The sequence below is a fragment of the Macaca fascicularis genome, chromosome 1, assembly GCF_037993035.2.
Source record: "Macaca fascicularis isolate 582-1 chromosome 1, T2T-MFA8v1.1".
In the NCBI taxonomy this organism is placed as follows: Eukaryota; Metazoa; Chordata; class Mammalia; order Primates; family Cercopithecidae; genus Macaca; species Macaca fascicularis.
Window position 1 is genome coordinate 12,500,479 of NC_088375.1, and position 272,158 is coordinate 12,772,636.

At 42.7% G+C, this 272,158-nt stretch overlaps 3 protein-coding genes, 1 long non-coding RNA gene and 1 pseudogene across 20 annotated transcripts; 2 read left to right on the top strand and 3 right to left on the bottom strand.

The window, feature by feature from the left end:
* The first annotated feature begins 38,823 nt into the window (after positions 1-38,823).
* Positions 38,824-94,818, top strand: HEATR1 (HEAT repeat containing 1). 2 transcript variants are annotated; one of them, XM_005539715.5, is made up of 45 exons: positions 38,824-38,918; positions 39,216-39,389; positions 39,961-40,177; positions 43,300-43,441; positions 44,919-45,020; positions 45,959-46,099; positions 46,885-47,096; positions 47,257-47,390; positions 48,807-48,909; positions 50,289-50,399; positions 50,813-50,930; positions 51,978-52,085; positions 54,900-54,995; positions 55,444-55,532; positions 56,461-56,672; positions 56,974-57,095; positions 57,691-57,882; positions 59,729-59,912; positions 60,057-60,193; positions 61,223-61,415; positions 68,665-68,834; positions 69,214-69,372; positions 70,684-70,926; positions 71,259-71,390; positions 73,448-73,551; positions 73,722-73,865; positions 74,572-74,690; positions 74,786-74,907; positions 76,729-76,857; positions 78,931-79,161; positions 79,755-79,881; positions 81,119-81,279; positions 84,269-84,315; positions 85,675-85,798; positions 86,377-86,517; positions 86,962-87,254; positions 88,137-88,287; positions 89,214-89,375; positions 89,542-89,676; positions 89,830-89,934; positions 90,021-90,189; positions 90,730-90,884; positions 91,758-91,916; positions 93,384-93,492; positions 94,501-94,818. In XM_005539715.5, exons 2-45 carry the CDS (start codon positions 39,248-39,250, stop codon positions 94,587-94,589), a joined length of 6,435 nt encoding a protein of 2,144 aa, XP_005539772.3. In that variant the 5' UTR covers positions 38,824-38,918; positions 39,216-39,247; the 3' UTR covers positions 94,590-94,818. The 2 variants fall into 2 exon arrangements, with proteins under 2 accessions (XP_005539772.3, XP_073895034.1); XM_074038933.1 differs by lacking the exons at positions 84,269-84,315; positions 85,675-85,798; positions 86,377-86,517; ... (8 more) ...; positions 93,384-93,492; positions 94,501-94,818 and adding an exon at positions 82,185-82,265.
* Positions 94,819-96,215: 1,397 nt separating this feature from the next.
* LGALS8 (galectin 8) lies at positions 96,216-118,262 on the bottom strand. Of its 8 annotated transcripts, none has more exons than XM_074039126.1 (11): positions 118,189-118,262; positions 116,164-116,307; positions 108,184-108,272; positions 106,666-106,876; positions 105,141-105,260; positions 103,818-103,871; positions 102,744-102,770; positions 102,494-102,616; positions 101,892-101,980; positions 100,608-100,673; positions 96,216-97,489 (listed from the first exon to the last, which is right to left on the bottom strand). In XM_074039126.1, the coding sequence occupies exons 2-11, from the start codon at positions 116,206-116,208 to the stop codon at positions 97,486-97,488; spliced, it is 828 nt and encodes a 275-aa protein (XP_073895227.1). In that variant the 5' UTR covers positions 116,209-116,307; positions 118,189-118,262; the 3' UTR covers positions 96,216-97,485. The 8 variants fall into 8 exon arrangements, with proteins under 8 accessions (XP_073895227.1, XP_005539767.3, XP_073895237.1 ...); XM_005539710.5 differs by having other exon boundaries at positions 100,608-100,773; XM_074039136.1 differs by lacking the exon at positions 116,164-116,307 and having other exon boundaries at positions 100,608-100,773.
* A 4,343-nt stretch (positions 118,263-122,605) lies between these two features.
* On the top strand, positions 122,606-159,478 carry LOC135970619 (uncharacterized). The gene is made up of 4 exons (XR_010586401.2): positions 122,606-122,738; positions 152,706-152,805; positions 158,303-158,383; positions 158,746-159,478. It is a non-coding gene; the product is annotated as an uncharacterized lncRNA (long non-coding RNA).
* Positions 143,719-243,587, bottom strand: EDARADD (EDAR associated via death domain). Of its 9 annotated transcripts, none has more exons than XR_010586376.2 (7): positions 243,425-243,587; positions 228,910-228,968; positions 223,427-223,466; positions 209,912-209,970; positions 171,634-171,679; positions 157,011-157,443; positions 143,719-144,016 (listed from the first exon to the last, which is right to left on the bottom strand). XR_010586376.2 is itself a non-coding variant. In XM_074039487.1 (6 exons), exons 1-6 carry the CDS (start codon positions 243,483-243,485, stop codon positions 143,976-143,978), a joined length of 306 nt encoding a protein of 101 aa, XP_073895588.1. In that variant the 5' UTR covers positions 243,486-243,587; the 3' UTR covers positions 143,849-143,975. The 9 variants fall into 9 exon arrangements, 7 of the variants coding, with proteins under 7 accessions (XP_073895588.1, XP_073895538.1, XP_015301679.1 ...); XR_012434637.1 differs by lacking the exon at positions 243,425-243,587 and adding an exon at positions 242,298-242,493; XM_074039487.1 differs by lacking the exon at positions 157,011-157,443 and having other exon boundaries at positions 143,849-144,016.
* On the bottom strand, positions 155,240-156,368 carry LOC123573019 (alpha-enolase pseudogene; annotated as a pseudogene).
* Positions 243,588-272,158: the final 28,571 nt, after the last annotated feature.

Consider the following 272,158-nt stretch of genomic DNA (forward strand, 5'->3'; position numbering starts at 1 on the left):
GCGCCACCACACCCAGCTAATTTTATTTTATTTTATTTTTTGTGCAGACGGAGTCTCACTATGTTGCCCAAGCTGGTCTTGAGATCCTGGGCTCAAGAAATCCTCCTGCCTTAGCCTCCCAAAGTGCTGGGATTACAGGCATGAGCCACCACACCCAGCCCTTGTACACATTTTGGTTTCAAAGGTCAAAGGGTCTTTTCAGTCGTGGCGCAAACAAGTGACATCTGTGCTTTCCCACTTTTGCAAGAAGAAGGCCTCCCTCCCAAGCTGATAACTTGAAAGCAGGGGATTCTGCGGAAGGACGTGTCTCCTTCCGTCTTCAGCCTTCGTTGCCGTACTTCATTGCCGCACTTCATTGCCGTACTTCATTGCCGTACTTCATTGCCGCACTTCATTGCCGTACTTCATTGCCGCACTTCATTGCCGTTTGTCTGTGCAGCCATCCCTGCTCTTCAGGGATTTGATTTCATTTGATTTTGAGACAAAGTCTTGCTCTGTCGCCTAGGCTGAAGTGCAACGACACAATCTAGGCTTACTGCAACCTCCACCTTCCAGATTCGAGCAATTCTCCTACCTCAGCCTCCCAAACTGCTGGGATTACAGGCGCCTACCACCACACCCGGCTAATTTTTTGTGTTTTGAGGAGAGATGAGGTTTTGCCATGTTGGCCAGGCTGGTCTCAAACTCCTGAACTCAGGTGATCCAGCCGCCTTGGCCTCCCAAACTGCTGCAATTACAGGCATGACCTACCATGGCCAACCTCTTCAGGGATTGTAGAAGACATGGTTGATGACATTCAAATTCCCACTCTAAATCTCCCGCAGCTCCGAGGATCAAACTTAAGACTCTCTGTCAACTGTTGTCAACATTTAATTATACTCACCTCATCCTCATTAGACTCTTCTGTCTCTTTAGCTACCCCCTGATAGCTGTGAGAAAGTTCACAGGGCAACATCAGGGAGGGTAGCCGAAGACTTCCAACATCTCCTCTGTGTGATCTTCCCCAAGTGCTCCCTTTTGGAAATGTCAGGAGCACTGCGGGCAAATTGCAGAAAAAGCTGGAGGGGCCTCCGTCGGCATCCCAGCTCTGTGCCAGCGATTCTCTGATGAGACATCGGAATTTGGAGGTGGGATACAGAATCACTTGGGGAGTTTTTTTGAATTCCACATGCTGGTTCCTTCCCCAAACTCCCTGGAGACAGATCTCTCCTCACCCCCACCCTGGTTGAAAATCACTGATCTCGATGATTAGGAAACAGCTTTATTAAATTTAAATTTAGCGTGTGAGGTTGTGGATAACCCTATCTCTGTTTCTGAGAAACAACTGTTTACTATTCTAACACTACAGAAACCTGGCAACTGACTCACGGAGGACTAGCAAATGCCAGCTTATGTGCAGCTGCTCTGCAAGGGACCCCGGTCCTAAGCACTCCTACCCGTCAGCCCGGTGTCTATGTTAGAAGGGGTACAAGACCTAGAACTTTTGCAGAACCACAAAAGGCAGTCAGGACCTATTTTTAATGATCCTGAGGATTATATAGAAAGGAAATTCCATCAAGTCCATGTAGCTCTTAAAAAGCATTTTGTTCCACTCTTTTCTTCCCCTGCCCTTCCTGTTCTATTTCTGTATTTCCCTCTTTATGTTTATGGGTCCGGAACTGAATAGCAATGAAATAAAGATGATTGTCCTAAAGTGATGTTCCCGGGTAGAAAAATGGGTTCCTAAAATCCCCATTTCCACCATTGGGATGGCAATCTGGATAAAATTGCAGGGGGATTTGCAGGATCACTGAAGCTCTTGATATTCAGAGTGGGGATTTTTATTCTATTTTCACTCACTCTCGGGAAAATGTGATGTGCGTTATAGTGACATGGGTATTATGGCCAAATTTGTCAGTGAACTCAGAGCCTTGTTCACATCTTCTGTGTGAAACATTTACTGCAGGCAAAGCCCTCTGCTTGGATCCTCCTATTCTAAGCCACACACACAGCACGTGATGCTTGCTTTTGGAGTGGGGTCACTGGACAGTAGGGGCAAAGCAGTAACGGTATCTCTACAAGTGACATTATAGACATGCCATGCCGCGTGATCCCCACGGCTAAAATGAGACTCCCGGAGCTAGAGGGAATGGAAAGTGATGACGTGAGACGCCTGAACGATATTGTAACCTCAGATGATGTTGGTGGCCAGTACTATATAAGCTAAATGAACTGGGGCTAAGTGCTTGTGACGACATCACGGGCAGAGAATGTTATGAAGTCGTATGTCATTCTTGGCCTGAAGTGTCCCATCTAATGAGCCTATTTGTCATGGAAAAAATAAAATTAAGTGTGTAGACGTCTTCAATATTTGATGTTGGAAATGTGCTCTGGAAGAGAATACAGTTTATGTATTTAAAGGATGAATACGTTTTAGCAAAACTTGTCCAACCCCATTACCTCTGCGTGCATATTGAACATTTGTGACCCCAGCGGACCAGACATCAGCCAACATCCATTTAATACTTACCATGATCAAGGCACTGAGCTACAACCAGACAGATAAATAAAGATAAAACCAACATTGAAACTGCCCTAAAATAATTATACACTAGTAGGCAAGGACATATATGTGATGAGTCATTTTATGTATACACATATAAATATATGTTTATACACCTGCCTGTCTCAGAGTAGCTGCCATGGTTCCATTCATTATGTAGGTGATGCATAGATGAACAAGCTACATACGTGTGAGCAGGGCTATTTTTATGGAGGTTGTACAGGAATACCCTTCTAGAACATTTTTACCCCAGAATTCTGAAAGCCGGGGCAGGATTCCAGAACTTTCTTTTTCTTTTTTCTTTTCTTCCTTTTTTTTTTTTTCTTGCTTACTTTTTAATTTTTACTTATTTATTTATTGAGAGAGAGTTTCACTCTTATCACCCAGGCTGGAGAGCAGTGGCGTGATCTTGACTCATTACAACCTCCACCTCCTGGGTTCAAGCTATTCTCTGGCCTCTGCCTCCCAAGTAGCTGAGATTACAGGCATGCACCACCATGCCCAGCTAATTTTGTAGTTTTAGTAGAGACAGGGTTTCACCATGTTGGCCAGGCTGGTCTTGAACTCCTGACCTCAGATGATCTGCCCGCCTCGGCTTCCCAAATCTAGCCTGGGTGACAGAGCAAGACTCCGTCCAAAAAAACAAAACTGTTGCTTTAGAGTCAGGGTTTTACTCTGTCACCAGGCTGGACTGTGGTGGTGTGATCACAGCTCACTGTAGCCTTGAACTCCTAGGCTCAAGTGATCCTCCCACCTCAGCCTCTGGAGCAGCTGGGACATCAGGCACATGCCACCACACCCTGCTAACGTTTTTATTTTGATTTTTTTGTAGAGAAAGGGTCTCACTATGTTGCCCAGGCTGGTCGCAAACTCCTGGCTTCAAGTGATCCTACTGCCTTGGCCTCCCAAAGCAGTGGAATTACAGGGATGAGCCACTGTGCCTAGCCTCAAAAAGTAATAAACTCTATTTTCAAGCTTATCTTATAGCTGCTTATATAATTGAATGAATGATATTTTTATCAGATGCTTTTTTAAAGTCAGTACACAATTCCATCTATTTCACAGTAAATGCTACAGAAATAGCAGCTGAAGAGCAGGAAGCTGTGGCTTACTGTTCAGTGACTTGTGATTGTAATTAAATGATTAGTGTTCCACTCCATTCCTTCCAACTTGTCTTCAGTCTGGGGAGGCAGGGAGGACAAACACAAAATCCATTGAGTCATTGAGGAGTTTACTTTGCCATTGACCCTGGCAATCGATTGTCAGGGAGACGTGTGGATTGTGACGAGAACATGACTAAGGACAAGCTTCCTCCAAGGTAGTGCTCTTACGTTTTCATTCAATGAAAAACTATTGGTGTTGTATAACCCAATGAATCATTTGTATATTTTGAATCTTTAAAAATATATACAAGTGCTATTTTGCTTGAAGTGCTGTTTATTTATAAGGTTTTGACCATTAACCTGACTCAATTAAAAATTTAATTAATCAATTAATTTTATTTATTTATTTATTTATTTATTTATTTATTTATTTATTTTGAGTCCGAGTCTCGCTCTGTCGCCCAGGCTGGAGTGCAGTGGCCGGATCTCAGCTCACTGCAAGCTCCGCCTCCCGGGTTCACGCCATTCTCCTGCCTCAGCCTCCCGAGTAGCTGGGACTACAGGTGCCCGCCACCTTGCCCGGCTAGTTTTTTTGTATTTTTTAGTAGAGACGGGGTTTCACCGTGTTAGCCAGGATGGTCTCGATCTCCTGACCTCGTGATCCGCCCGTCTCGGCCTCCCAAAGTGCTGGGATTACAGGCTTGAGCCACCGCGCCCGGCCATTTATTTATTTATTTATTTATTTATTTATTTTTGAAACGGAGTCTCGCTCTTGTCAGCTAGGCTGGAGTTCAGTGGTGTGATCTCAGCTCACTGCAACCTCCACCTCCCAGGTTCAAGCGATTCTCCTGTCTCAGCCTCCCAAGCAGCTGGGACTACAGGCACCCATCACCATGCCCGGCTAATTTTTGTATTTTCAATAGAGACGGGATTTCATCATGTTGGTCTGTCTGGTCTCGAATTCCTGACCTCAGGTGACCCACCCGCCTTGGCCTCCTAAACTACTGGAATTACAAGCGTGAGACACCACGCCCTGACAGAAATTGAATTTAAACAGTTGCTTCTAATAATGATGGAATGAAGCTTTGGTGAAGAAGGCAAATGTGCCATTCAAAACCTTTGTGGTTTGTGCTGTTTTAGAAAAGCCATGCATAGAAGTAGAACTTTTCTAGAAGTTCAGCAAAAGGCATAAAGACAAATTTGAAATATTTTCTCAAAGATTCTTGATTTAAAAAAAAATTTTTTTTAAAGGCTAGGCACTGTGGTTCACACCTCTAGTCCCAGCACTCTGGGAGGCCGAGGCGGGCAGATTGCTTGAGCTCAGGAGTTCGTGGCCAGCCTGGGCAACGTGGCAAAACCCTGTCTCTACTAAAAATACAAAAAATTAGCTGGGTATGGCGGTGTGTGCCTGTAGTCCCAAGTACTTGGGTGGCTGAAATGGGAGGATCATATGAGCCTAGAAAGCAGAGGTTGCAGTGAGCTGAGATCATGCCACTGCACTCCAGCCTGGGCGACAGGGTGAGACCCCATCTCAAAGAAAAAAAAAAAACTTAAAAAGGCAAGATTACCAGAAAATGACTAGCTTGCTTTTCTCCAGTTGACACTCTCTTGGCCTTGCCTTGTGGTAGCTATTCTTTCCACCAAAGGCCAATAGCACTCCTGTGGGGTTCTTCGGCACTTGGCACCAAGCCCAGGGAGTCACCTAGGTAGATAGAACAATACTATCTGCCAGGCCACCTGCCTTGCTGTGTGCCACGCCTCCATGGGCGAGAAGGTTTCTATCACGTACTGATTGCAGTATGTTTATTTATGCTGTGCACTTACCTTGTCCGCAGCCAGTGATTCCAGGGATTCCCTTTGCCTCACACTATAACACTGGAGGTGTGCACACACACGCGCACACACACACACACACACACACACGGGTGCGCATGCATGTTTTCCCTCTCCCTCCCCTGTTCCTTGGCTGTTGCAGAAGCATCACTGCATGATACCATGTCCGAGTCTAGCCGGGGCTGTCTACCACATTACCACCCCCACCACCCCTCCCAGTTCTAGTATCAGTATCTGACGGAAATAGGACCTTCAGTGGAAGAAGGGAGGAGAAAGAGACTAAGACAGAGAGAGCAACTAAGAGAGAGAGAGAGACTCTCCATCTCCTCCTCCTCATTCCATCCCCACTGCTCCTCTCACCCCAACTCTAGTCCATAGTGTTGAGTACGGAGGAAAGAAAAGGATGGAAAGACACTCGTCTTGGTCTCTGCCACTGCATCTCCCTCCAGTTCCTACCACCTCACTCCCCCAACATGTCCGTGGTGAGGAGAGTAGGAGGGAGATGGGAAAATGATTGATCTGAAGAGAGTGAAGCCCAGAGCTGCCCTCACTGCTCCCAACCTTCTGAGCTACATGAAGGGGTCAACATACTCTTCGCCCTGCCCCATCGGTTCCCATACCCTCTCCACTCCAACAGCTCCTCCCCTAATCCTTTCCTCTTTAGGATCCCCAGTCCTTGCTTCCCACCTCTTCCAGCCTCCAAGGCTCAATAACCTCTGCCTCTGGCTATAGGATCCTTACTGGTGGTATAGACCTGGGAAGTTTGTAATCTTGGTTGTAGGACCGCAGCTATGGAGACATAGGTCTTCCACATCCAGAGTTGGGACTCTGTCACAGTGGGTTTTGCTCCCATTTCCACAATAGCTATTGAATAAAGTGCAAATTTCATGATGATACATAGGCTCGTTACAACCCGGCCCCGTTCTTCCCACCAGCCACATCTCCTGCTCTCCCTCCTTCTTGCGCCCTCCCTGCATCCAAGCTACGACACCATTTATATTTTTGTTCATGCTAGTTCTGTTATTTTTCAACTTTTTAACTGTGATAAAATACACATAACATAAAAGTTACCATCGTAACCTTTCTTTTTTTTTTTTTTTGAGACGGAGTCTCACTCTGTTGCCCAGGCTGGAACCTCCACCTCCTAGGTTCAAGTAATTCTCTTGCCTCAGCCTCCCGAGTAGCTGGGACTACAGGCATGTGCTACCACGCCCAGCTAATTTTTGTATTTTCAGTAGAGACGGGGTTTTGTGATGTTGGCCAGGCTGGTCTCGAACTCCTGACCTCTGGTGATCCACCCACCTTGACCTCCCAAAGTGCTGAGATTACAGGCATGAGCCACGGCATGTGGCCTGCAAATACTACACCACTTGTATAAAGGACTGGAGCATCTGTGGATTTCAGTATCCATGTGGGTCTTGGAGCCATTTCTCTGCAGATACCTAGGGACGATTGTGCCATATTTTATCCATCCATTCACCTGTCAGTGGGTACTTAGGTTTCTTCCACCATGCTATTTCTTTTGTGTGGAATGCTTGCCCTTCACCTCCTTACCCATTTGCTAGCAACTCATTCTTCAAGGAGCAGCTAAAATGTCCTTTGTGGCTCTCCAGGATCTGCTTCTCCTTCTCCCTCCAGGTAGAATTTACTGCACCCAAGCCCACGTTTCCATACTTCTCATGTACACTCCTATTAGTACATTTATCACACAGTAGGAAATTTTTTGTTTATGTCCTTCCCTCCTCTATGCACAATATACATCCACAGGGAGTTATTGGAAAGTCAAAGGATATGTCTGCTCCATTTTTAATTCCTAGTGAACTAGTGTTTGGTAAAATAAGTGTTTGATGAATAGAGGTAAGTATATAACATCGTTTATCAGTTCCACAATGTAGACATGTTGTAGATTATTCATTAAATTAAAAAAAAGTATACCCACCATGTGCTGGGAACTATTCTAGATACCACAGATACAGCCGTAAGAGTGACAGATAAGGTACTCACAGTCATGGACAGTGCATGGTGGGGGATGGGCAAACAAGCAAGCAAACAAATAAATGAATAAGATTATTTCAGGGAGTCTTAAATTATGTTATCGAAGTACTACAGGGCGATGTGATAGAGTGTTTAGGTGGCATACTTCCCATTGACTGGTGACAGAAGGCCATTCCAAGGAAATATTAGTAGCATTTACTCTGAGACTAGATAATCAGAAGGAGCCAGTGAATATCTGGGAGGCACCATATTCTAGAAGGGGAACAGCTATTGCACAGCCCAAGGTATGAACAAGATTGTCATGTTTGAGAAACAGAAGAGTCAATGTTACTGGACAAAAGTAAGAAAGGGAATGTTATGGAGTGAATTTTATCCAACTGTTGGATAAAATTCATATGTTGAAGCCTTACCCTCCAATTCGATGGTATTTAGAGATGGGAGTTTTGGCAGGGAGGTGCTTAGGCTTAGATGAAGTCATGGGGTAGGGCTCTTATTTTTTTGTTTGTTTGTTTTTTGAGACAGAGTCTCGCTCTGTTGCCCAGGCTGGAGTGCAGATCTTGGCTCACTGCAACCTCCGCCTTCCCGGTTCAAGTGATTCTTCTGCCTCAACCTCCCAAGTAGCTGGGACTACAGGCATGCACCACCATACCCGGCTAATTTTTCTATTTTTAGTAGAGACAGGGTGTCACCATGTTGGCCAGGCTTGTCTTGAACTCCTGACCTTGTGATCCCCCCGCCTCGGCCTCCCAAAATGCTGAGATTACAGGCGTGAGCCACCATGCCCAGCCTGAGGGTGGGGGCTCTCATGATGCAATTAGTGCCCTTATAAGAAAAGATGTCAGGGCTGGGCATGGTGGCTCACACTTGTAATCCCAGCACTTTGGGAGGCCAAAGTGAGCAGATCACCTGAGGCCAGGAGTTCAAGACCAGCCTGGCCAACATTGGGAAACCCTGTCTCTACTAATACAGAAATTAGCCAGATATGGTGGTGGGCACCTGTAATCCCAGCTACTTGGGAGGCTGAGGCAGGAGAATAGCTTGAACCCAGGAGGCAGAGGTTACAGTGCGCTGAGATTGCACCACTGCACTCCAGCCTGGGCGATGGAGTGAGACTCCGTCTCAAAAAAAAAGAAACAAAGAAAAAGAAAGGACATCAGGGAGCTGTCAGCAGGAAGAAACCAAACATTGCTGGAAACTTAATATTGGACTTTCCAGCCTCCAGAACTGTGAGAAAGTAAAATTCTGTTGCTTATGATGTTTTGTTATGAAATCCCAAGCTGATGCAGGGAACACCAGATGAGGTAAACACAGCAGGCAGGAGAGCAGATCTTTTAGGATTGTGAATTGTAATGTGGAACATGAAAACTTCATCATCTTCTGTGTGCTGGCTAGTGTCAGTTATCCCTTGCTGTATAAAAATCACCCCCAAAATTGGTGACTTGAAACAACTGTCCCCATTTATTTGCTCATGATTTTGCAGTTGCTCAGGACTTGGTGGGGATACCCTGACTCTGCTTCTTGCGGTGTTGGCTGAGGTCATACTTGCATCTACATTCAGCTAGCAGCTTCATTGGGGCTGGAACAACAAAGACAGCTTCCCTAACATACCCGGCACCTCAGCCAAGGTGGCTGTGATGGCTGGAGGCTCGCTAGGCCTTTCACTTCTGTGTGGTTTCTCGTGATTTCGTAGTCTATCCTGAACTCCTTTTTCACGGCAACTGGAATGCAAAAAGTTGAAAACAGAAGCCACAATGCCTGGGGATAGAAGTCCTAGAATGTCCCTTCTACTACACCTATTACTCACTATCGGTCAAAATAAACTCCTCTCCCAATACTCCTCAAAGACTCATCCAATTATGGCGCCTGAGTTGAAGTCCAGTTTCTTGTGATCTGCATCAGGTCCAAAGGTAGAAAAGTCTCCTCAGAGATGAGTCCTCTGGCTCTGGATACCTGCGAATTACTTTAGTATCTACCTCTCCTCCACCCAACATCTAAGGGTGAGACAGGGGTAGCTGCTATCTCTGGTCCATAGCAGTGACTGATTCATAGCAGTTAGGAAATCAACAAAACATGTATCGTGAGTTCCCTTGACTCGAGTCAGGAGCAGGAACGCACAGAAAGCTCCTCGCTTAGGGTCCTCGTTTACAGGTTACTGCTCTCTGGCGTTGGTTTCCTGATCCAGTATTCTCCATTGCTCTTGGTTCCACCATCTGAGCTCCTGAATCTGCCTTGTGTTGTCTGCCCCTTTCCATAGTGATTGAGCAATGCTTGCACCTGGTTCTGCTTTCGACCAAAGGGAGCGGGAGTCCCGAAGTCTCTCTGCATTTTGAACTCTTTCTGCTTCCCTTGAGTCCAACTTGGTACAACTCCTTTAAAGTCTTTTATCAAATTCCAATCCATTTCCTTAAACAAAAGGCACATTCACAATTATCTTCAAGGTAAGCTCTTTTTCACTTAGGGCTACAAGTCAGGGTGCTGTGGAACAATGTTCCTAAGGTTCTCAGAAACATAAGAGAAAGGATCTGTGAAGTCCTTTACATTTTTATGTGACTTTGACAAAGGGCCTTATAGGGACATTTTGTTTTAATCTTGCCCCAAGGCTCTGTTATACTAGTCACATCCTGGATTTGATCTTTTCCCCGAGAGTATTTCTTACTTCAAGAATTTTTTTTCAGGGCCCGGTGCGGTGGCTCAAGCCTGTAATCCCAGCACTTTGGGAGGTCGAGGCGGGCGGATCACATGAGGTCAGGAGTTCGAGACCAGCCTGGCCAATATGGCGAAACCCCGTATCTACTAAAAATACAAACATTAGCAGGGCCTGGTGGCAAGTGCCTGTAATCCCAGCTACTCGGGAGGCTGAGGCACAAAAATCGCTTGAACCCGGGAGGTGGAGGTTTTAGTGAGCCGAAATCACGCCACTGCACTCCAGCTTGGATGTCAGAGCAAGACTCTGTCTCAAAAAAAAAAAAAAAAAAAAAAAACAAAAAAAAAACCTTTTTCCAGCTGAAGATGCTGAGAATGAGAAAGTGGTTTTACTTTCCAAACCAACAAATCCTGGGTTGGAAATACATCCTCTGATGTTTGCTTGAAAATTGCACAGTTCTTTCATTAGCTCATCTCTCTCTTCCCTTACCTTATCACAGGCAGTGAGTTAAGATAAGTGAATCGGCACTTTTCATAATTTGCTGGAAAATCTCCTTGGCAAACCCCACAAGTTTAACTTAGCATATTGACTTAGTGCCACCTATAGCACTTATGGCCCTTCCTCCAGCTTCCCATGGAGTTTCTTCATTGTTCTTCCAGCCTCCACTTCTGTATTCCTATCACTCCTCTGGCCTCCAATTCCCTGATCCTACAGCCAATGACACACATATTAGGTTTTTGTTATATAACAGCACCCAACTTTAGGGTACCCATTTTGGTACCAGCTACCTTTTTTTTCTTTCTTTCTTTTAAGAGATAGCATCTCGCTCTATCACCCAGGCTGGAGTGCAGAGGCATGATCATAGCTCACTGCAACCTCAAACTCCTGGGCTCAAGTGATCCTCCCGCCACAGTCTCCCAAGTACAGGTGTGCACCACCAGGCCAAGCTAACTTATTTTTTATTTTTATTTTTTATTATACTTTAAGTTCAAGGGTATATGTGCACAATGTGCAGGTTTGTTACATATGTGTACTTGTGCCATGTTGGTGTGCTGCACCCATCAACTCGTCAGCACCCACCAACTTGTCATTTACATCAGGTATAACGCCCAATGCCATCCCTCCCCCTTCCCCCCACCCCATAATAGGCCCCGGCATGTGATGTTCCCCTTCCCGAGTCCAAGTGATCTCATTGTTCAATTCCCACCTATGAGTGAGAACATGCGGTGTTTGGTTTTCTGTTCTTGTGATAGTTTGCTAAGAATGATGGTTTCCATCTGCATCCATGTCCCTACAAAGGACAGAAACTCATCCTTTTTTATGGCTGCATAGTATTCCATGGTGTATATGTACCACATTTTCTTAATCCAGTCTGTCACTGATGGACATTTGGGTTGATTCCAAGTCTTTGCTATTGTGAATAGTGCCGCAATGAACATACGTGTGCATGTGTCTTTATAGCAGCATGATTTATAATCCTTTGGGTATATACCCAGTAATGGGATGGCTGGGTCTTATGGTATTTCTAGTTCTAGATCCTTGAGGAATTGCCATACTGTTTTCCACAATGGTTGAACTAGTTTACAATCCCACCAACAGTGTAAAAGTGTTCCTATTTCTCCACATCCTCTCCAGCACCTGTTGTTTCCTGACTTTTTAATGATCGCCATTCTAACTGGTGTGAGATGGTATCTCATTGTGGTTTTGATTTGCATTTCTCTGATGGCCAGTGATGACGAGCATTTTTTCATGTGTCTATTGGCTGCATGCATGTCTTCTTTTGAGAAATGTCTGTTCATATCCTTTGCCCACTTTTTGATAGGGTTGTTTGTTTTTTTTTCTTGTAAATTTGAGTTCTTTGTAGGTTCTGGATATTAGCCCTTTGTCAGATGAGTAGATTGCAAAAATTTTCTCCCATTCTGTAGGCTGCCTGTTCACTCTGATGGTAGTTTCTTTTGCTGTGCAGAAGCTCTTTAGTTTAATTAGATCCCATTTGTCAATTTTGGCTTTTGTTACCATTGCTTTTGGTGTTTAAGACATGAAGTCCTGCCCATGCCTGTGTCCTGAATGGTATTACCTAGGTTTTCTTCTAGGGTTTTTATGGTATTAGGTCTAACATTTAAGTCTCTAATCCATCTTTAATTAATTTTCATATAAGGAGTAAAGAAAGGATCCAGTTTCAGTTTTCTACTTATGGCTAGCCAATTTTCCCAGCACCATTTATTAAATAGGGAATCCTTTCCCCATTTCTTGTTCTCTCAGGTTTGTCAAAGATCAGATGGCTGTAGATGTGTGGTATTATTTCTGAGGGCTCTGTTCTGTTCCATTGGTCTATATCTCTGTTTTAGTACCAGTACCATGCTGTTTTGGTTACTGTAGCCTTGTAGTATAGTTTGAAGTCAGGTAGCGTGATGCCTCCAGCTTTGTTCTTTTGATTTAGGATTGTCTTGGCAATGCGGGCTCTCTTTTGGTTCCATAAGAACTTTAAAGTAGTTTTTTCCAATTCTGTGAAGAAAGTCATTGGTAGCTTGATGGGGATGGCATTGAATCTGTAAATTACCTTGGGCAGTATGGCCATTTTCACGATATTGATCCTTCCTATCCATGAGCATGGTATGTTCTTCCATTTGTTTGTGTCCTCTTTTATTTCACTGAGCAGTGGTTTGTAGTTCTCCTTGAAGAGGTCCTTTACATCCCTTGTAAGTTGGATTCCTAGGTATTTTATTCTCTTTGAAGCAATTGTGAATAGAAGTTCATTCATGGTTTGGCTCTCTGTTTGTCTGTTACTGGTGTATAAGAATGCTTGTGACTTTGCTGAAGTTGCTTATCAGCTTAAGGAGATTTTGGGCTGAGATGATGAGGTTTTCTAAATATACAGTCATGTCATCTGCAAACAGGGACAATTTGACTTCTTCTTTTCCTAACTGAATACTCTTTATTTCTTTCTCTTGCCTGATTGCCCTAGCCGCTAATTTACTTATTGTTGTTCCCCAGTCTGATCTTGAACTCCTGGGCTCAAGTGATTCTTCCTGCCTCAGTCTCCCAAAGCAGGTATCAGTTATCTATTGATGCATAACAAACCAATCCAGAACTTTAAACAAAAATCGCGTATTATTTCTCACAGTTCTGTGGGATTGTGGGTAACTCTTCTGCTCTACAAGTTGTTGGCCAAGGCTCACCCTTGTGGCTGAATTCAGCAGGTACCTGGGCTTTTCTGGAAGGAAGGTCTCTCTCATACATCTGGGGCCTTGGTTCAATCTTCAGCAGGGACGCCTTGGTTCTCCTCCGCATGGCCTCTCTCTCCATGTGGTATTACATCCTCCATGTCCTCTCCACGTGGCCTCTCTTTCCAGCAGAATAGCCTGGACTTCCTTACAGTATGGCCACCAGGTTCCGAGGAAGCAAAGCAAAAACTGCCAGGTATAGGTAGCATCATTGCTGTTTTGACTCTATTGTTCAAAGCACCATCCAGGGCCAACATTGATACAAGGAGAAGAAAACTAGACTCCATCTCCTGGAATATGCACGGATGGGAGAAATTGTCGGCAGTCATATTTGTGGGACAAACTACTCCGTTGGGTCCAGCCCACTCTCCGCATCTCTTCTCGCGTGATGCAGATTTTTGAGCATTTCTACAGAATTTTGAGCATTTCTAGCCCAGGACTCAGGAACTCACTTGAGTGCCTTTTAATATGTGTCCAGCTCTGACTTTGACCCCTGGTTCACATTAGTGGGTTTCTACATTGTTCCTAAGACCCAAAGCTTGAACTCTATACTGCAGCTGCAGTAACTAAATCTCCTTCTTGCACCTGCTGAGGTAAAATGACTATTCTTATTAATAGCAAATATTTGTTAAACTTGTTCTCTGTACCAAGCAAACCTGGAGAGTTTCATATTATCTTCATTTTGCAAATGAGAAAACTGAGATCCAGAGAGGTTGGTTAGGTGGCTCATGGTAGTAAGTGGCAGACTGAGTCTGATCAGCTCAGATGGTCTGGGCTAAAACTTGTCTGTGTAACTCCCAAACTCTTCCTGGGCTATGGTACTGCCTAACTCTTGTCAGCCTCCCTTACCTGAAGTAGCTTCTAACTCCTGACCCCTGCTTGGATTTTGGGTCGTGCTACATGCCAAGATGCTTCCTACTGCTGATTCCATGACTTCCTTCCTTTTTAAAAAAATTAAATGCATATTCTACTATAGTACACCATACACACAGAAAAGTATAGTTTATAGCCTGATGGTTTTCACAAAATGAACATACCTGTGTATTTACTGCCCAAGTCAAGAAACAGAACATTACCATGACCCCAGAAACCCTCATGCCTCCTCCCAGTAACTACCTATCTCTGCTGCACAAATTATTTCCTTTGTTATAGATTAATTCTTACTGGGTTTGAACTTTATATAGATAGAATCGTGCTATTTGTATTCCTTTACTTGACGTCTATTGCTTGATATTAGGCTTGTAAGAGTCCGTCACATTGCTGCGCATTGCAATGGTTTGTTCGTTCTCATTGCGGAATAATATTCCACTGTATGACAGTTTCACGATGTATATGTTTATTCTTCTGTTGATAAACATCTGCATCGGAAGCAGATTATGCTGTTACAAAATATGCTGCTATGAACATCCTTGAACATGCCTTTTGGTGTTCGTACGCACCCATTTCTGTTCATTATAGTACACTTGAGAGTTTCAGTAATGATAAAACAATAATTTTACAAAATATTTGTACCAATTTGTACTTCCACCAGCAGTATACAAAATTTCAATTGTTCCACATCTTTACCAACATTTGGTATTGCCTCTCTTTTTAATATTAGACATTCTGGTGGGTGTGTAGTGAAATCTCACTGTGGCTTCATTTGACTGGTTACACATGTGGAGGACATACTTCTGTGTTTATTAGACACATTCAGATATTGTCTCTTTAAAAGTGCTTGTTCAAGTCTTTTGTTAGTTTTTTCCTATTAAATGTCTATTTTTTCTTTTTGATTTGAAGCAGTTCCTTAAATATTCTGCATAAGAGTCATTCGTCAGATATATATGAATTACAAATATTTTCTCTGTTTTGCAACTTACTATTGCACTATCTTAATGATGTTTTTGGTAAACAGCCTATCACTACTCCTAGATTGCCAGTTGCTAGACTCTGCTTCCCAGCAGGGTCACCCCATTTCCTCTGGGCCCTCTCTAATGCTGACTGCTGCCTGTAATCTTGCCTTCAGGACAATGTCCCCTGCTGGCTGCACTGAACGCCCTCAGAATCCAGTGCACCTGCTCCTGTCCTTCCAGGGCCAGTCCTGTCCTAGTGGGCAGATCTGGTTCCAGGTTCTGGCACCTTCCAGTCTTCTCAGGCTTCCCTGCAGTTAACTAGCTGTGCCCAACCGTGTTCTGAAAATAAGTTCAGGATGTGCAAAAAATTGACTTATAAGTGAACTTTTGGAACCCATGACTTTGTACACCAGGGGAGTCCTATATATTCTATTTCTTTCTGCCTTAGTCACCTAGGATCAAGTACCTCCTGTAGCCAAAGGGAACTGGGACATTAAAACCATGATTGTGAATCACCAAGACACCCCTGCAAATTAGTACTAGCCCATCAATCCACGGAAGAAAATATACCATGGGAAAATGAAATCCTTATGCCAAATCAAGACATTGAGAAATTCAGCAAATAATTATTGAGTGCCTGATATGTGTCAGTAACTGTTCTAAATATTGCAGAAGTAACAAAAAGGAAAAAAACCAGACACCAATCTATGCACACATGGCACTCATATTTTAGATGGAGAAACAGACAGTAAACAAGCTAAATAAATAACACAGTTAGCATGTTAGGTAATGAGTGCTAAGGGAAGGGATATAGGAGTGTCAGGATGGTGGTAATGGGTTGTTAGTAGTTTTAGAGGGACTTCCAGGTAAGAGTTCACCAAAAAGGTGATATTTGAGCAAAGACTTGAAAAAAGGAGATAACTATTACGTTATCTCGGGGAAGAGCATCAAAGGCAGAAAGAACAGTGAATTCAAAGGCCCTGAGGTGAAAACATGTCTAGTGTTCAGAAAAACAGCAAGCAGGAGCAGGCACTGTGGCTCATGCCTGTAATCCCAGAACTTTGAGAGGCCGAGGCAGGTGGATCACTTGAGGTCAGGAGTTTGAGACCAGCCTGGCCAACATGGTGAAACCCCGTCTCTACTAAAAATATGAAAAAAATTTGCTGGGTAAGGTGGCACACACCTGTAGTCTCAGCTACTCAGGTGGCTGAGGTATGAGAATCACTTGAATAATCTGGGAGGCAGAGGTTGCAGTGAACCGAGACTGTGCTACTGCACTCTAGCCTAGGCAACAGAGTGAGACTCCATCTCCAGAAAAAAAAAAGGAAAGAAAGAAAGAAAAAGAAAATCAGCAAGCATCCAGAGATGTAGATGGAGTTATAGTTATAGCTGTTGTAAGAAGAGCAGAGAACAATAGGGAAAGAGGTCAAAGAAGTATAAAAGAGGTAAGGTCTTGTAGGTCATTAACCTTCAATACAATGCAGAGAACATACTTACATGTTTATTACACACATTCAGATATTGTCTTTTTAAAAGTGCTTGTTCAAGTCTTTTGCCCATTTTTTTCTAATGAATGTCTATCTTTTCTTTTTGATTTGAAGCAGTTCCTTATATACTCTGCATATCAGTCATTTGTCAGATATATATGTCAACTGTACTAATTTGAGATAGTGGTACTTAGAGGCCAAATTGCCGTATGTGTAGAAAAAGATGACTGTCATTTGAGTTGTTAAGAATAACATGGTACAATATCAAAACATCAAGCTGTATATCTCAAATATGTATGATTTTCATACGTGAATTGTATCTCAATAAAGCTGTTAGAAAAATAAAATTACCATTAAGTTAAAAACAAACAAACAAACAGAAAAAAACAACCACAGTTGGACAGTTGGGGCAAGGGTCATATTACTAGGGCCAGAGATTTGGCCAATGAAGCAGGAACATGGAGATCCTAGGTCCATAAGGGAAACAAGATTCAAGGAAAGGCCAGGACATGAGAGGCATTGAACAAACTCCAGTCCTAGAGGTTTAGCAGAGACTAGTTGGCTTCTTGGAGTGAATTGATAAATGAGAAAAAAAGCTGAGATCACATTAAAAGATCTTTACTGGTGCAAGGGTCACCTCTCACTGCTCTTTGCCTGCTTTGGGTCATTCTTTAGTACTTTAAGTTTTTTATATTTTGTGAAGATTTTATAATTTTAATCTGCAAGACAGTAAGTTTGATCAAATTATTACACCATTACTAAAAGTGAGGCTTCTTTGACTATTATTTTTAGAGTTAGGGCTCACTCACTCACCCAGGCTGGAGTGCAGTAGTGTGATTATAGCTCATTGCAGCCTCGAACTCTTGGGCTTCAGGGATCCTCCTGCCTTAGCCTCCTGAGTAGCTAGAACCACAGGCATGCTCCACCATGTCTGGCTAATTTTTAAAAATTTTTGCAGAGACTGCATCTTTCTATGTTGTCCACGCTGGTCTTGAACTCCTGGCCTCTAGTGATCCTTGCCCCTCAGCCCCCAAGTAGCTGATTACAGGCATGAGCCTAGCTCACTTTTACTATTTTTTAAAATTCAAGATGTTGTATATCTTTTTCAGCTACTCTATCCTGCTTGATAAATGTTCTGTTAGTTTTGACTTATATCCTTCTTTTTGGCTGGCTCCCTGAAGGCTCTGGTCTTGTATTGAATTACCCAAGTTGGTAGTACTTTTCATGTAATGAAAGCGAAAGCTGTCTCTACTCCTATGGTTGGCAGTGTAGAAGCAGGCAAGTTAACAACTCCAGTAAGAATCATGGACAAAGTCTTTCTGTTCTGTTTCTTCTTACTTTCCTTGTCACAGGATCAGTAAACACTCAAGGCATTGTTAAGCTGTATATTAGTTTTCTTTTGCTATGTAACAATATTATCACAAACTTGCGGGCTTGAAACAACAAAAACTTACTATTTCACAGTTTCTGAGGTTCAGGATTCCAGTCACAACTAGACTGAGTCCTCTGTTTTAGGGCCTCACAAAATTGTGATGAAGATGTCATCTGGGCTGCAGGCTCTTCCGAGACTCGACTGGGGAAGGATCTGCTTCCAAGCTCATGTGGTTGTTAGCAGCATTTGTTTCTTTGTGGACTGTTGGACTAAAGGCCTCTGTTTCTTGCTGGGTATTAGCTGAAGGAGTTCCTTAATTCCTTGCCATATTAATCTTTTCAAGAATCATTTGTTTTCTCAAAGCCAGCAAAGTAGAGTCTCCTGGAAAGATTGAAGTTACAATCATATGTAATGTAATCATGTACATGTGATCACACATATTCTGTCACCCTGGCTGTATTCTGTGGATTAGAATCAAGTCACAGGTCCCACCTACACTCAAGGGAAGGGATTAAATCCAGGAGGCAGGGATTATGGAGGTCATTTTTAGAATCAATCTGCCACAGTCTGCCCTCTGATTCTCAGTGATTCATGCCTCTCTCACATGAAAATATATTCACCCCTCTTACGGTTCCTAAGAGTCTCATCCCATTGCAATGTGTGCTTGAATTCAGAATTTCATAATCTAAATAAGATCCAGGCACAGGTGAGGCTCTTTGGGTCTAGTTCCTCTCCATCTGTGAGTCTATACAACTAGAGGTTGGGGGAAAAAGAAATCAAGATCCACAAAAGCATGCCAGTTCATAAATACAGAATTAGCTAAATTTATTATCAAGCAAAAACACATGCACCCACAAAAAACATCTGAAATGCACTCATGCAAGCAGTCATGAGTGGCCATAAATTTCTAGTGAATTTTCAGCTCTACTTATCTAGAATTAAAGCTACCATTGTTATACCTCATCTCTACTTTTGTAAATACTCATCAGTTATTCAACAAGCATCAGTAGTTACATGAAGCTTACTCTAATGTCCTATTTTCTTTTTTGGAGACAGAGTCTCACTCTGTCATGCAGGCTGGAGTGCACTGGCATGATCATGGCTCATTGCAGCCTCAGCCTCCGGGGTTCAAGCAATCCTCCCACCTCAGCCTCTCTAGTAGCTGGGACTACAGACACACATCACCAAACCCAGATAATTTTTGTTTTTTAGTTTTTATTTTGGTAGAGATGGGGTTTTGCTGTGTTGCCCAAGCTAGTCTCAACTCCTGGGCTCAAGCAATCTGCCCACCTCAGCCTCTCAAAGTGCTGGGATTACAGGCATGAGTCACCATGCCTGGCCTGATGTCCTGTTTTCATAATTCTCTATCAGTACTGCTTAGGGTTATCTTGAGCACTGTGTCTACTTGATAGTACATATGGTTAGTCATATCCATCAACATTCCTCAGAAGATTAGATTAAGTTCAGTTTCCTGTGAGAGGCAAGTTATCTGGTCCCCACTCCCCACACCCAACATAGAATGGTGGTGTAGATCTATTATAACAACTATAAACATTTCCATTCAAAAACAGCAAAAATAGAAGATATAAATAAGTGACTTGTCCATAGAAATTCTGAAATTCAATCAAGCAAATATTGGGAGTTTCCTTTTTAGATTTCAAGACTTAAGAATAATTCTTTGTAGCACTTGGCTCCACCCTTCAAATTATTGGTTCTGCCCTCTGAGTCATCCTTTTTTCATGAAAGGTAGCATATGTTTGCAACTGAAGAGTTTTATTGCTCTGCTTCCTGCCAGTAGGATTTGGAGGGACTGATGTCCTCCTCTCATTTTGTACCTTTTGTCCCTTCAAAGCTGGCAGTGTCTAGCTGAAATACTCTTTTCTCAAATACTTAGTGGGTTTCCTGTGAATTTTCCTGGTTTTCACTCTATCAGGCAAAGGTCACATCCACAGACCTTGTTGAGACCTCAACCTTAGGTCCCTGATGAGAAGGCTGAAGGACAACACTCTTAAGCTGCCTAGAGGCTCTCAGTTTTGATGGAAAGTTTCTGTGAGGCACATGCTTAATCTCTCGAAAGTCCTTTGTATGACTGAATGCTTCTCTGATCCTCTGATCTTTCTGAGGTCTTAACAAAAGATGATACATTAACATCCTCAGCTTTATCTTCATACCTTACAGTCCTAACTATCCTCAGAAGCCATTTATTTATCTTAACATCTTTGCCATCTGGAAATACTGAGAGTCTCCAAAATCATGAAGTCCTGGTTCCATTTTGCTTAATCATTCTTCCCTCAGTTTGTCTCTCTCCTCTCACATTTTGCTATAAGCAGCAAGAATAAGCCAGGAGACACCTTCAACATTGTGCTTGAAAATGTCATCAGCTAAATAACCAAGTTCATCACTTGAAAGCTCTGCTTTTCACATAATTACTGGCAAAAATTTTCTGCCACTTTGTAACATACATCTCCCCTTCCTCCAGTTTCTAATATTATACTTATCACCTCTTTACTTCCCTTTGAGCCCTTACTAGCAGCATCCTGTGTGTCTAGATTTCTACTTACAAGGCAGACTTTCCTTAGCGCTCTCCTCAAAATACTTCCGGCCTCCATTCACCGCTTGTTTGCAAAGCAAACAAGTGCAAGCATCAGTTTCCATTGTTAGTTTTTTGTTGTGGAAGCACCCCACTTCTGGTACTGAAATCTGTTCTAGTTGTCCACTGCTGTGTAACAATATTACCATAAGTTTCATGGCTTAACACAACACGTATTTATTGTTTAACAGTTTCTGTTGGTCAGGAATCCAGGCATGGCTTAGCTGGGTCGTCAGCTTCAGGGTCTCATAAAGCTGCAGTACGCATCAGCTAGAACTACAGGTTCAACTGAGAAAGGATCTGCTTCCAAGCTCTTGTGGTTGTTAGCAGCATTCAGTTCTTTGCGGGCTATTGGACTGAGGGTCACAGTATCTTGCTAGCTGGAGGCTGAAGAATGCTTCCAAACAGTAGCTTGTTTTCTTGAAGCCAGCAAGGGAGAAAGATTCTGTGCAAGATGAACATTAAATGCTTATGTAATAGAATCCCATATATATAATCCCATACATCCTGTCACCTTTGCCATAATCTATTGGTTAGAAGCAAGTCACAGGTCCCACATACACTCAAGAGGAGGGGACTTGATCAAGGCATGGAAATCAGCACAGAGGTTATGGGGTCCACCTTACAGTCCATCTGTCACAGTTTCTTCTTAGCATCTTGAGGTCAGGGAAATCAGACCCACTCATGCATTCAAAGTCAACTTACATAGGAGGATACATAAATTTTAGCAATGCACGTTCCACCCTGGTTCCTCTGCCTTATGGTCTCAAAAAAGATTACTATGATGTTATTGGCCTCCAAGCTCCTCCTTGGCACACAGAGACAACCAAAACTTACAGAGAGCAAAGGCTTTACCTGTGGCTGCCTAGAGCAGGTGAAGCACAGAAAATGAAGTTAAAAATGAGTCTTACTTGGATGCCACAATCCCACAATCCTTGTGTGTGTGCATGTGTGTGTGTGTGTGTGTATGTATGTGTATTTGGTCATTTTCCACAGCCTAAATGTTTGGAAATAAACATATTTGATAAATTATGATACCCATAAATTATAGTACCAATTTGGTAGATATTCACAGAAATTTTAGCATGAAAAAATGTTCCTGGGACAAAAAAAGCAGTTTACAAAATAGTAGATATTTCAAATATCATTCCTTTTAAATATATGCATATATAATGCTAAAAATATTTAAAATGGTTATTTCTAGGTGATAAAGATAATGGAAGATTTTATATTTCCTTCTTTAACTTAGCGTTATCAAAAAATATAATGAAATGTATCATTTTAGTATCAAAAAAACAAGTTTTTGCTTATTTTTATTTTATAGTGGGAGCTATCTGAGATTGCAGACTATGTTATTTATCTTTGTGTTTCTAGCCCCTAGCATAACTCCTCTGGACATATTAAGCTCTTAATACATGTTTTTGAGCAAACACATACATTTCAGAAGTTTTAAAACTAATATAGATATTCTCTGGGAATATGCAGATGATACTACTTCATTTGCATTGTTATAAACAGCAACAAAAAAATCTCCCAAACCTAGCCTCTACTTCTTTGAAGAGATCAACTCTACTCCCCTACCCTCATACTGCAGTTAACTATTATACCACAAGGGACCAGGAGGTAAGGATGACCAATGGTAGAGTTGTTGGTTAAGTATGGTGAAATTCACAGGTAATTTAATATTTCTTTTTTTTAGTCTATAGTTTCAACTGTCTTTCCCAATATAGTTTTTGAAATGGGTACTAGTAAGGATGAAAACTAATGGAGTTATCATCACACTTCTTGCTTTATTCCACTACTATAGGAGTTGGTAATGAGCATTTAATTCATTTTGAGTTTTATAGCTTGGAGGAGGAGGAAAAATAAGGGGCCAATTAAGTGACCCTTGTAGTACCGGGGATTTACTATATGTAAATCTTTGCTGCTTTTTACTTGACCCAAAATAAATTGTTACTCACCACAGGTGAGTGAGTAAGAGATTTTTTCCCAAGAATACTAAGCAGGAATATGTCATGGTATGTTTATGTTATTATTTCAGCATTGCACCTTAATGCTTACATTATTTTTAAGGATAATGAGGGCAAGTATAATTGGAATTTTCTTTTACAGAGGTGAATATTGAAGCACAGAAAGAGGCTAAAGAAATTTTACAAGATGATTTGGAAAGTCAGTGACCCGTCAAATAATATGTATCAATGTTTCTGATTGATCTCCCTCTGTAAATTTAGCCAAGACTCTTCTACTGCCTACTCCTCAGTTTCTTGATCCCTAAGAAAATAAAATTACAAATAACGAAATTAGAGCATTGTGGGCTTTTCTTTTTTCTATAATTCTAATTTTTTTTTTTTTTTGGAGACAGGGTCTCACTCTGTTGCCCAGGCTGGAGCGCAGTGGCACAGTTACAGCTCACTGCAGCCTCGACCTCCTAGGCTCAAGTGATTCTCCCATGTCAGCCTCTTGAGTAGATGGGACACAGGTGTCTGCCCCCACACCCAGTGAATTTTGTTATTTTTTATAGAAACAGGGTTTTGCCATGTTGTCCAGGCTGGTCTCGAACTCGTGGGCTCAAGCAATCCACCCGCTTCAGCCTCCCAAAGTGCTGGGATTACAGGCATGAACCACTGTGCCTGGACCTGTTTCTTTACTTCCTGCAGGTTTTTTAACTCATGTGATTCTAATATTTTATGACGATTAGATCGGTATCCCTTTTTTAACCTACTAGTTGCACAAGAAATGTGTCAAGACCCAAGACAGTGCTTTCAATTACAGAATCTTCTGGCCTCAGCTGAGTAACAAAGCTCTCCACCAAGGTCATGACGCCAGAATGACTTCACTGGTATATGTCAGCTTGTTCAGTTTCCCCTGTAATTGTGGCCTCAGTCTCAGTCTCTCAGATGCCACACTTTCCTGCATTTACCTTGCTGAAAAATGGAAAGGCTGACGTGCTGAAAATTGTGCCAAGCCCTGGCTGAAAGTTAGGGGTGAGTAGAGGCCGTCCAGCTATGCTGTTCCTTTCCTGCGCCCAGAGGAGTGTTTTAACTTCCCTTTTATTTGATAACACACGTCCCTTTCTCCACTTTCGACCAAGTCCTCTCTTGGAAGTCACCCTGGCTTGGTACATTCCATATCTGAAATCTGAGCTCCCTCCAAGCAAATCAGTAGTCAGTCCCTGCACCTCCTTCCTCTCTCCACTTGCCCTCGGTCTCCTTCATTTCGCTCCTGGTTACTGCAGTCCAGTTTTTCTCTTACAAAGTCAAACTTCAGCTCCCTTCTCCACCAGCAACTGTATACACAAATCAAGATGAGGTTGTTCCATTCTCTTTTAGGAGTATCTATAGCTGACTGTCATTCCCAGAAAAACACCTTTGGGAAGTATTATTTTAGATTATATTAGTTTGTACACCATCTTTTAACATTCTTTTTTCTGATTTCAAAAGTAAACATTTTTTTACAACGTTTGAGAAAACAGGGAAGTAGAGAGAAGAAAATAGAAACCAGTCTCCTCACCCAGAGTTCTCATTAATATCCACATCTATTTCTTTCAAGACCTTAATCTATGATGTATGATTATATAAAAATATATATACGTTTGCTGAAGAAGCATAATTTTGGATACACATTTTTCTGTGTCTCTCTTTATTTAGCATGGTGTTGTGACATATCCCCACATAATTAAATAGTCTTTTAAACACATTATTTTTTAAGGCTGCCTTTGAATAGCTTTCAGATGTTTCCCCTCATTTATTAATTGGGAAAAAATAAGCCCCGTAATTATGGTCATTCCTAAGATTTGAAAAATCTAACTCTACGCTTGATTTTGGGATCCGCAAAATTAAACTTAAAAAACAAACATATGGGAAAAGCTAATATTGCTGTAGATTTTAAGGTAAACCAAAAGTTCATATATTTAATTTAATTTAATGGAGAGCAGTGGTGCTATCCATCATGAATACCAAAATGCAGCTAAAAATAACGACTGTAGTTGAGTAAGCCTGCAGAAGATAGTCTAAGAACAGATGAGGAAACATGATAGCAAATTCCTCTGTAGTTTGCAAATAGACATCCGTGCTCTGTTGGGAAAGTCTGGGTCTTCTGTTCAGCTAGAGAAAAATATCCAATGTGTGATTTCTTTCTTTTTTCTTTTGTTTTTGTTTTTGAGATGGAGCCTTGCTCTGTCTCCCAGGCTGGAGTGCAATGATCTCGGCTCACTTGAAACCTCCACCTCCTGGGTTCAAATGATTCTCCTGCCTCAGCCTCCTGAGTAGCTGGGATTACAGGTGCCTGCCACCACACCTGGCTAAGTTTTGTATTTTTTAGTAGAGACAGGGTTTGGCCACGTTGGCCAGGCTGGTCTTGAACTCCTGACCTCAAGTGATTTGCCCGCCTCGGCCTCCCAAAGTGCCAGGGTCACAGGTATGAGCCACCACGCCCAGCCTCAGCCTGTGATTTTAATCCTGTGTTTGTGGGTTAATGGTTAGGGAAGTGGTCAGAATTGGTCATTCTAGTAACCACAAGTGAATATTTCTTTGGGAATAATCAAAGAATATAGAGGAAAAATCGAAAGAGGAATACACTGTTGGTTTAGAGGTTCAGAAATTCATTTGTCTTGATAAAAGCAGTAAATTATCTATTTTATTTACTTTATTAAGAAATACAAAATCTGGCTAGATCGACAGAAAGCCAGAGGTTCAGGTAAAGGTCTCTTCAGATCTTGGTTTGGTACAAAAAAAACTAGACCGGGATTCGAAACCTGGGGGCTAGTCCAATCTTTGTCACTAACCATCTGAGTGATTTGAACAAGTTATTTCATGGTCTCTAAGGATGTTTTCACTTCAAAATGCTGCAGAACTGTGGAAAACATAATTGCTTTACCTAAAGACATAAATGTCTGGTGTCACAGTGGACTCTTCCGGGCCCTTCCTGATCCGTCTGTGAAGCTACAATGCCCAGACCAGAGAGTTTCTACTGACAGTTCTAGAGGAGGCAGGGTAGAAGGCATCCAGGTAGAAGGGACGTAGACAGAGCCACCTGTCAATCTTATCTGAAGTGAAGGAAGACAAATGTTGCTATCTTCAGCAAGTTTAGCTAAAAGAGAGAAAACACACACACAAAACCCAAAGTCTAAAAATATTTAATTCTTTAACACTGTTTATTATAAAGCAAGGACAGAAGCTTAGTATTTCATCTAAAAAGTTCTGGCTTTGCAAAATCCAGCATTTGGCAGGGACTCAATAAGGAATGATAATAATTGTGCTGATGAAACCATCTCAGCTAATGTCTTCTTTCTGTCTACATTTTGGACATGTAGATATTGCACTAATGCTAATCTAATTTTCAGTTAGCCCTAAGGGGGAAAAAAAAGATTATGACAGAGCAATGGAAAATCTACCAGGGGAAAGTTAGTTTGATTGATGTGCCCTTCTGGCTTGAGCACGCAATTCTCCCATTTAGTGTTACAGTGTCTTTTGAGTGGCAGTTTGGCTTAGATTTAAGGACTAGTGAGCTACCCCTAAGCTCTGCAAAGGCTTTCTTAGTTACTATTAGTTTTTGTGCAATGCCTTCCTTTCTGATAGCTCTTTTTATTTCATAAAATTCTTGTGCAGTTTAAAAACCCTTAACACTTTTAATTTCAATCAATTATACTATAAAATGGAATAAATCATTTTAAAATGATATCTGTAGGGAAACTTACTAAAATGTTAACATAACACCAGTACTGAACTATTGCAATCACCACGTTATCGGTCTGTCTGTCATCAGCCTTCACCGCTCCAATGTAACCTCCACTCCTTGGCCAGAATCAACCACCTGCAATTTAGAATGTCTTCCATTTCTGACCTCCATCTCTTGCTCCAACTGATTCCTTGGTTTTTCCTTCTAGCACACCCCATGGACTAGTGCAATCAGTCTGGTAGTTCCTCGAATGCTCTGCTTCATGTTTCTGTGCCTTTTACATGCCAACCCACTGCCCAGAATGATTTGTCCCCTGGAGTATCATCCCCTGGCTTGTTTCTAGTCAACCTTTCAAGATGCAGTTCAAATGTCATCTTCCCTGGAAAGATGAACTCCCCAGGGAAGATTGACCCCTCCATGCCCTCGATCTCTATAACCCTGATGGTTGGCCTGGTTTATCTGACCTGCTTCCTTTCTGTACCAGACTCTCCTAAGACTTCTTTCTGGCTAACCACGGGCCCTTTATGTTGGCCATCTTTCTATCATTTATCAAAGTGCCAGACGTATTGTAGAGGTGTAGTTAAGGTTCATTGAATTGACTTGCCTTGAATGACATAGTGATGAATCTGAAATTACTTGAAGACTCATTTCATTGGTGATCTTGGCACAAATTACTACAAAGTACTGTTTTGTCCAATAAGCTACACTTACAAATTATGCAAACTACTAACAAATCATGTCTCTGGGAAAAATGTCAATGGGCACAGTGATCCCAAACTCCTTATTATTGGAAGAACGAGGCATGAGCGGTATCTTACCGTTATTTTTATAGTCTTCTTTGATATGCTGCTTGTACAATAACCATGGTTCCCTAAAGATTCTGAGACCTTTTGAAACATTTGAGAACACATTCAATGGAAACAGAAAACTAATGATATGTGTGAAGTGTGATAGGACTCACTTTGCTAGTACTCATCAAAGGAGTTTCTTAAAGGTATACTATCATCCTTCCAACCTTCAAAATGTTCAAATAATTTTGACCTGTCCAATGTTGGAGTTTCTGGATGGGATATATCCCCCCATTTAACTTTCTGAGAGTACAAAATAATAATGGCGTTAGATATAAATACATTACCCTCTAACAAAGACCTTAAATTCTTTAAAGTTTGAGATTCACTTGTAACTCAAAATTTTTACATGTACAAGGACTTTTACAGACAGGTCCTTTGAGATACATAATAAAAAACTTCCAGATGTCTTTATAAGTATATTTAAAGGAGTAAATTCATTCCATTATGCCTTCTGTTACAGAAACCTGACTCTTAGAACTGAATGTCTTCTTCAAAGTAAGCTCTTTGATCTCAGTCTAAAAAAAGTCTTTAAAATAGCATAACCCAAAATGTGCATTGGTATTTAAATAATTGTTAATATATAGTCTCTAACAAGTTATTTATGTGGAGTCATTTATGGGAAAAAAATTTAAACTATATATATCAAGGCTTAAATATTAGAGGCTGATTTAAAAGGGAAAATGACATCGTGTAAAAAATCATTAGCACCAATAGATACATTAGAAAAAGAATCCTTGATTATTTTTGTTTAAAACTGTCAAACTATTGTTTTTGTAAGTTTATGTTTAAATATATATACTTACAGTAATTGTATTTATACTTAGCTGCATATAACCATATATTTTTAAAATTCACCATCCCATACAGTCTGTTTATGGCTATGGAATGCTGGATTGTTGAAGACTTCCAGAAATGAGGCCAGGCACGGTGGCTCACGCCTGTAATCCCAGCGCTTTGGGAGGCTGAGGCAGGTGGATCACTTGAGGTCAGGAGGTCGAGCCCAGCCTGGCCAACATGACGAAACGCTGTCTCTACTAAAAATACAAAAATTAGCTGGATGTGGTGGAGGGCACTTGTAATACCAGCTACTTGGGAGGCTGAGGCAAGGAGAATTGCTTGAACCCAGGAGACAGAGGTTGCAGTGAGCCTAGATTGTGCCACTGCACTGTAGCCTGGGTGACAGAGTGAGACTCTGTCTCAGAAAAAAAATAAAAATTTCCAGAAATGGAATCAGTACATTAATGGGTATGAACATACGTTGAGTTCCTGATGCATAGTTCCAAATTGCTTCTGAAAGGGTGATACCACTTTATACTATCATTGGTAATGCATGAAAATATGAATTAAAATATGTCTTTTCCAGGAATATATATTACATTAAATAATATTACTAAATCTTAAATTATCATTATGAAATAATAAATAACATTATTTTATAAAATTATTGCTTTAAAAATGTTCTAATTTCTTTGGTATAAAGTGCATTATTCTAATCTACAAATTATTCTTTACATTATTCTTTCTAATGGAGTTGAACATCCTGTAAATTTAATAGTTAGATCTGTTGTGTATGAATCTTTTGGTTATTGTTTCGGCAGTTTTTTAAAATCTTAGTGTTTTTCTAATTATTATTATGGGATATGTATTCTATACACAGAAATATGCATATGTAATATAATCCTTTTATCTTCTACATTTATTGTTTTCTACTCTATTGCTTGTCTCTTCAATTTGTTTGTTTATGCATTATTTTAAAAAGTAGAACATACTTGAATTTTTAGTGTATATGTAGTTACATCTGCTGATCTTTTCCTCAATACTTTTTTTTCTGAAACTTCTAGGAAGTCGTCTCTCATAGTCTCCTTAAAATTGATAAATATGCAATTCTATTATTTCTTCTTTTTCTACTATTTAAGTTTTTATGTAACTTCTTTAGCATTTTGAGTATAATGAGCTTTGAGGTAGTTTTTTTTCCTGTTTCTTGTGTGGGTGTTTACTGAGTTTCTTGGATATATGAATTGGTCATTTTTTTTCAAGTCTGGAAAATGGCCAATCATTTTCTCCTTAAATTATGTTTTGTCCTCCCACCTTCTTTGGGCACTCCAATTACACATAGATTAGTCCATTGAAGTTGTCCCATAATTTATTGTTGCTTAGTTTATTTCAAAAAAATTCTCTTTTCTCTGTGTGTTTGTATGTTTCATTTTGGATAGTTTCTATTGCTATGCTTTCAACTTCACTAATATTTTCCTCTGTAATATCTACTTTGCCATTCTTCTCAACCAGTGTATTTTTCATCTCATAGATTATAGTTTTCTTCTATAGTAGTTCAATGTAGGTCTTTAAAAAAAATCTTCCATGTCTCTATTTAACTTTCTGAACATATGGAATATGGTTATACTAATTGTTTATTGTCTTTGTTGGCTAATTCTAACACCTGTGTCAGTTCTGGGTTAGTTTCAATGGGTGTTTCTCCTCATCATGGTAGTATTTTCTTAGGTTTGTGCATGCTTTCTAATTTTTTATTGGATCCCAGACGCTGTGGAATTTACCTTGTTGGGTGTTGGATATTTCTGTATATCCTATAGATATTCTTGATCATTGTTCTGGAATGTGGCTAGGTCTCTTGGAAATGGTTATATCTTTCGGGTCTTTCTTTTGAGATATGTTAGGTGGGCCCAGAGCAGTGCTCAGTCTAGGGCCAATTATTCCTCACTTGTGAGGCCAGACCCTTCAGTATACTTCGCACAACACTGTGAATCATAAGATTTTCAATCTGGTAGGAACAGGCTCCATTTCCAGCTCTGTGAATGTAGTTATTGCTTCCTCTAATCCTTCCAGATGGTTCTTTCCTCAGCTTTTGGTAGTGTTCCCACAAGGAAGACCTGACTACTACTCGGCTGAATATTCTTCAGCTCAGAGGGTTTACTGTGCTCTGCCTGGGTTTCCTCCTTGGGCTGTCTGGAAACTCTCCCAAGGCAGTAAACTGGGGCACTCCTAGGCTCACCTCATTTATTTCATATCTCTCTGGGCTCACTAGTAACTTTGTTACCTGATGATAGAGTCTTAAAAACTGTTGTTTCATATATTGCATCCATTTTTTGGTTACTTTCAGTGGGAGAATAAATATGGTCTCTGTTATTCCATCCTGTTCAAAACCATAATTTATTTCGGTACTCTGGATTCCGTTCTTGTGTATAGATTGAGATGGATATCTATTGTTGTATTTTTATTCCACCAAAATTACTTAACCCAACATTAATTAGTCAACATTTTCTTTCCTGATGGTTTTTTGTTTTGTATTTATTTATTTTTGAGACGGAGTCTTACTCTGTCACCCAGGCTGGACTGCAGTAACACCATCTCAGCTCATTACAACCTCCACCTACCAGGTTCAAGCAATTCTCCGGCCTCAGCCTCCCCAGTAGCTGGAATTGCAGGTGCTGGTCACCATAACCGGCTAATTTTTGTATTTTTAGTAAAGACACGGTTTCTCCATGTTGGCCAGGCTGGTCTCGAACTCCTGACCTCAGGTGATCTACCCACCTTGGCCTCCCAAAGTGTTGGGGTTACAGGCGTGAGTCACTGCACCTGGCCCTAATGGTTTTTTAATACTTCCTTTGTGCTATATTAAATACTCACATATATTGGAGTCCATTTCTGGATTAGCTGTTTGGTCCTTGGGATCTATTTGTCAGTTTTTACCATGGAACTATACTCTTTTACCTTCAACTGCTTTGCCACATATTTTTAATATCTGAGAATGCTAGTATACCCTATTATATTCTTCCATTAAATGTTTCTCTGAGAATTTTTTAAAGGTATTCTAGTATACTTATCCTTTTATATATACTTTGGAATCATTTTGTCAAATTTAAAAAACCATTCTGGGATTTTTCTTGAGACTGAATTAAATATGTAAATTAATTTGGGGTTGGCAAATAAGCATTTTACATGTTAGTTTTCCTATCCAGGAACATAACATAACAATCAATCTAATATAACAATCCATCTTCTCCACTCACTCAAAAATCTTTTGTTTTAATTTTCCGTAAGGTTTCAAAGTTGTATTCATGAAGATCTTCTCATAAGTTTAATTTACTCTCAGGTACTCTGTGTGTGCGTGTTGCTATTAGAAATTGGCTCTTTTTCTGGTCAGCTTATTTTCCTACAGTTGTAGATAAATGTTGGCAGCACATGTATATATGTATCTGTGTGTGTATACTTGCGCTGCCTAGTTTCCTATATTCCATACTAGTTCCAGCTGCTTATAGAACGGAATCCTTGGCTTTTCTAGGTATATAATCATGTAACTAGGAAATACTGATATTTTTGTCTCTTTCTTCCAATAACCCACATAAAACTAGACTGGCTTACTGGGTCTCAAAACCAGCCACAGCATAGAATTTCACTATAAAAAATACTAGTGACCAGGCGCGGTGGCTCACACCTGTAATCCTAGCACTTTGGGGGGCCGAGGCGGGCAGATCACTTGAGGTCAGGAGTTTGAGACCAGCCTGGCCAGCATGGTGAAACCCCGTCTTCACTAAAAATACAAAAATTAGTCTGGCAAGGTGGTGGACGCCTGTAATCCCAGCTTCTTGGGAGACTGAGGCAGGAGAATCTCTTGAACACAGGAGGCGGAGGTTACAGTGAGCCGAGATCATGCCACTGCACTCCAGCCTGGGGGACAAGAGTGAAACTCCATCTCAAAAAAAAAAAAGAAAAGAAGAAAGAAGTACTAGTCACTCTCAAATAGAACTAAAAATAAATTGAAATTTTCACATAAGTTTTTAAAGAATACCTAAGGAAGAATCCAAACATAAAACAAAAATCTCTTTTTCTCTCTATTTCCTATCAATCTAGTATGTAATATTATTTCACACAGGGAGCTGCCCTTCTCTCCAACTTCCTCCCAAAACTCTTTCTGTCCCAAATTTCCCTTCAAAACCATCTCACATAGAACCAAGTCCTTCTGTCCCTTACCTCCCCCCAAAAAAATGTCCTGGATAATTCTTTGCAACCATATTTATATGATAAATATACTGACTTCACCTGCTGGCTTTCCCAGTTCTCTACTTCACCATTGCCCTAATTAATAAGAAGTGTCCCCAGTGGCAGATAGTCAATAGAAGCTAACTTAGAATGTGGTGAGGATGAGAGAAGAAAGGGATTCAGGCCACCCACATCTAAATGTAATGTATTTATTAAACAATGACTTTGAGTGATTCTCATTAGCCAAGAATATCTATTGTTAAGTCATGTAGTTCTCTAAACAACCTTTGAAGGCATTATTTTTATGGCATTTTTGTGACACATGGAAGCTTTCCTGAACCAATTTTTATATAACTGTATATAATTTTCCATTTTAAAAAATGTGAAAATTGATACTTCCATAAGGCAACTGGGGATAACCCTGGATGCCCTCTGGGGTCAGGAAAATGCTTTGGTGCCACCTGCCGGTTTCCAAAGATGTTTCAGGAACTTGCTCCTGTTGACTTCCAAATCTTTTTTTTTTTTTTTTTTTTTTTTTTTCAACTCCTAGCTCCCTCCCAGCACATTTCAAAATAACCAGAAAAAATAATTATAACTTTTTTGGTAGCAAGAGCACAAGTGGTCAAGCTTATAAAAATGCAAATAAATGTGATTAGGATGCAATATAAAGAAACACATACTTCTCAATCATTTAGTCAAATTTTGTTTAGCACTTGCCAAAACGTAGATTTAATATGCTGACTTTACATTGCTAATTACATACATCCGATTTGTTTTCTCGTTATTTTTCTTTCTTTTTTTATTTTTACTTTTTGAGACTCCCTCTGTTGCCCAGGCTAGAGTTCAGTGGCGCGAGCTCAGCTCACTTCAACCTCCGCCTCCCAGGCTCAATTGATCCTCCCATTTTCAGCCTCCCAGGTAGGTGCGTGTTACCATACCCGGCTAATTTCTGTGCTCTTTGTAGAGGTGGAGCTTCCCCATGTTGCTCAGACTGGTCTTGAATTCCTGGGCTGAAGCGATCTGCCAGCCTTGGCCTCTCAACGTGCTGGGTTTACAAGCGTGAGCCACTGAGCCCAGCAACAGATATATTTTCACATGGCTGGTATCCCATCAGTTGTGATATATGATGTAAATACTCCACTAATAATAAAACTTTGAAGTTTCTGAAACTTTTACTTTTATTATAGTTAGAATAATTCTAAGTTATTCCTATAATAATGCTGCACTTATTCACTTGCATTCTGATACACATTTCTCGAACAGGAAGGAGATACAGATACAGCTTATGCACTTTACATTCACACACTCAGTCAGTCAATAAATATGTATTGTTAACCACGTCCCAGGTACTTCACTTGGTAGTTAGGATTTAGTAGTAAACGTGAGAAAGTCTTCAACATCATTCTTAGATAAAGGTAGGATCCTGATCTCTGCATATCACAAATCATACAAAATAAATTAGCTTAAAAATGTGGGAACCTGCCTTTCAAAACCTGCCATTTAGCACTACTGTGGCATAACCTATAAACCTAAACGTAGACCCTCATGATTTATGCATTTAAGCTTGTGGGAAATAGGGCTCTTGTCCCATGTTCTGAAACTAAAAGACAGCCCTGTCTGAATACCCTGAATATCCGTGGATTGTACTGTTTCCGGACGCTGCTTAAGAGCATAGGGAGAATTTGGTTTTTGTTTGTTTGTTTTTTGTTTCGTTTTATTTTTGAGACGGAGTTTCACTCTTGTCGCCCAGGCTGGAGTGCAAATGGCACAATCTTGGCTCACGGCAACCTCCACCTCCTGGTTCAAGAGATTCTCCTGCCTCAGCCTCCCTAGTAGCTAGGATTACAGGCATGTGCCACCACTCCTGGCCATTTTTTTTTTTTTTTAGGAGAGACGGGATTAGTATTATTAGTAGAGACAGGGTTTCACCATGTTGGCCAGGCTGGTCTCAAACTCCTGACCTCAGGTGATCTGCCCACCTCAGCCTCCAAAGTGCTAGGATTACAGGCATGAGCCACCGCACCTGGCCAGGACCCGACCAGGATGATGAATACAGAAATGCTTAGGTAAGAGAAAAGTTAATTTGTCACACTCTTCCTTTCAAACTACATGAACATATTTTTGCATTATAAAGTATTCTATCTAAGTAGTTTCAAAAATGTAATTTCTTATTTCCTTCCCCGCCACCCCCTCCCCCACTGCCAATTTATGGTTCTGGATATACTCAGGAATTAGTGTAGAATGCTCAACAATCAGATATGGTTGCTGAGGAACATCTAACAATATTAAACAATTCACATACTCTGAAATTTGAAAAGAGGTAGATACAGACATAACATGAATGAAGGGTGATACCAGTTCTTTACACTGGCAACTAGGTGGACATTGAATGATATGCTTGTGAGTAATTTACTTTTATGAAAACTTTCATTAAGTAATATTTACCAAAAAACAAATAAAACTTTAGATTTATTTAAATGATTTTACTTAAAATTTTGTCACTAATTAAACTCTGTCTCTACTAAAAATACAAAAATTAGCGGTGTGGTGGCGGGCACCTGTAATCCCAGCTACTCGGGAGATTGAGACAGAAAATTGCTTGAACCAGTGAGGCGGAGGTTGTAGTGAGCTGAGATCGTGCCATTGCACTCCAGCCTGGGCGACAGAGCAAGACTGTCTGAAAAGAAAAAAAGGCTGGGTGCGGTGGCTCACACCTGTAATCCCAACACTTCAGGAGACTGAGGCAGGTGGATCACAATGTCAGGATATCAAGACCATCCTGGCCAAAATGGTGAAACCCTGTCTCTACTCAAAATATAAAAATTAGCTGGGCATGGCGGTGCGCACCTGTAGTCCCAGGTACTCGGGAGGTTGAGGCAGGAGAACTGCTTGAACCTGGGAGGCAGAGATTGTAGTGAGCTGAGATCGCGCCACTACACTCCAGCCTGGGTGACAGAGTGAGAATCTGTCTCAATAAATAAATAAATAAATATGTTGTCACTGATTATATTTTACATCTTACAAGAAAGGTGCAAAAGATTTAATGTATTGCTTTTTAATTTAATTTATATTTTTATTAAAACATTCAAACTTTCTACATTTTGAATATAATTAAATTTTGCTTTTAATCCTTTTTGATCATTATTTCTGATAGAACACAATTACATAAAAATCTTGATTAAACAGCATACACAGTAATTTTGCTGAAATGAAGGCAAATTTTCATGGGCTAAATATATAGGAAATCTATTAACTATAGAAGCCTTTATTACTCATCCAAAACCATCAGCCAATCAATAGGACACCTGGACAGGTATGATAATAAGTCAATGCAATCAGATTTTGCTGATTTTCAGCTATATAAAAACATTTTTATTTTGCCATTATAAATGTTTACCGCCAATATTGAGAGTTATAGCATATCCTAGTTAATAATGTGTTAAGTTGATTCCTAACTTTTAAATATTTATACCTACAGCAGTGAGTCCATCTGTACTCTTTCTCAGGCTCCCTAAATCTTAGGGATGGGCTTCCTGCCACCCTGCTGAAGCCAGTATTATAGTGAGGGAATACAAGAAATAAACTGGTAACCAAACAGACAAATCAGGTCATTTCAAGTAGGGATAATGGCTATGAAGAAAATACCAGCTCGGTATATCTGATGGACAGAAAGGATCCCTTGTGATTGGAGTGGAGTAAATGCCAAGATCAATCCTACCTGGGATGACCTCAATTTTTTCAAGACTTCTCATTCAGGTATCAGTTTAAATTCAAGTTTCAGCTTAAATTTAGGTCTCAGTTTAAAGGTCGCTAACAACTCAAACTAATGACACCTTCTAGTCACTCCTATTATACGGCTTTGTATTATTGTCATCAAGCATTTATCACATTTCCTGGTTGTTTCCGGTTTATCTGTTTGTGTATTGCCTCTCTGCTGGAATGCAAGTTACACAAGTGCCAAGACCTCAGTCTTTTTTTTTTTTTCTTTTTTTTTTTTTTGAGACTGAGTCTCACTCTGTCCCCCAGGCTGGAATGCAGTGGCGTGATCTCGGCTCACTGCAAGCTCCGCCTCACGGGTTCACGCCATTCTCCTGCCTCAGCCTCCCGAGTAGCTGGGACTACAGGCCCGGCAACCATACCCGGCTAATTTTTTGTTGTTTCTAGTAGAGACGGGGTTTCACCGAAAGACCTCAGTCTCTTATTCACCCCTATACCCTCAGCCTGTCGTAAGTACACATGGAATGAATCAAGGTATCTCTACTCTGGATTAAAAGGGGTGGTAGGGTAGGAGAGGGAGAATATCCTTTTAAAAAACTCATTCAAATCGTTCTTACAAATTTGCTTTTTTTAAGGTAGAGTCCGTGCCATGAACAGTGATTGAAATGAGCAATAGAATTGACCACTCTACTGTGAGAACTCCGCCGCCAGTCAGAACAAAAGAATGTATGGTTCAAGTGTCTCTGAAAACAATGCTTTTCCTTCTATCAAGAAATACATGTCAATCATGGCTAAAATTATGGATTTAATAATTGTAAATAGCAAAAGCCATGAAAAGGATTATTGGGTAGGAGAATTGCAGAGCTACCTATGATCTATAACTGGTATTTTAAATTCAAAAACAAGAGAAATTAAGTTTGTTCTCGTCCTCAATTGAATAATCTGTGAGACAGGCACATAATTAGAAAGTTCGAGGATGTAATAATCAGAACAAATCCAAATAATTCTCTTAAAATGGAAAAAAAAATATAATTCAAGATTATTACATTTTTTAAAACCAAAGCTTTTTTAAAAAAATTACATTTATGAACATCTAACTTGTTTTCCTTTTTACTTTCCAAAGTAAAATTTGGCATGGCACTATATGCCATCACACCTGACATAGAAAGGACTGAGTCAACTCTTTGTAGCACTTTTTAAAGTTTCACTTTGATAAAGCTTTTAAAAAATATATAGGGTATTTTTTAAGCAAGAAAAGCAAATTATCTTATCGATAAAACAGACCTGGTGTTCATTTCTTATAAAGTACCAAAAGCTGATTGCTTCTGTAAAGGTAAAATTCTTGTGACACGTTAGAAAGAAAAAAAAAATTCCTTTGAGAGATCTGTTTGTAAGAATGAAATAGGTACTACCAGAATTTTCATGTTGTTCTCTGTAAGGCACTTAACACCACATGGAAAGAAGATTATTAACGATCAGTAGAAATACTAATTACTGAAGAAAATATTTAGTTGTTTTAAATGCTTTTAAAGCAAACCAACAACAAAAGACTGTAAATGGAAGAGAATCTGCATGAAGTATAGAAAACCAGGGCCTCCAGATTTGTAGCTGTGTTTCTGACATTCTCCAGGGAAGACAGTTACAGAAAGGCTTGACCTCCTGGCCCCGGAGAGCTCTTCAGAGAAGTTAACGCTTCCAGAAAAGATAGAGCATCCGATCTCACTCCGTCTGGAAGACGTCAGTTCATCCTAGTTCTAGCGCGTAGCACAGTGTTTTGGAAACAGATTAGGTATATTCACACATAAGGATACTGTCTCTTCCGCAACACTAATTTGTCGTAACGCCAAGAAGACCAGTGGTTGCAGGAATCTTCGCAAACAGTCAAGAGACAACTTTTAGAGGCGATGAAAACTTTGTGATTTTGACTGGCGAGGTACATTATACCAATACATGCATTTGCTAAAAGTCATCAAACTCTTCCACTGAAGTGGGTACAACTATTGTTTGTAAATTGTACCTCAACCGGATTCGACTTATTGATTTATTGATTTATTTATTGAGACAGTCTCGCTCTGTGGAGTGCAGTGGTGTAATCTTGGCTCACTGCAACCTCCGACTCCCGGGTTCCAGCGATTCTTCCGCCTCAGCCTTCCTAATAGCTGGGATTACAGGCGCCCGCCACCACGTCCGGCTAATTCTTTTATTTTTAGTAGAGACGGGATTTCTCTATTTTGGCCAGGCTGGTCTCGAACTCCTGACCTCAGGTGATCAGCCCGCCTCAGCTTCCCAAAGTGCTGGGATTACAGGCGTGAGCCACCGCGTCCGGCTAGGATTCGTTTTGAAAGAAAAAAATATATGCGACGTACCCCTCGGGAATGGAAACAAAGAGGAGTAACAAGATCTGCCCCAAGCTCTGGGGCGGTGGAGCCCAGCATTCATAGATCGGTTTGCACTAGCAGCAGAAGCTCATCTCACGACAAACTCGGCCTCTTCCCACTTCGTAGAGTAAGGAACAAGCTCAGAGAGATGAAATAATTTAGTGGCGTTCACCCGGTCGACAGGCGCCAGCGCCAGGATTTGAACCCAAACCACGTGACTTCACAACCCGTGGCTTTCAGCACTACGCGGTGCCGCTGGCATCTAGTAAAGGCTAGATCACTATATACTGAATGAATGATTCCCGCTACGGATCCTTAAAGCCCACAGAAGGCCCATCCAGAGACCGAAAGCTTCAGACATGAGCCGCAGCGCAGACGGATAGACTGGTGCTACGCGGGCGACGCTCAGACTTGAGCCTGAGTCCGGCAGGCTGAGAGGCGGACTGAGGGGCGGGGTGAGGGGCGGGCTGAGGGGGCGGGCTTTCGTCTCGGGAGGCGGAGCTGTCTCGTCGCATTCCCGGCAAGCTTGAACCTCTTCACTTGCCGTAGTGCGGGCAGCCGGAAGCTGCTCTACAGCGTGTTTTAGGTTTCCGGGTGAGGGTAGGGTTCCTTGGTACCATGTGGGAGCTGCTGTGAAGAGTTGTCGCATTCCAAGATATACCCAAATTCCCAGTTTCGGGTAAGGAGGAGCACAGAGCCGCTTGATGTGGCTGCGGATGGGGGCGGCATACTGAGGGAGGGTAAGAGTTTTCCGGATATCTGCGGAATCAGGTTTGAAGGAAAACCTTGGCGCGGTCGCCGGTACTGTAATTAGTTGTTAGCGCTGTTGCCATCGTCTTTGCCTCTCCGGGGTCCACAAATCTCAGGACAGCCGTGTTGTGTGTCCATGACGGCTCTGAGCGCAGAGGAAAATTGTTTGTTTATGAGGCGCCTTATAGTTTCGTAGAAACTTCTCAAAGTAGTTATGTTTTTTTAGCCTGTGTCATTAAAACTCCGCTGGCGTGAAAGATGACGTCCTTAGCCCAGCAGCTCCAGCGACTCGCCCTCCCTCAAAGTGATGCCAGCCTCTTGTCTAGAGATGAAGTTGCCTCTTTGTTGTTTGACCCTAAGGAAGCGGCCACCATCGACAGAGACACCGCCTTTGCCATAGGTGAGCCATCTTTTAACTTCGAAAAGCTCTTTGAAGCGTTTTCTGGATGTTACTTTTTTGTTTGTTTTCTCTTTTGCCTTGTCCTCTTCCTTAGCAGTTTCTAACATGTTGACGTATATTTTAAAGGAAAGAGAACATAAGAGCCAGGTGCTTGGTTCTTGAAATGTTTATGAGTAGTGGTGTCTGGATTTCACAGATGAAACGAGGTTAAGAGAGGTTAACTAATATGTCAGAAAGAAGAACAGCTAAAAGGGGATGGAGGCAGTGACTGAGAGGAGAAGTCCTCTCAGGGACTGGCCTAGTTATTGTAGGGGATAGCCAAAAAAAAAAAAAAAAAACAAAAAACAAAAAGGCAATGTTCCCTGCCACGAAGTGCTTTCTGTTCTAGTAGATGAGATGGGATTTACTCTATATGTTGAAAACTAGAAATCAGTGTTTGGGACTGTATTATAAATTATATGTACTTAAAGAATTCAGAGACTTCTTAGGGGTAAGTAAAGCTGTAAAAGAGGGGTGGGATGAGTTTGCTTGTAAAGAATTGTTAAATAAACTGGCTGTTTTTGAAATTTAGGATGCACTGGCCTGGAAGAGTTGCTTGGAATTGATCCTTCCTTTGAGCAGTTTGAAGCACCGTTGTTCAGTCAGCTAGCAAAAACCTTGGAGCGAAGTGTTCAGACCAAAGCAGTAAACAAACAGCTGGATGAAAACATTTCATTATTCCTTATTCACTTGTCGCCTTACTTCCTGCTTAAGCCGGCACAGAAGTGTCTGGAGTGGTTGATTCACAGGTAGCTAATAGAATTACAGAAATAACTGTGGGCTAATCACTTTGGTCTTTTAAAAAATTAAGTAGTTGAGAACACTTATCAAGTGAAAGCTGAAAAATTAGGTGTATTAAGAGATTGATACAGTGTCCGTCGTGTGAGATAAACATGCTCTTCTGCCTTTAAATTCTTTTTTGTTGATAGTGAAAAGTAGAACTACTGATGATTTTGAGTAAATGGTCTAACCTCATTAGTTCTTTTTTTTTTTTCAGATAGAGTCTTGCTCTGTCACTCAGGCTGGCATACGATAGTGAAATCTTGGCTCACTGAAACCTCTGCCTCCTGGGTTCAAGCAGTTCTCCCACTTCAGCCTCCCAAGTAGCTGGGATTACAGGCACCTGCCATAATGCCGGGCTGTTTTGTGTTTTTGTAGAGATGGGGTTTCACCATGTTAGCCAGGCTGGTCTTGAACCCCTGACCTCAGGTGATCAACCAGCTTCAGCCTCCCAAAGTACTGGGATTACAGGCTTGAACCACCTCGCCCAGCCTAACCTCATTATTTCTAAGGAGCCCATGTCAGTTTGCCATTACAGCTTGTTCCTGTACACTTGGGGCAATGAGTATTAAGCTTCTTTCTTGGCAAAATAACAAAATGGTTGGGGAAGCAGGCAGTGTTATCCTCTGAAATACCATTACTTGAGAAAAACAGTGGTAGCTAATGTGTTTTGAGCATGTATACACCAGGCCTTGCTAAGCACTTTACCTGCATTATCTCATTTAATTTTCACAGCATTCCTCTGGTGAGATTACTTGTATTAACCTTGTTTTACAGTTGAGAAAACTGAGGCTTAGAGGGGTTAAGTTCCTTGAGTCACACAGCTAGTAAGTGGCAGAGCTAGGATACAACTGAAGTTTATTTCCAAGGTCTGATCTTTTATCTGCTTTGGGAATTGTCTCAATAAGTTTCCTAGGTTTATGTTCTCGCATATTGGTATCACATCACAGCATACACATTTTTGTTTTGTTTATTCTCCCATTATATATGTCTTTTTTTTTTTTTTTTTTTTAGAGATAGTCTCGCACTGTCGCCCCAGCTGTAGTGCATTAGTACGATCTCAGCTCACTGCAACCTCCGCCTCCCAGGTTCAAGCAATTCTCCTGCCTCAGCCTCCCAAGCAGCTGGGATTACAGGCGCCCACCACCAAGCCCAGCTAATTTTTTGTATTTTTTGTCGTAAAGGCGAGGTCTCCCCGTGTTGGCCAGGCGGGTCTCAAACTCCTGACCTCATGATCCACCCACCTCAGCCTCCCAAAGTGCTGGTGTGAGCCTCTGCAGCCCCTGCACACGACTGTCTTTTTCATTTTTATTTTTTTTGAGTGTCGGGATTTCACGCTGTCACCCAGGCTGGAGTGCAGTGGTGTGATCATGGCCCACTTGACCTCCAGGGCTCAGATGATCCTCAGATCTCAGCCACCCAAGTAGCTGGGATTGCAGACATGCACCACCATGCCCAGCTAGTTTTTTCGTTTTTTCGTTTTTTGTAGAGATAGTATCTCACTTTGTTGCCTGGGCTGGTCTGGAACTCCTGGCCTCCAGCGATCCTCCTGCCTCGTCGGCCTCCCAAAGTGCTGAGGTTACAGGCATGAGCCACCACACCCAGTCCACCTTACATATTTTAAAAGTAGATTTCTATTCCATTAATTGGAGACATGGCCTGGCCAGCATGGTAAAACCCATCTCTATGAAAAAGACAAAAATGAGCTAGGTGCAATGGTGAGCACTTGGAATTCCAGCTACTTGGGTGGCTGAGGCAGGAGAATTAACTTGAATTCAGGAGACGGATTTTGCAGTGAGCTGAGATTGCGCCACTGCACTCCAGCCTGGGTAACAGAGGGAGACTCTGTATCAAAAAAAAACACAAAAAATGGAGACATGGGGATAAACTAATTTTTTTTCAAGAAGCAAGTGAGTCATCAAGAAAACATAATTTTATCTTGGGTCTTCTGATTGTCAGAACATTAGGGCAGTCAGACAAAAAAGAATATTTAAAAATCTGTAATATTTCCATCCGTTTTCTAGCACTTAATTTTACCCCCAAATAGATCATTAATGTAAGAAATACTTATACTTTCTGCATTTGATTTTTCATTTTATTTCTTCAGATAACTTATTTATTTATTCAGCAAATACTAAGTTCAGAACACAGGTAAGTACATTGCTCTTGATTACTGTTTTGAAATAAATGCCGTAATAAAGGATTAAGCACAGTTTTTGGATGTAGTTCTGCCTGGAATAGTTGAAGAAAGCTTCATGGTAAAGGTAATGGCTTGGATAGCGCTAAAATTGTATGTCAAACTAATAGGCTGGGTTCAGTGGCTCACGCCTGTATTCCCAGCACTTTGGGAGGCTGAGATGGGTGGATTGCCTGAGCTCAAGAGTTGGAGACCAGCCTGGGCAACATGGTGAAACCCCATCTCTACTAAAGTAAAAAAAAAAAAATTAGCTGGGCGTGGTGGTGTACGCTTGTAGTCCCAGCTACTTGGGAGGCTGAGGCAGGAGAATCACTTGAACTTGGGAGGTGGAGGTTGCAGTGAGCTGGGATTGTCGCGCTGCACTCTAGCCTGGGCAACAGCAAGACTGCCTCTCGAAAAAAAAAAAAATGGTTGAGAGACTAGTCTGGGCAACATAGGGAGACTTGGTCTCTATATGGCAATGAAAAATTAGCCAGCTGCGATGGTGCTCACCTGTGGTCCGAGCTCCTCAGGAGACCTAGGTGGGAGGATCACTTGAATCTGGGAGGTCAAGGCTGCAGTGAGCCATGATCGTGCTCCAGCCTGGGTGGCAGAGCAAGACTCTATTTCAAAAAAATAAATGAAAATTTTAAAGCTGAGAGAAAATGGGATGTAGATTTTGATGTTGAATATTCAAAGATATTGCATAGGATTGGCTGGACCATGTTGAGGGATATGCGAATGCACAATTGAGGACTTTTTAAATGCTCTGTGTCTTGCTTATGATTGTGTGATTTTCACTGCTACTCATTCTAGGTTGTTTTAGCTCATTAATATACAGTTTGAGCATGTGAGGAAATAGGTGCTTATTATTAAGTTTTGTATCCAGTTGGACTGTTTGCTTTTTTTCCCCAGGTTCCATATACATCTCTATAATCAAGATAGCCTCATTGCTTGTGTTCTGCCATACCATGAGACAAGAATATTTGTGCGAGTCATACAGCTTCTAAAAATTAATAATTCAAAGCACAAATGGTTCTGGTTGTTGCCAGTTAAGGTACGATTGCTGAATGACACGTCTGTAATCATTACAAATCTTGATTAAGGGATTTAATTAGGAAAAAATAAGTCAGTGCTCCTGGGGATAGTCCAGATAATTACCTCCATCATTTTTATTTCCTAACTTCCAATTGAAACTATTATTAATGTTCATAATATTTAGCTTTTATTTAGTATCTGACGTCAGGCTAGGCAATGTACATTATATTATCTTGGATTATCACAAAACTTTATTTTTACAGATGAGGACAGGCTGCTTGCCAGAGTTCACATAACTAAAAAGTGGCAGAGTTGAGATTTGAACCCCAGTCTGATTCCAGAGCCTGTGCCTTTCTGTTGTACCATGCTGTTTGGCATTTTAAATTTTGGAACTGAGAACTTAAAAGTTGAAGACGAACAAAGGCAGAAAATACTTACAAAAATGAAAAGGATAAAGATAACTTCAGGGGCTTCAATAATTTATTAAAGTTGTAAGGAAGATGCTAGTAATTAATTTACAGATGAATAAAAGGATGCTTGTGTAACAGGAAGGGTCTGGGTAAGAAAAGACAGCATGATACTGTAGGCAAACCAACTGACTAACCGTTAGCACTTTGCAGCATATGGGAGGAAAGTAGACGTATGTTGTTAGCAGGAACTTTACTGCATATTGAGCATGGTGATCCAGGGTAGGAGAGGAGGCACATTGGGATGAGAGTAAGCTAACAGATCATGGGGCTGTGCACATTTGGCTGATGATGGTAGTGGGGTCAGTTTTCAGAATTAGTAAAACAGGAGGAATGAGGACTCTTTAATTAGAAGGATAATTTAAGAATCTGAATGTAAAGCACTTTAAAGAACGTTGGAGAAGGCCAGCCTTTGATAAAGCTCTTAAACTGCTTTTCACAACATTCACTCTGCCCATAGCATCAAAATTATTCTTCCTCTGATCTACCCTTGGACCTTGCTGCTCCCTAGGCATTCTTATTCCAGGTATCCAAACTCCACTCACCTACTAAAGTTCACTTAAAATTCTCCTTTCACTTAATATTTATTGAGCATCTATTACATACCATGTACAATGCTAGATGGTGGGAATAGTGGTATAAGTTGTCCATGTTCCTCGTCTATTTCTGTTCTTAGCATTATTGTAAAGCAATGACAGAAGCATATCATATTGGCTCAGAAACCATATCGAACCAGTAAAATTACTGAGAATCTAGAGCATCCAGATTATGATAAATACCTTTCAAAATGTGACATATGATAAGCAAACATTTTTCACTAAATACCTCTGCCCTCTTTGCTGACCTTCTCTTTTGAATTTCTAAGTTTACATGATTTTCTGTGTTAATTTCATCACCAACACCAGTTATAAGGAGCGATTATATTTTTAATTTATGAATTGGAGCAGTGTGAAGACATTACTACGGTACTTTTAAATAAGGATCAGTTGATGAATGTCGCTAAGAGTTTGTTCTTTCTGTCAATAACAGCAATCTGGAGTGCCCTTAGCTAAAGGAACTTTGATTACCCACTGCTACAAAGATCTTGGATTCATGGATTTCATTTGTAGTTTGGTGACAAAATCTGTGAAGGTGAGCGATCTTGTTTCATGAGTATATAATTTTATGAAAAGATTGCCTGCTTTGAATGAAGAAAACATACTAAAGCATACCCTAATAACAGTAGTACTTTGGATAAATTTATTTTGTTAAATGGTCTGGTGTTTTGAAGCAGGAGTAGTTTGAAAGTCCGTGGTGTTTCTTTTGTTTTTTTTTTTTTGTTTTTTTTTTTTTAAAGAATCAATCTTTTTATCACCAAAGGTGTTTTTCTACAAAAATAAATGCCTATTCCTTGCCAGATTCTAGTTACAGTGACTATTCGAAGAGGCTTCTAGAAATGTCAGGAATATTCAACCTGGGAAAGCTGTTTAAAAAATTACAAGGCCAGGCACGGTGGCTCACGCCTGTAATCCCAGCACTTTGGGAGGCCGAGGCAGGCAGATCCCTTGACGTCAGGAGTTTGAGACCAGCCTGGCCAACCAACATGGTGAAACACCGTCTCTACTAAAAATACAAAAATAAACTGAGCATGGTGGCACATGCCTGTAATCCCGGCTATTCAGGAGGCTGAGGCAGGAGAATTGCTTGAACCTGGGAGGTGGAGGTTGCAGTGAGCCAAGATTGTGCCACTGTACTGCAATCTGGGTGACAGGGCGAGACTCCTTCTCAAACAAAAATTTAAAAAATTAAAATGTTAGGAATATCATTAGGCAGTTAATTCTTGTCACATTGTGTAGTGTATTTATTCATTGTTGCATATGGTAGTTCAGGAGAACTGTAAATATTTATTTGGCCTTTCACTTTTGTTTTGTTTTTTTTTTTGGAGACATGGTCTTGCTCTGTCGCCCAGGCTAGAGTACAGTGGTGCCATCATAGTTCACTGAAGTCTCAGCCTCGAACTCCTGGCCTCAAGCAATCCTTCTTCCTCCCTTTCACTGTTAAATGTGTTTTGTTTGTGTTCCTTATTTCAGGTTTTTGCTGAGTCCCCGGGCAGCTCAGCTCAGTTGAGGGTGCTCTTGGCTTTCTATGCTTCTACCATAGTGTCGGCGCTGGTAGCTGCAGAGGATGTATCAGACAATATCATCGCCAAACTATTTCCCTATATCCAAAAGGTTGGCACTGCTGATGTGTTAAGTAGATTATTTTGTACTTAAAGGAATTTTCTTGCTTTCGAAAGTTTTTTTAGATTTAAGTGTTTTTAAATGGACAGTTTATTTCAGATGGTTGATGAGATTTAGCCTTTAGGTTGAAAATATGACACTTTTTTATTGGAAACTCACCAGACTGGGACCTTAATCAGGACTCTTAAGAATAAACATTGGCTGTCTGGCCCTGACGCTATCTCCTAGATTGATTTCCATAGCAGTCTTTGTACCTCACTGGAAGAAGGATGGAGCAGACAGTCTCTTCGGGGCGTAAGCAGCCTCTCAGCATTCTTTGTGCACTGGCTCCTGCCTCTCAGCGTTTCTCCTTCCCAAATGCCTTGTTGCCTGCTGCCTTCCCAGGTGCCCCATGGAGGTACTGCTTTCACTTCCCACAGTGTCCCAACTTGTTATCTTTCATCAGACTTGTCTCTTCCATTAGTGATCTGATTGAGGTCTCCCTCCCATAAGTAGGATTTTATGTATAAAAGAAGAGCTTACTGGCTCCTGTTAGGACATGCGGTAGATGTTTGAGTTGGGAAATTTTCTGAGATCCTTTTTCTCGTCCAACAGACTTATCTCTGTATCCACTTTGAAAAAGGGGTCAGCTCCTTTATTGTTTACGTCTGAAGAGTGATTGCTTATGCATTAGGTTGTATTAATCTCTATGACGTTTCTAATTTGTCAGATTAACATTTAAAGTAGCAGAAAATAATATGGTTTATCATTTTTCCTTATATTTAAAAAATATTTAGGGATTGAAATCATCTTTACCAGATTACAGAGCTGCAACATACATGATAATATGTCAAATTTCTGTGAAAGTGACCATGGAAGATACCTTTGTGAATTCATTGGCATCACAGATCATCAAAACATTGACCAAGATTCCCTCTTTGATCAAGGATGGATTAAGTTGCTTGATAGTGCTCCTGCAAAGACAGCAGCCAGAGAGCCTTGGGAAAAAGTACGTACCATTGAATTGAGAAATGGTGCTAGTCAGAGGTGAATAAAATTATTTTGAATAATTTTTTTTCTAAGATAAGTGATTATGTATATTTGTTTATATTGTCACTTACTGTCTAACTTATAAAGTCAAAAGGATATGTACTTTTGCTTCTTCAAAGGCCATTCCCTCACTTATGTAGTGTTCCCGATCTTATTACAATACTTCATGGGATTTCTGAAACTTATGATGTCAGTCCTCTTCTGCGTTACATGCTTCCCCATCTGGTTGTCTCCATCATTCATCATGTTACAGGTATGTGGTTTTATATTTTTTGTCCAGAGATTTTCTTAGATTTCATCTTAAAATAGTAACTATATCCTGGTTAACGGCTTTAAAATATTTAAAATTTCTGTTTTCCAGTTGTTCTTGTGTAACTTATCTATTTCTTAAGTGAGAAACATTTGGGGTGGGGAGCAGGTTGGTTGAAGAGAGATCCTTGTTAAATGAGTAATTTCTTAGAATCCAATTTTCTTTTTTTAGATCTGTGTTCTTAAACACTTAAATAGTCTCTTCATGAAAAAGACTAGAATAATTTTAAAATTCATTACTGAGTAAACCTTTGCCCTCTCATTTAGGTATTTAATGAACTTTAGTGATTCATTTACAGTGAATATCTCATCCAGTTGCCAAAAAAGTCTTTTCCCTACAGTAATTAAAAATATAAGACCAAGAAAATTTTTATACATAAAAATCCAAATTATGAAACAAAGCAAAAAATAATAATTAGAGGGCCAGGTGGCTCAAACCTATAATCCTAGCACTTTGAGAAACTGAGACGGGCAGATCATGGCAAAACCCTGTCTCTACAAAAATGTACAAAAATTAGCCGGGCATGGTGACATGCAGCTGTGGTCCCAGCTGCTCGGGAGACTGAGGTGGGAGATCACCTGAGCCCAGGGAGTTCGAGGCTACAGGGAGCTGTGTTTGCGCCACTGCAGTTCAGCCTGGGCGACAGAGCGAGACTCTGTCTCAAAAATAATAGTAATTATAATTAGAAATTGATTGTTTGCGTTACGTCTTTTAATAAATACGAAAAGACTAGGAAGAAACACTAGGTTCTGTTGCTACTTGGAGAATCCTAAGAAAGACTTCTCTAAACTTATGTTAGTCTACTGGAAAATGAGATTTTCATAACCAATCTTGGTTTAAACATGCATTTTAGAAAAGTGACTAGCCAAATGAAAATGTATTCTTCCTATTCTGAAGGTAATGAGTAATGTCCCATTCTTTGAAAGCAAGGGCTAAGATCAGATTCATACATTTATTATAAATCTGAAATAGATGACAACTCTTGGTTCAGTAAGGGGGTAGGTACTGAGATGAAAGTCTAGCGTGTTTTCAGAGATAGTTGTTTGGAACATCACAACTAATTTGTAATGTTACCTGGGGAAAGATTAATTTTGGACTTTTGTTTTATTATTGTTATAAGCGTGATAGTACTTGTTAAAAATAGAGAATTTCAGATAAAGGAAAAATGAAGGTGATCTATACAAAAAAGCTTTGAAAAATGACTAAATAAGTAGAATGCAGTTCTGGAAATAGATAAAAAAGCTGGATATCAGTGTGTGTGTTTTATTCTGAGAAAGTTTTTCTGCTATAAGTGAATTTAATAATGTTAGCTTGCAAAGTAAATTTTTCCCAACACAATTTTAATTTCTACATATTAAGGAGAAGAAACTGAAGGAATGGATGGTCAAATCTACAAGAGACACTTAGAAGCTATACTTACAAAAATATCACTGAAGAACAACTTAGACCATTTGTTGGCTAGGTAAGCTATTATTTTTGACATGCTTTTGATTTACATTTTTGTGACTCAGTATTATTTTCCAGATTGGTTAGAAATTTCCCAGTATTCCTTTTTAATGTATATCTTGTTTTGTCTGTATCATTTCGTTAACTATAAGTACTTAATCCAGTAACTGGCAGCATTAAAAGCAAAAGTAATTTTTCTTGCATACCTTTAGTGCTTATAGATGAAAATGGAAAGTTAGTGGTTAAGCTAAATTTGGGTAATAACTAAACGCAGTTTTTGGCCATTTGAAGTTTTCTATTAGTAAATGGACCGTAATATCTGAAATAACACATCACAATTGAAACGCCGTAAATGTCATTTAGAAACAATATTGAAGGTAGGCATAGAGTAAGGATTATTTCATTGCGCTAAAGATAATTCAGTCTTTTTTTTTTTTCTTAATGGGCAACTTGATACAGTGAAAAGATGTAGGCGTTGCAGTCAGACATAGGTGTGATTCTGCCCTTACCACTTCCAGGACTATAGTAAGTTTTGGAGGTGAGACTGGATGTGGCTTTGCCATTTTGTAGCATCAAGAGGGTACCTGTGTGTTGGTGTGCATCGTTCATGCCCCTTTGCTCAGAGGGTTGGTTTGTGAATTAAAGGAGAGTATACACATGTAGTAATGTTGAGAACATAGGCTCTAGAATCAGACTGGGGCTTAAAATGTGAAACTGCACTCTGTGGCACAGAAGAGCTCACTGAGTGTTGCCTTTTGTTGGTGTTCTCGTGAGCAAATTGGAAGACTTATACCCTGGTTTCTTTTCCTTTTTTTTTTTTTCTTTTGAGATGGAGTTTTGCTCTTATTGCCCAGGCTGGAGTGCAGTGGTGCCATCTCAGCTCACTGCAACCTCTGCCTCCCAGGTTCAAGCGATTTGCCTGCCTCAGCCTCACTAGTAGCTGGGATTACAGGCATGTGCCACCACACCTGGCTAATTTTGTGTTTTTAGTAGAGACGAGATTTCTCCTTATTGGTCAGGCTGATCTCAAACTCCTGACCTCAGGTGATCCACCTGCCTTGGCCTCCCAAAGTACTGGGATTACAGGCGTGAGCCACCACAATTTCAAATAGCAATATAGTCTTGCTGTGTTGTCCAGACAGGTCTCGAACTCCTGACCTTAAGCAGTCCTCCTGCCCTGGCCTCTGAAAGTGCGGAGATTGTAATGCCAGTGGTGTGAACCACTACACCAGACCCCTAGTTTCTTTATCTGTAAAATAAGTATTAAATTATACCTTGTATAAGTATAACAATTAGAGATAATATTTCTAAAGCACTTAGAATATAGTAGGTACTCAATAAATAGTAACTCTTATGTATGCTGACATTTCTGTGTGTGTGTGTTTTTTTTCACAGCCTTCTATTTGAAGAGTATATTTCATATAGTTCACAGGAAGAAATGGATTCTAATAAAGTGTCTTTGCTTAATGAACAATTTCTTCCACTCATTAGGCTTTTAGAAAGCAAGTAAGTCATGCGTGTATGTTTATGCTCTTCTAAAGTACTTCCTGTTCTATAAAGATATGATTCACAAGTCACATCTTAATATACTGAATTGTACAGAGATTGTCCTTTTTTAAATTTTTTCTTCAAGAAGGGTCGAGTATCGGAATTAAAACTATTTGAAATATAAGAGGAAATAGTGACTGTGTGGGGGCTATGGAGAGTATAATTTTTTATAGAGAGACTGTTTTGTTATTGGAGTAGTTATAGTAACAAATTTGACCAATATCATTTGGTTTTACATACAGCATTTGTTAAAATTCAAGTCGTAGTCTCAGTAATTTTTAAAATTTTATGTCTTTCCATTATATGTGTATGGTGTATGAGATTAATAAATTTATTAAGAGTAATGAATTCACTCTTTAATTGCTTCCCAGATACCCCAGAACGTTAGATGTTGTATTAGAGGAGCACTTAAAGGAAATTGCAGATCTGAAGAAACAAGAGCTTTTTCATCGGTTTGTTTCTCTTTCAACAAGTGGAGGAAAGTATCAGGTATGTTGTTCTCCAAGGGAATTACGACAATTTGGGGTATATTTGTATGGTTATGTGAAGAGATCCAGAAGGAAACTTGCCAGTTTTTTCCATGGTGTGGAAAATTTTACAGAGATGACCTTATATAGTTTGCCTGGTTGCCTGAAGTATGGCTCTGAGGCAGGAATAGAATAATTGGAGAAAGGTACAATAATTTGTACATAACCATGAACGTGATACTTATTTCAGGAAAAGTATTGTTGGAGAATTTTGTACGGGATATTCATTAAGAATCATCAGAGGACGGCCTCGTAGGTTTCTGGCGTCCTCTGTCTTTCAGCTAGGTCTATGCGTTCCAGTGTACCAGCCACAAATGGCTATTTATAGTATTGATTAGCAAGGGGGAGATGGGTTCTATTTCATGATCACATTAAAACTTGAGAAATTTTCTGGTGATTCAAGCCTAAAGCGTTATACTAGAAGTTAGACATTTAAGCAGAAGTTCTTTAATTAGCCTTAAAAACATAATTATGAAGAGAAATATGATTGTTTTAGTATTTCTCTTCCATAATTAGACTTTCATCTTTGATGGTGTTGCATTTCCGAATCAGGTTGATGGGTAGACTTCCTTTTTTGTCTAATTGCATAGGTGAACTAAGGTGTCACTAATTTGAGTGTCACTATTTGTTATAGCATGTAGATGAATTGCATTCTGTTTTCTGGGAGGTGCTGAAACAGTGATTTATCTTAGGTACTCTTTACTTTGGAATCAGATATGCATACAAAATACAAAATTACTTTGTAGAATTACTTCACCAAATTAAACCTACACAGACACAAGTATACGTGAAATCATACCACTAACAATACAAATTTTTTTCATCTGTTGCAACTCATATAATAATGTTCTAGAAACAAAGATTTTGCGTTTTTTTTTTGTTTTCTGTAGTTAGATGGTTGTTATTGAAAACGTTGGACAGTTTGGGGTGATTTTCTTTGGGTTTTATTCTTGATCGTAGACTGTTCAGATTAAGTGAAATAATTTGATAATTACGTTGAACCCTGTAGTTTTTAGCAGATTCTGATACTTCTTTGATGCTCAGCCTGAATCATCCACTTGCTCCTGTGAGACTTCTGGCCATTAATCATTTGAAAAAGATCATGAAAACATCAAAGGTTTGTTTCAGATTGCTTTTGTGTATGACTTTTTTTTTTTTTTCTTAATGATGAGCAGTGTAATTCTGAATAAGAAATTGGAGTTACTACCTAGAATTGATAGTGGATAATTGTACAGATGAGCTGAATAAACCTCATGAGAGTACTTACTTCAGACTAATATTTAGGACTGTGTGTGCCAATAGTCCCCATTTTGACAATAACCTAATAACTGCTTTTATGTTTCCACATTGACGGTTATTTGTTTATCTTTAGTGTTTTTCAAACTAGAGTTTGTAGATTAATTCACATAGGTTCATTAACTATCTGAGAATTTTTTTAGTTTTGAAATTTGATTTTGGGCTGGTCACAGCAGCTCATGCCTATAATCCCAACACTCTGTGAGAAGGATCACTTGAGCCCAAACGTTTGAGACCAACCTGGGCAACAAAGGGATACCCCCTTCTCTATAGGAAAATAAAAAAAATAAAAAATTAGCCAAGTTTGGTGGCACACGCTTGTGGTCGCAGCTACTTGAGAGGCTGAGGTAGGAGGATCTCTTGGGCGTGAGGTTGAGGCTGCAGTAAGCCACGATCATGCCACTGCTCTTCACCCTGGGTGACAGGGCAAGACCCTGTTTAAAGAAAAGCCAAGAAATTTGATTTTGATAGTCTTAATTTTAGATGAAGGCATATTTTGGGACATTTGGATGATAACTTTTGAACACTGTTCCGTGATTTGGGTACCTGCAGTTTCATTTGTCTTTAAAATGTAAGTGGCTTCAAATATGTATTGAGGCTGACTTTATTTGTAAATAATTTGGTCTAATTTGCATTTATACCAAAAGGCATTGGTATGAAGACTTGATAGTAATACAAATAGAATAGTAGTTTCCAAACTTTAGTCATTCAAGCAGTCCTTTTACAATTTTTGCTAAATTATAAATTGCCACTGATAGTAGTATTGTTTTCTCAAAATTTTTCATTTCAGATGGACTCATTATTTTTTTACATAGCCTTCAGATTGTGGGTGTGAGGTGCTAATTGTATATACATTTTACTACAGTTACTGTAATTAAAATAGGAATGCTCCATCTGTGTCATGTCTAAAATTATGCACCATGATTTGCATATTTGAGAAATTTCTGGAATAGAGTAAAGTGGTAACAGAGTTTAGTTTCCATGTAGCACATGGCAGTGTAAACATGCCGAACTCTCAAACTTGTGTCACAGCAATTATAGCCAGGTTCGTATTACAAGTAAAATCCTATGATCAGTAAAATTTAATTTCAGCTAATTACAATTAATCACACTAAATTCATCTTCATTTGAATTGTATTGGTTTTATAGAGTTTTTAGTATTTCCCTTGTAGATTAAAAAAAAATTTTTGTTTTGTGTTACCTGTATTTTAAGAAGTTATACTTAAAGTTGATATGTAAACAATAAACAATTTAAACAACATTTAGATCTTTGAGAAAGTTTCTTTAAAAGTGGCTGATGTAATATTCAGGTTTAAGAAACGTTGCTTTATTTGATCTGGCATGAATTCTGCTTTTATAAACTGCCAATAGGTTTATTTTGTTGATGTGTTAAATAATTTCATTGAATAATAGTCTTTGTTGTGATAGGAGGATTTTAGTGATAAGAAATTCTTCTGGAATAAAGGGGGAGTCCTGGAATCTTCTGTTTCTGCAGTTGTTCTCATCCTTCCTTCTTTTACTCTTACTGCCTTTCTCTCCCGTTCTCTGGATTTGGTTAGCTGCATACATTCAGTTTACAGGCTTGAGTATTGTAATTGCAGTTGATGTCTTCCTTTGCATACCATGTTTCATTTTCTTTTCTCCATCCATGACAGGACATAGGTTTTATTCTAAACTCCAGGTTCAGATATATGGCTGCTTATTAGCTCTTGAGGATTTTTTTTTTAAGTGATGGGGTCTTGCTATGTTATCGAGGCTGGCCTCAAACTCCTGGGTTTAAGCAGTCCTCCCACCTCAGCCTCCAGAGTAGCTGGGATTATAGACATGCACCACTGTGCCTGAATAACTTAATCTTTGTGAATTCTATGAATTTTCATTTTTCTCCCAACAGAGTGACCTATGTTTTTTATATTATTTAGTTGCCTGCCACATACTGATAGGGATATATTCAGGTTGGTTAGCAGGCTTATTTTTTTTCTCTGTGAATGAATAGACATTGTTTTCTTTTATTCATTATGTTTGAAAAATGATCTCTATTTTTGGCAGACTGGCCTTGTAGTACATGTCCTTATCCTTGTAAAAATTTAGATAATACTAGCTAACTTCTAACAGTACTTATGTGTAAAGCACTCTGCTACAGACTGACATGTATTTTTTAATCTTCTAACAACCCTTGGAGGTAGGTATTATTATTAAGAAACCTGTTTAAAGGTGGGATTAGTGAGATCCAGAAAGGTTAAGTGACTTGACTAAGTCACACAGCTAGTAAGTGGTAGAGCTCGGATTTAAATTAGACATTCTTATTCTTTAGTCTATACCCTGTCAATATCTGGGCTCTCACTTTAATAAGATGAACTCCTTAATTACAAAAACTATATTTGGAGTATATCATATTTACTATATTTACTGTATTTTCACCGAAAACTTGAAAAAAAATTATACCAAACAATTATTAATCTCGAAAGGCCCTTAGCGATTACCTAGTTCTAGTGTGTTTCAGTCCTCATCCAGAGCAGAGCCTGTGTTAGACTGTTATTCTGGAGTGTTTTTCACAAAACCATACTTCCTTTCTAGTGCAAAGCCTTAAGAGATTTTTAGCAACAGCTAAATTAATTTTTTTTCTTTTATTGCTCAGGAGGGTGTTGATGAGTCTTTCATAAAAGAAGCTGTTTTAGCCCGATTAGATGATGATAATATAGATGTTGTTTTGTCGGCTGTAAGTGCTTTTGAGGTGAGTGAATTTGTCATTTGTTGAGATAAACAATTTTGTAAATTTTCTTGCCCTTCTCACGTGATTCTCTGCTGGAGACTAGAGTATTTTTGGAAATTATTTTTCCATGGGAAATTTGTTCTCTGGAGAGCACCGACTTAAGTCTGGTTAGGAGAAACTCATAGGAATTCACAATGTAATATATTAAATATATATGGAAGTTGTTCAAACAGGAAATGTTTTGTGAATTTTTATATTGCTTTTAACATATTTTTATCAATAGCAAATACCTTGGGACCATTGTCTTACGAATGCCACTTTTGAGAAATACGTCTTAAAACTTTTAAGTTGTACTAGGATTCCTGGGAGAAATTCCTTATAATTCATTCTTTTTAAAATTTGCATTTAAAAAACACCATGTATGTTTGAAGCAAGTACAAATCTACTGATGGATATTTTTTCCCTTTAGATTTTCAAAGAACATTTCACTGCAGAAGTGACGATTTCAAATCTTCTGAATCTCTTTCAAAGAGCGGAACTTTCAAAGAATAGAGAATGGTATGTATTCATTTCTCCTCATACTATTTTGAATTGATTAAGTTCTTATATCAGATTCTTTCTATTTCTTCTTTTTTTTTTTTTAAGGCTTTGATTACATGACCCCTTTATTGTGGTAGTAGAACAGATCTTAATGTAATACTTTTTTTCATTATACAGTTAATTAATTTGTGTTTGTGTGTGTTCATTATACTATTCTCTGTGTTTGGAATTTCTCTTAAAAAAATGCAAAAGGAAATACATAATGGATGATACTGAATTCTGGGAAGTAAGATGGGAAGGACTTTCTAATTTTCTACTTTATAATTAAAAACATACCAATGTATTAAACAAATTAAAAAATAAGTTCAGAGACACATGATACCATCTGTGGTAAGTTTTTAATGAGCTCTGTTTATTTCATTTTTGGCACCAAAGCTTTTTGCAAGAAAAAGTAAGTAAGCTCCATAGAGGATGACAGTGTGTCTTACGTGTTTTTGTGTCTATCATATGGGTAGATATCTATCATGTAGGATGTGCTTGGTTCATTTTCTTTGAATGCCTGAGTGAATCTGATTTCCAGTAGAGTTGAGACATCTGGTGTGATATGTCTTATGTTATAGTTAACCTCTAGTGATTTCTCTAAGAAAAATTATTATTTTTTTTAAGATTAGACAGGATGAACAGATTAAAAGTATTGTTGGCCAGGCACAGTGGCTCATGCCTATAATCCCCGTGCTTGTACAAGAAATAAATAAATAAAAATATTGTCACAGATAACTCTATTATTGACATGGATTTTAAGTGGTGTCTTAGTGTGTCTGAATAATAGTTTTGGTCAGGAGACCAGGATATTGTCAGTTTAGCTGGAGTAATGTAATGATGAATTTTTGCCCAGTTGAAGCCTTCCAATGTGTCTTTCAACCAAATGTGCTTGCATGTCTTTTAGGTACAAGGTACTTAAGATAGCAGCTGACATATTAATTAAAGAAGAGATACTAAGTGAAAATGATCGGTTGTCAAATCAGGTGGTTGTATGTTTGCTGCCATTTATGGTTATCAATAATGATGACATGGAATCTGCTGAGATGAAAATTGCTATATATTTATCAAAATCAGGAATCTGCTCTCTGCACCCTCTATTAAGAGGCTGGGAAGAAGGTAAAAAATTTAGTTATTTTTTAGAAAAAGTAAACAAATAGTACAAAAGAAAACAAAGAAAATTTAAAATTTATTGTTTGTCATGTTATATGCCAGTAAGGTCTTTTAAAAGTTTTGCCAAGATAAAAAGTATACAGTGAGAAGGAAGCCAATTCATAGATAGACAAATTCAGAATTGGATATAAGGAAAAATAAAAAGCAAGCCTTACATAAAAAATAGTAAACTGTTTGCCTGAATTCTTCATATGATTCTTTGATGTTGGTGACATAAAAGCTCTCTGCATTCAATTTTACTTTACAGCTCTTGAAAATGTGATTAAAAGCACAAAGCCAGGAAAACTAACTGGCGTAGCAAATCAGAAGATGATTGAGTTGTTAGCTGATAATATAAATTTAGGAGATCCTTCTTTAATGTTAAAGATGGTAAGTATGCCGTGAAAGTCCAACCCCTGGATTTCTTTCTCATACTCTTATTAAATTCGCAGCTTTTGCTTTACTAGATTTTTCTTCAAAAAAAATTTTTTTTTCATTCTTGAGTACTTGGTTTTACTTTAAACATTACAGTGTTGTTTAATAAATTCTGTGCAATGTTTGAAATCTTTAACATTTTATATATTTGTTCAATGTGGATCCATATCACACCCATAAGAATATATCCTTTTGACCATCATTTTCTCTCATTCCCTTTTAAAATATTAGTGTTTTTGTTGTTGTTAAAATAGCAAAATATAATCCCAAAGAGGAGAGAATTATCTTTGCCTTAGTAAATAAACCTTTGTAAAGGTATTAGATGTGTGATTTAAATACATTAACCAGTTGGCAAGTGCAATTATGTTCATTACAATTTCTGACATTATTCTTGTAATTACTTAGAAATCAGTGCTTAGTACTTTATAAAGGCTTTCTATTTGTCATCTCACTTTAAATGTAAAACACAATACCTAGATAGACCTGAGTTGGAAAAATTGTTTTATGAAAGTCAGGAGCAACTAGTGATAGAGTGTGTTTATTTTTCAAGGTGGAGGATTTAATAAGCCTGGGTGAGGAGGAGTCCGTTAACCAGAAGCAGAAAGTAACGTTTCACGTGGTCATGTCTGTGCTCGTCTCTTGTTGTTCATCTTTAAAAGAAACCCACTTTCCATTTGCGATAAGAGTCTTCAGTTTGTTGCAGAAAAAAATAAAGAAGCTTGAAAGTGTCATTACTGCAGTGGTAAGGAAAGCAGAATCTCCAAAAAGTGGAATGTTGAGTAAAGCAACAGCCTGGCCCATTAGTCACAGCCAAACTGGAAATCAGAGGCGAGATGTTGAGTTTGTGGATACTGGCTGGATGAAATGTGAAGCAGTCTTGGGTAGAAGTGATAGTCAACTAGGCACTCCCTTGCTTTTGCAGAAAGTTTAGTTGAATTATAAAATTTCAGGGTTGCAATATTTTGTATCTGATGCCTGACTCTCCTCTCTTTTATTGTCTTTATTGGATAATTACCCAAGCTACACCTAACTACCTCTAGTGATGAAGAAATTCACTTGGTGTGTTAGTGCTTGAACAAAATACTATTTCATTCCATTGTTTACTAAAAATAGATCTTTTAGGCTTTAAACAATTTTAATATTACATAGATGTGTATCTGTCCAGCCTACTACTGTCTTTGATAGTATTACTGAGGGACATGTTTCAGCTGTTTATATTTTTACTTCATGACACATTTTGAGGTAGCAAGACTGTTTTTTTTTTTAAATATCTGCTATATGTAAGTATTTTGTTTTTATTTGTCCTCCAAATTTTAGAGGGCTTCTCATTATAGGATTTACTAAATGAATTATATCTTTTTCACATTTACATATACCCCCAGGATTTTATAAGTTCTGATCATGGCCATTGTTAGCTAAAATTTGTAAACTTTAAAAAGAGTAAAATCTTCATATTTTGAAAAATAGCCCAGATAGTCCGTTCTTAACTTCTAATTTCTTGGTGTCTTTTGTGAAGTGTGATGACCTGAACTGTACTGGTTCTCAGTGGTAAAAGTATGGACAAATTGATTGTTTTATTATACATGTGTAGATAACAGGTTATTTTATATTGCTTTAGTTTTAATACCCTTTCTCGATGTCATGAGCATATTTTTGCCTGTAGCAGCACATTGAGTTAATCAAATCCCTCACTGGAGATGTTGCATTGTAAATCTGGCTTTGGATTATTTTCCTGCTAAGTTATTACTCTGCTCTGGTTGTACAGAGTCACATTTGTCATTTTCTTACACCTGTTCTTCTGCATTCTTTCGGCATTTACAGTATAATTTCTGAACACCTGACATTTTGCTACTTGTTTAAAATTATCTGCAGGTTTGGAAATTTTACTGTGTTTACCTTATTCAGATGAGTGGTAAAACAGTGAAATGAAAGAAGTCCCTTTAACTATGTCTTGGCAATCCAACTCTTTATCTTCCTGTTTTTAAATAGGCCTATTTTGGCCAGGCACGGTAGCTCACGCCTGTAATCCCAGCACTTTGGGACACTGAGGCGGGTGGATCACTTGAGGACAGGAGTTCGAGACCAACCTGGCCAACATGGTGAAACCTCATCTCTACTAAAGATACAAAAATTAGCCAGGCATGATAGCGGATGCCTGTAATCCTACCTACTCGGGAGGCTGAAGCAGGAGAATCGCTTGAACCTGGGAAGCGGAGGTTGCAGTGAGCTGAGATTGTGCCACTGCACTCTAGCCTGGGCAACAAACAGAGCCAGACCCCGTCTCAAAAAAAAAAAAAAAAGAAATATGCCTATTTATTCCTACCCTTTATTGGATAAACAGTTTATATGAGTAAAGTTTGTTTAATGTTTTAAGGTAAGACATAGATAAAATTTAACTTAACTTTGTCTTTCCTTGTGAATGGTGATAGTTAGACCTCTTTAAAAATCTGATGAAAGCAGGTCTATTAATCCTTTCCCCACCAAAATACACACATAAACAAAACTTTTGCATATTTTGCAGAGGAATTCATTAACCCATGTTCAGAACCCTTAGTTTGTACTAGTTTTTGTTTCCTTTAACATTTCAGGAAATCCCCTCAGAATGGCACATTGAACTGATGTTAGACAGAGGGATACCAGCGGAGCTGTGGGCACATTATGTAGAAGAGCTCAACAGCACTCAGAGGATGGCCGTGGAGGACTCGGTTTTTCTTGTATTTTCCCTGAAAAATTTTATTTATGCACTGAAAGCACCTAAATCTTTTCCTAAAGGTAAGATACAAGCTGTGAATCTTTTAAATGTGATACTCTGCAAAACTGAATGATTGACTCCACAGTGACTGCTTGTCTTGAATAAAAAGCTGCCGGCATGTTCATGCAGGGCTGTGCATCGTTTCTCTTTCCATGTCCATGTAGGTGACATATGGTGGAATCCTGAACAAATGAAAGAAGACAGCAGGGACTATCTGCACTTGCTCATTGGGCTCTTTGAGATGATGCTCAATGGTGCCGATGCTGTTCATTTCAGAGTTCTGATGAAACTTTTCATAAAGGTACAAGGCTCATCCTTTTCGGGCGTACTCTACCCTTAAAGAAGATATGGCTGGCTGAGTGCAGTGGCTCATTCCTGTAATCCCAGCACTTTGGGAGGCCGAGGCGAATGGATCACTTGAGGTCAGGAGTTCGAGACTAGCCTGGCCAACATGATGAAACCCCATTTCTACTAAAAATACAAAAATTAGCTGGGCGTGGTGGCGGGGTCTATAATCCCAGCTACTTGGAAGGCAGAAGCAGGAGAATTCGCTTGAACCCGGGGAGGCAGAGCTTGCAGTGAACCGAGATCACACCACCGCACTCTAGCCTGGGCGACAGAGTGAGACTCTGTCTCAAAAAAAGAAATATTGTGGGTTATTTTGGTTATGTCAGTTTATAATGTAAATGAAAGTAGACTTCTAAACAGTGAAGAGTATATAATAGTAAGCACAGGCCCTGTGAAAGAGTACGATCACGATACTAATCGGTAGGTTGAATAGAAACTAACATTTCTACACTCCTACTAGTATGTTAAGCCCATTACTATATTTAAAAATAACAACAGCCCAGTCTTTTTGATTGGTTAATACCATTTAGAAATGTGAATACTGATGTTCGAGAGGTTATTTAGCAGATGTGAAGTTACTCAGGAAATTTCATCCCCAGCACCAGTGACCTCCATGTTGCCAGGCCCAGTGGTCAGTTCCTGTTCTTGCCTGACTTGTTCTCTGTACAGCATTTGACATTGAGTTGGCATTGCTAACCACATTGTTGAAGCATTTTCTTAATTAGGCATCCCAGATACTGCTCTTGTCTTGGTTCTCAGTGTTTTCAAGTGCAAAGTTATAGTGAAGCTTCTGAATATCACTCTTCATTGACATCTTCCCAGTTCATTAAAACATAGAGTATAGAATAATTTGAAATGATTAGACAAAGCAAAACATTGCCTTAAATTATTTGTTTCTTTATAATTGTACACTAGTGAAAGAGGATTTGGAACCAACTTATTTGAGTAAGAATTAAAAGTTTGCTCTTTTTTTTGTGATTAGGTACATCTAGAAGATGTTTTTCAGTTATTCAAGTTCTCTTCTGTTTTATGGACCTATGGTTCTAGCCTTTCAAATCCACTTAACTGCAATGTGAAAACAGTGCTGCAGACTCAAGCTCTTTATGTGGGCTCTGCAGTGCTCTCTTCTCAGAAGACACAGTGTAAACACCAACTGGCATCCATATCTTCTCCAGGTATTAAAAGTAGCATTGTTACGTTTTGTCATGACCAACTGTTCATGCTTGCTTTATATGGTTTATGTAGTTTGGAAAATTATAACTTAAAAAATAGCAGAGAGTGGGCCTAGTGGCTCATGTCTGTAATCCCAGCACTTTGGGAGGCCGAGGCAGGTGGATCATGAGATCAGGAGATCGAGACCATCCTGGCCAACATGGTGAAGCCCTGTCTGTACTAAAAATACAAAAATTAGCTGGACATGGTGGCACATGCCCGTAATCCCATACTCGGGAGGCTGAGGCAGGAGAATTGCTTGAACCAGGGAATTGGAGGTTGCAGTGAGCTGAGATCATGCCACTGCACTCCAGCTTGGCGACAGAGCGAGATTCCATCTCGAAAAAAAAAAAATCTATAAAGCCCAGGCAAGGTGGCTCACGCCTATAGTCTCAGCACTTTGGGAGGCTAAGGCAGGAGGATCACTTGAGGCCAGGAGTTCAAGACCAGCTTGGACAACATGATGAGATCCTGCCTCTACAAAAAATACAAAAATTAGGTGGGCGTGATGGTGCGCGCCTGTAGTCCCAGCTACTCAGGTGCCTGAGGTAGGAGGATAGCTTGTGCCTGGGAGGTCAAGGCTGCAGTGAGCTGTGATTGCACCACCATACTCCAAACTAAGCAACAGTGCGAGACCCTATCTCAAAAAAACAACAAAAAAAATTGTACATCTATACATATTTCTGGTTACTTCTAAGTGTTGCTTTTAAGTTATTAGTGTCACTTGCAAAATCTCACCAAACAGAAAAGTTTAACAATAGAAATGGCAGGTGATTATATGAGTTCTTAATAATCAGCTATTCATTTTCTGAGCTGTAGCAGCAGTAGGGTTAGATATGGAAGTCAGATCATCATAATACAATTTAATAATGAACTAATAAAAACAAAACCCTCCTGCATTTATCTCTTATCAGGCAAAAATCATATTCAGGTTCGGCATTCTCTAATGAAATATCTATCTGAAAGTTAAGTTTTTTTATAACGTGGAATTGCAGATTTTGCAAAAGATGCAGAATTTCATGAAACAATGACTGCGGTATTGAAAAGTGGGTTGACTCAGAGCTATTGGCATGAGGGGATGTGGCAAAATTAGATCAAAGAAGAATGGTTGAAGATGAAAAAGTTGATTAGAATAATGACATGATTGATGCTTCAAACTGGAATGTTATTAATATCAGAGGCATAAGAGTGGCCCTGAGGAAATTTGAAGATGTCCTTGGTTGTTTTTTTTTTTTAATTCCAAAATTACTCTTTGTAAATGTTCTGTGAAAGCAAGGTAGATGATCGTATACTTTTCCCTGAACAATTTCTCAGTGTTTATTTTTTATTAGTTCTTTGAAAGAGCACATAACTACATTTATAACCAAATTTTGTTGCATCTAAAGTAATGTAGATATGTAATTTCAAGTTTTATTTCTAAAATAAAATTCCATAAAAGTAATTTTTTTATTGACTTACAAAATTTCGATCTTTATTTTAGGTGAGTTTACTGTTAAGGTTTTTCTAGTTATATTTGGATAAGAACAACTCCCTATACATTTTTTAACTTTAATTTTTCAATTAATATGTTAGGGACATCTTTCCATATTAATAAATGGAAAAATTTATCTTTTTATAACTGCCTGCAGAGTATTCCATTGTACGGAGATAGCAATTTATTCAAATAGTTATTTTCTCCTAAACTTGTGGGTTTTCAAAAAGGTATATATATTTTATTTAGAGATAACTATTTCAGTTTTCCAATTCGGTATTAAATGTTTACTGTCCTTTGACAGTGGCCTCTGAGTAATATATGTCATTTTGACTATAAGTAGCAAGATGGAAGAACTTCACTTTTCCACTGGTATTGCTGCTAGACAGGCTGCCTGCCTCCCACTGCTGCCCTGTCATCCGTCTCCTCCTGCCTGCCTGACGTACTTTGCATTTATGCTGTGTACACCGGTTGCAGTACTCCTGAACACAGGAGAGATGCACCTCGTTCTACTTGGAAGTTCAAAGACCAGACACTCGAGTCGCCTCAAGTGGAAGGCCGCTTATTGCGCATGCCCTGCGGGCTCTCCACTTTAGGGCTGCAGTGAGCTTCTAGCCCCACCTTATCTGTGAAGAGTCTAGGAATTATTGGTTGGCATCTGTTTTAATATATTTACAAAAATGTAGTGTTCATAAGTAAAACATGATATCATGTAATATAACATTAATGATACATAAATGTGTTTATATTACTAAATTTTTGTGTTCAGAAGTAAAAGGCAATACAATGTTATATGATATTATAATCATACAACATGACATAGTAATATAACACAATATTATGAGTTTTTGTCAGTAGCTTGGTAATCTAACCACCATTTATTATTTTCTATGCAGGTATGTATTATAAAAAGTCTTGCACATAGCAAGTCTTTGTTAAATGAATAAATACAATCTATTCTTTTTTTTTTTTTTTTTTTTTAAAGAGACATAGTCTCACTTTGTTACCTAGGCTGGTAGTGCAGTGTCGTGATCTTGGCTCACTGCAACCTCCCCCTCCCAGGTTCAAGCAATTCTCTTGCCCCATCCTCCCGAGTATCTGGGATTACAGGCACGCACCACCACACCCGGCTAATTTTTATATTTTTAGTAGAGACGGGGTTTCACCATGGTGGCCAGGCTTGTCTTGAACTCCTGACCTCAGGTGATCCACCCGCCTTGGCCTCCCAAAGTTCTGGAATGACAGGCATGAGCCACTGCGCCCAGCCAATACAAATCTATTCCTCCTGTCATTTGTGAGATTGTTGCAGTAAACTGAGGAACAGAGAGACAGATATGGGAGAATAGGAAGAATTTATTTTAGGATACGCACCAGCTTAGCGGATTCATATCCAAAAAGCTGAGCCTCGAACAAAGACGGAGTGGGGCCTTTTATAAGCAGGCTTACAAAAGCAAAACAAAGGCCGTTAATCATACAGTGCATAACTTGGGGCCTTGCATACCTTGTGGCCTTGTAGCTGCAGCGAAAGAAAAACAAGAACTGGCTAAACACAGACATTTGTAAAACAGTCATGCTTCAGAGGCCAGGGAAAGGAGTAACAGTAAAGGAATTTGTCTTTCTCTCTTTTTTTTTTTTTTCCTTCGACCTTGCTCTAGGGGGGTGCGGGGGGTGTCTGGAGCCCATTCCTTTGGCCTTGGCTTTTCAGACACCGTTGTCTTATAGCTGTCCTTGAAGTGAGCTGCTAAGCAGAAGAAAACTTGTTTCTTTTATTTTTAACCCTTGCCTATCCTGTTACTTTTGTTGGAGTGAATGAATGCATATTTATTTTTAAATCTCTGCCTCAAGATGGGGGCTGCCTTTCATTTATTTTTTATGTCAAATCAATGTATTAAATCTATTTTTATGTTTAAAAGCAAACTCAGGTATTTTTTATTTTTACATAAAAACATGCTAGTGTAGATCTAGATAAAAGTAGTTGAAAGAATGAAATCACATAGACTTTTAAATGAAAGAACAAAAATTCTATAAGCTGATCATTTAAGTAAGTGGCTATAATTTTTGTTGGGTTCTAGTATCTTACTTGAACATGATAACTTTGGTAGTTGGTACTTTGAATTTGTCCTTGAATTTGGATATTGTAGAAGCTGTCCTTCACTCTTCAGGGAATATTACCAAATAGATATTTTGGCCCAAGCCTGCCCCTTGTGTGAATTAAATGTTCCAGCTATTTGTCCTTGACTTTGTTTTGTAAATTAACCATGTGAAAACCAGAAAGGATTTCCAGCTTTCATAGATGATACAGGTTGAGTGTCTCTTATCCAACGTGCTTGGGACCAAAAGTGTTTGGGACTTCAGATTTTTTCAGATTTTAGAATATTTGCATCTACATAATATAATATTTTGGCATTGGGACCCGGGTCTGACCACAATACATTTATGTTTTATATACACCTTTTGCACATAGCCTGAAGGTAATTTTATACAATTTTTTTTTTTTTTTTTTTTTTTTTTTTTGAGACGGAGTCTCGCTCTGTCGCCCAGGCTGGAGTGCAGTGGCGCGATCTCGGCTCACTGCAAGCTCCGCCTCCCGGGTTCACGCCATTCTCCTGCCTCAGCCTCCCGAGTAGCTGGGACTACAGGCGCCCACAACCGCGCCCGGCTAATTTTTTGTATTTTTTAGTAGAGACGGGGTTTCACCGTGGTCTCGATCTCCTGACCTTGTGATCCGCCCGCCTCGGCCTCCCAAAGTGCTTTTTTTATTTTAGGAGACAGCGTCACACTTTGTTGCCCAGGGTGTAGTGCAGTGGTGCAATCTCAGCTCATTGCAACCTCTCCCCACCCCCTCCACCCAGGCCCAAGCGGTCCTCCTACCTTAGCCTCGCAAGTACACGTGCCACCATGCCCAGCTAAGTTTTTATATTTTTGGTAGAGACAGGGTTTCGCTATATTGCCTAGGCTGAGCTCCTGAGCTCAAGTGATCCACCTGCCGTGGCCTCCCAGGTGCTGGGATTATAGGTGTGAGGCACCATACCCAGCCCTGTTTCAGTTTTTAATTGCAGCCTTGAACTCCTCGGCTCAAGTCATCCTCCCATCTCAGCCTCCCTCATAGCTAGGACTATAGGCCTGCGCCACCATGCCTTACTAATTTTCTTGTTAAATTTTTTGTGGAGACGGAGTCTTGGTGATGTTGCCCAGACTAGTCTTGAACTCCTGGCCTCAAGTGATCCTCCTGCCTCAGCCTCCCAAAGTGCTGGGATTATAGGCATGAGCCTCTGCCCATCCTGTTTTATACAATATTTTAAATTTGTGCTTGAAACAAAGTTTGGGTACATTGACCCATTTTACTATCCTTTGTGGGCATGCTTGTGTGGAAGAATTTCAGTTTTGTGAAAAAGATACATTGCAGCTGCAGGGGGCTGGCTCTGTCTTTTCTTCAGTGGGGACGCTGAATAAACAGTTGTATGCCTGCATTTTCACTGCAGCCCGTCACGAGATCAGGTGTGGAATTTTCATATTGTCGTATGTCATATTGGTGCTCTGAAAATTTGAGATTTTGGATTTCTGGATCAACATTGCTCCGCCTATATGGACTTCTTAGGCAGGTTTGAAAGCTTGTCAAGCTTTATCTTAGTATTTCAGAAATGGAAAGTATAATTGATAATTTCTAGCAAAATATAAATGACTGTAGTTTGCTGCAGTGGATATGAAATAAAGCTTAAATAACTAATTACTGTAAAAGGAACTTAGGTACCTCTTTGTTCCAAAGACATCTTTTTAAAAACCCTAGCGCAGTTGGTCTCACAGATGCATTCTTACCAGATCTTTGAAGCAGATTTTTTCAATGTTGTTGAACTGGGCAGGGCATAGAGAAGGGAGGCTTCCAGATTCTTCGTTTAAAACTAGCATAACATTGAAAATTCAGAAAGCCTACAGACAAAAGACTATATAGGCCATGTTGCTTTGAATAATGTTATGTAAAAATCCTAAATAAAATATTTGCAAATAGGCTTTAGCAGCATATTTATAAAAATCATTTACATAGTTAGAGTTCATGCCCAGAACATAAAATTGGTTCAGTAAAAGGAACTATGTTAATATATAATTGACTATGTCAGTGAAGGACAAAACCCATAAAATGTCCAAATATTTGAAAAGGCATTAGCCAAAAATAGTAATTATTCCTAATTGACAGCAAAATAGGAGTAACATGATCAAAAAATTCCTCAAATTAAAAGTTAGCATTTTCACTTCATAATTGGGAAAACAAAGGCATTCTTGTTAAAATCATCACTCTCATTGAACGTGATTCTAGAAGTACTAGCTGGCAGAAATAGACAAGTTTCAAATACTTATGGAATGTATGAATATAATAAAGCCGAATGTGGATTGTTAAATGGGACATCTGACTATCCATTTGGAAACATTAGAAAGTTTGACTGCAACCTCATTCCTTAGATAAAAATTTCATGTGAACTAAAGATTTAATATAAACTTAGTTCTGGCATTCGACGAAAGCATGAGGTACATATGATCTCTCTCTCTAAATATAGAGATAGATACTTTCTAAATTCACACAGAGTGGGGAGGGCCTTTTTAAGCAACAGAAAAAAGTAGAAGAAAAATTTGACTCTAACATTTCTCTATCAAAAAGTAAAATCAAAACACAGCAGTCTGGGGCCAAGTGTTTGCAGAGAACAATGCACAGGTGGGTGATTTTCTGTGCACGCTTGTACAAGGCTGTATGCACAGGGGTGTTTGTGGCAGCATTGTTTTGATGACAGAAGAATAGAAACAACTTAAACTTTACCAGTAAGGTACGGTTTTTAAAATATGGAAAATACATTGGAGTATACTTTACAATTAAAAAGAATGATTTGGCCGGGCATGGTGACTCACGCCTATAATCCCATCACTTTGGGAAGCCGAGGTGGGTGGATCACCTGAGGTTGGGAGTTCTAGACCAGCCTGACCAACATGGAGAAACCTCATCTCTACCAAAAATACAAAATTAGCTGGATGTGGTGGCGCATACCTGTAGTCCCAGCTACTCAGGAGGCTGAGGCAGGAGAATCGCTTGAACCTGGAGGCAGAGCTTTCATTATGTTCTCAAAGAAGCTTGTGTTACAAGCTCCAGCCTGGGCAACAAGAGCAAAACTCCCATCTCAAAAAAAAAAAAAAAAAAAAGAATGATTGAATTTGGATATGTGTGTACTTATGGAAAACAGTCCCAAGAGTTGAGATGTGTCTGTTATCCCAGCACTTTGGGAGGCCGAGGTGGGTGGATCACTTGAGGTCAGCAGTTGGAGACCAGCCTGGCCAACATGGTGAAACCCAGTCTCTGCTAACAATACCAAAATTAGCCGGGCGTGTGGCGTGCACCTGTAATCCCAGCTGCTCGAGAGGCTGAGGCAGGAGAATTGCTTGAACCCAGGAGGCGGAGGTTGCAGTGAGCCGAGATTGCACCATTGTACAACGTCCAGCTCAGATATGAGAGTAGTTGGTGTAGAACAGGGTTTATAGTTTGCTCTTATTTGTGTATTTTCAAAAGAATGCACCTGGTAACATGCCTAACCTTTCTCTGGAATATTAAATATTCAAACAGTGAACAGTCTTCGGAGACGGGGTTTGAATTCGAAGGGATTCTTTTTATCTTTTTATCAAGTACCTTTGGTACTATGTAAATTTTGTACTGTTTCAATTTTTAAAATTGTTTCTTAAATTTTTTTCCCCTTTGGTTTTAGTGGTGACATCTTTACTCGTTAACCTGGGAAGCTCCATAAAAGAAGTTCGTAGGGCTGCCATTCAGTGTCTCCAGGCCCTCAGTGGAGTGGCGTCCCCCTTTCATCTGATAATAGATCATTTGATTCCTAAAGCAGAGGAGATCACTTCAGATGCTGCCTATGTTATTCAGGTAAGCTCGTTAGCAAAGAAGATTGAGTGTGTTCATGCCTGTGTGTACTCATGAGCAATTTTCTCTATTCTCGACATTTCACTGTGTAGGGGTTTTGATGGACTAAGTCACTGAATTTAGGAACTGATAGGTCATTGTCTGTACATCTGTCTCCCCCTACTTTTTAAAAGATAGCAATGTCATATTTCAGTTTTGCTCTTTTCATCGGATAAAGGACTAGGGTATAGCTTTTCATAGTAAGCCAACTCTGTGTTTTTAATAACCTTTCTTATTAAGGTTTTAAGGAGAAATGGAAAAGTAAGAATCTTCCAAAATTAATATATTTAGCCTTTGTAGTTTCTTAACCCTTTTTTATCCAATTTCCTTTTTGGTATCTTAGGATTTGGCTACTTTATTTGAAGAACTACAGAGAGAAAAGAAACTGAAGTCTCATCAGAAGTTGTCTGAAACTTTGAAAAACTTACTTAGTTGTGTATATAGTTGCCCATCTTATATAGCAAAAGATTTGATGAAAGTACTTCAGGGAGTCCACGGTGAGGTATGTGCCGTTTAAGTGGATCGTGCATTCCTGTGATGTTACTAAAGAATAGCTGTAACTGCTTGTGGGTGAGAAAGTCCATTGTAAGAGTTGCATGTGTGCGCTCAGAAGAGATAAATGTAATATTAATTTGAGAGGGAGATGAGTTGAGGTAGAGAAGAAAAGATACAAGATACAAAAACAAGTACTGGTGAGTTTCTTTTAATTTTAAAATTAAATGTGTTGTCCCTATCTAATCATTGAGTTTATTTGAAATGAACTTCACAGTCTTGTGTCTCCTGGGGCTGCACTGCTAAAAGAAGCTGTTGGTTTATCTCTGTTTTTCAAGTGAAAATTCTATACAAAGGAATCTATTTGGACACGAGTCTGTGAAAATTCCAAAATCATTTGCTTGTTTGTTATATATAATTAGAGCTTTCATTATGTTCTCAAAGAAGCTTGTGTTACAAAAGAAAGCAGTTGTGAAACACTCGTTGATGTGATGGCATGTGCTAACCAACAAAAAAAAGATTCTGTCATCCCAGTGTTCCAGAAACGCCTGTGTGCTTCAGTCCTGGACTGACTGTGGGCTTAGAGAACTCAAATGAGTCAAATGGATTGAAGACCATTTGATTACATTTTTTTGGTAGGAACAAACAGGTTGCATTCAGCCCCTAGTTGTCCCTGGTATAGTTTAAATTAGGAATTGACAAATTTCTTGTGTAAAGGACCAGATAGGAAATATTTTATGCTTTCGGGGCCACACAGTCTCTGTTGCAGCTACTCATCTCTGCAGTTGTATCAGGAAAGCAGCCACAGACAGGGTGTAAACAAATGAGTATGGCTATGTTTCAATAAATAAAATTTACAAAAACAGGTGGTCTGTTGAATTGACCTGCAAGCCATAATTTGCTGGCCCCTAGTTTAGCAGTTAAAGATTCACATACATAATTTGAAGTAATATTAATTATACCAAGTTGGAAGCATTGAAGGCTACATACAGTGTTTTAGGGGATGTTAAACTTTATTTTTATTCTCTAAAGTTTTAGTTTGTGTTTTCTTTTCTCAAGTCTTGAGGGATGCTCACAGATTATCTTTCTGCTCATCTCTGAAGGGTTTAGAACTTTTGAGCATTACACATGAACTATCAGAAAGGACCTGAGTGCCTCAGTGTGAGTTAATAGCTGTCCCCATGTCTAAGAAGTTGTCATCATTGGGTTTTTTCCTCCAGGCTAAACTCCCATCTTCTGACAGGCTTTGAGTGTCTCTGTAGGGTGAGCAAAAATGTATCAGTATACATAACTATTTACTTACAAGTCTTTCGATCTTTAGATGGTGCTTTCTCAGCTATTGCCTATGGCTGAACAACTGCTAGAAAAGATCCAGAAGGAGCCCACAGCTGTGCTGAGAGATGAGGCCATTGTTTTGCATCTTGCTCTGGGAAAGTATAATGAATTTTCAGCTTCCCTTTTAAATAAGGATCCAAAGAGTCTAGATATATTTATAAAAGCTGTGCACGCAACAAAGGAACTTTACGCAGGAATGCCAACCATTCAGATCACAGCCCTTGAAAAGGTCAGTGATTTCTTTCAGAAACGAAGGCATAGCATGTTCAAGCATTTAAAGGTAGAAGGCAACAGGAACAGCGTTAAAAAAAAACAAAAAAGCTTTAATTTATTTGGAGAAGATAGTTACAGGTGGACTAGGCATGTTTTAAAGGAATATGATGTATTTGACCCATTTTTGAAAACTGAATGTTGTACATGGGTCATTAAAACGAATTGCATTTTAACCGACACAATTAAATGGGAAACAATTTTATATTTTGAGAGAGGTTGATATAAAAATTATTTCTGGAGTTTAAACTTGTTCACTGAACTCAGTTGCCTTTTTTCTACCCCCTCTAGATTACAAAACCATTTTTTGCAGCCATATCAGATGAAAAAGTTCAGCAGAAGCTTTTAAGAATGCTGTTTGATTTATTGGTGAACTGTAAAAACTCACATTGTGCTCAGACTGTCAGCAGTGTTTTTAAAGGGGTAAGCTGCAAACTTCCTGTAATTTTTTTATTAATGTTTAGTGTCTTCTGAAGGACACCATGTTTAAGAGTCCTGCATTTTATAGTGCTTGTAAGAGGTCAGATGTTACCATTAACAAAAATCATGGAAAAGTGAGTCATAGAGAGGCATAAAATAAAAATTTTAAACCTTTACCATTATTTTGTTTTATGAAATATTTGTTGATAATTTTAACCAGATAGGGTGTGTAGGAATGTGTGTGTGTGATCTTACTCATGTTACATGGAATCCACCTACTCCTTTATACCAGGAATAGGAATGAGTGAGTGGCTCAGTATTGAACGGGGTGACATTATTCTACTTAATTGTTTTAGTTTGAATGTTATGTTTTAATTTAACTCTACTTAATTTAGTTGTTTAATGACTTGTAATGGAATTGAAATTCTGCTTGTTGGTTTTATATGTATATTGAAACCTAGCTATTATCAGAATAGCCACCTGGTTATTCTGTTTTTTGAATATAGGATAATATAAAATTCTAGTATCTAGATTCAGCAGTTCTCAGAATTTTAACATATTTACTTAATCTTTTTTCCTTCTTTTTCTTTGCTGAAGTATTTTAAAGAAAATCTCAAAATGTCATGCGCTTTCATCCCTCTGTGCTTCAGTGTGCATCTTTTGAAAAGTGGATACGACTACAATGGCATTAGAATTTAAAAAAATTAATAATTCCTTGATATTATCTAATACCTAGTTCATAATCATATTTCCATGGTTATCTCAAAAGTGTTTTTTATAGTTGTTCTCTTAATCAGAATCCAAAGATTTAGTCGTGATGTTAGAACCTTATAAAAGGAGATATCTGGATCCCACCCCATATCTAAAGAATCTCTGGGGCTATGAATCTGTTTTTGTGCGTGTGTGTATATGTCTTATTCCTGCCCAGCTGATTAGAATATACATATCTAATCCGGCACTTGGAAACCATTGGTATGGATGATTCTATGTTGCGTTACTAGTTTTCCACTCTAAGGGATGAACGTGAAATTGAGTGACTCTGGACTGGAGAAGTGATACCATATCATAATCACGACAAGTGCAGGGCTGTAATTTGAGACTCCCAAGACAAATTATATAGAAAGCAAGTGCATGGTAGTAGGAGAGCTTAGTTAAAATGAAAATCTGAAGATGAATTTATGTTGGCTATTGCTTTAGGTTTATACCCTTCCCTACTTTGCTTTCTTCTCATTCTGGTTTTTCAAGAGGTCTGTAACAAGGTAGTAGCCTCCAGTGCTGGGTGGGTGCAGATGTATGTCCAGTAAGTCATTCTTCTCTCTTAATTGAATAAATCCTTCCTAGGGGTTAATGTCTGATTTTAGTCTTAATATTTTTAAGGAAATGTTGGAAAAATTGGAATCACAAAAAAACACATTTTTAGGAGGCTTCAAATATAGTACTAATTAAGTGCTAATTGAATTGAGCTAAGATCTAGTCCAAATGAGAACATCTTAAAGAATTTAAAGGATTATTAGAAGGAAAGTGTTAGCCCAAATTCCTCCCTCTTCTATTTGACAGTGGGCTAGGGAGCATATGAGATACTTGCTAGACATGTCATATCAGCCAGAAATAAGATTGGCCTTAAATGTCAGGCCAGTTGTACTTTGACTACAAAAATTATTTTGGTTACCAGAATACACTCGATTATATGAAACACTCTCATGGTCTGTGACAATAAATATACACCGTATGCTAAATTAAGTATATACTGGTGAGAGTATAGGTATGCAAGGTACACTAAGTGAAGCATACCAAGGTACAGAGCAATGTGTATAGTATGTTTCTATTTATGTTTTTTAATAGAATCTTTATTTAGCCATTGGTATACGGAAAGTTTTTAAAAGGATGCTTAAGAAATTGTCAGTGATGTTTGCCTTTGGTGATTGGGCTAGGGTATGGAGTGGCATAAAGACATAAAAATGGACGTAAATGCTTTCATTGTATGTCTTAATCTAACATATATTGCTCTAATTTTATCCCAATGGATTATATCATCAACTGTTCTTCCTTCAATATTTCAGATTTCCGTTAATGCTGAACAAGTCAGAATAGAACTGGAGCCACCAGATAAAGCTAAACCCTTGGGCACAGTTCAGCAAAAAAGAAGGCAAAAAATGCAGCAGAAGTAAGAGCTACAAATGCATTGAGCACTTGCTGTTGTTCCCCTGACTCGGAATGTTATGAAATCTTGGAACTTTTTGATACCCATCAATTTGCTATAATAAAGCACAATGGTTTTTACTTAGCACATGATAGGGTTTGCTTTTCCAACTTTTTGTCTTCTCCATTTTCCAGAAAATCACAAGATCTAGAATCTGTCCAGGAAGTTGGAGGTTCCTACTGGCAAAGAGTAACTCTCATCCTGGAATTACTGCAGCACAAAAAGAAGCTCAAAAGTCCTCAGATATTGGTGCCAACTCTTTTTAACTTGCTATCAAGGTAGTGACACTTGGCTTTGATCTGTGAGAGAACAGGACTCTGATTCTTGCCCATCTTATCTAACATTCTCTTTTCAACATACTCTTCTCTTGTTTAGATAGTCTGTAAAATAAAGCAAGTACTATAGGTGAAATTAAAAGATTGGTTTTAGGTATCCATTGCCAGTACCCCAAACTGACCTTAGTGTCCTGTGTCACGTAGTAAAAGACCACTCACTTTACAGCCTACTTCCCTCTGAACTTTTCAGTAACATGCCTGGGGCATCATTACTTGTATTTCAAGATATAATGTTGAATTTATATAGATACATATGTGTGTGTATATATAGTATTTGCTATCTATATTTTCATATATAGATGTATATATTTTATATATATAGATTTGTGTGTGTGTGTGTGTAAATTGAGTATGAATTGTAGAGTGTGCTTTCATGTGAAAGGCAAAGTAATTCTGAAGGTTGTCCTGTAAGATTCCAAATAGGTTAATAGAAAGTGCAATAGAGAGGAAGTGGAATTTGACATAGCACCTGTCTATATGAGAGAAAATTAGAGTTAGAAATCTTATATCTTATTTCTAGACTTCATGTTTAATGGTAGTATTTTAGTTATTCCTTATTGAATATGAGTTCTGGACAACGGTCATTAATGCAGCCATGAATTGTACAACTTTTACATTTCCCATCATTTCTCTTTTGGGTGTCCTGAAGGTGTTTAGAGCCCTTGCCACAAGAGCAGGGAAATATGGAATACACCAAACAGTTAATTCTTAGTTGTCTGCTCAACATCTGCCAGAAACTCTCTCCGGATGGTGGCAAAATACCCAAAGGTAGGTACTTTTTGGAAGGAAAGGTTAGAAAAATTACCTGCTTTGAGTGTGAGTGCACCTGCCACTTAGGGTTTTTGTCTTTCTCACCACTGTAGATGTTTTAGATGAGGAGAAGTTCAATGTGGAGTTGATAGTTCAGTGCGTCCGCCTTTCGGAGATGCCGCAGACCCATCACCACGCCCTTTTACTTTTGGGCACTGTGGCTGGAATATTTCCGGTAAGTGTTAATCATACAAGGTTTTAGCAGATATTTCAAGATTTTTCTTCCACAGAAATGCACTGGCACCTATTGATTTTAAATTTAATCAGGTAGGCTTTGGAATCTTCCAGCACCCGTGAGAGTCAGCCCTGCCTCTTCATAGCTGGGACTGTCTGAGCCAGTTGATCTTGCTAAGCTTTGGTTTCCCTTTTTATCAAGTGGGAATAATAACCTTCTTCACTGGATTGTTGGGGGAATTCAGTTGGATAATTTATGGTTAGTACTTAGCACAATACCTGGCACACTATCTATCTAATAAAACAGCGGGCATTAGTGTTATTTGGTAAAAGTTAATATCTCATTTATCCTCAAGTAATCCTCAAAATAACCTTTAACCAGTGACTTAAGAAAATTAATTTGATCACACACTATGTGATTTAAAGAAATCATGTCCCTTTTATGAAAAACATCATTTAAACATTTGTAAAGAGATTGAAACTATTTTCATATTGCAGATTTAGGTCAGAGGTTTTTAACCTGGGGTTCTCTGTGAGCTTTAGGGGATCTTAATGTACTGAAATCATATGCAAGGTTTTATGTCTATGGGGTTTTTTTTTTTTCTTGTAAGACAGTCTGTGCTCTCAAAGGGGTTGATAATCCAAAAATAGGTAAGAATCATTAATATTTTTTGTTTTTGTTGAAATATTATTCAGATGCCATAAAATTCACCCATTTAATAAGTATACAGTTTAGTCTATTCACAAAGTTTGTGTAATCACCACCACGATCTACTTTAAGAGCATTTTCATCACCCCAGAAAAGAAACTCTACACCCATTAACAGTCACTCTTCCTCCCCCTCCTCTCTGCCACCACCACCACCACCCTGCTCCTGGCCACTAGTAATTCATTTTCCGTCTCTGTTGATGCCTATGCTGGATGTGTCATATAAATTGAGCCATGCAGTATGTGGCCCTCTGTGTCTGGTTTCTTTTGCTTAGCATAACGTTTTTGAGGTTCATTCATGTTGAAGCTTGAATCCGTATTCCTTTTATGACTGAATAATATTGTTGTATGTGTATGCCACATTTTGTTTATCTCTTCATCGGTTGATGGACATTTGGGTTGTTTCTACTTTGGGGCTATTATAAATTATGTTGCTATGAATATTCTAGACCAGGTTTTGTGTGGACACGTTTTCATATCTCCTGGGTATATTTACCTAGGAGTGGAATTATTGGGTCAAACGGAATTTTATGTTTAACTTTTGAGTAACTTGCGAGACTATTTTCCATAGTGGCCACACCATTTTGCTTACAGCCTGTAAAGATCCCAATTTCTTCACATCCTTGCCAGTACTTGCTATTGTCTTTTTTATCACCATTCTAGTGGGTGTGAAGTAGTATTTGTGCTTACATTCTTTTCGTATGAATTTTTTCTTTGGAGAAATGTCTTTTCAAATCCTTTGCCTGTTTTTTAATCAGGTTATTTCTCTTTTTATTGGTGAGTTGTAATGAATCATCGAAATGGAAAATGTTAGCCTGAGCAGGAATATCACTTGTGGCCAGGAGTTCAAGACCAGCCTGGGTAACATAGCAAGACCCCATCCTTATAAAAAGGAAAAAGAAAAAAAATTAGCTGGGCATGGTATTGTGCACCTGTAGTCCTAGCCACTCAGGAGGCTGAGGTGGAAGGATTGCTTGAGCTCAGGAGTCCAAGGTTACAGTGAACTATGATCACACAACTGCACCCCAGCCTGAATGACAGAGCGAGACCCTGTCTCTTAAAAAAAAAAAAATTAGTAGAAATAGAAAATGTTGATAGTTATGTTTTCTTTCAGGATAAAGTTCTACACAATATCATGTCTATTTTTACATTTATGGGAGCCAATGTCATGCGCCTGGATGATACTTACAGTTTTCAGGTTATTAACAAGACGGTGAAAATGGTTATTCCTGCACTTATTCAGGTAAGCTCTCTTTTTACCATCCTGGGGTTTCTTTTTTTAATTTAAGAATTTTGCATATAAATGACATTAAAAGCCTGGGGTTTTTTTTTTTATATCCTCAACAATTGTATAAAAGCCTTTCTGAAATGCTCAGATACATTGCCCTTAAGTTTTAGAATGCTGAAGCTAAGAAGCAGTCTGGGCAATGTCTTTCCCAATAATCCAAACATGTTATAGCTGGTTCTGCTGTGCTCTGTGTGTGTGTACCTGTAAGTGTCTTAACATCATTTGGATGGGGTAAATTTACATCCACCATCTATTTCAGGACACTGCATCAGTTTGATAGTACCTTCTTACATGTTGATGAGGATAGGAACTTTTAGAGCTGCAGTGACAAATTTGTTAATATGCAGTTTAGCAGATGTTTGCCAAGCATTAACTCAGAGAGAGAGGTGAGATGTTCTCTCTCCCAGTAAGGAATGAACAATTCAAAAGTTAAAAGTAGCCTCAAGAATAAAAGAGCTTGGTCATCTGCTTGAGTTTTCTATGTACCCTCACTTGTTAATTAATGTCTTTTCTCATGCTATTGACCATCCCAGGGATCACCATATTCAGCACCTTCTTTTAACCTTAGTATTAGATTGGTGTTCTCAGTGTCCACCAAGTTGGCAAATATAGGATATATACCTAAAAAGAAAAATAATAATATGCATTCATATGGTCAGTGCCAGTCAAGTAAATGCTAAAGAGTTCAGAATAGGAGATAGTCCATATGGGACAGGATGACCAGAAGGTTCTGTAAGAAAATTTGAACCGGTGTGAAAGAAGATAGGATTTGTTCAGTGATGGCAGAGCCAATAGTATGAGAAAAGGCGTGATCTAGGAATGTTCACAGCGTGTTTGAAGAATGTAATGGTGATAGATGGATGGAGAGCAGAGAGTTGAGGCAGGTAGACGCTGGTTTAGTCATTCATTCAAGTGTTTTCTGTCATTTATTCAACAACTGTATTTTGATCGCCAGTACCTGGAATAAAATGGTTCAAACTTTATTCCGAAAGCAGCAAGAAGTTGTTGGCCTTTCCTGTGCTCTGCTTATCTTCATTCTTCTTGAGGCACAACCCAAATCCTGCGTGATTTGTGCAGCGTTCCCAGGCAGCCTAAGTGGACTCGCTATCAGTGTCACGTATTTGCCATCTGCCGTTACTGCCTCCTGTTATCTTTTCACATATGTATTCTGTGTCTTTTGTTTGTTTTTTTGAGACTGAGTTTTGCTCTTGTTTCCCAGGCTAGAGTGCAATGGCATGATCTCGGGTCACTGCAACCTCCACTTCCTGGTTTCAAGTGATTCTCCTGCCTCAGCCTCCCGAGTAGCTGGGACTACAGGCAGGAACCACCACACCCAGCAATTTTGTATTTTTAGTAGAGATGGGGTTCACCATGTTGGCCTGGCTGGTCTTGAACTCCTGGCCTTAGATGATCTGCCCACCTTGGCCTCCCAAAGTGTTGGGATTATAGGCGTGAGCCACTGCGCTCGGCCATGTATCCTGTTTCATACAGAAAATAAACCTCCTTTGGGGCAGGGCTCATATCATACACTTTGTATTCCCCTCAGGGCTAAATAGCACCTGGGACATGACAGTTACTTACTGAATATTTATTGTTAGGGCTTTGATTATTAAAACTCTTATGGCTGACTGAGTGTGGTGACATGCCCCTGTAACACCAGCACGTTGGGGGCTGAGGTGGGATGATTTGAGGCCAGGAGTTTGAGACCAGCCTGGTCAACATAGCAAAAGCCCGTCTCTACAAAATTTTTTAAAAAGTGGTGGGGGGGGTTCTGGGATGTCCCAGCTTCTTGGGAGGCTGGGGTAGGAGGATCGCTTTGAGCTTAGGAAATCCAGGCTACGCTGAGATATGGTCACGCCACTGCACTTCAGCTTGGGCCACGGAGAAAGACCCTGTCTCTAAAAAAATAAATAAAATTCTTCTGGTAACTTCTTGGGGCCCATCTAAAAACCTTATCTTGTCCACCTAAAGCTTGTTTTGTGGAAGATTACTTGCACCTACTTACTGTCTCTGCTTGCTGTTTTGCAGTCTGACAGTGGAGATTCTATAGAAGTTTCAAGAAACGTTGAAGAGATCGTGGTAAAAATCATTAGTGTATTTGTGGATGCACTGCCACACGTCCCGGAGCACAGGCGCCTGCCCATCCTTGTTCAGCTTGTTGATACGCTGGGTGCAGAGAAATTCCTCTGGGTTCTCCTCATCTTGCTTTTTGAACAGTATGTCACAAAAACAGTGCTGGCGGCTGCCTATGGAGAAAAGGTCAGAACCTAGAGTGGGAAGATAAGGAAAATGGTGATTTACACAGATTTTATGTTATTGTCCAGTTTAAACATGGGGCTGGTGATGCCTAATGTGTGTTATTTGGAACCTTTTTGCTCAGAACCTTTTTCAAAAAGGTTTTTGGCATTTAAAAAAATTTCATTCAGAGCCCGTAGCACTCTGAATATCCTCAGTTGCAGCAAAACATCTGAGGGTGAATTAACTTTTCTGAGAAACAGATCTGGTGCCATGCAGGTGGTTCTGTTTTGAGCCCAGGAGAGTATGGCTGATGAGTAATGAAACAGCATCTCTTCAAAGTGGTTTTGAAGGCAGTTTGTGGGGAAATGGAGCCTCCGTGTCCCTGAAGTTAGTAAGACACAAACACGGGTGATTGTTTGGAAAAGCCCTGTTTGGATAAGCCAAGGACCATTTTTAAATGACTTCTTAGACATGGGATCTGGGAGTAGATCTCGACCTACTGTAAATAAAGTAGTATACTCTTTTCTGCTAGAAATCCTAACGCACATTATCCTGAAATTATGCCTTCACAATTCCTAAGTACAGATTTATGACTTTTTTCTCTTTCTACACAGGATGCTATTTTAGAAGCAGACACTGAATTTTGGTTTTCAGTCTGTTGTGAGTTTAGTGTCCAGCATCAGATACAAAGCTTGATGAATATCCTCCAGTACTTACTAAAGCTGCCAGAGGAAAAAGAAGGTAAGCGTAGATCGGGTGTCACTTACCGTTCAATCTGAAAGCTAAGGAGAAACAGAAGAGAATGTAGGTTATCCTTAGTACATCTTCAGAAGGATTTTTAAAGTAAGTTAATCATTTTAATTTGATTGTGTACTTTCTTGAATCCTTATGGAAAATAGTCGGAATTCCATTTGCCATTCCTCACACATTGTCTTTTATACCTCTGTGCCCTGTGCTTACATCTTGGCTGTGGAATGTTGCTGGTATCCAGGATGAGTTAGGTTCGAATGACAGTAAATGATCAGGACCTCGTTAGCTGTCTCTCAGCTTCTCATTAAAATATCTGAAGACATGTACATGAAAAGAAAAAAAGTAGGTACCACAGGAGTGGCAGCAAAATATTAAAATTGTACCATACAGCAGAGCCTTGAAGAAAATCCCACTAACCGCAGCACCACTGAGGCTGGCTTGGGAAAGGGTTAATGAAGCCAGGTGTGATGGTATCAGCCTGTGGTCCCAGCTACCCAGGAGAGTGAGACAGGAGGATTACTTTAGCCCGGTTCAAGACCAGCCTTAGCAACATAGTAAGACCCCATCTCTAAAAATATTTTTTTCGTTAAGAAAGGGTTGACATGTTGAAAGTTCTTAGTTTTCTACTCTTCGAAGCAGAACAACAAGGCACGTTAGAAAGAAGATACTCTAAGAGCTCCGCGGAGACTGTTTTCTGCATGGCCAGCCATTGGCCCTGTCATCCCTGTTTGGCCGGGCAGTGACTTGTCCTATCCTGCAGTCAGCTCAGGTTTGGCAGGGACAGACACGGGAGGTCCCTGGAGAGTATGTGGTGATGTGGGTAAGGAAATGTCTTAGCAGTAAGTCATTCTGTAGGATAGTGGTTTTTAACACTGCACTGCCAACCCCATTTACATTAGATACATTTAATAAAGAAATCTACATCTGCAGTTGGAAGTTCAAGGCTCCTTCTGTGATATGGTCTTCTTCCATTTGATTGTCCACTTTCCCTGTTTTGTTTTTTGTCTTAAACACTCACTTCTCAGGGCCATTGGGTACTTTCTTGGCAAATACACTCATGTTTTTCACTAATTTAGAAGAGGAGAAACTGGATGTAATAGATGAATAAATTTCTCTGTGAAAATGTTATCCCATTAACCATCCTTTACTTGAAACGTCATATCTATTAATTCTGTATGAAGGATTTGGGTGAAAGTGAGTTGGGTCACTTGTTTTGTTGCTGTTTCAGAAACCATTTCCAAAGCAGTGTCTAATAAGAGTGAATCACAAGAAGAAATGCTACAGATTTTTAATGTAGAGACTCACACTAGCAAGCAACTGCGGCATTTTAAATTTTTGTCAGTGTCCTTCATGTCTCAGCTCCTGTCTTCCAATAATTTTCTGAAAAAGGTAATATGTTCTTTAAATGTGTTTATAAAAAGGTAATTCTGCTGTTTCCAAGGGAACTGTGTTTTCAGTTAGTAGAAGTAGCTTGGTAAATGGCTTATGAAAATGTGAGGCATGCCTTTAAAGATAATAGAAAAAAAAGTACATTTCACTCTGAAAAACTGTTCGTCACGATCTACTGAGATTGAACATAATGTAAACTCTATGTTCAGTGGTTTCATTCTTAAGTGTTGTGTACCCACCAGAAGTATATGAACATGTACACCAAAAAAACTACAAGAATGTTTATAATATTCATAACATTCTTCGTGGTAGCACAAAGTTGGTAACAACTCAAATGTCTACCAGCAGAGTAGATAAATTGCCTGTGTTTTATTTTATTTTGTGAGACAGGTCTCACTCTGTGTCCCAGGCTGAAGTGCGGCAGACTCATCGTGGCTCACTGCAACCTGGAACTCCTGGGCTCAAGCAATCCTTTTGCCTCAGCCTCCCAAGTAGCTGGGACTATAGGCGTGTGCCACCTACGTCTGGCTAATTTTAAAACTTTTTTTTATAGAGATGAGTTCTCGCTATATTGTCCAGGCTGATGTCAAATTCCTGGCCTCAAGCGATCCTCCTACCTCAGACTCCCATAGTGCTAGGATTACAGGCATGAGCCACCATGCCGAGCCTTTCTTTACCATGCCCAGCCTTTCTTTACCTGGATATAGTGAGTTCTGCATGTATGATTTGTGTACATCTCTGTGTATTAAACTTGTTTAAACAATGAGAGAAAAGGGAGGAAAGAAAGGAATATCATGACCAGGAATATAAAAATGGTTTGACATTAGAGTACTGTAAAGTACATTAAGTCCTATAATGCATTAACAGATGAAGAAGGGAAAACATGATCATTTTACATTTTACAGTGAAATAATTCAGCAGATTCAATACTCATTCACAACTTAAGAAAATCCTCTCGGCGGTGCAGGATAGATGGGAATTACTCTGGCCTAATAAAGGTGACAATCTGAAGCTTGTGGTTTATATCATACCTAATGATGAAATATTAATGGTGTGCCTGCTGCAGTCAGGGACAAGAATGCCCTCTGTCATTGTTTCTATTCAGAAAAGAAATGAAGTGTAAGCAACAGGAAAGAAGAGAATCAGCAATTAGAACTAATAATGAGTTCAGTAAGCTAGCTTGAGAGAGATCAGTGTAGACACTATCTAGAGATAAGTGTAGGTCGTGATCTGTATCAAGTAAGCTGGCTGAACTAATTAGTCTCGCACACCGTTACTAATATTATTCCTCAAATTAGAAAACAGAGTAGATAAAAAAGATTTCCTGTATAATAAAAACAAACTTAAAAAAAACATAAGCTTATAAGGTACCAAGAACAAGCCTGACAAAAATATGTGCACAAATATTATGGAGGAATGTCCAAGATATGAAGGGACACAGAAGAAAACTTGGAGGAAATGGAGAGACACTGTTTACGCATAAGAAGCCTCGCTATTTAAAGATGGCAGATCTGCCCAGATTAGTCTAGAAACTTAATGTGCTTTTTCAATTATATCATTTTAAGAAATTACATTGATACATTGATACCAAACTGTAAGGGGCCAAGGACAGGGGTATGGTGCAGGAGTACCATCTGATACCATACCATACATCTGATACCATACTATACCATCTGATACCATACCATACATCTGATGATGGACCAGTACGACTGAACAGTAGGCCCAGAAACACATGCAGGCGTAGGTAAGAAGTGCAGTAGGTGGTTTTACAAAGCAGTTGGGGGAGAGAATGGTTCAAGTGCTGGCCCTGGCATGATTTGTTTTCCATTTGGGGAAAAGTCTGATGTCACACCTTATAGAAAAGACAACTTTAGTCAGAGTAAAACTTCATTGTGAAAAACAACAGTTCAAATGTTTAGAAGAAAATCAAGGAGAACATGATCGTGACTGGAGGATAGAAAAGAATTTCTTTAAAATTTTGATTCACTAGAAGGCCACAGCCTAAGAGAAGATTATTGCTCTGCATAAATAAAAAAACATCAGTTTCCGTTAGAACAACTGGCAAAGAAGATGAATTCACTGAAGAGGGATCACAAATGGCCAATTAATGTACAATGTCATTTAGCCTCTCCAGTAAGCAGGAAATGTGAATAAATGTGATACCCATCAAATTGGCAAAACTGTTGAAGTTGTTAATCCCAGGGAGTGGGCAGGTAGTGGCAGACAGCGTGATTGTTCCAACCACTTTGGAAAGCAGTTGGCAGGATCCCATGAGGTTGAAAGTTCTGGAAATTCCTATGATCTGGTCATTCCCTTCCTTAGGCATATATGTTGTAAAAACTTGCCTAGATGCTCAAAGGGACATAAAAATGTTCTTCTCTAGCATTGCTAATAAAAGGGGAAAAAAATGGACATAAACTGAACATCTGGCAACAGAGGCAAATGGATAGATAAGTTGTATTTATAGAGGAATATCATATGCAGTTAAAATGAATGAACTAGAACATAAGTCACCATGCATAGATCTCAAAAATATGTTTCCAGAAAAACATGTTGTTCCATGATATGTACTGTTTGAAACATTTGGTAGCAGATTTGGGATGATGGTTGTGTTTGTGGGACTTGGGTAATGGGAGAATAGGACCAAGGAGCAGTACTTGGGGGATTCCAGCTGAAATCTGTAATGTTTAACTTCTCAAACAATGATATGTGTGCTCACCAGATCAGCATGTCATAGAATTCAGTAGCGGTAATTCAGTGTTGATTGCTGTATTTTTCTGAACCATTGTAGTACTAGAATGTAATTAAATTAAGATAAATAGAGTTACTACAGTATAATGAGGATGATATGAACCTGATTAAATTGTAATGTCAGAAAAAGTTGCTATGGAAAGTTTGAGTGAATGGTCCAAGTTTCATTGAACTGACTTGAAATGACTTTTATTATCAACTTTTATATTCTAATGACATCTTCTTTAAAAATTAGGTAGTTGAGAGTGGTGGTCCTGAGATTTTAAAAGGCCTTGAAGAGAGGTATGTTTACTTTTCTTTTTTTACTTTTTATTTGGGAATGACTTCAAACTTATAGAAAACCTGGAAAAATAGTACAGAAAAGTCATATACTCTTTACAACCAGGTTCACTTTTGCCACATTTACCTTAACGTTCTCGCTACGTAGGGTTTTTTTCTCTGAGCCATGTGAAAGTAAGTCATATATATTATGTCTCTAAGAATAAGAGATGTTCTTATAAAACCACAGTACATTGATCAAATTCAGAAAATTTAACATTGGTCCAATCCAGTGATGTAATCTACAGTTCCTATTCCAGTCTCCCAAGTTATCCCAGCACTGTCCTTTACACCGCATGTGTTTCTGCTTCACAATCCATGTCAAGTTTCGGTATCGTATTGAGTTGCCATATCTGTTTAGTGTCTTTTCATCTGGCCCTGATTTCTGTGGGCTCATGAATTCTTTATTCCATGGATTATAATCCATATGTTGCCATTATATATTTGGGTGCAGGAATTTTCCTTTCACTCTCATGTCCTCGGAGGGGGTGCCTCCTGGCCTTGCTGTGTACCTCCTTTTCAGATGCAGGGCGTTCCCAGGGCCACTGTCCTGCCCTGTCCGCTGGAAAGTGCCTGCCCTGTAGCCAGGATTGTGAGCTGATGAGCTCCAGTCCTGTGGGCCGACTTTTAGCGCTATGTGTAGGACTTTCGTTTTTGGAGCTGATTTGTCTGAGCCCCCTTCTCCCCTCCTCTGCTGTGCTATGTCAACTTCTGTCTCCACTCTTCCTTCTAGCTCCCACCTCAGGCTGGCAGCAGTGGGGGGATCTCCAGTGGTAGTTGTGTTGGAATTTGATGTGTGCTTTTCTAATTACAGGTTATTTGAAGTTTATAGTCTTTTTTTTTTTTTTTTTTTTTTTGGTCTCCTAATGTGAAAGAAGTGGGTTATATGTTCATTTGTATTAATATTTCTCTTTATACAAATGGTGTGTGCGTGTGTGTGCATGTGTGTGTGTGCACACACCTGCCATTAACCTAGGACCATAATTCCCTGAACACCCCACTTGGACAGCACAGTGAGACCCACTGAGCATGAGCTAGATATGAGTGAGTTCCTTAAATGCATTCAGCATCTGTTGTTTATTCCTCACCTCACAGTCTGAGCGAGGACGATGCTTCTGCGCGGAAGTGCCTAGTTACTTCTTGATGATCTCTGTCTATGGCAGTAATCCCTCATTTCCTTTCTGTCCGAGTAGTTTTTGAAATAATTTAGTACAGAATTATTTAATTGGTCTTTCTACTTGAAACATTTAGCATGAGATAGACATGAGCGAGTTCTCTGAGTGCCTTCAGCTGCTGTTTGCTGAGCGAGGCTGCGTGTTTCAGGTTGCTGGAGACCGTTCTCGGCTATATCAATGCTGTTGCACAGTCCATGGAAAGGAACGCAGACAAACTCACTGTGAAGTTCTGGCGTGCGCTCCTTAGTAAAGCTTACGACCTGTTGGACAAGGTAGGTTTTCATTTCTCCCTGGAATTAATTGTTTCGTTGCTGTTTTTTATATTACTGTGAAATCATTTAAAGGTTTTAAGAAAAAACTTAGCAATTCCTTTTATGAATACAATGAAGCTCAGATTTTTCTTAGAAAATAATCTCGTGATGACTAGAAATAAATTTGTCTGGAAAAAATTGTTTCCCTACCAGTTATGAGAATATGTACCTCATATATTTTAAAAATTAAGTCATGTAATATATAATGTTCTACTTTATTCAAGTAGAATACAATAAAAATATGAAGTATGTTACATGCATATCACTGGCCTTGAAATTAGGATTGCTAATTCAAATCTAGCTAAATGGTTTAGCTTCATGCCTTTGACACTTCCTCCTGACATCAAGCTTTTGTTTTGTTTGATAATGTGTGGTTAGTAATGCCTACCTGAAAGGTTATTTTAAGAATTAAATAAGAAAATGTGTGTGAAAGTGCCTGGTGCCTGGAGGTGTGCAATGGACAGCAGTCTGTCTTAACTGAAGTTGATCTTTTTTTAATTTTTTTTTCTTATCATGTTAAATATAAAACTTCTCTTCAGGTCAATGCCTTGCTGCCCACAGAGACATTCATTCCTGTGATCAGAGGGCTGGTGGGCAATCGCCTGCCATCTGTTCGGCGGAAAGCGCTGGACCTTTTGAATAACAAGCTACAGCAGAATATATCCTGGAAGAAGACAATAGTGAGTGAAGACCCAGGACACACCCATTTACTTTGCTTTATCAAGGAGCTGCATTTAACTCCCTTCAGTTTCTCTAGTGGTACAATTTCAAATTGAAGTATATTATTATCTGAATATAATACCATGACATGTTTTAAAATGTGATGTTAATTCTAATGGGAATACATGTGTGTTGTAAGAGCTCTTAGAATGAAATTTCAGCCTATTGGAATTCTTACTACACAGCTTTGTGGCTTTAGCCTTAGCATAATTCTAAGTCCCTTTTACTCCAAATTGTATGCGTGAAAAACTGGTTAGAACATGCATTTTGCTTACCATGACTGTGTGACTCAGGACCCCCGAGTCTGATTTCCATTTGGACAGTCTCAAGCTGTGACAATGGGAAAAATGGACAAACATTTTTTGCAGCTTTAATGATTTGGGGATTCTGGCTGTCCCCTTCAGGTTACCCGTTTCCTAAAACTGGTTCCAGACCTTTTGGCCATTGTGCAGCGTAAGAAAAAGGAAGGGGAAGAAGAACAAGCAATCAACAGACAGACAGCATTGTATACCTTAAAGCTTTTATGCAAGAATTTTGGTGCAGAAAATCCAGATCCTTTTGTCCCAGTGCTGAGCACTGCTGTGAAACTGATTGCTCCAGAGAGAAAGGAGGAGAAGAATGTCTTGGGAAGCGCGCTGCTGTGTGTAGCAGAGGTGACCTCCACCCTGCAGGCGCTGGCCGTCCCCCAGCTTCCCAGGTATGCGGCCGGAGACTTAAACAGGAGCTGTTACCGCCTGGCACACATTGAAAAATAACACCTTGGTGACTTTTTTCTTTTTCCTCTGAGTAGACGTTGCATAAAATTGGATTTGTTAAAGAATTGATCTTGCAGGGTGTGGTGGCTCAAGGCTGTGATCCCAGCACTTTGGGAGGCCAAGGCAGGGAGATCGTTTGAGCCCAGGAGTGTGATGCTATAGTAAGCTATGACTGCACCACTGCACTGTAGCCTGGGCAACAGAGTGAGACCCTGTCTCTTAAAAAAACAATAAAAATAATCTTCAAACGGAAAGACAGCCTTCCCATTTATCTTCAGATGCACTGCTTTGTGATGTTAATCGTCCCCCATTCTTCCTTCCTTTTGTCTAGCATAGTCAAAAAGCAGTGGGTGAAGGTTCTCGGCAGAGGGGCCCACCCAGTTAGGCAAGGCCAAAGCTGCGTTCTGTTGCCAAATGTGGAAGTTAGAAGCTCCTGGCTGTGGTAGTTCCTTACTGTACACAGCCAGTATGTTCCTTAACCTGTTAGAGCGTTACTGTCTATGAAACAGAGACAGTATCTGCCTCATAGGATTTCTGTAGGGCAGTGCTTGCAAGGAGTTTTGCATAGTGCCTGAAACATAGTAAGTGTTCAGTTAATGAAAGCCATTGTTAATTTTTAAATTACGGTTGTGTCCGTACTGTTGGCACTGGGAGATCTCTTGTGCTTAGCCACATAAAATGTGTAGACAACGCTTTTTAGGCTGTGAGGTAGAGAGAGATATGAGGGAACAGGCAGTTTGTTGTTTTTTTCCTAATGCCTCTGCTGCATTCCCTAGCCTCCGTTTCTGCTTTCAGTTCCTCTAAAGCTCTTACTCCATTTCTAGCCTGATGCCATCGTTGCTGACAACAATGAAGAACACCAGCGAGCTGGTCTCCAGCGAGGTCTACCTGCTCAGTGCCTTGGCCGCCCTGCAGAAGGTTGTGGAGACTCTCCCGCACTTCATCAGCCCCTACCTGGAAGGCATTCTCTCCCAGGTGAGCCACGATGACCGCGACACGCTACACGGGGTGGCTGGGGCAAGTAAAAGATCACAGATTTCGTGATTGTTTTTTCTTTAAGGGTTAGTTTCTGTTTGACAGAAAGGAGTCTTATTTCTAAAGAGATGTGCTTGCTTTTATTAAATGTGGATTTTTTTCTCTTCCATCCTCCTTGCCGCTTAATCTTGAAATTGATATGGGGGTCACTTTTTAGTGAGGCGCTTCTCTTCTTTAATTGTGCGGAACGTATTCTGGTTTTTTTTCTCTTCTGTGAGATATTTGGAGTTGGGCTTATAGAGCCGCCTTTTATTACTTGTGGAAATTTGTGGGCCCTGTTTCTACTGTGAGAGGTTTAATCCGAAGGCATCTTGCAAAGCAGAATTTTTGTATTGCAGGTCAGCAGTTTCCTGTCAGCACGCTAGGGGCCAGTGGTATTTCTGATTGAAAATGCTCAAGAATGTTGAGCCCTGGCTGTTCCATTGTGTTGATCGTTTGCCATTTACAAGGTTAGGAGCCTTCATTACCACGGGCAAATGATTAAACCGGTTCACATACACCACAGCCAGGGCTTACAAGTAACCTTCTCAGCCTGTGCTCTGAGGAGCTTTCTTGGTTTTTTAGCAACTTGACTCTTGCCATGGTCTCTTGCATTCCTGTCCTCTAAGAAAATCATCTGTCTGGGTGCTCTGCGTGCGTCTGCCTCTACCACTGGCCTTTGTCCCTGATCGCAAGCTGGGCAAGAGGTGTCTGCCCAGTTTTATCCACTGACGTTTAGGGCTGGCTTTAAAAGGAACACTGAGTGTAGTTAAAAGGTGCTAAGCATTTTCCAAACACTAGTGCGTCATCATGAAGCCTTTCTCTAAGTGTATGTTTGTCAGCGAGGATCTGCAATGGCCCTGATCACTTTTTTTATATTCCTGTAGGTGATTCACTTGGAGAAAATCACTAGTGAAGTGGGTTCTGCCTCCTCACAGGCTAATATCCGTCTCACATCTCTGAAAAAGACACTGGCTACCACACTCACACCCCGAGTCCTGTTGCCCGCCATCAGAAAAACTTACAAGCAGATTGAGAAGAACTGGAAGGTTAGATCATATTGGGTATTAAGACTTTGGAGAAGGGAGAGGTGGTACTGAAATGTGTAAACTTTGACTTAAAGAAGAATATGTTTATTTAATTTTGAAAAATGCACATTGCTGAACTCTAGGAATCATTTGAAAATGGCACATCTCTTTACTGTGTTATTGGTAGAATCATATGGGTCCGTTTATGAGCATCTTGCAAGAGCATATTGGGGTGATGAAGAAGGAAGAGGTCACCTCCCATCAGTCTCAGCTAACCGCCTTTTTCCTGGAGGCCCTGGACTTCCGAGCCCAGCACTCTGAGGTAAGCTCAGGTTCACTCCTCCAAATCCTAAAGTTGTTACCCACCTGTTGAAGAGTCCAAGGACAATCTGTCTAGCTGTGTAACAGTGGTACTTGCCAACATAATTTACAGTTAGATATCAGCACTCTAATAAATGGGCTCTTCTGTTTTCAGAACGATCTGGAGGAAGTTGGAAGAACAGAAAATTGTATCATTGACTGTCTAGTAGCCATGGTTGTCAAGCTTTCCGAGGTCACATTCCGACCCCTGTTCTTCAAGGTGATGCCTTCTTCCTCTTCCACCCTTTTGTGCTCAGATTTAAGTGACAAGATGTTGAAGAAACTAATACTATCTTATCCTTTTAGCTGTTTGATTGGGCTAAAACAGAAGATGCCCCAAAGGACAGGTTGTTGACATTTTACAACTTGGCAGATTGCATTGCTGAAAAGCTGAAAGGGCTTTTTACGCTGTTTGCCGGCCACTTAGTGAAGCCTTTTGCTGACACCTTGAACCAGGTGAACATCTCCAAAACAGGTGGGTAGTTGCTTCAGTTCAGTTGTCGCTCTGTGTGCCTTATACAAGGTACCAGTAAGACACAACCTAGTGCTTGGAGACAAGATTTTAAAAGTTCTTAAGTTCTAAGCTGAGGAGGGTGAATTTTTTACTTCATTGTTGTCAGACAGTGAAGTGTTGTTTTAGCATGATGAACAAATGTTATATGTCAGCTCACTTGAGAGAAAGGATAAAGTAAATGGCCATCGCTGTCAGTTACTGGAAGTAACTTTAAAACATAAAAATTAAGATTCGTTTATTCTCTGATGCTAATAAATGACCCACTTGACAGCTGAGGGAATTTAACTTGCCAAACCGAGTATTAGCATCTTAACTCTAAAAGAAGAAATCATTCTTTGAGAGACCATCCTTTTTGTGTTCTACCTTCATCCTGATTATGATTTCTAGATCATTTTAGACTCTTCTGATTATGGTTACTTTAATAGTGATTTCAGTGTAAACATTGGAGGTTAAATGGTTAAGTTCAGTGTTTTTTCATTTTTACTCTTCCCACATCTACAGATGAAGCATTTTTTGACTCTGAAAATGACCCTGAAAAGTGCTGCTTGCTGTTGCAGTTTATTTTGAACTGTTTATACAAAATCTTCCTTTTTGATACCCAGCATTTTATAAGTAAAGAGAGAGCAGAAGCCTTGATGATGCCTCTGGTGGATCAGGTAACCGAACAGAACCATCTTTCGTTACTGAGGAAGCCATCGCTGTTTGAGCTTGGAGGTTTTAGATCTGCTCGAATGACAGCTTGTTAGGCTTTTTCCTTTGTAAGGTTGTTTTTTTTTTTTGGTCTTATTAAATGAAATTTTTTATTTGAAAATTGTTTTTTCAAAGATATAACTTCATTGTGGAATTTGAGTTTTTTGTTTTGTTGTTTTGTTTTTTTGAGACAGGACAGGGTATTGCTCTGTCACCCAGACTGGAGTGCAGTATGCAATCTCAGCTCACTGCACCTCCACCTCCCGGGTTCAAGCAGTTCTTGTGCTTCAGCCTCCTGAATGGCTGAGATTACAGGCGCCTGCCTCCATACCTGGCTAATTTTTGTATTTTTAGTAGGGATGGGGTTTTGCCGTGTTGGCCAGGCTGGTCTCGAACTCCTGACCTCAAGTGATCTGCCCACCTTGGCCTCCCAGAGTGCTGGGATTACAGGCGTGAACCACCGTGCCTGGCCCTGAGTTGTTTTTTGGGTTTTTTGTTTGTTTAACTGCTCAAAAGAAAGACATGATACAAGGTGTCATGGTTAATGTATTCATTTGTTTTAACTGGGCCTCATTGAGAACGCGTCAGAGCATGGCTGCCCTCTGGAGGAAAGAGCTCCTCCAGGGTGTTCTGCTGGAGAGAAAGGGGCGACGGTAAAGGGCATAAAACTCCATTTGAGTTCCAGAAGGCAATACATTTGCCCTAGATGGTATTAGAATAGTGCCTGGTTTTTGAACCTGCTCTATCATGAAAGATAGTAAAATATGTGTATGTTGGGTATTTTTTCAAACAGAAGAAAGAAATGAGACCTGTTGTTCAAAGTCTTTGTGTCTTCATAGCTGGAAAACAGGCTTGGGGGAGAAGAGAAATTCCAGGAACGGGTGACAAAGCAGCTGATACCGTGCATCGCGCAGTTTTCGGTGGCCATGGCGGATGACTCTCTTTGGAAACCACTGAACTACCAGATTCTGCTAAAGACCAGAGATGCCTCGCCTAAGGTTAGGAACTGGGTGACAAGTACTGACACTGCATCTTTTCACCGTATGGCCTAAACAGCCTGCAGGTAGTCACAGATGCAGGCCCCTGGTAAACCGGCAGGGAAGAACATTGCTATTTGTCGTCCAGTACTAGAGGTCCGGTCTTTTGTATTAGGCAGAAATTTGTGCCTAAGAAAATTTTGGTTTTTACTTACAGGCTATTTGTAAAGAATAGCAATGCCCTTATCCCCACCCCAATGGTGCATTGGGCAGAAGTACTAAAATACTTTCTAAATACTTTTAAATAACAAAGACTTGAAGTAATTCCTTGTTTTTTAAGTGCCATTGAAATGTCATTGTGCTCCAGAGAGAGATGCATTGAATTTGTCCACAGAATAGTCTTTTGAGTTAGCGCAATACCTTCTGTTGTTTATAGATACTAAGTTTATGATCTTGTTGAGTAAGTGGTGGCAGTGGAAATAAAACATGGGTGGGTAGGTTGAGTGTAAGTCAAAATTCCACACCCAAGTGTCACAAATTTCAAACTTTTCGCAATAAGTCGCCATTTCTCAAACTAATGACTGTATTAGAACCTTACTGGATATAACAGCCCAAAGCCGAATTTTATTAAGATTTATTAGTTCAAATTCTTTATTAGGATATGCTAACAATGAGACTGTTTTCATGAACCCCCACATTTTAAACCATAGGTTTTTATACAAGTAGCAGTGTCAAATTTATTGTAATATTTTACTTTGATTGCACAAATCAAGGAAATCCTGATTGAATCTAGGTAGTTACAACTGGTTTTTTAATAATTCACTTTGTACTATCCAGATATTCTTTAAAATATCCAAAATTAGATGACCAGTAGGGCTTTTGTTTCAAAAGCTAACAATACCCAACTACTGCTTGCTTTCCTTATCATAGACAAGGCATGTGAGGAACACCCATTTTTAAAGCCCCAAAACTAGGGTATCGTGACACAGAATGTTTTTTATTCAGTGCTGAGATGGGCACTTTCCCCAAGCGAGTGTCCTGGCCCCTCATACAACTATGGTGGTGACCACAGTCAGGGGCTATGGGTGGGGAGACCCACCAGAGGCAGCTAGAGGCACTGTATTGGCAGCCTGGTGGGCTGGCGAGCTCCAGTGAAATAAAATTTGCAACAGACTTGAGTTTGCATGAGGCATTTTATTTTATTGGTTTTTTTTTTTTCAAAGGAAGAGATTATAAAAAGACATTTCACATTAAAGATTTGCAGTCGTGGGACACGGTTTGGAAAACACTGATTTATAAGGTTATGCATATTACAAATAGCTCCCAAATGGTTAAACTGGTATTCTAAGATGAAAGCTGAATGAGGTGAATAAATGCATGTGAACTAATGTTTAGTTTAGAAAGTTAGAGCTTGTCTCAAGTCAGTACAGCTCTTAAGATAATACAGTAACACTACCTTTTATTTCTTTGCTCTTTTATCCCTTTCAGGTTCGATTTGCTGCTTTGATTACTGTGTTAGCACTGGCTGAAAAACTAAAGGAGAATTATATTGTCTTGCTACCAGAATCCATTCCTTTCTTAGCAGAGTTGATGGAAGGTAATTCCCAAACTATTCCCAACTATTAAACAATTAAGGAATAATTCAGTAAAATTCTGTGAAAATGTGCCCAATGATAATGCAGATTTGGATATAACATGACTAGCAGTTGATCCAGTCCTCATACAGGCGGCTCCAGTCTCAAATACAGGCAGGCTCGAGCTCCTGTTTTGAGTTGGGTGGAGGGAGCGAGTTGTGAAGTGACCACCTCGTGATCATTTGAGAGTTCGTTTACAGTGTGATCTTCACTGTCTTTACTTTTGTGGTGTTTTTTGATCATACAAGCAGATTACAGTAGTGTTTTTAATTAACCTCATACATTTATATGATTGAAGTTTTGGTCCCCAGATGGGAGGTTGTTTAATGGAAAGGCCTAGTGGCATTAAGGATGCAGTAGGATGTCCACTTTTAGTAGCAAGCGACTTTCCTTCACTACTCCATGTTAGGTGCTTTACATGGATTATTTCACTTAAAAATCACGTTTTATCTCTGTTTTACAAAGGAAGATACTAGAGGCTCAAATGGTTTCAATTATTTGACAAAGATCACAAGCTCGTGAGTGTGACATGGGGAGCTATGACAGTTCTAGAACATAGCCTTAGGCCCAGGAAATACCAGTAAATGTTATTAAGGGAGGGGTGGTGGAACAAGTAGATCAGTACTGAACTGATTCACTGCTTATCTAAGCTAAAAAAGTACATTCTCCTTTGTTTCTTAGCTCCTGGAGGGGGGAAGTGTGAGCTACTAAAGGGGTGGCATCCCTAGGAAGTTTGAGTTTTTGGGGTTCTTATTCAGCTTCCAGGGCAAGCCTGTGGGCAGGGAATGAAGGCAGAAGGAGCAGTGTGGAGGGAGGGGGTCCGTGGTGCCCCCTGCTTTGTTAATGTGCTTCATTTCACTCTTGATTGAACGATTGCCAGAGAATGCAAGACATTAAGATTCAACTAATGAGAACTGAGGCAGGCGGACGGACTCAGATTTTAATTTTGATGTTTTTTTTTTTTTTTTTAGATGAATGTGAAGAAGTAGAACATCAGTGCCAAAAGACTATTCAGCAACTGGAAACTGTCCTGGGAGAGCCGCTCCAGAGCTATTTCTAAGACTTTCTGTGGTGTTTCATACTCTACTCAGAGTTCTGATTTTTCGTATTTTTATTTTTGGGTGTTGGGTGCCATGTTACTTTTGGTGCCTTAATACACCTACGTGGTACTTAACAGATGTTTTATCACTTTACAGAATTCTCACCTGGTTTATGCTACCACATAAGCCTCTCCTGCCTACTGTATAGAGCTGCAGAAAGAGTAAATGACATGGAATTTTTATACAGACTGATGTGTGTGTTTAAACATTTATTCTCTTCCTGATTGATGGTGGTAATATCAGACCTGTTTACTTTTAGCACCCAAAGCAGACGCCTCATTTGTACTGTAAGCCTTGACTCTTGTGTGCAGCAGTGTCTTATATACACGGTATCTGTGTTGCAGATTTCACTCCAAGTTGCTCTCTACTTCAAGAAAATGAAGTTATTTAGCAATCAGCAGAAATACTTTTGACCATAAAGCCTACTTTTCATTTTGGGTAGGCGAACTTCAGCCTTCATTTCTTGTGCCTATAAAGAGAAGTGGTTCTGGAATGCTTTTTTTTTTTTAACCCAGAAGTGTGACTGTCACCTTTATCCTTTATTCTTCTGGGAAACAGGGGAGATGGAGGCAATAATACGCTGCTTCTAAAGCATCTCACACCTGGCTGCTCACACAGAGGGCCCAGAAACACTGGGTGGCACGAGGAAGCTCCTCCCGGATTAAGAATGAACCCAATTCCATCGGTGGTTAACTAAGAATTACTTGTATAAGACAGTAAGTATCAGTAGATTTTTTTCAGTGCTTTCAAGTGCCCTAATCTCTAGTACTGGGTCATGGTGAAGTTGGAAAGTGAGGGCTCAAATGAAATTAAATCTGCCCCCTTTTTAAAGGCATCAAGAACAATCCCATAGAATGTTCGCATTGAGTTTAAAAGCCTTTGAAACTAATATAGAAGTTTAATGCAGAAATGTGGCAAGCAAAAGGTCAACTTGCAGTTTAGAGACAGAGCTTGCTTGTATAGAATTGCATATTTCTAAGAAATGTCTCAATAAAATTCATTAATAAATACTAATAGCTTTTTAAATTTTTTACTCCATATAAAATGAAAATGAACTTAAGACTTATAAGGAATGATTTGAGTGGGCTATTTTTTTCCCAAATGCCTCACAGTCTCCAAAGCTCAGTTAAGCACCTTGATGGTCTTTAAGAAGAAAAATAACTGGAGGATTCTGGAGTCTTCTTGCCTTCTACAGCTTTCCCTGTGGCACCCCCCACCCCCAACCAGTGTCTTTGAGCTTGGTGAGACTCTGCATAAATTAACATGAAAAGCTGAAAAAGAATTAAGGGCTAGCAATTTCTACACTGAGTACTTTTTAAAAGATAAGATTGACAATGGCATTCTTTTCAATATATGGATAGAAATAATATCTAACTGAAATCTGTTCTGAAAATATTCCTAAATCCTGGCAGAGTTCTGCCCCAGTTTAATGTGATAAAATGATCCTCACTGAGCGAGCTTTTTTCCCTCCCGACTCCCAAACCTTTGAAATTTCCTGAAACAAGATCTGACCTGTAAAGATCCCATATACATGGAACTTCTGCCAACTCCCCTCAAATAATAGAAAAATTACAGAAATGCAACAATTTAACTTGCTGATACAGGTTTGATTTTAATCACTTAAAGCAGAAGAGTGCTTTGATCTCAGTTGCTAATGATGATGGACTAATCTTAAGAACAGAGGCCTTGAGTGGTGATTTGCATGGGAACAAAACAGATGTTTGCATTACCTCTGCCTGCTTGGTGGGTCTCTTAGTTGGTGTACACTTTCTGATACTGCCTGCCTTATGACTCCCTGAAGTCTAATCCTGACCTTACTTTGTTGCCCATAAATACCTTTCAAATTGAATGCATCTTGCCTCTTCCTTAAGCTTTCTGTAGGAGTCTGTGTAGACTCGGATTCGCCCTAAGTTCAAATACACAGAAATCAGCTGTCTTGGGCTTGGCATCAGGTTAATTTCAGCACCATTTCCTTGTTCTGCTTTGGTTTTTTTGCCTTAATTTCTGTGCTGTGCTCAGATGTCGTGCTAATTATTTGGTAAAGCTTGCAGCTAATAGAGCCACATGTTTATTGTGATAAAGAAAATGATGTAAGTCAACATCAGTCCTCCCAGTGATGGGATATGATAGCGCACTGGTTATGAGCGTGATCACCGGGGAAGGAGGTGTGTCTTCGATAAATTAGTGTCTTCGGGTGATTTAATGGCTGCATAACTAATCCCAGAGGACCCCTTAGAGTTGATGTAATACCTGTAGAAAAAGCAGTGCACAGCGATAGAGCACAGAAGAGTCGAAGCTCAAGAGAACAGGGAACATACTGGTCTGTTTGACCACTAAGTGTATATGCCAGCTCCTTGCACAGTTTTGCCAAAAAAAAAAAAAATCTGTGCTCAATACATGTTAGCTACTGTATTCTAGTAGGTACTCCATAAATACTTGTTGAATGGGATTCTTGAAGAGTCAGCCAAAGTAGGAGAGACGGCAGAGTGGCTTTAACTGGTTGTAAGTGTTGCTGCCCCCAGTTTCCCCATTCAGTGCTAGACACTGCCATACTTCATGGCAAGGACTGAGAACACCCAGCAGGACCGAAGGGCACACAAGCTCATTTTAACAATATAAACAATAGAATGACAGTGAGATGCGATTTGGCAAGGCCAGTATCATAGAAGCCATTCTGTATTTCGGTTTTTGTAGCAGCTGTGCAGGTAGGCTACCAGCTCCTTACTTCCACTAAGTGGATGTCTCCATTAATTTCCAGCGTGTCAATACTGCTGAGCTCTTTAAATCTGTGTTTGTACTCCAGGCTGTGTACGCCATTTACTGCAACCTTGAATTCTCTAACATCACAATAAATTATCATCTGAAAGGAAAGGAAACATGCCATTAGTGGTTCCCCTTAGTTTAAAATTTTGTGTGTGTTACACACTAACAGGGTGTCAGAATAAACCATTTGATTTCTTTATACGTAGAAAAGTCCTAGCCTGCTGCTGCTGACTTCCTTCTGTGACTTCCAAGACCCTAATCTAACGAAAGTGTCCCTGGTGGTGGCACTGTCTGCCTCATCCCACCCAGGGAAGTGACCTGGATGTGTCTGGAGCCTCACACCATCCCCAGGGCCTGCGGCCTTCCTTTTCTCAACAGCCCCTCTCCCTCGGCCGCATCCTGCCCCTTGCTCCTGGAAAGCTGGAGTGCTGCCCCTCCTCACTGATGCTGGGGACTCTCCTAAAGCAGGAAAACTCCTAATGTGGTCGCTCTAGTTCACTGAGATGCTGTTTCCAGCTAGTAGCCTGGAACCAAGGGACTTGGATCCTGTCGTTTCTGCCTCAAACGCTAGGATCGTGAACAAGCCAGACAATTAATACGAAATTTCAGCAGCTTAAGGCACTTGCTAGGGTTTTTACAGCTGCTTGGTGATCCTGATTCCATAAGCTCAGCACATCTTAGCCTCAGTGTGTTTGTCCAAAGCCATCAAAGCTGGGTATCCCATGAGTGCGAAGTGCTGTGCATTCCGGTAGATTCATTCAGATTCATCAGCAGTGTCTGCCCTTCACAGTCATCTGTGCCCAAAACTCAAACAATGAAAAACCAAAAAAACAACCAGCCTTTTACATCACCTTTACACCTCAACTTTACACTGCTGGCGCTACGCTGCTAGTGCCAGGCTGGGTTTCCACGCACACTGAGAAGGCCTCTGGGAGGCCCTGCACTGAGCTCTCCCTGTGCTCCTGGCCCCCCATGAAGGCTTCAGAAGAAGGAGGGGCAGCTCAGCCTTGCTGCCAACCCGGCCCCACCCCCAGAGGCCAGAATGAAGCACAAAACCTGAATCTGCAAAGCGGCAAGTTGAGGGTTTTCGTTCTTTTGACAGGAGCCGTGGAAAGGGCTGCCAAGGAAAATCAGGAGGGAGGAAGTTTCAGCTCAAGTCCTGCACTCTGATAACAGAGCTGGCCAATGAAGCTTCTGTGGCTACAGAGGATTGGGGAAATAGATGTAACCTGAGATTCTGTCCCCACAAGAATGGTGGAAATCCCAGTTCCAACCAGGTAGAAGGGACCCTGGATATATTTAACAAAATCTCAAGAAAACACAAAACACACAGCCTCATGCTATCGCTCAGAAGGAAAACCAAGTTGGCAGCAGAGGGAGTCAATTAGTCACCTGTACTGTATCAGAGCAAGTACAAAGCCAGTGAATTACAAGCAAGTGGCAAAGAAATGACATGCCTCTGGGTGAGCAGACTACTGCAAATGAAAAGAAGGCACATCCTTTGCAAGACCCCCAGCCTAGAAGAAGACAGAACAACAGAATCCCTCACAACCATCTGCTGCTGCCGAACAGCTGGGAGGAACATGGATTCCATCCAGAGGAAGAGCCCACAGATGAAATTACAATACTGAATGAGATTGTTTTTAAAACACTGTAGATACAACTAAAGTGTGTTTGAAACAGCAAGAAGATTTAAAATGACAGTGATGGTATAATGAAAAGACCTGAGATAATCTCAGTGCAAGCATAGCTAAAAGGCAAGAGATGGAAGCCCCTGGAAAGGACCGATCAGTACAGAAAATCGTCAACAGTGATCAACATGAGGATAATTACTGTTCCTGAATTAGAAAATTAAATGGAAAAGATGATTGTTCAAAAGCATACAACATCCATCTATTCATTCCTTCAGCCAGCCATGCTTTTCACTGTCTCTGCAAAAAAAATGGCCTGGAACATGGTTCATCTAATCCTAATGGCGCGATTTCAATCACGAAGTTGGAGATAGTTTCATCTTAGTATCTTTCAGCATTACTTGAATGTATCATTATTGTCCTTTTTTATATTAATATAGTAAATCCAAACTTGGGGCCGAGATAGGTCCAAAACAAGTTACATCATTGGTTTCCTGTCACCCACCACAAGGCTCAACTTCCTTCTAGAGCGCTCACCTCTGTTTCCCTCCAGCGAACCCCACGTCACCCTTTACGCCTTGACTCTTGCCAAGCCAGCAACCCTGTGCTGCCCTTCCCACTCTAAGGACTTGTTCAGATCAAGCCCTACATCTAGAAAAGCCAACCTTCAGCCTTCCACATCCTTCCCAGCTTTCTGAATTCCAAACCAATATCCACAATTTCCAGGGAACCCTCCATGATTAGCCCACATCTGTCTACGCTCCACATACCAGGGCGCTGCATTAGACTGGAACTTAGGAATAAATAACGCATGTCACATTGCTATCTATTCCGCCTGATACTCATGCTTTTAGTAACGGGTTTTGATGAGTCCTCAAGAACCCACATGGTCCAGAGGATGTGGCAGTTTAAAATGCTGTGGAATTATAACCTAAACCAATGACCCTAAGTGACTGTGTGAGGCAGTGGCACCTGAGCTGGTGAGTGAGGCTGGCCAACCACCCGGCATCCGCATCGCAAGGAGACGATTCTCTGCTCAGCATCCCAAAAACATATTTTGGGAAAGGTATGTGTTACAATAGTCACCTATTTGGGGACTCGGGACTACATGCCTTTTAGCTCCAAGGGACTGATGTATTTTTCCTTGAATACATACAAACAAGACTAACTCCTTAGGAGAAAGGACTGCCACCTGAAACCATCTACCCTGATGGGAGGTGATGGCCAGTGCAAGCAAGCAGTTTTAGGGTCTCCACGTCCTCATGTCCGCTTCTGCAATTAAATGTGTGACTCCAGTCCTGAGACAAGCTTCCTGGTTACATTCCTATCAATATGGGGCTACACAGGAATTTTAATATGATGACAAATGTCAATTCCAGTGCACATAATTTGACACTCTACTGGCTTTGCTATTTATACTGATTGCCCACATTATAAAATGGGGCAAATTACAATCTCCAAGTAAACAAAAAACATACACGACCTCCACATACTGAGTTAGGACTTGATTTAAATGGACCACTTATCCCACTCCTGCTCCCAGGATGCTTGGTGCTGTCCCATTTTCAAAAACTGTAACCTCACCTCAAAGTACATCCCAGGACTAAATGGGAAAGAGGTAATATTTCTCTCTTCTTCTCCCCAGGACTCCTGAAGAAAAGAATTTCTTATAAATGCTTTAATATTCAGGCGTGGGTTCAAGTGTAGAGCGATATCCTTTGATTTTCCTGCTAGTAGGTCAACATTAAAGCTTTTGAGAAAGGAAAAAAAAAAAACAAAACAACAAACCTTAATTAACCAAGTAGGACAGAGTAGTGGCAGTTTCAGCAATGTTAATGGCCAGGCTTGAACTATGACCCTAACTCTGTGAAACGTGTCCACATGGACATGGGAATGCAGATGAAGTTGAAATTTTAAACTCAGTATTCCACTAATTTGTTAGTTGTAAAATAAAAAAAAAATTTAAAACCCTTTAAAATGAGCGTTGAGGTTGAGATGTGGCTGGACAGAAATTGAAGGTTTAACGCCAGTTAAACTAAATGACTACTTCAGGCCACAGGAGCCTGGGATCCTCTCAAGCAGGTATTCTCTTTTCATCATGTACCCGTGTTCCTTCCTTCCTTGAAAGTATGCCACTTTCTAGGAAATAGCTCTAATTTCAAGCTTTCAGAAGGCTGGACATCTCTGGAAAAAGTTGTTAAAGCAGAAATTTTCTAAATCACATGACAATAGGGGCCCTAAAAAATGTTGCCTGGGCCGGACGCGGTGGCTCACACCTGTAATCCCAGCACTTTGGGAGGCCAAAGTGGGCGGATCACTTGAGGTCAGGCGTTCGAGATCAGCCTGGCCAACATGGTGAAACCCTGTCTCTACTAAAAATACAAAAATTCAAAAACTAGCTGGGCGTGGTGGTGCGCCTGTAATCCCAGGTACTCCAGAGGCTGAGGTAGGAGAATCGCTTGAACACCCAGGGGGCGGAGGTTGTGGTGTGCTGGGATTGCGACACTGCACTCCAGTCTGGATGACACAGTGAGGCTCGATCTCAAAAAAAAAAAAAAAAGAAAAAACAATGTTGCCTGATCTTACGGGGCTGCCCTGGAGTTCTCCAAGGCAAGGGTAGGCCTCGTGGACAAAAATGCTACTCTCTCGTCTGGCCAGAAAAAGGTGACGTCAGAACACTGGGCTTTAGTCTTGGCTCTGCCGCCAACTAGCTGTTAGCAATCTAACCTCCTCCTGCTTGAATCATCTCACCTTGGAAATGAAGATTCTGACACTAGCCCTAATTCTAGCTCATAAGACCGCTCACGGGTGGAAGGCGTAACAGGCACGGAGGTATCTGCACTGTGACTGCTACCCAAGGATACTGACCTTTTGGCATTTGTATTCACTTCTCCTTTAACGACGACAGTTCGTCCAGGGCCCATGGGGGTGTTCAACCTTGCAGCAAATGGCAGGCTCTGAAAAGAAGCCACAGTTAGGACAAAGAGGTCTGCAGAAAGTGATCTCCAGGGAAAACTCGTGTCCAAAGAACACTAAATGTTTCAGAGCCATGACCCTGTAAATCCCAGGAGGGGAGACAGTCTGCCTTGGTCCCAGCTGGGTCCCCTGCAGCAGCACTGTCCCCGGCTCGAGGCACGCACTCACTGATTTATTTTAGACGATGAAATGAGTGACAGGGTGGGACCCGATGCCCTCTGTATGAGTGAAACACCCCAGGAAGGCCCCTGTGCCTGGGGTCTGAGGCAGCACTGTGTTCTGCTTGCAGGGGAAGCAGCCAAGCTGGGAGGCGCTGAGGAAATACACAGGAATGGCTCAGAGGCAGGCCTGGTTGACGCTCGAATCTGTCCAGGGACAGCACACAAATGCAGTGGGGGCTGCTTTGGGCTTCTACTGTGGATACAGGTTACTTGTAACAGCTCATTACAACTTAATTTTTATATAGAGTTAAGAAAATTGGGGGCTCTTCAAACCTTTGACACATAGTTCATAGGTGGTATTTTGGTGCAAGTCAAACTGTGATTGACAGTCGAATCTTTGCTCTTGGTGTAGACAGTTCTGGGTACGATTTTAGAAATGTCTCCTCTATTACTAGGCTGTAGGGAAACAGTTCTACAGTAAGGAATGGAATGAATGAAGCTGCCCTCCAAGGTTTAAACTGTTCATTTTCTATGCAATTTTATAAAATATTCCACATGAAATAACCCAGGCAAAAATACTCACAAGCTGGGGCGTGCCAGACTTTGGAACCTATTGGAAAAGAAACAAAACACACGAACGTGAGAAGGGGAAGAATTATAGTTTATAATATGAAGCCTTGGTTGTGCTGAGCTGAGCCTGGCTGGAGCCGGGGACGTTCCTGCTCCACTCTGGTGTGACCTCCAGGCAGCTGGTGCTTTATGATGGGATGGGATGGTGTGAAGGGCTACACAGGTTGAGAAGACAGTCTGATATCCCTGTTCATTGAGTCCTTTATCCTCCACCATAAATTAATAATTTTTCATAGAACTATATGAAATTTTTTTTAAGAGATAGGGTCTTATTCTGTCACCCACACTGGGGTGCAGTGGCTCAATCATGGCTCACTGCAGCCTCAACCTCCTGGGCTCAAGTCATCCTCCTACCTCAGCCTCCCAAAGCTGGGATCACTGCCATGCGCCACCATGCCCGGATAATTTAATTTTTTGTAGAGATGGGGTTCTCCCTATGTGGCCCAGGCTGATCTCAAACTCCTAGGCTCAAGCAATCCTCCACCTCAGCCTCCCAAAGTGCTGGGATTACAGGCCTGAGCCACCACATTTACCCAGGACTACATGAACTTCAAACGTGTCTTAGTTGTCCTTTCCAAGGTGCCCCCAGAATGCTGAGATTCTATTCTGTCTGTGAGTTGTGAACGTGCCAGTCAGTAAGACCTCACTTTCTCCATCAATAACGGCGTGTTTTTACATTGCAGTTATTCTCCCAGGGGTTGAAGATGCACGTGGAAGTTCATTTGCCAGTGCACTGGCTGATGTTCAATATTCAGAAATACCCCAGAACAGTACTATTCAGCAGTTAAGAGTGAGAGAGTTCTTTTTACATAAGAACAGTGAGTAGCAGTTACATAAACTGACTGGTGAAGCGTCAGCAAAAACTTATTGAGTGCCTGGCACCACAAGTATGGATCTCAATTTTCAAATGATTACTTGCGTTCTAAAAGCGTAATTTTCAAAAACCCAGCCTTCTTGCCACTTCATTTATATGAGAGCTAAAACAACATTTTTGAACCAGTGGCTCATTAAAAGATTTAGTATTTACCTTTTCTCTACTTATCTCTGTCAGTTCCAGACCAGATGCTTGGGTCTGTAAATCCTGAGAAAATAAAGATTAATTTGTAACATCCAGTAGAAAATATTTTCTATATATAATCTGTTTGACATATCAAAAAATTATAAATGGTACTAAAAATATGCTTGAAAACTATGATCCAAAAATACACTTAACACTGGGGTCCTTTCCGGCCCCCATCAGATTGGCAAACATTACACAGAATAAGAGGTAATGTCAACAAGAAGGTGGGAAGATGGCGGCTGAGAATGCAAATTGTTTTTATCCTCGTGAAGAAGGGTGAGTTAGTATCTATCAAAATGTTCAATGCAAATACAGTCACGTGTTGCTTAACCAAGGGGGTACATTCTTTTTTTTTTTTTTTTTAGACAGAGTCTGTCGCCCAGGCTGGAGTACAGTGGCACGATCTTGGCTCACTGCAAGCTCCGCCTCCTGGGCTCACGCCATTCTCCTGCCTCAGCCTCCCGAGTAGCTGGGACTACAGGCACCCGCCACCACGCCCGGCTAAATTTTTGTATTTTTCGTAGAGACGGGGTTTCACCATGTTAGCCAGGATGGTCTCGATCTCCTGACCTCGTGATCCGCCCTCCTTGGCCTCCCAAAGTGCTGGGATTACAGTTGTGAGCCACTGTGCCTGGCCGAAGGGGGTACGTTCTGAGAAATGTGTCCTTAGGTGATTTTTGTCATCGTGCGAACATCACAGAATATTACTTAACAACCTTAGGTGGTACTGCCTACTACACACCTAGGCTGTAGGGTGTGGCCTGTTGCTCCTGGACAGTGAATCTGTACAGCATGCACTGTACTGAATTCTGTAGGCAACCAGAGCGGGATAGTAAGTATTTGTGCATATAAACTTATCTAAACATAGAAAAGGTACAGTAAAAATACAGTATGACAAGCTTATGGGACCACTGTTGTATGTGCAGTTCATCATTGAACTGTCCTTATGCAACACATGACTGTGCTCTTTGACTCAGACACTCCCAGTCTAGGAAACTCTCTTATGGAAATAGTCCATTTTACACCCATGCAAAGGCAATAGCCACTACCCAGCTAAAAACAATGTGTGTTTTGCTAAAACCACACGAGATTTGAGATCCTACAGACAATGAAGCGCTGGCTGATAAAAACCCTTCTGCTAGTGTGAATAGTTCACTTCCAAAAAATTAATACTGCAATCAGGGAGAGCCGTCCTTTTTATGTCAATAGAAGTGTTATTTGAAGACTTTTTCTACCATCTTATCAAAAACCATCCTCATAAAAGACCCCAAGCTGTGGCAGGTCACTCACCGAGCTGAATCTAAAACCAATGGAGTGAATATTCACTTTGCCATAAATGCCCAGAGTGTCTATTTTCTCTGTGCCGATCCTGTGGCCATAGAGCAGAGTATGTTTTCCATTTACAGCCACCTAGGAAGATACAGAAGACAACCCCCCCCAAAAAAAGAAGTTAATAAATTAACTTCTTATCCAAATGTTTCCTTGCATCCAATTTTATACCCTTTCCCACAGGTCTCCACACACATCTGACCACATTGTAACCAAAAGCACCCAAAACACTAGCAGTGCTTCCGAACTTCGAGTTCCTGATCTGATTAAGCACCAGGAACTGTCTCTCCCCAGACAAACACGCAGTCACAAATCCAGGTGCGTGTGCCTCTGTGAGCCTCTGCACACATGTGAGACATCTGGGTTCGAAGGTCTCCTGGAAGCCCAGGCACAGGTGCCCTGGAGGTCGTGCACCCAGGTTAAAGATCAAAATCTGTTGACTTTGCTAAATAAAACTAATATGGACAAGTTACTCAACATATTTTTAAGATTCGGTTTTCATATTCTGAAGTAGGAACAATCTCTACCTCAACAGACTACAGTAGCAAGATGGCGAGAAAGTAGCTTCCGCAGGTCCTCAGCACTCTACGTTGCTCCTCCTCCCTCCCTCTCAAATGCCAGGTACCAGGTTAGGTTATAGGCAGAAAACGCAAGCAGCATACAATACAGTCTCTGACTCAAGGAGCTTCAAATCCCATTGTGGGGGCAAAATAAACACATCAAGCCAAAGCACAACTGTTAAAAAATGGTTAAAAAGAATGATACAGACACGGCTGGAAAGGCCAGAGAAGGGAGAGGTGAATGGAGTTTGGGAGATTCAGAAAGATTTTTGGGCGGGAGCGGTATCCTAAAGATCAGAAAGGATCTGTGCCAAAGACATGTGGGTCTGTTCTCACATTGGTACAAACCTCTACTCTGGGAAAGCTCCACAGGCCGGAGTGCCAGCCGGTGTAAGAGCCTCTAGGACCAAATTCAACCGTACACATACGCGCTAGGTATAAGACACTCCATGAAGCCAGAGATGGAAGTGACATCAAGGATTTCTAGGATCTCTGGATCTAAACTCTCGATCCTACAGAACTATCTTGTGGCAAGACTTGAATTTATAAAACCCTTCTGATTTCTATGCTAGGATTGCCCTTGTTAGCTCTTCGGATGGTGGCGGTTATATTATAACTTACCCTCCCATCATTAACATAATACTGTGTAAATTCAGAACTCAGCCCTGCTAGGAGAAACAGGATCTAATAAAAAGATCTGGTCACAATGGACCATATTTCTGCACGGCAACAACTGGCTGGAGAGTAGTGGTGCCACACCTCACATTTAGGTGCCTTCCTGGTCCTTTTATGGAGAAAAACTACAAAGCCAAACAAACCATGTCTCAGGTGTAGGAAATATAAGGCCGGGCTCACAAACGTGAAAAGCGCCCCTGTGCAGTCCCGCTCGCTCATGAGGACTCAACCTGGTCCTCTCCAAAACCTACCTGGAATTTGTCCTTCAGCACCATAATCACGATCTCAAAAGACTTCTCTCTTTTGAAAGGCGTGTCATAGGTGATCTCTTCCCGTCCCCATTTTTCTTTTATCAAAGTATTGCAAACAATGCAGCCGGCCCTTTTGAAACGAGGATTGAAATGAAAGGCCACGTCGGCGCGAGGTTTCACGCTGCTGCCATACTGCAGATCCACCTGGAATCTATGAGGGAAGACACAGGGGCCCCAAGAGTGCTCAGAAAGGAAAGCTCCCGCGAACGGCCCAGCAGGCACTACACTCCAGGCCCAGTGACCGGACTGACGGATCCCTCCTCGTTCATTCACTATGAGGCCGAAAGAGCTGGCTGCCTAATCTTCTTCTCTGTCTTCCTCAGTAACACAGCCCCCGAGTTTGAAATGGGTCTGAATCTGCCCAGAATAAAAACCTACCTTTCCCAGCCCTCCTTGCAGCTAGGCCTGCCTGTGCAGCTAAAGCTCTGCTGATAAGATGGAAGTGAAGGGCTCAGGGAAGACTACTGGAAACTGCCTTCAAAGTCAGCAAGCACTTGCCTTTTGTTCATCTCTGCTTCCCCGCAAACACCATGTGCACCCCTCCAGCTACCCAAAGCACAGAGGTGAGGGCTGGAAATCTAGCTGCCAAGGATAACGGGAAAAGGGACCTCACCTCACCCTCAAGATAGCAGAGTGGTGAGCTGGAAGGAGTCTCCTTCTCTAACGACTTGAAGGAGTTGACTGAAAGGCCTGGGCTGTCTCCTTGAGACTTAATTTTCACATCTCACTTAAACCACTGCTCTTCAGGTGTTAGGTACACAGAGCCAAGCCCAACACTAACGATACCACAGCTTGCATCCAAAGCAAGTATTCAGTAAAAACATCTGAACTGGATCTTCTGTGATGCTGTGGGAATGTCAGACTACAACTAGACTATCCCTGTCATCTGACCACAATTCCTTTCTTTAATGACATACCTAATTCTTTTTTTCTTTTTCTTTTTTTTTTTTGTCACCCAGTCTGGAGTGCAGTGGCTTGATCACAGCTCACTGCAACCTCAAACTCCTGGGATCAAGTGATCCTCCTACCTCAGCCCCCTGAGTAGCTGGAACTACAGGCGCACACCACTATGCCCAGTTAATTTTTTTTTTAAATTTTTTTTTTTAACAGATGGGAGGGTCTCACTATGTTGCCCAGGCTGGTCTCAAACTCCTGGCCTCTAACAGTCCTCCCGCCTTGGCCTCCCAAAGTGCTGGAAAAGCATGTGTAAGTCACCACATCCAGCTGATAGTTCTAATTTTTTATACTGAAATCAGACTTACAGCAATGAAATAAATCCCAATAACCTTTATTTAGTCATTCATTCCACGCTCCTCAGCACCTTGGCCAGGGATGCTGACGAAAGCAAATTAGGCCTCAAAGTATCAAATGGTCTCTCCCACATTACTCTTTGTTATCGTTCCACAATCACAAAAACACAGCTTATTCATGCTCCTTCCTTCAGCACAATGATTTTACCTGTCTGCATCACTAGGAACATGCCCACGGATTACAATCAAAGTTCCAGGATCCAACTGATCAGGAATGGTGCCAACATACGGGATTACCTAAGAAAAAAAAATTTAACAAATGTACATTTACATAAACAACATTACTTTCTAAGCAATTACAATCCAAACTCATTATTGATAGAGAAAAACTACGTTTTTTAAGGCTGCACATAAATCTGCTCAGAATCCAGCATTTTCCAAGTCATCTTTCCTATTCAAACAGCTATAAAAAGGAACCGCATGGCCAGGATATTTGCAATAGCTGCAAACCACTATGTCTCTTTGGAAAGAGACACAAGATATGAAATATTATTCACAGTAGTTTGTATCTGGCTGAGAGTTTGTGAAGCAAAACTTCTGCTTAATATGATAATTATAATAGAAAAAAAAAAAAAACAGTTGTTGCAATGCCATGTCTACTCATTCCTTTTCCCACTGTTCCACTGCTGATCCCAACAGAAAGTTCAAGGCCACACTAGGCCCAAAAGCCAATGCTGATGGAGACGATGACAAGCACTCACTGCCTCTGAAGGAAGCTCCAAGTTAAGCCACACCCCCACACCTGGGATTCCAGGGCCTGCTCTTCTCCGCTGGACTCCCAGACTGCAACCCAGACTGCACTGTGAGAAACCAGAGAACTGCATGATCATGAGGATGAGTGGGTGCCTATGGGTCTTCAAGACACAGCATCCACCTACCTTGCACCAGTCCAGTCTGCAGGCGTGGGCTCTTACAGTTGGCCCCACCCAGTATTCAGGTCTCAACCTGCACCGTCACTGCCCAGAACCCAGCCCTTTTCTTCTGGGACCTGCCACACTACCAGATCTTGTCATTCCCCTTCCCCAGAGATGACCACAATGTCCTCCCAGTCCACTGGCTGGGGACCTGTGCTGTGTGGCTGCCTCTCCTGCATCACAGCCATCTGCCTCCATCTGGAGCATCTGACCAGGATGCGCAGCCCACACACCGTTACGCCTCACACCAAGCTCACCCAAATTATGATGTGCACGGTAAAACCTACCCAAGGTACTTCTGATTGTCAAGAAATAAGAAATAAAATAAGATGGGCCACAGAAAAGTGATTATCAATTGGTAACTCCTAAACCGAAATCGACTTCAGGCACAGCCTCCTCTGTGGAGCCCTCTTCAAGCTCCCTCGGTGACTGAGGCAGCCCCTCTCAGAGGCTTCGTGAGAGCGCTTTGGATTCTGTTTGTTTGCGTGTCGGTTTGCCTAGACTGTGGGCTGCAGGGGACAGGACTGGCTCATCACCTTTACCTCCCCAGGAGAGAGGTCCAGAGACGATCGGTAATTGCATAGTGAATGAACGAACTCTCACCTGTCTGAAAAGTGGGCTCTGGCAGGCCTCATACCTATAGAGGAGAGGCAACAAAGCAGCTGCTGAACTGCAAGCTGAGCCCACAAGCTCCCTGTTGCCTTAGGCAATAAGATGGGAAATTATGGAAGCCAGTTATCTATTTGCTGTCATAGCAATTGCTAGGAGTAGGGTGGAAGGCCCATGACATCAGAGAACAAAAAATACAACAGAGAGTGTACACTGGGGCTACAGCTGCACATCAGGGTAGCTGATTTTGTGTGTAGAGAATGGGGAAGGACCTACATCCCTACCTTGATCTTTTGGGTCACAGCTGGTTCCAAAAATATATAGCAGCATGTTTCATAGTGTTAATCTCTTAATAAAACGAGAGGTTTTTATAACTTCAAATTTCATGTTAAAATTATATTTATGCGAAATATGTAATAACACAAATTTTAGTAATTAAGTGAGAAAGTAATCTATAAAGGCATATATAGTATGATTTCAACTAAATAAATACGAGCATTAAAAAGAAAACCTTGCTAATTAATCACATCGTATCCTGTATCAAAATACCCCATATACCCCATAAATAGATATACCTACTACATACTCAAAAAAATTCAAAATTAAAAAAAGAAAAACACTAAAGAAGTCAGCCAAAAATGATAACAATAGTTTTCATGGGGGAGCATGGGATTTTAATTTTTTTCTTTATATACTTTCTTACTTTGCAGATGTCTATAATAAGCATCGATATTTTTACTTTTTTTTTTTTTTTTTTTTTGAGACGGAGTCTAGCTCTGTCGCCCAGGCTGGAGTGCAGTGGCCGGATCTCAGCTCACTGCAAGCTCTGCCTCCCAGGTTCATGCCATTCTCCTGCCTCAGCCTCCCAAGTAGCTGGGACTACAGGCGCCCGCCACCTCGCCCGGCTAGTTTTTTGTATTTTTTAGTAGAGACAGGGTTTCACCGTGTTAGCCAGGATGGTCTCGATCTCCTGACCTCGTGATCCACCCGTCTCGGCCTCCCAAAGTGCTAGGATTACAGGCTTGAGCCACCGCGCCCGGCAAGCATCGACATTTTTATAACCACAAAAATATTTTTAATTATATGTTTAATTTTAGAGCTGGAAAGAGCTTTTTGAGACAAAACAATCTATTCCCATCACTTGTTTTTTTTTTTTTTTAAGACAGAGTCTTAAAAAAAAAAAACCCCAGGCTAGAGTGCAGTGGCATGATCTCAGCTCACTGCAACCTCCACCTCCCGGGTTCAAGCCATTCTCCTGCCTCAGCCTTCCAAGTAGCTGGGATGCCCAGCTAATTTTTTGTAGTTTTAGTAGAGACGGGGTTTTGCCATGTTGCTGGGCTGGTCTCGAACTCCTGGGCTCAAAGTGATTCTCCCAAAGTGCTGGGGTTGCTTTGGGAGGTAATGAGCTTCTGGATGCAAGGCTCTCTATTAGGCAGACTGCAGCTAGAAAGAAGCGTAAGAGTCAGACACCCAGGAAACATAATTAGAGCGAAAATGTGATACTCTGTTTGGCTGCTGAAAATTGGTATCCCCTTCCATATCTGGAAAATCCCCTACCTTATGAACATAAGACCTCATCTAGACTGCAACAAGGTAAGAGCAGGGGACAAAACTGCAAATTAGAATTTCCAGCTCAGATTTTAAGTAAGAACCAGTGACAAGAAGCAGCCACAATGATGCAGTATTCACTCTGGCAAGGGGGCAGCAGCTGTATTTGGGGTTGGAGAAAGTTACATCCAGGGTCAGAGGCAGCTATATCCAGGGTCAGAGGGAGCTACATCCGGGGTCAGAGGCAGCTACATCCAGGGTCAGAGGGGGCTACATCCGGGGTCAGAGGGGGCTACATCTGGGGCCAGAGGGAGCTACATCCAGGGTCAGAGGGGGCTACATCTGGGGCCAGAGACAGCAGTGGCATTGGTAAAGTAGCAGAGACACAGTACTATCTGTGTCCAGTGGTGACAACAGACGCCTCTTCATGGGAACGGTCCTATAGCATGCTTGTATATCTGTGGCTACCTATTCTCCCAGCCGCACTATCATTTAGCAAATTCCTTTTCTGCTTAAAGAGTTGGCTTCTGTTGCTTGTAACTACAAACTCTGACCAATTCAACATCTTTAAAAAAAAAATGGGGTCCAGGCATGGTGGCTCACACCTGTAATCCCAGCATTTTGGGAGGTGGCGGATCACTTGAGGTTGGGAGTTGAAGACCAGCCTGACCAACATGGAGAAACCCCGTCTCTACTAAAAATACAAAATTAGCTGGGCGTGGTGGCCCATGACTGTAATCCCAGCTACTCAGGAGACTGAGGCAGGAGAATCACTTGAACGCGGGAGGCAGAGGCTGCAGTGAACTGAGATCAGGCCATTGCACTCCAACCTGGGCAACAAGAGCAAAACTCTGCCTCAAAAAAAAAAAAAGAGGGGGTTTAGAGTAACAACCAATTCTGTTTCATTTCTAAATAATTTCTTAACCAGCTAGCATTTAATCATACCTTAAGAACTCTATAAACAACAAGAAAAATAAAATATATAGGTAGATAATGAACTGCCAAACAAGGAATTTCACTGACAGCATTCCTGGTATGAAGTAAAGATACTGCCTTCCAAATTCTTCATTCAAATTCAATAGAAAGAAAAGGAAGCAGCCAGGCACGGAAGCTCACGCCTCTAATCCTAGCACTTTGGGAGGCCAAGGCGGGCGGACTGCCTGAGCTCAGGAGTTCGAGACCAGCCTGGGCAACATGGTGAAACCCTGTCTCTACTAAAACACAAAATAACAATTAGCTGGGCGTGGCGGTGTGCACCTGTAGTCCCAGTTACTCGGGAGGCTGAGGCAGGAGAATTGCTAGAACCCAAGAGGCGGAGGTGGCAGTGAGATGAGATCGCACCACTGCACTCCAGCCTGGGCAACAGAGCAAGCCTCCGTCTCTTAAAAAAATAAATAAAGAAAAGAAAAGGGAAAAAAAAAAAAAAAAAAAAAACAGAAAAGGAAGCCTGCCTGCTTGCCTTCCTTCCTTCCGCCCACCCTCCCTCCCTCCCTCCTTCCTTCCCTCCCCTCCTCCTCCTCTTTCTTTCTTTCCTTTCTTTCTTTTCTCTCTCTCTCTTCTCTCTCTCTTTCTTTCTGATGAAGTATCGCTCTGTTGCCTAGGCTGCAGTGCACTTGTATAATCTCAGCTCACTGCAACCTCCACCTCCCAAGTTCAAGCAATTCTCCTGCCTCAACCTCCCATGTAGCTGGGATTACAGGCCCCCGCCACCATGCCTGGCTAATTTTTGTATTTTTAGTAGAGACAGGGTTTCACTATGTTAGGCTGGTCTCGACTGCTGACCTCAAGTGATCCTCCCGCCTCGGCTTCCCAAAGTGCTGGGATTACAGGCGTGAGTCACCGAGCCCGGCCTCTGAGTTTTTATTTTTATTTTTGAGCTTGGTTCTTGCTCTGTCACCCAGACTGGAGCACAGAGTCCACACTCACTACTCACTGCAGCCTCAACCTCCTGGGCTCAAGCAATCCTCCCACCTCAGCCTTCCTCGTAGGACTACAGATGTGCACCACAATGCCCAGCTAATTTTTGTATTTTTATAGAGAGACAAGGTCTCACTATGTTGCTCAAACTGGTCTTGAACTCCTGGGCTCAAGTGATCCACTAGCCTTGGCCTCCCACAGTACTGGAATTACAGGCGTGAGCCTCTGGACCCAGCCTTAGAGCCTGACTAAGTCTTGGAATTCTATCAGTTGAACTAGTCAAAGAAATATACTAAATAGGGAAAAAAATACATAGGCCAGTCACAATATTTACTTCATCTTTTCCAAGAAAACTTAAGGTGGACAGTTGGTCTAACACCAATGTGGACCAAAATATTAGAAATAGGCCAGGCATGGCGGCTCATGCCTGTAATACCAACACTTTGGGAGGCCAAGGCAGGAAGAGTGCTTGACCAGACTGAGAAACATGGCAAAACTCTGTCTCTACCGAAAAAAAATACAAAAATTAGCCAGGCATGGTGGTGCATGCCTGTAGTCCCAGCTATTTGTGAGGCTGAGCCCAGGAGGTGGAGGTTGCAGTGGGGTAAGATTGCACCACTCCACTCCAGCCTGGGTGACAGAGCGAGCCTCTGTCTTAAAAAAAAAAAAAAAAAAAAAAAAAATTGGAAAGATTAATGAAATAAAAATTAAAAAGTGGTGATGTGTTTATAATGCCTAATAAAGAATACTGACACTCAATAAATATTTACTCATTAAACCTATCAGTAACAAAATAACCATGATTCAAGAAAACAGGTTTTGTGTGTATGTGTGTGTTTTGTTTGTTTGTTTGTTTGGAGATAGAGTCTCACTCTGTCACCCAGGCTGGAGTGCAGTGGCACCATCTTGGCTCACTGCAACCTCCGCCTCCGCCTCCCAGATTCTCCTGCCTCAGCCTCCCGAGTAGCTGGGACTACAGGAGGCCACCACCACGCCTCGCTAATTTTTTATTTTTTAGTAGAAATACAAAAAATAATTTTGTATTTATTTTCACCATTTTGGCCAGGCTGATCTTGAACTCCTGACCTCATGATCCACCTGCCTCAGCCTCCCAAAGTGTTGGGATTACAGGTGTGAGCCACCGCGCCTGGCTGAAAACAGTTTTCCTAAGTCTAGCTTATAAAATATACTAATTGATTAAATAACTAAGTTGGCCAGGCACGGTGCCTCACGCCTGTAATCCCAGCACTTTTGGAGGCCAAGATGGGCAGATCACCTGAGGTCAGAAGTTTGAGACCAGCCTGGCCAACATGGTGAAACCTTGTATCTACTAAAAACACAAAAATTATCTGGGCATGGTAGCCGGTGCCTGTAGTCCCGGCTACTCAGGAGGCTCAGGCACTAGAATTGCTTGAACCCAGGAAGCAGAAATTGCAGTGAACCGAGATTCCGTCATTTCACTCCAGCCTGGGCAAACAGAGGGAAACTACGTCTCAAAAAAAAATCCTTTTAAATTAATTGAATAAATAAAATTATTTACAGCCTTTTTTTGTGGAACATTGAAAGGGCAACTAGCTACAAATGAAAGAAATTCAGTGCAATACGGGCCCTTAATACTATAAATATTTTACAGTAGTGAAATTTAAAGACAGAGCAAAATGTTTTTGCCATTCAGTTCAGTCTTTCTACCTCTAACCTTTCCTACTCTTTTGTGAGAACTGATTAAAAAATAGAGAAACTTAAAAAGAAAGAAAAAAAAGCTATTTGCCAAAAATATCTCCCTTGGAAACGCATTATCCTCAGAACAGCATCCAGACCATGCCACAGGAGCCAAGGCATTTTCTGCCCTGGAGCAGAACTTGACTTCTCCAGATCCCCTTCCTCAGGAAATGAAGTCTACTTATTTTTGTTCCACCTCAATAGTTGAGAATACTGACCGCAGAAACTACAGGAATCATCAGTATGAGAGAATCAAGATATGCAGGTATTGTGTCTATGAAAGTATCTTCTTTTCTGTGTGAAGGGCAGAATTGAACAGTGTAATAACCTTCATCCATTCTCCCAGCTTGAGCCAAAATGAAACTTCAGATACCCCCGGCAGGCAGCCTAGTTTGTTGTTGTTTTTTAAAGATCTTTGCAGGAAATCAGTTTACAACCTTGAGATGTTTTTCACTCTAACATGCACAAAGTCATCTTAAATGTCTCACTAGCTTCCATTTCAGGAAGTCATCTTTTTAAAACTTACTGCCACTGTACGGCTATTTCTCCTAAAACTGACTTTGCTTGATACAGCAGTGATACCTCATTCTTACACAATGACATTAAAACTTAGGGAAAAAGGAATTACAGCTATAAAGTAAATGACAAAAACTTGAACCCACACACACTAACAAAACTGGTTTAGGGCCTTATTTCAAGGATTCTCGCCCTTCCTTTTGCCCAAGAATCTTCTAGGGGGTTTACTAAAAAAGTGGCTGTCCTTTCCCAGACCTCAATTCAGGATTCAGCTTCAAATAAGTGGAAACTAGACATTCCTAAAGATTCTCACCACCACATAAAACTAAAACAAGCTCTTTACTGCTTAGGATTACAGGGCAATTTCCAGCAATTACAGTCATTCAGGGGTTCTAGGACCAGCCTGAACTGCACGAGACCCTTTACTACTTCTCACTCTCCGTCTCCCCACTGGCTTTTGACATTTTCCCTGCTCAAGTGCCAAGCAGTATTTGAAAGGCTGAGGGAAAGATCGAGACACTAACTTCTCATGGACAGCTCTAATTAAAAAAGAAAATGAAAAACTTGTAGAGTAAGAAATCCATTTGCCTTTAAAAACTAAAATTTATGATTAGCTGAGCCTCCTCCCATTACCAAAAGTTGGCATTCCCTCCACTCTACCCAGACGTTCCCTGTTTATAACACTGTTTCATCACGTCATATTGCCATCGTGACTTCTTCCTCCACTAGAGGACGACAGCTGTTTTGTAGTCAGCGCCCACCACCATCCCTATTACATAGTAGGTGCTTTAAATATGTTCGCTGGCTTTTATTTTTGCCCTGTCTCCCAATGGATAATTAATATTGTATTGGATCTGCTCTCAATCCTGGCATAGGTAAAACGTTATTTTCTAGAACTCAGTTACCGGGTTATAGATGATATTCTGTAGGTTGTTTAATGACAACATCATCCTTTTCCAGCTTCTTGTTGGAGTCTCTTCTGTGTATGACCTGAGATTTTAGGCCAGTTTCATTTAAAGGTTACCTGGATTGAAACTGAGGCACTGGCCCTGTGTAAAGTAAAAACAGAGGAAAAGAAAAGTAAGCATGCAGCATTTTTCTTCATATCCTATTTTAAAATTTAAATTATACATTATGTTACTGATATTTACCAAATAATAGAATGTTATTACAATCAAAGATCTGCCTCCCATTCTTACCAGTGTGCTCATATACTAAACAATTTTGGATTGTGAGTGTAGGAAATACTGACTTAGAAAATACATCAGTAGAAAATTTCTAACATGGAATTTATTATTAAAAATACTAAAATAGGCCAGGCATGGTGGCTCACGCCTGTAATCCCAGCACTTTGGGAGGCCAAGGCGGGTGGATCACCTGAGGTCAGGAGTTCGAGACCAGCCTGAACAATATGGTGAAATCCCATCTCTACTAAAAATACAAAAATTAGCCAGATGTGGTGGCATGCACCTGCAGTCCCAGCTACTCAGGAGGCTGAGACAGGAGAATTGCTTAAACCTGGGAGGTGGAGGTTGAAGTGAGTCAAGATCGTGCCACTGCACTCCAGCCTGGGCAACAGAACGAGGCTCCATCTCAAAAAAACAAACTAATTAATTAATGGCCATTACTAATCAAACAGTCCTGTACAATTATCAGAGGTATTCATTTCACTTTTCATTTCCATAAAAGGACAATAATTACAGTATTCACATCATTGGTTTGTTCTGAGGATTGAGTTAATAAAATAGTGAAAGAGTAAGTGCTATGTTAGCTATTATTATTGTGAATAAAAAGAATTGCTCTTCTTCCTCCAATTTAAACAAATCAAGGTGTGGAAATCCAATAATTTTAATACTATTAAGATACAATTTTCTCTGCTGCTTTAAAAAAAAAAAATCACAGGGCAGGGGAGTGTTGGAAAGCATTAGCCACATTTTTTAAGATAAAAGCACCCATGGACACTACATTTAATAACTCTAGGAAAAACTCGATGACTTTAAGCAGAACTAAAGGGGAAACGAAACTAGAGCTTCCTGTATTTTACTTCCAGCAATTGTCATTATACCGCACACCAACAATACACACCGATCAAATCTATTACTTTTTCTTTATTAAGAAAAAAACTGTACCCCTCTTGGTTTACCACCTAAATATAACCCCAGTCTATGTCATTAACTTAATTCGTTAGTCAAAACCTCAAAACTCTGGCTCCGTGACTCAATACAGGAAGCAAGAACAAGAGCAAAAAGAATGGATGCCGAGTTGCCATACACATGTGTGATAACCAGCGAGTGACCCAATTTAAATCATCGGCTTGCATTAAATCACGCAACCCCTGAAGTATCCCCAGGGACAGGTCCCGCCAGCATGACCACTTCGTATGCATCACAAGAAGCCATCACTTAAGTTTCACGTACGGTCAAAGGAAGTCACATGACTTGCCCTTTGTAATGTTTAATACTGCAGTCAAATGACTCGGCATCCTAAAGCGCGTGTTAGAGGCAGGGAAAGCAATGTCACTACAAATTCCGGGACGGAAGCTTCCCCAGATTCCTCCACTTGAAGGTGGCTCTAGGCCTCAGGTTAGGAGGGAACAGGGTAGAAAGCAGCACAGGTGCGGTGGATTTGCAGCGAGGAGACACCCCAGGACAAACAGCCTGACTCCAGCCAGGGATGTACAAGAAAGGCCGCGACTCCTGATAACCCCTTACGCCCCGGAGCAGCCTCGCCTGCAGAGGCAGCGTCCCCGCCACCCAGCCCCGGCTCTGCCGCGGTGAGGACCTGCGGGTTGGGGTGGAATGGACACTGTCCCACCCATCAAATTGTGATTTAGGAGCCGTGACATCCGAATGCCATCCTCCACTGGCGAGGCCCTCAGAGCAGCCACCCCCCTAGCGACTGTCCCAGTGGCCGGGGGTCGCGCTACTCACCCAAGGACTGGTGTTTCAGGCGCTCCACGGAGCAAGTTGTCCGTCAGCCGCTAGGTGCCGTCCGGTTCCCGGCTGGGGCGTCCGTGGGCGGCTACGGGAAGCGACAGGAGTCAGTCCTCCTTCACTTCCTGGCTCTCCCGCTGTGGTCTCCCCACCCTACCCGCGCCGCCCCGTCTGTGTATGGAGCGTCCCTGGCGGCTCTGCTGGATTTTGGACAGGGACCCGCCACTGATCGCCACCCAGCTCGGCCTCCTGCACAGCCTCTGGGGCCTTGGACCGCGACTGGCTTGCTGTGGGAGAGCACAGAAGATAAGGACAAAGAATGTGTCCTGGGTGGATCTGGCTGCCTTTGCCCCGAAGGCGGAGTGGGTGGAAGGTGGTAGGAAAATGGGAAGGAAAGAAGAGAAAGGCTTTCTCTTCCGCAGCAAGTGGGCCGACGTCCACTTGGCTGTTCCAGGCCTCCAGGTCTAGGAGGGCGCTCAGGGCTGGGACTTTCCGGGACCCGGGGTGATCACCGCACAGGCCCCGCCTGCCTGGACCCAGCGCTGGCCTTCCCGGGGCGCCCAGGTCCACGGGGTCAATGCCAGGGTTTTCTCAGCTTCCTCGTCTGCCTCGGAACGGAGTCCAGACAGTGCCAGAAGAGACCTGAAGGCACTGCTTTTTGAAGGTGCACACCTCTGGATGTAGGCGAAACTGGGGGAAGGGTTCAGTACCTTGGACTGTGCCCAGCTCAAAGCGCCCCATCCGTTAGCGATAACATGGACTCGTAGCCACTCCGCGTCACTCGCTAGTTACCCTGCGCGTGGGTGTTTTCTCCAAATTGGACACTTAGGGAACAGTTTAAGCAGTATGGAGCACAATTCTGTGCGTATTAGATGCTCCGTAAATACCCAACTTCTCAGGGCTCTACACTGATAGTTTGACCTATTGGCTGTAAACACACCAGCCAGAAATATAAATAAAGTTTGAAACAAAGTCATGTCAGCCACTTGGAATGGCTTGCTGCTTATTGTTTGTTTTGTGTTAGGGACCTCAAAGTTCTCATCTTCTCTACTTAACTTTTATCCACATTTGTTTGGAAAGATATATTTTAGTGTCACCAACATGGGCTTTCTCCTCCTTGGCTTTTGTTTTCATTATTTTTTATTTTAATCGAGGAATTCATTACAAGTCCCATAACTGGGAACTCATGTTCTGATTCACTGTTGCTTTTCTCTCCTCCTTACCCATTTTCCAAGTTAGATACACTTCTCAAGATCCAATTTGAATAAGTGAATTTACCCTTGACATACACTGCCTTGGATTTATAGTTATCTTCTGGTGTGTGTCGTGTGTTTTATCTGTCCAACTCGACTGTAGTTTGAGAATGAACTTGTCTTATACATTCCCCAGTGCATAGTGTAATGCTTTGCATAAAATAGATATCAATGTTAGGTTGAAGTGTTAGATTATTGATAAAGTCAGGAGCAACTGAATATCTTCACAATTCTGCCTGAGTCTCCCCCGCCCCCACCCCCTTTGAGACAGGGTTTCTCTCAAGTGATCCTCCCACCTCAGCCTCAGGAGTAGCTGGGACTACAGACACACACCACTATGCCCAGCTAATTTAAAAAATTTTTTTTTGTAGAGACGGGGTCCACTATGTTGCCCAGGCTGGTCACAAACTCCTGGGCTCACAGTATCTTCCTGCCTTGGCCTCCCACAATGCTGAAATTACAGACGTGAGTCACCAAGCTGGGCCCTGAGTCTACCTAGTACTTCTCCTTTACAAAGCTAAAATAAGTTGAAATAAGTACACATAAATGCTGTGTTTCTTTCGTAAGTCATATTTAGGCACAAATGGGGCTGAGTAAAAGGGCCAGAGAGTGAACAAAGAAAATCTGGATTAAAATGTTCATAAATCCTAAGAACTTATTCCTAGAAATATCTCCCTCATTTGGCACTGTTGTTCAACTAGCCCAGTGTGTAATTTTAAATAAGCAAATATTCACTGAATGCCTATCATGGCCAGGCACAGCAGTAAAGAATACTAGCATGCAAAGGACCTCATGGGCCCTTCTAGATAGAGTCCCACATCTCTTACATTATTACTGCAGTACCCAAATTGGTCTCCCTATTTTCGCCCTTGCCCCTCTGCAATTCAGTCTCAACACAGCAGCCAGAGAAATCATGATAAAACGTAATTCAGATCATGTTAATCCCTTACTAAAAACTACTTTTTTTTGGTTTTTTTTTTTGACAGTCTCACTCTGTCGCCCAGGTTGGAGTGGAGTGCAGTGTTGCGGTCTCAGCTCGCTGCAGCCTCCGCCTCCCACGTTCAAGTGATTCATGTGCCTTAGCCTCCTGAGTAGCTGGGACTACAGGTGTGCACCACCATGCCCAGCTAAGTTTTGTATTTTTAGTAGGGATGAGGTTTCACTATGTTGCCCAGGTTCGTCTCGAACTCCTGACCTCAAGTGATCTGCCTGCCTCGGCCTCCTGTAACCTGGGATTGCAGGTATGAGCCACCACTTCCGGCCAATGGTCTACTAATTTTTGCTCATTCTTTGAGTAAAGATCCAGTTATTACAGGAACACTTCATGATCTGCCCCAATCCTCACACACTGTGACTTTATCTCCAAATATTTGCCTTCTCGCTTTTTCTGCAGCAGACACACCTACTTTGCTATTCTCCTAGCAGGCCTGTCACACTCCCATCCTAAAATCTTTACTCAATATTTCCTTTTCCCTTTTCAAGTCTACTCAGGTGTCAATTTTCAGTGGGGCCCTTCCTGACCACCAATATTTAAAATTGCAAACACTGTCCCAAAACACACTCATACACACTCCCTATCAACTCTTCCTTGCTCTATTTCTGGCTAACATTTGTCATGCTAATATACTATATAAGGTACCTTTTTATTTTATGTTACTTCGCCCATCATAAGACTATAAACTCCATGAGGGCAGGGCATTTTGATTGTTCTTGTTTCAAGGAAGCTTACACTCTAGTTGAGGACACATATAGTGATGTGTTTTAGAGAAGATTAAATTGGGAGCACCTGAGTGGCAACCTTAGTTGGGTGACAAGGAAATTTTCTCAGAGGAGGCAAAGTTTAAGCAGCTGGTGAGTGAAAGAAAGGAAACAGCCATATGAAGATGGTGCGCAAGAGCATTCCCGCCTTAGTGACCAGCTACTGCAAAGTCCCTGAGGGTCTTGAGAATGCATTAAATGTGTTCAGGAAACAAAGGCCACCAACCAGCATGGCTGAAGCAGGAGGGGAGAATGATAGGATGTCATGGGATTGGATGGCGCCACCTACGAGAGTAGAGGGAGAAAATCACCTAAGACAGCCGTGGGGAGATAAGACAATGTCAATAAATGAGACTGAGAAGAAACAACCAGGGGAATTTGCTGAAAGTGGTGTCACAGACGCCAAAGAAAGAGGAACAGCCTATTGTGCCAAGTGTGCTGAGAGGCCAAGAAAGACGGAAGTGAGCAATGGGCTTAGGAACGTGAAGTTATGGCTGACGGTGACTCTGAAATGGGTTGAGAAATGGGAGGTGAAGAACTGGTGGAAACCGTGACTATAAAGATTTTGAAAATGTTTGCTGTGAAGAGGAACGGAGAAGCAGCATTATAGCTGAGGAAGCAGTGGAGCAAAGGGGAGACGGTTTTCTCATGTTGTTTTTGTTTTGAAAAAGAAGATACTACACTGGCAACTTTTAGACTTTTTTTTCAGGTGACCTGCCATAAGAATGACATTTCCATTGAGACTTACTACATACATACTTAAAATTATGAAAACAAAACTTTTGGCCTGGCTCACTCCTGTAATCCCAGCACTTTGGGAGGCCGAGGCAGGTGGATCACTTGAGGTCAGGAGTTTGAGACCAGCCTGGCCAACATGGCGAAACCCTGTATCTACTAAAAATACAAAAATTAGCTGGGCCTTGTGGCGCATGCCTGTAATTTCAGCTACTCGGGAGGCTGAGGCATGAGAATCGCTTGAACTCTGGAGGCGGAGGTTGCAGTGAGCTGAGATTGCACCACTGGCACTCCAGCCTGGGCAAGAGAGTGAAACTGTGTCTTGAAAAAAAAAAAAAAAAAAAAATTCGTACAAAACAATACTCCTGTTATGTGTAAAGCAATCTACTTTTTTCATTTTAAAAAAATGCTACTTATAGCCCACTAAACTGTTTGCAAGCCCCACTAACGGGCTGTGACCTGAAGTTTGGAGAACACTGGGTGCTATGTTGGTGTTAGCTCATACTGGTTGGTGACAGCCAATTTTGCACATAACTTCCATGTTGATACCTTGAAGTTATCCAGGGCAACTGCTATAACTTAGGACCTTTTTCCCCTAAAGAACAAGATCTTAAACATTTACCAGCACGCTACTGACTTTGCTCATGTGAATGATCTGTGGAGAGGAGAAACTGATCATGCAGGAGAGGGGATGGTGTTCCCAATAAAACTTGTGAAAACCAGCTTCAGAACAACAGAGTAGATGTTGCAAATTATTTGCCACAACTGCCTGGGAGTTATACAATAAAAGGATCACTTCAGGTAGGATCAATTTCTTTTTCATCTATATTGTCCTCTTTCCTTACCCAAGAAGCCACATTTATATGGTATAATATAGCCATACATTTAGAAATAGTCTTTTTTTTTTTGAGACATAGTCTCACTCTATCACCTAGGCTGGAGTGTTGTAGTACAATAGTGGCTCACTGCAGCCGTGACCTCCTGGGCTCAAGTGATCCTCCCACCTCAGCCTCCCAAGTAGCTGGGACTACAAGTGCATACCACCATGCCTGACTAATTATTATTATTATTTTCGGTAGTGATGGGGTCCCACTATGTTGCCCAGGCTGGTCTTGAACTCCTGGGCTCAAGCAATCCTCCTGCCTCAGCCTCCTAAAGTGCTAGGATTACAGGCATGAGCCACCATACCCAGGCAAAATTGAGTCTTATAAGCAAAATGTTAAATTATATCTATTTATATATAGCCCACATTTTTAAAAAAACTAGTAAAAAAAAAATCATGATTTTAGACATGAATTGTAAGCTCTTGCTACTTAGCAGGGTTAACTGATTAAACAGAAATAGATGCCGTATTCTATCCATGTGAACCATATTGTTTCAAGCTAAGGAATACTCTGGCAGTGATTTTGCTTATTATTTTGTTGCTGTGTTATTTTTGTTAACATAATTTTAAAATTTTTGGACCCCCCTCCAACTATCCATTAAATAGCGCTGCTAGTGCTTGGAAAATATGCCCCAACTCAATAATTTTGGAATACAAGCTAGATATGATAAAACCGTATCCAGAACTTTAAAGAACTGCCTTGGTAAGCTGTGAATTTAGAAACCAGAACTCTTGTCACAGAACCTGTGACAATCATGATAAAAAAAATTGAAAGCAAAAATTTGCCACAATGGATTATACATTTGTGAGCCCTGAGAACACATACCCTGCTATTCTTATGAGAAAATTAATCAAAATATGTAAGTTTTAAATTATGCAACATCTTCAGGAATGCATTCTTTACAAAACCACAACACTCATTTCCTTATACATACATCTGCTTCCCCAGGAAATGTCATGGATAGTGTCATCTACCTCTTCTGATTATCTTCCCCAATCTAAAGGCATTAATTTCTCCTTTGAATCCTCTTGCATTGACCTAATCTCCCCCACACCCCAATACTAGCCCCATCCATGAGCACCAAACTTTTTTTTCACCCTCCAGACCCCCTATGATCAGATTCACCAGGCTTACCTCTGAAGTTCTACAGGATCATGTCCCAAATCCAGTCTTTTCAGGTGGGAGAAACAAGCTTCTAGAACTATGGTTTTGTCATAAAATAAAAGAATCTTAGTGATGAGAGGGATCTTAGAAGGAGTATACATTAATTCATCTCGATAGCTCAAAGGATGAGATAGCCTGTTTTGTGAAATACATTTTTTGAATGACTTACAGACTATGACACTAGTACTAAAAAACGCTGAATTATTTGATATGAGGAAAATGTATCTGAAATTATGTAAAATGTAAAGGCAAAATGATACTAAAAATGTATAAATAGTATATATGGGCCGGGCGTGGTGGCTCACGCCTGTAATCCCAGCACTTTGGGAGGCTGAGGCAGATGGATCACGAGGTCAGGAGTTCGAGACCAGCCTGGCCAACATAGTGAAACCCTTTTTCTACTAAAAATACAAAAATTAGCCAGGAGTGGTGGCAGGCTCCTGTAGTCCCAGCTACTCTGGAGGCTGAGACAGGAGAATCGCTTGAAACTGGGAGGCAGAGCTTGCAGTGAGCCGAGATTATGGCACTGCACTCCAGCCTAGGTTACAGAGCAAGACTCCGTTCAAAAAAAAAAAAAAAAGGTTTAAAAAGTAAATGTGTATATGCTGTATACATCCAGTGACAGTCAGACAGTAATTACATATACATACTTAGCCAAGTGCAAAAGAATGATGTTTAACGTAGTGTTCATTGTTATCTTTTCTTTTGCAAAATTACTGAGATTCATTAAAAGGCTTCCCTCAGCAAGCCAGGTTCAATGTTTAACCAACCCTTCTTGCGCATAACTAATCTCTTCCAGCTTGTGTTTACACAGTTCATTATAAAGCAACAAGTGAAACCTCAGGAATTTCTACGGCAGGTTAGAGCAAGAAAAAAATTGAGGTGATTTTTTTAAATTAAAAAAACAAAAAACTATCGAATCCAACCAAGTACTTTTCCAAAAATATTTTATCTGGGGGTATTTTAAAACACACACAAGGGGACCTCCTCTTTCGGCCTTGGAGCCCCTCCCTCTGTCTCTGTACTGGGGAGCTTCTTCCTTCAGCCTTCTCTTTCCTTTCTTGCCTATCAAACTCTCTGCTCCTTAAAACCAAAACCAGAAACAAACAAATACACAAAAGTAGAGAGATGGTGTGATGAATACCTGTGCTTTCATCGCCCAGCTCCAGCAATTATCAGCGTGGCCAATCTTGTTTCATCTACACCTCACCCACTTCCTCCCCACCACTGGTTCATTTTGAAGCAAATCTCAGACTTCATTTCATCTGTGAAAGCTTCAAAACTAACTGTTAGATTTAAAGGCTTAATAAGATCCAGCTGGGTTTAATTTTTGGCCAGAAGCCTTTACAGGTGATATGTAGTTCCAACTGTAACTCATCAGGAGACAGAAAATAACTGGTTGTTTTTCTTTTTAGGACAGCAAAACCAGTCAGTGGTTTCAGATGTTGTTAGCCTCATCCATCTATTACGAAGTTCCCATTAGTTTTTGATCAGATGATTTTAGCATCTAGCTATTGATGGTCATTGCCTAGATCCATTATTTCATTAGGAATTGAAAATGGTGATATTTTAATTCTATCATTTCTTCTGCACTTATTAGTAAGAATTCTTTTTCTCTTTCTTTCTCTTTTTCTTTTTTCTTTTTTCTTTCTTTCTTTCCTTCCTTTCTTCCTTTCTTTCCTTTCCCTCCCTCCCTCTCTCCCTCCCTCCCGCCTTCCCTCCCTCCCTTCCTTCCTTCCTTCCCTTTTCTTTTGACAGGGTCTCACTCTGTCACCCAGGCTGGAGTACAGTGCTGCGATCTTGGCTCACTGCAACCTCTGCCTCCCAGGCTCAAGCGATCCTCCCACCTCAGCCTCCCGAGTAGCTGGGACTACAGGTGCATGCCACCATGCCCGGCTAATTTTTGTATTTTTGTTAGAGATGGGGTTTTGCCATGTTGCCCACGCTGGTCCTGAACTTCATAACTCAAGCCACCTGTCTTCCTCAGCCTCCCAGAGTGCTGGGATTACAGGCCTGAGCCACTGTACCTGACCTAAGAATTATTTTATTAGGAAATAGTGCTTGATAAATAATGCTTCTTTTCATGTATTTGCCACAGTGTATCTTTAGATAGATTCCTAGAAGCTGCATTTTTTGTGTCAAAGGTTAAATGCCATGTAATTTTGCTAGATATAAGTCCAAGCACTTGTTGAGAATTCATTTAAATTCTGTTTCTGCTCTACGATAGGCGAAGGTCCAGGCTGTTCTGATGGGAAAGTGGTATTGGGTGTGAGGCCCAAGAGGCTGTAGTGGGAAACCTCTCACCTGAAATGACAGGAGAATCCAATTAAGGGAGTGTGCGGGACCAGGAGCCACTTGAAAAGCCAAAGGCCAGGAGCCAGGAAGGAAATCTACGGAATTTCAAGTAGGGCCAAGAGCAGATACGGAAGCTTCCATCCAGGAACATAAATGTGGGAAAAATGAATGCAAAAACAGGCTTGAACAAATTGGGGAAGGTCCAAGGTCATTACCCCAAATAGCAGCTGCTCTTTTACATTATTTTTCCTGGCTGGCTGGAGCATAAGACAAAGGCCCAGGGCCGTGGCACATGTTTCGATTACACTGAGGGCAGCTAACTGAAGGAGGATGTGGTAGCTGAAACCCAGTCTGTACTTTAGCCACACTCGTCCAGTCCTGCACTGCCCCTCCATCCCCAAAACGATAGGGGTGAAGGGACAAAGGCCACCTTTTTCTAATTTGCACAAAGACGCGTTTGGCCTAACAAAATGGACAAGAATTATCCCAAATCTCCTTCCTCTTTTGCAGTTATATTCATATTTTTCTCTATAATTTAGCTATACCATGGCACTTTGAAACTCGATCTGTAGTACGAAGGTGAGGCTAAATGGTATGGCCCTTTGCATTTTGATCCATAAGCAAACAGTTCTTGTTTATTTTAGAAAAATGGTTTCCAAGTCAGAATGTAATTGCCAACTGCTGGAACCTTAGGGTTATATGAGGTGAGGCATGTTGATACTTTCGTTTATTTGGAGATGGGGGAAGGAGGAAAAACAGCAAACCATGCAGTACCTGTTGATGTTTAAGACAGGGAACTGAAGCCTGGCTCTGCCATACATACTTCAAACATTTCTGCTCACATAACCACTAATCAAATTTTGAAAAACTATATAACTTTTCACACTTTTTACAAGGATGTTTAGGTTTGATTAGTTGAAAATGATATACATTCTAGAATCTTGTAAATATGACATTTTAAATAAAAATTGTTACACCACTCTTTTAAATGTAGTAAATGGGGCTGGATGCAGCGGCTCACATCTGTAATCCCAGCACTGTGGGAGGCTGAGGCAGGAACACTGCTTGAGGCCAGGAGTTTGAAACCAGCCTGGACAACATAGTGAGATCCCATCTCTACAGAACATTTTTAAATTAATGTATTAAATGAAATATTAGCACTAAAGTGATTTGATATTCACCATCATCCAATGGGGGGGAAAAAAAACTTTGCCAAGCTTTTCTTTAAAAGGAAACCCCAAGGACAACCAGCAAAAGGGTTTTACATCCTCATTTTATGTTGCTCCTTTCTCTCTTGAAAATGTATTTCCATCCCATTTCCCCCAAAGAATTTTATCTAGTATAATATATTTTTAGTGCTTAAAAGCCTTTCATTGATCATTCTTATGTCTCTGCAACAAAAATATTAATATAAATTAATATTTCTGTGGTCTTCAATTCCTGTGGTCTTAAGGCTCTAAATATTCAAAGATTCCTTCAATTTAGTTAGTTTTACAAGTCTTTTTAATGTTACCATGATCCATACACAACCCAAATAAATAAATTTTATCATTTTGTAAATCATTGTTAAACAAAATTTTATTGGAAATTATCATTTTAATGAGAGAGGGTGTTTCAGAGCCTTCGTTAAAGCAGGCTCTGCAGGCATCAGCTTGAGTTTCCTTTACTTGGGAAGATGGGTTTTTTATATGCCTCAAGGCACTGCATAATATTAAAATAAAGGATGGGCCGGATGCCGTGGCTCACACCTGTAATCTCAGCAATTTGGGAAGCCGAGGTGGAAAATTGCTTAAGCCCAGGAGTTCGAGACCAGCCTGGGCAATATAGTGAGACCACCATCTCTACAAAAAATAAAATAACTCACTGGGTGTGGTGACGCGCTCCTGTAGTCCCAGCCGTTCAGGAAGCTGAGGTGAAAGAATCACTTGAGCCAGGAGGCTGCAGTGAGCTGTCATCAGCCACTGAACTTCCGCCTGGGCGACAGAGTGAGACGCTGTCTCAAAATATACATATATATTTCTCTTGTTAATCTGTATATTATATATATGCACACACATGCACACATATATATACACACATATCTTATGTCACATCATATATATGTTTGCATATATAGACACACACATACATATATATGATGTATATATGTACACACACGTGTATAAATATGCATATACACACATACACATACATGCACACATGTATATATACATATGTATACATATCATATACGTATATATATCATATATGCATACATATATAACATGTGTGTATATACACACATATATGATGTGTGTGTATATATAGGATATGTATATATAGAATATATAGGGGATATATATAGGATATATATGGGGATTTTATATATATATATATATGATGGGTGAAAGGTTTTGGTAAAGTGGGAGAGGGGCAATTATGAAATGAGAAATAGAAAAAGAGCCAGCTTAATGCCTTAATTGCAGGGACTTTCTATCTCAGACCAATGTTCAGAAAAGAGTACAAATGGAGGTTGATGGTCCCCACCTGAAGGCCCCAGAGCAGGGTCCTCACCTACCCCCAGGGTTGTGCATACCCCAATTGGAAGACCGCCAGCCCATGTAGTATTAGGTTAGATCCTTTCTCTAGAAATGGAGAGTAATAAAACCCACCTTGCAGAGTTGTGAGGACTAAACAAGAGAATCCCTGTCCACTGCCTTCTTGTATTATGCTGTGTAAACACAGGGTAAATGGACATCACTGTCTGAGTCGGGCATTCATTGTTATTGCTGTTCTGATTGGTGGTAAACATGTCATGAATAATTAAGATAAGGGATGAAGAATATTTGCAAGTTCTCAGTGTACCTTTATCCTAACAGTGGAGTTGGAATTGTCCGTTTTCTTGTCTGTCTCTATTCCTGGACTTGTTGGCTCCTTGAGTTGGGAGTGTCAGAGTTGTCATTGTAGTCTGAGAAGTTAACAGAGGGCCTGACCACGGGAAGTGCTCAGTAAATGTTTGTTGACTGAATTAATGTGATTTCTCCTATTAGTCTCCATTTAACATTAAAACGAGAAACAGTGGTCATCTAAAAGAGGCAGAAGCCACTAGGCCAAACCTATCCCTCCAGAAAAATGTTCCCCTTTTGATTGATCCGGTTCTTTTCAGAGACCCATACGAAGAGAAAGAAGCGATTCTTGCCACTTATTTCTCTTTGTCAAAGGAAAATGGGTTTCATAATTGTTTTTGTTTGCACTGCTGCCAACACGGGCCATTGCAAAGCTCAGGTTGAGTGTTTACACAGATGGAAGGTATACTTTAGCCTTGGGAGCACTATAAAGACATGTTATTGTCTTGATAAAAAGAAAGACAGGGCCGGGCGCTGTGGCTCATGCCTGTAATCCCAGCACTTTGGGAGGTCTAGGTGGGCGGATCATGAGGTCAAGAGATCAAGACCATCCTGGCCAACATGGTGAAACCCCGTCTCTACTAAAAATACAAAAATTAGCTGGGCATGGTAGCATAAGCCTGTTGTCTCAGCTACTCGGGAGGCTGAGGCAGGAGAATTGCTTGGGAGGCAGAGGTTGCAGTGAGCCAAGATCGCGCCACTGCACTCCAGCCTGGCGATAGAGCAAGACTCCATCCAAAAAAAAAAAAAAAGAAGAAGGAAGGAAGGAAGGAAGGAAGGAAGGAAAGAAGGAAAGAAGGGAGGGAGAGAGGGAGGGAGACAGAAAAGAAAGAAAAGAAAAAAGAAGAGAAAAAAAAAAGAAAAGAAAGGCTGGGCATGGTGGCTTATACCTGTAGTCCCAGATACTCAGAAGGCTGAGGCAGGAGGATTACTTGAGCTGGGGAAGTAGAGGTTGCCGTGAACTATGATGATGTCACTGCACTTCAGCCAGGACGACAGAGCAAGACCCTATCTCAAAAAAAAAAAAAAAAAGAGAAAGAAAGAAAATTAGCAAGCAAAGGAAGAATTCTTTTTTAAAAGTTTGAGAGTTAATACTCTAATGCATAACTATGCTTATCTTAAATTTAGTTAGTCAAATTTTACTGAATCGAAACTGAAGCTGTTATATTTCTGCATCTGTAAAATCCGGCTCCTAAAGAACTCCAGATTTCCTTCCAGTTCTAAAATTAAGTTTATGCATCAATTTACATTTATGCATAGCACATGCAAGCCATAGTGGCCAGTTTTTACTAGATTGCCAGATTTTCTTTATTTCTTTTTATTTTTGAGATGAAGTTAAAAAAAAAAAAGCGAGAAAGAGAGATGAAGTCTTGCTCTGTCACCCAGGCTGGAGTGCAGTGGCTCAATCTCGGCTCACTGCAACTTCTATCTCCCAGATTCAAGCAATTCTCCTGCCTCAGCCTCCCAAGTGGCTGGGTTTACAGATACCCACCACCACGCCCAGCTAATTTTTGTATTTTTAGTTGAGATGGGGTTTCACCACATGGATCAGGCTGGTCTCAAATTCCTGACCTCAAATGATCTGTCTGCCTCAGCCTTCCAAAGTGCTGGGATTATAGGCATAAGCCACTATGCCCGGCCAATTGCCAGATTTTCACCAGCTCTTTTTTTTTTAAATACAAATATTGTTTTCTCAATGACGTAGCTAATGGTGGCACATAAAAAGGCAGAAAAATATTTTCAGTTGATTGAAATGTTTACTTCATCACAAATTTTTCTTACATTCAGCCTAATTTTTTTAGGTCATTATTTTCCTGTGGGTGCCTAATTTTTTCCTAGTTACAAGTAAAAATCTATACAAGAGAAAAAGTTTCACTTTAGCCTCCATTTCACTGGAGCTTTAACCAATTTGACGAATCTTGAAGAACAGATGCGTGATAGTGAAAGGCTGATAGGACGTTGTCTTCTGAGTTTAGCAAGTGCTTCCTGGTAGCAGAGATGAACTTTTAAATCTGCATGATTAAGCAAGAAATCATCTTGGTTTGACAGCCACAAACACTCAGGAGCCCTGTGCCCCACATGTGATGGAGTGCCACATGCGATGGGGCACAAGATTTTAATCTACGGAACAAATTCATCAGATACCATTAATATATGGTCAGGCGCAGTGGCTCACGCCTGTAATCCCAGCACTTTGGGAGGCCAAAGCAAGCGGATCACTTGAGGTCAGGAGTTCAAGACCATCCTGGCCAACATGGTGAAACCCCATCTCTACAAAAAAAAAAAAAAAAGAAAAAAAAATTAGCAGGTATGGTGGCATGCACTGACAGTCCCAGCTACTCAGGAGGCTGAGGCAGAAAAATCCTTGAACCCAGGAGGTGGAAGTTGCTGTGAGCTGAGATAGTGCCATTGCACTCCAGCCTGGGTGACAGAGCAAGACTCCACCTCAAAAGAAAAAAAAGATTAATATATAGTCATGGGAAGATGTTGATGGGAGATCAGTCTGTGATTTAGCTGTTGGAAAAAGTTTTGTGGGACTCTTGAGGGTGCTTTTAGGAAAATGAGTCATGGAAAAAACTGCCCCCGTTAGCACAGAGGCTTGGCATTGGAGACCACCATCTCTCTTGCCTCCTATTCTTCTGTATCCATCACTGAATGTTCAGCCAACGCTTATTAACATGCCCATTCTGTAGACACTGGGGACACGGGTGTACTAAGGGATCTAACCGCCACTCAGAATCAGAAACATTTAAGTTGGGAATATTGTCGAAACTCTGCCTGCCATGGATTTAGACCAAAGAGCTGCCCCTCCTGTGGAGATTCCCAACTACACAAAGGACCTTCAGGGAGAACAGGCTGAAGGAGTAAAGGACGTGCCATCCCCAAATATGCCAGGTGGGGGATATTGGTTATTTTGAGTTGAAAACACTGAAGAAATTGTAGTTTCAGAAAGGGCAGGCTGACCTGTCTCTTCCTGAGTGCAGTGAGTGATAAAGGTTGCTCTGGGAGGCATGCCCTCTCCACACCAGAGCGAGAAGATACTCCTTATCGTAGAGGCTACACTGGACCAGGGTAAACATGTTTAACGAACTAGCCCTTATCTTTCACCTGCTTTACACACCATCCCTCATATATGTCCTAGTGATTCTCCTAGAAAATTTACTGCCCAGCTAGATTTTCTTTGTGCTATCATTTCTTCTCCAATGTATTGCTCTTTTTCTAAAAAAGTATAAAAACACCTTGCTTTGGCCACCTCTTCAGACTTTGCTCTTGTGCAGGTTCCCATGTACATATAAAAACAATAAAATCTGTATGCTTTTCTCTTATTAATCTGCCGGTTCCATTTGATTTCTAGATCCAGCTGAAGAACCCCCTAAGGGGTGATCTCCCGCTCTGCTACAAGGCTCTGGCCATAGATGATCAGGAAGCTGGGCTGTTTCTGGGAACAGAACCATCGGCTTGTGTAGGATCTGGAGTGAGGTTCTAAGCCCCTATTTGACTTTTCAGCACTTCAGGTGGTTACTGTATTGGTTTAACCCTAGCAGTGATCAGGCGATTCTTGAGATCATGTATACGAAAGAGTAACACCTCCCGGGTTCAAGCAATTCTCCTGCCTCAGCCTTCCAAGTAGCTGGGATTACAGGTGCATACCACATGCCCAGTTAATTTTTGTATTTTTAGTAGAGACGGGGTTTCACCATGTTGGGCAGGATGGTCTCGATCTCTTGACCTCATGATCCGCCCGCCTCGGCCTCCCAAAGTGCTGGGATTACAGGCGTGAGCCACGGCGCCTGGCCTGCTCCTGCCTTTAATTGAGCAAGGGGAGTTGTGGCCTCTCTGCTCATTAATGTACTGCTTGCTTAGGCAATTTGGTCAGGAACCACCAATGCAAAGACATTTAATTGCGATTGTACCCTTATTTATTTATGTATTTATTTTTTGAGACAGGGTCTCACTCTGTCATCCAGGCTGGAGTGCATCGATCATGTCTCACTGCAGCCTCAACCTCCTGGGCTCAGTCGATCCTTCCACCTCAGCCTCCACCCAGCCTCAGCTGGGAACACAAGCATGCACCAACCTGCCCAGCTAACGATTCTTATTTTTTGTAGAGATGGGGCCTCCCTATGTTACCCATGCTGGTCTCAAACTCCTGGGCTCAAGCGATCCCCTGCCTCGGCTTCCCAAAGTGCTGGGATCACAGGAACGAGCCGCCACATCAGGCGTTGCAGTTTCACCTTTAATTCAATTCCTGTTCTGCCAATGAAACCTGAGCAAGCCTTTAGACATTTCTAACATTGGATAAATTACTTGTTTCATTCAACTACAAAATCCAAGGGCTGCTTTCCATTCCAATGGAGTTTTTGTAGTTATTTGCTGTTTTTAATAAAACCATTTTTACTATACATTTTCAATACAAAGCCAACGTGTATTTTCACTATAGAAACAATGTAGAAACAAAAGAAACACTATTGAGTATCAATAGTCCCTCTCATCCAGGGCAACCACAAAGAATGAACATCTTTATATGTCATTAAAAATATTGTACTTTTGACTGGGCGCGGGGGCTCATGCCTGTAATCCCAACACTTTGGGAGGCCAAGGCAGGCGGATCACAAAGTCAGGAGTTCGAGGCCAGCCTGGCCAACATGATGAAACCCTGTCTCTACTAAAAATACAAAAATCAGCCAGGCGTGGTGGTGGGCGCCTGTAGTCCCAGCTACTCGGAAGGCTGAGGCAGGAGAATTGCTTGAACCCGGGAGGCGGAGGTTGCAGTGAGCTGAGATTACGCCACAGCTCTCCAGCAAGACAGGGTTGACAGAGCAAGACTCTGTCTCAGAAAAAAAAAATCTGTATATATTAAAAATATTGTACTTTTTCTGTAACATTATTTTTTTTCTGTTTTTGTTTTGTTTTGTTTTTCTTTGAGACAGGGTCTTGCTCTGTCGCCCAGGCTGGAGTGCAGTGGTGCGATCTCGGTTCACTGCAGCCTTGACCTCCTGGGCTCAAGCCTCCCAAAGCACTGGGCTTATAGGCATGAGCCACCACACTCGACCTGCAACATCATTTTTAACGTGTAAAATTCTGTGAATGAATCCAACTTGGGCAAATTTTTTTTCTTTTCTTTTTTTTAATCAAGGAAGTGGAGACAAAATGGGCAGCGTCTTTTAAAAAATCATCATCTTTTCTAGTAACCTAGGTCTTACAAATATTTACTCTGAACTTTTAAATTCTGGTAATGTAGGAATAGAGCCTGGTTTTGGAAAAATCACGTAATCATGGCGGTATTTCAGGTTCCCTCAAAGCATGTCCAAATGCCTTCCACAAAAGTACCACGTACACCTTTAGTTGGTGAAGCTGTGGGTGAAAGATATGTGGCTTGTTCCTTAAAATTTATGTGTTTCAGCAGCTTATTTGTAACTACATCAATAAGGTAGCTTATATAATTATTTATTTTATTTTATTTTTTTGAGATTGCGAGATGGAGTTTTGTTCTTGTCGCCCAGGCTGGAGTACAGTGGCGCTATCTCGGCTCATTGCAACCTCCACCTCCTGGGTTCAAGCGATTCTCCTGCCTCAGCCTCCCAAGTACCTGGGATTACAGGAATGCGCCACCACGCCCAGCTAATTTTTTGCATTTTTAGTAGAGACGGAGGTTCACCATGTTGGCAAGGCTGTTCTCGAACCCCTGACCTCAGGTAATTCACCCACCTCAGCCTCCCAAAGTGTGGAGATTACAGGCGTGTGCCACCGCGCCCAGCCTATATCATTGTTTCAAATAAACAACTGTTTTCCTGTAATCCCAGCACTTTGGGAGGCTGAGGCCGGTGGATTACCTGAGGTCAGGAGTTCCAGACCAGCCTGACCAACATGGAGAAACCCGGCAACAAAAGCAAAACTCTGTCTCAAAACAACAGCAGCAAAAAAACAAAAAACAAAAAACAACAACCAACCAACAAACAAAAACTGTTTTCTTGAAAACAATTGTATGAAATCAAATAGCTGTTTAGGAACTTTTAGTATTTCAGACCATGGAACGAAAATGTCAGACCACGACCATGGGCAGTTCTAGCGTCCCTGTCATTCCAAGTGTGTTCTTCCTACGCACTCCTGTTGTGCTTGGCATTTTGCGGTGCTCTCTCTAGGCTTTTGCTAAGTGCTATGGGAGTATAGGGCCTGGGACAGAGATGAGCCCTTGGGGAGCTGGCCCAGGCCTCCCAGGGGAGGGGGAAACCCCAATCAAAACGTAACATTCCTGTGACCCGGAGATTCTGCCATAAAGCAATCTCAAGTGACCTCCGGAAAGAGGAGGTGGGTGCACGGAAGGATGTGAGCTGGGGAAGCAGCCTGCCTTCTCCGTGGGAAGCCAGCATTCACTGCTCAGCAGTTTTTCTTCCCCAAAGCTCCAAAGGCTGAGCTTGTTTGTTTGCTTTTCTCAATCTGCCGCCTACGTTGCACCCACAATCCTCTGTGGAATGCAGTCGGTCCAGGGCTCCCTCCTGCTTTCTGCCCATCCCACCACTCCACAAGCATACAGATTCTCGTCTTTTTATTGCTTCCTCCTTCCCTCCCTCTCTCCCTCCTTCATTCCCTCCCTCTGTCCCCCTTCTTTCTTCCTCCCTTTCCTCCCCTCCCACCTTCCTTCCTTCCTGTTTTCTTTCTTTTTCTCTTTCTTGCTTTCTTTCTCTCTTCTTTCCTTCCTTCCTTTCTTTTTCTCTTTCTTGCTTTCTTTCTCTCTTCTTTCCTTCCTTCCTTTCTTTTTTTCTTTCTTTCTTCTTTCCTTCTTTTTCTTTGTTTCTTTCTCTCTTTTCTTTCTTTTTTCTTCCATTTTACTCAACTCACTCTAGGGAAACAGACAGGAAAACTAACAAGCAGAGGTGAAATTATAAACATTCCAGAAGTCTTATAATGTCCTCGTGACTGTCATTTCCAAACGTGTGGTCTTTACACACATTTACCAGACTCCCAGGTTGGAATCCTGGTTTCACCACCTGCTAGTAACAGGGCCTTAGGCAAGCAACTTACTCTTTCTGTGCCTCAGTTTCCCCACCTGTAAATTGGGGATAAGGAGGGTACTTACCTCATAAAGCAATGAGGTTTAAATGAGTTAACATATGGAACATATGTAAAAACATGTAGTAACTCCCATGGGAGAACATTAACTATTATTGCTTTTAAAATTCTGGCAATCCCATGGCCTTTTGGGTTTGACTTTTACTCCTGAGGAACCGAGTGGAACAATAGATAGGAATTACTGAAGTGCCATATTACTTGGATCTCAGAGATACCCAGAATATCTTCCATAGTAACAGAAAGTCAAGGTAGGTTACTCTTTTTTTTAAGTTTTAAGACAGCGTCTCGCTCTGTCACCCAGGCTGGAGTGTAGGGGCATGGTCAGAGCTCACTGTAGCCTCAACCTCCCAGGCTCAAGTGATTCTCCCACATCAGCCACCCACCCAAGTAGGTGGGACTACAGGCCCATGCCCCATGCCTAGCTAATTTTTAATTTTTTGTAGAGACAGGATCTTACTATAATGGAGGAGACTACCCCTCATATCATCTTATGCCCAATTTCTGCCTCCAAAGAAAGAAGAAGTAAAAACTAAAAGGCAGAAATGAAATCCGCAGGCAGACAGCCCAGTGCCACACCCTGGGCCTGGTAGTTAAAATACCTGACCTAATTGCTTCTGTTATCTATAGATTACAGACATTGTATAGGAATGCACTGTGAAAATCCCTATCTTGTTTTGTTCCGATTTAATTACTGGTGCATGCAGCCCCGGGTCACGTACCCCCTGCTTGCTCCATCAATCACAGGAATTGCTCACTCGGGGAGCTGGGCTCTTGAGACAGGAGTCTTGCAATGCCCCCGGCTGAATAAACCCCTTCCTTCTTTAACTCGGTGTCTGAGGGGTTTTGTCTGCTGCTCGTCCTGCTACAGCTGTATTGCCCAGGCTGGTCGTGAACTCCTGAATTCAAAGACCTTACTGACTCAGCCTCCCAAAGTGCTGGGATTACAGGCGTGTGCCATGACGCCGCTCCTCATTTTCGCTGTATTTTATCTAGGTCTTTCGTGGTAAAATTTGATACCGTAAGAGAAAACCACCCATAGGGGTGGCAGGCAGTGGAAACATAGTTTTTGACTCAAATCATACAACATAGGTAATTGCTATCCCAACCAATTACGGGGATTTAGGAGGGACGTTTAAGCTAGCTCTAGAAATGGACACTAGATTGCTCAAGTAAAAGGAGTCTTACATTTTAAAGACTCATGGCACTTAACCTCTCTAGATGTTTTGCAAAAGTATTTCTTCATCTCTGTGCCAATTGTTCTATTTTGTTATATGGAGAATAAAAAAATACAACTTCACATCAGTAGGTCTCTGAATTAATCTTTTTTTTTTTTTTTTTTTTTTGAGACAGAGTCTTGCCCTGTCACCTAGGCTGGAGTGCAATGGCACAATCTCAGCTCACTGCAACTTCCACCTCCTGGGTTCAAGCGATTCTCCTGCCTCAGCCTCCTGAGTAGCTGGGATTACAGGTGTCTGCCACCATGCCCGGCTAATTTTTGTATTTTTAATAGAGACGGGGTTTCACCATGTTGGCCAGGCTGGTCTTGAACTCTTGACCTCAGGTGATCCACCCGCCTCGGCCTCCCAAAGTGTCGGGATTACAGGCATGAGCCACTGCACCCGGCCAAATTACTTTGATTAAAAGAAAAACATTAGACAAATTAAATGAACAGAGTTGAATTGAGCAAGGAGTGATCCATGAATCGGGCAGCCCCTGAAACAGAATAAGTTCACAGTGGCTCCAGCACAGCCACGTGGAGGAAGATTTATGGACAAAAAAGGGAAAGTGATGGACAGAAAATGGAAGCGAGGCACAGAAATGGCTGGATTGGTTAGAGCTCAGCACTTGCCTTGTGTTAGCCTGGTTTGAACAGTTGGCTGCCTTTGATTGACCAAAGCTCAGTGACTGGCCCAAGAGTAGGTTATAGTCTGTTTACACATCCAGTCAGGTTACAGTTCACTATGTACAGGGAAACCTTTAACCTGAATTTAAAATATGTAAGGGGGCAACTTTAGGCTAAACTTAATTTGACAGTTTATTTATTTATTTGAGATGGAGTCTCGCTCTGTCTTCCAGGCTGGAGTGCAGTGGCGCAATCTCGGCTCACTGCAACTTCTGCCTCTTGGGTTCAAGAAATCCTCCTGCCTCAGCCTCCTGAGTAGCTGGGATTACAGGCACGCCACCACGCCCAGCTAATTTTCATCTTTTCAGTAGAGACGGGATTTCAGCATATTGGTCAGGCTGGTCTCGAACTCCTGACCTTAGGTGATCCACCCACCTCGGCTTCCCAAAGTGCTGGGATTATGGGCGTGAGCCACTGCGCCCAGCCATAGCAGTTTATTATGTAACAATTTATCGGTAGTGCTGTCTCAAAAACATTATGGACATACAGCTACGTAGAGCTACTACTCAGGTCTTGACTTAAACAGAGCTAAGAATATTCTTGCCTTCATTCAACCTTATTAAGTCCTTTTTTCCCTTAAATTTTATTTCTTTTCTTCTTCTTCTTCTTCTTTTTCTCTCTCTTTTTTTTTTTTTAATAAACAGGGTTTTGCTCTGTTGCTCAGGCTGGGGTCCTGGGTTTAAGTGATCCTCTTGCCTCAGCCTCTCGAGTAGATGGGACTACAGTTGCATGCTTAGCTTATATTTTTATTTTTGGTAGAGATGGGATCTCACTTTGTTGCTCAGGCTGGTCTCAAACTCCTGGCCTCAAGTGATCCTCCTGCCTCAGCCTTGGCTTCCCAGAGTGCTGAGATTATAGGCATGAACCACAGGGCCTGGCGGTAAACTCCTTTTTTCTGGCGAAAGTATCTTCATTGTAGATACTTGGAGGTATAACTTTGAATATTCCCTTGGTAATTCTCTGACCTAAAGCCCTCATAATTTTATTTTATTTTATTATTTATTTATCTTTTTTTTTTTTCTTTTGAGATGGAGTCTTGCCCTGTGACCCACGCTGGAGTGTAATGGCACTGATCTCGGCTCACTGCAACCTCCGCCTCCTGGGTTCAGATGATTCTCCTGCCTCAGTCTCCTGAGTAGCTGGGATTACAGGCACCCACCACCATGCCCAGCTAATTTTTGTATTTTTAGTAGAGACGGGGTTTCGTCATGTTGGGCAGGATGGTCTCGATCTTCTGATCTTGTGATCTACCCGCCTTGGCCTCCCAAAGTGCTGGGATTACAGGCATGAGCCACCGCGCCTGGCCTATCTATTTTTTGAAGATAGAGTCTTGCTCTGTCACCCAGGCTAGAGTGCAATGGCACGATCTCCACTCACTGCAACCTCCGCCTCCTGGGTTCAGGTGATTCTCTTGCCTCAGCCTCCCGAGTAGCTGGGATTACAGGTGTGAACCATCATGCCCAGCTAATTTTTGTATTTTTTAGTAGAGTCAGGGTTTCGCCTTGTTGGCCAGGCTGGTCTCAAACTCCTGGCCTCAAGTAATCCACCTGCCTTGGCCTCCCAGAGTGCTGGGATTACGAGCGTGAGCCACTGCACCAGACCAGGCCTTCGTAATTTTATAAAATGTATTCTATAGGGTTGACATTTCATAAAAGTATTCTGGATTCAGTGCAACTGTTGACAACCATTTATTATTTATTTATTTATTTATTTATTTATTTATTTATTGAGACGGAGTCTCGCTATGTCGCCCCAGCTGGAGTGCAGTGGTGTGATCTCAGCTCACTGCAAACTCCACCTCTTGGGTTCAAGCAATTCTCCCGTCTCAGCCTCCCTAGTAGCTGGGATTATAGGCACCTGCCATCATGCCCGGCTACTTTTTGTATTTTTTAGAGACAGGGTTTCACCATATTGACCAGGTTGTTCTTGAATTCCTGACCTCAGGTGATCTGCCCGCCTCAGCCTCCCAAAGTGCTGGGATTACAGGTGTGAGCTGCCATGCTCGACCTGACAAGTATCTTTGAACAACCTCTTTGTTGGCCGTGATAGGGAAACCTGGCCAAGTGTGCTTGATATGGCACTTAGTGGGAACCATGGGCCTGAGAGGGCAGGCAGTGCTGGCGTGGGCTGCCCTGGACAGGAGGCCATGCTGTTCTCCCAAGCGGACTCTGGGCACGCTGGACAGAGGACTGGACCGCGTGGGACTAGTTCCTAGGGGCCTGAGGGCGTGGTGCTCCCTCTCTGACATTGATTGTTGAACAAGTGAAGCTTTTGGAAACTTTCCAGTGAATCTGTCCACCTTCAAAATCTTTCTGATATGTAAGGGTTAACTTGGAGCCAAACGTCATCTCCACAAGTTACCTTGCTTGTTAAGAGCTCAGCTGTCTTTGCCAAGAACAGGAAAAACAATGTCCGTTATGAATTTTCCTGTTGTGTGGTGTGTAAAAAAGGACTTTCTGTTTTCATGAAAGAAAGTACAAATAGATCCATCAAGGACCTGAACAGAGTTTTGCTTCTAGCTACTGAGAGCTTGTTTGACTTGGACTGAATTTTTCAACTGTGTTTAAATTGAATTTTAAATGGAGTTGTAAACTCGTAATTAGGCTACAGTGACAATGAGGATCATCACTGTGGCTTGAGTAAAGCCATGATGTATATTTTCAGGACAAATGTATACGGTACCTCTGGAAAGACTAAAAATAAGTCTCCTTCATAGTTATTTCATTTGACAGGGGGTGAGCAAGTTGAAGAGTCAAGGAAGCTTTTAAAATTTGGATTTAGGTTTGTTTTTTGTTTTTTTTCGGGGTTGGGGGGAGGGGACAGGGTCTTGCTCTGTCAACCAGGCTGGAGGACAGTGACACAATCATGTTTCACGCAGCCTCTAACACCTGAGTTCAAGGGATCCTCCCACTTCAGCCATCCAAGTAGCAGGGAATGCAGGTATATGCCACCATGCCTGGGCAATTTTAAAATTTTTTTGTAGAGCTAAGGTCTCGCTATGTTGCCCAGGCTGATCTTGAACTCCTGGGCTCAAGTGACTATCCTACCTCAACCTCCCAAAGTGCTGAGATTGCAGGCGTGAGCCATCATGTCCCCACTGAGTCTGTTTTACTTACAGCTTAAAAAAAAAAAATTCTCATTTTCTGACCTTAAGTGGATACCTTAACTGGAAATGATTTTTTAAAAATTATCGGCCAGACGTGGTGGCTCATGCCTATAATCCCAGCACTTTGGGAGGCCGAGGCGGGCAGATCACATGAGATCAGGAGATAGAGACCATCCTGGCTAATACGGTGAAACCCCATGTCTACTAAAAATACAAAAAATTAGCCGGGCATGGTGGCGGGCTCCTGTAATCCCAGCTACTCGGGAGGCTGAAGCAGGAGAATTGCTTGAACCCGGGAAGCAGAGCTTGCAGTGAGCCAAGATCATGCCACTGCACTCCAGCCTGGGCGACAGATAAGACTCCATCTCAAAAATAAATAAATAAATAAATAAATAAATAAAGGCCAAAAAGGAGACAAGAAGAAGTCGAATGAGGTGACTGACACCTGTAATCCCAGCACTTTGGGAGGCTGAGGTGGGTGGATCACTTGAGGCCAGGAGCTCGAGACCAACCTGGACAACATAGCAAGACCCTGTCCTACAAAATCTACAAATAGTAGCTAGGCATGGTGGTATACGCCTGTAGTCCCAGCTACTCAAAAGGCCGAGGTGGGAGGATCTCTTGAACCTAACAGGTCAAGGTTGCAGTGAGCTATGATCACACCACTGCACTCCAGCCTGGGTGACAGAGAGACCAGAAAAAAGGGAGACAAGAAGAGAAAAACAGAGAAGTAGGGAAAATCCATGAGGGATTGTGGTCTCAGGAGCCAAGGGAGAGATGAGATTTGTTTTGTTTTATTTTTTTGAGGCGGGATCTCACTGTGTTGCCTGGGCTGGAGTGCAGTGGCATGATCATGGCTCACTGCAGCCTCGACCTCTCAGGTTCAAGAGATCCTCCCACCTCAGCCTCCAGAGTAGCTGGGACTACAGGTGTGTCACCACACCCAGTTTTTTTTTTTATTTTTTAATTTTTTGTAAAGATGGGGTCTCCCTATTTTGCCCAGGCTACTCTTGACCTCCTGGGCTCAAGCAATCCCCTTGCCAAAACCGAGCCCAGCCTGTTTTGCTTTGTTTTTTAAGAGACAGAGTCTCCCTATGTTGCCCAAGCTGGAGAGAAGTGGCATTTATTCACAGGCACGATCAAGGCTCACTACAGCTGGAACGCAAGTGATTCTCCCACCTCAGCCACCTAAGTAGCTGGGACTATAGGTGCACACTGCCATCCTGTGGGATGACCATTAATGTTAAATGAAGCAGAAAGAGGCCAGGCACGGTGGCTAACACCTGTAATCCCAGCACTTTGGGTGGATCACTTGAAGCCAGGAGTTCGAGACCAGCCTGGCCAACACAGCGAAACCGCGTTTCTACTGAAAATACAAAAATTAGCTGGGCGTGGTGGTGCACACCTGTAGTCCCAGCTACTCGGGAGGCTGAGGCAGGAGAATCACTTGAATCTGGGAGGTGGAAGTTGCAGTGAGCCAAGATCGCATCACCACACTCCAGCCTGAGCAACAGAGTAAGGCCCTGTCTCAAAAAAAAAAAAAAAAAGCTGAAAGAAAATTTTCTCTGGCTCCTCACTTCCAGATACAGACACAGGTCCCCCAGCACCCTTTGAGTCCCCTCCCACCAGAAGTGGCTTCCCAAGAGTCCTGGGGACCATTGCTGCAGTTTCTCTCCCATGGATACTCAGGCTTTCTTGGGGATAGGCATTTCTCCCAGAGCACGGCAGAGCCTCTTCCGGCCACACGGCTGTGACTTCCTGACTCAGCCATTCGTGGTCCTTCTCTGTGGGTGGCCACCTGAGCAGTCAGGGTGCCAGAGCTTCACAGTGATTTGTGACAGAGTAGGGGAGCGTGGGTCCCTCCTCTTTGAGCCACAGTTTGTCAGTGATGTGCTATTTGTTGCAAGGACCTCAAGGTTTGGGGCATCCACAGGGGAAGATTCAAGAAACATCCACGACGCTGTGCTGAAAATCTCTGCTTCTTTCCAATGAGTCTGTCTTGGTTCCTGAAGAGTTACCTCTGCCTGGCTCCTTTGCTCAGAGTGTGCTGTCTCCTGGGAGGCCCCTGCAAATATGACTTTTGTGGGAAGAACTTCCCATGGGCTGGGCATGTCCGGTTCCACCCAGCGGTAGCCCCGGCTTGAGTTCAGTCTCAGCAGCGCCTCAGCTCCATGTGACCATTCTTTGTCACACTATTTGGTGTTATTTTGTGACCAGTGGATGCTGGAGGTCCTGCAGGGATTAAGCTAAGCTTCTACATACAGATTCAAGCTGGTATGGGCAGGCTGCAGCCACGGGAATTAGAAGGTAATTCACCAGCTCTGCTAGTCCCTTTCGCTTGAGGCAGACGGCAGCAGGTCACAGACTCCAATGGGAAACAGAGTTTGAGAAGAAAGAACAGACACTTACTGTTTTTTTTTTTTTTTTTTTGATGGAGTCTCACTCTGTCGCCCAGGCTAGAATGCAGTGGCGAGATTCTCACTCTGTCGCCCAGGCTAGAATGCAGTGGCGAGATCTTGGCTCACTGCAGCCTCCACCTCCTCGGTTCAAGTGATTCTCCTGCCTCAGCCTCCTGAGCAGCTGGGATTACAGGCGCACGTCACAATGCTTGGGTAATTTTTGTATTTTTAGTGGAGATGGGGTTTTGCCATTTTGGCCAGGCTGGTCTCGAACTCCTGACCTCAGGTGATCCACCCACCTTGGCCTCCATGCTGGGATTACAGGCGTGAGTCACCGTGCCCAGCCGCAGATAGCTCTTTCAAAAACCTTGGCTGTGAAGGAAAGGAGAAAGATGATAAGTTGCTGCAGACAGCTATAAAATTTAGGAATTTGGGGCCCTTTTTTTAAAAAAATGGGAGAAATCTGAATGGAAGGCAACTCATTATAATTTAAATTTTGTCTTCAATTCACACCCCCTTCTGTCTATGGGATCTGGTTGGTTCTCTTTTGTTGTTATGCATGGAGTCCACACAAAACATATGACGATTTTCTAAAACATGTACAAATCCAACAGCTACAGCCCCAGTCACTTCAGCCTCTGCAGTTTGTCCATCCCGGGAGTGGGAGGGGCCTCGAGGCAGCAGGTGGAGGAGCGCAGAGGCGGGGTGGGTGGAGGGTGGGATTTGCAGCAGGGCCCAGCTCCGCAGATGCTCTGAGAGGAGCAGGATCTTCAGCTCCTGGTCAAGCCGCGAAGAGAGCAGAGGAAAGCAGAGCTCTAGAGGGCTTTGGGTTATTTTAGCTGTAACTAACAGAATGGAATTGCCAGTTGCCTAGCTGGGCTCACAAGAGCACAGTCCTCACTGGTTACAATACCTGCTTCTTCCTCAGCTCCCCGGGTCCCTCTTTCTTCCCATCCCCTACTAGCCAGACTCTTGTTCCTAAGCTCAGAGTTCCTATTTCCTTCTTTCCTTCCTTCCTGTTTCTAAGCTCAGAGCTGCTATTTCCTTCCTCCCTCCCTCCCTCCCTACTTTCCTTCCTTCCTTCCTTCCTTCCTTCCTTCCTTCCTTCCTTCCTTCCTTCCTTCCTTCCTTCCTTCTTTCCTTGTTTGAGACAGGGTCTTGCTCTGTCACCCAGGCTGGAGTACAGTAGTGTGATTATAGTTTACTGCAGGCTTGAACTCCTGGGCTCAAGCGATCCTCCAGCCTCAGCCTCCCGAGTAGCTGGGACTAGAGGTATGTGCCACTGTGCCCGGCTAATTTTTAAAAATAGAGACGGGGTTTCGTTATCCTGCCAAGGTTTGAGAGCTGCTGTTTCTATTATACCTTCCTTTCCATTGTGGGGGAAGCTTTGTCTTTTTTTTAAGCCTTTTTTCCCCAATTAGGTTATAATTCATGTAACATGCAATTCACTATTTTAACCATTTTCAGTTGTACAATCCAGTGGCTTTTAGTTCATTCACAATGTTGTGCAACCAGCACCAGTATCAAATTCCACAACATGTTTTGTTTTGACCTCTTTAGCCCAGAAGATGGATGGAAGGGGGTGGACCTCATCAAAAGAAACCAAGGCTGCCAGGGTGCCAGAGGAATCCATGGTTTCCTTTGCTAAACAGATCCCCTCATTTTGCATTTTCCATTGATAATGTGTTTTCCTCCTTGAGGGCCATAAAATGGTAAAGAAAGGTTTTGCTTTGAGAGGCTTTCCACTTATCTATTCGTTCATCCCATTTCATTCATTCAGCATCGTTAGCCTCTCTTCTAGGCCAGGTACTCAGTGCTGATGATCCAGAGGCGAAGGAGAACACAGGGTCCCTGTCCTCTGGGGTTTGCAGCCTTGCAGGGATGACAAGTAGGAATCAAACAACTACCATTGTGGCAAGAGCTGTGGGAGTGGGTCATAGGGAGATAACTGCAGCAGAGGATTGGGTGCAATTTCCCGGAGAAAGTGGTATTGAGTGTGGGAGGATTAGCCAGGGAAGGACGGTGTGAGACATGAGTGTGGCTGGGGCGGGAGAAGGATGCGTGGGTGTACACAAGGGCAGAGGGGATGGCACATGGTGACACCTGGAGCAGGAAAAAAAATGGCCATGGGGACTTGGAATTCCAGGGTGACTAAAGCCTCAGGAGCTGCAGGAGAGTAGAGCAAGATGACACAAGGTATTGGGGCAGGAGGCAAGTCACGCAGGGCCTTGCAGGCCGTGTCGATGATCTGGGGCTTTGTCTTCAAGACAGGAATCTGACCAGGCGCAGTGGCTCATACCTGTAATCCCAGCACTTCGGGAGGCCGAGGTGGGTGGATCACCCGAGGTCAGGAGTTCAAGACCAGCCTGGCCAACATGGTGAAACCCCGTCTCTACGAAAATACAAAATAGCTGGGCATGGTGGCACATGCCTGTAATCCTAGCTACTCGGGAGGCTGAGGCAGGAGAATCACTTGAACCTGGGAGGTGGAGGTTGCGGTGAGCCAAAATTTCGCCCCTGTACTCCAGCCTGGGCCACAGAGCGAGACTGCATCTCAAAAAAAAAAAAAAGGAATTTGTCAAAAGAGATTCAGGCTGAAGACGAAAGGATTCACCAGCTCTACAGACAACAGCCGGGAGGTCATTATTGGGTGAGGAAGGGTAGCTGTTTGGGTTTGGGTTAGGATGGTGGCTGTGAGGTGGGAGAGGATGGAAGGATTTAAGAGATATTTGGGATGTAGAATAGACAGGGAAGGAGAGGGAGGTCTAAGGATGACTTGAACAACTAGGTGGATGGTAAGATGGGAACTCTGGTGAGAAACAAGTTTGGAAGGAAAGATCATGGGTTCAGCTTAGAGCAGGTTGAGTCTGGGGTGCCTGAGAGGCTCCATGTGGAGACATCAAGTCCATAGCTAGGAATGTCTGGTCACTCAGAGGACAAGCATGGGTCAGAGATGTAAAATGAGGAGAGGTGAAAAGTAATGGTGAAACCACCTTTCACTTACACATATCACAACATCTGAAACACTTTATTGGATTTTTCTTTTTTTTTTTTTTTTTTTTGAGACAAGGTCTTTCTTGCTCTCTTCCCTAGGCTGGAGTGCAATGGCGTGATCATGGTTCACTGCAGTCTTCACCTCCTGGGCTCAAGCGATCCTCCTACTTCAGCCTCCTGAATAGCTGGTACCACAGGCGCACCCTACCACGCCAGGCTAATTTTTTTTCTTTTTTTTCTTTTCTTTTTTTTTTTTTTTTTTGTAGAGAAGGGTCTCCATAGATTGCCCAGGTTGGCCTTTATCTCCTGAGCTCAATAGATCCTCCTGCCTTGGCCTCCCAAAGTGCTGAGATTAGGGTGTGAGTCACTGTGCCCAGCCTTGGATTGTCAATGGCCTGTCTTTTCTCCTAGTTCAGTGATTCTCAACTTTGTTCCACCCATTTCTGGACCACGTGTGCACTGCTCTCTCCGGTAGCTTCCCTCATTGTCTGCAGTGATTCTCCCTCGTCCACAGGCTCCTTGAGGATAGAAATGTGTTGCTTATCTTTGCATCCCCAGCATCCAGGGCCCATTTTAGATAGCCAGTAGGTGCTCAGATGGCTGATAATCATGTGTGCCGAGAGTACACATGAATCAACGATTGTGTTGCAATCTGCATAAAATAATTCCTCAGAGACAGTGATTGACATAATCTTTAATTTTGTAGCACCCATTATTAGAGTTTAAAATAATCTTTACTTATTTAGAAGCAAAACATACAACCATACAGATGATAACATGAAGGCAGCTTAAAAAGTACAGCACAAAGATGTATAAACAGTGTCACAAAGATTTAGGAGCTCAAGAGCATCACCTTCGCGGCTAAGGAACATCCTCCATGAAGCTTCGAGGACCTGCCTTGGGAAGATGCAGGGGTCACTGGGCTGTTACACCAAATAGAAGAGCATGGCTCAGTTCAGGATGTCCGAGGAAGCTACCCTCTTGTACATTTGCAAAAGTGCTGATAAGCTCAATTGTTTAATTTCAAGTGGCACTGTGCATTGCTTTGGTCTCTTCAGCGGTGGAGCTGATTTCTAGGAGGCATCCCCAGCTAAACACGGCCACTAGACCCATGACTCGCAGCCCCTGCAGCCACAGGAAGAAAGGGAACAGGCTCTCCCTCACCTTGATTCTTCTGGTCTAGGTGGTGAGCACCCTGAGGGGCGGTATCCACCAGCCCAGGGGTGTCAGCAGGCCCAGTGCATGGCCCAGCATCTCAGCCACGATCCTCTGTAAACACAGGGGAAGGAAGCAAGACTTGCCCTCATCCATTTACAACCGAGTACACAGGGTTCAGAAGGTGGAGATCAGAGAAGACATGGGGGTGAACGTTGCTACTGCCTTGGGCTCACGTAGATAAGCTGTGTTTCAAAGAGTAGAAAATGGTTTTAGCAATAGTAGGACCAAAGTGTCATTAATGATGAAAGACAAGGCTCATGCCTATAATCCCAGCATTTTGGAAGGCCGAGATGGGTGGATCACCCGAAGTTGGGAGTTCAAGACCAACCTGGCCAACATGGTGAAACCCGTCTCTACTAAAAATTAGCCAAGGGTGGTGGCAAACACCTGTAATCCCAGCTACTCTGGAGGCTGATGCATGAGAATCGCTTGAACCTGACAGGCGGAGGTTGCAGTGAGCTGAGATTTTGATACTTCACTCCAACCTGGGTGACAGAGCGAGACTCTGTCTCAAAAAAAAAAAAAAAAAAGAAAAAGAAACACAAGCCAACAACTGCCTCGGCATGGTCAGGAAAAAGGAAGCCCGTGGCGGGGAGAGGAAGGCCGTCAGCATATGGAGGAAATCTGATTTGAGAAATGAGTGAATGGCTCGAAAACAAGTGACACGAAACAATGACATGGACCCAGAGGAGAGGAAAATTATAAAACAAGGAGGGCAGAAGTGGAAGAGATGTGATAAGAAGGATAGTCTCCTCAAAACTAGGTAAAACATTAATTCATCTAAAAGAGAAAGGAAGGGGGAAGAAAATCTCCTAGACCTTACTTATTAATATTGTACTTAAAAGAACATATTTTTGCATTGCATATTATAGAGGAAGGGACAAGGATAGTGCTCTGGGTCAATATTTGCTGTAACTATGAACTTTGTCCTCTAACATTACAGCTACCTTTGGTCACAACCGCTTCCTCGGATGCTAAATTGAAAGGGAAAGAGACCAAAAGTCCACAAAGGGCTAAGCCTAAATCTACAGGAAGAAGGCATCCTGCTGAGTGGTAAAAATAATTCCCAGAGTACGGAACTGTTATTGGAGTTGGCTGGTCACACACTGGATCCGAATGACAGGGTGAAGTAGTGATGGACACATCCAGGGGACAGGGACCCTCATCTCAATTATGCCAGCCTCATTCTGCTTGTATGTGCTCATTGGTAAAACAGCCTAACTCTTCCTATCTTCTAGTGGGGCTACTTGCAAGGCTTTTAGCATACAACCAAGAGTTAATTTATTTTTATTTTTATTTATTTTTGAGATGGAGTTTCGCTCTGTAGCCCAGGCTGGAGTGCAGTGGTGCGATTTTGGCTCACTGCAACCTCTGCCTCCTGGATCCTGGTTCAAGTAATTCTCCTGCCTCAGCCTCCCGACTAGCTGGAATTACAGGAATGCACCACCATGCCCAGCTAATTTTTGTATTTTCAGTAGAGCCGGGGTTTCACCATGTTGGCCAGGCTGGTCTCGAACTCCTGACCTCGCGATCTGCCCGCCTTGCCTTCCAGAGTGCTGGGATTACAGGCGAGCCACCACACCCGGCCAAAAATTAATATTAATAAAAGGCTGGTTGGTCCTAGGCTGGTTTTAGGACGTCAGCCCAGTCAGAAAGGATGTGTATAGATGCTATACTCCAGCAGGGGGCAGTACCACATAAAAATTACTATTAAGGAAAATCTAGGGCGCAGCATCTTTTGTCTGCTACCTCATATTTTCTATGTTGTTGAGTAATTATTATTTAGTGCCGTAAAAATAGGTGACTTGTTCATACAGTTGATCTTCTGAGTACTGGTGGGAAATCCCAGCACCACTTAAGCCCTAACAATGTAAACCTTTGCCATTTGAAAAGTCACGTGTCTTCTTTGAGTCTCCCTCCTGTGTGAGCCCTCCTGTGTGTGGATGCGTGGGTGAGTGCGGCCTTCCTTTCTCTGCTATTGCAACCAAGGAAATGCATACTACATAGAACCTCATCAACTACCATTACAGATCAAAGTTTTGTTTAAGAGAATATACCCCAGATTTTTCTCTTTTTAAAATAGAGACAGAATTATCACGTGTTGCCCAGGCTGGTCTCGAACTTCTGACCTCAAGTGACCCTCCCACCCTCAGTCTCCCAAAGTGCTGGGATTACAGGCATGAGACATAACACCCAGCCCTGTAATTTAGCAAAAGATATTTCATTCTAGGCTGGGAATGGTGGCTCCAGCCTGTAATTCCAGCACTTGGGAGGCTGACGTGGGAGGATTACTTGAGGCTAGGAGTTTGAGATCAGCTTGGACAGCACAGCTAAACTCCATCTCTACTTAAAAAAAAAAAAAAAAAGAAAGAAAAAATTAGCTAGGCGTGCTTGTATAGGACTGCAGTTTCCATTATTTAGGAGGGTGAGGTAGGAGGGCGAGGCAGGAGGATTCCTTGAGCCCAGGAGGTTGAAGCTGCAGTGAGCTATAATTTCGCCACTGCACTCCAGCCTGGGCAACAGAGCAAGACCGTGTCTCCAAAAAATAATTAAAAAAAATAAACAGATTTCTAATAGCAAAAGGACCTCATCATCAGCAGTTAAGTTTACAATATGCCCAATTTAACATGGATCCCTACGGACAGAAGTAAAAGTATTAATAAACTTGAATTTTAACAATTATTTGATCAATTAGTTATAATGTCCTTTCCACTCTCTCCTTTGTAAAATATCATCATGCTTACGCTATGACAGTACTTATTTGCTATAAATTAACTTTAAATAAAATGATTTTTGCGTTGTTATGCAACTGATTGATACTTGTATTTCAGCTGGGAATTACTGTTTGATATTTTTGTATGCAACATTGATATAAATCATACTACATTTAGTCAAAGTCTGGACTCCGAAGGAACTTTAAAAATCTTTTGATAAAATTTCTCTGTTAATGGCATGCTCCTACTCATCAAAAATTTTCATAAACTCCGGTCATTACAGATGACAACATGTGCAAGAAACAGTACAGTCAAATTATAACAGCAAATTTACATCAACTCTTTTTTTTGAGATGGAGTTCTGCTCTGTCTCGCCCAGTGGCAGATCTCACCCAGAGTGCAGTGCGCGATCTCGGCTCATTGCTGTCTCCCGGATTCAAGTGATTCTCCTGTCTCAGCCTTCCCAGGAGCTGGGACTATAGGTGCACACCACCATACCCAGCTAATTTTGTATTTTTAGTAGTAAAGATGGGGTTTCACTATGTTGGCCAGGCTTGTCTTGAACTCCTGACCTCAGGTGATCCATCCGCCTTGGCCTCCCAAAGTGCTGGGATCACAGGCGTAAGCCACTGCCCCCAGCCAACTCGCCTTTTACAAAAAAAAAGAAAAGAAAAGAAAAGAAAGAAAATTCCTCCACCTTGGAACTTCCCCATGCAATTTTAATAGGAATTAAAACAGAACTATAAGGGTGTTCAAAGCTTTCCTAGCCATGCTAGCAACGAGATGATGATAAACCCAGTGTTAGACATGACTAGCAATCGGGACTCTGGAAATAATGATACCAAATGAGACAAGTGGGAGGTACCCTGTGATCCTATGTTTTTCTTGTTTTTCCTGTTATTCCTGAATTTAATGATAAAGGCACACACTCAACTCTGCCTGTATCTTATCTGCCTGAACCCTGCAAATCAGCAAATGTCATCTTGCTTGACATTTTTGATCCGTCTCAAGGAAGGAAAGTTCCACTGACACTTGTGAACAATAGCTGTGTTTCAGATAAGATGGTACGTTCAGTTTACAGTCGGTTTTGAGACTGCACTTTTGTGGTTGGAATTTTGGAAACATGCCCCCTAGAAGCTGTGCTCACTAAATTTTCCAAATTTTAAATTTAGAATTTAAGATCATTTTACAATTTTTATTTATGCTTGCTGCTGTGGCCCTTCGGAGGGAGTTAGAAGCCCACTTCTTGGGCTGCTGTCCCAGGCCACCGAGAGTGGCCCTGTGGCTTTCAGTAGAGCAGGGCTTCCTCTGAGCGGAGGACTTGAGTGAAGACTAGGACAGGATGGGGGCGGGAAGGAGGGCGGGCAGGGGGTGGGGGCGGGTGCTATTTCTGTTTTTGTCTTTTGAGACGGAGTCTCACTCTGTCGCACAGGCTGTAGTGCAGTGGCACAATCTCAGCTCACTGCAACCTCCGCCTCCCCGGTTCAAGCAGTTGCCTGTCTCAGCCTTCCAAGTAACTGGGATTACAGGCACCTGCTATCATGCCTGGCTAATTTTTGTATTTTTAGTAGAGACGGGGTCTCACTGTCTTGGCCAGGCTGGTCTTGAACTCCTGACCTCGTGATCCACCTGCCTCGGCCTCCCAAAGTGCTGAAATTACAGGCATGAGCCACCGTGCCCAGCCGCAGGTGCTATTTCAATGCCCTTCTTCCCCAGGCTGCCCTTTCTTCTTGCCAGGCCTCTGCCCCTTTGTCAGTCTGAGGTGGAGGAGTCTCTTGAAATGAGATAAAGCTTCCCATCCCCCTCCACCAGGATGAAGGCTTTGGAGGGGGGTGCAGGTCCCACCTGTTCTTCCATCTTTTCTGTCTCTGTTTGTGGGGGGTGGAGGCCCAGAGGTGGGAGGAGGAAAGAACAGGTGAGGAGAGGTATAGAAAGGGGTTTTCCTCTCACCCTCCTCCCCCTTCCCTCTCCCACTGCCTGTATGGTGGCCACAGACTGTGCAGGCTGGTGTTAGGCTCAGGTGACAAGTGGGCCTGGGTGGAGATGGGGGAAGGAAGGAGCTTTCTGGAGGCACTTGGCCAGGCAGTCGTGCGCAAGAAGATTGTCACCCTGAGATCCATTCTTTGCATCCCCAGGCGGTGGCAGGACAGAAGTGGTGCAGCGCATCAGACTGCTGGGGTCTGCTACCACCAACACTAAACAACCACAGCCTTTCAAATCCCACTTCTCTAACAGGTAAAAAAGGAATGTCCTCTTCCATTTCCCCGCAGTAAACTCTGGGCTAATAAATGAGAATGTGTCACACGTAGTTTAATGAGAATGTGATACATCAAATCCAATTCGTAGATGGCGAGAACTCCTAACGGCTTCTGTACAGTGCCCGGAACCTGGCTGACAAAAATGTTTAATAATTGCCTCACTGGACACCAATTTGCCAAAGAATCTATTTTTTAAAATCTCAACATTTTATTACTGGCTGTTAATTTCAATATATCTGGTGATAAATCTGACATTTATCTCATAAATCTGACAAGAGAAGATGAGCTGGGTGAGATGAGCACTAAATCAGAAGTGATAAGTATGTCTCTATAATAGATTTTGCTGGTGTAGAGTTTACAATTGATGGTGAGGCTGACTTCATGTGCTAGCAACCTAATGAAAACCACTGTAATTGTCAGTGGAAAAAAACATGGTGGTTTAGAAAATAACTTTCTTTTGAGTTAATCCTAATCTTTCGGTTGTACTGAATCAGTGTTATTCATCATTTTTGCTTATTTTAATCAGGGACTTACACAGAATCCTTCCAAATTGAACTAAGTGTCTCAATTTTCTAAGCCCATAACCAAAACCAAATAGCACTTTCATGGAATTGTCAAAGCAAGGCTTTGCCTTTTATCTTTTCTCCCCCAAATTACCTAGAAAATCTGATCTTTCCAATAACAAATTTGAACCAAATGTTTCATTTGTTTAAAATCCTTTAAAGTTTGGATTTGAAGGAATCCCGTCCCTCCCAGCGTCCACATGAAGACTCCCTCTTCTTGGCTAAACCGCTGTGTAGTGTGATGAGGTACTGTTTTAAGCTGGGCTAGTAGAAGCTGGAAGTGGTTACATTTCACCAATAGGTTACTGGATTTTCATTTATTTCTTAACTGAGCTTTATTTTAGGGGTGAAGCACTCAGCCTTACACAAAGAATGAAAAAGTAAATATTACATTAAATTATTATTATTATTACAATTTTTTTTTTTTTTTTGAGATGCAGTCTCGCTCTGTTGCCTAGGCTGGAGTGCAGTGGCATGATCTCGGCTCACTGCAACCTCTGCCTCCTGGGTTCAAGCAATTCTAGTGCCTCAATTTCCCAAGGAGCTGGGATTACAGGCGCCTGCCACGACGCCTGGCTGATTTTTGTATTTTTGGTAGAGACGGGGTTTTGCCATGTTGGCCAGGCTGGTCTCAAACTCCTGACCTCAAGTGATCCACCCACCTCCGCCTCTGAAAGTGCTGGGATTACAGGCATGAGCACCCACGCCCAGCCTAACTATCACATTACATTTTTTAAAGTCCCGGGTAACCAAAGGGGATTTGGAGTCCTCTTTTTTTTTTTTTTTTTTTTTTTTTTGAGACAGAGTCTCACACTGTTGCCCAGGCTGGAGTGCAGTGGTGCGATCTCTGCTCACTGCAAGCTCCGCCTCCTGGTTTCAAGCCTCAGCCTCCCAAGTAGCTGGGACTATAGGCGCATGCCATGACGCCCGGCTAATTTTTTGTATTTTCAGTAGAGATGGGGTTTCACCATGTTAGCCAGGATGGTCTCGATCTCCTGACCTCATGATCCACCCGCCTCGGCCTCCCAAAGTGCTGGGATTACAGGTGTGATGGAGTACTCTCTTTTTTAAAGTCCTGAGTAACCAAAGGGGATTTGGAGTACTCTCTTTGTCAAACACTATTCCCATGGCCTTGATTACCTCGCTGCTTCCTGACTGTTTTCCCAATAACCATCAGTTTCTGCAGGTCTTTAAAAAATATTTGAGCAAATGACATTACTGATAGTCCACATATTGTAAACATATTTGCATAAAAAAGATGGGGCAGGTGTTCTCAAGAGTAACAGCATCCTGTTAATTCACCAAAGTACTTTATAACAAAAAAAGTAATAAACCAACAAGACAGGGTCACTTCTCATTGCTGTTGTTTTTTTTTTTTTTTCTTTTTTCTCATGAGTCACTGAGGCTTTTTACTTTGAGCACAAAATCACTGGGGATCTTGCCTGTGGCCACCCTGGAGATGACACCGGAGGGTCACGTGGCTCCAGACACTTGGTGGAAAGTGAGGCGAGAAAAACAATGATTTGGGCCAATTACATGACCGCAAAGTTAGAGTTGCCAACAGGGCTCCAGGGAGCTTGGCTTCTGTAGAAGTTCTTTTTTTTTTTTTTTTGAGATGGAGTCTCGCTCTGTCACCAGACTGGAGTGCAGTGGCATGATCTCGGCTCACTGCAACCTGCTTCTGTAGAAGTTCTAAAGAAGCGGTGCAAACTCCACGGCGGTGGGCGAGGGGAGCTCACTAGCAGCGGCCCCTACAAACGTTGGTCAGGGGCCTTCGGCTGCCCGAGCTGACACGAGGGGAGGGTCTAATTAGCCACCAGGTGACTGAAGGGCTTGCCTGCCCACAGCTTAGTTGGCCGGGGGGTTTCTGAAGTTCCTGCCAGCAAACTTAGCCTTGCTGCCAAGCTCCTCTTCAGTTCTGAGGAGCTGGTTGTACTTGGCCAAGCGCTCAGATCAGCAAGGGGCACCAGTCTTGAGCTGCCAGGGCACAGCCCCACCACCAGGTCAGCAATGAAAGTATTTTCAGTCTCCCCAGAACGATGAGACACCATGACACCCCAACCACTGGCCTGGGCCAGCTTGCACGCCCGGAGGGACTCAGTCATGGAGCAAATCTGGTTCACTTTGAGCAGGAGGCAGCTGCACGCCTTCTCACTCACCGCCTCGGCCGTCCTCTTTGGGCTGGTCACTGTGAGACCATCCCTCACTACCTGGATTCCTGCACTGGCCGTGAACTTCTGCCAAGCTCCCCAGTCATCCTGGTCAAAGGGATCTTTGACAGACACCACTGGGTAGTTTTTGATGCAGGACTTGGACCGATCAGCCAGATGGTTAGGTGAGAGGTACCTTATAGGGTCATCGGGAGACCTGAATTCCAGGTCATACTTCCCAGACCTGAAGAAGTCGGAGGCCGCTGTGTCCATGCCGATGATCACCTTATCAGTGTAGCCAGCCTTCCCAATCGCAGCTTCAGCAGCTCCAGGCCTTCTTTATTCTCCAGGATGTTGGCAGCAAATGCGCCTCGATCCCCCATGCTGGTGGCATCTTTCCCTTATTTCTCCTTGATGACATTCTTCAGGTTGTGGTAAACCTCTGCTCCACTGGGCATGGCTTCCTGAAGTTTGCCACACCGACTGGGAGGACCATGAACTCCTGCATGGCCAGCTTGTTGCCAGCATGAGAAATGCCATTGATGACACTGAACACCAGGACTGGCAAGACGACTTTGGGGTTGCCAGGCAAGTCGGCAATGTGGTGGTACAGGGGAACCCCCTTCACAACAGCGCCAGCTTTGCAGGCGGCGAGGGAAACCCCAGAATAGCGTTCCCACAAATTGAGATTTATTTTCTGTTCCATCCATCTCGATCATCAGTTGGTCAATCTTCTCTTGTTCTGTGACGTTCAGTTTTTTTCTAACCAGGGCAGGTGCAATAGTTTTATTGATGTACGCAACAGCCTTTGAGACACCCTTCCCCATACGGTGAGTCTTATTATTGTCCTGGAGTTCTAGGACCGCACAGATACCAGTTGAAGCACCACTGGGCACAGCAGCTCTGAAGAGACTTTTTGAGGTCAAGAGATCAACCTCAATAGTGGGATTCCCACAAGAGTCAAAGATCTCCCTGGCATGGATCTTGAGAATAGATGTGGTGAATTTCTAGCCACTGGGTCTCGTCGCCTAGGAGAGACGTGGAGGGTGCTGCAGACACTGAGGTGAGCGCTCCTCATTGCTGTTTGCTTTGAAACCGTGGGAATGGCACTGATCAGGAAGAGATGTTACATATAGTGCTGTGGGTATGTCTGGGCCTATCAGCAGTCTCAGGACCTATTTAAATCTTTAGCCGTATTTCAGGGAGAGGATAATTTTATTTTCATCATGGCATGAATCCATTCCGACTGCAGGACTTTGGCCCTTAGCAGATACTAGAAAATATGCTTTCCTAATTCCAGATTTGAATATTAAATTAAAACAGATGTGCAAAACTAAACAAACAGAGATCCACCACCGAAACAAGCTACCCCTCCACAAAACTACCAGCTTTGGGGAAAACCAGTGTCCACCGTTCCACGTCCTTATACTAAATTCCTACAAAAGAACAGATTCACATTCCTTCTTCACCTGTGGTTGTGTCAACGTCCGGGGAGGCCAATGAAGGAAGAAGAAGAGCTCTAGAAGTGCCTGGAGGGGTCTCCACGCTCCCGCTTGGGCCACTCCTCGTCCACCCACCTGCGCAGAACCTTCTCCACGTCGGCCCTGTGGTAGAGCCTGCAGAGCTCCATCAGCTGGCCCACCGTCCTCTGACTGTTCCGCAGCAGGAACTCCAAGGTGGGGCTCTGTGGCCTCTGCTCCAGGAAGCACAATTCATCATAGGACATCCCCCATTTGCTTGCAAAATTCCTCCAGTTTTTCACCGTTGGGTGACACGGATCCAGCTTTATCCTGATTACATCTAGTAAGTCCTGATCATTGAGCAAGTCACTGATGGTGGGGGCCCGGAGCAAGCAGGAGGAACAAGTACAATTTTCTTTGCAGGAGTTGTCCTTGCTGATCTCTGCAGGGAGAAACAATTTAGTCCACAGGTCAACAAGAGGCCTAACATATGCATTCATTTCTTACATCCTTTATGTTCCTGCTGAATTGTCAAAAGCATCATATGGAAGACTATTTCAGAATTCTCATTTCTTTTTTTTTTTTTGAGATGGAGTCTCGCTCTGTTGCCCAGGCTGGAGTGTAGTGGCGTGATCTCAGCTCACTGCAAGCTCCGCCTCCCGGGTTCATGCCATTCTCCTGCCTCAGCCTCCTGAGTAGCTGGGACTACAGGCGCTGCCACCGCGCTTGGCTAATTTTTTGTATTTTTAGTAGAGACGGGGTTTCACCGTGTTAGCCAGGATAGTCTTGATCTCCTGACTTCGTGATCTGCCTGCCTCGGCCTCCCAAAGTGCTGGGATTACAGGTGTGAGCCGCTGTGCCTGGCCTAAGAATGCTCATTTCTAATAATGTGTTACTCTTTTTTTCTTTTCTTTTCTTTTCTTTTTTTTTTCTTGATACAGGGTGTCACCCTGTTGCTCAGGCTGCAGTGCAGTGGCATGATCTTGGCTCACTGCAACCTCCACCTTCCAGGCTCAGGTGATCCTCCCACCTCAGCCTCCCGAGCACCTGGGACTATAGGCACGTACCACCAAACCTGGCTATTTTTTTGGTAGAGATGGGGTTTCACCATGTTTCCCAGGCTGATCTTGAACTCCTAGGCTCAAGTGATCTGCCCAGCTTGACCTCCCAAAGTGCTGGGATTACAGGCATGAGCCACTGCACTTGGCTGTGTTATTCTTCATAGCCAAAGGTGGGTTGCTTTGCTGGAAGGAGTAGGAATTTTTAAAGCCTTTCTTTCCAAGACTGTCTATGTCTTACAGTGTGCATCTGTGACACTGCTGGCCAGAACAAGGGCTCCAGCAAACAGAACGCTCCCTGAGGCACAAAGGTCTGCAGTGCCCGTGAGTAACCAGCCCACACCTGCATGCAGTGCCCGTGAGTAACCAGCCCACACCTGCATGCAGTGCCCGTGAGTAACCAGCCCACACCTGCATGCACCTCAGCCCTTGCCCCTTCCAAGTGACCAGTCAGCCCTGACAGTTTAACACCAAACACACCATGTCAGCGTGTACAAAACTGCACACTTCTTTGAAAGGTCTTTTTTAAAAAAAAAAAAAAAAAATGCAGACATGAAAACTGGAATATCCACTCCATATGCATATTTGAAAACAAGCGATAGTTGATAGTGCCAGAAATCTTACTTTTTAAATTTACGGCCCCCTTATCAGCCCTCTGCCTTTACCTGTGCTTTCTTCACCCATAGGCTCCCTTTGAAGTGGCGCCAACACCCTGGGGTGTGTGCAGTGGGAGGGAAAGAGGCGGAAAACCCAGCAGGAGGCTTTTCAGCTGAGCTTCAGCATGAAGAGCATGCGCCCACACCAGAGGAAGAGCCGCCTTCCTACTGAATCTTAAAGACTCAACTGTAGCCTCATTTGACGAGCAGGAGGCATGTTAGTAGGAGGACAAAGTTTGTAGGTGAGAGGTGTGGACAAGTCATTTGTAATAAAGTATTAAGTGGTGTCTAAACAACATGGCAAATTAAGCAGCTTAAATTCTACAACAACACTGAGTCTCACGAGCCCTCTGAATTCAGATTTTAATAGCCAAAGGCCACTTTGCTTGGAAAGGCCACTGGCTTGGAAAATTCTGGGGAAGGTTATAATAGCCTTTACTATATATATGACGTTGAGTCATGGCCTTCCTAGTTTGGGAAGGTAAAGAATTTGGACAGAGGGAGTAACTCTGGTGATCATAAGGGAGCAAACCAGCAATCTTGAGGCCAGTGGAAATTCAAAGGCAGTAAAACAAGAGCCATGAAAATATGCTCATACTCTTTGACCTATTAATGTAACTCCTGGGAATCCATCCTAAGGAGATAATCCAAAATACACATTTACATAAACATTGTTATCACGGTGTTATTTACATTATTGAGTTTCAAAAACAACCAAAATGTCTAAAGTTAGGGGACTTGTGAAATAAATGATTGTACTACTTGATGGAATATTATTTAAGTAACTATGAAGACAATATGGCAACCTAGAAAATGTTTGTGATGTTATGGGAAAAATGCAAGATAGAAAAAAATGTATGAATTCTACGATTAGAACTACATGAAAATCAATGAGTGGATAAAGAAAATGTGATATATATATATGATATATGTGATAAATGTGATATATATATCACATTTTCTTTATCCACTCATTGATTTTATATATATATGATGAAATACTATTTATCCATAAAAAGGAATTAATTAATGGCATTTGCAGTAACCTGGATGGAATTCGAGACTATTATTCTTTTTTTTTTGAGATGGAGTCTCGCTCTGTCGCCCAGGCTGGAGTGCAGTGGTGCGAACTCGGCTCACTGCAAGCTCCGCCTCCCGGGTTCACGCCATTCTCCTGCCTCAGCCTTCCGAGTAGCTGGGACTACAGGCGCCCGCCATCACGCCTGGCTAATTTTTTGTATTTTTAGTAGAGACAGGGTTTCACCGTGTTAGCCAGGATGGTCTTGTTCTCCCAACCTTGTGATCTGCCCACCTCAGACTCCCAAAGTGCTGGGATTACAGGCGTGAGCCACCGTGCCCAGTAAGACTATTGTTCTAAGTGAAGTAACTCAGGAATGGAAAACCAAACATCGTATGTTCTCACTCATAAGTGGAAGTTAAGCTATGAGGATGCAAAGGCATAAGAATGATACAATAGACTTTGGGGACTCAGGGGGAAAAGGTGGGAAGGGGGTGAAGGATAAAATATACAAATCGGGTGCAGTGTATACTGCTCGGGTTATGGGTGCACCAAAATCTCATAAATCACCACTAAAGAACTTACTCATGTAACCAAATACCACCTATTCCTCAATAAACTATGGAAATTAAAAAATAAAAAGTAAAAAGCACCCTGGGAAAAAAAAATTTCTCCCTGGCCAGTCACAGTGGCTCACACCTGTAATCCCAGCAATTTGGAAGGCTGAGGCAGGAGGATCACTTGAGCCCAATAGTTCGAAATCAGCCAGTGCAACATAGTGGAACCCTGTCTCAAAAAAAAAACCTAAAAATTAGCCGGGTGTGCTGGCACATGCCTGTGGTCTCAGCTTCATGGGAGGCTGAGGTGAGCGGATTGCTTGAGCTTAGGAGGTTGGGGCGGCAGTGAGCCGTGACTGCGCCGCTGCCATCCAACCTGGGCAACAAAGTGAGACCCTGTCTCAAAAAAACCAAAAATTCTCTCTGTGCACCTTTTAAGAATACCTGAACTTCCCTATGTACACTTAAGCTTCGCTGGGGTGCTTAGACTTTCTTTTCTGTATCTGTCCAGTTACCAAGTCCCAGCCTTCCACTCCATGCTCCCCATGCTCTCTTCCTGTTTTATTTTCCATGACTGCCTCAATATAACTTGTGCTGAACCAAACTGGACTACTCAATTCCCTGCATTTTCTTTTTTAAAGTTTAATTTAATTAAAAAAAAAAAAACTGGCTGGGTACAGTGGCTTCTGCCCACAGTTCCAGTGCTTTGGGAAACTGAGGCAGGAAGATTGCTTAAGGCCAGAAGTTCAAGATGAGCCTGGGCAACACAGCAAGACCTCCATCTCCACAAAAAAAATTTAAAAATTGGCTGAGTGTGATGGTGTGCACCTGCAGTCCCAGCTGCTTGGGAGGCTGAGGCAGGAGGATTGCTTGAACCCAGAGTTCCAAGTTATAATGAACTATGACTGTGCCATTGCATTCCAGCCTGGGTAACAGAGTGGGATTGTCTCAAAAAACAAAACAAAATCCCTAATCTAATCTCAGTGTAGAAAATTTGGAATATATACACACACACACACACACACGTGTGTATATATATACACACACACATATAATACACATATAATATGTATATATGTATATAATATATAATACACACATATAATACATATATACACATATAGAATACGTATATGTACACACATACATAATACATATATATACACATATATACACGTATATATTATATATATATGAATTTTGGATAAACTATTAACGGTTAGGGTTTTCCCCAATTCTCCTGACTGAGTGAAGATGTGATGCATACCTTTCACATAAATTTTGGCCGCATCTTTAATCATCTCACCACTAACAGGATAATTAAGTCAAAAGAATGAGCCTTCTAAGGCTACTGGTGCATGTGCCCCAAATTGCTCTCCAGAAAGAAAGGCTGTACCAGTTTACAGTATGAATTTTTTTCTTTTCTTTCTTTTTTTTCTTTTTTTGAGACAGTCTCGTCCTGTCATCCAGGCTGGAGTGCAGTGGCACAATCTCAGCTCACAGCAACCTCTGCCTCTTGAGTTCAAGCAATTCTCCTGCCTCAGCCTCCTGAGTAGTTGGGATTTCAGGCACCCGCCATCACACTCGTCTAATTTCTATATTTTTAGTAGAGGTGGAGTTTCACCATGTTGGCCAGGCTGGTCTCAAACTCCTGACCTCAGGTGATCTCCCCTCTTGGCCTCCCAGTGTGCCGAGATTACAGGTGTGAACCACCACGCCCAGTCATTTCCCCTTTGTCAGCGCCAAGTATTCGTTTTAAAAATCTCTTTTTAAAGGTTCTTAAAAAGTGGTAGGTTAAAAAATCAGGCCGTATCTTTTTCTATCTCCATGCCGTTTTCAGTGTTTCCTTCATGATCAGAATGCCTTCCCTCTCCTTCTCACCGAACTTCCTCTATGGCACTTCCCTTCCTCTAATGGACTCTACCCATCCTAGAAAACCCACTCGGATTCCCCCTTTCCATGAAGTCTTCCCGGCCGCTGTCTGGAATTCCACCTCACTTGGAACCCCCACATCATTTTGTTTGCATCTCCTGACCCCGCCTTGTAGTGAGAAATACTGTACGGTTTTCTTATTTCCATGCAACACCTTAAAATCCTGAGAACAGACAGGCATCTCCGCTCCTGCCTCAGCCTCCCGAGTAGCTGGGACTACAGGCGCCCGCCACCAGGCCCGGGTAATTTTTTATATTTTTAGTAGAGACGGAGTTTCACTGTGTTAGCCAGGATGGTCTCGATCTCCTGACCTCATTATCCGCTCACTGTGGCCTCCCAAAGTACTGGGATTACAGGCGTGAGCCACTGTGCCTGGCTATAATACAGTTCTTATAATGACAAATAATTCATTTATATCCCTGTAAATCATGTATTATAAATACAATCACAAGCATGGAGAAAAGTTTGGAAGGATCTATAACAAAAATGTTAACAATGGTTAATTCTGGGTGATGAGAACACAGGTGACTAATTTTTTTTTTTGCTTATGGATATTTTCCAATTTTCTATAATTATTGTGTTTATTTGAATACTATATGCATTTTTGAGACAGGGTCTTGCTCTGTGGCCCAGGTTGGAGTGCAGTGCTGCAACCATGGCTCACTGTAGCCTCCACCTCATGGGCTCAAGCAATCCTCCTGCCTCAGCCTCCCGAGTAGTTGGCATGCACCACCATACCCAACTAATTTTTTGATTTTTTAAAACTTTCTGTAGGCTGGGCGATATGGCTCATGCTTGTAATCCCAGTACTTTAGGAGGCCGAGGGGGGCAGATCACCTGAGGTTGGGAGTTCGAGACCAGTCTGACCAACATGGAGAAACCCCATCTCTACTAAAAATACAAAAATTAACTGGGCATAGTGGCACATGCCTGTTATCCCAACTACTTGGGAGGCTGAGGCAGGAGAATTGCTTAAACCTGGGAGGCAGAGGTTGCAGTGAGTTGAGACCATGCCACTGCACTCCAGCCTGGGCAACATGAGCGAAACTCCATCTCAAAAAAAAAAAAAATTGTTGTAGGGACAGGGGTCTCACAATGCTCCCCAGGCTGGTCTTGAACTCCTGGGCTGAAGCAATCCACCTCCCTCAGCCTCCCAAAGTGCTGGGATTACAGGTGTGAGCCACTGTGCCTGGCCTAAAATAGACATTTTTTAATGTCATAAAAAAATAAGGATTTAAACTGCTAGGTCCAGAATTATATGTAATGGTGTCTCAAGTTCCCTTTCTTGTCTTGTCTTTGTAAGAGTTAGTGTTGGCAATGTTACCGTCAAGAAGGAAAAAACATCAGAAAGTTTCTGTCAGGCTCCTTTATTTATTTATTTGTTTATTTATTTATTTATTTATTTTTGAGACAGTGTCGCTGTTGTCAGCTCGGGCTGGAGTGCAATGGCACGATCTCAGCTCACTGCAACTTCTGCCTCCCAGGTTCCAACCATTCTCCTGCCTCAGCCTCCCGCGTTGCTGAGATTACAGGCACCAGCCACCATGCCCGGCTAATTTTTGTATTTTTTTAGTAGAGACTAAAGGGTTTTAGGGTTTTAAAACTTTTAGGGTTTCACCACGTTGGCCAGGCTGATCTTGAACTCTTTACCTCAGGTGATCTACCCGCCTCGGCCTCCCAAAATGCTGGGATTACAGGCATGGGCCACCACGCCTGGTCTAGAAAGTTCCTTTAAACTGAGTGTATGAAAAGCTCTTATTTCTTTGAACAATCATATCGACCATTATCAGTTTATTTTAAAAAATGATATGCCAAAAGATCTACTAAAGTTTTTGTTTGTGTGTGTTTTCTTTCTTTTTTTTGAGATGGAGTCTTGCCCTTGTTGCCCAAGCTGGAGTGCAATGGTGCCATCTCGGCTCACTGCAACCTCCACCTCCTGGGTTCAAGCGATTCTCCCACCTCAGCATTCCGACCTAGCTGAAATTACAGGCGCCTGCCACTACTCCCAGCTAATTTTTTTTGGATTTGTAGTAGAGACGGGGTTTCACCATGTTGGCCAGGCTGATCTCAAACTCCTGACCTCATGATCTGCCTGCCTCAGCCTCCCAAAGCGCTGAGATTACCAGCATGAGCCACCGCGCTCGCCCTGTGTGTGTTTTCAATAACACAAGTGACAAACCATTTCCTTAATTGGAATCTACATGGACTGCTAATATAAATGAATCTATAGCTGCCTTTTAGAATTACAAACTCTAATTAGCTCTCTGGAGGACTGAACACAGAGCAAACAAGGTTTTTTCCTATCAAATACATTTTGTTCTGCTATACTTTAAATTACTATCATATATATTATACATGAAAGGTTAAACTGGGTAATGCCTTAGAGAGGGGAGAGAAAGACTTCGGACCAAATAAATCCTTATCAGAAATGGAGAAAAACGAGATTATTTATTTTATTTTATTTTTGAGACGGAGTCTCGCTCTTATCGCCCAGGCTGGAGTGCAATGGGGCGATCTTGGCTCACTGCAAGCTCTGACTCCCAGGTTCAAGCGATTCTCCTGCCTCACCCTCCCGAGTAGCTGGGATGACAGGCGCCTGCTACCACGCCCGTCTAATTTTTGTATTTTTAATAGAGACAGGGTTTCACCATGTTGGCCAGGCTGGTCTCAAATGCCCAACCTCAAGTGATCCACCTGCCTTGGCCTCCCGAAGTGCTGGGATTACAGGTGTGAGCCATCGCACCCAGTCAAAAAATGAGATTATTATTTGATGCTTCTCAAATAACAAGCCCAGGGTTGCTATACAGTGGAAATTCAAAAATTATCTGCTAAATGAACAAATGAATGAGAACTGTGTATTGTCCCTGGGGGACAAAGTAGATTTGTTATTGTCGCTTAATGAATCTTAATACCTAAAGAGGGAACTTCTACTAAAGGAGAAAGAATGTAGCTGATATCTGCTAGCAGTAAATAGATACTGATGGAAAATACTGCAGAATTGGCCTTAAAATACAAAAGATGGATTAATTCTAGGTTTGAGGAGAAGAGAGGGTTGTTGAAAAATTAATTATACATAAAAATTCACTTAGATTCGCTAATAATTGGGATCCCCATTTGCCATGTTTTGACTCTTGACCTGTATATTTTCCACTGGTGCAAAGCAAGAATGAAGCCACGTCAAGTCATTTATGTTGACTTCCTGTTTTAAAGGCCAAAGCCCCGAAGGTCTACTCTTGGTCAGTTTAGTTTGAGCAGTGGCTCAAACGAAGAAAACATTTGTCAGGTGAAGAACGGCCAGGTTCCTTGTCATCAGAGTAACTGTCATGATGAAGTGACAATTAACACAGTAATTATCACTATCAAAATTCTTGTGCCTAACGTATGGTAGCCCTGCCCTGAGTCCTTGACAAGCATAATCCCAAATCATCCTGATTCTGGGTCTTTTGGGATGGTGCTCTTCAAATCCCAATGCTCCAACTTCCTCAGGGCTTGATGTCTCAGGGCATTGAACCTCTAGGAATGTCAGACTCCTCATCTCCTCATCTATAAAATGGAGATGGCAGTATTGCCTGTATCTCTTGGACTAAATGAGATGAGGGACAAGATGCCATTTTTGCCAAGTCTTATGCCAATGTTCTTTAAAGATGTTCGGTTTTGATTAGTCAGGTGTGGTGGTGCACGCCTATAGTCCCAGCTACTCAGGAGGCTGAAGGGGAAGCTTGCTTAGCCCAGGAGATTGAAGCTGCAGTGAGCCATGATCGTGCTACTGCACTCCAAGATATTAGGTTTTAGATTTATTTATTTATTTAGAGACAGAGTCTCACTCTGTCACCCAGGCTGGAGTACAGTGGCACAATCATGGCTCACTGCAGCCTCCACCTCCCGGGTTCAGCCTCCTGAGTAGCTGGGACCACAGGTGCACAACACCAGGCCCAGCTAATTTTCTTATATTTTTGGTAGAAACAGGGGTCTCACTATGTTGCCCAGGCTGGTCTTGAACTCCTGGACTCAAGCAATCCACCCACCTCAGCTTCCCAAATTGTTGGGATTACAGGTGTGAGCCACCACATCCGGCTAGTTTTATTTTTTGAAGGAGGCAGGGGAAGAAAGAGGCCCCAGGCCATCTCTCAGCGCACCTCCTCTGCTGCTCCTCACTGCCCACACCCATCCTAGAACACTGAGCTCAGTCCAGCCTCAGGGCGTTTGCCCCAGCAACTTCCTGTCCCTGGCATCCTCCTGTCTTAGATCTCCACGGGCCGGGTCCTTTGCATTGTTCAGGTCTCACTGCCCCTTCCGAGCTAAATGGCACCCTCCCCCTACCAGGCTTAATCCCATTAACCTGGCTTATCTTCCTCAAGGCACCTACCACCATATAAAATGACTTACTGATTCTGTGTTGATTGTCTGTCTCTCCCAACTAGAATATAAGCTCTAAGAGGAAAAGGTCTTTGGATGTCTGGTGTCACTGCTGCACACCAGGCACACAGCAGGTGCCCAATAAATATCTGATGAATACATCAAATGAATGAGGAGTGTGACAGTTCAAGAAAAAAATCAAATGAGAAATTAGGCTTCTTAGCAGCCCAAGAAGAGTTCTCTATCTAGAAGTTTTCAAACCAGCTGACGCAAGCGTTTTTGGTGTTAACCAGGCAGCTGCAAGACTGCTATGGAGAGGACACTGTGTACCATGGAGATTAACGGCATGAGCTTTGGAGGCAGCTAACCCCGCGCAGATGCGGAACTTGGACAGGTTACTGAGCTTGCTAAGCCCCCGTCTCACTCTCCGAACAGGGATAATGACACCTCTCTCACACGGTGGTTGTGAGGATTAGATGAGGTAATCCTTTAAAACCCCCATCCTAGCACACGGTAAGAAGCATGCAACAATGAATAGCATAGCTGTGGGGAAGCATTAATAACCAACAGCCTTTTTCAGGATAATCGCTTGAGCCCAGGAGGTGGAGGCTGCAGTGAGCTGAGATCGCGCCACTGCACTCCAGCCTGGGCGACAGAGCAAGAACCCGTCTCAAACAAAACAAAACAAAACAAAACAAAAAACCAAACCAACAGTCTTTTAAAAAGCAGTGGTTCCCAACCTTGGTCATAGGATGGACCCCCCCAACCCCCCACCCTACCAATCCCCCAGGGAAATTTACAAAACCCTGATGTGTGGTCCCACCCTCGGAGATCCTGATTAATTAGTCTGGGATGCAGGGAGGACACGGGAATTTTTTAAAGCTCCCTTGGGACTTCTAATGTGCAGCTAGGACTGAAAACCTCCACCGGCCTTGAAGACATCTCCAGATTAAGTACTTAGTCAGAAGCGCCTGCCAAAATTAGGTTTTGGAATTACACCCACCTCTCTTTGTGAGACGCCATGTCTGTTGATGATTAAGAGTTCTCGGATACGCAGTGCTTCTCCACACTCACAACCTGATAAGTGGTTTTCCATGGGACATTTCTCCCCCCACCCTCCGCCTTTCCATCGTTTCTCACTCAAATGTTTTAAAATTATACTGTAAAGAAGAGTTCAGGAATCAAGCACGCTCATTAATGTCATTTAAAACAACTGTTAAAAAAAATAAGTGACTGGTAGTGTCTGTATCTAACTCATAAGTTCGTGGCTGGCAGGTTATAAAATATGGGTCAATTAACAGTTAATTGTGAATTGGAACAAGATTCACAATGCACACACGTCATGATTAGTTAGGAGTAGAAATGGCTCCAGTCAGGATGTTGGCAGCGGATCACAGACTGACTTAATGTGCCTCCCTGCAGGAAGGTGCCCTTTCATCTTGCACCCTCTGGCTTTTGGAGAGTGACTGCTACGGCAGCGTCTCCCTCCACTGCTGCAAGAGGACTGTTAGCTCTCAGGTCATTTGTAAGGATGCTCCCCGGGATAACCAGGTCTTGAGTTCGTTCAAAACCATTAGAGAGTAAACATTTTATATTGGCAACTTCAGAGATAGCTAAGTACTGTGGTTCTGAAATAAAATAACTCTATCCAGGCCGGGCGCGGCGGCTCACGCCTGTAGTCCCAGCACTTTGGGAGGCCCACGCGGGCAGATCACGAGGTCAGGAGATCGAGACCATCCTGGCTAACACGGTGAAACCCCATTTCTATTAAAAATACAAAAAATTAGCCGGGCATGGTGGTGGGTATCTGTAGTCCCAGCTACTCAGGAGGCTGAGGCAGGAGAATGGCATGAACCAGAAGACGAAGCTTGCAGTGAGCCGAGATCGTGCCACTGCACTCCAGCCTGGGTGACAGACCGAGACTCTGTCTCAAATAAATAAATAAATAAATAACTCTATCCCAGGTGGTTATACATGATCAGATTTGGAGGCTGCAAAATACCAACAAATGTTGAAGTAGAGTCACATCCTTCTGCAGTAATGGTTATTAAGGGGGTATAATCATGCTTTTTTTTTTTTTTTTTTCTGTGTGTGGTTTCCAATGTGGTTGGAAATAAACATAGTTAAATTACCAGTTTCTGGCTTTGATAAATCATTGGAACTTGGGGCACACACAAACACACACACACACCCCACATTATTCATCATAAGAGTTATATATTAGCAGTTTTCGGAAAGTGATGAAGAATTATTTTTACCTACTAAGAAACTGACCCAAGGGCTTTTGGTGGGCGTTTGATCTCTTAACCAAAGGGGAAGAACAACGTGATTTCGTTTTCTCTAAAGCATCCTTTTAAGGAGACATTAAGTTGGCAGCAGCACTGGGAAGTCTAACTGACAGGTTGGGTGGATCCAGGCAAGTAAATCATGCTGGGCCTCAATTGTGTCATCGAATAAAACTGGAGTAGAGAAAGCACGTGAGAAAAAGAAGCAAACTCTCACATACAAAAAGACCCAGGTTGGGCTGGGCGTGGTGACTGAGGCCGGTAATCCCAGCACTTTGGGAGGCTGAGGCGGGTGGATCACCTGAGGTCAGGAGTTTGAGTCCAGCTTGACCAACCATGGTGAAACTCCGTCTCTATTAAAAATAGAAAATTATCCGGGTGTGGTGGCACATGCCTGTAATCCCAGCTACTTGGGAGACTGAGGCAGGAGAATTGCTTGAACCCAGGATGTGGAGGCCATGCCATTGCACTCCAGCCTGGGCAACAAGAGTGAAACTCCATCTCAAAAAACAAACAAACAAACAACACTCTGGTGGTTCATTCTGACACAAGTAAAAAATGTTTGAAGATGACCAGAAGCCTGATTAAAATTAATCTACTAAGTAATAATGACTATCATTCAGAAGAGTCCTTAAAGGGTTTATAAATATTTCTAAACAAATTTCTGTACTCATTTTTATTTTAGTTAACGTGCCACATTAGTGTGTGGGGTGTTAGTCTTTAAAGAGTTTAAACATAGATTTTTTAAATTAGAAAATAAATATGTGCTTGTCATGGCAAACCTGAAAATTCAGATGAGCATATGGAAAAAATTAATGCTCCCATTACCCAGGCCAACCACAGTTAACCTTTTAGAAATTTCCTTGGTTATTTACCATGCAGCAAGGTATACTTACCGACATGTGATCATTTGTTACATACACATTTGTATACACAGATTAAATGCGGAGGGCCGTTTCCGATACCAGCTCATGTTAGAAATTTCAGAAATACAGGATAGTGGAAAGAAAATAAAAATTCACCAGGCATGGTGGCTCATGCCTGTAATCCCAGCACTTTGGGAGGCCGAGGCGGTTGGATCACCTGAGGTCAGGAGTTTGAGAACAGCCTGGCCAACATGGTGAAACCCCATCTCTACTAAAATTACAAAAATTTGACAGGCGCGGTGGCTCACCATTGCACTCAAGCCTGGGTGACAAGAGTGTGAAACTCCATCTCAAAACAAAACAAAACAAAAAAATCTATGGAATGAAAAAGAAATCACCTAGAACTGCACCTTCCAGAGAGAACTGCTGCTCACATGCTGGTATTGGTGTATTTTCTAATATCATGTTTCTAAGGGGAAAAAAAGTTGAGTATGCACTGCATGTTCTGGTTTCTCAGCTTGGTTACCTGGGCTGATGATAGCTGCCCCTGAGGGCTCCGTGGGTTCCCCACCCTGCTTAAGAAAGAAATAAACAAAACTCTGGTGACTCCAGTCAGTCAATGTATGCTTTACAAGATGTAGAAAATGTTGGTGAGGTCTTTTTATTATTATTATTTTACTAGCATTTTTTTTGAGATGGAGTCTTGCTCTGTCGCTCAGGCTGGAATGCAGTGGTGTGACCTCAGCTCACTGCAATCTTTGCCTCCCGGGTTCAAGCAAGTCTCCTGCCTGAGCCTCCTGAGTAGCTCAGATTATAGGTGCCTGTCACCATGCCTGGCTAATTTTTGTATTTTTAGTAGAGATGGAGTTTCGCCATGTTGGCCATGCTGGTCTCGAACTCCTGGTCTCAAGTGATCTGCCCACCTTGGCCTCCCAAAGTGCCGGGATTACAGGTGTGAGCCACCACACCTGGCCATTTGCTAGCTTATTTTAATGCTTACTCCCTCACTCCCTGTCCCTTCTGATTAATTAATGAGAAATTTAAACATTGCAAAAATGTCTGTCTTATGATTAAAAAAGGGGAGGGGGGAAAATAAACTTTAATGTTTCTTTGCTTAAACACACTGAAAGCAGAAGAGAAGCAGGACTAACACCTGGCCTAATGTCAGGAGGGCTCCTTTGGCTACCCAAGTAGCCAAGACACACAGAGAGAGATGACCCAGCTGGCTTCTGGTCCCTTCCACCAAGCAACAAACAGCACGTTCTCCACCAATGCTATGGCTCTTAGAACTCAGAGGGAAGGAGAATCCGTTCAGTCCCGACTGGCCGGATCCTACACCTGCCCTATTCAGAACCCTGCCATGCCCCTCACATGCAAAGGAAGGGTAGTGCAGAGAACATACTCTTTGAAGGCTTTTGTGAAGTCTTGTAAGATAGGGCTTTCCCTGCAGTTTGCCGCAAGTAGAAAGTTGCTCTATTCTGTAGTACAGATTTTAAAGTTAATGATAAACATAGTCTCAAATTACTTTTATTTTATTTTATTTTATTTTAATTTTTTGAGATGGAGTTTCACTCTGTTGTCCAGGCTGGAGTGCAATGGCGCGATCTCGGCTCACTGCAACCTCCGCCTCCTGGGTTCAAGCGATTCTCCTGCCTCAGCCTCCCAAGTAGCTGGGATTACAGGCGCCTGCCACCACGCCCAGCTAATTTTTGTATTTTTGGTAGAGACGGGGTTTCACCATGTTGGCCAGCTGGTCTTGAACTCATGACCTCAGGTGATTCACCCACCTCGGCCTCCCAAAGTGCTGGAATTACAGGTGTGAGTCACCGACCCCGGCCTCCAATTATCTTTAATTCAGTCATACTAGCTATTGGCCCAGATATTTTTTAGAATAAATCATTTACCTGGAAGGGGATCTCCAGTGCTATCTGGAAAGCCATTTTCTTCTCCCTAAAAACCAAAAAGCAACCTTCATTAAAATCATATCCAAATGTGAATGGAGATATTATCCATCTTCCAACTTACTTAAATTTCCACTAAAACCCTAGGGGCTGGGGTGGGTGGAGGGACTGAATCTTGAGAATGGTATTTTAATGGGAGGTGAACCCAGCATCTGCCTTTAGAATATGAGCACCTTGAGTGCAGGGACTTTTGTTTATTTGCTCCCTGTGCTGTCCCAGTGCCCAGAACAGTGCTTGATACACAGCAGACACTCAAACTTGCTAAATGCCCTAGTGTCCCTATTTTTAAAAATTATCAGCTGGACACCATAGTTTGTGCCTGCAGCCCCAGCTACTTGGGTGGCTGAGATGGGAGGATCGCTTGAGCCCAGGAGTTGGAGGCTGCAGTGAGCTATGACTGAGCCACTGTACTTCAGCCTGAAAGACAGCAAGATCTCAAAGAAAGAAAAAAAAAAGGGTATCAATGCAAGCAACAATGTGCTATTTTTATTTTACATTATGGGTTATCTTCCTTATATTATTTCTTATCTGCTTTTTGTCTGTCAGGGCTTGTCTGTCGATCCAAGTTACAATTCTTTCCCTTTTCTATTTATTTCAGTATATATCGCAAAGCAGCTAAAACCAACTATGAAAAAGTGGTGTCCAAATCTCTTGAGAGACAATCGTGTTTCTGCCCTTCTGACTGGGGTTCCATTTTTATAATCAGGACCATGCTACAGGGATGTGAGGGATTTACTCTGATCTTGGAGGGGTGTGTGTGTGTGTGTGTGTGTGTGCTTCCCATGAAGTCAGCAGAGGAGACCGGTCCCAGTATACCTTCGTTTATGTTAACTCCATCTTTCTACAACCAAATCTTTCTTATCAGCTAATGCCACCCCCCACTCCACCCCCATCCACAGTACTGAAGAAGCACAAGTGGCCAGTCAGAAGCCCTGGGCTTTAGAACCTCAGGCACAGTGCCAGTGAGGGTCTCAGATCCCCCGTTTGTGTACTGAGGTAGCTGTGGGATTAGCTCAGCTCTAACGTGCCTCTATTTTCTTGGGTCTGAGAGTTTCACCTGTCAAGATGTGCTAAATCCGTGGTGTCAATGTGTTTTCAGCATTTTTTTTTTTTTTTGAGATGGAGTCTCGCTCTGTCACCAGGCTGGAGTGCACTGGAGCAATCTCGGCTCACTGCAATCTCTGCCTCCCAGGTTCAAGTCATTCTCCTGCCCCAGCCTCCTGAGTAGCTGGGATTACAGGCATGCGCCACCACACTCAGCTAATTTTTGTATTTTTGTAGAGATGGGGTTTCACCATGTTGGCCAGGATGGTCTCCATCTCCTGACCTCGTGATCTGCCCGCCTCAGCCTCGCGAAGTGCTGGGATTACAGGTGTGAGTCACTGTGCCTGGTGTGTTTTAAACATTTTAAACAATCTTTCTCTCTTAATCTTCTCAGAGGAGCCTTTTGCCTCATCCCAAGCTCATCCATCCCCATGTCTCCGCCGTGTACATACCTTAACCTAACCACAAACCTAGACTTTTTTTTTTCCACACAGGCACATTCCCATGTGTTACCAGCTAGACTTTTCTCCTAAGTCATCTAAATATTTCTTATCTTTGCTGGAACTAAAAACCAACTTGCTTACCATAATTCATACAATTTCTTTTCATTTAGGTGAAGTCGTACTTTCTTCTCACATTTCCCTTACTCAGGAGTGTGTGTGTGTGTGTGTGTGTGTGTGTGTGTGTGTATCAGAGAGAGAGCGTGAGAGAGAAAGAGAGAAACAGATGAAGAGACAGAGATGGAAAGAGAGAATTATAGTGAGTCTCTGAGCAGATAGAAATCTCTCTCTATGCAACCTTTTGTTTTATTTCAAGGCTAACCCCAGAAGCCCCACGACTTTAGGGACACTAGTCATTACTCCGCAGGTCATGTGGAGACCTGCCTTTTCGCATCTGCATCACTCCTGCAGGATCGGGCAGGTATGTGGACTCTTTTATCAACACAGTCACGGTTCTGCTCACTGAATTGGAAACCTGGGCTGAGGAAACAGAAGCAGGAACTTCAGGTACTCTCGAGAGATACAAATGTTAGAACTTGACAGATTTTGTGGTATTTGAGGTTCCTGCTAAAACATGAACTTGACTCTAAGTAGAAACTATGTTACTTGGCATATTTGACTTGATTTCTCATAATCGAGAGAAAATTTTACCAAGGTCAATGTCTGGCCAGAATCATCCCCATGATGCAGACAGGGAATATGAATTACTTGTGAAAGTTGATAACGATAGAATTTAGATTAATATGCATGATCTTTGTTCTTAGCTCTGATTATCAGGTTGCGCTATGTTGTGGGTTTGTTTTCTAAGAGTGGAATAGGGAAACCACTGATTTTTGTGGGTTTTGTAGTCTTAATGAAAGCATACACATGCCTTTATTCAACACCTATTTATTGAGCAGCTAATATGTAAAAGCTCCCATACTGCAATGCACAAAGATAAAAGGACCTGAACCCTTGACCTCAAGATATGCTGGGAAATGGAGACCACTTAAACAACTAAAATGCAAGGCACGAGACAGTGAATTCCAGGAGAGGGGTACAGATGAAGTCACAGAGGAAAGGTGTCTTCTGATGAAAAAAATCAGAGGCAGTCTCTTGGAGACAGACATGTTTGAGACGGACCCTGCTGAAATCCGGGCAGTGGGGACTTGAGAGGAAGAAACATCTAATCTTAAGCAAAGACCATGAGAGGGGCAAGAGGGAGATGATTCAGAAATCAGGCTGGAAGTTAAGAAAAACAAACAAAACAAAAAGAAGGGGGTAAGACAGGTGAATAGACTGGGGCCTGTCCAAGGAGCTGGACGTCATTCCAGACAACAGGGAGTCACTGAGGGGCTCTTGTCTGAAGCAGGGCATCCTCACAGGTGTCTAAGACCAGCGCAAGAAATACCTGTCGGGCTACAGTGTAGGACGCGTGGGGGAACAGAACATGTGGAGGCGATGGACAGAGAAGGGGGAAGAATGACATGAGCAAGGATTAATGAGACTCCGCATCACTCCTCCAGGAGAGAAGGGGATGAAGTGAGAGCCGCTGTAGAGATGCGATCACTGGGGAAAACAGGAAAGGAGGTGAAATGCAGAGCAAGCTGTGAAGAGGTGACAGAGAAGACAAGGGCAGGCTCACACACAACAAACTTGAGATACCCATAGGAGCTGAAAGCATGGTCCTGGTCCCTGGGAGAGGCCAGGGCAGGAGATGAAAATAAGGATGTCGAAGTGATTACGAAAGAAATGACTGGAAGTGAAAAGACAGCTGTGAGGTCACAACCTCGAGAAGGACCTGAGAAGGACACGTCAGTGGCAGAGGAAGGAACGAAAGGACAGCAGAGAAAGGAGGTTAGAGAGGGGAAGAAAAGCAGGGGAAGCAGTATCAAAAGTTGCAGCAAACGGCCAGGCACGGTGGCTCATGCCTGTAATTCCAGCACTTTGGGAGGCCGAGGCAGGCCAATCGCCTGAGGTCAGGAGTTTGAGACAAGCGTGGCCAACATGGTGAAACCGTGGCTCTATTAAAAATACAAAAATTAGCTGGATGTGGTGGTGAGTGCCTGTGATCCCAGCTACTCGGGAGGGTGAGGCAGGAGAATCACCTGAACCTGGGAGGCGGAGGTTGCAGTGAACCGAGATCACGCCACTGCATTCCAGCCTGAGTAACAGAGCAAGACTCTGTCTCAAAAAAAAAAAAAAGCGATTGCAGCACTCCAACCCAGGTGACTGAGTGAGACTCCGTCTCCAAAAAAAAAAAAAAAACTTGCAGAAAGGGATGGACTCTGAGCACCAAGTAAAGACAAGACTTGGTGAGGAGGAGACGAGCAGCAATTTTGAAAGCCGTTCTAGCAGAGTGGTGGCTGGCTGATACCAGGTAGGCAGTGAGGCCATGGAGATGGCTGAAGAACACGCGTGTGGTTGTGTAGGCCTGAAATGCCACCCTCCCCAGCCCTGTCATCTGCTTAATTTCTCTTATCTGTAGAGCCTCAGCTTAGACATCACTTCCGCTAGGACACCTTCTCCAAACCCCCAGTCTGGGTTCTGTGCCCTGGGCGTTCCCCAGGCACCCTGTCCATGCACCCCACAGCATGCCTGTTCCACTGGGCCTGGAGTGTATTCAAGGAGCAAGGGATGGACCTTGATGATGAAAAGACACCATTTCTTTGGAGATGGGACAAAGAGGGAGAAAAACGGGGGCAAATCTGGAGAAACCTGGAGGGAGGTGAGATATCCGTTGGCCCAGCCTCCATGTCAGGGGATAGGAAGCAGAAACGGGGAATGGGGAGTTACCGTTCAATGCATATAGAATTTCAGTTTGGAAAGACAGAAAAGTTCTGGAGATGGACGGTGGTGATGGTTGCGCAACACCGTGAATATACTTAATGCCACTGAGCTGTGCACTTAAAAATTGTTAAAATGGGTCAGGCGCGGTGGCTCACGCCTATAATCCCAGCACTGGGGAGGCGAGGCGGGCGGATCACCTGAGGTCGGGAGTTCGAGACCAGCCTGGCTAACATGGTGAAACCCCATCTCCACTAAAAATACAAAATAAGCCGGGCATGGTGGTATGCACCTGTAATCCCAGCTTCTTGGAAGGCTGAGGCAGGAGAATCACTTGAACCTGGAAGGTGGAGGTTGCAGTGAACCGAGATCTTGCCACTGCACTCCAGCCTGGGTGACAGAGTTAAAAACGGTTAAAGTCGTTAACTTTTAAGTTATGTATATTTTACCACAATAAAAAATGTTTAAAATGTGTTCTCTTAAACGATGTGGGCAGTAAGGAAGGCGACATGCTCGACATACTCTGTAGAGCCCTGTGCCAGAGTGACACGAAACAAACACTATTCCAAGGATAGAGAAATGCCGTGTGAATCACATTTATGAGACAGGAGAGACGGGGAAAAAATGTGGCATCTCTAAATTAGATTAATCTATGATTTTAAATATGTGTGTGTAAATTAATGTAATAACTTAAATCATATAGGTATGCATTTGCATAGTCAGTCTACCTTCCTAAAACTTGATGTTAATTTTTCTTAACACTGGCTGGGAAGAACTTCTCACTTATTTAATTGGCGTGGTGTGAGGCCTGGACATGGGTTGTTTTAAATATCTCCTTAAGAAATGTTAAGGTGTTGCAGAGTCAAACACCTATGTTTTATATTCAAGTAAACTAAAGAAAACCCCCATTTTGTAAAACCTTCTCATTGTAAGAACAAGAGAATTATCTTATATTTGGGCAAAATGTATTAACTGCTGCCAAGAATTCTTTGAACAGAAAGTTGGCTAAGTTCCATGAATTTCACACCTTGGTTATTTTATAAACTGACAGTCAGTCCCATTTCTGCTCAGGGAGCTGAAAGCTCTGGGTACTAAGGAACAGTTGCCTCTAACTATTTACAACTGAGATTTAATATCAGGCTCCAAGCAACAGAAACCCCAAGGCCCAGGGCACACTTGGGAAAAGCTCCCAGCTCCCAGCTGAAAGTGCAGCCCACGTGGGAATGGACTGATGTGACCAGAGACACTAATAGGTTGATGGAGAAGTCAAATAAAAACAAGGAGAGGCTACTGATTTGGACTGAGCTCCTGCACTGAGACCCCAATAGACCAACCCAAAATGGAGTCACTCGCACTAAGGTTCCACATCAGCAACCCAAAACCTCAGCTGTGTATTCCTAAGATCTGACCTGATATCAGGAGAGAGAAATAATAGCTGACTCTAAAAACCGGCCAGTTTTCCCCAAAAGAACCAAACCAAACCAAACCAAACAAACAAACAAAAAAAACCCAGGAGATTCACAGCAACTAATCAAAAGGGGGCCAGTCATGAACTGACATGCTAGGGAAGTCCCCTTTGTTTAACCCATAGAAGGAAAGTCACCCGAAGTCCCCTGATGTTAACCAATCCACTCTCGGCACTGTGCTGTTTCCTTGCTCCTGCTCAAGCCACCTTCCAAAAACCAACTGTCCTGCAGTGCCCAGCAGAACCCTTGTCTATTTTGCAGACTATGGTGCCTGGTTCATGAATCGTTATTAAAAGCCAATTAGATCTTTAAAACTCAGTAAGTTGAAACCTTGTTCTCTTACAGCCCGCACTGGTCCAATAGGGGCTAGTTTTCTGTGAAACATGCTCTTCAGGACTGTCTAGTTTGGTTAACTCATAAAGCGTTCATCTGTGCTACTTTGCAAACTATGGGGAGGATAACTGAATGGGAAAGCGTGGCCCAGGCTGGTTCACCTGGTATGACCAAAGTCTGAATGGAAACCACCACGAACACCAAGACCAAGTAGTCACTCTTCATCTGGTGTGGCAAACTAAATTATAGGCAGAGAACCTGAGAAGAAACGCTCCGCACGCTTATGACTTGAGGCACCAGTTCAGCTCAATTACTTAACTAGCTTCTTTGGAATCACATTACCTGATTTCAAGTTATACTGCAGAGCTATAGTAACCAGTACGGTAGTAGCATAAAAACAAACACTTAGACCAATGGGACAGAATAGAGAACCCAGAAACAAACCCATACACCTACAGGGAACTCACTTTTGACAAAGGTGCCAAGAGCATACTCTGGGGAAAAGATAGTCTCTTCAATAAATGGTGCTGGGAAAACTGGATATCCATATGCAAAGGAGTGAAACTAGACCCCTATCCCTCTCCATATACAAAAATCAAATCAAAATCAATGGAAGACTTAAATCTAAGACCTCGAACTATGAAACCACTACAAGAATAACAATGCTCAAGTTTGATCTCTCTGCTTGCAGAAAATATTTCAGTACATGGCCTTGAAAATCTGATTTTAAATGCCTAGGTGTGTGATGGTAACAGGATTCACAGCATATGGATTTAGACTGTTCAAAACTTTCTCAGGCTGGGCACGGTGGCTCATGCCTGTAATCCCAGCACTTTGGGAGGCCGAGGTAGGCGGATCACCTGAGGTCAGGAGTTTAAGACCAGCCTAGCCAACATGGTGAAACCCCATCTTTACTAAAAACACAAAAATTAGCTCGACATGGTGGCAGGTGCCTGTAATCCCAGCACTTTGGGAGGCTGAGACAGGAGGATCACCTAAGGTCAGGAGACTAGTCTGGCTAAAACCCCATCTCTGCTAAAAATACAAAAAATTAGCTGGGTGTGGTGGCGGGAGCCTGTAATCCCAGCTACTCAGGAGGCTGAGGGAGGAGAATTGCTTGAACCCAGGAGGCAGAGGTTGCAGTGAGCCGAGATCGCACCATTGCTCCAGCCTGGGTGACAACAGTGAAACTCTGTCTAAAAAAAAAAAAAGAGCTAAATAAGGAAGAGTGAAAGTGTAAAATAAATGCTACAGTGCTTTGCTTGGATGAGAGCAAGCCTGTGGGTTTCTGGACCTGTAGGTCCTTCTTCTCTGCAATGAGTTTTCTATCCAATTACAAGGAAGACCTGCTTCTTCTGGAGTTGAAGTGGGGGGTCAAAGACATAACCGTTCCGGGACTTTGAGGCCGGGCAAGCTCAGGTGTAATTTCATACCTTTGCTATGGTTTCAAAGATGAAAGATAAAGGGGTTTTCCCTGTGTAGGATGTAGAGTTGATTATTATTCAGAAATATCACAGAGTATTTTACAGGAGATTACGGTTTGTACATGCGAATACAAGTAGAGCATGGGGCTCTGGATATTACAGAGAGGCAGGGAGTTTTCGCACCTATCTATTTCATTCACAAAACCCAGGCTGTAGGACAGAAGTAATGCTAGAACACAGGCAAAGGGAAGGCTGAGTGCTGAGGAAATGCACCCACAGACTCCCTGGCTCAGTCTATAATTTTCCTTGGGTGCACAATTGTGTGCTAGCTGACCGCACAGAAAGACCATTTGGCTTCATCTGTCATATATGAAAAGTTTACTGAGTCTAAATACCATCTAAAGTTTTGGATGATTTACTCTATTATTTTTTCTTTGATTTGAAAAAATACCAGCTGGGCGTGGTGGCTCACGGCTATAATCCCAGCACTTTAGGAGGCCGATGCGGGCAGATTGCCTGAGCTCAGGAGTTCGAGACCAGCCTAACCAAAACAGTGAAACCTTGTCTCTATTAAAAATATAAAAATTAGCCGGGCATGGTGGTGGACACCTGTAATCCCAGCTACCCGGGAGGCTGAGGCAGGAGAATCTCTTGAACCTGGGAAGCGGAGGTTGCAGTGAGCTGAGACCAGGCCATTGCGCTCCAGCCTGGGCAACAAGAGTGAAACTCCATCTCAAAAAAAAAAAAAAAGAAAGAAAAAGAAAAAGTACCAAAAACACCCAAAAAGTAAAAATTACTCAAAATCATGCTGTCTCTTTAGAAATCAAAAAGAGATAGGAAAAACTTTCTCTCTCAATCTATTATCACGTCTCTCAATCCCATCTCACTCACTGCACATTACTGGTTACAATCTGGGCACTTCCTTCCTGATTCCTTAGTCATGGCCATGTTCACATATATGGAGAAATATTTTTTTAGGCCCCATATCACATTGATCCACAACTTGCTTTATCTGCTTAACAATACATCAGATATATTTCTTAAGGCCAAGGCTTTGTCTTCTTTTTAATGGTTTAAAAATATCCCACAGCATCAATGCACCATAATTTATTCAACCAGTGCCTGCCAACGGGCATGGGAGTTACCCGCAGCTCTTCTCTATTTTGAATGCCACACTGTGTACCTTGCACCATGTAATGAGTTCTGTAGGATCAAGTCCTTAAAGTGAGACTGCTAGACAGGAGTGTGAGTGGGTACTGCTAAACAATTTTCCGTAAAGTTGTATCAATTTACACTCTCAACTGTGTGTGAGAGCTGCACCCTGACACCCACACCATCCGAATGTCTAAGTGAAATTCCAACCTGCCCGTAAAGTTCAAAGGCATTGCAGTCAGTGGAGCACTGCAAGGTAATGAGAAGAGGAGCCACTGAATCAATTAATTAGAGCTGTTAAAGAACTGTCCAGTTTAATTATTAATAAACTTCTCTCCTGCTCTTCTTGGGGAAATAAGTACTAAGTGCTAAAAAGCAAGTATTTTTGCCCTTTGGCCTGAATTTTTTTTTTTTTTTTGGTGGGGCACAGAGTCTCTGTCACCCATGCTGGAGTGCAGTGGCGCGATCTTGGCTCACTGCAGCCTCCGCCTCTCGGGTTTAAGCGATTCTCCTGCCTCAGCCTCCTGAGTAGCTGAGACTACAGGCATGCGCTACGACGCCTGGCTAATTTTTGTATTTTTAGTAGAGACGGGGTTTCACCATGTTGGCCAGGATGGTCTCGATCTCCTGACCTCGTGGTCTGCCCACCTCAGCCTCCCAAAGTGCTGGGATTACAAGCATGAGCCACTGCACCTGGTCTGTTTTTTTTCTTTCTTTCTTTTTTTTTTTTTTTTTTTTTTTAGAGACAGAGAAAGAGTCTGGCTCTGTTGCTTAGGCTGGAGTTCAGTGGCATGATCTCGGCTCACTATTACCTCTGCCTCCAGAGCTCAAGCCATCCTCCTACCTCAGTCTCCCGAGTAACTGTGACTACAGGCATACACCACAATGCCCAGATACTTTTTGTATTTTTGTAGAGATGGTGTTTCACCATGTTGCCCAGGCTGGCCTCAAACTCCTGGGCTCAAGTGATCTGCCTACTCCAGCCTCCCAAAGTGCTGGGATTACAGGCGTGAGCCCCCATGCCCAGTAAACTTGAGTATGTTTTACCACAAATATTTTATTTTGTCCGGGTCTAAAAGCAGAAATAAGTCAAAGCCCATAAGTATTAACAGACCACATCAAAGCAGAGTACTATGGTTTTTCTTTTTTTAAAAAAATAGCATTTTGGGGAGGTTTCACTATAGAAAAAAAATACTCAAGGCCTTGAAATGATGGCTGAGGTTGGGTAGTAGGAATTGGCAGTGGGAAAAATAAGAACAACAGTTGACATTTCATGATTTTTTTCCAGCAATCAAAAACAAAGAATGCAAGTGGCCCTGGTTCACCCAAGCCTAGGGCTTGGCAAGGCAGGTTCCATTAAAAATCACCAGGAGCATTGCCAAAATGTTTGACCAGGGCATCGGGCTGGGTCAGTGAGGCCAGAGGAGGGCTGCAGGGCTGCGTCTCCAGCGGCTGTACAGGGATGAGTGGGGAGTGTGACAGCTAAACACAGGTGCAGAGGGAGTGAGGGGGAGGGCGGGAAGGGGAAGAAAGAAAAGAGGAAAGCTGGGGTCAGAGAGGGAACTTCAGAGTCACAGATAGAGGGTTTGTTCCCAGCGGTGGCATGATCTGAGGCATGGCCATTCCCTTGGTGGCACAGGCACACGTGGGAGGAAGGTCATGGCAAGGTCACAGTCTGGGATAAAGAAGTTCAGTCTAGAGAAAGTGAGAAGCCACATGCCGAGGAAGGTAAATACCAATGGGAGGTAGAATCAGATGATTATCTGTTTTGGACAAAATTGTTTACAGTTATCTAAAGACAGAAAGAGAAGTTCTACAGTTTTTAAAGACCCCAGCCAAGTTCTCCCAGCATTACTCACTTATTTTTAACTTTCTAGTGGTCAGTGAGTTATTCTAACACAGGACCCTCGATCACCTTACTAGAGATGAGTGAGTGGCCAGCTCTACAGACTGCTGGGAAGGTAGGTAAATGAAGAACAGAGAAAACAGGGAGATGGAGGAGTGTGAGGCCAAGAGAGATCCGCGATGCTTTTGTTCACAGAACAGAACAAGTGATTTCTCCCTTGAACCCAGGAGATGGAGATTGCAGTGAGCGGAGATCACGCCACTGCACTCCAGCCTGGGTGACAGAGCAAGACTCTAAAAATAAGACCAGGCGGCCAGGAGCAGTGGCTCACACCTGTAATCCCTGTCGTTTTGGGAGGCCGAGGCGGGCAAATCACAAGATTAGCAGATCGAGACCATCCTGGCTAAAATGGTGAAACCCTGTCTCTACTAAAAGTTTAAAAAAATAGCCAGATGTCGCGGCACATGCCTGTAGTCCCAGCTACTTGGGAGGCTGAGGCAGGAGAATCACTTGAACCCAGGAGGCGGAGGTTGCAGTGAGCCGAGATAGTGCCACTGCTCTCCAGCCTGGATGTCAGAGCAAGACTCCGTCTCAAAAAAAAGAACAGGCGATTTCTATTCCAGTGCAACTGACCCCTTGAGATTTCCTCTCCCCTCTTTAAATGTCCAGACAGCTCTGCAACAGGAACCCTTTCACCGCCTGTTTTGGGAACCTGCCGTTAGTTTGGACTAGAATGCAATAGCTGCAAGGCTGAAGTGAGTCCCTCTCATCAGTGTTAAAAACACCAAGTATGTGCTCTAGGCAGTTTTATAGTTTCATCTAATAGCCCTGGTTTCCCCCCCGTTCTATAAACTTCCCATCAGGGATAAAGTAAAGAGTTACCAAGCAAACCAGAACGATCAGATTTTCCCTTAGAGGAAGGAACTAAGGACTCTCCAGTCTATTAAACAGATCTTGTCGGAGCTTGAAAGGATTCCTACATATCATGAGAAGCAGGTAGGGGCCTGCCGGGCTGACTCACACCAGATATCATCTCCAGCAAGTGCTGGTCGGGTCCATTCCCTGTTATTTTACTGTAGGTAATGACTTGGGGTCTGCAGAGAATCTGGTGAGCTGGTTGCCCTGCCAAGCCAATGAAGTTGTTGGATGGGATTCTGCCCACTGCCTCTCCATCCAGTTTTTTTTTGTTTTTTTTTTTAAAGACAGAGCCTTGCTCTGTCACCCAGGCTGGAGTGCAGTGGCATAATCTCAGCTCACTGCAACCTCTGCCTCGTAGGTTTAAGCGATTCTTCTGCCTCGGCCTCCCAAGTAGCTGGGACTGCAGGCACACACCACCATGCCCGGCGAATTTTTGCATTTTTAGTAGAGATGGGGTTTCACCATACTGGCCAAGTTGCTCTCGAACTCCTCACCTCGTGATCCGCCCGCCTTGGCCTCCCAAAACGCTGGGATTACAGGCGTGACCACCGCGCCCAGCCTCTCCATCCAATTTAAGGAAAGGAGCAACCCTTCCATCTCCCAGTAGCTTTTATCTGCACCATTCTGCCAGATGGGTACCATTTAGAACTGTGGAAAAGTCTAAATCTCCCTCGAGTTAGGCAAGGCAAGAGGCCCGGCAGCAGGTGGTAACAACTGCTACCAACAGACACGCTGGGCACCTGGCAGGGGTGCTGGGCCAGGTCCCGGTGCCAACTCTGCTGCTCATCCACGGTCCCAGGCTCCCTCATCTGTAAAGCAAGGAGGCTGAACTACGTGACTTCTAAGGTTCCCTTCAGCTTTAAGATGCCAAGTTGTCAAACTGGGCAGCTGGGCCCCAGGCTCACTTTCTAAATTGTCAAGATTAGCAATGCTGAGTCATCCCCCTGCTCTAGTTCTGGATGGCACCAAGCCTAGGAAATAAAGCACAATAGATGGGGCCCTGGTCTCTGAATGACAGAGTGTGCATGGGGGCTAGGAGGAAGGAGGAATCCAGCCCTCTAAAAGGAAGGTGTAGGTGGTGTGTGAGGGGTCAAAGACAAAGGGGTGTGTCCCACTTAAGATACAAACTCTGGGCCAGGAGCGGTGGCTCACGCCTGTAATCCCAGTACTTTGGGAGGCCAAGGCAGGCAGATCACAAGGTCAGGAGATCAAGACCATCTTGGCTAACAGGGTGAAACCCTGTCTCTACTAAAAGAATACAAAAAATTAGCCAGGTGTGGTGGCACATGCCTGTAGTTCCAGCTACTCAGGAGGCTGAGGCAGGAGAATTGCTTGAACCTGGGAGGCTGAGGCAGGAGAACTGCTTGATTTCTGTTTCTTCGATGAGGAAACAAGATGCAAAACCAGTCACTATTTATTGGGTGGCTACATTAGCATCAATCATTAACTAAGATAGTTCCCCATTTATTCTGTATGACATAATGCAGAACTTAAATTGTTGAGAGACTTGGTAGATATCAAAGAAATCAATTACAGTCATGTGTCACCTAACAATGGGGATATGTTCTAAGAAATGCGTCCTCAGGTGATGTCATTGTGTGAACATCATAGAGTGCACTTACACAAACCTAGATGGTGTAGCCCACTACACACCTAGGCTGGGTGGTAAAGCCTATCGTTCCTAGGCTACAAACCTGTGCAGCATGTTACTGACTTGAATACTGTAGGCAACTGTAACACAATGGTAAGTACATATCTAAACACAGAAGAGGCACTAGAATGGTATTAGAATCTTGGCTAGGCGCAGTGACTCACACCTGTAATCCCAACACGTTGGGAGGCTGAGGCGGGTGGGATCATAAGGTCAGGAGTTAGAGACCAACCTGGCCAACATGTCGAAACTCTATCCCTACTAGAAATACAATAATTAGTCTTGGCATGGTGGTGTGCGCCTGTAATCCCAGCTACTTGGGAGGCTGAGACAGGAGAATCGCTTGAACCCGGGAGGAGGAGGCTGAAGTGAGCTGAGACAACGTCACTGCATTCCAGCCTGGCTGACAGCGAGACTCCATCTCAAAAAAAAAAAAAGAATCTCAAGGGACCACTGTCGAACACATGGTCTGTTGTTGACAGTCAAGTTATTATGCAGCACAAGACTGTAGTTACTGCTAGGCTCTAAACAGATAAAACAGCATCATTTTCAACAGACAAAACAGCATCATTTCTTTTATTTGGTGGCATTTATCACTAGGAAGGGACTTGGAGTGCCTCTGGTTTGCTTAGTGGAAGAATGAACTGGCAATCGGCCTCAGGTCTAGTCTGCAAATGTAGACATCCGGATAGTTGTAGGAAAGACACAGCTTTACGTGGGGGTAGGGGGCAGGTACTCACATTATGACATTCACCAAAGCAGCATTTAGAACAGTGAAATTGGCCGGGCGCGGTGGCTCACGCCTGTAATCCCAGCACTTTGGGAGGCCGAGGCGGGCGGATCACAAGGTCAGGAGATCGAGACCACAGTGAAACCCCGTCTCTACTAAAAATACAAAAAATTAGCCGGGCGCGGTGGCGGGCGCCTGTAGTCCCAGCTACTCAGGAGGCTGAGGCAGGAGAATGGCGTAAACCCAGGAGGCGGAGCTTGCAGTGAGCCGAGATCGCGCCACTGCACTCCAGCCTGGGCGACAGAGCGAGACTCCGTCTCAAAAAAAAAAAAAAAAAAAAAAACAGTGAAATAGTTGAAACAATCTCCAGGTCCCATAATAGACATAAAGAAACTCTTATTAGCTGTACGGCAGAGAGTGTAACAGGACATCCTATAGGCGGATGTGAGATGGGATGTCTTCAGTGTCACAGGAGTTTTGATTGGGCCCAAGTGAGGACAGTGGTATGTACATGTTCCACAGAGAGGTGCCAGATAAACCCCAAAAGACCAGCTAAGGGTGGGCCAAATGTGGTGGTATGACCCTTGCCCCAAGCCCCACCTTCAGCTTATAGAAGTCTATTAGTCCATTTTCACACTGCTATAAAGAGCTGCCTGAGACTGGGTAATTGGCCGGGTGCGGTGGCTCAAGCCTGTAATCCCAGCACTTTGGGAGGCCGAGACGGGCGGATCACGAGGTCAGGAGATAGAGACCATCCTGGCTAACACGGTGAAACCCCGTCTCCACTAAAAAATACAAAAAAACTAGCCGGGCGAGGTGGTGGGCACCTGTAGTCCCAGCTACTCGGGAGGCTGAGGCAGGAGAATGGAGTAAACCCGGGAGGCAGAGCTTGCAGTGAGCTGAGATCCGGCCACAGCACTCCAGCCCGGGCTAAAGAGCGAGACTCCGTCTCAAAAAAAATAAAAATAAAAAAAAGAAAAGAGGTTTAATTGACTCACAGTTCCACATGGCTGGGGAGGCCTCAAGAAACTTACAGTCACAATAGAAGGTGAAGGGGAAGCAGGGCACGTCTTACATGGCAGCAAGAAAGAGAGAGGCGGGGGGACCGGCCACACACTTTTAAACCATCAGATTTCGTGAGAACTCACTCACTATTGTGAGAACAGCATGGGGATAACCACCCCCATGATCCAATCACCTCCCACCAGCTCCCTCCCCAGACACATGCGGATTACAATTCAAGAGGAGACTTGGGTGGGGACACAGAGCCAAACCGTATCAATAAGAGAAGAGATTTCTTAGAAGAAATTCACGGAAGAAGTGAAAGCTGGGGCCGCTGTCCTCCCTCTGCTCACAAGGAGAAACGGGACTGCTCTCTGCCCCATCCAAGCCAAGTGATGGGGGCTTCAAGATCACCACGAGGGGCTGCTTATCAGCAGGGGTGGGGACCAGCCTCTCACTCCCCAACTGGATTCCTGTGGACTGTAGATACTCACAGGCCCAACCTTTCAACCACTGGAAGACCTAACCTGTGGGCCTGAGGAAGCGAGATGCTAGCTGGAGCCGCCCTGGATGATGGCACCGTGGGGCATGTTTTCTATGGGTCACATGCACCAGGGCCTTCTGGAAAGCACAAAGGCCTCTTACCTGCTCAGGTAAGAGGTGCAAGGTGTACTCCTGGGAGAGAAGGAGCTGGGGTTGGCTGCTGGGGGGAGGTGTAAAAATTCAGCTGGGAGTGCACTGCCCATTTCAGGTAATTGTGCAGTGGCCAAATTCTCATCTCTGGGGAGGAGGGAGAGAGCCAGGTTCAACCGCCTAACTTTTAGGCCTCCAAATTCCAGATCAGGCCTGTGCTGAAGGTGAGGAAAGAAGCTTTGAGCCGGGTGTGGTGGCTCATGCCTGTAATCTCAGCACTTTGGTAGGCTAAGGCAGGCAGATCATTGAGGTCAGGAGTTCAAAACCAGCCTGGGCAACATGGTGAAACCCCATCTCTACTAAAAATACAAAAATTAGCCGGACATGGTGGTGGGCACCTGTAGTCCCAGCTACTCGGGAGGCTGGGCCAGGAGAACTCCTTGAACCCGGGAGGCAGAGGTTGCAGTGAGCCAAGACTGTGCCACTGTACTCCAGTCTGGGTGACATAGCAAGACTCTGTTTCCAGAAAGAAAAGGAAAGAAAAGAAAAGAGAAAAGAAAAGAAAAGAAAAGAAAAGAGAAGAGAAGAAAAGAAAAGAAAAGAAAAAGAAAAGAAAAGAAAAAAGAAAAGAAAAAAAAAAGAAAAGAAAAGAAGGAAAGAAGGAAAGACGGAAAGAAAGGAAAGAAAGAAAGGAAAGAAAGAAGGAAAGAGAAAGAAAGAAAAAGAAAGAAAGAAAGAAAGAAAGAAAGAAAGAAAGAAAGAAAGAAAAAGAAAGAAGGAAAGAAAGTTTTGAACTTGTTGACAAATAATCCACTGAGTTCATTTCATGTAAATATAACATTAACCAGAAATTTATTGAGCACTTACTGTGTGCTAGGAGATGAGTATTATGATGTCCATTTTACCAAGGAGAAAGCTGACTGAGAGGGGTTAGGGAACCAGCTCCAGGTGACACAGCAAAGTAGCAAAGCTAGGGACTGAGAAGGTCCATCTAGGTCCAGAGGCCATGGCGATAGAATCAAGATAGTAGATTTTATCACCATGTTTCCAGTCACACAGTACTGAGTAGTAGAGTCAAGACTTGCATTATGTACCCCTGGGAGAGGAAGAGCTGGAGTTGGCTGCTGGGGGTAGGTGCAAAAATTCAGCTGGGAGTGCACGGCCCATATGAGGTGACTGTGCAGTGGCCATGGTGATAGAATCAGGATGGTAGAGTCAAGATAGTAGTATCAGCGCTCAGTACTCTATGACCGTCAACAAATATTTAACCTCTCTGGATCTCGATGTGTAAAGTGAGCATAATAATGGTACATCCTGCATAGGATCATTTTGAAAACTATGTGAGTTAGCCTGGGTGTAGTGGCTCATGCCTGTAATCCCAGCACTTCGGGAGGCTGAGGCTGGTGGATCACTGGAGGTCAGGAGTTAGAGACCAACCTGGCCGACATGGTGAAACTCCATCTCTACTAAAAACACAAAAATTAGCCGGGTGTGGTGGCGGGCGCCTGTAATCCCAGCTACTCAGGAGGCTGAGGCAGGAGAATCGCTTGAACCTGGGAGACAGAGGTTGCAGTGAGCTGAGATTGCACCACTGCACTCCAGCAAGACTCTGTCTCAAAAAATTAAAAAAATTTTTTTTAAAAATGGGGCTGTCCTTAGAACGGCACTTGGCCTTAACATTTTTAATTATAATGATTATTCTTTTGATCACATCAAATTAACTCTTTATACAAAACGTTTATGATACTGTAGTAAGTAAAGAAAGCAAGACATTCCATTGTCTATACAGTGTGACCATAACTATACAAAAAAAAATTATACCCATGCAAGGGAAAAAAGAGAAAATCATACTTCCTTCATTGTCTTTATTATTATTGTTATTATTTTAGAGACAGAGTCTTCCTCTGTGACCCAGGCAGGAGTGCAGTGGCACGATCATATGCCTAGGCTTAAGTGATCCTTTATCCTCAGCCACCCGAGTAGCTGGGACTACAGACGTGTACCACCACACCGGGCCCTCGTCATTCATCATCTTTTAATAAGCCTATTACTTTGTTTTTTTTTTTTTTTTTTTTTTGAGACAGAGTCTCGTTCTGTCACCCAGGCTGGAGTGAAGTGGCGTAATCTCGGCTCACTGCAACCTCTGCCTCCTGGGTTCAAGGGATTCTCGTGCCTCAGCCCCCCCAAGTAGCTGGGATTACAGGTGCCCACTACTACGCCCAGATAATTTTTGTATTTTTAGTAGAGACAGGGTTTCGCCATGTTGGCCAGGCAGGTCTTGAACTCCTGAGCTCAGGCATCCACCCGCCTTGGCCTCCCAAAGTATTAGGATTACAGGCGTGAACCACCGCGCCCAGCTGCCTGTTACTTTTATAATGGAAAAGTAATCATGTAACAGAAAGAATTTGGTAGCCCTAGCTTGCTGTTACTATTAACAGTTTTAAACATATAATGAGTACCTATTACATCTAAGACTTTGTGACTTAGCAAAGGCTAGGTAAGCATATGCAGCCACATCCCGGATGGGAAGTAGAACCAAACAGAATACATAGGAAAAGATGTAAGTATAACAGATATAGCCAGAATGAATGATAAAGCACAATGATCCATGACAGTGGAGGCTGGTCGGGAAAACTCCAGCCTTCTGCTCAGAGGATAATGGAAACCATCAGGGTGTATGTTTTCTGATACAGATAAACACACAATACCCTGGATGCTAAGACTTATGTATTCATCCATCCATTCCATTTATGTCTACTAAGTATCAGATTCCAAGATAAATGCTGCAATAATCATCAAATTATCGTGTGCTGTTATGGGCTGAATTGTGTCCCCCGCAAAATCCCTTTGTTGGGGTCCTGATACCCAATATCTCAGAATGTAGGCTTATTTGGACATAGGGTCTCTACAGAGGTAAGCAAGTTACTATGAGATCACTAGGGTGGGCTCTGAAATCCAATATGGCCAGTGTCTTATAAAATGGGGACCTTTGGAGACAGGCCTGCACACAGGGAGAACAACAGGCAGAGGTTGGGAGGATGCTTCTACAAGCCAAGGAATGCCAAAGAGTGCCAGCAAACCACCAGAAGCTAGGAGAGGGGCATAGAACAGAATCTCCCTCACAGCCCTCAGGACAGGAGAATCCAACACTGCTGGCACCTTGATCTCAGACTTCCAGCCTCCAGAACTGGGAGACCATAAATCCCTGTCGTTTGAGCCTCTGACTTTATGGTACTTAGTTAGGGCAGCCCAAGCAGACTAGACACACGTGGTTATGTCAGTTGCTTCTGAAAAGGAGCAAGAAGAAACCTCTGGGCCTCTGTTTTTGTATCTGCAAAGAAAGCTGGACTAAATGATGCAGCTCCTTCCACCTCTAATGTCCTATAAGTCTACACAATCTCTGTATCAGAAATGCACATTGGTTAGGTGAAGACGGCATTTCCCAAGGTGCGTTCCTTGGCCTAAAAAATTTGCATAGCAGGGCGGGGCAGGTCACCAGCGCTGGCACTGGAGCACCTATAGTTAGTTATTTGATTTCTTTCATCAGAGTTTTTATAGTTTTCTTCACATAGATCATACATGTATTTTGTTAGATTTCAACCTCAGTCTTTCATTTTGGGGGGAGTTAATATATTAGAAATGGGGAAAGAATTTTGGGAGTCAGGGAATACGCTCTCTCATGCTCTTCCCCAGCAGCTGAGGCTGCCATTGTGGGCCTGCTATGACCACCATGGTGGGACCGACTCTAGGATCAGACCCTCCCAAGCTGCCCAGTTCAACTTCAGCCCAGCAGGCCATCCATGGCAGCCAGGAGGAGCAGCCCACACACAGGCTACATGAAGAGTTAGGCAGTGAACGTGTCTGCATTTCTCTGCCCTGTGGATGCGTGGTCTAAGCCAGCCTTCCCTGCTCTGGCTATGCTGGGAGAGCCCTGGGACATTTAAGGAAGATCAATACTTGGAGTCTACCCCAGATCACTTAAGCCAGAATCTCTGGGGCATGGGGCCCAGGCACTGGCATTTTATAAAAGCTCTCCAAGTAGGCCAGGCACGGTGGCTCACACCTGTAATCCCAGCACTTTGGGAGGCCGAGTCGGGCAGATCACCTGAGGTCAGGAGTTCGAGACCAGCCTGGCCAACATGGAGAAACCCTGTCTCTACTAAAAGTACAAAATTAGCCAGGTGTGGTGGCATGCATGTGTAATCCCAGCTACTCAGGAGGCTGAGGCAGGAGGATCGCTTGAACCTGGGAGGCAGAGGACGCAGTGAGCTGAGATTGCACCTTTGCACTCCAGCTTGGGCAACAAGAATGAAACTGTCTCAAAAAAAAAAAAGTTCTCCAAGTAATTCTAATGTGCAGTCAAGGACCAGAACCACTGGTTTAAGCAGATCATAGATGGGTACTAATACTGTTGGTAAGAAAATTTAAATCTGTTTTCTTTGGGCCACTAACTAATAGGCACTTTCCATGTTTTTTTTTTTTTTTCAAATCTATCGTTAGGGATTCTCATTACTGCCTAAGGTGCTAGTCACAGGGTGGCCACTTGAAGCTTGCTGACCCCTCCCCCTTAATGGGGCTCATGTTTGAAGCACCTTCTATGTGTAAAGTGATGCGGCAGGCTCAGGGGTTATACAAAAACAGCTAAGAAGGGTAGGATGGCAGGAGGACATGCAAATGAAGGGTAAGAGGTACATGTGTGACTAATCTCACAATCACTACTACCATAGATTTGTGTTAGCCCACACTAAAATTATTCATATATCCGTCCTGCTGTGGAACAGGTGAATTTAACCCATAGCCAGTTAGCCCTCCTGTTCAATTATTTCATATTGGGTATGGGTTTGGGTACATCAGAATCACCTATAAGGCTTTTATTTTTATTTTTTTATTTTGAGGCAGGGTCTCACTTTGTTACCAAGCTGCCTAGGCTGGTCTCAACCTCCTGGGCTCAAGCAATCCTCCCACCTCTGCCTTCTGAGCTGCTGAGATTACAGGTGCATGCCACCATGCCCTGCTCCCATAAGACTTTTATTTTTATTTTTATTTTTATTTATTTATTTTTTTGAGACAGAGTCTCGTGCTGTCGCCCAGGCTGGAGTGCAGTGGCCGGATCTCAGCTCACTGCAAGCTCCGCCTCCCGGGTTTGCGCCATTCTCCTGCCTCAGCCTCCCGAGTAGCTGGGACTACAGGCGCCCGCCACCTCGCCCGGCTAGTTTTTTGTATTTTTTAGTAGAGACGGGGTTTCACCGTGTTAGCCAGGATGGTCTCGATCTCCTGACCTCGTGATCCGCCCGTCTCGGCCTCCCAAAGTGCTGGGATTACAGGCTTGAGCCACCGCGCCCGGCCCCATAAGACTTATAAAAACTACTTCCTCCCAGGCAATGTTAGCTGGGGGGCTGGGGAGGGACAGAGAAAAGAAGATTGAGAAGATCTGCTTTTGCAGCTCTGGAAGCTGAGGGCTCCTGCAACGCGGCCCTACTTCCTTCCCCCACCCTGCCTGCCTCTGTTCTCAATGACAGCTGTGTGGTCTAGCTAAGGCCTCCCCACCTTCCACCCTCCCGAGAGACAGGACTAACCCACTACCGGAGAGTCCTGGAAACCTCTTCAGAGCACAGGGCTGGATGCGTGTGCCTGGATGAGCCCTGCAGGGTCCTGAGCTGCATTTGTTCCCTGTGCAAGTGTCTTGCTAGCTCAGCTCCACCGCAGTTTCTGGAGCAGGGAGCTTGGCCTTGTACATCCTCTGCAAACCACTGCTCAAGCCACCGCCTGTGCGGCGGAAGAGGCAAGGCCGCTTGGACTTGAGTTAGCACAAGCCAACCTTTGATTGCTGGGGACTCTCCACATCTACTGTTTTTTGGTTTTGTTTTTCTTTTTGAGATAGGATCTCGCTCTGTCGCCCAGGCTGGAGCACAGTGGGGCAATCAGAGCCCACTGCAGCCTCCTCCTCCTGGGGCACCTTGAACACAGCAGAGTTTGTGTCTTTTTCTCTGTTAAAATGACACTCCTCATTCTCCCCTGCTTTATTTTTCTCCACAGCACCCATTCCCATTAGAAACTATCTGTATTACATAATCTTGTACAAATCTGTTCATGGTTAGTCTTACTTGTTACACACCCATAAGGCATTAATGATGCACTTGATAATATTTTTAAAGCTTAAAAAATATTAGCTCACTTCATCATCAAAACCACCCTGAGGGAGGTGCTACTGTATGCCTTATCTAATTCTATTGCCTAGTATTTCACAGACAGGGAAATGAAGGCCAGGCGTGGTGGCTCATGCCTGGAATTCCAGCACTTTGGGATTTCAAGGTGGGCGGATCACCTGAGGTCAGGAGTTCGAGACCAGCCTGGCCAACATGGCAAAACCCTGTGTCTACTAGTAATAAAAAATCAGCCAGGCTTGGTGGCATGTGCCTGTAATCCTAGCTACTCGGGGGGCTGAGACAGGAGAACTGCTGAAACCTGGGAGGCAGAGGCTGCAGTGAGCCAAGATCACGCCACTGCACTCCAGCCTGGGTGACAGAGCGAGACTCCATCTCAAAAAAAAAAAAAAAAAAAAAAAAGGAAGAAATGAAGGCACTGCCCAGGGTCACAGCCCAGGGTCACAGAGATTTTGCTATAGGTGCTCTGGTGCCAGCACTAGTGACCTGACCTGCCCTGCCCCGCTGTGCGCCCTCCTCACCCATTGGCTGTCAGCTCCTGATGGCAGGGTTCTGTCTTTTGTTTACCACCACATCTCAGCACTCTGAGCAGTACCCAGGACAACCTGACCCAGCGCGCTCACGAAATATTCACACGCTTTACAGTGTGTGCACACTTCATGCACGACACTGGAGACCAAAGACGACCAGGACAGCCTCTCTGTCCTTAAACAACTCACAGTCTAGTGCAGGCCTCTTCCAACTTTTTGACCTCAACCTACAGAATGAAACATGTAACACTATTTTGCACAAATATATGTGTTTTTAAAAAATGTCTACTCGAAACCAAAAATTTACAAAAATAATTCTATTTCATGCATAGCATTTTGACACATTTTCTACTTTTTTGTATTGCATTCTACTCATTTCATTGGTCAAGACTTAAGAAGCTTTTGTGACTTTCTCTTCTTTTTTTTTTTTTTTTGAGACGGAGTCTTGCTCTGTCGCCCAGGCTGGAGTGCAGTGGTGCAGTCTTGGCTCACTCAACCTCTGTCTCCCAGGTTCAAGCAATTCTTGTGCCTTAGCCTCCCGAGTAGCTGGGATTACAGGCGCATGCCACCATGCCTGGCTAATTTTTTGTATATTTAGTAGAGACGGGGTTTCACCATGTTGGTCAGGCTGGTCTCGAACTCCTGACCTCATGATCCACCCACCTCAGCCTCCTTATGACTTTCTAATCTATGTCATTGTCTAAAGTTTGAAAAATACTGAACTATAGGCAGACTTGGTGAAAGCAATCATAGCCAGGCCAAGGGCTGTAAGAGAGGTCTGTGTAACAAAGGGGAGAAGGGGAAGGTCCTTAGGGGCCCGAGGCCTCTTGGTCTTTGTTTAAAAAATGGCAGCAGGAAGATGTCCCGCTCTTCTCTTACAGTAAAATGGAGCTTGCATGTTTCATATAAAGCATTTCTATGTCTTTCAAAGTATAAGTGCCACGCTCTGCAGACATCAATAATGAATCATGACTTCTCGCTCTCCAACCACTGACACTCTGGTACTTAGACCTGCCAATCCTACAAGCACTCTTTGTGTATGGGTGCTCACAGTGATCGGTTCCAACAGGGGTGGAACTGCTAAGAAAAAGGAAAGGCACAAAGGCAGCCAAGCAGGGAGCCTGGAGACAGAGAACCTGGGCTCCCACCTTCATTCTTCTGGAACATGAACAGATGGTTTAACTCTTCTGCATTTCTTCATCTATGAAGTGGAGGTAATATCTCACCTCCTAAGACTGTTGGAGGTATCAAATATGGGCATACACATTTATGAAGACTGTAATGTGACTTACAAATATATTGAAAAGTTTATTAGTCACCAATTTAACCTCCTTCTTCATTTCTACCTCCCTGTGACCTTGGCCAGTGGCAAAGATCCCTGCTGTAGTGTGCTCCTGCCTCCTGCCTAGCTCATCCTCAGATGCAGAGGACGGTCAATAAAGAATTGATTATGGTCTGGGTGTGGTGGCTCATGGCTGTAATCCCAGCACTTTGGGGGGCCAAGGCGGGCAGATCACCCAAGGTCAGATATTCAAGACCAGCCTGGCCAACATGGTGAAACCCTGTCTCTACCAAAAATATAAAAATTAGCCAGGCGTGGTGGTGCATGCCTATAGTCCCACCTACTCGGGAGGGTGAGGCAGGAGAATCATTTGAACCTGGGAGTCAGAGGTTGCAGTGAGCCGAGATTACACCATTGTACTCCAACCTGGGTGACAGAGCAAGACTCCGTCTTAAAAAAAAAAAGAAAAAAAAAAAAGAATTGATTATGTCTCAACTAATGCAATAACACAAAAAAGTAAATAAAAGGTACAGTGGAAAAATAAATAAAACTGTCTTTGCTTAGATGATATGACCGTTTACATAGAAAATCTGAAACAGTCAACAAAAAAGTAAATTATTATGGCAGGGTGGCAGGATAAATAAATAAATAAATACAAATAAGTCAATTGCTTTCCTATATATGAGCAATGAAGAAGATCCTGACATCTCAAGCACAATACCATTTATAATATATTAACTCCCCCCAAAATGAAGGACTTAGGCTGAAATCTAACAAAATACATATATGATCTATGTGAGGAAAACTATACAAAGTCTGATGAAGGAAATCAAATAACTAAATACAGGCATATCTCAGAATTATTGTGGGTTCAGTTCCAGACTGAAGAGGTGGGGTTGGCTGCTGGGGGTAGGTGCAAAAATTCAGCTTAGAGTACACTGCCCATATCAGATAACTGTGCAGTGGCCATGGTAATAGAATCAAGATGGTAGAGTCAATCGGGTGCCGTGGCTCACACCTGTAGTCCCAGCACTTTGGGAGGCTGAGGCGGGCGGATCACCTGAGGTCAGGAGTTTGAGAACAGCCTGACCAACATGAAGAAACCCCGTCTCTACTAAAAATACAAAAACGTGCTGGGCATAGTGGCACATGCCTATAATCCCAGCTACTAGTGAGGCTGAGGCAGGAGAATGCCCTGCCCCTGCTTCATGCATTATTTATGTACTAAGTTTATGTACTATTCTAAGTTATATACTACTCTAAATTCTTTGTTGTCTTTTCAACAATGTTCACAGCATTTTTGTCAGGAGTAGATTCCATCACAGTCTCCCAGAGACAGAGGTTGCAGTGAGCTGAAATCGTGCCATTGCACTCCAGCCTGGGCAACAGAAGTGAAACTCCATTCCAAAAAAAAAAGATGGTAGAGTCAAGATAGGAGAATCAGTGCTCAGTGCTGTATGACCTTAAATTATTTAACCTCTCTGGATCTTGATGTGTAAAGTGGGCATAATAATAGTACATCCTGCATAGGGTCGTTTTGAAAACTATATTAGTTAATATGATTTAATTAAACATAAAATAAAACAATAATAATAAACATAGTTAATAAAACAAATATAGCAATAAAGCAGGTCACACAAATTGGTTTCCCAGTGCATGGAAAAGGTATGTTTACATTATACTGTAGTCTAGAAATAGCATTATGTCTAAAAAAGTACATGTCTTAATCAAAAATATTTTATTGCTAAAAAATGCTAATGATCACCTGAGCCTTCAGCAAGTTGTAATCTTTCTGCTGATGGAGGGTCTTGCCTTGATGTTGATGGCTGCTGACTGATCAGGGTGGTGGTTGCTGAAGATTAGGGTAGAAGTGGCAATTTCTTTAAAAATACAATAATAAAGTTTGCTGCATCAATGGACTTTTCATTTCACAAAAGATTTCTCCGCAGCATATGATGCTGTTTGAGAGCATCTAACCCACAGTAGACATTCTTTCAAAACTGAAGTCAATTCTCTCAAGCCCTGCCACTGCTTTATGCATTATTTATGAACTAAGTTGATGTACTATTCTAAGTTTATGTAGTACTCTAAAGTCTTCGTTGTCTTTTCAACAGTGTTCACAGCATTTTCGCCAGAAGTAGATTCCATCACAAGAAACTACTTTCTTTGCTCATCCGTAAGAAGCAACTATTCATCCATTCAAGTTTTATCATGAGACTGCAGAAATCCAGCCCCATCTTCAGCACCACTTCTAATTTTAATTTGCTTGCTATTTCTACTATATCTGCAGTTACTTCCCCCACTGAAATCTTGAACCCCTCAAGGTCCTCCATGAGGGCTGGAATCAACTTCTTCCAAACTCCTGTTAATGTTGATATTTTGATCTCCTCTCATGAATCATGAATACTCTTAATAGCATCTAGAATGGTGAATCCTTTCCAGAAGGTTTTCAATTTACTTTTCACAGAACCATCAGAAGAATCACTACATTTAGCCTTACCAAATGTATTTATTAAATAAGTCTTGAAAGCCAGAATTATTTCTTGGTCCATGGGGTGCTGTATTAGTCCATTTTCTGTTACTCATAACAGAATATCTGAAAATGTGCAACTTATAAAGAAAAGGAATTTATTTCTTACAGTTCTGGAGGCAAAGAAGTCCCAGGTTGAGGGGCTGCATCTGGTGAGGGCCCTCTTGCTGGTGGGGCCTCTACTGAGGCAGTGCAGGGTATCTCATGGCAAAGGAACTGATCATGCTAACATGGTAGCTTCTCCTTCTTAGGAAACCTTCAGTTCCCTTCCCATGATAACTCATTAATCCATAAACCCAGTAATCTGTGAACGGATTAATCCATTCATGATGCCAGAGCCCTCATGATCCAATCACCTTTTAAAGGCCCCACTTCTCTCAACTACTACATGGGGGATTAAATTTCAACATGAGTTTTGGAGAGGACAAATATTCAAACCACAGCAGCTGCGCTATGGATATTGTGTCAGCAGGCATGAAAACAACATTAATCTCCTTGTATATCTCCACCAAAGCTCTTGAGTGACCAGGAACATTGTCAATGAACAGTAATGTGTTGAAAGGAATCTTTTTGATTGAGCGATAAGTCTTAACAGTGGGCCTAAAATATTCAGTAAACCATGATATAAACAGATGTGTTGTTAGCCAAGCTTGGTGTTTTATTTACAGAGCATAGCACAGACAGAGTAAATTGAGGCTTATTCCAAGGGCACTGTGATTTTCAGAATGGTCAATGATCATTAGCTTCAACTTAAGGTCATCAGCTGCATTAGCCCTTAACAAGAGAGTTAGCCTCTCCTATAAAGTTTGAATCCAGGAATTGAATTCTCCTCTCTAGCTAGGAAAGTCCTAGATGGCCAGGCTTGGTGGCTCATGGCCAGGCACAGTGGCTCATGCCTGTAATCCCAGCACTTTGGGAGGCTGAGGCGGGAGGATCACTTGAGGTTAGGAGTTTGAGACCAGTCTGGCCAACAAGATGAGACCTTGTCTCTACTAAAAATACAAAAAATAGCTGGGCATGGTGGTGCATGCCTGTAATCACAGCTACTTGGGAGGCTGAGGCACGAAAATCACTTGAACCCTGGAGGTGGAGGTTGCAGTGAGCTGAGATCACGCCCCTGCACTCCAGTCTGGGCGACAAAATGAGGCTCTGTTTCAAAAAAAAAAAAAAGGGGGAAGTCATAGGTGGCATCTTCTTCCAGTAAAAGGCTGTTTCGTCTACACTGGAAATCTGTTGTTTAGTATAGCTACTTCATCAATGATGGTAGCTCCATCTTCTGGATCACTTGCTGCAGCTTCTCAGCACTTGCTGCTTGTTTTATCTTGCACTTTTATATTACGGAGATGGTTTCTTTCCTTAAACTCATGAACCAACCTATGCTAGCTTCAAACTTCGCTTCTGCAGCTTCCTCAATTCTCTCAGCCTTTATATAATTAAAGAGGGTTAGGAGCCCGGGCACGGTGGCTCATGCCTATATTCCCAGCAATTTGGGAGGCCGAGAAGTGTGGATCACTTGAGGTCAGGAGTTCAAGACCAGCCTGGCCAATATGGTGAAACCTTGTTTCTACTAACAATACAAAAATTAGCCAGGTGTGTAATCCCGGTAATCCCAGCACCTCAGGAGGCTGAACCAGGAGAATCACTTGAACCCAGGAGATGGAGGTTGCAGTAGTGGAGATTGCGCCATTGCACTCCAGCTTGGGCAATAGAGCAAGACTTCATCTAAAAATATATATATCTATATATTCTAATATAATATAATATTATAACATGTATTTTTGTATTGATTTATCATACATTATATATATTTATATATATAATTATATATTATAATATATAAATAAATATACATAAATAATATATATAAATAATTATATAATATTAATATATTTATATATTTATATTATATAAAATATCTATAATATATTATAAAATATATAACATATATTATAAAATATAAAATATATTATATATTATATATTATAAAATATGCTATATATTTATAATATTGTATAATATATAATATTCCTTTACTTTTACTTCTTTACTGGAAGAAGATGCCATCTAGGACTTTCTTCTTTATATATATATATATGTAAATGAAGAGAGTTAGGGCCTTACTCTGGGTTAGTCTTTGGCTTATGGGAATGTTGTGGGTGGTTTGATTTTTTATCTAGACCATTAAAACATTCTAGACCATTAAAACATTCTAGACCATTTTATCTAGACCATTAAAACATTCTAGACCATTAAAACATTCTAGACCATTTTATCTAGACCATTAAAACATTCTAGACCATTTTATCTAGACCATTAAAACATTCTCCATATCAGCAATAAGATAAGCATAAGATAAGAATAATGGCTTTCTTATCATTTGTGTGTTCACTGGAGTAGCCCTTTTAATTTCCTTCAAGAATTTCTCTTTTGCATTCATAACTTGGCTGTTTAGCATGAGAGACCTGACTTTCAGCCTATCTTGGCTTTTGATATGCCTTCCTCTCTAAGCTTAATTATTTCTAGCTTTTGATTGGAAGTGAGAAATATGTAACTCTTCCTCACTTAGAGCCCATCGTAGGGTTATCAATTGGCCTAGTTTCAATACTGTTGTGTCTCAGGGAATAGAGAGGCCCAAGGAGAGGGAGACAGAGGAATGGCCAGTCATCGGAGCAGTCAGAACACACACATTTATCAATTAAGTTCACTGTCTTATATGGGTGCAGTTCATGGTGGAGCTGTGCATGAGTGGGGGCAGGGAGTGAATGGGAAATTTGTGCACCTTTTGCTCAATTTAGCTGTGAACCTAAACATTCTCTAAAAACATAAAGCGTATTAAAAATAATAATAAAAGAATCAACTACGGATGATGTGCCGGGAGTGGGAAAATGATAGCATTAGGTAATTCACCAATTAGATAATCAGCCCTCAGAGGATTAAATGACATGGGGTCTTCAGTTTTTGTTGATCAGACTCTGTGCTTGCTTTTCCCACTGCCCAAACAAGTGGTTTTTCTCTTTTCGACAGTGGTCTGCACCACAGCCCTGGTCACCAGCGGGGATTCTCTGAAGCAGACCTTCAGCCCTTCCCTCCACTTCTGTCCCAGCGTCTGCCAGACACCAAAGCAAGTCTTTATCTCTCCCTGAAAATGCGCTGTTGTTATATTGTAAGGTTCTTGTTTTACTTTGTTTTCAAACATTGTTGTGGATTGACCCGTGTCTCCACACAATTCCCATGTTGGCATCCTAACCCTCAGTACTTTAGAATGTGACTGTATTTTGAAATGGGGTCCTTACAGAAGTAATCAAGTTAAAATGAGGTCATTGGGGTGGACTCTAACTCAGTATGACTGGCTTCCTTATGAAAAGGGGAAATTTGGACACAGACAGACAAACAAAGAGGGAAAACTATGTGAAGAAACACAGGGAGAAGCCAGGCAGCTACAAGCCAAGAAGAGAGGCCTGGAGCAGGTCCTTCCCTCACAGCCCTCAGAAGGAACCAACCCTGGGCGGGGCACGGTGGCTCACGCCTGTCATCCCAGCACTTTGGGAGGACGAGGTGGGTGGATCACCTGAGGTCAGGAGTTCAAGACCAGCCTGGCCAACATGGTAAAACCCCGTCTCTACAAAAATACAAAAATTAGCCGGGCATGGTGGCATGTGCCCATGATCCCAGCTACTCTTAGAAGGCTGAGGTGGGAGAATCGCTTGAACCAAGGAGGCAGAAGTTGCAGTGAGCTGAGATCACACCACTGCACTCTGGCCTGGGTGACAGAGCAAGTCTCAAAAAAAAAAAAAAAAAAGAAGGAACCAACCCTGCCAACACCTTGAGCTCAGACTTGTAGCCTCCAGAGCTATGAGATGATGGTAAGTTTAAGCCACTTCATTTGTGGCACTTTGTTATGGCAGCCCTAATACACTAACACCAACATATTAGAACTGCACTCTCCCCTCTTCCTTCTCCCTGCCACAATCCAAATCCCAAACCCTTGGGATTACATCCCTGGGTGAGTGCAATAGCCCTCAGGCTCTCCTGGCCTCAGTCTTTCTTCCTATCTAATCTCTAGACCATCCTCTGCTAGGATGCCCTTTTTAGAACTCTGCCTTTTTACCCCATCATTCCACCGTCAGACTTTCAGGAAATTTCCAGGGTGTGGGACATCAAGTTCACACTCTTCCATCCTGGCATTCAAGACTTCCATTTGAACAACTCTTCCCAAAGTAGTATTTAGAGGAAACGTGAGATGCAGGGGACATTTAACAGGTATGCCCCGGGGGTTGGGAAAACAAGTATTTCTCTGTTCAACTAAGCTTACCTGTCGATCAGGTGTTCTCTCTATCTTTTGCCTTTAGGGATATGTGCTGAGCTTCTCTAAGAGGGGGATTTTCTTAGTGTACTTGCCTATGGAGCTTCTGTTATTGGAGCATCCGTAAACACTTCCACTCACCCTTCCCAGTTGGAGAGTTTCAATGCCAAACTTGACTGTAAGTTCTAGGTATTCACTATTGTATCCGCAGTCCCTAAGGGAGTGCAGGTAATACATTCTTGGCGCTGAAATACTTGAAAGATAGAGGGATGAATGGATGTTTCACCATCTATTATCTCGCAATCTATTTCACATTTATCAAATACTGTCATACCATTGCCTATTTCACGCAGGTCTCTGCCTCCCTGCTGTATGAACAGAGTAAACTCTTTAGCCCCCTAATAACTCTGCTCCATTTCCTCCCTCCTGTCCCAACCAAATGCCATGATTCAAGCCACAACACCAGCTTCACATCAACTAACTCAACTTCTTGCCTTTGCATCCAAAAAGAATATTTCTAACTTTCCCCATCCAACCTTCTTTGAGTCCTGCCTCTGAAAAAGAGTTAAGATTCTTATTTATTTATTTATTTATTTATTCATTTATTTGACAAGATCTTGCTCTGTCACCCATGCTGGCATGCAGTAGCACAATCACAGCTTACTGCAGCCTCAACCTCCCAGACTCAAGTGATTCTCCCGCCTCAGCCTCCCAAGCAGCTGGGACTACAAGTGTGCACAACCACACCTGGCTAATTAAAAAGAAAGTTTTGGTTGGGTACAGTGGCTCACACCTGTAATCTCAGCAATTTGGGAGGCCGAGGTGGGGGGATCACCTGAGGCCAGGAGTTCGAGACCAGTCTGGCCGACACGGTGAGACCTATGGTGGTCTCTACTAAAAATGCAAAAATTAGCCGGGAGCAGTGGTGCACGCCTGTAGTCTAAGCTACTTGGGAGGCTGAGGCAGGTAAATCGCTTGAACCCAGGAGGTGGAAGTTGCAGTGAGCTGAGATCACACCACTGCACTCCAGCCTGGGCGACAGAGTGAGACTCCATCTCAAAAAAAGAAAAAAGAAAGAAAGAAATTTTTTATAGAGATGGGGTCTCACTTTATTGCCCAGGCTTGTCTTGAACTCCTGGTCTCAAGCAATTCTCCTGCCTCAGCCTCCCAAAGTGCTGGGGTTACAGGCCTGAGTCACCATGCCCGGCTGAGGTTCTTACTTTCAAAATGCAATATTCATCTCTCCGTGCCTTTGATGACTCTTATTTATCAAAATTACGTGTGCGTATTTCTTGACTTCCTTGCCAGGTTACAGATTCCTTGAGGAAAATTTAGTGTTGTGTGTTATCTACCAAACATACGTATCAATAAATATTTGCTCAGAAAATGAATCCCCTCTACCTTCTATAGGAAAACATCCCATGTATTATCCCCCTTCTCGCCATTATTTGTAATCCTCCACTCCTGCTGATCCTTTTTCTTTCTAAAATCCTGAAGTTTCTCACCCTGAAAAGTAAAAAGGAAGCCTTTTCTGTACTTTTCAATACCTTCAAATAACATTTTAATATGTTTCTTTGCTACCTTAATGAATTTCTGGATAGAACTGCATAAGCATTCTCGTACTCACTTCTTAACTCTTGCAAGTAAATCCAATGACGTCTTGGTAGGTCTCCCTCTTGACCACACGGTGCCTCCTGCGGGTGGTGACTATTCCTTCCCCGACACGTGAGGCAATGTCCTTCCCTGGCTTTTCCCTTTCTTTATTCAATACATAGTTATTGAGACCTACTATGTAGTAGGCATTGAAGATACAATTATGAACAAAAAGACACAGGAGTCCCTCCCTCAAGGAGCATAGCCTAATCAATGGGCGAAGACAATGAAATAGTCAGCAGACATGTGGCTATGAACTAGGATCAGTACTATGAAGGAAAGAATCGTTGCCTTGACCACAGATGGCTTTCTTCTCTGGCTATTCCTCTAGTTACCCCTGAGCTCCTTTCTTCCTCTGGCCTCCAAAAGTAAGTGTTCCTCAAGGTTCCATCTTGGTTCACTTGTCTGCTTTCCTATAAGGACGAATTTCCTTGACAGTCTCATCCATGCCTAGGGCTTCAACTATAACCTCCCAATGCATGAATCCTAAGCACAGTACCTAGTGCTGTGTCATCCACACAAGCAGTCTCACTGGCACAACAAATCTCACATACCCCAAACTCCACACACCTTTATCTCCTCTTTCTTAACCAGCCAACCAAGAAAACTCAGTCCTAACAACACACACACACATCTGATGGTCTTCTTCCTGAATTCTCTATTGATCTTGTCAATAGCATCCTTCTCCCAGGCAGAGGCTTAAAATCCAGTCTCATCTTCGTTCAAGTCCCCCTGGGATCCCAGATAAGGTCATGAGAAAATCACTGAAAATCCCCAATACCTTCCACCACCTACGCCTCTCCGGCATTCAAGGCTCTGGTGCCCTGGTCTCAACTTACCTTCCAGCCTCATCACCTAAGATCTCTCAAGCCAAGTTCACTCTGTCACAGACTCTCCCCTCAGATCCTCTGTCTATACTAGGGGTGTCCAATATTTGGGCTTCCCTGGGCCATACTGGAAGAAGAATTGTCTTGGGCCACACGTAAAATATACTAACGCTAATGATAGCTGAAGAGCTTTAAAAAATTGCCAAAACCCCGGCACAGTGGCTCACGTCTGTAATCCTAGCACTTTGTGAGGCTGAGGCGGGTAGATCACTTGAGGTCAGGAGTTCGAGACCAGCCTGGCCAACATAGCAAAACCCTGTCTCTACTAAAAGCACAAAAAAATTTAGCTGGGTGTGGTGGTGCGCACCTGTAATCCCAGCTACTAGGGAGGCTGAGCCAGGAAAATCGCTTGAACCCAGGTGGCGGAGGTTGCAGTGAGCTGAGATCACACCACTGCATTCCAGCCTGGGAGACAGAGTAAGATTCCATCTCAAAAAAAAAAAAGCAAAAAAAAAAATTGCAAAAACACTCATAACGTTTTAAGAAAGTTTACAGATTAGTGTTGGGCTGCGTTCAAAGCTGTCCTGGGCCACATATGGCCTGCAGGCCACGGGTTGGACAAGCTTGAGCTATACCATTCCACCTACTAGGAGGGCTCTGGCTCCGGCCCTCAGACTCGCATCCTAGAATCTATTTCTGTGTTAGATGGGCATACCATGCTGCCATTGACTGTGACATCATCATGACCGTGACATCATCATGGCCATAGAGCAACAGGATGGCAAAACCATGGAGCAAACTGGATAAAATGTTTCTGAATTATTAAACAACAAAAGCAGGATATGGAACAATATCAAATTATTTGCAGGGTTTTTTTGGGGGGTTTTCTGTTTGTTTTTGATTTTTGAGATGGAGTCTCACTCTGTGGCCTAGGCTGGAGTACAGTGGTGCAATATCGGCTCACCACAACCTCTACCTCCTGGGTTCAAGCGACGATCCTGCCTCAGCCTCCAGAGTAGCTGGGATAACAGGCACCCACCACCACGCCCGGCTAATTTTTGTATTTTTAGTAGAGACAGGGTTTCCGTTTCCCCATGTTGGCCAGGCTGGTCTCAAACTCCTAACCTCAGGTGGTCCACCTGCCTCGGCCTCCCAAAGTGCTGGGATTATAGGCATGAGCCACTGCGCCCAGGCTTATTTGCAGTTTTTATAATTATACATACAAAAATGTACAAAGGAATGCAACGAAGTAACAAAAATAGTTGTATTCAAGTGGTGAAACGGGCAATGCGCCTTTCATTGATCTAGAATCTAAATTTTATATAGTATGCTTTTTAAAGTAACCCTTTTAGAATCATTTTAGATTAACAGAAAATTTGAGAAGACAGTGTAAAGAATTCCTATATATATATATCCTACCCCCGGTTTCTCTTATTATGAACATCTTACATTAGTGGAATATGTTCGTCGCGAGTAAATGAGCCAATAACTTAATGATACTGTAGTTTCTTCCTCTTTTTTGAGAGAGAGTCTTGCTCTGTCACCCATGCTGGAGTGCAGTAGCAAAATCACAGCTCACTGCAGCTTCAGCCTCCCAGGCTCAAGCTGAGCATGATCTCAGCTCACTGCAACCTTCCCCTCCTGAGTTCATGCCATTCTCCTGCCTCAGCCTCCCGAATAACTGGGATTACAGGCGCCCACCATCATGCCCGGCTAATTTTTGTATTTTTAGTAGGGACGGGGTTTCACCATGTTGGCCAGGCTGGTCTAGAACTCCTGATCTCAGGTGATCTGCCCACTTTGGCCTCCCAAAGTGCTGGGATTACAGGCATGAGCCACCAAGCCGGACTGTAGTTTCTTAATGTAGTTTCTAAAACTAAAAAAACTTGTTTTGTAACCCAAATAAACAACAAAGAAGACAATGTCATTCTTTTCATAACTTCTAACTCCAACTTAGTACCCTAATATTTATTATTTTTCTTATTTTTGTTTTATTACCTTAGATTCCTCTTGGCATGGATTCTTGGCTACAAATTGGAACTAATTTTTTTTTTTTTTGGGGGTAACAGGGTCTGGCTCTGTCTCCCAGGCTGGAGTGCAGTGGCACGATTTCCGCTCCCTGCAACCTCTGCTTCTCAGGTTTAAGCAATCCTCTCACCTCAGCCTCCTGAGTAGCTAGGACCACAGGTGTGGTTAATTTTTGTATCTTCTGTAGTTTGAGGTTTTGCCATGTTGCCCAGGCTGGTCTCAAACTCCTGGGCTCAAGTGATCTGCCCACCTTGGCTTCCCAAAGTGCTGGGATTACAGGCGTGCACCTCTGTACCCAGCTGGAACAAATTTTTGCTTTACTTTCATTTGCCATATGCTTGTGCATGTAGTTAAAGTAATTAAAACTTTATTGATTGATAAAGGTCCTAGGAAATGTTTTCTTTAACGTAAAGTATGGAAATTGTTTACATATCTGAGCCTTACGCACATCCAAGAATCAAACTGTGTGTGTACCGCCTCTCCAACAACTCTATAAGGTCTGCCTGGGGTCTCATCTTCCACCACCTCCTTCTCCTGTATTTTTTATGTCCAAGAATACCCAGTTCACATTGGTCTTAGAGTATATCCTCAATAAATACCAGTTGTAGTAAGTTGTAGAAGTTGAATAGTTCTAGTAGATGGGGTATTGATTTTAAATAACTAAAAATATAGGGTTCTTTCTGAAACTCTACTTGAGACGTCAGACCTTATTGTTTTGTTTCGTTTAAGAGCCAGGTCTTGCTATGTTGCCAGACTAGCCTCAAACTCCAACTCTCAAGCGATCCTCCCACCTCAGTCTCCTGAGTAGCTGGGACCACAGGCATGTGCGACCATGCCTGGCTTAGACTTTAACTTTTGATGCTAGGACACTACCATGTTGTTCCTCAGCATCATTCAAAAAAGGAAGCTAAAATTAATCCTTAGTAGGAGTAGATTTTAGTTCTTAAATTACAAAAATCACTAAAAAGGCAGATAATAATTATTCTAAAGAACATACTTCCAGCTTGCTTTTGTTTTATTTATTTATTTATTTTAAGACAGAGTCTCACTCTGTCACCTAGGCTGGAGTGCAGTGGCACAATCTCGGCTCACTGCAACCTCCACCTCCTGGTTCAAGCAATTCTCCTGCCTCAGCCTCCCAAGTAGTTGGGATTACAGGTGCCTGCCACTGCACCCTGCTAATTATTGTAGTGTTAGTAGAGACAGGGTTTCACCATCTTGGCCAGGCTGGTCTTGAACTCCTGACCTCGTGATCCACCTGCCTCGACCCCCCCGAGTGCTGGGATTATAGGCATGAGCCACCGAGCTCGGCCTCCAGCTTGCTTTTAATGTCTGAACTATAGAGTGGAGTGTGGGTTGTTTTCTTCTTTTAAACGTTTCTCCCTGGTGAAGTTTCTTTGTTCTAACTGCCAAGTTCATTTCAAAGAATCCTTCTGAGTATCTAGCAGTTAAAACAAATCCTATAGATTATACAAGGAAATAGTCAACGGAAGCAGCCAGCTGCTTATAGTACTACTTTTTATAGGACAAGAAGACATTTGTTTTAAAACAGAACTTTAAAAATCTCAAAGAGGTCATTCCCCTATTTTTTTAGTTGATAAATATATTTTCACCTTTTAGGACAGTATTTACTTGATATAGCCAAAATTATAACACTGAAATTAGGGAAAATGCTGAACAGTGTGCTAACATATATTCTGTACCTCATCTTAAGTGGTTTTGGAAAATCCCTAAAAGTAAAGTACATGAAAAACTTAGCATTCTTTTATCTTCAAGGAAGTCTACATGCTACCAAAAAAATTTGAGGAGCAAAACTTTGTTTAAAAATTAGGATAATGAGAAGAACAAATTTATACTTTCAGTTTACTAAACTAGTTTAAATTCGGTAAGTACAGAAGCCCATTATTAGATTGTAATTTCAAGGAAAATGTTGAGTATCAAGAGTAAAGTCAAGTCTGATATTCACAATTAATGGCTGAAGATTCCCCGAAACAAAGTTAAAAGTAGCACCACTGACCATTTTCAAGAGTTATGTGTTTTAATTTAAATTGCTTATTTTATCAACTATTGTGTAACTTCTCTTTATTACAGAGGTGATTTGACTACCCAACAATGTTACTATTAAAGACTTTATTACAGACTGATGTTTTTAAAGCAAGACTAGGCAAAACTTGTTACAAATTAACTTGATGTTATATATAGAAGGAGCAGAACTGAATCAGCCTATTTGAGGCAAGACATGCCTTTGAGATATCGAATGCTGTAAATATAGTTAAGCAACTCTGCTAATGAGCTTTGGGAGAGAACAGAGGTGGCTTGGACAGTACAAGTAACTGACCAAGGAAGTCCCCAGAAAGATGTATATCAAAAGGTGGAACAGTGGAATGACAGGCAATTCTCAATTTTTTGTATGTACCTTTTTGCACAATCTGAACTTTAACATGATGAACATTCTGGTCAGGTGCAGTGGCTCACGCCTGTAATACCAGCACTTTGGGGGGCCTAGGTGGACAGATCACTTGAGGCCAAGAGTTTGAGACTAGCCTGGCCAACATGGCAAAACCCTATCTCTACTAAAAATACAAAAAATAAAAATAAAATATTAGCCGGGCGTGGTGGCGGGCGCCTGTAGTCCCAGTTACTCGGGAGGCTGAGGCAGGAGAATCACGTGAACCTGGGAGGTGGAGCCTGCAGTGAGCCGAGATCACACCACTGCACTCCAGCCTGGGTGACAGAGCGAGACTCCGTCTCAAAAAAAAAAAAAAAAAAAAAAAATTAGCCAGGCATGGTGGCACACACCTGTAATCTCAGTTACTCAGGAGGCTGAGGCACAAGAATCTCTTGAACCTGGGAGGCAGAGATTACAGTGAGCCAAGATCACACCACTGCACTCCAGCCTGGACAACAGAGTGAGATTCTGTCTCAAAAAATAAATAAATAAATAAAAATTTTAAAAAATAACATTCTTTTATAATCATAACACAATAAATATTTCCTTTTTTGTAAAAGGATAATAGAAATAATATGTTAAAGTTTGACATCTGATATCTAAAAAAATTAAAGTTTTATAAAGCATTACAAAAGTATTATATTAGAGTATCTAGTTTTGTTGTGTCTTAAAGAATTTGCCCATCCCCAGGGTGCCAACTGCATTAGAAAGAAAGCAGCTCTCCTTTCTAACTCACCAGCATTGATTTTCTGTTGCTGGCATGTAGACAAGTATTTCAAAAAATGAGTGAAAGCTACAATACTTATTAGAAGTAAAAAAGTTCTAAAGATATGCTGCTTTACTAGGATGCTTAGAGACCATTTGCAAACCCTGTATATGATCTAGAAATCCTGTTTTTCATTTTTTATTTGTAAAGTTCTATAATTCTCAAAACATTTTAGGTGGGTTATCATGTACCTAAGGGTAAAATATAGTTGAAATTATTCTTACCTGATTTTTCATATCTGAATTTGGTGGGCAGTTCAAAGTAATCGTATTACATTCTTCAGCTAGGGGAAAAAAAAAAAAAGAAAGAAAGAAACAAAGTGTGATTTTAAAAAGCACACACTCCATGGTGTAAGACCTAAATTAAGGCTCAGTATCACATGCTGCCTTGGCACCTGGTAAAATCAGAAGGGCTGGACTACAAACTCCTCTCCAAACTCTGCTCTTAAGGATAAGATCCCCCTGCTAAACAATACTCCTTACCAAGAGATTAGGCACAATTCCTGCTTATTTTTTATTTATTTTTTTAAAATAAGAGACAAAGGTGGGCGAATCATCTGAGGTCAGGAGCTCGAGACCAGCCTGACCAATATGGTGAAACCTCGTCCCTACTAAAAACACAAAATTAGCCGGGCGTGGTGGCGCATGCCTGTAATCCCAGCTGCTCGGGAGGCTGAGGCAGGAGAATCGCTTGAACCCAGGAGGCGAAGGTTGCAGTGAGCTGAGATCGTGCCATTGCACTCCAGCCTGGACAACAAGAGCAAAACTCCAACTCAAAAAAAAAATAAAAATAAGAGATAGAGGGTCTCACTCCGTCATCCAGGCTGGAGTGCAGCTCACAGTAACTTGGAGCTCCTGGGCTCATGTGATCCTCCCGCCTCAGCCTCCCAAGTGTCTGGGAAGATAGGCATGTGCCACCACACCCAGCGAAGGAAGATATAGGGTCTCACTGTGTTGTCCGTGCTGGTTTCGAACTCCTGGCCTCAACTGATCCTCCTGTCTTGGCCTCCCAAAGTGTTGGGACTACTAGCGTGAGCCACTGTGACTGCCCCCTGCTTATCTTTGGGTAGTGGGTTCCAGTTTCCTGCCAACCTGTGGAATTATTCCCACAGGCTGATCATGTCCTCCCATGGGAACCAGAAGGCAGCCCACCCTTTTGATGCCACAGTGTTTGCCTCACACAGCCCACGGTTTTTCGCTCTGCTCTCAGGTACAACATCTGTGTCTCCCTGCGTGGCTCTGTGTGATGGGCAGTGTCCTCCTCCCCTGGGCTGTCAGCATATGTGACTCATAAACTGCTGCTGATCTTGTCTCTCCAGTGTTGGGTGTGTGTGTGTGTCCATCCCCATAATCCTAGAGCAGGGGTGAGGAGAAGGTGATCAAAACAACTGGAGTGATAGCCAGGAGTGGTGGCTCGTGCCTGTAACGACAGCTACTCAGGAGGCTGAGGCAGGAGGATCACTTGAGACAGGAGTTTGAGGGCAGCCTGGGCAACACAGTGAGACCCGATCTCAAAAAAATTAAAAATTAGCCAGGCATGGTGGTGTGTGCCTGTAGTCCCAGCTACTTGGGAGGCTGAGAGGGGAGGATCGCTTGAGCCCAGGAGTTCAAGGCTGCAGTGAGCTCTGATCATGCCACTGCACTCCAGCCTGGGGGACAGAATGAGACCCTGTCTCCAAAAAAAGAAACAACTGGCGTAATGAACAGGATGACCCAACCACAATCAAGGATATTTGGTCAGATTTCATTAACTGCTCTCGGCTAACCAACTTCACTAATACCATGCAGGCTGCCTGGGATGGAATTGACGATTACCAGAAGATTTGCATTCTGGCCTATGCAATGCTGTGTTGTCTCTGTTGATTGCTTGCTATCTCATCCCAAGATGAAAACTGTTGTGAACTGACTGGACCCCAGTGCTGTCAGGTTGGGCCTGTGTTTGGCAGGTGGTCTCTTGAGGCTCCCATCTGTAAAGACGGTGGTAGCACAACCCCCTAACCGGTTGCTGCTTAAGTCCCACTTATCGAGGGATAGGTGCAAGCTCTCTTAGCAACACAACTAGCCTGGTGACCATCACTGGCCACTTGGGGCAGCTGTACAGACACTGTTTGTGAATGTGCATCCCCAGGTCAGCCATGGGGATGGTCCTTTGCAGACAGAGGTTTGCAGAAAGGAAGGAGAGAAACCAGGGAATTCCCCAGGGGAGTTTCCCTTGTGCCCTGGTTGCTGTTAAGGCCGAGGGCATGACCCTGCCTATCCCCTCAGCTGCTGCTTCCCTTGCTGCTGCCCATGTGTTCTCCTGACCCCCAGGGGCATCGAGGTGCACAGCCATGGCGGTCTGTGGCCCAGGTGCTAATGAAGAAAGAAAAGGGGAAAAAGTATTTAGTACTCAACTGCTCTCTTGGCACACAGCCCCTGGCGAGCGCACCCAGCTGTGCTCAGCGCTGCTGCTTCCAACACACCAAATAGCTCATCTTGCCATAGGGGGTTTAATGTCCCCACCTGGGCCACAGACAAAACCACCTGACTGGATGAGGACCCCATCCCCAGGGAGACCGACTGGCATTCCCTGGAGGAAGAGGTGGCTGCCTGCGACGGGGTCCACCTGGCTCCCAACCCTCTGCTCATAACCTCCCAGAAGGTCCCTGTCACAGATGATCATATGAAGACAAAAACTGAAAGCCACAACTTTTTGTCGCTAGAAATCCAAAATATTCTGAGGGCATTTGTACAAGAGAGAAAAAATCCCTAAACAGATTAGTTAATTAATTAAAGAAAACCCTCATGGCAGAAAAGACAAAGCCGTAGCAGAGTCCCTCCACCTCTGGGTTACAGGCCAGCACTCTTCCATTGGGCTGGACCACGCTGCAGCTTATGCCCCTATTGCAACAAAGATCCTGATCCTCCGAGTTGTAGGGAAAACTCCTGGTAGCCCCGGGGCACAGTAAAAGGGTTAATTCACCCTGACATAAGCCCACAATTTTTAAACTACATGACAGCAACCACTGCCACAGGGAAGGCCCCACCCCTGATTGTACGATTTGCGGTTCTCCGTGGGAAGAAATTTATCAATGTGAGCAGAGTAGAGAAGACCGCCCCTGCCAAAAGTATATACAGTGACCATAAAAAGGGAATGAAAGAAAGATAAAAAGAAACCTGGACACAAAGGAGAAGACAGGCTGGGTGTGGTGGCTCACACCTGTAATCCCAGCACTTGGGAGGCTAAGATGGGAGGGTGGCTTAGGGGTCTGGAGTTCAAGATCAGCCCAGGCAACAGAGCAAGACCCTATCTCTACAAAAAAATTTAAAAATTAGCTGGGCCTGGTGTCACATGCCTATTGCCCCAGCTACTTGGGAGGCTGAGGTGGGAGGATCACTTGACTCCCAGAGGTCAAGGCTGCAGTGATCTGTGATCACACCCCCGCACTCCAGCCCTGAGTGACAGAGCAACGTCCTGTCTCCTGAAAAAAAAAAAAAAAAAGAAGAAGATGCTTCACGGTGGATTACTACAATTTTATTTTATTTATTTATTTTTTGAGACAGAGTCTTGCTCTGTCACCCAGGTTGGAGTGCAGTGGCATTATCTCAGCTCACTGCAACCTCCATTTCCCAGGTTCAAGTGATTCTCCTGCCCCAGCCTCCCAAGAAAGTAGGATTACAGGTGCTCACCACCACACCCAGCTAATTTTTGTATTTTTAGTAGAGACAGGGTTTCACCATGTTGTCTAGGCTGGTCTTGAACTCCTGACCTCAGGTGATCTGCCCACCTCAGCCTCCCAAAGTGCTGCGATTACAGGCATGAGCCACCGCATCCAGCTGGATTACTGCACTTTTATTGCTGTGGTCCCATCCCTTAAGGCTTCCACACCCCATGCCCAATATGATTGGAAAACACCGACTCCATCCAATTAGTGACCAGAAAATATTTTGCTATTACAGATTTGCCTGAAATGTTCTGCTCAGTGCCTATCACAATAGTCTCTCAGTCAAAGTTTGCCTTCATCTGCAAAGGGACACAATACATATTTACAAGGCGCCGATGGGGCCTTTCAAGAGCCTGGTCATCACACACGGGCTTTGTAGGCAAGATCTAACTGCATCCCCCTTTCTCAGCCTCATGAGTGTGATGACATTACATGGATGAGATTCTCCTCTGAGGACATTCTCACTTGACATTCTCATGCAGGCCACGCAGTACAGTACTCACAACAATGCTCACGGAAAGAGATGGGCCACTGCCCCCACACACAGTGCAAGGCCCTGCCACTGTGGTGAAATCTCTAAAAATTACTTGGTAAACTAAGGGCTGCTCCCACGCAGACACTGTCAATAAAGAGCTATTGACCCTTTCTGCACCCACAATGTGAATACAAGTCTAGTATTTTTTAGTTCTTTTTTGGGTTCTGGTGGCAACATATTTCTCATTTACAAATTTAGTCCCATTGATGCCAGTACTTGCAAGTGAGCTCAATGTAAATTTGAGCCCCTCTAATAAAAGTCTACAGCAGGCAGTCCCATTAGGACCCCTAGAGATTTCTACACTGCAGGGGCTTCAGCAACCTCCTCGCATTCCCCCTGAAGTCTCTGGACCACCCATGACAGCTGAAAGTTGTCCACAGGCTTTTGACGCAAGAAACTGCCCTCCTAGGCTCTGTTCTATACATTATTAGAGCAGCATCTGCTAGCTGCATACTGGGCTCTCTTGGAAATAGAGGCCGTCATTAAACCCTAGCTGTGCCCCTCCACACTGCTCTGTCCATTATGTCTTGGGTCATGGAAGCAAAATCCTACAAGCTCCGCATGGTTACCAAGGCCTCCTTGATACAGGATGGAGCCAAACCCGGGCCCTCTGGCATATTCCAACTGCAGGAAGGGGTGGCATCCCCCATCCCTCACCAGAGCCCGTGGTGCTGGAAAAAGTCACCCCTCTTGCAGACTCCTAGGTTATCTGGGGAGCCCCTTCAAAACAACTGGGTGAAAAGCAATGGGAATTTGTAGACTTTACAGATGACATCACCCCCATCATACACAATGAAGCTCAGTGGATAGCTGCTGCTTTCCATCCCTTAACCAGCATATCCCTGATAAAGGAGGGACCCAAGGTTAGCAAAACTGGTCAAACTTCAGGCAGTCATCTTATTGCTGGATGTCCTGGCCAACAAATTGCCCCATCTGCACAGTTTTTATAAACTCTTGGACCATTGCCTAAGAGCTGCATCCTTTGTGGTAAGGAACTCTCAGAATCTCTTGCTTCAAATACACCCAAACTATAAATCAAAGAAACAGATGTCCCTACGTACAGCAAGGCCATAATACGAGGCTTCAGTAGAACATTTCTGGTCCCCCTTGGAGTCCCACATATTACTGACAGTGAACAAGACACTCATTTTTCTTCTGAGAATATACAATGCCGGGTTCTTAAGCCATTCAATGAAACTTTCACCTCCCCTCTCTTATCAGGCAGCAGGTTCAATTGAGAGGCATAATGAAATCTTCAAGGAACTCCTATGTAAGTTACTGGGTGTCACCACTGCCACAGGCCTTAATGAATCTAAATCCACAACCTCTGGGGACATGTACTCCCTACTCAACCGCCTTTACTGGCCATCGTGGGACACCTCTAAAGTTCATGTTTTTGGTGATAGTCTCACCATGTGGCCCTCTCCCTCCTGGTCAAGTGCCTTCCTTGCTTCTTAGTGGGGCACTTCTATTCCCTAGAAGTCTCAGCCATTATCAAGGTTTAAATTTATGCCATGGCATCCAGGGGTGAACTGCTGTATAAGACCTAACATTGAGGCTCAATTTATGTGATGCCCTGACACTGGTAGAACCTGGAAGGGCTCACACCTGTAAGCCCAGCACTTTGGGAGGCCAAGGCGGGTGGATCATTTGAGGTTAGGAGTTTGAGACCAGCCTGGCTAACATGATGAAATCCCATCTTTACCAAAAATACAAAACTTAACTGGGCGTGGTGGCTCACGCCTGGAATCCCAGCACTTTGGGAGGCCAGGGCGGGTGGATCATTTGAGGTTAGGAGTTCGAGATCAGCCTGGTTAACACGGTGAAACCCCATCTTTACTAAAAATACAAAACTTAACCAGGCATAGTGGCTCACGCCTGGAATCCCAGCACTTTGGGAGGCCAGGGCAGGTGGGTCATTTGAGGTTAGGAGTTGGAGACCAGCCTGGTTAACATGGTGAAACCCCATCTTTATTAAAAATACAAAACTTAACCAGGAATGGCGGCTCACACCTGTAATCCCAGCACTTTGGGAGGCCAAGGCGGGTGGATCATCTGAGGTCAGGAGTTGGAGACCAGCCTGGCCAACATGGTGAAACCCCATTTTTACTAAAAGTACAAAACTTAACCGGGCGTGGTGGCTCACACCTGTAATCCCAGCTACACAGGAGGCTGAGGCAGGAGAATTGCTTGAACCCAGGAGGTGGAGGTTGTAGTGAGCCGAGATCGTGCCACCGCACTCCAGGCTGGGTGACAGAGTGAGACTTCATCTCAAAAAAAAAAAAAAAGAACTGGGAAGATCCTGAATGGCTTAACCACAAGTTCCCCTTGCCACTCTGCTCCCATAGAGAAAGTCCCCTAGCCAAACAATGCCCCTTACCAAGGGGACCAGGCACAGTCCTTGTTCTCTTTTTGTAAAGGGCTTCATTTCCCCCGACTCCATGGACTTACTCAAACAAGTCAATCACATTCTGCATGACAACCAGGAGGCACCCCACCCTCTTAATACTATAAAGACTGTCTGACAGCCCCTGGTTGTTTGCTCTGCTCTTAAGTGCAACCCCCCTGTGGCCCTGCGTGATGCACAGTGTCCTCCACTCCCAGGCTGAGTATACATGACTCATAAATTCCTGTCGATCTCATCTGTTCAGTGTTGAGTGTTGTGTGTTTGGCCATCCCTGTAACCCTAAGATGGAATCCCTCCCTCACCAACGGGGTGAAGAGGAGACAATCAAAACACATTCTCGCCTGGTGGGTTGCGGTGGCTCATGCCTGTAATCCCAGCACTTTGGAAGGCTGAGGCAGGTGGATCACCTGAGGTCAGGAGTTCGAGACCAGCCTGGCCAACATGGTGAAACCACGTCTCTACTGAAAATACAAAAATTAGCTGGGTGTGGTGGCGCATGCCTGCAATCTTATGAACTCCAGCCTAGGAGACAGAGGGAGACTCCATCTCAAAAAAAAAAAAAAAAAAAAAAACAAATCCCCTGATTAACAACATGATATTAAATTCCACTGTATTCATTTGTCTGTCATTTTACTAAGCCTTTCAGACAGTATAAAGTGGGATTATACTTGTCCCAACAGCTCACCCTCCTAAAGGTCAGACCTAAACCACTTTGGTTCTCTTGTTCAAGTTCAGGTTGCCAGCAAAAAGCAAAGGAACTTAAAACTCATGTTAAACATTTAACATCTTTCCATATGAATTGCTAGGAAGCAACTTCCATTCCAAAGTTGTGTTAACTTCACAGTTTCCCTACCAATGGTGAAGATGGTACAAAACAGCTTAAAAACTGATTTTGTTCCATCAGATTCTAATCTTTAGTCACAGAATTCAAGGCCATACTCTAAACTTTAAAGTTGGCAGAAATATATTATAAAAGAAATTTTAGTATCATGTAAATTTTTAAAGTTATTTAGCCTTAAATACAGAACCATTTAACTCAGGGTTGAAAAGTCAGGATGAAGTAAGGGATTGATTGATTAAGTCATTTGTTTTTTACATTCATTAGCAGTCTTTTTTATTTTATGTGTTTATTTATTTTGAAACAGAGTCTCACTTCGTTGCCCAGGCTGGAGTGCAGTGGCATGATCTCAGCTCATTGCAATCTCTGCCTCCCAGGTTCAAGCGATTCTCCTGCCTCAGCCACTCCAGTATCTGGGATTACAGGTGCATGCCACCACACCTGACTAATTTTATTTTTGTATTTTTAGTAGAGACGGGGTATCGCCATGTTGACCAGGCTGGTCTGGAACTCCTGGCCTCAAGTAATCCAGCCACCTTGGCCTCCCAAAGCTCTGGGATTACAGGCGTGAGTCACCGTACATGCATTGGTATTCATTCACCTATTATGCACTGAGCTGCTAGACTGGTTCAAATAAAAGACCATGTGTATTCATTGTCTCACACACAATTCTGACTAGAATAAAAGACTTTCTTTTCATAATAGTATGATCTGAGAAACTGAAGCTAAAAGTGTGGCCTTTGCCTAAGGCTGTGTATGTCATCTTTTTACAGCTACAGCGGTTGCCATCTGACCCAGGTTTGTGTCCCTCTCAGCTCTCCTGCCTCTCAATCAGAGTGCTGGGCTCTCCCCCAGACCTCCTTAGTTGGAATCTCCAGAGGTGCACACGTCTGCATTGTTGACAAGCATCCCCACATTCTGATGCACACTGAAGGGTCATTCATCACAGCCCAATGTAATAAGCATGTGACTTCAATCACAGTCATTCCCACAATGTCAAAATTATTAACCCAGATTTCTTTAAAGTGTTTTTTTTTTTTTTCTCAATATGAGAAGTTGAGTTTTTTGTTTTGTTTTAGTTTTGTTTTTGTTGAGATGGGGACTCACTGTCACCCAAGCTATAGTGCAGCGGCACAGTTATAGCTATAGCTCACTGCAGCCTCGAACTCCAGGCTCAAACGATCCTCCAGCCTCAGCCTCCCATGTAGCTGGGACTATAAGTGTGCACCACTACACTCAGCTAATTAATTTTTTTTTTTTTTTTTTTGTATAGATAGGAGTCTCACTATGTTGCTCAGGCTGGTCTCAAACTCCTAGTCTCAAGTGGTCCTCCTGCCTCAGGCTCCTGAAACACTGGGAAAGAATTTGAATTTAATAGCAACTTTTCTCAGGTGGTTTTCCAAATGCTCCCATGGTCACAGTCTTCTCCCTCCCCTCTATCCTCTTATACATAAAAGATTAAAAAATGTTTTGGAGAGTTGTTTCCATTGTATTCTTGCCATAACTGGGAGGGGAGGGCACACTGATTTTTGGTTTACTGTAACAGAAGATTCCCAAGAGGGTCTCTGTCAAGGCTTGGGGGACAGGGGCGGGGAGTGTATTTATTGAACAAGCAGGATGAGAACACACAGCACACCATGCAGGTGGGAGGATGCGGAGTTTCCCATGAGAACAGGGACAACTCTTCCCATGGCATCACTATCAATCCATGAGGTAGGAAATCATATCAAATACAACATATTGGCTTCCTAGTTTTAGGACAGACATTTCTACTTTTGAATTATTTAGTGATTTCCTGGTACTCGTTTATTTTCTCTTCACATGTTCAAACTGAACTACTCCTTCATAGTTAATTAGATTGTTAATGTAATTAACAATGTTAATTACATTGCTCTAAAAGGCATCCCCAAACAGCATCTATGCTTAAGTTCAAGTTCCTCAAACTTCTTAAGGTAGCATTAGTCTACCTTACTTTGGTGGGCTCACGCCTGTAATCCCAGAACTTTGGGAAGCTGAGATGGGTGGATTGCTTGAGGTCAGGAGTTTGAGACCAGCCTGGCCAACATGGTGAAACCTCCTTTCTACTAAAAAATACAAAAATTAGCTAGGTGTGGTGGTGGGCGTCCGTAGTCCCAGCTACTTAGAAGGCTGAAGTGAGAGAATTGCTTGAACCTGGGAGGCAGAGGTTGCAGTGAGTTGAGATCATGCCACTGCACTCCAGCCTGGGTGACAGAGCAAGACTCAGAAAAAAAAAAAAAAGAGGCCGGTGCGGTGGCTTACACCTGTAATCCCAGCACTTTGGGAGGTCGAGGTGGGTGGATCACGAAGTCAGGAGATCAAAACCATCCTGGCTAACACAATGAAACCCCGTCTCTACCAAAAATACAAAAAACTAGCTGGGCTTGGTAGCCAGCGCCTGTAGTCCCAGCTACTCGGCAGGCTGAGCCAGGAGGCAGAGCTTGCAGTGAGCTGAGATCACACCACTGCGCTCCAGCCTGGGTGACAGAGTGAGACTCCATCTTAAAAAAAAAAGAAAAAAAGAAAAGAAAAGAAAAAAAAAAGTCTACCTTACTTCTCTTTAACTTCTAAATACACTATAATATTTTTTGAATAATCAAAGAAAAGAGCAAGGACACGAGAGGAAAGGAAGATGATAAAATCTTGTTAGATTCATGTATTTAAGTGTAATTTTCTCCCATTATGAATAGTGGCTCAAAAATCAAAATTCCTTTTTCAAACACATTTTTCTCTCAAAAATGTGAACAGTCACATTCCCTTCAGAACAATTAAGCAGCAGCTTCTATGAGATACTGGGAATCATGTGATGGAAAGTAAACCTCAATCTCACCAGTTCTTAGTACCCGCAGACTCACAGAATGGCCATCAGAAAAGAGCCCCAAACAAAATGAACCCCCGAAAACTGTAAAATCAGGGGGTGACTGCTTGAGATGGAAGCTCTGCATTTATGCCCAATGAGAAAACAGATATAATTTATATTAACACATTTCACCTCAAAAACAGATGCTGATCACTGAAATTACACTAGATTTCCACAGCTGATTATTAAACCACATTATTCAAAACCAATCTATTCTGGCCACTGTTAAAGGTTTATACTCTCTGTGAATAATGTAGGAATATGCTAGCAGTATGAAAGAGATTTTGTGAAACTGTTAACGCTAATTACAAATGATGCTTCTAGTAAATAAAGCTGGCCTCCTTAAAACTCACTTAAATGTTGGCGTCCTAGTCTTTCCTTTATAGAATTAAATTACAATTGCTTTTAAGTCTATAAATTAGTCTCTTTGTTAATTCACGTGGATTTTTCTTTCCCTAAAAACAATTTATTTATTTATTTATTTATTTATTTATGAGACAAGGTCTCATTCTGTCACCTAGGCTGGGGTGCAGCCCAGGAGGTTCATGCCTCACTGTAGCCTCAACCTACCAGGCTCAGGTGATCCATCCACCCCAGCTTCCCTGGTAGCTGGGATTACGGCACATGTCACCACGCTTGGCTAATTTTTTATAGTTTTTGGATAGACGGGGTTTCACCATGTTGTCCAGGCTGGTCTTGAACTCCTGGGGTCAACTGTGAGCCAAGGCACCCAGCCATAAACAACTTGAATGAGAAAATTACCATAATGTCTAATGATAGTATTGGTCCCACTAGTGACATCAAAGAAAAATACTAGCAGACATCAAATTGTTATATTGTTGAGTGCAAATGCAGGAGTAAGTTTTTAAACTTCCAGACATGGTTCATTTACTTATAAAATGATGTATTTCTTTGGAAATAAGAAATTATGCACTTAATAATAATGTTCACCCCAATCTGTTCCTTGATCTAAGAAAAAAAATACTATTCAGCATGAATAAGGACAAAGGAAAGACCGAGGGTATGGTTTTCACATTCATGTTACTTATAAATTCATTAAGGTTTTGTAGAACTCAAATTCTAGGAGAAATCTGATGATACAATTACTGTATTATCAGGTTGCTAGGCAACAATCTTTTTCTTTCAAAACAGGAAATCCACTTAAGAGTGACAAAAAAAGATATTGAGCCCGATGGCACCACGACATTCAATGCTAGGGCCACTGCAGCTCCGTCTTTTTCTAAGACAGTTTCACTTTGCCACTCTGACTGAAAGCTTGATTTTTCACACTTCTTCAGCCGGATTTCCCTGCACCCCTGTCTGGTGCTCACAAGTGCCAGGCACCATTCTCGATTTATTTCATTGAATTCTCACCAGCACCCTGGGAGGTGGACAGTAACCTTGTCCTTCCTGCTGCACTGAGGAGGAAACAGAGACCCTGAGACCTGAAGCCACTTGCTGAGGCCACTCACAGCCTTTTGGGACAGAAAAGAAAGGACACTCTAATGGTGTCATTTCAGGGAGCAGGGAGAAGGGTCGGGGATAGTAGGGGGAGAAGAGGAGGAGAGCTTTGGCCAAACTCTGGACAGGTTGGCCCTGGGGACCTCCCTACAATTATCCACTACCATGAGAACTGCTGGGGAGACCCACGTTAGTGCATGCTGGGCAGGCCTACCCCTCCATGGTGACCAGGATGCCAGGTGCCCCTGCCATCTCTGAAACTAGTCAGATCTGATTATCCCCAACCTCACCCCATCCCACCCCTCGTCTCTGGGTTGTCAGCAGACTACAAGGTAGAGGCAACACTGTGACAACCAGCAGCCTGGCCTCCATAAAGGAACACAGGGCCCAGGTGAGGTGGGTGGCTCCCACCTGTAATCCCAGCACTTTGGGAGGCCAAGGCAGGTGGATCACCTGAAGTCAGGAGTTCAAGACCAGCTTGACCAACACGGTGAAACCCCGCCTCTACTAAAAATACAAAATTAGCCGTGTGTGGTGGTGGGCACCTATAATCCCAGCTACTTGGAAGGCTGAGGGAGGAGAATCGCTTGAACCTGGGAGGCGGAGGTTGCAGAAGCCAAGATGGTGCCATTGCACTTCAGCCTGGGCAACAAGAGTGAAACTCTGTCTCAAAAAAAAAAAAAAAAAAAAAAAAGGAACAGAGCCCTGCTGACCACCCAGTAGGAGAGGTTATGGAAGGCTAGTGTAGTGTCTAGCCACCCCTATGGTCTGCACCATGCCTAAAGCATAAGTGTATGGGTTATCAAAGATAGCTTTTTTACTTTGCTTTTGGGCCTAACAAGCATCCCTCACCCCTTTGTCTAGCCACAGAACATTCTTTCCTAGACAAAGTGGTTTGGGCAAAATCCACTGTGTGACCCCGTCTCAAGGCTCAGACCTGGCCAATGTCTTCCATCCTCCCGACGACAATAGTTGACTTAAGGATGACCACATGACCTGAACTGCCCCAGTCACAATCATCTCTAAAATTGTGCTATCCGTGCTGGCGGAAAGGCTCCCTCTTCCTCCACCACCTTGAGAACACCATCTAAAGCAGGAGGCGCTAGGAATCATCTTTCCCTCCACGGGGGTGGGGGTGGGGGAAGCATCCTGCCCAAGAATGGAGCCAACATGGAACAAGACAGAGCCATGAGACTGAGAGACTCAACCTGACAGCCTCATTTAGTTGCTTGGATTCAGCAGGGTCCAAAGATCCCAAAGTCAGTGAGTTCCCACTTTTTTTTTTTTTTTTTTTTGAGACGGAGTTTCGCTCTTGCTTCCCAGGCTGGAGTGCAGTGGTGCAATCTTGGCTCACTGCAACCTCCACCTCCCGGGTTCAAGAGATTCTCCTGCCTTAGCCTCCTGAGTAGCTGGGATTATAGGCGCCTGCCACCATGCCCAGCTAATTTTTATATTTTTAATAGAGATGGGGCTTCATCATGTTTACCGGGCTGGTCTCGAACTCCTGACCTCAGGCGATCCACCTGCCTCGGCCTCCCAAAGTGCAGGGATTACAGGTGTGAGCCACTGCACCTGGCCAGTTCCCACTTTTTAAACAAATTAGTGTTAGATTTCTCTCCCTTTGCAACCCAGAGTCCCGACTATCTTCATTTGATTCCTGTTAAAAACACCACAGGAATTTAATGCATAATGTGTTATGGAATAATTTACATTTTTTAATAAGAAAATTCATTTCTATTGCAAGGTTAAAAGATACGATTTTAAAAAAGAAAGAAGAATTAATTTCTGAGATAATCATGTCACAAGTCACGAGCTAATCTATGGGCATGTTTCTGCTTTACAATTTTAAATAATGAAAAATTACGTCACAATATTAAAATCATCACACGTTCAAGTAGCTATTTTAACTGTACATACCTTTAGGGAGTTCCGTATCTTGAACGGGGTATTTGTCTGACTGCAGAAACCAACAAAAGAGGAGAGTTATTTTTAAATGCCATGTAAGATCAAAGTGAAAAGAAAGCTTTGTCTTGGGAAAGTTATGACTTCGATTAAAAACTTGAACATGTTTAGCCTCAAACTTATCAACTAGCCTCATCCATTGATTGTATTTATTCTCAGCTGACAGGAATGAAAGCAAGGTTGACAAGAGGTTAATGCTGGAACATGAAACAGAATAAGCTTTCCAAATTTCCACAGCTTGGACCACAAAACTACACTTCCTCTCTTTTGTGCAGTGCTAGCCTCCAGCAGCTGACAACTGAGGGGCATTTGTTGTCATGAATTCTGAGGACAGATGCCTTTCTCTCGCCGTTTCTGCAACAGTCATTGGGTCACCCGTTCTGGGCAGTACTCATCTATTGCAGAGCTCTGGCCTGGGTTGACTGAGACAGGATGATTCAAAAGATCCTTTTCTTACTGATTGCACAAAGCTCTAAAATTCAGCACAGTTCCTCAGTGTATCAGTTGAGAGTAATACTGTTACAGGAATTCAAAATAGCAAATGTTCTCACAATCACATATATTTCTTTTCATTTATTCATACTTCCATGCAGGTATCTAAAGTTCCGGAAACTTATTTCAGACTAAACAATGTAGCCATTTCTGAAACCGTCCATAAGGGGAATGAAAAGGAGCCTAATTTCCCAACCCTGTCCCCTAACCCCTGCTCAGCTCCCAACTCCACTCAGCCCCTGTCCTTCAGCCTGAACAAAATTACACCTCAACAATTTCCTGTAGGTCTCACCCATGTCTTCCTCTGAGAGAGGAGAGAAAGAAAGAAATGGAGAATCGAGGGTTTTGTTTTAAATGCCTTTCCTTGGAGTTTCTTTGGAGCTGGGCAATAAAGTTTCAGAACTTCTAGAAGCCTCCAACCTCAACCTCTCCTAACAAAAATAAATTAGTAAATAAAAGTTAATCACAAAGAATAGTCCTACAGTACTACCCCAGATCAAATTAGTTCTCATCATTCTATTCCCAAGACTGTGGAACACAAATCTGTACTAGAACATTTATCACTCTGTTTTAAAAAGAGGCTAGGCGCGGTGGCTCATGCCTGTAATCCTAGCACTTTGGGAGGCAGAGGCAGGCGGATCACCTGAGGTCAGAAGTTCGAGATCAGCCTGGCCAACATGGTGAAACCCTATCTCTACTAAAAATACAAAGATTAGCTGGGCATGGTGGCTCATGCCTGTAATCCCAGCTGCTCAGGAGGCTGAGGCACGAGAATTGCTTGAACCCGGGAGGTAGAGGTTGCAGTGAGCTGAGATCGTGCCATCGCACTCCAGCCTGTGCAACAGAGCAAGAGCTGGTCTAAAAAAAAAAAAAAAAAAGAGTACTTATCTATTTCCTCAGATAGACTGAGTTTTTCCAGAGATGGAACTACAATCTGTGCATCCCCAGATTGTAACATAGTTTTAAGCAAACATCCACTGAAAGTCTGCATGGAAGACGGCACAAGCTGCTTGGAGCAAGCACAAAGCTCCTAGAGAGACTGACACTGGAGCTGGGCCTAGAGAATGGCCAAGAATTGGATGAACTGAGACGCAGCAGCAAAGTAGTTGCAGGTGGCAGGCATGGCAGGAGCAGGGACCAGGTGGCTGGAAGAGCTGAGGGTACAGAACTGAAACAGTTTGTTGGAGATGGAGAGAGGAAGGTGGGATTAGATGAGAAATGATGAACCCAGTTTCCAAGAAAGACCAAGAAAGATAAGCAAAGGGATTTAGGTGGGATGCCCTTCTAGGTTCTCATGAAACTTGCTATCTGCCTTGCACCTCATGCACTTTGCATAAGGGAAGATGGTTCAACACAGTCTTGCAAGAAGTCAGACAAGCAGGCAATGACAATTCTCTGAGATAGCAAATAGGGATTGGGCTACGGAAAAGGGAGCACCTAAAGGTCCCAAGGCAAAGAAGGCTTCGTAGATCAGGGGGACACTTGAAGTGAGATGGGAAGAAGCACAGGAGTTCATTAGGTAAGGATGCAGGGAGATTTTCCTTGCCAGAGGGAACAGCATTATTGCTACCCTGGGAGGGTGGAAGGGCATGGCGTATGAAGAAGCACCACACAGCCACACAGGGCTGGGTCATCAGGCGAGCACTGGATGCTGAGGTAAGGCCGTGGAGGACCTCATCTCCCACGTCAAGGGGTATATACTAAATCCTGTACCCAGCGGGAATGCTGCGGGTTGGATTCTGTCTCCCAAACCAGATGTGTTGAAGTCCTCATCCCCAGTTCCTCAGAATATGACTTTATTTGCAAATAAGATAGTTGTAGAGGTAATTAGTTAAGTTATGAAGAAGGCAGGCCCTTGACCCAATATGATCAGTATCTTTAAAAGAAGAGATGAGGGCAGGGCGCGGTGGCTCACGCCTGTAATCCCAGCACTTCGGGAGGCTAAGGTGGGTGGATCACCTGAGATCAGGAGTACAAGACCAGCCCAGCCAACATGGTGAAACCCCATCTCTATGAAAAATACAAAAAATTAGCCAGGCCTGGTGGCAGGCGCCTGTAATCCCAGCTACTTGGGAGGCTGAGGCAGGAGAATCACTTGAACCCGGGTGGCGGAGGTTGCAGTGAGCTGTTGCATATTGCACTCCAGCCTAGGCGACAAGAGCAAAACTCAATCTCAAAAAAAAAAAAAAAAAAAAAACAAGAAGAAGAAGAGACAAGACACAAACACCCCAGGAGAAGATGGCTGTGTGCTAACAAAGTGAGAGAACGCAGTGATGCTCTATAAGCTGAGGAGCTTCCACGATGGCTGGCAACCACTACAAGCTAGAAGAGCCAAGGAAAGATTCTTTCCTGTGGGTCTCAGAGGGAGCATGGCTCTGAGGACGCCTTGATTTCAAGCTTCCAGCCTCCAGAACCATGAGCAAACACATTTCTGTTGTTTAAGCTGCCCAGTCTGTGGTATTTTATTACAACAGCCCTAAGAAACTAGTACCAGGGACACTTTGGAAAGATCACTTTGTCCCCATCATGGAGAAGTAATTAGAGGTAGCCAAGCCCCAAGGTGAGCACAAGGAGATGACTCTAAGGGAGGGAAAGAAAACCTGCTATCAGGAAGTGAGCAGGATACCAGGGAGACCCGGATAGTCACAGGTGGGGGCAGCGGCAAGGGAAAGAAGGCAAACTGAATAACACGTTATAGAAACCAAACGCTTTAGTAGCAAGCTCCTCCAAAGACATAGGAGCCATGGCCACAGGGTTGTTCTTCGTTTCATTTTGATGAGAGTGAAGAGACTGAGAATTTTTCATAGGAATTTCCAGCAGGTATCAAAGCTTGACCCCCTATGCTGTCCACAATTTACCAAGCCAGGGGTAATTAAAGGACAGGAAATTAAACACCTCAGGTCCTCAAGACACCTAAGATTTAAAGACATTTAATTGAATTATATGAAGTGTATTTTATGTCTCTGTAACTAAATTAGTTAACCAAAACTTTTTATGAGTTGGTAGATCCCATCCGTCGAGGATCTGGAACAGAAGGAATATGTCCTACACAATATGCCCATCACATATGCTGTGCTGTCAGAGGGCACTGCTTTGGCCCTGAGCAAGAGGCAGGGCTGGGCAGGAGAACAGGGCTCAGGTCTAGGTGGCTACACACTTCCATTAACTGTCCTTTCTGCATCTGTAGGATAGGGATACCTGCCCCACCATCTCAAGGGATGGTTGGGAGGCTGAAAAATAATGATGGCAGCCATAAAAAAGAATAAAATTCTTTCCTTTGGCCGTTCACAGTGGCTCATGCCTGTTATTCCAGCACTTTGGGAGGCTGAGGCGGGTGGATCATGAGGTCAGGAGATCGAGACCATCCTGGCTAACACGGTGAAACCCCATGTCTACTAAAAATACAAAAAAATTATCCAGGAGTGGTGGTGGGCGCCTGTAGTCCCAGCTACTCGGGAAGCTGAGGCAGGAGAATGGCGTGAACCCAGGAGGCAGAACTTGCAGTGAGCCGAGATCACGCCACTGCACTCCAGCCTGGGTGACAGAGCGAGACTCCATCTCAAAAAAAAAAAAAAAAAAAAAATTCTGTCCTTTGCAGCAACATGGATGCAGCTGGAAGCCATCATCCCAAGTGAAATAACTGAGAAACAGAAAATCAAATACTGCATGTTCTCACTTATAAGTGGGAGCTAAAGAATAGGTACACATGGACATAAAGATGGAAATAACAGACACTGGGGACTCCAAAAGGGGGGAGGGTGGAAAGGGGGCTCAGGGTTGAAAAATTACCTATTAGGTACAGCATTCACTATTTGGGTGATGGATTTACAAGAAGCCCAAACCTAACCATTATGCTATGTATCCACGTAACAAACGTGAGTATGTACCCATGGAATCTGAAATTAAAATGATGATAATAATAATAAAACCATTAAATGAATTCTAAAAAACCAATATGTGTGAAATCTTTGGGTAACCTTAAAGCAATAGCCTCAGAATGGTTATGGGAGGATGGGGAGAGGATGAGGCTCAGAAGCCAGCTGCTAGGATTAAACGCCCTAACTGAGGTAAATCCAGTAGCATGTGTCCATCTGGCATCCAGGCTGCTCCATTACCAAACCAGTAGTATTAAAAACAGGCCAGTGAAACCTCGTCTCTACTAAAAATACAAAAAATTGGCCAGGCGTGGTGGCGGCCGACTGTAGTCTCAGCTACTCAGTAGGCTGAGGCAGGAGAATGGCGTGAACCCGGGAAGCAGAGCTTGCAGTGAGCCGAGTTCGTGCCACTGCACTCCAGTCCGGGCGGCAGGGCAAGACTCCGTCTCAAAAAAAAAAAAAAAAAAAAAACAGGCAAGTAGGCCGGGCACGGTGGCTCACATCTGTAATCCCAGCACTTTGGGAGGCTGAGGCGGGGGCGGATCAGCTGAGGTCAGGAGTTCGAGACCAGCCTGGTCAACCTGGTGAAACCCCGACTCTACTAAAAAGAAAAAATAATAATACAAAAATTAGCCAGGCATGGTGGCACACGCCTGTGGTCCCAGCTACTCAGGAGGCTGAGGCAGGAGAATCGCTTGAACCTGGGAGACAGAGATTGCAGTGAGCTGAGATTACGCCACTGCACTCCAGCCTGGGTGACAGAGCAAGACTCCGTCTAAAAAACAATAGTAATAAAATATAAAATTTAAAAAAAGGCAAGTAGACAAAGCCTTCACATAATTTAATATCACCTACAACATGTGCAAAACAAGAACAGAATCTAATGCCATTTTTAGCCAACCCAAAGTTTATTATTATCACATACACCAGATAAAGCAGTTTATCTTAGAAAAATCTTACTTTGGGCTTTCTGATGCACATGTAAATACAGAGTAATAAAAATATAAAGAAGTAACAAAGAAGAAAAGCAAAACAATAATTATCACCATTAGTGTAAAATTTGTAACCTACCGTGTTAAAGGACAAAGTGCTAGGGTCTGTGTCTTCCACTGGTTCCTGTGCCATATGATCTGTAAAAGAAACAAACACAGAACAAGAACAAATAGAGCACCTTTGCTTTCATTTAAAACCACAAATTAGCCCTTTGATAACTGTCTCTTACAGAGGCAAGTAATTTCACTTAGGCTGAAGAAAACTTTACTTTTTTTTTTTTTTTTTTTGTAGAAATAGGGTCGGCCGGGCACGGTGGTTCATGCCTGTAATCCCAGCACTTTGGAAGGCCGAGGTGGGTGGATCACCTGAGGTCAGGAGTTCAAGACCAGCCTGGCCAACATGGTGAAACCCCGTCTCTACTAAAAAATAAAATAAAATAAAAATATAAAAATTAGCCTGGCGTGGTGATGGGCACCTGCAATCCCAGCTACCTGGGAGGCTGAGGCAGGAGAACTGCTTGAACCCAGGAATCGGAGGTTGCAGTGAGCCGACACAGTACCACTGTACTCCAGCCTAGGAGACAGAGTGAGGCTCTATCTCAAAAAAAAAAGAAAGAAAAGAAAGAAAAAAGAAATAGGGTCTTGCTCTGTAGCCCAGGCTGGAGTACAGTCAGTGGCACAATCATAGCTCACTATAACCTCGAGCTCCCGGCTTCAAGCGATCCTCCCACCTCAGCCTCCCAAAGCACTGGGATTACAGGCATGAGACACCGCACCCGGCCTGAAAGCCTTACTTCCAATTATTAGTTGAGACAAAATAAGGAGGAACAGATTCAGATTGCATCAACAAAGAGATTAATAAAAAGAAACTATAGGCTAGATGCAGTGGCTCATGCCTGTAATCCCAGCACTTTGGGAGGCCAAGCCAGGCTGATCACCTGAGGTCAGGAGTTTGAGATCAGCCTGGTCCAACACAGGGAAACCCCATCTCTACTAAAAATACAAAAATTAGCCCGGCACAGTGGTGTGCACCTATAGTCCCAGCTACTTAGAAGGCTGAGGCACGAGAATTGCTTGAACCTGGGAGGTGGAGGTTGCAGTGAACTGAGATCACACAACTGCACTCCAGCCTGGGCGACAGAGTAAAACTCCATCTCAAAAAAAAAAAAAAATTAATTAATTAAAAATATAAAAAAATAACTATATAAAAAACCCCACCATATTTTGGAACAGGTTAACTATAAATATCTTCAAATACCCAGAGTTACAAACAACCACAAACTATACAGGCATGATATTAATGACCCTCTTGCCTACTGCATTTGACACTACCTTCAGCAGGAATTATTCCATTCTGAATCTACTTCTTTCCTGATTTCCTGTTCTGCTGCAACTCATTTTTATTAATCTTCTGAATGTTGTTTACGTGAGCCAATCAAGCAAAAAACTTACAGTTTTTTTAATCAAAAATAAACTTGATTTCTCAATATTTCATTTCTGATACTTTACCACTTGTTGCATTTAAGGAATTTAATGGGGAAATACAGAAAAAGGCACAGACCTCAGTCAGAACCTAATTAGTACAAATTAGAAAAGTTTCCAACCTCCAAAATGCTTTGTAAGACATCTGCCAGAGAGCTGTCTCAATAAATAATCAAACCTATTTGCATGGGATCCTCTAGATTTGTGCAGTGCACAACCTGCAGTACCCTAAGTGGCAGTCATGGGCCCGCCAAGCGTCAACGTTCACTTTTGATCCAAATCCTCATTAAGCACATATTGCAGACTAGGAATTAGATCCTGGGAATGCCTTTGGGTATCCAAAAAAGCACACCAGGACAATTTGTCAAGATAATAATTCGTGTGTGTTCTTCCTAGGTGTTTCCCTGCTGAGAATGTGTCTGAACTTTCTGTAATTTCTTCACCCTGCAGGTGTTGATAATGCCCAAAGAAGCTTCGAGAAGGCAACATCTCTTTGTTTTATGACGGCCTCCGGTCACTGAAGAGAAGTGGGGATGAATGGAGAGAGCCTCCGGCAGTGCCTCCCATGAGCAGGGCACAGACATCTGCAGAGCACGAAGGAGGCAAGACTGCATCAGAGACAGCACAGAGCAGCCTAACCCCCGGGGACCGCGGCCTAGCCCCAGCAAAGAGACCTGTGCCCTGTGTCCAGCACAGAAACAGAGGGCTGCTGGGTCTCAAGGGACTTCTCAGGCCTGGACCATGAGACAGCAATGCCTCCCTGATGCGCTAAAAATTTGAGGTCCTTTCCTAGTTTTCCCAGCACCCCACGAACCCCTCAGATTACTGGGCGGCCCTGAGGGACAGGGCCCCAATTCTGACTGAAGTGGGATTTCCTGCCAGTCCAGGGCAATATGCACTCAGACTTGGATTTAAATGGATAGAAAGAAAATGAAAAACAAATTGTGCTACTAACGCCTCTCGGAGATGGCAGAACTCTTACCGCCCAAGCAACAAGTAATGACACAGAGCCCTTAGTGCTAAGGCAGTGGCAGTGCAGGACAACCAGGGGACACCCAGAACCAGCACTCGAAGCCTGGGGAGCTCCCGGAGAGAGGAGGAGGGGCGGGAGAAGAGCCTGCAGAGGGCCTGAGGGCTGAGTGTGGAAGGATGAGTTGACGTGGTAGAGAGGGAAAAGCATTCCAGGAAGAGGGAATAGCACAGGCGTAGAGAAGACAGAGAACATGACACATTAATGTACAATCACAGGGCAGACCATGTATATGACGGTGGTCCCATAAAGATTAGATCACTATCTTCTCACCCTACCTTTTCCATGTTGAGATATGTTTAGACACACAAACAGCACTGCATTACAACTGCCTACTGTATTCAGGATGGTCCCATGCTGTGCAGGTATGCAGCCCAGGAGCAGTGGGCTGCACCATACAGCCCAGGAGTGTTGTAGGTTACACCATGAAGGTTTGTGTAAGTGCACTCTGTGATGCTCACACAACTATGAAACCATCTAGTGACGCATTTCTCACAGTGTATCCCTGTTGTTAAGTGACATATGACGATACTTCAAATGAGTCCTTATAGCCAGACAAACGTGCATTCAGTTTTCCAGTTTTTCCTTCCCATCCTTCTCACACGCTGGTTCCTAGCTGGGGAGGGGGTGGTAGAAGCCACCACAAAAAGCCCAGAGTCCCTTCTCCCTCGTCCTGTCACAGCCTAGTCTCACATATTTCATCTTCACTGAAGTGTACTGGAGGACATGCTTTAAAATGCCATCCTGCTAGGAGTGTGGCTTGTTAATAGGCATCAACACAGTGAAATTTCAGGTAAATGGGTTTGGAGTGCTGAGGCTGGGGTGAGGCTGGGGGCTTTTAAATGCCCCTGACACCATCCTCTGCAAACAATGCCCGCTGTGTCCAGGACAAGTTAATCTTGTTTCCCACAGGAAAATTAGAATGAGCAGAAAAAAAGAGAGAAAGAAAGAAAGAGAAAGAAAGAAAGAGAAAAGAAAGAAAGAAAGAAAGAAAGAAAGAAAGAAAGAAAGAAAGAAAGAAAGAAAGAAAGAAAGAAAGAAAGAAAGAAAGAAAAACATAAAAGAGGAAAATGCAGTAGATCGCTGGGAAAGGCAGAGCCACAAAAAAAGCATCATTGAGGACACACACAGGACAGTTAAAAGCAAGGAAGGACCGGTCCTCACTGGCACATCACTAAGAGCTGGCAGTCTGGCCTTGAACAAATCTAGTGCTGTGGCCTTGGACAAGCCTAGAGGTGTGACCTTGGAGAAGTCACGTAAGCTTTCTAAGCCTCGGGCTCTTCCTCTGCACCATGAGGAGTCCTGGGTCTCTGGATCCCACACTCAGCTTACTACCATTATTCTGGATTTGGGAACCACCTGGGTAGGTGAATTTCAACTCCCCTCAGACTCTGACCGAGTTCTGTGAGATCCTGGGGCCTGCGTTGGAGGGTTATGAAGCTAACAAGATAGAGACAGAAGACAACATAGGCTTGGAGGCACAAAGTCTCTTGCTTTGGCTGACATCTCAGAATAAATGGAACTTAAGAAGACAAAGACACAGAGAATTTAGGTTTTTTTGTTTTCTGAAGCACAACAATGAAGTGAGAGGGGAACGGGGAAAGGCACTACTTTTAGAACAGGTATTAGAGGCATTTTCAGGTCTTTTTAAAAAAATTAATTAGTTAATTTTTTTTTTCTTTTGAGATGGGGTCTCACTCTGTCGCCCAGGCTGGAGTGCAGTGGCGTGATCTCGGATCACTGCAACCTCCGCCTCCTGAGTTCAAGCGATTCTCCTGCCTCAGCCTCCTGAGTAGCTGGGATTACAGGCACCCACCACCACGACTGATACATGTTTGCATTTTTAGTAGAGACAGGGTTTCCCCATGTTGGACCAGGCTGGTCTCAAACTCCTGACTTCAGATGATCCACCCGCCTCAGCCTCCCAAAGTGCTGGGATTACAGGTATGAGCCACTGCGCCCAGCATTTTTTTTTTTTTTTTTTTTTTTTTTTGAGATGGTGTCTCGCAGTGTCACTCAGGCTGGAGGGCTGTGGTGTGATCACTGCTTACTGCAGCCCCAACCTCCCAAGCACAAGCAATCCTCCCACCTCAGCTTCCCAAGTAGCTGGGACCACAGGCACACATCACCACACCCAGCTAATTTATGGGGGATTTTGTCTTTGTTTTTTGTAGAGACAGGGTCTCGCTATGTTGCCCAGGCTAGTCAGGTCTTTTATTATTTTCCTTCTTGTGGTTCTGACTTTATCAACCTTTGCCTTATATTAAGCTGTGGATTAAGTTCTTACATACGTGTTATTGCCATAAATGCTCACAGACCCAGGCCCACGGTGGCGCCCCATGCACTCTATCTGGTACTGCACCTTCTCCCTGGCCTGTTTGAGATCACGCCAGACTCCTTTTGTTCTCACAGGTCCAGATGGGTGTGTGTACCAGGGAAGTTATTCCCAGGAGAGCAGAGCCGGGTTATTTGAGACTGATCCAGATGTGGAAAGTTGCCCTAAGGTCTTTCTTAGGGCCTTGGAGTTGCATGTTTACAATACTATTAAGTATGAAATCAAATCATTTATCTAGAAGCTTTAAAATGTTTGTTTTTCCCAGCTCCCGCCTAACAGCAGGCTGAGCCTTCAGGCAAGGCTCTGATATCTGATGGGACATGGCTCAGAGGAGCCCCAAACAGAAGCGGGGCTAGAGCCCGGTGGAGACAAGACCAGTGGCTTTGCCAGGGCCGGGTGCAGGATCCGTCCCCTGCTCGTGGCTGCCATCTTATGCCGGGCTGTGTTTTTCTGCCAAAGCTGCCTGGGCTCCCCTGGGTCGGTGACTCTGCACAAGGCTCAGATCACCTCAAATTAGCTGGTAACTGACTGATGGGGATATCTCTGCCGGCAGTAAGATTGAGGTTTAACTCCCTCAAGCATATTCTGGAAAGTTCCTCAAAAGGCATGAGAGAAACCTGGTGAACTGATGCATCAGGGATGGCGAGGGCACCTGGCCTGGCTCACAGAGGCTGCAGGTGAGAGCAGGCAGGGCAGGCTGCACCCTCATTTTCTTTCTGTGGGCCCTAAATGCCTAACTTAAACCTCAGGAGGTGAACAGAGCACCTCTACATCCCCTTCCTGCTTTAAAAGTCCATGAGTGGTGAGTAGTAGTAGCCATAAGGGTCAAAGAGCACCTCCAAGCTGAAAGTTCACAATTAAACTTTCAAAGCTCTCACTTTGAAAAGTTCGAAAAGCTGTCCAGGCGTGGTGGCTCATGTCTGTAATCCCAGCACTTTGGAAGGCCAGGGCGGGTGGATCACTTGAAGTCAGGAGTTCGAGACCTGGCCAACCTGGTGAAACCCCATCTCTACTAAAAATACAAAAATTAGCCAGGCATGGTGGCGCATGCCTGTAATCTACTAGAGAGGCTGAGGCAGGAAAATCGCTTGAACCTGGGAGGTGGAGGTTTCGGTGAGCCAAGATCTCACCACCGCACTCCAGCCTGGGCAATAGAGTGAGACTCTGTCTCAAAAAAAAAGAAAATAAAAGAAAAGTTTGGAAAGCTTAAAAGCTTCCCTAGTGTCTGCTCTGCATGGCACGGCTTACTCACAGTCTCAGCTAAGCCTTACAGTAACCCCGAGGAAGGCATTAGACATCCCCTTTTTCACACATTGAGTACCCAAGATCATAGGGTGGGTGGTAAGTGGAAAAGCCAGAATTTGTATCTGGGACTTTCTGGCTTCATAATCTGCCTGTTTTCCAGTATAATCAGGTTCTAGAAGTGCCTCATGGCCAGATGTGGTGGCTGACATCTGTAGTCCCAGCACTTTGGGAAGCCAAAGTGGGAGGATTGCTTGAGTTCAGGATGCTTGAGAACAGCCTGGGCAACATAGTGAGACCCCATCTCTACTTATTTAAAATAATAAAAAATAAAATAAAAATTTTGAGACAGGGTTTCACTCTCTCACCCAGGCTGGAGTGCAGTTGCTTAATCACAGCTCAGTGCAGCCTCCACCTCCTGGGCTCAAGCAATCCTCCCACCTCCTCCTGAGTAGCTAGGACTACAGGCATGCGCTGTCACATCTGGCTAATTTATTTTTATTTTTGTAGAGATGGGTGTCTCACTATGTTACCCAGACTGGTTTCAAACTCCTTAACCTGCCTTGGCTTCCCAAGGATTATAGGCATGAGCCACCATGCCTGGCCAATAAAATAAAATTTAAAATAGAAGTGGGCTGGGCACGGTGGCTCATGCCTGTAATCCCAGCACTTCGGGAGGCCGAAACGGGCGGATTACGAGGTCAGGAGATCGAGACCATTCTGGCTAACACAGTGAAACCCCATCTCTACTAAAAAATACAAAAACTAGCCTGGTGAGGTGGCGGGCGCCTGTAGTCCCAGCTACTCAGGAGGCTGAGGCAGGAGAATAGCATAAACCCGGGAGGTGGAGCTTGCAGTGAGCTGAGATCTGGCCACTGCACTCCAGCTTGGGTGACAGAGCGAGACTCCATCTCAAAAAAAAAATAAAAATAAAAAAACTAACTGGGCATGGTGATGGATGCCTGTAATCTCAGCTACTCAGGAAGCTGAGGCAGGAGAATCGCTTGAACCCGGGAGGTAGAGCTTGCAGTGAGCTGAGACTGCACTATCACACTCCAGCCTGGGCAACAAGAGCGAAACTTCGTCTCAAAATAAAACAGAAGTGGTTCATGCACTGACCACCTGACAGACTCTCTTGAGAAGGTGAGTGTCTGTGTGTCCCATTTCCCCTTTTTATATGGGCACCAATCATATTGGTTTAGAGCCCACTTTGATGACTTCATTTTGACTTGGTTACCGCTGGAAAGACTCTGTTTCCAAAGAAAGTTAAATTCTGAGGTACTGGGAATTCTGACTTCAACATATCTTTTTAGAGGGACACAGTTCAACCCCTAACAGTTCACACTCCGCCCCCTGCCCATCCTTTCCACATGCAGAATCTATTTGCCTCCTCCCGACATCCCCAAAAGCATTAATCATTCCAGCATCCACTCTAAATCCCAAATCTCATCACTCATCTTCAACTCAAAGACTCAAATCTCATCATCTACCAAATCAGAGCCTTTTCAGGAATGCTAGGAAACACGTACTGTATGCAACAGCCTCTCCAGAAAGAATCCTCAGCACATAACCCGAAACAGACACTGGGGAGGTGGCCGAGGACTGCACTGCCGCATTCTGACATCAGATAGTGGTGAATGGTTCCTAGAGACGGTTTCTCAAAGGAAGTTCAAACATCTCTAAAGATGTCCTTTCAGAGAAAACAAAGAAGGAAGTATGTCAGGACTTCCTGGGGTTCCCAAGCATCCTGAGCCAGAAAAACGCAGTCACTGTGCTTTCTAGTGAAGAATTACAGGCAATTCTTCGAACATGTGGTTGCAGGATTAATTTCTTTCTCATTTGTTATTTGTTTTGTACCATAGCTTTTTTTTTTTTTTTTTTTTTTTTTTTAGACATTCTTGCTCTGTCACCCAGGCTGGAGTGCAGTAGTGCGATCCCAGCTCACAGCAACCTCTGCCTCCTGAGTTCAAGTGATTCTCCTGCCTCAGCCTCCCCTATAGCTGAGATCACAGGTGCCTACCACCACGCCCGGCTAATTTTTGTATTTTTGTTAGACATGGGGTTTCGCCATGTTGGCCAGCCTGGTTCTGGAACTCCTGACCTCATGCGATCCACCTGCCTCAGCCCCTAAAGTGCTGAGATTATAGGCGTGAGCCACCACTCCCAGCCCATAACTTTTCTTTTGACTGCTATTGTCATTATTGGATATAAAAAAGGCTTGGAGGTGGGGCGTGGTGGCTCACTCCTGTAATCCCAGCACTTTGGAGGCAGAGGCAGGCAGATTGCTTGAGCTCAGGAAATTGCTTAGGCAACATGGCGAGACTCCATCTCTACTCACAACACACACACACACACACACACAAAAGTCAGGTGTGGTGGTATGAGCCTGTGGTCCCAGCTACTCAGGAGGCTGAGGTGGGAGGATTGCTTGAGCCCAGGAGATGGAAGTTGCAATGAGCCAAGATCGCGTCACTGCATTCCAGCCTGATTGCAGAGCGATACAAAAAAACAAAAGGAAGAGAAATGAAGTGAGAATTGGGAAAACCCACACGGAGGAGAAAGAGAGGGCAGAAGGAGCAGAGAAGGGAAAACCACAGATTGCCATCCCTCTCTTTGGTGTATCTGCAGAAAGAATTGGCTGGTCCAGCTTTGCATATATGAGTGCTCCAGGAAGTGGTTTACCCTTTAGTCCTGGGTACTGCCCCCAATGCCATGGGAGGGTAGGTTGCCACCTTGGACCCATCGAAGCCCACAGGAGGGGCTGTGGGAGGTGAAGTGCCACCACTGGGGCTGTCCTGAGTTGGTGGCCCAGGGCCGGGGTTCCCCCAGGGAACAGCCCTGTGCTGTGGAGTCTCAGAACAAAGGGAGAATGTGCTCTCTTGCAGTGCTCTGTGGCCATTGGCACTTGCCTTACTGTAACGAAGCAAGGAATTGTGCCACCTTTGACCCAGACCTTCAAAGCCCGGTTGTTTGTTTCTGTCTTTAAAATCTATCTGTATGAACAATCAAGAATAACCAGATTTTACACACATTTGACAGACATATCTGGCTCATCCAGTGCGAGACTGTTTCTTAGTGGAAGAGACACAGGGTGATAGCGACACCGTAACCACCATCATTGTTTTCCTTCCATGTGACTGTGAGTCTTGTGAATTTTCTCAATGTAAAAAGTCACTTTTAAAATTAACTCATGGCCAGGGCATGGTGGCTCACGCCTATAATCCCAGCACTTTGGGAAGCTGAGGCAGGCAGATCACTTGAGGTCAGGGGTTCCAGACCAGCCTGGCCAACATGGTGAAATCCTATCTCTACTGAAAAAGAAATACAAAAATTAGCCGGGTGTGGTGGCACACCCCTGTAATCCGAGCTACTTGGGAGGCTGAGGTAGGAGAATCGCTTGAACCCAGGAGGTGGAGGTTGCAGTGAGCCAAGATCACACCATTGCACTCCAGCCTGGGCGACAGAGTGAGACTCTGTCTCAAAAATAAATAAATAAGTAAATAATAAAAAATAAATAAAACTAACTCATAATATAGTATAATCATATACATACTTTTGTTATATGCATGTGGATATACAAAACATCTTACTTTAACTTTACAAAGAAAACTTGGTTAATACGGCTAACTCGATGAATAAGTTCCTAAAATGCCAATGTGGGAAGAGCTTTTTTTCCCCCCAACTCTTTAAAGGGCCTGTGGTTAAATTTTATAATCTTCCTTCACTCACTCAGGCGGTATGCCCAGGGCTTACTATGTGCGGAGTACTGTGCTGAGTGTCAGGGAGAGCTACCACACAGACATGGCCTCTGGCCACGAGTTTATGGCCTACTGGAAATAGCCACAGTGGCCAAATCATCACAGCTAGAAATGGTGACAGGTGCCAGAAATGAAAGGTACAGGGTTTGCTGAGCGTGTATAACATCGGGCTGGATCTGGGTGACCTATGAGCTGAAATCTGGAGGTTAAGTAGAAGGAGACGGGTGAATGGAGGATGGGGTGAGGGTTGGAATGCAGGGGGCCTTCCAGGCCGCAGGAACAAAATTTGCAGAGGCCAGGAGGTGTGAGGGTGCAAGAGGCTTCAAGGAAATGAAGGGAGGCAGCACAGCCGTGTGCAGAGAGCAGGGGTCAAGCTAGGTGTCAGGTGAGGCAGGCGAAGGAATAGGTAGGGATTGATTGTACAGAGTGTGGAAGCCTCAAGGACTGAGGATCTGTCGGAAAGTGTTGGAAAGCCAGCACCGGATTCAAAGTCAGCACAGAAAAATGGCAGAATCTGATTTGTTTTTAAAAGATGACTGGCTGAGCACAGTGGTTCACAACAGTAATCCCAGCACTCTGGGAGGCCAAGGTGGGTGGATCACTTGAGGTCAGGAGTTCGAGACCAGCCTAAAAATACAAAAAATTAGCCAGGCGTGGTGGTGTGTACCTGTAATACCAGTTACTTGGGAGGCTGAGACAGGAGAATCTCTTGAACCCAGGAGGCAGAGGTTGCAGTGAGTGGGGATCATGCCACTGCACTCCAGCCTGGGTGACAGAGTGAGGCTCCGTCTTGAAAAATAATAATAATAAAAATAAAATAAAAGATGACCCTGGCCACCTTTTGCAGAATACGTTACCAGAAGGCAAGAGTGGGTGTGAAAACCTAAGTTGGAACGGTGTGAAAACACCAGGTGGGAGAGGAAGCTGGGAAATCAGGCAAGAGAGTATGGTAACTTGGTCTGGGGTAAAGCGAGCTCAAGATATGGGCACCATCTATGGTTTCATTACAGAAATAGGAGTAAGGGGGTGTCTCCTGTGGGCTGCAGAAATGAAACAATATGTTAGGAAGGGGAAATTGGGGTGTGTGTATGCCTGTGTTTAAATGGAGGAGTGCTCATTTTATAGACAGAATAGAGTCCCAGAGTGGGAATGGACATTTGGATCATCTTTCGGATGGTCAAATATGTTCTTCGGCATCCTCTGCCAACTGGTGGGGAGCTCTCACCCTCAGGAGGCCTCCTTTCTCTTTGTGGGAAGCCCAAATCCATCTCTCTCTAAAGTTTTCGCCGACAGGTTTGGGTTCTACCTCTTAAAGTCAAAGAGACAGATTCTTTCCACATGACTCCCTCTTACCATCATATCCTCCGTCCATCATATCCTCTACTCCTCCACATGTTCTGGGATTTTGAAATCCCTTTGTTCCACGTTGCCCATTTGTTCCAGGTTGTGCGCATCCATTTTGGCTGGACCAGGCAGACTAAGAATACCATCTTGGGAAATCTGGAACCTGTAGCTTTTTTTTTTTTTTTTTTTTTTTTTTTTTTTTTTTGAGAGGGAGTCTCGCTCTGTAGCCCAGGCTGGAGTGCAGTGGCTGGATTTCAGCTCACTGCAAGCTCCGCCTCCCGGGTTCACGCCATTCTCCGGCCTCAGCCTCCAGAGTAGCTGGGACTACAGGCGCCTGCCACCTCGCCCGGCTAGTTTTTTTTTTTTTTTTGTATTTCTTTAGTAGAGACGGGGTTTCACCGTGTTCGCCAGGATGGTCTCGATCTCCTGACCTCGTGATCCGCCCGTCTCGGCCTCCCAAAGTGCTGGGATTACAGGCTTGAGCCACCGCGCCCGGCCTTTTTTTTTTTTTTTTTTTTTTTTTTGAGATACAGGTTTTTGCTCTGTCGCCCAGGCTGGAGTGCAGTGGCTCAATCACAGCTTACTGAAGCCTCGACTTCCTGGACTCAAGCAATCCTCCTGCCTCAGCCTCCCGAGTAGCTGGGACAATAGGCATGCACTGCCACATTTGGCTAATTTTTCTATTTTTTGTAGAGTCAGTGTCTCACTATGTTGCCAAGGCTGATCTCAAACTCCTGGCCTGAAGCAATCCTCTTGCCTCAGCCTCCCAAAGTGCTGGCATTACAGGCCGGAGCCACTGCACCCAACCACTGAGCTTTTTATACACTGTGGTCACTGCTGAGCTGTTTTCCAACCCCTATCTTACCTGGTAGTGTCGATTTAGGGGGGGCCCAAGTAGATTTTACATTTTATCTCTATTCAGTGTGTCTCTCTCAAGATCTTTTTGAATCCCCCACCACATACACCTGCAATGATCATTTAATGAGATCTGAGGCCACTGTTAGTGAAATCTAGCCAAAAACATCCCTGGGCACCTTGTCAATTCGGTTCTCAGAAGAGGAGATGGATGCTAGGGTAGGAGTGGAGTGGGATGGGGCGGTACGAGGGTTTCTCCCTTTGTTTCCCCTTCTATTTTTTCAAATAACAGGTATGGGGATGGGGAATAATATCTAGACAATGTATTTATTTTCTGCATCCAACTGATAAAATGTTTACCAAACCCCACTTTAAAAAAAAAAAGGTAGATCTTTCTTTGAAGTTTCCAAGAAACGCCCCCAAACCCAGCCATCACAATGCCAACTTAGTTGTTGGGTGTAGTATTCTGACCACCTGCAGACACACTGTCTTATTCTAACTGCTGAAGCCACAATTTAAGGATGGAACATTCAAACTCGGCCCCTGCCCAAGCTCAAGAAATGAAATAAGAAACGCGTTTATCTAGACGGTTATATCAGGTTCTACGTAACTCTCTTCAGTGTTTCCAACCTCAACGAAACCAAGTAAAGCTCCAGTGTACTCCGAGGGATAGATCATTCATTCGAGTGTTCAAGAAACACCCACGGAGGTCACCGTCTAGGTTATAGGAGAGCGCAAAGAGAGAACTCCAGGAAAGTGAGGTCTGGGACGGATTTTAGATTCACATGAGAGAAAAGAGAAAAATCTCCACTCTGACCTCGGGTACCAACACACAGTATTTTAAAATAGAGGCAGAACTAGAGGCCATTCTAATCACAGATGGGATCCCACAGGTGGGATCTGCCTCTCCATTCTGCGGAAACTATCTGATGAAATAGCTCCGAGGGCCAATGTTTAGACAGACAAAACCGTTTCATCCAAGTGCACTGGGGGTGAGGAAGAGGAGTAATGAGAAGGCATGTGAGCGGAGAGAAAAGAAAAAGCCCGGGAGGGGAAAACGAAATCCACCCCCTTGCGCTCATTTCTGCCAGAGGTTTGCAGGACGTGTCTCAACCTGGCATCCCGAGTCCAGAACAAAAGCCACGGGGGATGCGGCGTGGGCAGGGGGAAGGCGCTCAGTGGGTGACGCGGGGCAAGGGCCGTGGCGAGCGCGGGAGGGGCGGTCAGCAGCCGCTCGCGAGGTTGGACTAGGAGCCCCGTGAGACCCCGGGTCTGGCGCCTGGGTTGGGGGTGGTTCCCGGGCGTCCTTCGGGGGTCGCCAAGGCCCGGCCTCGATAGCCCTGCGGCTGCTGCGAGCGTCTCCCGAGCTCCCGCCCCGCGGTGCCCGCTCCAGGTGCGGGCGCGGCGCTGTGTCCCTTTACCTGCGCGGAGAGGGTCGTCCGGTGAAGCCATGGGGGCGGGCTAGGGGCAAACGAGTGTCCAAGCGGGGCTGGCCGGCCTCCGGGGGTGAAAACTCCTGCGGTTCCGACGCGCCTGCAGCAAACCGCGGCTCTGCGCGCCCCTGCCCTCCTCCGCCTTCCCCCCCGCCTCCTTCTTCTCCTCCTTCGCTTCTTCCACGAGCTCACTTCCTGCTTTGGCAATCAGCAAAGCCCCTTCGCTGCGCGTCCCTCGGTACCTCCCTCCCGAGGCGCGGGGCGGGAGCCGGGGTGCCGCGACCCGGGGCTGGGACGCAAGGCGGGGCCGCGAGTGTCCCGGGCGTCCCCAACGCCCGGAGCGCGCGTCCTGCCCGGTGCCCACGTCCCCCTGGGCGCGTCCTAGCGGGGGGCTGACACGACTGCCGCCCGGACAGACCGCGGGAGAAGGACTGGCCTTAAGAAACGGCTGCAGTCGCGGGTCGCTTTCCCGGCTCCCTAATCACGCCCTCAGCTGAGACACCAGAACTCCCCTTACACAGGCCTGGGCCGAGATGCCCGCCGGCGAGCTGATATTTAGACAATTTCCTGATCTTTAAGCAGACTCTGCCGCTGCATGATGGCACACGCTGGTACTTTCCATTTTGATTTTTCTTTGGCATTAGTTACTATATGACCTCCAGGGTGAGTGCTGCACAAAAGGAGTGAAAACAAGTGGCCCGATACACACTCACAGCCTCCCTAGAAAAAACAGCTTCGGGTTCTCTCGGAAAGGATGGCTTCAAATATTTAAAATATTACGTTTAAGTGGGGTTTTATACCCATTACTTAAGGGGGAACACGTTGGAATTGGTTATGAAGAATATATTTAAGATTGCTACATTTTAACTAAAACTATCATCCATCATAAGTCTATTATAGGAAGGCGACGGGCATTTTAAATTAAATAGGAATCTTTGAAGAGCTCTAATCTTTCTCTGCCTTCGCACATAAGAACAGAAAGATAAAAGTTGGCTCGAAAAAGATAATAACACATTATTTAGTGTATAATATATCCGAAAATTATCATAAATAAGCAACCTCTGGCTAAAAACTCAGCTCTGAGAAATCCAGGAAGACAGCAAATGCCCACATACCGTCTTGGTGACCAGGAGCTTTAGTGCCTCTCCCCATCTGTTTCGTCTTCCTGAGGCCCATGGCAATCTTGAGCTTGGCTTCTTATTCTCTGGAGTTTGCCATGGAAGAAGCAAGAGGTTCCAAGAAGATGCTCGCTGGTTGTCTAGCCAGAGTCAAACCTTCTAGATGAAAGCTCTCTGGGGGAATTTGTGGGTGGGAGGATAAACTTCCTTTTGGTCTGCCTTCGGATAGGAAGGGAAATTTTTTTAAAGGGTATTTTATCTTAGAATCGATTTGGAGGTTTGTTTGTGGTTCTTTCTGTACTTCTCATGAAGATGGAATTATTCTGACGTTGGCCGTCAGGAAACACTAAGTGAGCTTGTTAGCAGCCCAACTTCAAGCATTGCTCTAGAGCTGGTTTGCTTTTTGAAACTCTGAACTGTAATTCATCTTTTTATCATTCCCATTCTGCATTATATCAAATAGAAGATGGGCGGTATATTTTAAGTTTGTTTGTTTGTTTGTTTGTTTTTAAGGAAGATTGACTAGTTATGTAGGTTACTATTCCCTTTCATTTTCCTTTCCTTGTGCCTCCTTTCCTATGAATTGCAACGATCCCTATCATTACCTTTATTTTTCCCATGTGCTTTGCGAACTATAAAGTATGATACAAATGGGTGCTATTGTTGTTTTGCACTTTACAAAAAAAGTAATTTAAAACTGATTCTCATTCACCAGAGTTCCCATACAATCAATTTGCTGTCATAATATGTCCTTCGACTTTTATTTCTCTTGCTGTCCAAGAGTGTTTTAAACCTTACTGTTGAAAATAGACATTTTTGGGTTGGGTGTAGTGGCTTACACCTGTAATCCCAGCACTTTGGGAGGCAGAGGCAGGCAGATCATCTGAGGTCAGGAGTTCGAGGCCAGCCTGGCCAATGTGATGAAACCCTGCCTCTACTAAAAATACAAAAAAACTTAGCTGGACATGGTGGCACATGCCTGTAGTCCCAGCCACTCAGGAGGCGGAGGCAGAAGAATTTGCTTGTACCCGGGAGGTGGAGGTTGCAGTGAGCTAAGATTGTACCATGGCACTCTGGCCTGGGCAACAGAGTGAGATTCTGTCTCAAAAAAAAAAAAAGAAAAGAAAATGGACATTTTTAACATTTCCTGATAGTACCCAAACAATCTCAGAGTCATGTGAAAAATTTCATATTTCCGTAACTTCACTGCTCTTTGAGTGATCTCCAATTTTCCTTTTCCAATAAATGGAGATAGTACATTTGGTAATCATGGAGTCAAATATGCTGGATTTTGCTGATGGACCTGTCACTGTAAGGTTGTGTTACATTAAGTAAGAAACCAAAACTGAGTCTATAAGTGTCTGCAGGATTGTGATAATTCCCTGAAATAATGTTTATGTGAAAATACTGGCTGGGCACGGTGGCTCACACATGCAATTTCAGCACTATCAGAGGCCAAGGTAGCAGGATTGCTTGAGGACAGGAGTTCAAGACCAGCTTATGCAACATTTTGAGACCCAGTCTCTACAAAATAATTTAAAAATTAGCTGGATCCCAGCACTTTGAGAGGCCAAGGTGGGTGGATCACTTGAAGTCAGAAGTTCGAGACCAGACTGTCCAACATGGCAAAACCCCGTCTCTAATTAAAATACAAAAATTAGCTAGGCGTAGTGGCGGGTGCCTCTAATCCCAGCTACTAGGGAGGCTGAGGCAGGAGAATCACTTGAACCCAGGAAGCTGAGGTGCAGTGAACTGAGATTGTGCCATTGCACTCCAGCCTGGGCAACAGAGCGAGACTCCATCTCAAAATAAATAAATAAACAAACACAAATACAAAAACAAAAATTAGCCAGGCATGGTGGCAGGCCCCCAACTACTTGGGAGGCTGAGGCAGGACAATCACTTAAACCTGGGAGGCAGAGCTGCAGTGAGCTGAAATTGCACCACTGAACTCCAGTCTGAGTGATGGAGCGAGACTCTGTCTTAAAAAAAAAAAAAAAAAAAAATTAGCTGGGCATGGTGGTACGTACCTGCAGTCCCTACTACTCTGGAAGGGTGAAGCACGAGGGTCACTTGAGCCCAGGAGTTACAGACCTCAGGGAGCTATGATAACACCACACCACTGGGTGACAGAATGAGACCCTGTCTCCAAGCAAACAAACAAACCTAAACTAAGGCCTGTCATACAGTAGTTACAAATAAACCAGCTACTCTGCTATCTTCGTTCTTTCCTTGTAATTTAGTTTATTGAGAGAAGCTCCTATTGCCTTTGTTATAAGAAATAAACCAATATTTATTACAGTGTTTGTACATAGCATGGAGCAATGGATTGATTGGGTGCATTCATTAATGCAATTTTAAAAATCTGAGTGCCTCCCCATGAACGAAACAAAATTCCAAGCCCTGGGGAAATTAAAATGAGAAGTCCCTGACTGTTAGGAGTTTGTGGTCAAAAGAGATTTGCAAATATTGTTTTGCTATAGAACTGGAGAAATGAAAGTTTAAACCAGGAAAGGTGTGTGTGGAAGGAGGCACTGAAGATGTACGGAAGCAAAGTGGCTTGGTCACGACCATCTTGGATTGACAGGGGAAGTTTCAGGCAAATTCCAAGGCCTTAACTCATGGGTACGAGGCTGCAGCCGTAAGTGTGGAGAGAACTGTTGGTCTCGTGTTGTTTCACAAACAGATGACAATGATCAGAAATGTGCTGTTTCAAATGGGGGAACAACAACTCAAAATATATTTTGTTTGATTCATCATAGAATACATCGTTTTTGTTTATTTTATATCATTTGAGGTAAGTGTTACAGAAATTTCTGCAGTCTAAGATAAAAAGTTAAATTATTGAACCACATACCTCTTATTTCAAAGGATATGTACATTGTGTACAGATAAAACCCAGCAAATTGGGCTACTCAAGTGGGCCTGAGCTATAGAAAAGCAGCTAGAACCACAATGGTAAAATATGAATTTAGGAACATAAGAGACCCTATGCCTCAGAATGGGCCAGTTCCTACAGCTGAATTTGCTTGATATACCCTTACTGAATCATATGTGATGGAAGATGCCCCAACAAGAGTTACTAAGTTCCTGCGTCGCTGCATTTTTGGAACACGGTTGTTAAATTTTGCCCAGAGTGCTTTAAGGCAGTTGTACTAACTTCTCGTAATAGTGTCCAAGTTTTCTTCTTGAGAATCACCGTTCCCATCCTCAGTCCCAGCAATTAGGTGGTGGCGACATCACCCCTGACTCCTGAGTCCAGGGGCTGGAATATGACTTAATTACAGCCTTTCAGGGCATTGCTACAGTGAGCCACTGAGTGGAGGAGGTGGGTGCGATCTTCACAGGGACAGGCGAATGGGTCTAAAATAACTAGCCCAAGCTGGGCGTGGTGGCGGGTGCCTGTAGTCTCAGCTACTTGGGAGGCTAAGGCGGGAGAATCGCTTGAACCCAGGAGGGACAGTTTGCAGTGAGTTGAGATCACACCACTGCACTGCAGCCTGGCAACAGAGTGAGACTCCATTTCAAATAATAATAATAATAGTAATAACTAGCCCAAGAGCACACAGCTGGTATGTGGTGGAAGGAAGGAGTAGGAGTGAAGCATTTAGGAGGCTCTACACTACTGACCTCCTTGAATGTCAGACAAAAGCATTTGAAACTAGTTTTTAGACAACAGGAAGCCAGGAAGCTAGCGTTTGAAAAGTGGCATGAGGAAATTGGTGTTTTGGAAGATTAATCCAGCAGCTGTGTGTAGGATGCAACAGAGCTAGGAGAGAATGCAGGCAGAGACGCTTTAATCCTTTTGATACACTGTAATTTATTAGAGTTGAATTTACATCCTCATCCAAATGCAGGAGAAACTCATATCAGAATTTTTTTTTCCATAAGTTATTGGGGTACAGGTGGTATTTGGTTACATGAGTAAGTTCTTTAGTGGTGGTTTGTGAGATTTTGGTGCACCCATCACCCGAGGAGTATACACTGCACCATACTGGTAGTCTTTTATCCCAGGCCCCCTCCCACTCTTCCCTCCAAGTCCCCAAAGTTCGAAGTATCATTCTTATGCCTTTGTGTCCTCATAGCTTAGCTCCTACACATCAGTGAGAACATATGATGTTTGGTTTTCCATTCCCATTAGAAAATTTTAAATCTTCTTTTGCTACCTTCTTTTTTTTTTTTTTTTTTTTTTTTTTTTTGAGACAGGGTCTTGCTCTGTCTCTGAGGCTCAAGTGCAAAGTGTAGTGGCATGATCACAGCTCACTGCGGCTTCATAGTCCTGGGGTTCAAGCAATCCTCCCACCTCAGCCTCCTGAGTGTCTGGGACTACAGATGCACCCCACCACTCCTGGCCAATTTTTTTATTTTTATTTTTTGTAGAGACAGGAATCTCACTACATTACCTAGGCAGGTCTCGAACTCCTGGACTCAGGGGATTCACCTGCCTTGGCCTGCTAAAGTACTGGGATTACAGGCATGAGCCACTGTGCCTAGACTTCTTACCTTCTTAAGCATTCATTATTATACAGGAGTCAATTGCCTTGTAGATTTTGCATACATACATAAAATTATCTGGAAAGTTATATTCCAAAATGTCAACAGAGGGACAGAAGCTTAAAAATAAGTAAAATATTACCTTTGTGAGGCCGGGCGCGGTGGCTCAAGCCTGTAATCCCAGCACTTTGGGAGGCCGAGACGGGCGGATCACGAGGTCAGGAGATCGAGACCATCCTGGCTAACACCATGAAACCCCGTCTCTACTAAAAAAAAAATACAAAAAACTAGCCGGGCGAGGTGGCGGCACCTGTAGTCCCAGCTACTCGGGAGGCTGAGGCAGGAGAATGGCGTAAACCTGGGAGGCGGAGCTTGCAGTGAGCTGAGATCCGGCCACTGCACTCCAGCCCGGGCGACAGAGCGAGACTCCGTCTCAAAAAAAATAAATAAATAAAATAAAATATTACCTTTTGTGCTGATTTGATTTCTGTTTGTTAGAGGCACAGTATTCCAGTGCATGTATTTAAGCATGAATAATTCTTTATTTTTTATTTTTTATTTTATTTTATTTTTTTGAGACGGAGTCTTGCTCTGTCGCCCAGACTGGAGTGCAGTGGTGCAATCTCGGCTCACTGCAAGCTCCACCTCCCGGGTTCACGCCATTCTCCTGCCTCAGCCTCCCAAGCAGCTGGGACCACAGGCACCCGCCACCACGCCCGGCTAATTTTTTGTATTTTTAGTAGAGACGGGGTTTCACCGTGTTAGCCAGGATGGTCTCGATCTCCTGACCTTGTGATCCGCCCACCTCAGCCTCCCAAAGTGCTGGGATTACAGGCGTGAGCCACTGCGCCCAGCCAAGCATGAATAATTCTTAAAGTTTCCTCTCTTCACTTATGCAACACCCTTCCTCACACAGGAGATTAAATCTCTCTTGTCTACTTGCAATTTACTTTGAATTGTTTACTCACTAGAAGCATGAGCAATGTTTGGTTTCCCACAAAGAGAATGGCAAAGTGTGGGTGATTCTTAGTATGGTGTGTTGCTAAACACACTTTGAATGCCCTGGGTGGGGAGTGGTAGGTGCAGAGCAGAGAGGAGGGACAGGATGGGATAAAAAAGTGTGGCTGGGCAGAGGGCACTTTTATTCTACATATCCTCCTGCAGTCTCGGGATCCTCACTCACCACCTCGCAGGTGTTCCTGGTGCCTTGATCATGGGTGCTCCCACACCCAGCATCATTTCCAGCTACTTTTTTAGTGAATGCCTTCATACATAGCAATTGATTTCTTGCTTCAGATTTTGAGGTAAAATCTGTTCCAAGAGATGAACTTCATATATTAAAACCTGAAACCCAAGTAACAAAATTCAGCTAGAGAAGTTTTTTGGGGGATGTTTGCTTTGGTTATTGCTGTTGCAAGAAAAGGACAAATGGAAAAAAAATCTAGTGTTATCAGTGACTGTAGCTAGCGCTCAGTTTCCTGTGCTTTCTACCCCCAGAATGGAGAACACAGGCTCAGACTGGTAACTCAGGAATCTACAAAATCATCAATCACTTTAACATTCATTTAACAAATTGTCATTTAAAACCTATTCTGAGCTAAGACAAGAAGGTGGACTTGGATCCAAGTGAGTCACCTGAGAAACTATTAGAAGTAATAAGTGAATATAGCTTGGTGGGGAGTTACCAAACACCAAGAGCTTTCTTATATGCCAACAATACCCAACTGGGGGCGGGGGGAAGGTCCCATTGAAACCAACAAATAAAACTATAAAGTAACTAGAAATAAATTCAATATAACTTTGTGAGAGCATTATTACAAATACTACAAAGCTTTAATGAAAAACATAAAAAGAAATCTGACTAAATAGCAAGCTATACCATGTTAATGGATAAAATGTCTCAATATTGTAAAGAAAATCATGATTCCTTAATTAATCTACAGATTCAATGCTAACTCAACCAAATTAACAAGATTTTCTTGGAACATAAAACTGATTGCAAAATTCATATGGGAGAGTAAATTCAAGATCACTTTGAGAAAGAATAACAAGGATTTGGCTTATAATATAGCAAGATATGATAAAACAACAGTAGTTAAAACACGGAATATTGGTACAAGAAAAGTGAAAAAAAGATTAATGGAGCAGAACAAAAATTCAAGACACAGACTCATGTATGTGTTTGGAATATGATAAATGATAAACACATTTAAACAGTAAAAAGACAGTTCAAAAAATGGTGTTGGGAGGATACACACACACACACACACACACACACACACACACACACAATGCAATTTATATTTCTGCCTCACCCTATACACAAAAGTAAGCTTTGGATAGATTAAAGATCTAATTGTAAAACATTAATTTTCAAATTATTAAGAGAGAATGCAAGAAAATCTTTTAACAATTTGGTAAAAGAAAGAGCTTTCTTTTTTTTTTTGAGATGGAGTTTCACTCTTGTCGCCCAAGCTGGAGTGCAATGGCACAATCTCTGCTCACTGAAACCTCTGCCTCCCAGGCTCAAGCGATTCTCCTGCCTCAGCCTCTCAAGTAGCTGGGATTACAGGCACCTGTCACCACATCCATCTAATTTTTGTATTTTTAGTAGAGACGGGGTTTCATCATGTTGGCCAGGCTGGTCTCAAACTCCTGACTTCAGATGATCCACCCGCCTCGGCCTCCCAAAGTGCTGAGATTACAGGCGTGAGCCACCGGGCCCAGCCTGGAAGAGCTTTCTTAAGGCAAAAAAAAAAAAAAAAAAAATCAAAAGGCATAGAAGAAAAATCTGATAAACCCAATCAGATACAAATTTAAATTCTCTGCAGCAAGACAAGAGAGGTTCTAAAGCAGGGGATAGACTTGGATAAATTAATTTATATTAATTATTAATCTTTGATATATAACAAAGGTGAGTATCCAAATTTTAAAGCATTTCTTCAAGTAAGCTAAAATATAATAAAAATAATTCAATATAAATGTAAACAAAGACTAAACAGAAAATTTCGAGAAGAAATAAAAATAGGCAATAAAATTATTGTCTGAAAATGGGCCAGGAGCTTTGGAAGGTCCAGGAATTCCTTGAGGCCAGGAGTTTGAGATTAGACCAGCTTTGGCAGCATAGTGAGACCCTGTCTCTGCAAAAAAAATAGGGTAAAGACGTCCCAGAAAGATCCTAAGAGACCTAAAGAATGTCCCCCTTGAAGACCCAGTAGAACACTTATTGATCTGTGCATGCATCCTGGAAATTATCCAAGGCTGGGGAAAGAACCATGTGGGAACATTAGAGGGAACCATGCCTGGTGCTTACTCAGGGCCGGTAATAGTGTCTGTTCCTGCCAACCAGACGGGAAAACAACCTCATAATTCATGAGCATTTGGTAGAGTACACAAAAGGGTCTTGCCTGAATAGTGGAGAATAATTAGTCCTAGACTGAGCACACCCTGCCCCAGTTCCACCTAACAAACCTTAAAAGTGAGACACGAAAGTTTCAAATTCTTTCCAACCAACTTAACTGCACCCAGGACAAAGCTCAAGAAGAGGTATAGGAATACAAAAATATCCAGTATCCAATGAAGTGAATTCATAACATCTGGAATACAATGATTGCCAGACTTGCAGGAAGCAAAAAAACGTAGCTTACAATGAGGAGAAAAATTGGTTGATTGAAACAGACCCAGAATGGACACAGATGATAAGTTAGTAAGAAGGACATTAAAACTTTTATTATAACTGTATTCCATGGGTTCAACAAGCTAAGTAGAGACACAAAAAATATAAAAAGGCCCAAACTACAACTTTTAGAAATTAAAACGGTAATCCCTGAGATTAAAGATACTCTGGGTGGAATTAATGGCAGATAAGATATTGCAGAAGAAAATATTAGTGACTTGGAGACATAGATATTGAAGGGAAAAAGTAATTTTAGACAATGAAAAGGACTATGAGTAACTTCAAATCTCTTAATATACATGTAATTGGAATCCCAGAAATGTAAAGAAGAAGAAGAACAAAAATGTTTGAAGAAATAATGGCCAAAATTTTTTTTAAATTTGAGGAAAACCCTAAACTCACAGACTCCAAAAGCTCAATGAACACCAAGCACAAGACATATGAAAAAAAAATCACCAAAACCCAGCATAATCACATTGCTCAAAGCCATGGATAAAGATAAAATTTGAACAGACTAAGCCAGGTATAGTGGCATGTGCCTGTAGTCCCAGTTACTCTGGAGGCTGTGACAGTAGGATGGCTTGAGCCCAAGAGTTTGAGGCCAGCCTGAGCAACATAAAGATCCCGTCCATCTCTGAAAAAACAAATTAAAGCAACCACAGGAAGAAAAAAAAAAGACACATTACAGAAGCATAAAAACAAGGATAACAGCAGATTTTTCATCAGAAACCATGTAAGGCAGGAGGCAGTGGAGCTAGTTCTTTAAAGAATTGACAGAAAAATATGTCAACCTAGAATTGTACACCCAGTAGAAGTATCTTTCAAAAATGAACACCAAATAAAGACTTTTTCAAATATATGAGAGTTGACAGAGCTAACGCCAGGAGAACTGAACTACAAAAAAATGTTAATGAAAGTCCTTTGGGCCAACAGAAAATGACACTAGATGGAAATTTAGATCTATGCAAGAGAATGAAGGGCACAGAAATGAACAATATGTGGGTAAATAGAAAAGGATTTTTCTATTTTTTTATTTTAAAAATAGGTCTTTTGTTTTGTTTTGTTTTGTTGAGACAGGGTCTCCCTCCATCACCCAGGAGGGGGTGCAGTGACATGATTCCAGCCACTGCAGCCTCAAATTTCCAGGCTCAAGCAATCCCCCCAGTTTAGCCTCCTAAGTAGCTAGGACTACAGGTGCATGTCACCACACCTAGCTAACTTTTTTTTATTTTTTGTAGAGATGGGATAGCACTTTGTTGCCCAGGCTGGTCTTGAACTCCTGGCCTCAAGCCATCCTCCCACCTAGGCCTCCCAAAAGTCTGGGATTACAGGCATGAGCCACCATGCCCAGCTTAAAAAATATATTTTAAATCAAAATGTAAGAATGTATTTGGGGCTTATGATATATGTAGAGATAAAACTGATGACAATAATTGTTCAAAAGCCTAGAGGGGAGATATGGAAGCTAACGTTTTCATGCATGAATTGTTGTAATATCACTTAAAAATACACTCCGACATGTTAAAGATGTATACAAAAAATGCTAAAGTAAGTGCTAAAATAGCACAAACAAGAGTTATAGCTAATAAGCCAATAAAGGAAATAAAATCAAAATAACATTTTGGCAGTTTATTTAAAAATTTAAATGTACACCTATTATATGACCCACTCATTCCACTCCTATTCACCCAAGAGCAATTAAAGCACATGTGTGTTCAAAGACTTATACATGAATGTAAAAGCTGAAATGACAAAACTTCTAGAAGAAAACATAGTAGAAATTTTTATAACTGTGGGTTAGGCCAAGATTTCTTAGGCAAAACACCAAAAAGATGATCCTAAGGGAAAATATTTAAAAACTGGGTCTCATCATTTTTTTAAACATTTGCTTTTCTAGAGAAACTCTTAAGAGACTGGAAAGACCAGCCACTGCTAGGGGGAACTATTTGCAAAGCATATATCTGACAAAGGACTTTTATCTAGAGTATTTAAAAAAAGAAACCCTCAATACTTAATTATAAGAAATCAACTAACCAACTCATTAAAAAAAACGGACAAAACATTCAGAGAGACACTTTACCAAAGAAGATGGCAAGTAAACACATGAATAGATGCTCACATTACTGGTCTTTTGGGAAATTCTAATTAAAACCATAATGAGGGCTGGGTCCGGTGGCTTGCACCTATAATCCCAGCACTTTGGGAGGCCAAGGCGGGCAGATCATGAGGTCAGGAGTACAAGATCAGCCTGGCCAACATGGTGAAACCCTGTCTGTATTAAAAATACAAAAATTAGCCGGACGTGGTGGCTTGTGATTCCAGCTACTTGGGAGGCTGAGACAGGAGAATTGCTGGAACCCAGAAGGCAGAGGTTGCAGTGAGTCGAGATCTTGTCACTGCACTCCAGCCTGGGCGACAGAGTGAGACTCCATCTCAAAATAAATAAATAAAATAAAATAAAATAAAACCATAATGAGTGAACTGGGCATGGTGGCTCATGCTGTAATCCCAGCTACTTGGGAGGCTGAGGCAGGAGGATTTCTTGAGGCCAGGAATTCAAGACCAGCCTGGGCAATATAGTGAGACCCCATCTCTAAAAAAAAAAAAATTTAAACCATAATGAGATACTTATGAACACCTATTAGAATGGCTAAACTTGAAACTACTGACCACACCAAGCATTGGCAAGGATATGGAGGAACTGATATCCTCATACCCAGGAAGTTGGAATGTGAAAGGGTACAACTATTTGGAAAACCATTTGACAGTTTCATAAAAAATTAAATATACACAAACCGTATGATTTTGCTATTCTACTTTTATGTATTAACCCAAGTTTTAAAAAAAACTTATATACATACAGAGACCTGTACACAAATGTTCACTGCAGCTTTATTTGTAATCGTTCCAAACAGGAAAGAACACAAATGTTCATCATCAGATGAATGGATTAAAAAAATATTGGCTAGGCGCGGTGGCTCAAGCCTGTAATTCAGCATTTTGGGAGGCCAAGATGGGTGGATCACTTGAGGTCAGGAGTCTGAGACTAGCCTGGCCGACATAGTAAAACTCCATCTTCACTAAAAATATGAAAATTAGCCGGGCACAGCAGTGTATGCCTGTAATCCTAGCTACTCGGGAGACTGAGACAGGAGAATCACTTGAACCTAAGAGGTGGAGGTTGCAGTGAGCCGAGATCACGCCACTGCACTCCAGTCTGGGCAACACAGCAAGACTCCATCTAAAAATAAATAAATAAATAAATAAAAATAAAAAATAAACAAAAAATGGTATCTCTTTAGAATGGAATACTACTTAGCAATAAAAGGAACAAACTATTGACACACATAACCACGTAAATGAATATCAAAATAGTTATGCTGAGTGAAAGAGGCCAGAAAAAAACAAAAGCATGCATATTGTGTGACTCCACTGATAATAAATCTATTGCAACACAAGCCAATTTATAATAACAGAAAGCTGATTAATGGGTGCCCAGGATTGAGGGTGGGGAGAGAAGTCTCACTCTGTTGCCCAGGCTGGAGTACAGTGGCGTCATCTCAGCTCGCTGCAGCCTCCACCCCCTGGGCTCAAGCAATTCTCCTGCCTCAGCCTCCCAAGTAGCTGGGTTTACAGACGCCTGCCACCATGCCTGGCTAATTTTTGTATTTTTAGTAGAGATGTGGTTTTGCCATGTGGGCCAGGCTGGTCTCCAACTCCTGACCTCAGGTGATCTGCCCGCCTTGGCCTCCCAAAGTGCTGGGATTACAGGCGTGAGCCACTGCACCCGGCCCCAACCCTGAATTTTAGAATTGCCTATCACCAGTATTTCAATAGACACTTTCTCAGTTTCAAGGGTATCTGTTTTGTTGAGAAGGCAGGGATTGTGACTTTAGTTGTTTATTTATTTATTTATTTATTTTTGAGATGGAGTCTCGATCTGGCAACCAGGCTAGAATGCAGTGGCATGATCTCGGCTCACTGCAACCTCTGCCTCCCAGGTTCAAACGATTCTCCTGCCTCAGCCTCCCAAGTAGCTAGGATTACAGACATGCGACAGCACACCCAGCTGATCTTTGTATTTTTAGTAGAGACAGGGTTTCACCATGTTGGCCAGGCTGGTCTCGAACTGCTGACCTCAGGTGATCCTCCCGCCTTGGCCTCTCAAAGTGCTGGGATTACAGGTGTGAGCCACCACGGCTGACTTTAGCTGTTTAAACAGGTAACTTCCAATAATGCTGAGTTTTCCTCAGAATTTTTTTACTTCAATCAGTGCAAAGACTTGTAGCTCCAGAAAGAATAATTTTTATCCCTCTCTCCTCATCCCCTCTCTGCATCTAGTGATCTAATCAATTACAAACACTGTAGTCTGTTTTTAAAAAATAGAGTTTGGGATTGAGGATTATGGATCTAAATGTTGAATATAAAAAGAAAATAATGCAAAAGAAGAAGAATTTTAAGTACATAAGATGATCATTTTAGCTGAAGTATAAGTGCTTCAGAGATAAATAAGGAAAAGGTGTATTTAAAAGTTCAGTAAGTGCTTGAAGTAGTAGAGTGGTTGAATCATGCTACATTAATGAAGATTGCAAAATATATCAATTCAACAATAAAATAGTTATTTTGCTCTCAAATACTTAAAACTTTATAATGACCAGCACGCAGGGAGCTTGGAAGTCGTCACTCTGTCCTAACAAGTACAGAGCTCCACACACTGAAACATCTAACAGTCTTCTTATATTTATCAGAGAAGTAAGGTCATAGGGCAAATTCCTGCCCCCCAGAATTGGAGACACAGACAGGTGGATATAGAGACCCACAACTTATGGGCGTAGAAACCTCCCCAGGAACCAGCTCTGGGGTAGGAAAACCTGAACTGTAACTGAAGAATTGCTGAGTTGCCAGCAACTCTCTGAGCAATAAAAACTTCAGGCTCCCTTACCACACTTTTGTATTCACCTTAGAAGTTCCCCCAGGTTCACACAGTGACTACTGGAGAAAAATCCCCTTGTGCTTGCAGAAGAGGGAGGCGAAATAACCATTTTGAAATATACCAGAGTGGCCGGGCGCGGTGGCTCACGCCTGTAATCCCAGCACTTTGGGAGGCCGAGGCGGGCGGATCACAAGGTCAGGAGATCGAGACCACGGTGAAACCCCGTCTCTACTAAAAATACAAAAAAAATTAGCCGGGCGCGGTTGTGGGCGCCTGTAGTCCCAGCCACTCGGGAGGCTGAGGCAGGAGAATGGCGTGAACCCGGGAGGCGGAGCTTGCAGTGAGCCGAGATCGCGCCACTGCACTCCAGCCTGGGCAACAGAGCGAGACTCCGTCTCAAAAAAAAAAAAAAAAAGAAATATACCAGAGCACTCTATTCTTCTTAACAAGGCCTGATCTTAGGGGAAACTACTTCATGAGAGCCTAACTGACCAGGAAGAAGGAAAATACCCAACTCCAGCCCACTCTAACCATCAGATCCCACCTAAAGGAGGGTGGGTGGGACTGAGAAACACTTGTGAAGTTCACAATTCAGAGTCATAGGCTGACAAAAAGACTGAGATGTAATCATAGGACTAGGGAAAGCTCCCCTCCCTTAACACCACATTGCTGAAGACCTGTGAATATCAGTTCCTTTTACCCAGTATATCACGTCCAGCCAGTTAAGAAAAAATCATAAGACATACTAAAAGGCAAAAAAATTACAGGTTTTGTTTTTTAATGGAGTCGCACTCTGTCATGAGGCTGGAGTGCAGTGGCACAATCTTGGCTCACTGCAACCTCTGCCTCCTGGGTTCAAATCATTCTCCTGCCTCAGACTCCCGACTAGCTGAGACTACTGGCGCCCACCACCACGCCCAGCTAATTTTTGTATTTTTAGTAGAGACGGGGTTTTACCATGTTGGCCAGGATGGTCTCGATTTCTTGACTTCGTGATCTGCCCACCTTGGCCTCCCAAAGTACTGGAATTACAGGCTCAGCCAAAAAAATACAGTTCGAAGAGACAGGACAAGCATCAGAATCAGACTCATATATATACGGCAGGAATGTTGGAATTATCAGACTGGGAATTTAAAATAACTATTATTAATGTGTTAAGAGCTGGGCTGGGCGTGGTGGCTCACACCTGTAATCCCAGCACTTTGGGAGGTCGAGACGGGCAGATAGCTTGAGGTCAGGAGTTTGAGACCAGCCTGGCCAACATGGCAAAAACCCATCTCTACTAAAAATGGTAAAATTAGCCAGGTGTGGTGGCAGCACCTGTAATCCCAACTACTCAGGAGGCTGAGGCAGGAGAATGGTGCAAACCCCGGAGGCGGAGGTTGCAGTGAACCGAGATCATGCCACTGTTCTCCAGCCTGGGCGACAGAGCAAGACTCTGTCTCTAAATAAATAAATAAATAAACAAAATATATAACATACATATATATATATGTATGTTAAGGGCTGTAATGGACACAGTAGGTAGCATGAAAGAACAAATGGGCAATGTAAACAGAGAGACAGAAATTCTAAGAAAAAAATCAAAAAAGAAATGCTAGAGATAAAAATACTGTAACAGAAATGAAGGAATGTCTTTCATGGACTCATTGGTAGACTGGACATGGCTGAGGAAGAAAATCTCCTCTGAGCTTGAGGATATGTCAATAGAAACTTACAAGATGGAAACGCAAAGAGAAAAGAGATTGGAAAAAAACTGGAATGAATATCTAAGAACTGTAAGACAACTACTAAAGGTTTAACATACACATAATGAGAATATCAGAAGGAAAAGAGAGGAAGGAACAGAAAACCTATTTGAACAATGACTGTGTATTTCCCCCCATATTAATAATGTCAGACACCAAACCACATATCCAGGAAGCTCAGAATATGCAAAGCAGGATAAATGCCAAAAGATTACATGTAGGCATATCACGTTCAAACTGTAGGAAATCAAATATAAAGAAAAAAGTTTGAAAGAAGACAGAGAGAAAAAAACACCTTATTTATAGAGGACCAAAAGTAAGAATTACACCCAACTTCTCTTCAGAAATGTAAGCAAGATGAAAGCGAAGTGAAATTTTTTTAAGTGTTGTTGAGAGAGAGAAAAAAAGTCACCAATCTGAAATTCTATATCCTGCAAAATTATCCTGCACAAATGATGGAGAGATAAAAAGCTTCTCGGATAAACAGAAATTGAGAGAATGTCTTGCCTGTAGTCATGCTTGGAAGAAATGTTAAAAGTTCTTTAAAGTAAAAGAAAATGACATAAGTCAGAAACTCAGATTACAAGAAGGAAGGAAGATCTTTAGAAAAAAGTGAAAGTAGGCTGGGCGTAGTGGCTCACGCCTGTAATCCCAGCACTTTGGAAGGCCACGGCAGGTGGATCACCTTTGGTGAGGAGTTCAAGACCAGCCTGACCAACATGGTGAAACCCCGTCTCTACTAAAAATACAAAAATTAGTTGGGCATGGTGGTGCACGCCTGTAATCCTAGCTCCTTGGGAGGCTGAGGCAGGAGAATCGCTCGAACCTCAGAAGCAGAGATTGCAGTGAGCCAAGATTGTACCATTGCACTCCAGCCTAGGTAAGAGAGTGAGACTCTGTCTCAAAAAAAAAAAAAAAAAAAAAAAAAGAAAGTAAAACAAAAACATTCTTTTTTTTTCCTTAGAGACAGGGGCTCAATCTGTTACCCAGGCTGGAGTGCAGTGGCACAGTCATATCTCATGGTAGCCCTGACCTCCTGGACTCAAACAATCCTACTGCTTCAGCCTCCCAAGTAGCTGGGACTATAGGCATGCAACACCAATCTTGGCTAATTTTAAATTTCTTTTGTAGAAACAGGGTCTTGCAGTGTTGCCCAGGCTGGTTATTTTTCTTTTTTCTTTTTTTTTTTCTTTTTGAGACTGAGTCTTACTCTGTTGCCCAGGCTGGAATGCAGTGGTGTGATCTCAGCTCATTTCAACCTCCACCTCCTGGGTTCAAGTGATTCTCATGCCTCAGCTTCCTGAGTAGCTGGGATTACAGGCATGAGCCACCACACCTGGCTAATATTTGTATTTTTAGTAGAGATGGGGTTTCACGATGTTGGCCAGGATGGTCTTGAACTCCTGACCTCAGGTGATTCGCCCACCTCGGCCTCCCAAAGTGCTGGGATTACAGGCATGAGCCACCGCGCCTGGCCTGGTTATTTTTCTTATTATTAATTTAACTAACAATAACAGTTTGTTCAAAATAATAACAACAACAATGTACTCAATTATGTATGCTTACATACATATTTACGTATGCTTATGTATCTGTGAAATGAATTACAATAATGATATAAGAAATAGGAGGGAAGAATTAGGATTATTTTGTTATTATAGGTACCTGCACTGCCTGTGTAATGGTATAATGCTACTTGAAAGTGGATTTGTATTAGCTGTAAATGTATATTGCAAACTGTAGGACAGCAACTAAAGAAAAAGAAAGTTTAAAAATAGTAGTATAACTGATATACTAAGAAAGGAGAGAAAATGGAATTATATGAAATACTTCATTAAAATCACAAAAAGCAGAAAAACTGTAGAAGACAAAAATAGGAACAAAGAATAAAGACAATGAATAGAAAACAGTAACAAATATGGTAGATACTCAATTATATCAATAATCACTCTAAACATCAATGATCTAAGTAAACCAATTAAAAGAGATTGTCAGAGTTCAGAGTAGATCAAAAAAAGACCCAACTATATGTTGTTCACAAGAGACCCACTTTAAATATAAAGGCACATGGACATTAAATGTAAAAATTAGAGAGATACATACCATGATAACATTAATCAAAAGAAAGTGAAAATAGCTATATTAATATTGAAAGAGCAGACTTCAGAGCAAGGAAGTTATCAGAGCTAAAGAGGGGGCATTATATAATAATAAAGGGGTCAATTATTCAAGAAGACGTAACAATCCTTAATGTGTATGCACCTAACAACGAAGCATCAAAATGTACAAGGCAAAAACAGAAGTGCAAGAACTAAGTGAATCTACTATTATGGTTGGAAATAGCTTGAGCCCAGGAGTTCGAAACAAGCCTGGGCAACATGGTGAGACTTTGTCTCTACTAAAAATAAAAAAATTAGCTGGGTGTGGTGATGCATACCTGTAGTTACTCAGGAGGCTGAGGTGGGGAAGATCACTTGAGCCCAGGAGGTTCATGTCACTGCACTCCAGCCTGGGAAACAGAGCAAGACCCTGTCTCAAAGAAGGAAGGAAGGAAGAGAGGGAGGGAGGCAGGGAGAGAGGGAACAGATCTAGCAGGCAGAAAATGAGTAGGAACAGAACATAGTGGAATTCAATAGCACCATCAGTCAACTTGATATTACTGATGTCTATTGACTATTTCGTCTAACAACAGTACAACACACACTCTTTCCAAGCTCACATGAACATTCATCAAGATAGACAACAGACTTAGTCATAAACACACCACAACAAATTTAAAAGAATAGAAATTACACAATATCTGCTCTTAGACCACAGTGGAATTAAACTAGAAATCAATAATAAAAAGATATCTGGAAAATCTCAAAATATTATACTTGTAGATCAAACAACACACTTCTGAATAACACATGGGTCAAGGAAGAAATTGCAAGATAAATTTTTAAAATACTTTGAACTAAATGAAAATGAAACTACAACTTATCAAAATTTGTGGGATTCAGCAAAAGCAGTACTTAGAGGGAAATTTATAGTTTGAATGTATATATTAGAAAATAAGTAAGATTTTAAATCAATAGTCTATGTTTCCACTTTAGGAAAACAGAAAAAGGAGATCAAATCAAATCCAAAGAAAGGAGAAGAAAATAAATTATAAAAATTAGAGCCCAAGACAATAAAATTGGAAACAGAAAATCAATAAAGAAAAACCAACAAAACCAAAAGCTGCCTCTTTAAAAAGATCAGTAAAATCAACAAGCTTCTAGAAAAGCTAACCTAGAAAAAGAAAGAAGACACAAATCATTAATATCAGAAATGTAAGAAGGGGCTGGGCACGGTGGCTCATGCCTGTAATCCCAGCACTTTGGGAGGCCAAGGCAGGTGATTTATTTGAGGTCAGGAGTTCAAGACCAGCCTGGCCAGCATGGTGAAACCCCGTCTCTACTAAAAATACAAAAAAATTAGCTGGGTATGGTGGCAGGCGCCTGTAATCCCAGCTACTTGGGAGGCTGAGGCAGGAGAATCGCTTGAACCTGGGAGGCAGAGCTTAGAGTGAGCTGAGATTGTGCCACTGCACTCCAATCTGGGCGACAAGAGCAAAACTTCGTCTCAAAGAAAAACATCTAAAAACCTACAGCCAACATCCATGAATAGTGAGAAACTAGAAGTTTTCTGATATGATCAGTAACAAGTCAAGGATGTCTTCTCTTGCCACTCCTTTTCAACATCATACTGGAAGTCTGAGCTAAGGCAATAAGACAAAAAAAAAAAAAAAAAAAAAAAGGAAATAAAATATATTGATTGGGAAGGAAGAATTATCACTGTCTTTGCAGATAGCATGATTGTCTATGTAGAAAATCTGAAATATTCAATGACAACAACAAAAAGCTCCTGAAACTAATAAATAACTACAGCAAGGTTGCAGAATCCAACATTAATATACAAAAGCCAAATCACTTTTTCATACACTAGCAATGAAAAAGTAGAATTTGAAATTAAAAACACAGTACCATTTATATTAGCACCTCTAAAAATGCAATACTTAGATATAAATCTAACAAAATCTGTACAAGATCTATGTTTCATGGGGGGCACCTATGCAAACCTACCTCTACAGTCCAAGGAAGCCGAGAGGCTGAAGAGAGAGGCTGACAAAGTTGGATTGAAACTGCCTTTGCAAAATTATGACTGAGATAGCCAAAGAGACCTAACTTAACCGACTCTATCTTGCTTCTAACCTCCAAGCTGTCCTTATTTATTCCTGGGTATAGGCTGAACTAACTTTGAAAGAAATTTAGTTTACAGTTGACAGTTTAAACAAAGACTTCCTTTTTGTCTAGGGACTAGACTGCCTTTGTAGGACTAATATTAGCCACAAGATTATAAATTATGGTTTAGGAGTCACGCAGCTGGAGGCTACAAGCTTCTGACTCTGCCTAAACTGCTCCTAAGATTAGTGCTTTGGATATTTTGTAGACCCTGCACTTGATGGATCACGGGGCACCACCCTGATCAATAAACTGGCTCATCTGGTCTTGTGGCCCCCACCCAGGAACTGACTCAGTGCAAGAAGACAGCTTTGACTCCCTGTGATTTCATCTCCGACTGATCAGCACTCCTGGTTCACTGGCCTCCCCCAGTTCACCAAGTTATCCTTAAAAACTCTGTTCCCCAAATGCTGAGGGGGACTGATTTGAGTAATAACAAAATTCTAGTCTCCCACACAGCCAGCTCTGTGTGAATTACTCTTTCTCTATTGCAATTCTCCTGCCTTTTTTTTGGAGACAGAGTTTCGCTTTGTCACCCAGGCTGGAGTGCAGTGGCGTGATATTGGCTCACTGCAACCTCTGCCTCCCGGGTTTAAGCAATTCTCATGTCTCAGCCTCCTGAGTAGCTGGGACTACAGGCACACACCACCACACCTGGCTGATTTTTTGTATTTTAGTAGAGATGGTGTTTCACCATGTTGCCCAGGCTGGTCTTGAACTCCTGAGCTCAGGCAATCTGCCTGCCTGCATCTCCCAAAGTGCTAGGATTACAGGTGTGAGCCACAGTGCCTGGCCAATTCCTCCATCTTGATGAATAGGCTCTGTCTAGGCAGCAGGCAAGATGAACCCCTTGGGTGGTTACAAGTTTCTTAGAAAGAAATAGTTAATAGGGACTTCTGAACAGAAGCCATGACTGTGTCTTGGGTGGCAGCGAGACAAGATGGTGGATCCCTGCACCCTTATCCCTTACACCCAGCACTTACATACCAAAGAGAAGTTGTGGTTCAGAAGGGATGTGTAGAACAATTGAAGTATGATAACATTAAGGATAGTTGAAGTATGGTAACAATTTTATGATAAGTACTGGCTCTTATACAAAAAACAAAGGATAAACTGGAAATCTTAGATGGCTTCCTGGAACAGGGGTTAATCAGAAGCCAAAATGGCAGATTAGGATCCAAATGAAGTCGCTTTGGCCTCTGCAATCTGTATAAGGAAAATAATAAAAGAAAAGATGAAAGAACTCGAAGAAGAACTAAATAAATGAAAAGATATTTGATGCTCATGGGTAAGGGGACTCAATATCATCAAGGTGACAGTTCTTCCCACCTTGATCTATAGATTTAACACAATTTCAGTCAAAGTCCCAGCAAGTTACTTTGTGGATATCAACAAACTGATGTTAAAGTGTATGTGAAGAGTCAAAAGACCTAGTAGAGCCAATTCAATATTGAAGAAGAACAGCAAATTTGGAGGATTGACAATACCTTGCTTCAAGATTTACTAGAAACTAGCTATAGGCTGAGCACAGTGGCTCACACCTGTAATCCCAGCACTTTGGGGGGCTTAGGCAGGCAGATCACTTGGCTCAGGAGTTCAAGACCAGCCTGGGCAACATGGCAAGACTCTGTCTCTAAAAACTTGTTTCAAAAAGGCATATTCCTTACCTCAAAAATTTACATATTCTTGGGAAGACATACACAGATAGTAAAAGAAAAATACATAGCTGGATCATGGATTGTCAAATGATTGATACAGAAAGTAAGTACTATAAAGCTTAAAAGAAATAGAAATATAAGAGAAAGATTTTTTAGAGTTGAAAGTTCACATGACTAACAAGAGGTAAGAATGTTGTAAGAATGACAGGATGAAAGCTGGGCACGGTGGCTCACGCCTATAATCCCAGCACTTTGGGAGGCCGAGGTGGATGGATCACTTGAGGTCAGGAGTTCGAGACCAGGCTGACCAACATGGAGAAACCCTATCTCTACTAAAAATACAAAATTAGCCAGGTGTGGTGGCACCTGCCTGTAATCCCAGCTACCAGGGAGACTGAGGCAGGAGAATCGCTTGAACCCGGGAGGCGGAGGTTGCAGTGAGCCGAGATTGCGCCATTGCACTCCAGCCTGGGCAACAAGAGCAAAACTCTGTCTAAAAAAAAAAAAAGAAAGAAAGACTGGATGAGGGCTGGGGTAAGAGGAGGTGAGAACAAAGATTATGAAGACAAGAGAATAACGTGAATGGTTATACAATGAGAAATCGAACAATAGCTAAATAACACTTGGCTGAAGTAAAGATTTCTATGGGACATAACGTTTGAAAGAGGTGGAAAAGCCCAACTGAAGACCTTAAATGCCAGCCAGAGGCTTGCTTGTGATGTTGATGGTGGTAAATATTATGAGTTATATGATGAAAGTTTTATGACCTTTTGGAGATAGAGAAATTAATTTTGACTGGATTCCAAATATTTTATATTACTTATTGGGATTGGATTTTTTCTTTTTATTTGAGACAGGGTCTCACTCTGTCACCCAGGCTGCAGTGCAGTGTCTCACTATGTTGCCCAAGGTGGTCTCAAACTCCTGGGCTCAAGTGATCCCCCTGCCTCAGCCTCCCAAGTAGCTGGTACTACAGGTGTACACCACCACAAACGGATAATTTTTTAATTTTTTGTAGAGACTAGGTCTCGCTATGTTGCCCAGGCTGGTCTCGAATTCCTGGGCTCAAGTGATCTTCCAGCATCTGCCTCCCTAAGTGCTAGGATTACAGGCATAAGCCACAGTGCCCAATCAATAGTATACTCTGACTATGTTTTTCCTCTTTATTTTTCATTAGAGTCAGTTATGAAATGTATATCAACAGTAGCCTATGTCTGAGTAGGTCCCTTTTTATAAATAAATAAGCCAAAACATCTTAGCCCAAATGTCTCATTTTAGGGTTTGAAAAATATTGTGGCTGGGCGTGGTGACTCACGCCGATAATCCCAGCCCTTTGGGAGGCCAAGGCTGGAGGACTGCTTGAGCCCACGAGTTTGAGACCAGCCTGAGCAACATAGTGAGAACTCATCTCTACAAAAATGAAATAAGATGGGCTGGGTGCAGTGGCCCATGCCTGTAATCCCAGCACTTTGGGAAGCTGAGGTGGGTGGATCACCTGAGGTCAGGAGTTTGAGACCAGCCTGGCTAACTTGGTGAAACCCCATCTCTAGTAAAAATAGAAAAAATAGCTGGGCGTGGTGGCGGGCGCCTGTAATCCCAGCTACTGGAGAGGCTGAGGCAGGGGAATCGATTGAACCTGGGAGGCGGAGTTCTCAGTGAGCCAAGATCATGCCACTGCACTTCAGCCTGGGTGACAGAGTGAGACTCTGTCTAAAATAAAATAAAATAAATAAAACCCTTAGTTTCTGCTTCAAGCCAAGATGAGATAACAGGAACTGGAGGTATTGTCTAGCCTGAAACAACCCAAAAAACAGGCAAGATATGTGAAAATGTAGTTTTCAAGACACTCTACTTTTTTTTTTTTTTTTTTTTTTTTCGGAGATGGAGTCTCACTGTGTCGCCCAGGTTGGAGTGCAGTGGTGCAATCTCGGCTCACTGCAACCTCCATCTCCTGAGTTCAAGCAATTCTCCTGCCTCCTGCATGAATCTCCTGAGTAGCTGGGACTACTGGTGGCACGCCACCACCTCTGGCTAATTTTTGTATTTTTAGTAGTGATGGGGTTTCACCATGTTGCCAGGCTGGTCTCGGACTCCTGACCTCAGGTGATCCGCCCACCTCGGGCTCCCAAAGTGCTGGATTTACAGGCATGAGCCACCGCACCTGGCCAGATACTCTACATTAAGCAAAGGTGAACAATGATCCCTGAAAGACAAAAAAAAAAAAAAAAAAGAGAGAGAGAGAGATGAGCTCTCTGACTCAGGTTACTGCCTTGAGAAAGCTTCCAGGCCAAGATGCAGGGAAGAAGAAACTGAGGCCAAATCTGGCCAACTTCCTGCACTGAAGAAATAAAGCTAAGAGTTTAGGGAGACCAAAGCAGTTGGTGTCGGTAGGTCAGAATACCAGGCAGGAAAGGGTTACACAAAGATCTGGACAGGGTTTCCTTCAGTACTCAGTAGAGTGCCAGTCAGCACAAGTGTGGACAGAATCTACACAAGGCCAAGGACAGAACTATCAGAAAAGATTAGAGGTGCCCAGTGTACACAGAGGACCAAAAGGACACAATGCCTGTTCCCACCAGGCCGACTGGAAAAACTCATAATTCACAGGGCATTGAGTAACACGCTCAAAAAGGTCTCAGCTCAGTGGTGGCGAGTCATTAGCTTCTGTCAGAGCACTGCTCCACACCCACCTAACAAATCTTAAAAGCAAGACACGAGAAGCTCCAACTGTTTTCAAAAAACAAAGCTCAAGAAGATTTACAGGAATATAAAAATATCCAGCACCCAGCAAGATAAAGTCACAATGTCTGGCAGTCGACCAAAGATTTCCAGGCATGCGAAGAGGCAGAAAAACATGACCCACACTGAGAGAGGAATCCATCGTAACTGTCCCAGAACTGACACAGATGTTAGCGTCAGATCTGTTACATTTAGAATTACGTTTAGATGTTATTAAAATTGCATTTCGTGTGTTCAAGAAGTTAAAGTAGAAATATGGGAGGTATTTTTAAAATACCTAAATCAAAGTTCCATTGAAGAAATGACCAATTACAAGAAGACAAATACACTGGATGGAATTAAAGGCAGATTGAACATTGCAGAAAAAAGGTTAGTGAATTTGAAGACATAGCAGTAGACACTAAACCAAATGACATACTGTGAGAAAAATAAGAATAACAAAGGATGATGAGAGCCCTAGTTAACTGTGGGACAACTTAGAGCTGCTTAGCATGTAGATAAAAAGAGCCTCCAAAGGAGGGAGGCCAACTGAAAAATGTATTTGGAGGAAGAACAGACAAAAGTTTTCGAAACTTGATTAAAACTATGCACCTACAAATCTAAGAAATCAGACACGAGATTCATGAAGTAAAGTAAACCAAGCAGGCACAGTGCCTCATTCCTGTACTCTCAGCACTTTGGGAGGCCAAGGTGGGAGGATTGCTTGAGGCCAGGAGTTCAAGACCAGCCTGGGCAACATAGTGAAAGCAACTCTCTCTCTACAAAATATAAAAAAATTTAAAAATTAGTTGGGTGCAGTGGTTCATGCCTGTAATGCTAGAACTTTGGGAGGCCAAGGCTGGAGGATCACTTAAGCCTAGGAGTCTGAGATCATCCTGCAACATAGTGAGACCTTGTCTCTACAAAAGATAAACAAAATTAGCTAGGTGTGGTGGCACACACCTGTGGTCCCAGCTACTTGGGAGGCTGAGGTGGGAGGATCGCTTGAGCCTGGGAGGTTGAGGCTGCACTGAGCCCTGATTGTGCCACTGCATTCCAGCATGAGTGACAGAGAAAGACCCTGTCTCAAAAAGACAGAGAGAAAGAGAGAGAGAGAGAGAGAGAAAAGAAAACCTATGTGATCACTTCAATAGATGCAGAAAAACTTTTGACCAAATCCAACACCTATTCCTGATAGTCTCAGTAAACTTGGAATAAAAGGGAATTTCCTCAAACTGCTATAGAAAATCAAAAAAACTTCATCTAACATTATACGCGATGGTGAAAATTGAGTATTTTTCTCCTAAGATCAGGAACAATGCAAGGATGTCTGCTTTCACCAATTCTATTCAGCATTCCACTAGAGGTTCTTGCCAGTGGAATCAAGCCAAGAAAAAGAAATAAAAAGCATCAGATTGGAAAGAAATTAAAACTCTTATTCATAGATGACATGATATCTATGTAGAAAATGTGATAGATTATACAAAAGAGCTACTAGAACCAATAAGTGAGTTTAGCAAGTTTGCAGAGCACAAAATCAACACACTCAAATGAATTACATTTCTGTTTACCAGCAACAATCAATCAGAAATGGAAATTAAGAACTACAATTTACAATAGAATTCTAAAAGATGATGAAATACTTAAGGATTAATCTGAGGATGTGAAAGACCTGTATGCTGGTAACTAAAAACATCGCTGAGCTAGATTAAGGAAGATATGAATAAATGGAGAAGTATACCTTGTTCATGGGTTGGAAGACTCATTACTGTTAAGATATCAATTTCCTCCGAGTTGATCTATCTATTCAAAGTAATTATGATCAAAATCCCAGCTAGTTTTTTTGTGGAAATTGAGAAGCCATTTAAAAAGTGACGTGGCAATGCAGAGTTTATAGAGTGGGCAAACAACTCCGCCAAAGGACAAAGGTGGAGGGCTGACCCCACCCGATTTCAAGATAAGGCTATGATAGACCAAATAGCTTCATATTAGCAGTAAGATAGACATGTATCTGGGATAATGTATTAGTTCATTCTTGCATTGCTATAAAATGAAAACTGTTGTTAATTCCTTTAACTATAGGAATTAAGTTAAATATTATAAATACTATCAAGACTGGGGAATTTATTTTATTTTATTTTATTTTTTGAGATGGGCAGTAGTGCAATCTTGGCTCACTTCAACCTCCACCTCCTGGGTTCAAGCGATTCTCCTGCCTCAGCCTCCCAAGTAACTGGAATTACAGGTGCATGTCACCACACCCAGCTAATTTTTTGTAGCGACAGAGTCTTGCTATGTTGTCCAGGCTGGTCTCGAACTCCTGACCTCAAGTGATCTGCCCACCTCGGCCTCCCAAAGTGCTGGGATTGCGGGTTTGAGCCACTGAGCCTGGCCAAGACTGGTAATTTATAAAGAAAAGAGGTTCACTTGGCTCACGGTTCCACAGGCTGTATAGGAAGCATGATGCTGGCATCTGCTGGGCTTCTAGGGAGGTCTCAGGAAACAACTGTGGCAGAAGGCAAAAGGGGAGCTGGATGTACTTCTTTTAAAGTGGATGTACTTCTTTTTAAAAATTATTTGTGGAGTGGTTGTGGTGGCTCATGCCTGTAATCCCAGCACCTTGGGAAGCTGACGTGGGAAAATTGCTTGAGACCAGGAGTTCAAGATCCCATCTTATTTTTTTAAGTAAAAATACATACATACATACATACATACATACATACATACGTACATACATATATACAAACAAATCATTTGTGTAGAGACGGAATCTTGCTATGTTGTCCAGGCTGGTCTCAAACTCCTGGCCTCAAGTGGTCCTCCTGCCTTGGCCTCCCAAAGTGCTGGGATTACAGGCATGAACCATGGCTGAAGAAGGAACATGTGGGGGATGTGACACACTTTTCAACACCAGATATCACAAGAACTCACTGACTACCAGAACAGCACCAAGAGGGACATCCGCCCCTATGATCCAATCACTCCCACCAGGCCTCACCCCCAACATTGGGATTACTACTTGACATGAGATTTGGGCGGGGACACAGATCCAAACCATATCAGATGATAAAACAAACAAACAAAAATTGACACATGGATCAATGAAAGAGAGTAGAGATGTCAGAAATAGATCTGGGCCAGGCATAGTGGTTTATGCCTATAATCCCAGCACTTTGGGAGGCCAAGGCAGGAGGATCACTTGAGGCCACGAGTTTGAGACCAGCCTGGAGAACATACCAAGATTTGTCTCTACACAAATTTCATATATATTTATATATATATAATTGTGTGTGTATATATGTTTTATATATATAATTATATATATTTATATAAAAATATATATTTAATAATATATAATATATAATATATATCATTAATATATAATATATAAATATATAAATATATAAACAATATATTATTAAATATATAAAAACATATAAATATGTATAAAATTATATATAAATATATAATTATATAAAAATATAAATTATATATATTTAAATTTATACATTTTATATTTATATAATATAAATATATTATATATTATATATTTATATGTAATTTTATATATGTTTATATACTTTTTTTTTTTTTACTTAAAAAAATAAGATGGGGTCTTGAACTCCTGGGTTCAAGTGATTCTCCCACCTCAGCTTTCCAAAATGCTGGGATTATAGGCACGAGCCACTGCAACCAGCCCACAAATAATATTTAAGAAGTAGATCCACACATAAATCGACAATAAGTGTTTGGTAAGGGCACAAGGCAAGGCAGTGGAGATAAGATGGCTTTTACAACAAATATTGCTGGAACAACTGGATATTGATGAGGAAGAAAAAAGAATTTGAATACTTCACAGTATACAAAAATTAACTCAAAATTGATTCTAGATCTAATAAAACTTCTAGAAGCAGCAACGGAGAAAACCCTTGGTGACATTGGGTTAGGCATTTCTTAGGCACAACACCAAAAGTGGAATCCATAGAATAATAACATCAAATGAAAACTTGGACTTCATCAAAAATGAAAACTTCTGCTCTACAAAAGACAGTGCTAAAAGAGCAGAAGGACAAGCCACAGGCTGGGGAAGTGTTTTGCAAAGCATCTACCTGATAAAGGATTTGTATCCATCATAAATAAACATCTCGCAAAACTTGACAATAAGAAAACAAACAGCACAATTAAAACTAGGCTAAAGATCTAGATTCACCAGAAAGATATATGGGTGGCAAAGAGGCACACAAACAGATGCTCAACATCATCAGTTGTTCCATACATGCAAATTAAAGCCACAACAAGATGCCACTGCAGACTCTTTAGATGGCAGAGATTTAAAAAGATGACAAGTAAGCCCAGTACTTTGGGAGGCCAAGGTGCGAGGATCACTGAGCCCAGGAGCTGGAGGTTACAGTGAGCTATGATCATGCCACTGCACTCCAGCCTGGATGACAAAGCGAAACCCTGTCTCAAAAAAGAAACAGATGACAATACCAATTGTGGGTAAATATGGAAGCAACTGGGACTCTCCTATTCTGCTTGTGAGACCATAAAGTGACAAAGCCCCTTTAGAAAACCATTAGACAATTTCCTAAAATGTTAAACATACGTCTACCACATAATCCAGGCATTCCAACACCTAAATATTTCCCTAAGATAAAAGAAGGCATATAAATAAACAAAACCTTGTACATGGATGTTCAGAAAAGCATTACTTGTAATAGCCCCAAACTGGAAACAACCCAAATGACCATATTCATTCATCAGTAGGTGATGAATAATATGAATAAACACATTGTGGTATAGCCACACAAAAGCCATAATATTATGGAAAAATAAAAAGGGACCACTGATACTAACAACATAGATGAATCTGAAAATAATTATTCTGAATGCAAGAAGCTGGACAAAGTCGAATACCTATGGTATGAATGAATATATTTATATAAAATTTGGCCATGCGTGGTGGCTCATGCCTGTAATCCTAGCACTTTGGGAGGCCGAGGTGGGCAGATCACTGAAGGTCAGGAGTTCGAGACCAGCCTGGCCAACATGGTGAAATCCCGCCTCTACTAAAAATACAAAAATTAGCTGGGCGTGGTGGCAGGCGCCTGTAATTCCAGCTACTCGGGAGGCTGAGGGAGGAGAATCGCTTGAACCCAGGAGGTGGAGGTTGCAGTGAGCTGAGATCGTGCCACTGCACTCCAGCCTGGGTGACAAAGCAAGATTCCATCTCAATAAA

Coding starts and splice junctions, on each gene's coding strand:
- EDARADD (XM_015446193.4), bottom strand. CDS start 243,485: ATGGGCCTCAGGAAGACGAAACAGATGGGGAGAGGCACTAAAGCTCCT. Junction 209,971..223,426: donor AGATACGGAACTCCCTAAAG/GTATGTACAGTT, acceptor TTTTTCCCCTAG/CTGAAGAATGTAATACGATT. Junction 171,680..209,911: donor ATTCAGATATGAAAAATCAG/GTAAGAATAATT, acceptor TTTGGTTTTTAG/GGAGAAGAAAATGGCTTTCC.
- LGALS8 (XM_005539710.5), bottom strand. CDS start 116,208: ATGATGTTGTCATTAAACAACCTACAGAATATCATCTATAACCCG. Junction 108,273..116,163: donor AGAATATCATCTATAACCCG/GTAACTGAGTTC, acceptor TTTTTTTCTTAG/GTAATCCCGTATGTTGGCAC. Junction 106,877..108,183: donor GTTCCTAGTGATGCAGACAG/GTAAAATCATTG, acceptor CTTCCCTCATAG/ATTCCAGGTGGATCTGCAGT.
- HEATR1 (XM_005539715.5), top strand. CDS start 39,248: ATGACGTCCTTAGCCCAGCAGCTCCAGCGACTCGCCCTCCCTCAAAGT. Junction 47,391..48,806: donor CATCATTCATCATGTTACAG/GTATGTGGTTTT, acceptor CTACATATTAAG/GAGAAGAAACTGAAGGAATG. Junction 79,162..79,754: donor CGGCTGCCTATGGAGAAAAG/GTCAGAACCTAG, acceptor CTTTCTACACAG/GATGCTATTTTAGAAGCAGA.